We start from the raw sequence: 288,358 nt of genomic DNA, 5'->3' as shown, positions 1-288,358 counted from the left end.
TCTATCAAGTGCATATTTTATATATGTAAACCATTTTCAAATGAGCACAAGGCCCTTTCTTGTTAATTTCACAAGGTTCCTTTGTTAAATGTGTGTCTGGACATGATAAATAGTGTGTTAGGTTTAGCACAGTCAGAGGTTCAGGACTCTTCACAAACATTTGTAGATCAATTTGTGTTTCCAGGAAGTCCGTGACACTTTCTAGCTCAGCTGCATCCTCAGCTGCATGCCCTGTTAGCTCAGTATGCCTGCTCCCCAGGAGGGCAGGGAAGAAATTTAGGCGAGGCAAGGAAAAGAAAGAAAAACACACCCTTGGAATAGGGAAGACACTGGATGGATCAGGAGAAGGAAGGGAGCATCCCAAACTTCCCCAGTGTGGAAGACAAGAGCAGGGTGAAGAGCAGGAGTTCACTGGAGCTACAGAACAAGGGCGCTTATGATGGAGGGTTAATGGTGCGGAAATCCAGGATTCAGTGGGCTAAGCAATCTCTTCCCCAAGCTGGCCCAGTCCCAGAGCTGGGTGGAGCAGGGGGCTGGATGGAACCCCAGGCTGGGGGAGCTCCAGGGGCTGCAGCATGGAGCAGGATGCTGCCAAGCACAGCGCTGGGCTCAGGACCCGCCACCTCGCATCCGCGTAAGTGTGCGGGTGTGCAACAACGCTGCCAGCAGCTGCATCCCTCTGCCTTCAGGAAGGGATTTTCAAAGGAAGATGGGCAGCAAATTAATTCTAAAGCTACCATACATGAAGAGTCATTCTCAGCATTTTCTCTAATATTGAGCAAATTCCAAATGGTAAAAAAGACCAGACTTTGGCCTATGATGAAAACCTAGTTTCACAGGCATAGTCTATGCACAATTTATGGCTGACAAATCTGTCAAGCACAGTGAGCAATTTCAGTCCTAGGTCTAAGGTTCCCACTGAAGCTCATTGCATTTTAACGCTAAACTGAAGCTAGAATATGAAGCTAATTACTTACATCCACTTAGATATGAATTCCCACACAGGATTGAAAATTCTTATTAGTGGAGGACTTGTAAGAATCTAATTTTTTAGTATAATAATTTAATATTATACTTACTAATATAGCTACAAGTAAAAAGAGGCAGCACTCTAATTGCAGATTTCTATTCTATATGTTGGTACATGTTTGTACTAAATGCTTTTGGAAATCAGTATATTAGTTTAGTATCTCATGTACAGTGAGGAGCAAGAAGCTTTCTCACTCTATAAATAACAGACATAAAAATAATATTGGAGTATCAGGTCTTCCATTAATGACCATAGGATTTTGCCTTAATAATTCCCAAATTAAGATATAAAAAGAAGTTGCTAACTAAATAATATAGAATTTAAGGAAAAAAGAATCAAAGATTATTAGTAGAGAGAGAAATATTGAAGGAAATGCAACTAAATTATTTTGAAGTTCGATTAAGAGAATAGCTTTAGTAATTGCTGTAAGACATTAATTAGATATTTGTATTATGTTTTCACCTTAAAAATAAGGGTTAAAATTTAAAGGCATGAAAATAGACATACTGATATTGTTGATACTGTGGGTTGCTAAGCAAAAAAAAAAGAAAAACAATAAAGAAAATAAATTATTTCAACTTAAAATTTGCGACAATTTCTACAAAATATATAAAGGAATATTTAAAATCCTCTTATTAAATGATTTTTTAGCATGTAGTTTGTATTAGAATAGTCCCCATTTTATCTGTACTGAGTTCTCTATTCTTCTCCAAAACCTGCACAAAGAATTGAGGAATAACATTTCTTTAAATGTTCATGATTATCACTGTTAGTGGCTTCTTTTACACAACAGTAAGCCAAAGAAATCCAAACTGAGACTTTCACCAATGTGCTGGTTTTGCATGAAATATAGAAGTCTAGGCTTGTTTGCCTTTGAAGAAAACTCACTGCCCAAATAGTCACACCTCTCATCACTGTTCTGCCCACTTTATGTCTCTTATGTGGACCTTCACATTAGTTTATAAGGGCTCTTTCTCTGTTTTTCAGAAACAGATACTTTAAGAGACATTTTTTAAATGCCTGAGAAATGCTGAGGTTTTCTTGTACTCACTTTTGTTTGGTTTGGTTTAGTTTTTGAACTGAAATACTGAAGGTAAAAAGTCTGCATTTGGCATTACTCTGCAGCAAAGTTAAAATCAGTTAATACCCCCAGCCATGCCTCTCCATAGTACCCTCCAGCATAAAAGATCTAGGTTTCATATCATAACAAACCTTTTTTTTCCTGAAAATTACACCTAAGCATGCAAAAAAGGCATAACATTAAAATAAACCTAAGCATTCGTAAGAAGGAAAAGAAACAATTGAGAAAAAACAGACATGTTAAAGAAACCTCCATTTTTTTGTAGTGTGTGAAAAAGGTGTGAGTAGCCAAATGAGCTTAAGGTGATATGTCCTGATTTTTATGTCCATTTTAAATATATTCTTCTTGAACATCAGCAGTAAGAAATGTGCTGTATCTATTTCATGATTTTTGGATGCTGCTGTGATTGATACTGCTGACACAGCCTAAAAAAGGCTCATTTTTCATTTTTGGCTATTTACCACCAGCAATTGACAGCACTTTGAGCCCGCTCCAAAATCAGTCAGAGCCATGAATAATCCATCTCCTTTCTCAGTTAATAGCTTATTCCCTTTCTCCTCTCTTGCACCAATTCATATGCAAGCCAGAGTAGTGGGGTAACTTCAGAACCAGCCACAACAGCACCATGAGGTGGCCCCTCTGAGGTCTAGTCACCTCTGGATAACACTTGGAAAGGTCATCCTCTAAGCCCACTCTACAGTTTGTAAGGTCCCAAAGTGTCTCTAAACATCAGAGAAGGAAGCAGACACAGTGTAAGAAAGTATTCAACTTCTTTTTATCCAAACTGTTAATGGAAGCTGAAGAAAAGTCAAAGGGCAAGGAGAAGTAAAAATATACGGTTCTCTCAGGAGACCAACCTGACCAGGAAAAACAGAGAGAAGAAATGCTCCCTGAGAGTCCCAGGAAGAGCTGTGAGCAGAACTTCAGCTATCTCATCTGGCAAGGGCTTTTTTTTGTATGAAGACTTGAAGATGCTTTTCAACAATTTGTTCGAAATCCTAGCCTACAGCATTTGTAGCAACTGAAATCCTGTTCCTGCATCGGGAGCTTTTCTTTAAGATCCTTTGGAATGCACTGTTACCATCTGTTTTCTGTTGTTAACAGATCTACCCAGTTCTGTGTGGCTCCACATGGGACAGTTTTTCAAACTCATTGAGGCATGTTACAGATAGGTATGTGCCAAGAGTTAGCCTTTAATTAACTCAACCTGCAAGTGCAGTGTTAGGGTAGGATTCAGAGCATGCCCATATGTGTGGAACAGGAAAGCTGGAAGCTACCTTTCTTGCAGAAATGGGCAGACATATGGGATTAGACCAGTAGGTGGTTGGTAGCATGAGTTGCTTGCAGGTGTGGGATGTATCTGGCTGTGGGAGGCAATCTCAGCTTGGCTTGCTTGGTAGCTGTAGGATGAAGACAACTTGGAGTAACTGGATGCTCTGGGAATGGGAAAAATCTCCTGAAGGGACTGGGTGCAGCATTTGTTTGGCTTCTGGAGAACTTGGAGGTGGTGATAGAAATGTTAGTTTTGCAGCTCAGGTAACATTGCAACCACTACCACAAAGGCTGCTCCTACTTCAAGCCGCCCCTTCGCGGCTGGGAACCACAGGAAAAACATCACTTTTGAAAAAAGCAGGAGTTAGAAAGCAATTCTGCAGACCAGCACGTGAGTTAAGATGCATGGCAGGCCATGTCTGTCACTTGAATGTCACAGCAGGAACAGAGCATTGCTGCCAGTTCCTGAGCTGCAAAAAGCAAAGAGATTGAGAGTCTTGCTGGCACCGGTTCCTCTCCACAGTCATAAGAGGTTGCTTCTCTTGCTGAACAGAGACAAATGCATGCAGTGCCAGATCAAAATTTTTGGCCCTTTTCCTGAATATTTATAAAACATATCTGAATGTTAGGTTTTATTTTGCTTCAGAAAAAGTGTAGTCATTTCTCATTCTGAAACCAGTACACAATTTCCCTATTTTGTGCCAGCGTTTTGTTCCTGGATAAATCAGGAACATAATTTGATATATTACACAATTATTTTTTAATTTATTTTTTCCCCCATCTTTGAGGGCTCCAAACCAGAGTCAAAACTGGATAGACAATTCTTTGCACCCACTTAACTCCATCAAAAGTCTTCCTAACTTGTGCAGTTTGCAAGTTTAAGTCCAGCCTTTGAATTTTTGACTGGAATAAGGTGGCAGGTAGAATTGAATGGCATGGACACTGTGTGTCTTTAACCCTAAATTAGAGTAATTTCATGATTACAAGCCGCACCATTTTGGCTTAAATTTAGCTCCCAACCCGGGAATGTGGCATACACTTCGGAGCGGCTAATATAGGAACAAATTTAGGAAATTTTCAAACTCAGAAGTGAGAGCCTGCAAGCGCGGCGGCGCTGCCTGCCCCCTACAAGCGTGGCAGCGGTGCTACCCAGTCCCAGCAAGCGTGACAGCGCTGCTCGCCCCTGACAAGCGCAGCGGCGCCACTCGCCCCCCGCAAGCGCGGCAGCACTGCCCAGCCCCGACAAGGGTGGTGGCAGTGGTGGCCAGGCACGCCACTCTCCTGCTTCCTGGTAGCTGCAGCGAGCGGGGCCAGGGCCACTCCCTGGTGGCCGCCCAGAGCTGGGCCAAGCCAGTAAACTCCGCCAGCCCGCAATTCTGTTACTATTTGGCAACTTTGTTGCACGCGGGTCCTTGCTGCGAATGGCAGAGCAGTTTATAATTGGGTGCGGCATGTGTATGGACAAAGAATGAAATGTTTGCCAACACCCGGAGATGCAGCTTATAATCAGTGAGGCTTGTAATCGTGAAATTTCTGTAGATCTCTGGCATAGAAAGAGTGCAAATCTCTCCAGGGTCCCTCCAGTGCTACAGGGGCTTTCTAGCCAGAAGCTTTCCTCCGCCAAGATCCCTACGCAGTGCTGGAGGGACTTTAAGAACATTTTTTCAGAGTCCTGAAATATGACTCGTAATGGCACTGGTGGATCTACAGATTCACTATATTTAAAGAAACAGTGATATTTTGTTTATACATATTTGTCTTTTTGATAGACTAATATGGAAGCTTCTGTGCATTTTGGAAAGATAAAGAAGTTAACTTCAATAAATCTCTTCTTTTATCCTCCCCTCCCGCAGCAGCAATGGCTTTATTAAACAGGGGGGAAAAAAAGATTCTTTTTAATTTGTATACTTTAGACACTTTTAGTGATCAGGCAAATTTTCAGACTTGCAATTTAAACCAGTCACTGATATTTGAGCAAAATGAGACTGTAGTCATTACTGCTGCAAGTGAGCACTGACTATAGTAATACAGTCTTGATTGCCCTCTCATATTTCATATCTCTCATACTGGGTAGAAATGTTCTTACAGAAAAGTATTTCCTAGATCTTCCAACACTTAATGCAGACATTGTTGCTCATCATGAATGACTGTTCTGCAATTGGTTGTTCTTTTCTTGGTGCTTCACACAGTGTGAAAGTTAGCATGTGAGTTAAGGTCTCAATTAGATTGGTGTATTCTGATTTTAGATCAACATATTACTCTACTCACTTTAGGAAATGCCTGTTTAAATCTGCTTTTTTGCCAGAATAAGTGGCTATATTGCATAATTTTCCATTACATTTTCTGTTAGGCCAATTTAGCAATTATTTATCTGTAGGCTTTATGTCCAGATGGGATGGCTCAGCCATCAGATCAGGTGTAAAATGTAAAAACATAAGTAAACAAAACATAACCTCACCCAGTTGTCCAGAAATGGTAAGGCTTGCCTGAAACTAGGAAAAAAATCCAACAAAAATCAAATACCTTATGGATTTGTAATCCTTTTTATGGTGAGGAAATGCTTTTCATTTGGAAGGTCTAACTAAGTTCCTCAAGCAAGAAAAAAAATTAATTCTATTGGAAGAGTTCTGATAACACAGGCAGTAATTGCATTTTCTGTTTCCCAAATTCCAATTCCCTGTTGCCTCACCTTCTGCAGTCAAGAATTAAAAGGGTTAAAAACCTTCCCAGCTGTTCATATATGCCTTCCCAGATCTGCCAAGAGTTTTATCCCTCTTTCTCTTTGCAGATCTGATGTTACAGAGGTGGATTGGATGAGTGTTATTCACAGAAGATGGTAGGCTCTGCCTTCACCTCCACTGCTCAGATATTTCTGTATTCTTGAAAGGATGACATGGACTTCTCCCCACAGTAAATTGGTCTAAGAAGAAAAAATAGTTTGGAAGACAGTCTTTCAGATTGGATTCTCCTTCTGTAAATACAACAAAGTTCTGTGGGGGAATCTAAAGAACTCTGTGGAAATTTCTGGAAAGATTAAGGCAAGAAATGTCAGCAATTTCACTTCAAAGTATTTTAAAAATCCTTGAAATTAAAATACTCCTCCTGACTTGGTAAAGTGACCTGAAGTGCTTAACTTCAAGTATTTTAATTTTAATGTTTTTTAAATTTAATATTCATCTGTATCTCCCCCGGTGGAATTTTACCCTTGGGAAGGAAGAGGATTACTGGATGAAAATAGAGATTCCCAAAGTGTCAGACCTTGTGGCCAGACAACAGTGCTCACTATGCACCAAGAGTCCCACCAGTCCTGTGATGGTATAAAAATGGTGTAGCACAAGCCCAAGAAAAGACCAGAAGGTAGAAATGCAGGACTCATACGGCAACACAGAAGTCATTCTGGTTAGAATCAAATCAAGATGAGATGAAGCATTTTGCTGTGAGCTTTCTGATGGAAAACCAGGACTTCAAAAATTTACTAGGATGAACCATATTGGGTACAAACAGCTTGCTGCATCAGTAAAACATTTCATCAGAACATCTGAGCTGGCTCTGATTGCATCTGCTACATATACTTTTTTTGCCTTCCTCAAACACAAATTAAACTGTTTATAAGGAGATGGACTGCTAAGCATTCATAGAAATTTTGGAGGACAACTGAAAGACATTTATGCATTAGTAATGGATAAAAGTGTTTTAAAAATGGAGATCAAGCATTGAGCCCTTTAGTCTATGTTTAAGTTTTTGTTTGGCCTGTATTTAGGCATGGTAGTACAGAATCCAATTTTCTGTACATGCTGGATGAACACTAAGTTGCTTTTACTAAGGCCTCAGGCGTGGGTTTCATTAAAATGTTGTTTATAAATTTTTTCTTTTTGGTAGCTCAGAAAGAATTCCCACTTAAAAAACACTTTACATTTCTCATCACTGTGAACAATTGTTTATTATTTATAGTAAACGTATTTCAATATGATTAACATATTTATTAATCCTTTCCCAATGACTTTACATTTCTGTAATTGATAAAATAATTCATTGTAACACAATATAAAATTTCTTAAACACAATACAAGTGCCTTTCCCAATGACTTTACATTTCTGTAATTGATAAAATAATTCATTGTAACACAATATAAAATTTCTTAAACACAATATAAGTGCTACTTCTTTAATTGTTACACCTACAGTAATTTCACAACCATAAGGTGCACTGGACTATAAGGTGCATCCCCCCGGGAGTCGGCAACTTTTGCAACCTTGTTCATATAAGGCGCACCGGACTATAAGGCGCACTACTTTTTGCAGCGAGGAGCTGCGCGGTGCGCAACAAAGTAATGAATTACTGGCAGGTGCTCAATTTGCAACCATTTTTCAAAGATCGGTGTAGCCTTTAAACGCAGCCCCAGGCACCCTCCCCGTGCAGCGGGCCCTGGCACTCCCGCCCGCCTCCAGCACCGGCTGGCACAGCTCATGGCTCCTGGCTCCCACCATGCGGCCGCGCTGCGTCCCGGCTTCCCCTTGGCTGGCGGCGGCGCCATTTCTCGGCGCTTTCCCGTGGTGCTTTTTTGCTGCTTTTCGGAGCTTTCCTGCAGCGCTTTTTTTCCACTTTTTGGTGCTTTCCCACCGCGCTTTTTCGCCGCTTCTCAGCGCTTTCCCGTGGCACTTCTTGGTGCTTCCCCTCAGCCGCGCCACTTCCCCCTGCTTCTCCCCACCCAGTGGCCGTGGCTCCCACGGTTCCCGACTCCCCCCGCACGGCCGCAGCTCCCGCGGGTCCCGGCTCAGCTCGCAGATCGCACTTCCAGGTTCGCAAATTTCCGAACTATGTACATCAGATAAGGCACACCAGACTATAAGGCGCACTTCCGGGTTCAGGGGAAAATTTTAGTCAAAAGGGTGCGCCTTATAGTCATGAAATTACTGTATTTCTGAAACTGGAATAGAAATTAAATAAATTTTTAATAAATAGCTGGTTTTTAAAATCTGTATACAGTAGTTTCACGAATACAAGCCGCACGGATTATAAGCCGCACCCCCGGTGCCTCGACAATGTTGCTGTCTTTGTCAATAGATAAGCCGCACCCCGAATATTAGCCGCACTTTCGTTCATAGCGAGAATCCGTGCGCAGCTTTCACAAATTGGCCAATTAGTAACAGGATCGCGGCATAGCGGGCTTTACTGGCTCGGGGCGGGGCCAGGAAGGTTCGGCTCGCTCATGGTTGACGACGGGGCCGGGTGGCCCAGCTCAGCGCCACGGCTCGGCGGGGCTGGCCGGGTGGTGCTGCCGCCGCCGCCGGGCTCGCTGGCCCCCCTCTCCCGTCAGCACCGCTCCGCTGCAGCGTTCGCTCGCCCGGCTGGCAGGGCTGCCGCCGCCGCCGCCGGGCTCGCCGCCCACCCCGCCGCCCGCCCCGCGCCGCGTTCGCTCGCCCCGCGCCGCGTTCGCCCCGCGCCGCTTTCGCTCGCCCTGTGCCGCGCCTCGCTCGCCCCGCGCCACGCCTCGCTCGCCCCGCGCCGCGTTCGCCGCTTTCGCGAGCGCCGCTTTCGCGAGCGCCGCTTTCGCTCGCCCTGCACCGCGCCTCGCTCGCCCCGCGCCGCGTTCGCAAGCGCCGCTTTCGCGAGCACCGCGTTCGCTCGCCCAGCCGGCGGGCTGCCGCCGCCGCCACCAGGCTCGCCGGCCGCCCCCTCCCGTCTGCACCGCCGCCGTGTTTCCTCGCCCTGGCCGGCACTGCAGGCCCCCGCACTGCCGGGCTCCCCCACGCTTCTGGCCCCGATTCTGCTGGGCTTCCCCCGCTGCCAGGCAGCGCCACCCGTCGGCCTTCCTGCTTCTGCCATGCTCCCCTGCACTGCTAGCCCCAGTTCTCCCGGGCTCCCCCGCCCTGCTGGCCCGGGCTCTGCCGCCCCCCTGCCCCGCCCTGCTGGCTCAGGCTCTGCCACCCGCCCCCCACACTGCTGACCCCGCCTCTGCCAGGCTTTCCCACCTCAGCTGGGGCCGGCCGGGCTCCAGCTTGGCTTGGGGCTGCCGCGGGCTCTCACTTCCGTGTTGGCAGCTTTTAGAATTTTGTTAATGTATTAGCCGCCCCGGAATATTGGCCGCACGTGCGGGTTTCCACCAAAATTTTGGTCAAATTGGTGCGGCTTGTATTCGTGAAATTACTGTAATTTTGATTAAGAAAATAGATTTTTTTAGTACAGTTAACATTTTATAACATTGGTGATCTAACATACCTACTTGTTAGCAAGAGATGTCCTAAATAGTGGAATTACCATAATTTCAGAAGCACAAATATTCGTATTTTCCAGAAGTTCAAGTGTCATAGTAGACTGGATTCACAGCTAGCACAACCATATCTATTTCTATGAAAACTAGAGACAAAGAAACACTTTGTAAATTTGCCACATTTTGTAGGGATTTTTCAAGAGAAGTGTTCACAATATAGTAAAAGAAATTGTGTACAGTCTACTTCGATGTAAGTGGACTGAGATATAACAGCTTCAGAAATAATAACTAAATGTAGAATTTAAGACTCTCACAGGCCTTCTTTCATGTCTAACTGAGCCTATATTTATCATGTCTGCTCTTTTCAAGTAAAAAATACATCAGATTTGAACTGTATTTTTTCTTATTCAGCTCTAAGAAAAGCAAAGCACAGATGTGGTTCTGAGCAGAGCCTCTCTCCAGGGCCGGGTCATTAATATTCACAAGAAGAGAATTAGTCTTTAGAAAGAGTTTGTTTCTTCTGACAAGGCAAGCTGATAAGAAACATTCCAGTAAAGGAAAGACAAAAATAAATGAAGGAGAAAAGATTAGATGGTGACATTTCATCCTTGAAAGCAGCATATTTTTACAGGGTAGCTATTATCATTAAATTACACCCAAATAGGAACGGCTATTAACAAAAGCAGTGAAAGTTTAATTAAAGGCTATGGAGAGTTTAATTTAGCTAAAGTAGTATGCAGTTCTTCTCAAGCCAAAGGAGCAGTGATCTGGGAGGGATATGATGGGAGAGAGGTGGGGAGAGCTATGCAGAATACCTCTCATCTCCTGCACTGTAAAAATCACAATGCATTAGCTTCTAAAACAGGACCTTGCAATGACAGAAATAGAAATAAAAAAGCAGAAGAGAGCATAAGCTGAGCTTTTCTTGAGCAGGAATGAAGGCTTCAGTTGCAGCTGGTTTGAATGTTAGAATACTGGCTAGAAAAGAGGACACACTGGCATTTCAGCAGACCAGAGCTTTCCAAGACATGTTTGTTTACAGCATTACTTGTGCTGCCAGTAAAATACTCAGATGCTGACAGGAACTAATGTTTCCTGAGCAAATACGCACTGTTGATACAGTGAATGCATCATGGACTAGCCACACTGGTAAACACACTGGCAGTCATAAGTGTCTTTATTACAGCATATGTGTATTTATGCCTCCAAAACAAATATATATTATTTCATTCTGTTGTACATTTCTTTTTTTTTTTCCCCACTATCAACAATGTTTATTTTCCAATAAAACAAAAAAATAATTTATATTAATGTCTAGGTAACACCTGGTCTGTAAATATTGGTTTACACTTCAGATGAAATTTTACTAACATAAAAATCACACCTTATAATCAGAACAGCCGTGATAGTTTTCAGACATAATTTTCCTCTGAATGGAAAAAAAAAGGCATTTCAAAGAAAATAATACACAAGGATTGTTGGCCCTTGGGTATTCTGCTCCATATGGTGTTAGCTTGAAAAATGCAAATATTATAATTAATTTTTCATTAAAATTTCGTGTATTGACACCCCCTTGCTTCATCACTGAGATGAAGGATTTAAAATTTTTCATGTGTTAATTGCCAACTTTAAAACCTCTGGTATTTTTCTTAATGCCTGGGTTATATGATTGCCTGAGAATATCAGCTTTTGCAGGTGGGGGTGAATCTTTAAATTGGAATTCTATGGGTTTTGGAGGATGAGCTTATATATGAAATCTCTGGAAAAAAAATCAGGTAAACAAAAAAGATCTTACTGTTGTTGTTACAAAAATATAGCTTCAATTGTATTTTTTAAAAATAAATTAATTAAAATTCTTACATTTCTGGAAATACTATGGGCATGGGCACTCCAGACTGAGATAAAAGAGCAAGTTAAAAATTATTTTGAGCCAAGTTTTCTCCAGGTCACTCCCAGAGAAAGATTTGATCAAAGATGACTAAGAGAAAATGGAAAACTTGACTGTTTAAATTTTTTTATCTTCTGTCTGCAATATAAATAGAAGTGGTGACTTTGCAACACCAGCTAAGAAACATTTTATCATTCTGTGAAAGATGTTCCACGAAAATTGATAGTAACAGTCATATTCAATCAACTTAAAGGTTTATTTGTGTACCACGGGGATGGCGCAATCTCTCAGTTGAATTTATTTCTGATGCATTCAATTCTTATGAAGGAAGAAGTTATGTAAAGAGAACAAAACATATCTAGCTGTACACCCTGACCCTGGCCATTCCTTGGAATTTTTGTTGTTCCCAGTGGTGAGTCATTTCCTGAAGACCTGTGTGTGGCTGATAGGTCACATTGTACGTTCCTTCAGTCCAGGATCCTGTGGCAACCTTTTGCATTTATTCCAGCTACTGTAACCTCACAAGTGTTGCAAATGGAAAAATTGCTCTCTGTAGCTATTTCTATGACAAAATCTCCTTCATGACCTGAGAATAACTTTTCAAACAGTTCTTGTTTTGCTAACAAATGTGCTATGTGACATTAGCTGTGACTCACAGGCTCGGCTGAAGAGCCTTGAAGCAGTGCAGGTAATTGAGGGATCTGACCTGCAGCAGCACTATTGTATAATACATGATTTGAAGGCAAGCCTAGTTCCCTTTTTAAGATGATCTGATAGATCAAAACAAAAGACCTAAACTGAGTTCACAAAGTCTGTGAGTATTTGTAGATCCACATAGAAGTAGAGACATCCAATGTCTTGGTCACCTCAAACAATGTGCAGAAGCTAACAAGGGGCTTCAGAATTGCTGGCCTTCTTGGCTTGGTTAACTGTAGAATTCTGAGTTAAATTCCAACTCTTAATGAAGATAACAGGATTTTACCACTCACTTTAAGGGAAAAAAATAAACTAAATATCTGAAAAGATTATTCACATTTCTTTACTTGTTTGTTTTTAAGAAATCTTACATGCTTTCCCCATCATCTAATTCTAATAGGTTTTTAACAGTTTTGAAGTTGTTAGATGGTCAGTTACATTCTGTTGTTCCAGGTATTATAATATGTTTTCCTGTACATGTTTAAACCAGAGTAGTGTGAATCACAGCGTGGAGTGGATGTATATTTTGATTTGGAAAACTACAAAGAAAAAAGAAAATTCAATACATATCAATATGGAAAACCATCAAATAAATGTAGTCATTTTTTTTCACTTCATTTGGAAAACATACAGAAAATTTCAAACATTTTAAAAAAGGAAACAAAACTTACAAACATCAATTACTACATTAGTTGAAATAAATTGATAAAACTGCATCTAGAATTTAAAAGAAGTGTACCATGCTGTCAAAAGCAACATGAGGCTTTCTCTACTTCTCCACCTGAAACAAGTTATTTTTCACTTCCAGCTTACCATTTCTATGTAGTGACTGACCATATCCTTCACCAGACACAGAAATTCTGCCACCTCTTCTGCCCTGGTTGGGTTTCAGCTGCAGGAGTGGGTGTTTGGCTCTGGCAAAATGCTTGTGTGGCACCCCAGACCTCAGTGTTATACAAGGGGCACACAAGAAGGATATGTAAGATTTTCTGGGGATCTCTGTCTATTAGTTTGGAAGCTGCAGTTAGGCTCAGACCCCCAGCTATGTCACATCTGCATCTGTGTACCTTTCTATCCCTGCCTTGGTGGCATGACTTCCTGGCTTGACTTGGTCTTTCTGATTGCTAGAGCCTTGTACCGCAGTCACAGGTCTGTCAGCTGAACCTTGTCACTGCTTTTGCATGTGCTTTTCAGTTTTGGATGGTGTGGGACACACTCCTGTAAGAGAGGGGACTACATCTCTCTGCCTTGCTGCCTGTCACCGTTGGCTCACAGCTTGCCTTCCCCTGTGGAACAGCCCACTCGTGCTGCTTCTCAAAATGAGGTTTGTCTGTTTGCATTGGGATTAACACATTTATGCATTAGCCTATGTTTTTTGGTGTTGGAGGATGAAAGTCAGTGAAAGTGGAAGTCAGTCTACCACTTCCTCATGAGGAGAAGAGGAGGGGTGGGCACTGATCTCTGCTCTGTGGTGACAGTAACAGGACCTGAGGGAATGGGCTGAAGTTGTGTCAGGCAAGATTTAGGCGGGATATTAGAGAAAGGCTCTTCACCCAGAGGGTTTTTGGGCACTGGAACAGGCTCCCCAAGGAAGTGGTCACAGCACAGCCTGACAGAGTTCAAGAATTGTTTGGAAAGTACTCTTGGGCACGCATGGTGTGACTCTTGGAGACACAGGGCCAGGAGTTAGACTTGATGACCCTTTTGTATCTCTTCCAAATTGACTTATGCCATGATTCTGTGATTCTGTGAAATCAATGCTGCTCCACATCTCAAAATAGTAAAGTACGAATGGTAAAAGGTTATACAGGTGATCAAAGGTGTGGAGTAGTTTCTGTACAAAGAACAACTGAAAATCCTGGAAAGGATCCTTTATCCTGGAAAGGAAATGACTGCTATGAAACTTCAAGTAGTGAATGACCTAGAGACCTTCAAATAAATGTAGTGTTGATGGATTTAAAAGATATAGAAGGACATGGTTCATGACACATCGTGTCACTGTGTTGTCGAAATACTTGACAATAGGTTGTGGAGTCTGAAAGCTTATTCAAAAGAAAACAAAGTATGAGAAAAAAAAAAGCTGGAAAAACTCTACCAACACTCACTTATTTACTTCCAAGACATCTTTTTCACTGATAAAAATCTCTGCGCTACAAATCACCAGATGTTTGAAGCATCATTATAAGCTCCTGTGTTCATAGACGTTCCTAGGCATCCGCCGAGGCCCCGCCAGACAGGATGCTGGGCTAGACGGATGTCTGCTCTGACCCGATACGATTGTTCTGATGTTCTCAGCATCCCCGGTTGACACTGAGGAGTCATCTGTGCCATTCAGGCTTTGCCTGTGAAAAAAGGACTTACTGTTTCAGATCTCTGGGGAGAAAATAGGAAGTGTCATTTCCCATAAAGAATTCTGCCCAGCTTCTTTCACTTCTGCAGTACCTTGGGGGTTGAATGCAGATGGCTCTTTTTTAAACTCTTACCTATCAGCTTGGAGGGGTTAATATATGTTTTAAGATGGATATGTTCAACACTTCAATTTTAGAAAATTATTCATATTTTAGATTCATTTATATATATGTGAAGACATTTATGAATTTTCCCATCAATGGCCTCAAATCTATCCAGGGTTCACACTATTTGGAGTATCTGAGGTCTGGAAAAGGAGCATAAGTTATGTACTGAGAGGTAGCACTTGCTCTTGGCCCTTTCCCTGGAGTTCCAGTACTTCACTGGGAAGTACTTCACTGAGGGCTGAGGTGGTCCAGCATATCTGTCACTCGATTCTTTCAATGTACCCCTGCCCACACAGGAAATAAAAGAGAGAGTGCCTGTAGAGGGGTGAGAATAAGAACCACCAGCTGTGTCATCACCGCTCTGTTTTCTTTTTTCTGAGTGGAGTGGAATGCAAACTCCCAGCTTCCTTGTTTTTCAACTGAGCCATCCATTCCTGTGGGAGATGACACGAGCTTTTATAAGGTTGGGAGAAGCTCATTTGAAGACATTATTAGAGACCAGATGCCAGAAAAGTATTTTGAGGGGGAAGGGAGAGGGTAGTTATAAAAAGAGAGCAAGCTGTCCAGGCCACTGTGACAAATATAATGTACAGAAAGATGCAGAGGAAGAAGGCAAAAGAGCAGTGTGCATTAATTTAAATGAACTTTTTAGAGCATTTAGACCAGGTCTTGCAACATGACATCAACAAGATGGCACCTACAACGGTACCCAAATCCAGAATAACATTTCCATATTTAACATACAACTTTCCTGTAAATTTTCTCTATTGGTGTTCTGTAGCCCTACAAGGTCAGGTTTTCTCTTTGTAAAGTGTTATAATCACCCTGAGGCTTCCATATTCTGCCCTTTGCCTTTACACCATTGCTGATAAACAGCACAAACTACCTCTAGAAGGACAATTTTAAGTTGCATTGATAAGTTCTATGAAAATATATCACTCCTTCAGAAAACTGAGGAGAACCCAAAAGAAAGGTCCATATCATGACATTAGGACATGCTTAGGAGGTGATTATTGATAAAAACCCAGCTTTACTGCTTTAGACTAGCAGAGTGTCCAGCTCAGAATGGTTTAAATACATTGGTTTAGGTGTATTCAAAGTGTAAGAGTTCGATTAGCTGTTCTTCCCATTCACAAGTGGAGATTGCCTACCTGAACAAGTAAGCAACAGGTTACCTGAACTTGTGGTTGTACTCAGAGACTTGTACTCCTTTCTATAAAGATAAAAAGAAAGATAATATCTTAGTATACACACACACACACCCTACACACTGTTTAAATAAAAAACCTCAAGTTGATATAAGTCTTGTAGTCCAGTTCCATTGGGTACATTTGCCACTGGAAATTTCATCAGCCAGAGTATCTGCCATCTCCATGCTGTGTAGTGATGTCACATTAGTCTTTCTGATTAAAAAGAAATGGAAAATAAAAGCACCTTACAAGCAGAGAAGTATAAAAAAACTTACTAGATACTGTGGGAAGGAGATGTTTTTAAAAGAGCTGCACGAATCTTCACTGAGTAAACAACAGTAGGAAAAATTCTAAGTAAGAAAAAGATGCAAGTAAAAGAACTTGTGATGATGAAAAATATGAGGAAGAGAGAAAAGAAGCCCTAAACAGCCAAATGCTGAGAAAACATGTATGAAAGCATCAATCTTGAAATCCCATGGGGCACAGCATGGCAATTCTACCATGTTTGAGAGCATCATTTTAATACCTGAAAATTAAGTATAAACTGAGCATGAGTCAGTTCAGTACAGCTGTCTCATCCAAATGCTGCATCTCAGTCCTCAGAGGAAGACTAGGCAGGAAATTGTTCATTTTAGAAGACATTAAACATAGACGTGGGGAGGAAAGCAGGATTCAGAAAGCCCAGGCTTATGTGTTGGTTTAGAGGCTGAATCCCAGTGCAGGTGCCCAGCTCAGCCCAGCTCAGCCCTGACTCCAGGCCAGGCGACTGTGTCAGTGGCACTGCAGTGTGGGTAGATACCAGCAGCCACGCTGTCAGCATGCTGGACCTGTGCTGGGACAAGGAGTCACTCTCTGGAAGGATCTGAGCCTCATTAGGCATACTTGATTTACCCTCCTAACTGCATTACTCAGTTTATCAGGTGTTTGCCTTGGGAATGTCACCTGACACAATACTGCAAGTCCAAACTTGAATGTAGAAGGCAATTCTGTGAAAGACTGTGGATTTTACTGCACCCAGTGGAGAGCTCATGCTGGAGTGGGGAAATGTGTGAGGAGAAAGAAGCAGCAGAGGGGAGCTATTATGGGCTGACCACAGTGCCCCATTCCCCATGTCCTTGGAGAGGAGAAAGTAGAGGAGTTGTGAGTGAAGGGCTGACCCTGGGAAGAAGCAAAGTGTAGGGGGGAGGTGTTTTTGTTATTGCTTCTTACTATCCTGGCCTATTTTTAATTGGCAACAAAGTACATTTAGTTTTGTCCCAAGTCTAGTCGCTTTTGCCAGGGAAAAATACTGGTCTTTATCTCATCCCTTGAGCTTTTCCATCTCATTTTCTCCCCTATGCTGTTCCAGAGGTGGAGTGAGAGAGTGACTGGGTGGGGTCTGCCAGCCAGCCAAGGTCAACTCACCCCAGTAACAATAAATTAAACCCTTGTTTAGCATGTCTGGGTTTATCACATGTATCTCAGATTAGGGCATAACTCAGAATTTGTTGAAGGGTAGCACAAGAAAGGTCGTTTTTCATTGGACTCTTTCTCTTAGCACTGTCACCTAAGAGGTAGTAGAACAATGTTCAGAAGACTGTTAAGAGTTTAATGGAGTTAGTGGAAGCTGCTTTTTCACAGAATACAGGGTTTAACCTTAGTAGGGTACACAACATGGTATCACATGGCACACAGATGTGGCATTCTCTGGCAGAACTCTAAGTGTGTATTACCAGGCAGAAGTGTTGTGATACTCAAAATGCTTCAGCCACGTCTTCACTTTCTTTGCCTCTAAGCTTGTTCATGGCAAGGCAAAGTTAGCACAGCCCTACCTGCAATCACAACAGGAAGTAGTTTACTGAGGAAACATGTTAATTTAAATAAGCTGTTTGTAGTTTCCTTTTCTGGTACAAGCTTGTCGCTCACTCACCAATGAATGAGTCATGAAAGCCAGCTAGAATCAAGAGTTAATGTCAAAATGCTTTGGCATTTCCTCTTCTACATCTCATACATTTGCAAAGGGAACGATACAATGCTTGTCCCTTTTTCTCAATTTCCTTCAAAATCTGTTTTAATTCTACTGTATGAGATCAGATTGCTCATGGGCACTGGTCTGACATACAAGAGAACAGGCTGGTGACTGATACAGAGGAAATAAATCTTAGGGAGTAGCTTAGTTGATTTTTTTTTAAAGTTTAATTTGCCAGAGATGACAGAGAAATTATTTCTGCTCTGGAAACAATCAGATAATGAGGAAAGGCCTGAGGCTTTTAAACACAGCACCTCTACTTCCCTCAATGAAATTGATGGCAATGGTAAATTTCTGGCAAGTGGTCTCTTGCAAATGCCATTTGCTTGCTTTTCAACAGAACATTTCTGAGTCTGGAGGTGGTTTATTTTATTTTTAAGGCAGTTTTAAATAATTAAAAAATACCCTTTAAAGAATTAATCTATAATTAAATAATTACATAATTAAATAATTAAATAAGGAATAAAATCAGTACTTCTGTGGGCATCAGGTTCTGTTTTCAGCACTGATTCCTGCTCCTGAACAGGAACCCACATCTTTAGGGCAAAAGCATTAGCAACCTCCTAATGAGGTCCCACTATCAAGCTCGGAAATATCTTTGCAAGAATCACTGCAAGGAGTCCTGAGCTTGCCCTGTGGGCTGTCAAAAAGTGCCCTGTATTGGTAGAGCTCTGGGCTAGGGTACTAAATCAGGCACAGGCAATCCTGTGTGGGACTATGTGCCATCCAGACATGAGCTGTTCCACACCTGAACTGCTTCAAGGTAAGATATGTTTTATTGCCTGCTCATAAAGACTATCCTCAAGTATCTGTCTGAGGGACTTGGAAAAATGTCCCTCTTTTGAAATTCAGCAGGGAATAAAAAGGAAATGGAAAGGGAAAGGAAAAGGGAAAGGGGGGAAAGAAGGGAAGGAAGGGATCTTATATTTTTACAAGGTAATACTGTAGGATTTGCCATCAAATACACAAAAATTGTAAAAGTTGTAGAAAATCTCTACAAATAATAGAAAAAGACCTAATTTGTTTCCTTTAGGAACAGGATTGTTGTAAAGTTTAAACACATGTCAGATGTAGAAACGCATTTCCCCAAGCTTCTTTAAGTCATAAAAGCACTCCCTTTTATAATATATTTTCTGTGTTGTCTTGGATAGATTGAAAAGTTGACATTTCAGTCAATTTTGGCTTTCAATACTTGCTGTCAGAAAAAGAAGAGCTGTTTCAAATAAAAGACACAAGATGAAAGAGGTGAATCAGGAGTGAGGTTCTTTAGCTAAATGACCTTTCAACTTCTGATAGACATAATTATTATTTAACTGGTAAAAAGGGTACATTATAAATATTTAATCAATAAAACACCAGCGGGAACCAGAGTCTGAAACAGAGACAGGTAGATCTTTGTGATGATACTGATTTTTCTCCTATTAATTAGAACTCTACTCCATGCTCTTTTGTTGTGCTTGTACTGACTCTTATGGTAATTGTAATTTGTCTTTTTCTATGGAAATTTAATTTAAATTTTGTAATGTTTTATGCTTTTGCCATTCACCTCTTGTAGATCCCAGGCCATATATTTTGAATTCAATTCACCTATAACTGGGTGTTATAAGTCTGTGGGAGTGGCTATAACTGAAGATACATTCTGTATGTTTGATTACACTATCATAGTTTTCTTGATAAAACTAATAATTCAGCACAAGTTTCTTTAAAAGAAGAAAGGGATTGATTTAGAAGATGAAGAACCCTTATGCAGGTAGCATTTCTTTTGTAGTAGACTAACCTCTAACTCCACATAAAGCTTCATGCTAGTCCACCATCAACGACAATCAAAACATTTCTGGAGTTGATTCACCAACCAACAGCAAAACAACTGCTATTGTTGTGCAGAGTCCTTTTTCATGTAAATTAGCCAGACATTTCAACAATTAAATATGAAACACAACAGAACAAGGAACATAAGTTTGCACTACAAGTGGCTTCAAAATTTGCTTTCAGTTCAGAATGGATGTTAGGCTTCACAAAACTGACATTTTGCTCCTTGCTGATTTACTTACCCAACAACCATCTTTAAGGGTATTGGGCTGCTTCTGTTCTCTTCTGTGATGAGTATCCGTCAGCTGCTTGCAATGTTTGATCAAATAAATGGTGATGCCTTCCGACTGTTTTCCTAGGATTTTTGTATAGCAGTGTGCTGCTCTAGAAATCTCACACATGGGATGGAATCTACAGCAACACAGGCTGGGCACCAGCTGCTTGTTTGCAGAAAGGGGGTGGGGAATCCTGGTGTACAACAAAGACTTTAAGTAAACACGGGCAAACTGGGAATGCATTCTCTGCTGGGAATGCCCAACAGCTGTGGTAGCCAGTGAGCCAAAGGAGGTTTAGAACTCCCCTCTGTTGAGCACTGGAGTTTCACAGCTGGACTGGTGTGCCTGCCTGTGGGCTTCCCAGTGCAAGAAATAGACTGCTGTCCTGGTGCAAGTCCAGCGGAGAGTTATCAGGAAACTCAGAGGACTGCAGCACATGGTGTATGAGGAGAAACAGTGCAACAATTCAGGGTAATGAAGTGGGCAGGGTGTATTGAAATCAAAATAACAGCCCATGATGGAAAGCAGAGTTTTCGGAGGAGATCCTTTCATCTTTAGCATGGCTAGAGAAGCTTTATTTTATGGCACCAAAGAATATTTATCCAAATCCTGGAATTTTTTGCTGGTATTTCCCTCAAATCTCAAATATCAGTATAAGAACAGATTTTAAACTACAGTAATTTCATGATTATAAGCTGCACTGAGTATAAGCTGCACTTCCGGGTGCCAGCAACTTTTCATTCTTTGTCCATACATAAGCCGCACCTGATTATAAGCTGCACGTTACAATACAGAGTGTGATAAAAGGTATCTGTTCTATCACCATCTGTTGAGGGTGGGGGCAGTGATCCTTATCTTTGCAGGAGATATTCTGCTAATGGGCCATCCACTGAAACCAGGTGAGGCATTGTTCTTTATCTTTTCACAACCCATCCTTCCTCCAGCCAGTCATTTTCTGCTAATGGCCCATTGAGTCCCACTGTGGGACTGATAAAATTACTGCATCCCATTGGAAGTTGCTCCTGCCAGGGGGAAGAGCCCAACATTTCTTACCAAAATAAAAACAGAGGTTTTGGGACACTAAGGGAGCCCCTTTCTCCACTGGACTCCAGAGGAAAACCAGATTTCTCCACATCACCACTGGACCTCCGGAGGGAAACTGCACCTTCTACAGGAGCAATGCTCCAACTGAATCACATCTGTCACTGCAAGAGGACTGCAACCACCATTTAATGGGACTGCTACCAACACCCTGCCTGACGGGGTGTCGGGTTGTACTCTGACTTTGTCAGGGTTTGGAGTTTGTTTCTTTGTAGTACTGTATTTCTATTTTAATTTCCATATATTTTTGCCTAAAAACTGCTTGATTTCAAAATTATAATAATTTGGAGGGAGGGGGTTTACATTCTCCATTTCAAAGAGAAGCTCCTGCCTTTCTCAGCAGACACTTGTCCTCCAAACTAAAACAGCAACTTTTCGTTCTTTGTCCATATATAAGCCGCACCTGATTATAAGCCACACTTTGGGTTCTGACCAAAATTTTAGTCAAAATGGTGCGGCTTATAATGGCGAAATTACTGTAACTTGGCTGCGGAGCTATTTAAGAACTGTCTGGATACAATCCTGTGCCATGTGCTGTAGAATGACCCTGCTTGAGCAGGGAGGTTGGACCAGTCCACTGGTGGTCCCTTTCAATCTTACCCATTCTGTGATTCTGTGTTTCTGTAAGAGGTTTTGAATAAGACCTGCTGATGAAAATGTCTAGAACCCAAAACTTCTGTGCCTTTAAGTATGTGGAGACAGAGGTAAACAGAAAACTCCATGAAAAACCAAAATCGGCAAACACTAAGATGAGGATTTGAATAGCACACTATTTTATGGGTAACCTGTATTTAGGCTGTTGAGGGGATCACAGAATTCCAGATTAGTTCACTGAAGTATTTAAATACCATAATAATTACATAGGAGTGACATAAAACCACACATTTTTTAGAGAAACACCAAACTTGTCTTGATACTTGTAATTCACAGGAGGAAAGTGCAAAAAACCCCAAAGATACAATGCTTGGCATTCTTAATATTCTGGAATTATATATCACACCACCTTGGGTGGAAGAGATTATTTGAATAAATCTGTTTCACAGGCTATGGGCAATTACTGTCTGCCATAGCCTTGGACAAAAAGATTGCTGTGACATTGAGTGGAACATATCAGAAAAGGATGACATATACAGAAGGGAGGAGTCAAAATACATACGCTTCATGGTTGCAGGAGCTTTAGCAGTATGTTTACTAAGATATAAAACTTGGAATCAAACAATAAGCAATATTGGAGTATGGATGCAGAAAACCCAGGAAGCATAAGCAATATTATTGTCATAAGCAGTAGTTCAATACATCACAGTTTAATTGCTTGCACAGTGAATGAATGTGATCTCTGCTATTTTTTTAAACTGTAATATAATTGCTATGACTTTTATTATTATTGTTACGTTGCAGCTCCAATGTTCATGTATTTAAAAGTGATAATATTACTAGCACTGGTTTACTTGTATCTATGCTAATAATATTTCATACACAGTTATGCTTTCAGATGTTTTTATTAATGGTCTGAAATGACAGACTGGGAGACAGAGATGACTAGGATGAAGACTGAACCACCGCTGGCAGAACATGACACAAAGCAGTCTAAGCCACAGTGGCATGAGAAACATTCAGAGCATTTTTAAAAGGATCCAGAGTCATATTATAAAGCACAAAGTGTAGCTACCTACAGTTATTCTAAACAGCCCCAGCAAAGTGGCCACTGAGGCAGAATTAGTGAATGATTAGATAGCAAAGTGGTTAAAAAGTCCTCTGGAAAAATAAAATTTGGAGGAAGACATTGACAACTTACTGCAAACCTTTTTGGTAAATTTTCCACAGAGATCTGAACATTTCAGAGTGAAAGCCAGACTGTGAAAAGACCAATATAAAATCATGTCTGCTTTTGCATGAATGAAGAGACACCAGCATTGGAAAGACAGCAAAACATAAGAAAAGGCAATTAAAAGTATGGAAATATTTTACTATGTCTCAGAATAAGAGGAACAAAAGCAAGATATATTTATCTCAGAGCAGTTGTTTTAGCATTTGAAACATATAATAGAAAAATGCAGTCAGTAAAGATCTTGTGCACACTGTATCAGCTGCTGTTGCACATTTTACAAAGAAAATTCATCTCCTATGGGACATGTAAGTTTCAGGTTATGACAACAGCATAATTTCATTTGCTGGCACTTGATCTGTGCATCTTTAACAAGAGGCGCCTGGCTGAGGAGACTGCTGGAGGCTGTCCGGAGCTGGGAGTGCCTTGCTCTGCTTCCCAGGGATCCCAGAGCTGCCAGGGCTGGGAGAGATACATCAAGCAGCTGGGAGTTTGTAACCCACACAAGCAGCACACAGGTAGAGCCTTACAGGTTGTGTGGCAGGTTTATTCAGAGCTGCAGGTTGAACACTTTTCATCAGCCTGCACTGCTTTCCATTTTTATTCATGCTCACTTCACAGCTCTCCTTCGGGGTAGGTAGTCAGCCTGAACACTCGTGGCTTTTGCAGCTGGCCATATAGCACATGAACTGTGTCTGTGGGAGTCAGAGTTTCCCATGGTTCTACCATTTTTCTGCAAAATGTTAGCAACAGTTGGAACATGGACAGCACGTGTTTCCAGAGGGAGTCTGAATAGTTCTATTGCGTGAGAACATCTGAACCCATTTGATTATTGATTCTTCCTTAGTCTCCAACGCGCCTTGGATGTAACTGTGGAAAGCTTAGGGAAGGGTGTGATTCTGAACAAAATAGCAGAAGGAAATGAATGAAAATAACTGTGGAAGCGAAATCCCAAGGAAGTCCCAAACCAGACATATCCTTCCTCACGATTTGCAGACAACATGCTTTGCTGTTCTGATTCACCAATAATTATAACACTTCTCCCTGCCAGAGTGTTGTAGGAAGGGAAACATGTTCGCTGCTCCTTATGTTACTTGAGTGCTGCTAATTACAAATTGGTTCTAGATGAGACAGAAAATAATACAAGAACTGAAGCTTTGGGAAAGAAGAAACGGCTCTTCTCATATTATTTCCTCCACTGCCTCATGTTGTTTGCTAACTGCATAAAGGGGTTAAGAATCTGACAATATAATCTATAAACAGAAATCTTTATACTCTATGATTTATGTGATGCTAAATGTTTTTAGCTAGAAATGGGAAAAATTTTTAAAAATATGAGTGTTGAACATTCTTTGATAACTCAGTCATAAATCTATAACCCCAAAAGCTGAGTAACAGAAGCAGAACTCTTAGCCAGTATGCCCTGTACACAGGCTGCAAGCACTACCAGCTTTAACATATGACTGAATTCTTAACTTGCATTAAGACCTTTCTTCAAATTGCATTCATTTGCAAGCAAAAAGGAAAAAGTATAAAAATACCTTTCTGGAAGATTTAATATTCTGATCTAAATATTATGTTATGTTCTGTAAATTGCCAGAAGTAGTGAATTTGACAGCTATTTTAGTGTATGCCATAAGAAAAATGTTTCCCCCTATGTCCCCAAGAGTATGCCCCAAGGAAACAGCAAAAGAAAAATTAGCCTAATTTGTCAGCCATCTTTGAAAGGTTTTTGGAGAACTTTCTTAATCTTTCCAGAAAATAAATACGTGCTCTTCCTTTAAAACACTCCCACCAATGAAATATGAAACTCAAAGAGTATACATAAAAATCATTATTCTACCCTCAAATAGTTGGCAAAAGTCCTTATTTTCCCTTTGAAAGTATTCCTGTGTTCATTCAACCTCTATGTAATAGATAATGAATCAAAGAAATAAACTTCTGAAATTTACAGAAAGATAAATATGACTTTCCTCCCCATACTTTATCACGCTTCAGAGATTGAATAGACAAATGCAGTGCATAATGAGTGTTATGTATGTGAGTTGCAGAGAGGAAAAAGACTGGGAAGGAAGGAAGCGACCAAAGTGCAGAATTTCTTTTACCTGAATTTAAAATTCTGCTAGAATAAGAGAAAAAGACTAAAACTGTGGGTTTCCTCCTCTCTCCTCCAGGCCTTTCTGAAATCATGACTTCTAACTTTGCCCTTTTTTTGTTTCTTTAAGCATACAACTCTACGAAAAAAAATTGTTTATCATGTTTGAAAATATGGAACTACACCTGATGAAGTTGTGGCAAACAATATGCCCTTTTAGAAATTTTTAGGAGAAAAGAAAATTGATTTTGATCTGAGTCTTGTACAAATCACCTATCCAAACCGTTATTAGTATTCAAAAATTAGAATTCAGGTGGCTGAAACAAAAACTGATGGTGTCTAATATGTGTAATTTTTTTCTATTTTCAGACAATGTCTAAAGAAAAATAAGTGCAAAAGTGATGCTGTATCACAAAGCTAGTACACTAGGAAAAATCTAGATGCAGAACAAGGATCTTTGATTAAGAGTCTGTGATGCACCACTCCCCAGTATGTACTGCAGTCACAGGTCTGTGCCCAGAAAGAAGACAACCTTACTTTGCCAGTAAAAAGATCTTTACTTTGCCAGTAAATAATCTTCTTAATTAACGATTTTTCTCTGTATTTTCCTTATGCCTCTCTTTTCCTTATATTTGAGAAAACCTGTGGTATTGCTCTCTGCAGTATTTTGGTATTTAATATTTCTAGCTTTTTCTGCAATTTTTACTTTATTTTTGTTTATATGCATGTTACAGCTCAGTACATTCCTTAAAAACCAAGTATTTTCTTACTTCTTTCAAATAGAATAAAGCAATATTTGTCTAAAAATGAGGAAAATATATGTGCTACATTGTCTTTTTCCTTCCCTGTTGTCAGATCTTTGTCATTCACAGTCCCTAAACAAATCTGCCCTTTCCAAATCCATGAAAATCACCCCTTCACATTGCTGCATACATTTCAGTAATTTATTAGGCTGTCCTTATTAGTTTCAACATTATCTCATTTGTTTGTCCTTTAGGTTGTCAATTATTTTTGACTATATCCAGTCCAGTATATTGATTTAACTTCTTGAGTGTAAAGGCCTAAGATAATTTAACAGTGAAGCAAGGCTCTGCTGCTTCCAATGTTTGATGCCTCTTTCATCTGAGGCAGATACTTGGAGCCTGTGAGTAATGCTTCCTTTTACTTGAATACATTTAATTTAGCAGTCTTTCACAGTAGTTTAATTCATTCCAGCTAGTTAATGAACATTCATACCACCAGTATAGATATAGTTTTCCACTAAAAATCAGTAAAATGAATATAATAAAAATGATTTCACCAACACAAGATGCTAAGAGTCTTCAATGGAATTTGAAAATTGGTTTGGGAGTGAGCCCATGTTCAGAACCAATTTAAAAAAGAAAGTACTTTACAGCAAAACATATCAGTCAGCAAAATCTGAAACAAAACAAGAAGTCTACAGACTAGAGGAAACTCTAAATACTAAACTAATATTTGTTTTTTATATATGCTGCTCATTCTGCATGTGACAGTCTCACTGAGCTTCTCTTTCAACACAATTTTGAAATTCCATATCCATTATTCAGTGTTCAGTGTTTCCTAATGAGCATTGATTACTGCCATATTTTTTCCAGCAATACAGCACAGCTCAATTTAAAACTGAATTCACTGAATTATGGGTTATGCAAACAGCCTTTTGGGAAATAGGTTTTTTGAGCAGGGATGGAGATCTTGGTGATCCTAAGGATGGGTGTTCTACCTGAAGGACATCTGCAACACAAGCTCCCCACTGGGCAAGCACAGCTTCTGCTAGGAAACACTTGCTGAATTTCAGAAAGGACTTGACAGTGCTCATATCTATATAATCACTAGGCCACTCTGAGGAATACCCAACTATCAAACACCTAAATTATTCTTCAGACAAATTACAGTAAGAAAAAGAAAGAAAAGCAATTTGTGATCTCCAGAGTGCTCTGATTTCTGCATCCATCAAAGTAAATATTGTAACTGGAAACAGTACACTTTACTGGTGAAATAAAGAGAGACAAAAAGAAAATGAAGTTACTTAAAGTGAGATTATATATGAGACTTTTTCTTCTTCTGTCATGTCTACCTTTCACACCTCAGGGATTTCCAGTCTGCCCTGTGATATGCTAGGAGGAAATTCTCCCTGATAAGGTAAATCATACTAGCTTTTTATAGCCAATGTCAGCTCTGCTATAGCACACAGACATGTAATCTTTCTTTATGAAACTAGTTGTTCTTCTTTGTCCATGACATGGCTTAGCCCTGTTAAGTCAGGATTTTTCTGATAGGACTTCTATGTTTCATGCAAGTGCTGTGGGGCAGGAACTGACAATCAAAAGAGGAAGGAAGAATCTGGAGCAAGATAAATGCCTATGCTGCCATACTGCAGCTCATTAAACATCTTTCTGGGTTAAAATATGGTCTTAGTGGAAACATCTAACCAAGGGAACTTTGTGGTTCAGTGTCTGCAGTCAGTTGCAGTTAAAATCATCATCAATGATCTGTTTTAAAATTGTGGTGTGATCAAAATAGAATAGAACAGGTTATTTCAGTTGGAGGCACCTACAACAATCATCCAGTCCAACTTCCTGACCACATCAGGGCTGGACAAAGTTTTAAAGCAGGTTATTAAGGGCACAGTCCAAACGCCTCTTAAACACTGACAGGCTTTGGGTTTCAACCACCTCAGAAGGAAACCTGTTCCAGTGTTTGATTGCAGAGGACTTTGACAAGGGAAGAATGCGATCAACCAACATGATTGGTACAGCATAGTTCACTTTATTGCTCTTGTCATTCATTATTATACCCTTGCTAAAAGCATACAGCACACTTGCCATCATTTCATTGGCTCATCGTGCATTCAGCAGGCACACGATTGGCTAAGGCAAGGCAAGCAAGAGGGGGTTCCTCTTTTGACATGATTGGGACACGTTCCCTCAACCACAATGATTAGGACACATTCTCTCAACCACAAGTTCCTCATCTACATCCCGTGTCTAGCTTGCAGCTGTATTCTCTCACCCACAAGTTTCTCATCTACATCCTGTTTCTTACTTGCAGCTGCCCCAAGGACAAATTGACCTTATAACATACTCAGCACCTAGTCTCGGCCATAAGGCATTCCAATGAACCATGACCTTGTTCCATCAACCATTCCCCAACATTTGACCACCCTCCCAGTAAAGAAATGCTTTCTAATGCCATCTGAACCTCTCCTTGTGCAGCTCTGAACCATTGCCAGGAGTCCTATCACTGAATCCCAGGCAGAAGAGTTCAGCGCCTCCCTTTCCCCTTCCCTCTGCAGGGAGCTGTAGAGAGCAATGAAATCACCACTCAGACTCCTTTTCTCCAAACTACACAAGCCCAAAGAACTCAACCACTCCTCACAGGACATTCCTTCCTGTCCTATAACCAGCTTTATTACCCTCCTCTGGGAACATTCAAGGACCTTTACAACCTTCTTTAATGGTGAGGCACTTGGGCTGAGGCTGCACCAGCACTGAATACATCAAGATAATCACTTCTTTTGGCCAGCTGGTGATGCTGTGTGTGATGCACTCCAGAAGGGGTTTGGGCTGTCACAGAATGCTCTGCTGACCCACACTGAGCTGCTGCTGCTGACCAGCATCCTCAGATATCCCTTCCTACAGGGCTTTTCTTCAGCCTCTCCTCTCCCTTTGTAGTCATGTCTGGTGTTACTTCATCCTAGGTGCAGGACCCGGCATTTTGACTCATCAAATTTCATCCCATTTATCATAGACAGCCCAGTGTGTCCATCTACCTGGATCCATCTGCAAGGCATCTTGTTCCTTGAGACAGCCAAGGGCACCTCCCAGTGTGGTCTCATGAGCAAACTTGCTAATGGTGAGTTCGACTCCCACTCCCAGATTGCCCATAAGCACGGTGGGCAGGACTGGCCCAAGAGTGGAGCCCTGAGGATCAGTGCTGGTGACTGAGTGCCACAGATGCAGCCCCATGCACGACAACTCTGGCAAACCCGCCCTTCAACCAGTTCTTCATCCATGCACTGTGATCCTGCTCATCCCACAGCTGGATAACTCGCCCAGAAGGATGCTGTGAGGGACAAAAAACTTATTAAAATCAGAAGAAACTGCATCCACTGCCTTGTCTTCACCCACCAAGGTTTATCATAGAAGGATATAAAATTAGTTAAATATTATTTTCCTGTTGTGAACATCTGTTGATTTTTATTGCTGGTTGCTGGCTCAACACCACTTTTCTAAGCACTCTGTAACACATTATTTGCAGTTGATGATCTGGTTAACCTAGATTTGCACTCAGAATTACAATGGTGATGTTTTTTCAAACTGGAAGCAAGAGCAAGTTGGTGAATTATTTGGGTTTTTTCCACCTCTCTTCATAACACTAAATTGTGGTTTTTAACACATGCTTATCTCTGATTATTTAAAAAAAAAAGAGAGGGAGAAAGAGCATATGGCCCCTATTTTTTCAGCTAATCAAAATAAGAAACATGTAAAAAGAAGCCTGTGGATATAATGGAATGAAAAGGAGACTCATAAGGACAAACAAAACGTTATACATGCACCACACTTCTGAAGGTTCAGTACGAGATCTCTACATGACTGAGCCAGATGCAAAGTAGTATTAATTAAAAGGGAAACATAAGCTATCTTGATAGACCCAACATAGGGAATATGCATTAAAGAAGCATAAATGGTAAATCTCCTCTGAAACACAGATCCTAGTTCTCATTTTCTTTAATGGTGTTGTTGAGTTATAAGTATGTACTCATAAGTTTGGTAATTTAGTCAAATAAAATAAATCAAATTACATACCATTTTCTAATCATTACTCATCTTTTACCTTATGAAATTTCTACAGTGGGCATTAATTACAAGAAGAATTTAATGGTGGTATGATGCTATTGTTTTTCAAGCCAAACCTATTCATTTGCTGGAGTCTTAATTCTTTCTATTTTTGGATTAACACTGTCTTATAAAAACAGAAACCTGATTATTTCAAGATAACTGAGCTTTATTTTTTGATTCATGCTCTTTTATGGTACTTTGACCAACAGCTGCTACAAGCCAGCTGTTAACTTCTTGATGTTGTGTAGTGGCACAATTACTTGGAGGATTTAGAAGTTAAAGCTGTAGACAAATTTTTAATGTTTTCTACTTATTCAAGTCACAGTTTCAAGATATTTCTTATGTCTACTTTATTGTATTTCTTGTGCATATTTTGTTCAGTAGACACCCCTATGCTGCAAAGTCATTTTGTTGATTTACATTTCCTTGATGGTGTTTAAAATGTCGTTTATTTTACACCATTGCTCTCCTGTTAGAGCTCCTTGTGATAGTTCTGTCTTCTTAGGTTTAGATTAACCTCTCACATGCAAGGTAAAAGCTGAGCTGTGACTACTTCCGTGAGGCTGTTCTGGTCCTGCAGCTGTTTCATAAGCAGAATGTCAGTAGGGTGGAGAAGGGAAAGAGGAGTATAACTCTTTGTTGTTGTTGCCAGTATATAAAACCATTTGTTCAGTTCAACACTTTATTACCAACAGTCCCTGGCACTTGCCACATCGGATCACGTGCACGGCAGCACCCTGTTTGACTGGGAAGAGTGGCTTTCAGGGCACCATTTACAAACAGTATCAGCAATTGGAAAAAGCAGCATTCAAACCCGTTCAGAGTTTGCATTCTGAATTAAAATAAATGTTCTTGGTTTTTACACTAAATTGCTCATATAAATGTACATGTATCTGAAATGTGTGTTGTGCAACAACATTATACCACTGCTAGGAAAATGGCCTAAGGATTTCAATACAGCCAGGGTATTTGCATGGAGATCTCCCATAATCTGCAGAGAAAGTAATTACAATACTGTTAGGTTCATTTTAAAAGCATGTATCCCCCTGTGTGTTAGTCTGTTCCCAGTACAGTTTTACAGTTTTTTGCAGCTTGTCTCTTCTACAGCAAAACTGCATTAAATTCTTCTGGCTGATCTCAATTATATGTTTGGAAATAAATTATTTTAAAGGAAAGCAAAGCTATCTTTAGAGAGAAATTTTAAGATGTAAAGGTCCCACCTACTGTTTCAGGTTTCAATATTGTATTTGACAACTTGCAGTAGCTGCTAGAGAGATCTACAGTTTAAAAAAAAAAAACCAAACATTCTTCCCCAAACTTTATGAATTTGCCCCCAGTATTACTTTGGTCAATGATATACTTTCTCTGCTGCAGAGCTTGGAGGGAAGAATCTCTGCATGAAAAGAAGCAGAGTGCAGTTAATTTCTGCATAGGTATTGTCCTGGGGTGACTTTATGATGCTTGTATCCCCAGTCGGGGGGATGGTTGTATGCCCTAAATCAGGACAGGTATTTACAGTAATTTCACGAATACAAGCCGCACTATTTAGACCAAAATGTTGGTGGAAACCTGGAAGTGCGGCTAATACTCTGGGGCGGCTAATTTATCAACAAAAATGTGATATCTGCCCTTACCTGGTACCATGCTGGTCCTGTCCCGAGCCAAAACGGTTTGAAATCCATGGTTTCCCGTTGTTCCGACGATGAACCAATCAGAGAACAGCTTATTGCCTGCCTGTGGATGACGGCTTTACTGAGGGGCGGGGGGTGTTACCGGGATGAGTTCCCTCAGCGAGTTCCCTCGGCAGTTCGATAAAAGTGTGTGATATTTCTCTGTACTTTTTAAAGTGTTTTCAGTCTTATGCGGCTGCGCGGCTGGCTGGGCTCGCAGGGAGAGGGGTGGGGGGGACGCTCGGCTTGCAGGGAGAGGGGTGGCTGTGCCGGCACAGAGATGTGGCTTCGCTCGGAGCTTGGTCACTCGCCCACACAGATGAGCTGCTGTTTAAAGGCAACGCGGATCCATTGGGAATGCTCGCAAAATGACCACACTATTGTTCGTGTCTTTTTCGGCTTGTAAATAAAGGGTGCTGCTGCAGCTATTGTCTGTGTCTTTTTTCACTTGGAAATAATGTTTCCAAGGTCGGCAGTAAGCCAGTAAGCCCCGGCGATCCGTGATTGTGTTACTAAATGATGACTTTGTGAAAGTTCACCACGAACGAAAGTGTGGCTAATATTTGGGGAGCGGCTTATTTATTGACAAAGACATCAATGTTGACAACACACCGGAAATGCGGCTTATACTCCGTGCGGTTTGTATTCGTGAAATTACTGTACAATAATTTCAGTACCTTTTTAGTAGCTATTATATCATGACCAAACTTGTAAAAACAGTATTTTTTTACTTACAGTTAGACTTTTCACTCTATTTATTTCTTGCCATTGTACAATTCATATTATTGCAAGAACCAACTCTGTAAAAGGATCCTTTTTGCTGGAATAATAATAAAAAGACAGGCTGCTCTCCCCTTCCACCCAACCTGCTGGTAGTTGCTGCATGGTACTTACCATGTGAAGCATGAAGTTTATTTTGTTCTAGTTCCCCAGAGAATATCACTATGAAAACTTATTATTGTATCACCAGATCTTGAGACTTTCTGCCACTTCTTCTCAACTGCAAACTGAGATTCTAAATTTGAAAGAGAAAAAAACCCACAAAGAGTTGTGCAATGTCTTTCTGCAGAAGTGGAAGCAAACTTTTGAGCATCATGTAAAAGATTTTAAATAATAAATTTAAAATATTCAACAGCATTACTTGTGGGAAAAAAAATCACCATTAATGAAAGATAATTTGTGATGCCTTCCCTTTGTATAAATATGCTTAAAGTAATTTCAAACAATATATTTTGTCTACATACATGCTGTATTTCCAAGAACCTGATGCCTCATATTCTTTGGAAATCCTTATGAATTACTTTTGATGACCACATGTTGACAAATGTGATTAAAATATAACTTTTGTTCTTTTATTGAGACTTCTTTCACTGGCCTATGGTTAATTTACTCTGCAGCCTCATGCAACTTCAAACAATTATTGGTTTCCTCTTTTCAGAGAATCATTGGAAGTTGCTTCATCTATTCCATTACTGGCATAAAGTACTTTTGTACTTGTACTTATGTCACTCCTGACAGATGCCTGTCGATCCTGATCTGAAAGGACTTTAGCAATGAAGATTTTACACCCACTCTATCCCACACTTCTGCTGTTCTTGGCAGTTTAATTCTTTCCTGAATATCTAATCAGAATATCCTCTGCAAAGGTCCACTACTTCTTGCTCTATTTGGAAAAAGGACAAGCTAAAAATTTTGCATACTCTGACTCCTGTGAAGCTTTTGAAAAGAAAAAAAAATTACGAAATGACTGAAAGAAAATTATGAAATAAATTAAATTCAGCAGAAGCTGGTGATGAATAATCCTCTGCAGGAATGATAAACATCATGAAGATTGGATGGGATGAGTTGAAGTGTGTCCCTAGCAATTATGCAGAAAAACATACAAGAGTCTACGGAGGATGATGAGAAGACTGTGACATAACAGTGTCAGGATAGTGTGAAAAGAGATAAACATCACTCTGGAAAGTATAAACAGACAGGCTATAAACAGGAAAGTATGAACATGAAGCCTAGACTAGTAAGAAAGCTTTATTTTCCAGAAAGATGTAAAGCAATTAATGGAACTTTGATGATAAAAATGGAAAGCAGCTAAAGTGTTGTATATATCATCTGAAAAGGTTAAACAAGCTGGGACTTCCTAGCTTAAAGAAGAGAAAGCTTAAGAGAAAGATGACAGCCTTCATCTAATAGATGAAACAGAAGCAGAGGAATATATGATCATTTGAAGAGGTTGCAGTTGTTTTCTTATCTTTTTCTAATATATTTTGCATCAGGCTGTGATCAGAAAAGTGTTTTCTGGGAGTTGGTCACATGTCAGGAGTGTCAGAACAGAGTTTGAGGTTGACTTGCCCATCCTGGACATGTACACTGACCTGCTTTGAGGGTGTCCTCAGAGTTGTCAAGACTTGGGTGAGTCCATCTTCCCTGCATCCATCTCCTACAGGACACATCCAAGTTTAGCCCTCTTGTGCCCTCAGGCATTTCCTGCTATGAAAATCACTGTCCAGCATACGTGCTGATCATTGCAACACTAGAAGCTACTAAAAAATTATACAAAAATAAGTTAAAATCAATTTGTTTGAAATTAAATTGATGAATTATTTGAGACTTTCTGCAATGTCAGATTGTCATGAGATTTACATCACCTGCATTATGTTCTCTCACTAAAATGGTTTCTATGTAGGACCTGGGATAGAATATTCTTTCACTCTTAGTTTGTGGATGGTTTGTTTTAGGAAAGGCATGAGGTAATACAGAATAACCTCAGGGTCCTGGCCATGCCCCTCCCAGCTACTGCAAAAATTAACCTTGCCCTGGCTGGAACCAGGACTCATGTTATAGGGTACAAATACCCTTTATAGTATAAGAAATGCAATTTTATACTTAGCTTGTTCTTGACATTATTTCATTTTATTTCATTTTATTTGATATTATTTGATATTATTTCACAGTGGCAGCTGCCACTGAAATAAAAAGAAACATCATAAGAAGGCATTAGGGATTAATTTCAGCAATTAATTTTCATACTATTACCATAATTAATGATAGCTAACTATTACCATAACTAATGATGGTTTGCTAATTGAAGATAAATATTGTAATAACAAAATGTCCATGTTGATCTTCCCTCATTTTAAAGCAATGATATAATTCTCAACAAGTAAGATTTGATTCCTTTATATACTTCCCAGATGAGCAAGTTGCTGAATGAGAATACTAAGAGGGCCAGAGGCTCGAAAGAAACCTTAAAACTGGAAGGGGTTCAGAGAGCTCATACTATTCATCCCCATATGCATGTTTAATATCATTGCTGTGAGTAATTCTGAGAAACTAAGTGGAGGAGCTCATCTGAGTAAATAAAAGGATATATATCTATATGTCTGAGAACACATTTAATTACTAAGCTTCAATTTTTAATTTTTCTTAAGTAGATTACATTGCTGATTTAAGGAATTCTGAACTGGGCAACCATTTAAAGGAGAGAAGTTAACATATTAATAAAAAAAAAAAAAGACAATGGGAAAAAAAACCCAGTTTCAAATAGTGGGTTTGTTTGTTTAAATAGCAAGCATTAAGACCACCATGAGTGCAAACAAATTAATAGAAGAGCATTTTTTAGGGCAAAATTTGTCTGCCTGGAAATTTTCAAATATTTTCCAATTGCTTAGCTGGATAATTATTCGCATGTTTATTGCTGGATCTAGTTCTTATGGCAAAGTCAGCTCTAAACCAAGAGAGAAGTGCCATTATGGATTGCTTTGATGTTATTCTTTCATCTAATAGCTTTAAATTTGAGCTATAATTAACTCAAGTATATGTAAAAAGTCATATACGTATTTTAGAATGCTTTCAGTTGTCAGTAAGACATTTGCCTTACTAAAATGCTTGAAATAGAATAGATATTAATATATACTATTTCTATTCTATAGTATGTTTAATATCAGGGCAGGATTGTTAATTCCTCTCTTATTCTGGTCAACAATAATCTATGCAAGAAAGTCTACTAAGTGCAGCAAATTTTCTGTGACACTTTCTTAGGGGTCTGGTAAATCATGTGTCAATCTGTACAAAGACAGTGTGGCACTGGATTTGCAGCACTGTAAGTTGCCTTAACGTTTGAGAAAAACATCAGTCAAAGTAAACCAATTAACACTCCTATACATTCAAAATTCAAAGTTCTTATGGTGACACTGACCATCACAGAAAGAAATTAATTCCTATTTAGAATAACAGGAGACTGCTCAGAAACAGCATTTTGGGTACATTCAGGTTAGGATTTTTAGGATTTTCTTGATGTACAAATTTCTTACCTCTTTCAAACTACGTAAAACCATTAACCAGCCATTTCATTTCATCCTTGAAATTTAAGACCTTTTTCTTCTATGAGGACATACTCTCTCTCTCTCTTTCTTCTGCTCATCAGTTGATCCTTAACTGACTCAATGCGTAATTCTTGAAATCTTTCTGACAGTTTGCAGTACCTGATCCAGTTGTTTATCTAGCCTGCTTTGTATGTGAGAACAATCTTGGCTTGTTGCATATATCCAAACACTTATTTTTCTACATATATATACACACATATATATATAACTTCAAGAAATAAACATACAAAAGTTCCAACAAAAGGGAGATTGTAATACATGAATCATGTTCAATCAAAAGAGTCAAATAATTCACAGAAGTTACCAATTAGGGAAAAAACCCCATACCTTAACTCTTGCAGGTAAAGAGTTCCACCCAGTTCCGCCCATTTAGAAGTCCTTAGTCATACAGCACATATAAACTAAAAATCCGTGAAACGCATCTCTCAGCAAAAGGATTACTCAAAAATCTGTATTATTTATATCTAACTTAAGCAATAGTAGGAGAAATTAGCTTTCAGCCATTGGATATTCTTCAATCACTACAGTCATGAACCAGTTGTGACCATCTAAATATGATATATTTAATTTTAGCTTCTCTGTATCCAAAGGAATAATATTACATTTGCTTATTGTGATAAAATATACCACCAGAAAGATATAATGCCATCAAATATAACACTCTGAATAGTTAGACATAAGAAGGGGAAAAACTTACCATGTGTGAGGAGGAGTTACAGTAGTTTCACGAATACAAGCCGCACGGATTATAAGTCGCACCCCCGGTGCCTCGACAATGTTGCTGTCTTTGTCAATAGATAAGCCGCACCCCGAATATTAGCCGCACTTTCGTTCGTCGCGAGAATCCGTGCGCAGCTTTCACAAATTGGCCAATTAGTAACAGGATCGCGGCATAGCGGGCTTTACTGGCTCGGGGCGGGGCCAGGAAGGCTCGGCCCGCTCATGGTTGCCGACGGGGCCGGGTGGCCCAGCTCAGCGCCACGGCTCGGCGGGGCTGGCCGGGTGGTGCTGCCGCCGCCGCCGGGCTCGCTGGCCCCCCTCTCCCGTCAGCACCGCCCCGCTGCCGCGTTTGCTCGCCCTGCCGGCAGGGCTGCCGCCGCCGGGCTCGCCGCCCGCCCCGCTGCCGCTTTCGCTCGCCCCGCTGCCACTTTCGCTCGCCCTGCGCCGCGCCTCGCGAGCGCCGCTTTCGCGAGCGCCGCTTTCGCTCGCCGAGCGCCGCTTTCGCGAGCGCCGCTTTCGCTCGCCCCGCCGGCAGGGCTGCCGCCGCCGCCACCAGGCTCGCCGGCCGCCCCCTCCCGTCTGCACCGCCGCCGCGTTTCCTCGCCCTGGCCGGCACTGCAGGCCCCCGCACCGCCGGGCTCCCCCACGCTGCTGGCCCCGATTCTGCTGGGCTTCCCCCGCTGCCAGGCAGCCCCACCCGCCGGCCTTCCTGCTTCTGCCATGCTCCCCTGCACTGCTAGCCCCAGTTCTCCCGGGCTCCCCCGCCATGCTGGCTCAGGCTCTGCCGCCCTCCCTGCCCCGCCCTGCTGGCTCAGGCTCTGCCGCCCGCCCCCCACACTGCTGGCCCCGCCTCTGCCAGGCTTTCCCACCTCTGCCGGGGCCGGCCGGGCTCCAGCTTGGTTTGGGGCTGCCGCGGGCTCTCACTTCCGTGTTGGCAGCTTTTAGAATTTTGTTAATAGATTAGCCGCCCCGGAATATTGGCCGCACTTCCGGGTTTCCACCAAAATTTTGGTCAAATTGGTGCGGCTTGTATTCGTGAAATTACTGTAATCAAAAAGCACATATTAATTTATAGGAAGAAAATATTAAATTTATCCTATGGCCATATTGTAAACAGCTGGACTTACTAGAGCAATTCAGAAATTAAAAATTATATTAGGTGGTGGAAGGACACAGTTACCTCTCAGCTGGAGTTTCCTTTGCAGTGAAATAATATCTCTGATATTATTAATACATTTGATGGCCTACCTTTCACCTTAAGAAATTAACTTGACAAAAGACACAAAGCCTTTAAAATTTTTACTGTATTTACTATTTCATAATGAAGCCTTCCCTAATATTTTTAGCTTTTAATCTCCGAAAAATTTTGGTAGAGTACTGTGCTTCTTTCTCTTCTTTTTTCTTTTTGTTTCGTATTTATTTATTTATTTATTTAATTATTTATTTATTTATTATGTCTTTACTTTTTTCCCATTTCAGAGATTAAATACATCTGTTTGGGTTCCCACAGGGGTCTTAGACATTGCCTTACTCATCAGTGCAATGCCAGAGTCCCAGGGTGTCTGTTACCAAAGTGGAATTTCCAGCCTCCACGTAGGTTCTAAAAGTTTTCTGAATGCCATTTGAGAGCTTGGTGCTGATATCACAGAATGCTGCAAACTGATTTGGAAATGGTAAATTTGGTAGCATAAGATGAGGACGGTTGAGGGAATGGGGCTCATTCAGCCTGGAGAAGAGACAGGTTTGGGGGAACCTAACAGCATTCTGATGGTTTCCATGAGGAAGTTATTAGGAAGATGGAGCCAAGCTGCTCATAGAGATGAGATGAAGATAAAACAGCAGGCATAAGTTGAATCAAGACATGCTCAGACCATGCATCCACTATGAGGACAATTGAGCAGTGGATCTGATTACATTAAAAAGTTGCGTGTTCCAGCCTTGGAAACTTTCAGGACCAGACTGGGCAAAACCTCAGCAACATGGTCTGACCTCACAGCTCACCCTATTCTGTGTCAGTAGCTTTGACCCTGCAGGAGGGATCTCCTGAGGTCTTCTCCAACCTGAATTATCCTATTATCCTATGACCATTTTTATTTCAAGTTTGTACAGAGAAACAGATTGAATATTTATTGATCTGTATATTTGCTGTCTGTAATTTAAAGGTTAGTATGTTTTTAACAAGCAATTAAGGAAAGGAAAAAGAAACCAATTCCCACCCTAGATAGAGGTTATAATGTTGGGAAGGCTGAGTTTAAGCTTTGTCTACATTAATCACAAGAACTTGGCTTTTAAAATCCTCACAAAACTGAGCAAAACAAAAGGAAGATCAGAACCATGGACTTCCAGGTGTTAGAATGCAGTTTGCTCAGAGATCTGTTTAGCAAAAATTCCATAGAAAATTGATTGAAGGACAAAGGAATGCAGGACAGCTGGTAGTTCTATAAGACTGTTCTCAAAAACAACAGGCCATTGTCTGCACATGCAGAAGGTGAACAGGAACAAGGACCCCTGATCCAGCATAGTCATCAGAAGGAGCTCCAAGACAGGCAGAGATGTGCACACACTACTCAGCAGGAATAGAAAGATGTTACCTAAAAAAGCAGTGTTGGAGTTAGGGAAGCCAAAGCTCAGCTGTAGCTGAAATCAAAAACAGATAGAAAGAATAGGAATGATAACTTCTGTATGTCCATCAACACACAAGGGAACACAGAGGGCCAATGTACCCAAGGCCTTTTATCTGTCTCAGCTTTCACCAACAATGTCTACTATCAGGCTTCCTGAGTCGCCGAGCCTGCTGGCAGAGCCTCTGGGAATATAGCATTATCCATTGTTCAGGAACTAATTAGGAAACAATCAAGTCAGTTTTGCACATGCACACCCACAGCATTAGATGGACTTTACTTGAGAATGCTAAGGCAGCTGGACACAGCCATTGTAAGGCCATGCTTTATCATCCTTGGAAGGTCATTGCAAATAAAGGAGGTTCCTTATGAACAGAAAAAATAAATATTATACCCATCTTCAGGAATATGGGAAAGGCAAACCCAAACAGTAACAGACCTACAGTCTAATGTCAGTCCACAGAACTGCAAACAACCCTCCTGGAAACCCTAGACAGGCAAATGTATGAGAGGAGGGTGATAGGGAAAAGCCAGCATAGATTTAGCAAGAGGAAATCCTGCCCACCTATTATAATTGCTATGCCAGACTCTGTGAGAGGGGACAAGTACAAGCAAGTACAGGACATTTACCTTAACTTTTGATACAGTACCAAACAGTATTCTTGCAGTCCATTTGGTAAGATAAGGACTAGATAAAATGGGGATCAATACACTGGACAGGACTGCTCAATGAGCTGGACAGGTAAGCTGAGAGGAAGTTCATGAAGTTCAACAAATACAGATTTATGGTCCTACAATTTTATGTGGAGTAACTGTACAGCAATTCAGGCTGGGCACCAACTGTCTAGAAAGCAGCTTTGCACGAATGGGGTGACAAATCCTGGTGTACAAGGATGTAAAATATGAGACAACAATGTTTATTTCAGGTGTCCCTAAGGCAAGGATGGGCAACAACATAGCAGGAGTGTAGCCAGAAGTTCAAGGGTGGTGATACTTCCTCTGTGGGCTATTCACAGCTGGACTGCTTGTGGGCTTCCAGTACAAGAAGGACATTTGCCACCCTGGTGTAAGTTCAGTGGAAAGTCATCAAAATGCTTATGGGACAGCAGCACATGGCGTGTGAGAGGGCAACGAGGAGAGCTGATTTCTTTGACTCTCAAGGGAAGAGAAGGCTAAGGAGGCATTTTATTGTTTTGAACTATCCAATAACCACATGTAGAAAAAGCTGTGACAGATTATTTTCAGAGCTAGATGAAGATGGGACAAGCAGAAACCACAGCAGCACAAATTGCATCTTAAAATGTTGGCATACCAGAGTAAGTCCAGTGGAGCTGATTAGGGCTGTAAGGAATGCAGGAGTGAATGACACAAAAGGATTTTTTTAGCCTTAGGATGATGATTCAAGAGAGTTTCTTAGTTCTTTTTTAAAGTTCTTAATAGAACGGCATAGAGAAAATGGAGCCAGGCTCCTCTTAAAAATGCAGAATGCATAGTATAGGGGTAATGGGTCTAAGCTGCAACACAAAAGAGTCTGATTAGATTCAATGAAAGCAATTTCATATGAAATCTGTTAAGGCCTTGAAGAAATTGCCCAGAGAGATTGTGGCATCTCCATCCATTCACCTGGGCAAGGCCCTGGGCAACCTGACCTAGTTGGGTGTGGTTCCTCTGATGAGGAACCGTTTGGAATAGATGACCACTGAAGTTGCTTCTAGATTAGATTTACAGAGTCTATGATTTTTTTTTTCATCGTTTTAGTGAAAGTTTATATGCATCCTACGTTTTTATTACTATATCACAATGTTCTCATTTTATAAAAGACAATATTAAGAGTACAATATAAACATTTTCTGTATATAGAAAGCAGAATTATACAATCTCCCAAAGGTTGTTTGGTTTAATTTAAATAAATAAAAGGCTTATCTTTGTTATCCATTTTACACAGAACACTTGTGTTGTTTTGCTGTATAATAAAAATAGTCCCTAGCTGAATTAATTTTAATTGTGCTTTTCATGTGCATTCGCAGAGCATGGGTTTAGGTGTTACAGTGTACATGCACCACTCATGGATGGCAGTGCTCTGCTCAGAGGCTGTATGATCCTTCTGTTGTCATATCCAGGACTTTGAGAGATCAGTAAATGAAATATATCTATACAATATACATACACAAAACACATTTATATACACATACAGAATTCACCATATTTTTACAAAGTCCAAAATTATGCCTGCCAAGCAGTCTTTTAGACAACCCCACAACTCCTTCAGCTATATCAAAGAGTAAATGTAATTCTGCCTCTAGGGACACCTTTGCTCAACCCAGAGATACTTTCCCAAGACTGCCATGTGCCCAGGGGGGAGGGTAAGGCATAGAAGGTTATGTGTAACAGCACCACCTGGTGAAATACTTTTAAAGTCTACATAGCAGAGGATATATTAGTAGACAGGTCAATGCTCTGTGCAAATCAAGACTACACTGAACCAAGCTGTTTCCAAAACAGTGTTTATATTTATCACATATCTCATAGTCGCTTTAAAGATTCCAGCTACAAGAACCAACCATGTAGTACATAACCTGCAATTACCTGAATTTCATGGTGTCCTAGGGTGACTTTGTGATGCTTGTATCTCCAGTCATGTGTTCTGTTTATGCTGGCTATTAAGTTCTTCACCTCTAAGATTGGTTCTGAGAGTTGTGAAGGGGGAGAGAAGAAGTGTGCACTTTTTTTTCAGAAGCTGCACTTGCTCCCCCATATTCCTTCTCATGGTCTGTGTTGTCAGCAGCACGGACACTGGGAGAGAGCTCTCCTTTGCTTTTAGCTAGTTTTCTTTAGCTAGCTGAGGCAGGGAAGTTCCCTGGACTGTGGTTTTTCTTTTTCTTGGCACTGATCAGTCCTGCTCTGAACTGAAAACCCAGAAGAACACCAACAGCTCACAGCTGTGTCCCAGAGGCGCCAGGACTTGGCATTTCCCAGTGCAGGAGCAACTGATAAGGGACTGAGTGAGCTGAGCTGCACCCCATGACAAGGACTCTCTGAATTTGTCATTGCTTCAGAATAGCGAGAGGTTTTATTGTTTAATATTATTCATTTTTTAATGTTTGTGAATACTTTGCTTGTTAAATACACAGTTTTTTCCACTTTTCTCCAAGAAAATATTTTCCTGAACCAGTTGAGAGTGGGGCCACTTGAATCTGCTTTCTAGAGAGACTCCTTTGAAAGTTTCCTCCCAAATTTGCCCTAAACCAGAACACATGGTCACACCATTGCAGCAGACATCAAAAGACTGGAAGAGAAGACTCAAGAGGTCATTTAGCCCATCCCATGGTCCAGAACAGGATCATTTGCCATTATTCACTTCCTGTCAGCTGCTCTCCAGCTTGTTCCAGTGATGTAAGAATCTTTTTAGACCAAAAAATAATCCTACAGAGTTGCTAAAATCTACCCCAGTAAACCTACAATCCATTACTTCTCTCCTTATTCATCACATGAAACAACTATTTCCTCAGTTTTGAGAGGTTTTTTTGTCCTTTTTTCCAGCTGCCTTCAGTGTTTTCCAGTCTTTTTTCTGCTATAGATTATCTTTTCTCTGGTCTGGCTCCTCCTATAACAGCAGTGCCAGGCTCTGAACAGTGCTCTAGCTCTTGCCTTCCCAGTGCTGATTGGGGCATCAACAACCTTTAGATTCCTTTTTGCATGTCTGTACCACACCAGAAGTTTTTGTTTTCTGTGTGAAGTGGATTTCTCCCACCTATTTCACTCTGCACAGTAGAATTCTACCTTTTTGTATCATATCCCCAGCAGCTTAAGTTTCATTTTCACTTCAGATATAACATGAGTCCTCTTCCTGCTTGATCTCTGTTGCAGATTTAATAAACCATTCTCTTCTCTTATCCCCAGGCTATATATGAAAATATGTACCAGACTTAGGACAGACTTGCACAGGATCTTTCTAGATTGCTCCAATCATTCAGATACTGAGTCAGAAATAGCTGCTCCCTCAGTGGAAACTTTCTGAACATTAGCAATCCTGTTACCACTGTATAATAATTTAATCTGTGGATTTTGTCCATGGTTTGCATATGAGAATACCATCTGAGATGGACTTTAAAACCTTACTCGACTATTTTTTTTCTCTGAAGTCTGTTACGCAGTCATGGACAGAAATCAGATATCATCGACCGGTGCCTAGGATGAAATTACATCAGGTCTAGGTGAATTGAAAGCATCTTTTCTACTGAGATATTCCGTCTCTATTACAAAATGGACTCCTAATTTTTTTGCAATTATCTTTACTTTGATGGCTATCAGATTGCAACAGACTGAAAAATATTATGCCTAATCATTGGGTCTCTGCACAGGGCCTCTCAGAGCACCCCTTCATATTCAGTAAGTCTTTGGTTTTGATTTTACAACTCAAATAATTAAAAGAATAATCTTGCACTACAGGTTTTACTGTTACATTTCCTATGCAAAATTTCATGCTACATTTTTTTAGTCTTCAGTCTTCTACTCATCTTTTTAAACGGGTCCAGATTTTTCTTCTGTGTTTTTTTTTTTCCCAGAGGGGAAGTACATTTTCTATGAATTCATCACAGTTGATCCTTGCAAAAAATATGGTTTGTCTTTTGTTGCTGGGGTTTTTTTCCCCAGTGACATGAACTGTACTGATCCCAGGAATAATTAAATTTCTGCCTTTTCCTATAAATGCCTTCCAAGACACTGGGAAGATGAGTATTTACATTACCTACATGTAATATGCAATTCTCAACACTTCTGGGTCTACCTTTGTTACAGAATGAATTCATGCTTTCTGCCAAAATTTCACAACAAAGCATTGAAGTTGCAAGGTTTACTCTTCCACAGCCCAGTAGACTGCATAACGCTTGATCTATAATTCACACTGCTGTGGATTTTGATATCAACTGTATTATTTTCTTCATACTTTGTACAATTTTATTGCACGTTTCCTTCTCACGCAGCTATTCAGCACCAGCCTACAACTTCATTTTTGCTTTACAAGTTAGAAACCCATTCACATGATAAATCTTGCTCACTTTTTTTCCCCCCAGAATAAAAGTGTCAAGTGTAAGATGTTTCTTTCCCAAAATTTAAACTATTCTTCCCATATTATGCTAAATCTACAATTTTTCTTACCCATGACATGTTTTCTAGATCACACAAATGTATAAAGCATACACACTATGGAAGAATTTATGTTTCATATATACATATGTTGTACTAGATAAGATATTCCACATTGTTACAGGTCCTGGGGATACAAATAAATGCCTGGAGGGTGGTTAAAGCTTTCAGCCTTTGCTCTGGCATTTTCTGTACTTGATTTTTCATCTTTGTGATTGCATTAATGCTATTGTCTTGCTTATAATAACAATAACAATATTATGATAATCATATCCCTCTGTTTAAGCAAAGTGAAACAATATTTTAAGTAATGAAAAAAAAGTGAAGCAGTTATTTATAGACAATGGATGAAGAAAAGACTACCCCTGGCAAATATGGCATGGAATATATTATGTTAGGAAGTCTTATCTTATCAGAATATATTTATCCAAATGGGATTTCAGTCAGGATAAATATTTGTTCTGAGTTAAACTTTCTGGTTTCAATCGTCACATCACCTGAAAATCAAAGTAAGTTTTATTCTCATGCTGAAGATTTAATATACTTCATTTTTGTGTCCATACAAGGCCAGGATTTGGTGTCAAAATTGAAAGGGTCTGCAGACCTTCAGACTTGACCACACAAGACTTGGATCCTCCCCTCCCATGCCTGATTTCCTCTGACAGTGAGGAGCCCGCTGCATTACAGGAAGACACTTAGTCCTCTTCCATTGGCACTGTACCAATGAATCTATGTACATTCGTTTAGTCTTTCTCACAGCTCCTCTGCTACTGATGCTTCATCTGAGTTTGCAACATCAGAAAGCACGCAGTGTTAATGAAAACAGCTTCCAGGCTCACTTTGCCGCTCCTTAAGCTAATAGGTATTTAGCACATTTTCTGTTACAATGACAGCTAAAGGATGAAGTGTAATTAATATCATCAGAATGTTCTGGGGAGGGGGTGGTGAGCTGGTGCAAATCCTCTACTCTCTCTGTCATAGCTGAATTTTTAAAGACAAAGATGCTCTTCTTAAAACATGTCTTTATCTCAAAATATGTCCTTATCAGAGAGGGAGAGTGTGGAGTGTTAGAGTGTTATCAAGGTCTGTTTATACCACTTGTTGTGTTTCTGATGTATAAAATGGTGATGTCTTTTCTCCCAGAAATTTCATGCATTTTAATTTAATCTGTTTAATGACTTTTGATATAAACAGAAGAAAATATTTAATTACCTCTTCCACTTTAATTTCTGAGATTCTCTACTTTATACGGCAATTGCATCTCATAAATGTACTCTTTCTGAAATTCTTTTTCTTCCAGTTATCCCACCTGTTAAAAATTCTCAAACTATGTCCTTGACATTCAAAATTCAGCTTTTCATTCTGTAATGAATGGCTGTGATCACCAAGAGCGTATTCTCAGATATTCAATATTTTGCAGTAATTCAAATGAACAAAGCTGTTTGCCAAGGAACACTCTAGGAGTTTATAAATTGAGTGTTACTTAATATAGATGTGGCATAATCCCATTTGTAGTGTTCCTGCAGAAGGCTTTCTACTTTTTTTTGGAAATCAGTGTGGCTGAAAGAAAACATAAAGCCACAGGGACATGACTTCTCTTTTGATCAGAGGAGTTCTATAAATCACACTCCTAGGAATGCTGAACATCCCTGAAAAAATTTGTATCCTAGAAATTATTTGTATCAAGGTGTTTGGTGCCTTTGAGGACTGATAGTTATTGTAAAGGGATTTATCAGTATTTACACAGACTCAGGAACTGGCCCAAGAATAATAGCAGAATGAACTTATCTTTAAATTATGGTTTCTTGCAGTAATTGTGTAATTTAAATGGTTTCACTTCTAACTAGTTCTTCATATTTAAAAACTGCTGGCACAATGCTAAGACTAATATTTTTTGTGCTTTTTTATCATTGTTATGGATGTCCGTATTTTTCAGAGAAGAAAGACTGTTCCTGTTGTGATGTAACTACGCTTGTGCTATTTCTATACAGGAATCTGGGGGAAGAAGGAGGAAAGGAATATCTGACCTAAAATGTTCTTGGGTGACATAGTCCTATCTTCACTGGCCAGAAATCATCTGCAAAGGCAGGTATTTTTTTAACTTCTGGATGCATTTTGCTTCCCTAAATAAGGTCTGTGTTGTTTTGGTTCATCAGTTAATCAACAGCTACTTCTCTAAGAAAAGTAAAAGAGGGAAACTATATGGCTTTGCTGCTCACTTTAGTGTGATGTTTATGTAGTACTGAATTTAACTCTTCTTTTTGTATAGCTGGAGCCTTGGATGAGAATAGAGTGTGGGTAAGAACTTAAATTGCATCCCTTGATCTGTTTGTTGAAAAGATATCTGTTTTCTATTACCAGTCCTAATGACTATTCTCTACGATTTCTGAAACACTCCAGAAACTCCAATTATAATAGCAGGAGCATTACAATGCATGCAGAGTGCTGCTCTCCAAGATGAGAAAACTTCAGAATGGTTCTAGGAGAATAGTTTGGGTACTTCATTGAGATAATTATTTGCAAAGCCTCTTTTCAATAAAGGCCCTGCTCCTTGGAGAGAGATCCAAGGTCCATCCATCCCAGGAACCTGTCTCCAACACTGGCCAGTGGAACATGCTTAGTACTATGCACTGAAGTTCATTAATAAGAGACCACAACTTATATGAAGATCCATGACTGGACTTTACTGCTGGTCTAATGCTGTAACAATCTAATAAAATATAGAAACCATTTATTCTTAGTCCAGTCAGTTACAAGCACTTCCATATTTCTTAATTCTACTAAAGATCATTAGTTATATAACAAAATCAAAGTACCCTTTAGGCTCTCTCACCCTTCCCATGGATTGTGTCAGTGACCTGAGTTTTTGCTAAGAGGAAAACAGCGTTGGAGGTTCATTCCTTGGGTTTGCTCAGAGTTATTTTTTCATGTTTTCCTATTTCACTGGGGTTACTTATACCAAAGTCACTTAGGTTTGGTACATTGTGTTGTCATGATACCTTTAGAAGCATAAGAACTACATAACTGAACAAAGCCATGCAATAATTAAACTAAAACAAGCTGGACAACACCATATAAAAACAGGGTTAAAACTACAGGACATGCAGCAGACACCTGGGAGCTGGTTAGTTTGGCTGCTGCAGCTACAACAAGCTGGATGACAGTCATCTGATCGGGGAGCAAGAGAAACTTTTTGAGGTTTTTTTTTTTAGCTATGCTTAAAACCTACTTAAAGCACCAAACCAGGTGGACTATAAGACTGCAGTAGGAAAATGCATAAAAAATTGGACAAAATGTGTCGTAGTGTCTCCTTTGACTCCCCGTTCAGACTTTGGTAGCTTGTTGCTGTGAAAAACTAATTGCTCAGGAACTTCATGAAGTGGAAGTTGTTTCTGAGCCTAATGGCCAGCATCAGATTTCCTCCATCAGCACACATCTTTCTCAAGTTTCTACTTGAACTCTTGCAAATATTTAGCATTCACAGAATCCCACAACAAAGGGTTCTACACTTTGCTTATGCATAGTATAAGGAAATATCTCATCATATCATATCACGAAAATTACTCCAATCTATATTTCATACCAATTTTATAGCTGTTGATTCAGACATGAAAACTGATGTAGATAAAACACATGGCCCTGAATGGTCTTCCTCTTCTCCCTACTAAACCCCGTTAGTATAAAATAAATAGAGTTTAAGACCACATAGACCCTGTGGAAGAATAATATGTTTAGATCTTGATTTCTATTATAATGTATCTCCTGTCTTTTTCTATAAATGAGATCATTAACCTTATTGGAAAAAATCAGGTGCAAGTAATTTTTTCAACCAGAGCTGTGAATTTTGTAATAAAAGGGACACATGCATAACTACTTTGGCCAGAATGGTAGGAAAGCAGCTCCCAAGATTAATTAGGCATCCATAGCAGACAAAAGTAGTGTTGACCTTCCTAAACCTCCCAAACTGTGACTTTTCATAACCAAAATATTTGTTCAGCTTTTAGGATTTTAATTTTTTTCCAAACAGTCAATGAGTAGAATATATTTTATAAGATGAGCTTTTCCCACATCCAGAAAACTCCTATACTTCTCTTTTGCTTAATACATAAAACTACACTGTAATAGCAAACCCAGGATTTCTTACCCCATGCGATAGTAGTCATAGCAAAAGGGGGGTTTTTTATTTCTATTTTTTTTTAATTGAGTAAATTATCGTTCTATGTTCCTTTGGATATTTTCAAATTTTCAGACCAATGCAATCAGTTTATGAATTAGAGAAGGCTGCATGAATTTTTTTGTCTTTTTGCTCCAATTATATCGGCATGGTAGTTATGACATTTCATGTTTTGCTCCTGGGAAATCTGATTGTATTTTATGATTTCCACTTAAACTTACTCTTACAAATTCCACTCTTTTCTAAATGTCTCAGCTGCATAGGTAATGGCCAACATTTGTTTTGGAGTTGGGTTTTTTTGGGGTTTTTTTGTTTTTTTTTTAAATAAACTTGCTTTACTATGAAGGACCTGTTTTATAACTGGATAGTTTCTGTATGATTTTATCCTAATTTTATTAATTATTAGATTGTCTTCTAATTCATATATTTTTCTTTATATGTTGATAACTTTCCAAAATACTCCTACACCACTGTCACTGTTGCCTTTGATTTTTTTCTACTGAGTGGTTTAAGCATTCTCTTGTATTTTTTCATCAGTTTATTTCCCTCTTTTGATTTTCCCACACAATTTAGGAAACTGATGCTGGACTTTGGAAAAATGTTCCAAGCCATGTGTCCAACCTAAGGTCACAAAATCAATTAAACAATTGAAGGATTTGTCTTCAGAGGAAAGCTCAGGAGTGTTTAGTTTGGAGAAGGCTCAGGGGTTTATTAAAGGGTATAATGACCTGACAGGGGGCAGAGAACAGAAAAGATGGAGACAGACTCTTAGTGCTGCTCAGTGAAAGGATAAGAGGCAATGGGCACAACATGCAAAAAACCTGCAAAAAAATACTGCTTAGAAAAAGCTTTTTTTAGCGTAAGGATGATCAAACAGTGGAACAGGTAACTCAACCTGTCTGCATTCTTGAAGGTACCCAAAATTAAACTGGACACACTCCTGCTCTAGCTGACCCACTTTAGAGCAGGGGGAGTCTAGAGTAGACAATCTTTGGAGGTCCCTTTCTGCTTCAGTTGTGAATTTTATTTCAGCACTAAGGAATGAGAAAGCTCCTGTGAAATGGATAAGTCTCTGGTACTTTGCTTTTTGAGATCTTGATCTCAAAAACTGGAAAAATTTACCTAAAGGCTCTCAGTGATAAAATAGTGCTCAAATATCCGAGACAGTGCTTTAGCACCTATTTATAAGCTTCCCCTCCAAATACACAGTCCGGATATGCAGTTGTGTATCCATCAGCTGGTTCGAAGAAAAATTCTAAAGCTGAAATATTTTGTTGATTAATATAAATACCTTTTCTCCAAAGCTACAGGAGAAGTGTTCCCAACATGAGGTAGGTTTCACCAGCAAGGCAAAGGGCTGGACTGGGTTTGCCAATGACATTTACTGTATAGCTCTCCACTCCTTAGTGCTAAGCAGGGTTAGGCTGTGCTGCCAACTCACTATCTCTATTTAAGGTGTGATGCTGTGCCAGGACCTGACTCAGCCCACACACCCAAAGCCTCCCTTCAGAAAATCTCTCCAACCTCCCGGACTCAAGCACCCTGGTCTGTCACACATTCAGCACCAGAGGATTTCATGGCCAGAGTGACCTCTTATCCTCAGCACCAGCTCAGTCTCTCCTTCCTCACTCCAGAAATAACACTTTTTCCAAATTCCTGGGATCTATTACTCTTGGCAGAACTGTGCAGACTTGGGTCCTGGAACGTTACCAATTCTTACAACTTTCTGCTGTCAGCTGGGTGCTCTTATCAAATATGCAGCTGAAGCCATTACCTCACACAGCTTCACACGATTCTGGAAGCCATCTGTGGTTAAGATGTTTTTACTAAGGTCACTAAGTGGCAGAATAGAGGTCTGAAAGCAAGCAGTGCCAACTCCATCTCCAAAGGCAGCGTGCAGCATTTATCTATCAGAACATGCTGAAGTTGTGAAGAAGGAGAGGAAGAAATGCAGGACCTCTGCAGGAGTGAGAGACAGTATAGCCTGGGCAAGTGGAAAGCTTATGGATAAAATTTACCTGTGGTCCAAATATGGAGTGATGTTCAACTCTCCTGTAGTTTCATGACTAAGTCCAGTCCAATCTAAATATTAACTTGATAAAATTTCTTTTCTCAGTCTAAGCAAAACTTTGGCCATTAAATAAATAACACCACAATAATTACAAAAACATGAGCTGAGACTGTCTTTCTTGGAGCCAAGTAGACTATAAAATTAAAAGCAGGAAATTTTTCATCTAGTGAAAATGCTGGTCATTCCATCTTGCAAAACCTATTTCACTAATTAATTCCAAGCTTTCAAAAAGTCTCACAGAAATCCCAGAATTAACATGTATAGACTTTTGTTTGCTTTTCCGTATTTTCAGAATTCAGTTCATATCTTGAATTTTGCAAGATTGTGCCATCTATTTGCACTGCCATTTGCAGCTTCTGTTGGGAAGAAGCTTCCTTTAATATGACAGCTACATTGGGAAAAACTGAAGCAACACAGAGGATTTGCAAAAATGCTTAGATACACATGAATATGGTTTTCTTGGATATTAACTTACCTATGTGCATTTCTCTATTTCAGCTGCTCATTTTATATTTAGGTTTATGTGTTTCTGTTCTGTAGTATGTGTTAACCTGATTAACCTGTATTGGTCTGTAAGTGCCTTGTGTCTGATTTAATCATTCCATAATTTTGAAGCATTGCACACTTATAAGTTTCCTTTAGGTGCATTTTTTCAAAATTTCAGGGGATTGTGCAGATGAAGTAAAGATCATAATAAAATGTCTAGAACCAAAATAATTTTACTGTATATATGCCTTCCTTATTGAAGGAAGAATATGTAGACTGTATTGTGTGATTCATTTGGCCTTGAATCAATGGTCTCGCCGTTTATTCAGGAAATAAACATTTCTTTTAATCAATTAAAATCATTGGAACACCACTGACCTCACGTGAATGACAACAACGAATAACCCATGCTAATAACCAGTCTTTGAGAATGGAAAAAAACCAAAAAACCCACATCATTATTCAGTAGAAGGTGCAAGAAACCCATTTTGACATAAATCTGCCTTTTGTATTTTTTATCTTTGCACCTATTGCCTTGCACTCATGGTAATAGTGAAACAGTAGCATCAATATTCCTTGTAATTTATGTTATTATTGAAAATTATCAAACTTATTTTGACAAACATATAAAACCAAATCAGTTTTGTTACCCTGAAATGCTTGTTTTAAAAGCCTCTTGTGACAGTTCTGTTCTGACAGAGTAACTACCGCAGTGAAATAACATACGCCACTTGCTAATTTTGTATTCCTTTAATTTTCAGTCTAAGCTTTTTCTTAAAAACAAAATAAATAAAACAAAATTTCCAAGCAATCTTGTCTAAGGTAATGTTATATGCATTAGTGTGGTTCCTCCCATGTTTTGTTTGTGTAGGTAACAGTACTATATATTTGCTAAACAGAAGAAACTCTTCCTTGTTTTTGATTAACTATTCCCTGAAGAATCTGTTTCTAATTCTGAAGTGCTTTTTTGAAATAGGGTAACTAGGGTAATACAACTTAAGATGAAGGTGTATAGCTGATCAGTACAAAGGTATTATTGTATGTTAAAAATTGTTTATTATCTTATTCTTCATGCATTCTAAAGGTGTAAGAGTGTTCTAACTGTAGTTTTATATTTCCTGAGCTGCCTATGGTACTTGTCTCTAATTTGTCCAGTCAATTTACAATTTTATAAAACCACCTGAGTAGTTCCAAATTTCCAAAGTTCTATTGCTTTCCTCCCACCTTCCCTAGATCTCCCACATGAAAGCAGGTTATCTGGAAGAGTAGGTGGTTTCCTAAGTAATACTACTAAGTGCAAGCTGTCCCAGTATGAAAGGTGAGGAAGTGTATAATTGAAGGCTAATGCCTTGAAACAGAAAAAGTATAATATTATATAGAATTTGGAAACTAAGTCATATTATAACAGTGAGTCTAAAGAGTAGCATGATCAAAATAAGAAATGACAAAGTATAAGCAGAGAGAAAACTAATTCACTTCTGGATAATTTTTTGTTTGTCACGCACTTTTTGAAAGAAGGAGACTTTGGAAATAGTTGGCCTACCATTCAGCTAATAACAGATGGTCCAAAGTCTTTAAAAATCTGATACATATTTTGCTTCCATCTTTAATAGAAAGGTTTTCTATGATTAGATGACCAAAGTAGTCACCATCTGTGAGGAAATAGTGCAAGAAGAGAGGTTACTGAGGTACTTCCAGATCATCTGAATCTCAAGTGGTTCCTTCAATAACCTCAGAACTTTTTAGTAAACACTCTTAAAAGTTTATGGAGGCTGAGAGATGCCCAGAGTCAGATACTGTCTTCAAAAAGGGGGAAGGAGAAAAATTACACAAGGAATTATAGAACAGTCAGACTATTATTTAGCATCTTAAATAACAATGTTAAACACCTCAGGCAAGTCTATATCTAAAACAAAAGTGAATTTCATGTAGTTCAGGTGTGTGAAATCCAATATATTTCTGTAGGAAATTGTGTCCTCATTTTTTGAAGAGCAACAGTAACACAGAGCTGCCATTATAAGACTTGAAAGAGCAAGTCCTGGTAACTGAGCTCAGTAAAATGAATCCAGAAAAAACCAGTAAAAAATAGTAGTCTTCAGTCTTTAACAACAACAACAAAAACAATTTTAGTTATGCATGCCTAGCAGACAAGATAATGTTGTTAAGGCCCCGGTCACATCAGATGTATTCACACACTGATCTTACGGCAGGGATGGCTCTCCAGAGCAACCCTAAGCAGGTCTGGCTGACCAGGGTTTGGCCATGCTGCCACATCCAAGCTCTGGAGGTGCCACTGAGGCACTGGCTATGTGAAATCTTATAGCTAGGACACCTTGAGCTGCAGTCTCAGCTCAGTGTGAGGTCCCCTGGAGGAGCTGGGCCGTGGCAGTGCAGCCTCAAGGCTGCAGCGATGGGCAGCTTCGGTGGCCAGCTGCCAAGGAGGCAACCTGACCACCAGTGGGCTTGGGGACAGTGTTTTGCTCAGGCCAATTGCTATGGCTCTTTTGTGTGCTTGCCGTCTTGCAGGATGTGGGATTCAACATCTTTCCCTTCAATTTATTTCCTGTGGCTTGGGTTGTCCTACAGCTGCATAGAGTAGCTGAGAGCAAAGGATGTGCCTCTGCTGAGAGCTAGTCTGTATCCCTGACCAGAACACTGATGAAGAAGACAGCAGAGAAGGGAAAGTGAAGGAAAGAGGTGACGGAGACTGAGCCTGAGATGCAGAGAGCAATGTAGGGAACAAGAGGTACTCCGGCATGTCCTGTTCCTATCTATCTCTTTCCCTAAGACTTATCACAGATCCTTTGACACTGTAAATAAGCTGTGATAACACAGAATCACAGAACAGCTGAGACTTGGAAGGACCAATTCTCTAAGTTAATCTGCTACTGCACTGTGCAATGCTTCTGGCTCACAGTTGCTTTGACAAGCAGCTGTGGACCTCAACCTTTTGTTCTGTGTTGTTTTGCTTCTCCAGAGGGGTACAATAGATGCTTAGACACCAGCTGGCTGAGGAACAAATTCTTTCATATTGTTGGAGTCCCAAGGGTACACAGGAGATAGTTTCTGACAATCTTAAGTGCTAGCTTTGCTTTTGTTTCTCATTTAGAGAAATAAGGTAGAATACATGAAGAGGTTTTTTTTTTCTGAAAGTCCTTTGCTTTTCAACCACAAATTACCGAATTCACTGTACCTTCCTTTTCCCTGAGGCATAGCAAGCTTTCAAGTTGAGCCAAGTAAGGATGCTTATTTTCAGCTACCTAGGGTAATTGGTCTCTAAAAACATATGGCATTTCAACTTTGGCAATGACATAATTGTCATTCAACTGCAATAATGTTCGCTTAATTAAACACATCCTGTGGGGAGAAGAAATGTGTTAATATGTTTAATAAAAAGCAGAGAATTCAAATTAGAAGTTCAACTTCAGATTTGGGTACTGCACAGTTTCAATTACCTTGCCCATATATAGAATGTTGCAGCCATTATTTACATGACAGTTTTTTTTCTGCTAGACCACTGTCTCTATCTAGAGATCTGCTCAAAGAACTGATGAGGGTTTTAGACATTAAGGTGTGGGATGCTTCTAGCTGAAGTTCACAGGATGAATTGAAAGATGCAGGTTTCTAGTTTGGAGAGAGGAGAGTAGAGCAGGGGAGTTCATCAGCTGGACAAGAAGACACAAGAGTCCAATGGAAAAATCACAGAATTGTAGACTCAGAATGGTAGAATATGCTGAGTTGGACACCCGCCTGATGTCATTGACTAACTTTTTATGTCTGATCTGAGAGCCAGTTGCCCACCCATCACATAACATGGTGATCCAGCTGTATGCTGGATATTTTAACCAGAAGAACATTGTGAGACAAGACACATCACAGTGATATTTGCTCATCTCCTTCATGAGATACCAAAAACTTTGCTGAAGTCCAAAGAGATTACATGTAATGGTGTTTCTAGATCAACAAGGTGGGTTACCCTGTCATAAAAGGAAATCAGGTCTCACAAGCAAGAATTAAGCTGCGTTGGCTGTGACCGATTACTGCATTGTTCTGTACTTTCCAGAATTCTGTACTTTCCAGAATAGTATGTGTCATGATTTTACTGGGCATTGAAGTGAGTCTGACAGACCTGTAGTTTCTGGGGTCCTCCTTCTTGCCTTTCTTGAAAATCAGGACAACGTCCATCAGCTTCCAGTCAGATGGGACCTCTCTGGATTCCCAAGACTGCTCAAAAATCCTCAAGATAAATTTTGGGGTTACATCAGCTGGCTCCTTGGGGATTCCTGGATGAATCCCATCACACCCTGTAGATTTTTATGGATCCATCTGGACTAGTAGATCCCACACAATTTTAAGGCTGACTGGGAATTGATCATTCTCTCAGACATGGTCCTCCAGGGCACTGGGATCCCCTTGTTCCATCATCCGAGCTGAAGACCTAGGCAAAGACTAGGCATTAAACACTTCTGCCTTCTCCATGTCCTTGTTTGGGAGGTGAACATCCTCATCCTCTAACGGGTTTATGTTATTTCTACTCTACCTATTGCCTCTAATATATTTGACAAAAACTCTTTTTTATTTCCCCCTACAGGTTTGGCCAACTTCTACTCTGGGTGAGCTTTAGCCACACCAATTTTGTCCCTACAATGGCAAGCAGCATCTTGGTATTCTTCCCATGTCACCTGACCTTGCTTCCATTGGCCATATACATTCCTTTTTCATTTTACTTCTGAAAAAAAGACCCCTGTTGAGGCAAGTTGGCCTTCTGCCTTTCCTGTTCAGCTTGCAACATCTAGGAATTGCCCACTTCTGCGCCTTTAGGAGGTAATGTTTATAAACGATCATTTTGCTTCTTCTTGTTCCACGTTACTTTCTCTTGCTCTGCTGTTGAAACACCTTATGTCTGGTCTTTCAGAAGAGAGTTATGCTTATCCCATTGTTTTGGAAAGGCATGAGATACCACTGGGCAACCTTTGGGTTAATTAAGTTTTTGCTGTGCAATTATAATTTTATTTCCTGAGAAATTGCATGAGAGTAATATAATGAGGAATTAGCTGTTGCAGGCATAAGATCTTACTGAAATAACAAACAAATGACATGATCATCATGGTAAACTCCTTGAAATGGCCTTTCCTGTTCAGGTTCAGGGAGTTAGAAGGCAGTGGAAGCTATTAAAGAACAATCAGCTGGGAGAAGAAGACAGCCACTTCTACCATCTGTATTAGTGTACTGTCTAAGTTTCGAATGCTTTTGCGAGGATGGTAGTTGTACACAAGGAACAGGGAACATTCTTCATTTTGCCTGTTCAGATCTTTTGCATTTTATTGAGTACTTACAGGATCACGGAATTATTCTTGAATTATAAAGAAGTGTATATGTGATACTGGTCTTTCCACCTTTGAGACACCAAAACACGGTTGCCTTCAAATACCAAATTCTGAGATCTGCTTTTCTAAGAGGTTTTATGCTGTCTTTCTGGTTTGGCTCTTCATTTTTTTTAAACTCCCTATGCTTATCTCACTATATATGTGTGTGACAGTGAGGGTGGCCAACTCCATAATTTTTGAAGTGACTGCAAGTAAAGCCTTTTCATGTTGCAAAAATTCTCACACCCACCTCTACTAACTCCTTCCCAGCAATTAATTCTGCCAGAATGTTCTCCCCACATAGATTTGTGTTCATCCTTCAATCTTATCACTGCTGCTTTTGAGAGTTTTTCACCCTCTCTCTCCCAAAACAGGGGGTGTGGTTGTAACTTTCCACTTTTCCCTTATGTGTTCCTCCTGCCCCAGAAAGCGCTTCAGGGGAATCAAGAGTGAAAAACAAGCAGTTTTTCTTCCATCCACCCAGCTGAGACGAACAACGGACAGGAAAGCTCAAGTCTCATCTCTTTTAAAAACCTGAGGAATCTAAGAGGTGCAAGTATATGGAGAGGGCTTTGGAGCTGTACATGCTATTGGTTTCTCTGCATTCGTGGAAGACCCATCTTTTTCTGGATAGAAAAATCAGCAATACAGAATTTAGATGTTAAATATAAATTAGTTCACAGTCCATATAGTTCAGTCTATATCATCCTAGTTACCTGCCTTCTCTTCCACCTGATTAATGGTCAGCCCCTCTATTCTATGTCTCTCATTCATGACAATTTACGACCACTTACATTAGTTCCAGTTTTTCACCTTTTGTAGTAGCACAGTAGTCCCAAGTCCCTCTTGCTTCTAACATTACTCCAATAACCAGGAGACACCCTTGGGACATTCAGGCCCATTAGCATCTGTGTTGCTCTGGTCTCTTCCTCCCCTGGGAGCGTTTTGGCAGCCTCTGCGAGTTTAAGGATGTGACAAAGCAACTTACAGACGCTGGAGGGTTAGATCATAGAGGGCAGAGACAAACTTAACCTGTGGGAAGGGCCATTCGGGGAAGCTGGGGATGCAGAACTGCCTGTAAATGCTGTGCATGACAGATATGTAACTTTATTGTGTTAGATGCCCAGCATCTTTCCAGTTCCTGCTTTGATAGGAATTAACCAAATCCTTCGGAGCATGGTAAACTGGGGAAAATATTCGTTATGATTCTTTCTAACTTGAATGCTCGTTTTGACAAAAATCGAGGTATGATTTCTAAAAAGGGGATTCCGCCTCCGGAAAAGGCACCCAGTGACACAGTCCTGCAAGAGCCCTCCGCCCGTGGGAGTAATCTCAAAGCGATCTCCGAAGGTCTGTGCCTCCGGCGCCGGGAGGTGCTGCGCACGGCCCGGGGCAGGCAGCGGGGGCCGGGCAGGGCCGGGCAGGGCCGGCGGCGGGCCGGGAGCGGCACACGCCGCGCCCTGCGCCCCACGGCCCCGTCGGGAGCGGCACCTGCGGCGGCACCGCGCCCCCAAGGGCGCCCAGGGCTGCCGGCCCCGCGCAGGGGCAGGCGGTCCGACCCCGGGGGCATCTCCTGACGCTGGTGCGGAGGGGCGAGAGGCAGGGGCTGCTTTCACGGTGGCCCGCCGAGGCACCTCCCGCTGTCGCCGCTGCCGCCGCCCTGGGGCGCTTACTCTGGGCGGGCGCCCGCTGCCCTCCCCGGCGAGGAGGAGCGCGGCGGCCGCCCCCGCCTCCGGGGGAGCCGGGCAAGGCATGTGCGTGCGGGGTGGCGCCTTCCGGAGGCGCAGCCAGCCCCGGGCGGGCTGCGCGGCGGCCGCGGCATCCCGGCGCTCCGTGCCCATGCCGCCGCCGCGGCTCCTCCTCTCCGCCTCCCGCGCGGGAGCGCGCCCCGCTCCACTCCCCGGCTGCCTCCTGCGGCAGCGGCGGCGGCGGCTCTGAGGGAGTTGCGCGGGCTCTGCCCGATGTGGCAAGAAGCGATGATGATGAGGAGGAGACGCCGCTACCTGCTGGAGCGGGCAGAGCAGGCGGGCGGCGGCTGCGGGGCGAGCGGAGAACAGTCCCGCTCCCGGGACTGGCTCTACGAGTCCTACTACTGCATGAGCCAGCAGCACCCGCTCATCGTCTTCCTGCTCCTCATCGTGATGGGCGCCTGCCTTGCTCTGATCGCGGTCTTCTTCGCCTCCGGGCTGGTAAGAAACACCCTCCCTGTCCGGGACCCGCGTTATCCCCGGGCTCCCGGGCATCCCCGCCGCCGCCCGGCATCCCCTCTCCCGCCGCCCCGCTGGCATCGCCCGGCCGAGCCGAGCCGGACGGGACGGGACGGGACGGGACGGGCGGCGAGAGCCGGGGCTGCAGCTCCTGCGGCGGAAAGTTGGTGGCGAGAGGCGCCGAGGTGGCGGCGGGGGCCGGGGAACCCCCGCCCGAACTTTGGTGCCCGGGATTTGGAGGCGACGCTGGAGCAGCGGCCGCACGGCTGATGGAGCGAAAACTGAGTCAACAAGCGCATCGAGTTTAATTCACTTAATTCCTTGGCTCCGCTCGCTTCCAACTGGCGGCTTGGCCGTGCTGGCCTTTGTAGTGGCAGGGTTTGAATCGCCGCACAAAAATGCAGTCGGTACCTGTATCTGAAGTAATATTTTTAGTGCAAGTAAGCAGGGGCCGTGCCCTTCCTTGTGCTAGCCCCCTCTCTCCCCCATTACATCATTTTCTAGCATTTGACCCATTTTCTCAAGAAAGCTTTTGGGACAGCACAGCCTTCGTTTTTAAGGAAGGTGAAGTTTGGTTGATCGAGTGTCTTTTCTGCGTGCTCAGTGTCGGGTTTCCAGGCTTTGGGAAGCAAAATGTGTCACAGCAGCAGGTGACTGTCGGTATCAGTTTATCTCCCCTGAAGTGGGTGGCGTTTTTGCCCTTGCGAAGGAAAAGCTGCAGAGGGCAGTAAAATTCTTGGTCCTTTACAGAGTTTTCCTGCTACCGCTGGTTAGAGATAGGCTGTTGGCATTACTGTATACTTCTGAAGTGAATGGGTATTTGAGTGGTCTCAGATTCTCCCTCCCCCATTTTTTAATTTTTTTTTTAAATAAAGAATCTTTTTATGGGCTTCTGGAAAGCTGAATGTTTATTGAATAGAGCTAGTTATCTCTAAAGGCAAGGATGAGCAGGTCGGTATAATCTAATGGATTCTCCTAGAGACACTGCAGCAAGTGTTTGCTTGTACAGAGAATTCTGCTTTCTTACTTGACCAAACTTTTGTCTTAAAACCTGCAGGAACTGCCTGCAGGATTAGCTAAGCTTTGAGTGAATTGGTGATTTATTTCCTTTTGGTGTTGGTATTAGTTGTATTTTAAGCTTTTTGTTCAGCCACTCCTACTAAATAGGAAACAGTTGTAAAAGTGAGGCCAGTAATGGTGATGCTTCAAAACTCCGCTGTTTAATGTCCAAGGGTTTAAATTCTGGAGCTCTGTGTGCAAAATACAGGTTTGACCGCTTATATCATTCTAGCGTGTTGATGTGGACGCTTGTCCATCAGGGCTGAAGGGACTGTTGGAAGGTGGAATTGGAAGTCTGTCGGGCAGAGTTAACTGTGGAGATGTGCACTGTACTTGCCCACAGTTAAGGCGGCAGAATTTGGGATTGACAGTGTTTAGCACTGCATTTTGTACATCTCAGTCGTGGTATGGTCCCCAGCTTGTTTACGAGTGGCATGTGCTTGTTTTGTACATTTCATCTCTTGAGGTAAATGATTGTGGTAATGAAGGTGGCAAAAAACTGGACCTAGATGGAAGGACTGCTGAAAGTTACAGGAACAAAACTGTGAGCTGGCTGAATCTTGCCAGGCGTTAGTTCTTCAGAAAGAGTGAAGTTAATACTTCAGTCTGCATTTGGAATTCCAGACATACCGGAAGAGAAAAAAAAAAGGGGCTTTTAAAACCTTTTTCCTGAGCCTTTATCTTCCTGTAGCTAGCAACTGGATGGGTGAGTGGAGAAAGAGGTGGGGCTCATCCAAGTTTCCAGTCGACAGATAAAAGTAACTTCAGGCAGAGAGAAAGCTTGCCTATACGGACTTCCAGCCACAGGATGCTGGACAAAATCCTTTGGAGCCCTGCCCAGAATTTCACCTAAAAGCACTTTATTATAGTCTAGTTTCTGATTGCATTTATGATTAAAATATTGCTGAAGGTTTAGATCTGTTTCTCCTGCATCAAAATAAAGGGAGATAATAATAATAATAATAATAATAATAATAATAATAATAATAAATTTTATAGAGCTGTGGCAATTTTAGTCATTTTTTTTGTCCCTGATGTTATAAAAGAGTCATGTAGTTAGGAGTGTCTGAGCCACAAAAGCTAGTACCAATATCTTTATCTTTCATTTTGCACAACTTGTACATGTGTGATTGTTTTGACAGAAGACCTAATTTTGTAGAAAAGGCCCAGTGGAAATGAAGTGGGACAGTTCTATGCAGATCTGTGCTATGTATCTCAAGTTAAAGCAAATATTTCTTAATAGTTGTTTCCTTTAGATTTTGTATAAAGCAGTTAGGATTTCACTGAAAATTACTTCAGCCTGTGTGGAGACAAAACTCCAAAATGACTCGCTATAACGCTCTATTTGGATTTCTTGCTTGTGCTTCATAGAACAGCTTAGAACGTGCAATGTGGGATTGGACATCTTAAGGATGGATATTCATGAAGCGTGAGCCATTTTTATGTTCTAGGCTGTCTTAAATTTGGGAACCAGTGGAAGGGAGAGGAGTTTTTCCTTCTATGTTCATGTTTTAATTGGCTCTTAAAATATATCACTGTGATGTCTGAGTTGCCCTTTTTTGTGTTTTTTCATGTGGCAAAGTATTCTTAAGTGTTCCCAAACACAGCCAGCCACACAGGGATGTATTTTACTTACTCAGCTCTTTCAACCTGTCAGAATACAAGCTATAGCCTTCCTGATTTCAGATGAAAAATTTATGAAAGCTGTTGCAAAATTACAGTAAACAAGATTACTTACAAAGTGTGCCTGGAAATCTGATTACTTTTCTTTCAGACAACGTACTGCTATTATTACTGAGAGAGGTTTCTTGGGAGATTTTGCTTTTGTTTCAGAGAACTATTGTGATTTTGACCTTTGGAATTAAGCACTCTATCTCCTCAAACACTAGATATAAAAATTCTAGAGTTGGCTTGAATGATGACCATTCACAGCTTGTAGTTTTAAATAATGTAGTGATAGTATCAACCTTTGAATTTCCTGTGTCAGAGTAGCCTCTGTATTTCTTTACCTGGTGTGAACTGCAGACTGGCAAAATGAGATCAGTCATCCATGTTTAGCTTGCTTCTTTAATCGATAGAGAGTAAATTATCTTCCCAAACCTGCGAAAGCCTTTCAGGACTTAAAAATGCCAGAGGTCAGCTTCATTTTCTCTGTGTTATTTTGTTCTTTCAATGTAATGTGTATGAAAAACTCATTATTCATCCATCCCTCCCTTTTTAGCACTAAAAGCTTATGGCCATTTTTAGTGGAATCTAGAACAGTTTTGTCTCTGACAGGGGCATATCTCTTATAGCTACAATTTTCAGGAGATTAAAAAAAAAACCATTTAAAAATTCCTAGTGTAAAATATGACTGTACTTGAAAAATCTGAAATTGTAATTAATTTCTTACATGATTTAACAAAAACTCTGAAGACAGGGGTGATGCCCAAATTGTACAATTTATTGGAAACCCGTAACTTTCCTTTATCCATGCATTTTTCTAGACTTAAAGAGTGCCTAGTCCACAGACACAGGCATTAACAAGAACCTACACTTCAGGGATATGAAAATCTTTTAGCGCTTGTGTTGTAAGTGGGAGAAGATCTAAAGCTGTTGGAATCTTCTTTTTCTGTTCCTTTTCCAAAAACTTATGGTTCACTAGTCTGCTACCAGATACATGTTTTCTTTTAGTGTGGCCTGTTCCCCTTGCTCCCCTGTAAGCCTGGTATTTGGTGTTAATATTAGTTGCAGCTCTTATCTCACAAATTCTTGCTGCCATGTGTGATCTTGTAAAGCTCTTAAGATGTGGTTGCTGGTGTGTAGGCTCTGGTGTGTTGGTGTGTGTTTCTTGAGGGTGTCCTCAGCCAGCTGGAGCATGTGTTGAGCAAAAAGTGCTTCTGCAACGTGGCATAGTGTTGCCTTCCCTCTTCCAAAGTACTCTGAGATTGTGCTGGCTCAGCCACCTAAGGACTGTCTGTGGAGCAGAGGTATTAGCTGCACCCTCAACCACTCGTTTGAAATTCTTGAAAAGCTCAGGATCGTGCTGGTAGGCTCAGTTTAGAATTCTGAACCTTTTTGTGGAGTTATAAATTCAAGAAATTAAAGGTTGGCTCCACATCTGTTTTACTGACATACCCAAATACCTTCTGTAGCAAAAAGGGGAGTAGTCAATGGTTCTTAAAGAAGGAATAAAATTAACTTGGTGGGTGTACCTGCAGCATGGCAGATGTACATTCTGCAGGAGTTGGTTTTCTGGCATCAGACTGTCTGAACTTACCGTCAGCTGATCCTACATGGAAGAAGTAGCTGCCTCATTCTGAAGGAGTACATGGAAACTTTCTGGCTGCCAGCCTGATTCCTGCACAAGGAGAAGATCAGGAGAACCCTGTAAGCCTCTTGGGGCTTGAACTGAGTTGTGCCATTTCTTCCCTCTAATTGGTGTTATTCCTGAAATAAATTCTTGCTGTTTCTGGTAAAAGTGGCCATCAGCCAAGCCCATCCAGATTTCCATGATCAGAATCTCATCCTGAAATGAAGGGGGAAAAGTCTTCCTAGTCCATGTGGAAAAAATAGTTTTAGCAGGCATGTTTCATCATTCCTTAAAAGTATCTGATGCGTACCACATGTTCTCATCTCATCAGTCTGCCTCTGAAAAATTCATCCATCCACACTGAAAGGTCGCCATACTGACGACGTGATTTTGTATGTGTGTTCTTGAGATGCTCTGTTATAACCTAATTGCATGGAATAATACAGCCATACGAAAAGACCATTTATGCTCTCAATTTCAGGATATCTTTTGAGATCAACCCTGTGTGTAATTTACAGCTTTTTTTAGTTTAAGAGCACCAACTGTTTTCCCAAAGTTCAAGAATACCCAAGGTCTGAAAACGTTCCTTGGAATCCTTGCAGACTGAAAGTAAGCCAAAGCATCTGTTATAGTGTTTTCAAACTCTGATATATCCATTCCTCCAAGAAGACAGCTAAATCACAGCAAAGATAATGAAGTAAGAAAATCCTCACTAATTGAAGGACAAGCAGCGTTTTTTTTTTTTGCACTCTTGTATCTATGGTTGTTGTGCTCTGGAGGTACCTTACCTCTCCTTAAACTCTTTCTGCCATACTATTGGTACTGCCAACATGAGAAGGAGTACAATAAACATCTGTGTATTTACAATGCCATTTCTTTCCACAATTCCAGTTATAATTGACTGTACAGTTCTGCTTTCAAGTCCCCTATTAAAATGTTCCATGAGGAAATCCCATGTTTCTAATTCATTTTTTCTTGTCTCTAGACACCATATAGCAATATATTCTTCTAGCTATAGTTGCTGGTTGCTTGATATGGTCTTAAGATATTGCTGTCTCTGCCAGATGTTCCTTCTGATGTTCTCTGAGAGTGACTTTTTAAAGGTGATATTACCTCTTTAGTCAGGCTCCCGCCTGGAGCAGGAATTGCCTGCATTTCTGTCTGGTTTCAGTCCTCAGTTCTACATCAGTCTGGGCTGCTACTTCTTTCATTCGCTAATGACACATCTGTGGTTACTTTTATTGCTGCTAAGAGCTTGTCTCATTTGCCAGTCCCTAACAAGCCTGGAAGCAGAGCCATCAAGTTAATGAGGTGCTGGTGGCAACCTCATTTTGCATGCCTCTGTTTCATCTTTCATATTGAACAACCTAAATCCTGAATAGGAATTGGATAAGATTATGGGTATGGCAGTATTAGAAAAATGCTTAGCCTTTAATTGTAATCTTAATAAATTAAAGTTTTATGAATACCTTGGCAATAGAAAACTTATTTAATGCCACAAACTGTGACTCAAAATGGCAGATCCACAACTTCTAATCATTACTGCAACTGACAGAAATGATAAATAAGAGTGATTGGAGCTGTTGTTTATTGATGTGCAGTGGGAATAAGACAGATGATGGATTGACCTCCCATTGTCTACTGTCTTTATCACCCTCAAGCCAGGTATATGGATTCACAAATCCTGTACTGGCAACTTCATAGTGGATCTGCTATGGACCTGTGAATACCTGCCTGCTTATCTTCCTTAAATTTTTATAAATTAGTTTCAAGTTTCTTGTTCTGTACAGATATATCCAAACTATTTGTGGGGATCTTAAAACTCCTACAAAATGGTGAATATGTTTCTTTGATCCTTCAAGAGGTCTTCTAGATTAAGGACCTTAGCCAGAGGTCACAGTTGCTGTATTTACACTGTGATTAAGAAAACTTCTTGTTATAACAGTAGTGGTCACTGGAGTCTTCCAGGCTGCTCCATGCATGACTCCAAACTGATGGACACTTCACACAGATAGATGTGATCTGTAAATCTCCTGAGCAGCTGGATATGCTGGCATCATGGGAACAAAGTGCAGCTGAACACCTTAGTGTTTCTGTGCCTACCTCCCCAGTCACAGCTGAACTGTGATCCCAAATAATTATGTGCTGCCATAGTAACTTCTGCATATTTTAAAAATAATCAAATCAGATCAAACTATATTGATCTGTGAGGATGAGAAAATGCCAACAGATTAAACTTCTGTTTTGGGGGATCTGGATCCAAAAATAAGTGACTTGGCACAGTTCTGCCCTTTTTTCCATGACTTTTTTTTTTTTGTCTTTGAGCATCAAACCTGATTAAAAAACCTAAAACTCAAAACACCTCCATGCATTTTTTTCTCCATGTCTTTTCTTTTTATATCTTGAATAAGCAACCTTCAGACACTGAAGCTTATTCAGGTGATGCTGAAAATTGAAGGGACTAGTGCACCATCTGTAGGGAGGAGTGTGTGGCTGTGTCTACATTTACTCTCCCAGTTGTCTGTTTTACCAACCTGTATAGAAACTTTATCTCTTCTCTAAACAGAACTCTTGTTCTTAGTGGTGCATATGCAATATAAGAGCCCCTTGCTCTTTCTGGTGTGACTCTGTACCAGGCTTGTGTCTAGGTGAGGCAGAGGAAATGACCACAAATGATGATGATGTATTAGTCTGATCATTCTCTTCTTTCACTGTGCATGATTCTAGTTTTGAAGGGTTTCATACTTGGAAGGTGTGCTCCAGGAGCAATGGCTTCTGGTCGCATACACCAGAGAAGAGCTGGGATGAGAAGTGCTCTGGCCCACCTATCTGTTTCCCAAATAGCTTCTCAGAGCTGCTCATTAAGGTTTGCAAAAGTACTTAGAACTTACAGTAATTTCACCATTACAAGCCGCACCGATTATAAGCCGCACTTTCCGAGGTGTCAGCAACGTTTCGTTTTTCCTCCGTAAATAAGCCGCACCGGATTGTAAGCTGCACTTTCGTTCACAGCGAGGATCCGTGTGCAACTTTCACAAAGTTACCAAATAGTAACAGAATCGTGGGATCACGGGGTTTACTGACTTGGCGCTGCTCGGGGCGGCTGCCAGGAAGCGGTCCCAGCCCCGCTCGCCACTGCCGCCGAGAGGAGTGGTGTGCCCGCCAGTGTCGCTGGGAAGTGGGAGAGGGGCGTCCCTGGCTGCTGCCGCCGGGAGGAGGGAGAGGGGCGTCCCTGGCTGCTACCTCCAAGAAGAGGGAGAGGGACTTGCCCAGCCAGTGCCGCCAGGAAGAGGGAGAGGGGCGTCCCTGACTGCTACCGCTGGGAGGAGGGAGAGGGGCGTGCCCAGCCGGTGCCACCAGGAGGAGGGAGAGGGACGTTCCTGGCCGGTGCTGCCAGGAAGAGGGAGAGGGGCGTCCCTGGCTGCTGCCACCAGAAGGAGGGAGAGGGGCTTACCTGGCCGGTGCCGCCGCCGCCGCACCCCCCGGGGCCGAACAGTGCTGCCGTTGCACCACCACTGCCCCACCGCCGCCCGAGGCCAGGCAGGCTCCGCCTTGGCTTGGGGCTGTTGCTGGCTCAGACTTCCTGGTTGGGAAATTTCCAAAATTTTTTCACATATAAGCCGCTCCTGAGTGTAAGCCGCACTTCTGATTTGGGAGCAAAATTTTAGACAAAATGGTGCGGCTTATAATCGTGAAATTACTGTTTTTCAACTTGCATCCTCACAGCTGATCTGTGTGCTTGGGACCTTTCAAAGAGCCTAAATGCTATGGCTGGCATAGTGGATCTGCTCACTGACTGGATAAATGGGATTGTTGTCCTTCAATTCCAGGTAAAATTTCAATATCCCATTCTTCAGTTTGCTAGTACTTTGGTCAGTCTGGCAGGGAAATCCTAGGAAGACTTGATTCTCCCCAACTCCTTTTCCAGCAAGACTATTTTCAGGCTGAGGACTTGGAATTGTTACTTCCTCTGAGAGAAGGAAAACAGATGCTCTTTGAACTTGGCTCAGCACCTGCTTGCTAGTGCTCCTGTTCCTATAGAATTGTTTCAGTTGGAAAGGACTCTTAAGATCATCAAATCCATTCATTTATCCAGCACTGCCAGGTCCACCATTAAGCTATATCCCTAAGTGACACATCCACATGTGTTTTAAATATCTCCAGCAATTGTGACTTCAGCACTTCCCTGGGTAGCCTGTTCACCCTTTTGATGAAGAGATTTTTCCTAATACGCAATCTGAACCTCCCCTGGTGCAATTTGAGGCCATTTTCTCTTTTCCTATTGTTTGTTATTGGTTGAAAGACACCCACCTTGCTATGTCTTTCAGGTATTTGTAGAAAGTGTTAATGGCCCCACTGAACAACTTTTTCTCCAGGCTAGACAACCCTAGTTCCTTCAGCTGCTCCTCATAAGTCACTTCAGTTGCTTCATGTACCTTGGCAGGCGGGTGGATTCTCTTTCTTTGATGCAGGTATTGATGGTCCTTTGCAGCAGCACAGTGGACTTGGAACTGTCTAGTCTGGTCAAAACCTAGGACGTGGTAGGGGAGGTTGTCCAGACCAGTGGCTTATTCTGTAAACCCCACTGGGGATCCCCACCCAGATAACTCATACCAGAAAATGGCCATAGACTCTTGCTGGGGCTTGTTCTCTGTACCAGTGAGTTTTTAAACCTGGCTTGATAGGTATTGGGATTTTATAAAGTTGCTTCAAGTGATGTGACATCTGTTTAACAACAAAACAATTTACCAGATTAGTTTTGCTTTCTTTGATTTTTATTATTTTCTTACCTGTGCTTTAATGAAATAGGGTAACAGTACTTAGGAAAAAGCCTTCAACTAACACAAAAAAGCCTGCCTGTATTTGCAGAATCAGTTTTGCTCTATTTCCTAGGATTAAGTTTGAAGTTTTACTCCTGAGATGTTATTTGGCAGTTATATTTTGAATGTAAGTTAACATATTTGTAACCTTCAATTGAAATTTTACCATAATAGAAATAATAACCATTGCAGAATATGGTCCTACTCATGGAGTAAAATATGAAATAAGAAATCTCTTAGTTTTGAAGTCAGTTAAACTGAGCCACATATGAGAGTGGAAAGTATCCTTAGGGGAGTAAACCTGAAGAACGTTGTTGCGATAGTAATAAAGATGTTTAGTATGTAATTGCACAACCTTAGGAAACATTTGAAAAGTAATTACAAAATGACAGTAGTGCCTTTCAATATTAAATCTATTTTTCATGCTACCCTATTATGCCAGTTCGTTAAATCTCTGGAATATTCTTGCAAAATGTGTTTTTAAAAGACCCATTAGAGAGAGAAGCCTAAGTGTACCTTTTTCTTCATTAAACAGACCCTTAAAATGAGCAGTTTCCTTATGTGCTGATGCTCATGTGCTCCCTGGTTCAAATTTTGTCATTCTTAGTTTTAAGTGAGTTGCATCTTGACACTTTTTGTTGATTACAGCCAGATTTTCAAGTTATTATGTCAGGAGGAAAATGGTGAGGGAAAGTCACCTTTTAGCTTCGATTTAAAAGTGACAGCCAAAATATGTAACTGTCAGTATTAAATAGCTCAGAGAGTCAAATGAGTACTTCTGACTTCTGCAAATCTAAATGAGTATTTCAGACTTCCACAAATCTATATGGGTACAAGAAAGCCCATAATTTCACCTTTAATACATGTTACAGGGCAGTTAGTCTGAAAAACTTCTTTCTGCCTTGTGAAGTACTGTATTATCCATAATGTTTAGCTAATGGAGCTTTTTCAGTGACATGTTTTGAATGTATTTAACTACAAAATATACATTCTTCCTAAATGTTTTACTCAGTTTATCTTCCGTGTGTTGTGATTGGTATAAATAGTAGTTGCATTTATTAGAGAGTTTCTTTGAAAGTGTTTCTATAATATGAGGAAGGATTTTGAGAATATCTAAAAAAGAAACGAAACTGAATTATTAACCCAACTTTTTTGAGAGGAAGTCAGAACCAATGCATGTAGACTAAAGTACACAAGAAAGATATTTCAATCACTATATTTATATTAAAAATTAATTAATTATGTGAGTAGGTTCTAATTACCTCTGGAGCCTGAAATAATTAGTTTAATCAAAGTACAGATTTTTGCTCACTTTTCTGCTTGTTGTATCCCCCTTCTTCTGAAGGGGACACTTCAGAGAGCAGAATGTAATTAATGGTCCTTGCTCTCTGGGACATGGTTTATCTTCTGTGGCTGCCAACTACTGCCATTGAGTAGGACAATTTTAGAAGTGCACCCAGCTGACTGCTGTAGCTGCTAGTAATTGTGCTTGGCCATCCTGTTTTTCTGATGCTGTTACATGTTTCAAAGTAAAGCTTTTGATAATTGCCAGCCTAAGAGAAGGCTGAGATGCTGCCGGATGACCAAAAGGCATGGCAGTCCTGTTCCTATTCCCAGACCCTGTTTCTGTTCCCTCTGAACCCTTTGTTATTAAATACATAGTTGTATGCACTGACAGATTTTATCTGACATGTTAACAAGAGGAGAGGACACAAATCGATGGAAAATAAACCGAGAGAGAGAAAACTGCTGGTATGGCAAATGAGGATGTATAAAAAACCCCACTCCCTGTTTAGATTGAGTATGTGGTGCTTGCACAGGGTATATTTTTGAATATAAAATATACAGGTCCAAACATCCCAGTTCTACTAATTATGTTGTTGGCAGGGATTGTTCTCTATTCCATGTTTCAGGTTTGTTCTCTATTCCATGGTGTATGATACAGTAGGAATGGTCAGGAGCTGATGGGGTTCTGGCTACACCTTTGCATGCAGATAGCTCCAGTGGAGGTTGCTCCTTTTGGCCTGAGATGGACACTGCCTGTAAGCGTCAAAAGAGCTGGATTAAAGGACAGTTGTGCTCACTCCATGCAGAGAAGGGAAACCTTAAAACCAAGTGTTACTGGTTCAGAATCTAACCACTGTATTGCAGCTTTGCCTACTCTTGAAAACTCTCTTTTCTTCCTTTGCATTCATTTGGAAATTGTGATTGAACCAGAATTATGGTGTTCATTATGCATTGAAGTGGAATTGTGATGTTCTTCTTCATTCTGTTTTCCTCTGTTCTGCATTTTGGGTTGATTTTGACTGCTGGTGTACCTAAGTGATGTTTTCATGGGTCTATGATAAACACCAAATATCTCTAAGTATTAGTAGCCAGCTAAGAGATTGTCTTGTGTATAAAGTTAGGATTTCTGCGTCTGAGGTGCATCTCTGCACACATGATCGGATATTCATCTGCCATTTTCTTGTTCCCTAGTGACTCTTATGAGATCCTTTTGTGTTTCTTCGTAGCTGACCCTCATCTTTGCTGGATTGCTGTTCAACCGTTTTCCAAACTGTTTATGGATATTTTGAATGTATACCCTAGGATTCCTGAGGACTTTGATACCTTTGTTTTTAACAATTTTTCCTAGGGGAGATGCCAGATGTGCTGGTACTTCCCTTAGTCTTTGAGAGGGATCCCAGGAGAGACTGGCATTACATCACATGTCTTTGGATACTGTAGAACTTTTGGGTGCAGGTTACATGCTACTACTGTTTTAGCTCTTTCTTCTTTAAGTCTTATTTTCCCTTTCTGGTGAACCCTGACTGCTTGTGGTGATTTTTTTCTCCCCCCATATTTCATGTTTCTGCTTTTGTCTGTAATGCCTTACACTAATGCTCCAATTTGAGACAGCCTTTCTGATTTATTTCCCATGTATAGATTATTTTGGAGTGAGCATTATCCCACACTGAATATAGATTAAAAAAAACCAAACAAAATAACCAAAACCCTTTCTGCTACAGTCTGTTCTTCTCTAGTTGTTCTTTTTAATACCTGCATCATCTGTTTGTTTGGAAGTCCTTTAGCAGGCTGCCAATTCCTGATTATGTTTCAAAAAGAATTTACTATTTATTTGTATACTCTTAAAAATAATTTCTCAAGCAAGTTCTTTTCTTGTCCTGCATTATTGAGTCTTTGTATTAATTGAGTCTTTATATTAAATCCTTTTTTATTATCCTTCTTTTTTTTTTTTTTTTCCCTCTACAGAAGATAATTTGTAAAAACTTCCTTACTTGGATGTTGAGACATTCTGGTTGTGCATTTTGGTCTTTCTCAAGTTGTTTAGGGGAATTGCTTAGCTTTTGCCTCTGAGTTTTATAGTGTCTTCAGGCTACCTACAAAGATTTTAATCTGTAAGCTTATAGCTCCCCCTTTCAATTTTACAGTTTAGGCTTTGTTTTTCATTTGCTTGCTTAACAAGATTTGTCATTGTTATAAAGAAGCTCCTCAATAGCAATATTCTGTGGACCAGGTTCTTTTCAATTCTTGAGATTAGACTGATCTCAAGATTGTTTTCTCTTTCTTTGTATGGGTGGGTGTTTTCATCTGTGTACTTGTTTGTTTTGTTTTTCAGCAGTGCATGAGACACAGACTTGTAGTCTCAGCTTCCATCTGCTGTTGTGATGCTTAGCAAGTCCATCTGGGAGTCACTAAAGTATCCCTTGACCTGCTGTGTTTTCTTCTTTGACAACCTTCCTTATATCTGCATGATAACCAGTCCTCTAAGTAATTTATTTTTATGAGGCTTTACTGTTCAGTCTCTTTTTTTTTTTTTGGCTCACAGCTACTTTATACTATTTACTAATTCCCTTAGTTAATACAGGCCTTTCTTCAGTCCCTGGTGAGCCGTATGGCTTTCAGTCTTTTTCTACTTTTTCATTATTCTGCTGATGGTCTTTTTTACACCAAGTTTTCTGTAAGACTGTTGTGTAAATAATACTGCAACAACAGCCATTTTGGTTCTTCCATCTAGCTTCCTAGGCTTGTAGAGAGGAGTGTATCCTTTATATGGTCTCTTGTTTCTCTGCCACATTTTTAAAAGGGGATGTGTTCTGCCTTTCCTTTGCTGAAACCTTCTTAGCTGAGTTTAATCAATTTCATTTAGTTGACACTCACTGGTCTCCTTGACATTGCTGCTCCTCTTAAACCATGCACTCTCTTTCTCTAACAATCAATCTATAGCATTCAATTTGAATGTTTTCATATTATGTTGGAAGTGCTAGAAAGCTCACCTTTGTTAAGCTCAGTTGCCTTCTAGAGATAAAATCCCTATTCCCTAAATATCCTGGTTTATCTGATTTCCCTTTTGAACATACTTTCCTAGCTGCTTATTGAACTCTTGCTTGCCTACCAAGTTTTTTTGTGTGGTTTTTTTTTGTGTGTTTTGTTTTGTTTTTTTTTTTTTTTTTTGAGCATTTCTGGGAATGCTACAATTGTTCTCTGCTTTCTTCCCTAGCAACAAATATTTTACCTCCAGAAGTTTTCTTCCAACTTCTTATGTTCCTGTTATTTGCACAGCAACCATGGCACTTCCAAAGAGCCTTTCCAAACCTTCTTTGAGGTCTGATGTTTTTTGCACTAAACAGAGAAGTCTTTGTCCTCTGATATGTCAAGACTTTGTGTTCCTGATAATCATTGCTACAACACTGAAGCAGGTGAGGTTTGCTTATAGGTATCGGGAAAATTTCGGAAAATCTGGATACAGTAGTTTTCTACTGACTAATTGAGAAGATAAATAATATTTATATGTAACTGACTTTTTAAAAAAAACCAACCCACTGGCCAAAAGTGCTTGACTTGGTAGTCAGGCATGTGATGTGGTCAGATGGGTGTTCACAAGACCTGCAGGGTTGGTCACTATTGTCACTGTTAGTCCTGTGTGCTCACAAGGACATTGCCTGTAATGCCAAAGAACAGGTCTTGTTGGATCACAGCAGAAGTGCTGCACTGTTGCAGAATTGCACACTTCTTATAACAGGGAACAATGTACAGCACACATGGTTCATGGCTTTCAAGCCTGGGGAAAGGCTTCAGGTAGCCAGAATGTCATCTGGAGGGTTTGGATGAAATCTTGCTGCTCCAATTATGTTCCCATGTACTAACGAATACAAAATGGTGTGGAGTGTGGCTATGGATGCAGACCTGCTTCTTGTGGTTGCATACAACATCACACAGCAGCTGGGCAGCTGTAATGCCACATGACCCATGTGATGTGCAAATGGCTGGACCGACATGTATCTAGTGTGGAGTCAAAGATCTCTGTGCACTATCAGCTAGTGTAGACTGCACATCAGACTCAGTAATAGACAGAACTGAATTTCTCGAGACAACAGACATCATGAAACAATTGGATTTGGGCCTGATGCTGTTAACATCGATCTGCTGAGCCAGACAGGGAATGCTGAATCAAAGAGAAAAAAAATTCAGGTATGCAGTTACATAGGGCCTTAGTGAAAATGAAAAGCTTAATTGACACAAACTTCAGGACAGTTTGATTAAAGATACAGGTCGGTTAATTTTCTGCTAATGTCCTTGAATACGCTGCACAAAATTGAATGGAAGGGTGAAAAAAAAAGAAAAAAGCACATAAGAAAGCTTCTCATCAGGCAGCTAAGAATAACAAGCAAAGTTTTATGTTATGAAAGATAAATGGTGGGCACAAAAGACAAAGGAGTCTTTCTGAGTTGTGGATCCAGAAAACATCATGTGGTATTGGAAATAGCATCTGGCCTTAAAGGCACTGTACAGTTTCTGAAATGGAGATGGACTAATACTAATGGAATTGATGGAAAAGAAACCTGTGACTGCTGGCAAAAACTTTACAGTTCTTGTCCTAAATGGTGAAATCCTAGATGAAAATGTACAGCTGCTTGGCCAGGAGCAGGGCATGGCACCTCTTAATAAAATGGAGATTTTTCCAGCTGTCTAGCAGATGGCACCCAGTGCAGTCAACCATAAGCAAATTCACTAAAATATAAAACCATAGGAGAGGTGTCACAAGTAGCCAGAAGACTTCTGCAGATTTTATAGAGAAATATTTTTTGAGGTATTAGAGAATTTAAATGCTGTCCAGTTTTACAAAGAGAAGGACAATTATGTCCTCTGAAAATCATTGTCTCAAGTCCTGGAAGAAGTTTTACAGGAAAAATGTGCAGTTTTTGCTGCACAGACAACTCAACAGATTTTTTCAGCCAGTCTTGTTGAAGGAAGATGTTTGACTGAGAGGTCAGCAAACTAGTAATCTTTGAGCCCTGTAACATTTCTTCTAACACTCAACATTTTTGAAAATAGCTGCATGAAATTGAAGATACCGAAAATTGAATAGATGTACGAAATAAAAAAGTGTAAATCAGTGTCTGAAGAATATTAATCACTTGGTTTTATATTTACATTTAGAGTGTGTTTCATTGATCACAGCAAAAAGGGATTCTAGTAGGATTTTAATGTAGTAAATTGTTAGACTTAATACAAAGCAAGTGATATTTCAGATCCCAGCTGGAGTCTTCTGTATATAGACTACTGCTGAATTCCATTAAATAAAAAGAATAAAGTGCCAAAAGAATGAGGGACCATGTTGAAAGATTTTATGCTAAAACTGCCATTTTAACTGCTTATTTGTTCATTTTTATAGATTATTTCATCTGACTATGTTTTTCTAGATAACAGTGAAGTACTCTACAGCGGCTTTTGTGTTTAAAATTAAACTGGGGGCACGACATTATCTGGGAAAGAACAGAATGTAGATTGAGAGAAGGTTGTGGGTTTTAGAAAGTTGATTGAAAGGGACTCTTTAGATTTTACTGGTGATAAGATTTTCACACTTTGGAAGAATTTGTGGGGGTTGGAAAAATTTCTAACTGTAGACTTTTTAATTTCTTCAGTAATTAAAAGACAGCAAGATAGAAAACACTCAGGGAGACAGAGCTGTCAGGTAAGATCCATCTATTGCAGGCATAGCCATTATGTTCAAAAGTGTCATGCTGATATTTTAATTCCATTACCTCTGGTGTATTTTAATTTCCAAGACTAGCGGGAAAAAAAAACAAACCAGTGTTTGTGTTTGGTTTTTTCTTCTTCCCCTACCTCTTTGGGAAGTGGTTAAGGTAACAGAAAAGCTAAGCTAACCTTCAGGATTTTGCAACACCCAACTTGCTAAACACTCTGATAATTGCAAATATTGATCATGAAGCTTCAAGTTCTAAATGTCCTGCTCTTAAATTTACAATTCGATAAAGATTTCGTTCCTCTGAAGTACAGTAATTTCACGATTATAAGGCGCACCCTTTTGACTAAAATTTTCCCCCGAACCCGGAAGTTCGCCTTATAGTCCGGTGCGCCTTACATGATGGACAAAATTGCGACATTTGCCACTCCAGAAGTGTGAGCCGTGAGCCGTGGGGGGAGCCGGCAGTGCCGCGGCAACCGGGGGGAGGCGGGCCCGGGAGCCCACGGCACCACCCCTTCTGGGTCCAGGTGGTCCTGGGGGCCCACAGCTGCCGGGTTGAGGCGGGGCCTCGGCCAGCAACCGTGCAGGGGGAGCTGGGGGCAGAGCCTCGCTGCAAAAAGAAATAGTGCGCCTTATAGTCCAGTGCGCCTTCTGGTCGTGAAATTACTGTAATAGGAGAATATTGTTCAAAGTAGTTTCCCAAATAAACTTCTTCCTTACAGGGCCTGCTTTTCTTGAGCTGACATTAGCATGTATTTTAAAGTTAGAATTGTGAAAATCCCCCCTGTACACATTAAGGCTTTCTGTAAAGGATACAAATTATAGTAAAATTTTATTTTCCCCTATATTTTATAAATGGCTTAATGTGTACACTATTCTGTCTTTAAATTTCAATTTTACTTCAGAATTTGTACAGAGTGTGGTGGGATGCGAGCAGCTTGTGAAGGCAGAAGGATGTTGTCCTGTGTCAGCTATAAGAAGGACACCTGTGCTTGGGACCAGATACTGTGTGGTCTATTTTTAAAATTTTTTTTTTCTTTGCATACATTTAAATCAAAATGTAAAATTGTGTGGCAAGCAACTGTAGAAGGAGAGAAAGTAGAAGTAAAATTTTAGATTTAGTGATCAAAATAGTTCAGCTAAGTGTTGGGATCAGTGTACACATAAAAAAGGAAATTGAGTAACTGTTAATTTGGAACAAACATTTTGATGGATTGATCTAATTATAGAATACATATGAATATATGTAGCTGCATAAGCATACATGTGAATCTAAACAGACATGCGAATATTGTTGATCTGCTGTGAAGCCAAATCCTCACAGAAAGTGCAGTAGTTTTATTACTTTTTTATTGATGTGCAGAAGCATGCAGTTGAAGTTGCATCTGGAATTTCTTGCTAGTATGTTTGTAGCATGATCCTTATCACTGAAATGCCAATTTTCCATCATTTAAATATGTGGTTTTCCACAGTCTGGGATTGCAAGGAGTCTGTGGTTTCCTTTGGTGCTGTGACTTGGGCTGTGTGGCAGATGTGCAAGGAAGTTGATGTTGTCCTGTGGCACCTGTCTCTTGCAACAAGAGTTTGGTAATCCCACCTGGTTGAAGGTAAATGCTTTTGGTGTTAACTGAGCTGGCCTTGGTTGAACCACTTACTAATCAGTTAACTGAAACAAGTTTCAGAGATGGGATTGATCATAAGTCACAACATTCAGAGGTATAAATCAGTAGTTCTTCCTACTAGTAGGTAGGTTTTATACTTTTACTTTGCAAGATGGCATGTATCTTGCTCTATGCAGCTCTGTACTCTTGCAGGCACTCACCCCTATTCCTAAATTTTAGGGCATAATTTTGTTTTCAGTGTGACTACCCAAGTACTTGAAAGCCTTCAAGCGTGTATTTGGTATTTGGAAGCTTAGTTTTTGCCTTTCAGGGTTAGCATCACCACTTAAAATTTCCTGACACTTCCTTTGCTTATACCGTGATTGTCAGTGTTGCAGTAACAATTGCTTAAATGTGTGACTTCATAAATGTAAAAGGGAATTAAAAATAAGAAGAGTTGAAAGATGAGCTGACTTCTGCCAGGCAGGGTAGGGTGTATTGTGGTGTTTCCCTTGATTTGAGCCTGCCAGGGTGGTGGCTGCTGAGCTGGAGCTGGGAGCAGCTGGGTGTCACAGTCTGTGGTGCACATGCAGGCAAGGCTGCAAGGAAAATGAAGAAATGGGAGCAGAGAAAGGGGCCAGATTTTTACAGCAAGTGTCTCTAGATATCAAGCTGTAAAACTTGATAGATCAGGGAAAAAAAAAACCAACAAAATTTAAAAAAACCCTCTGCTTATGGCATTTCTAAATACTTGTAAATCTACAAATTTATTTGTAAATTTTTAGTTTTGATTTAATTGAAGGAAATCTTTTCTACATAAGAAAGGAAAAAAGTCATATTAAGATACTTTAAAGTAAAATCTTACATGTTTAAGTTGAAAACCCATTAATAAACAAGATTTAACAGGGCACTAAGGAAACAACTACAAGTAAGGGGAAAAGAAATGTTTCTTTGTGCTTAGATGTCTTGCAAATCATCAAATAAGTACTTTCAGAGTCTCTTGAAGATTTCACTATGAAATATGAATCTGAGGCTTTTCTGCATGAAGTCTGTGGTTACTGTTGCAGTATTTGAGGCCTGCTTTTGGGAATCCTGGTTGCTGCAAATGAGGCTGTTAGAATTCATAACAGCTGGGGAATGACTAAAGATCCTGTGACTGTACTTTGATATAGGGCTGTTGTATTTCAACCAGGCGTACTTTTGAGCATATGCAGCAATAGAAAATCAAACATTTATCTTTTTTTAATGCCCTCATCATTAGCTCATTTAAAGATGTTAGTGTAGTAGCTTCCAAGTAAGTTCTGTATATAATTTTAAATATTGAATATTCTGAATCTTACTTCACATTATATTCTAGTCCTTGCTCTGGGCATTGTTCGTACAATTCAAAGTAAGTTGCTAAGAGGAAATGTATGGATGTAATCTAGAGTGTGTACTTCCAGATAAATACTTTAAGCAGAATCAAAACATATAGTATCTTTGAACTATCACTTTCAAAAAGGCTTTTATAGATCTACGGATGTAGTTGATTTGTGAGGCATTTTGACGGCTTCATTGTTCAGGATGATTTACAGTTTTCTCAATCTGCATAAATAATATTAAATCATAGAGGGCTTTGGGTTAGAAGGGACCTTAAAGACCAGCCTTAAAGTGCCAACCCTGCTGTCACGAGCAGGTGCACCTTCCACTAAAAAAGGCTGCTCAAAGCCTGACCCAACCTGTCCTGTATCACTTGGAGAAGGGAATTATCATCAGCGCATTCCAGGAACCACCTGGATTGGTTGTGCCCTGCTGTGTTGCCCCTTCAGCAGGTATTGGGGTGGCTGAAGTTCCTCATGATGACCAGGACTTGTGAGCATGAGGCCGTTCCTGTCTCTCTATAGAGGGCCTCATCTTCTCAATCTTCCTGGCTGGGTGACCTGCAGGACCTGACTGTAATGTTGCCTATCTCTGTTCTCCCTTTAACCCAACCTATAAGCCCTCAGCTCCTCATCCATCACCTAGCAGGGGATGCTCCATGCATTCTTACTGGTCATTGACATAGAGGGAAACACCCTCTCCTTGTGTCTCCTCTCCTTCCTGCAGTGCCAGCATCCTTCCATTCCAACACTCCCATCACAGGAGCCATCCCACCACATCTGTGTGACAAGATCCTAGGTGCACATCTCTTATTTACTGCCCATGACCCCAAAGCCAACATACTGGCTGGAGTGGCTGGAGCTCCTTTTCCTGCTGACTTGCTATCTCCTTTCAGACTCAGAGCGTCTTTCTGGTATTGGTGTCAAACTTGTAGGAGTGGAATGCATTGAGGTTCTGTTCTCCTGGGAACTTTAATTTTGTGAGGATTGGTGAGAGAACTCCTTGCATTCCAGAGTGCCTTGCCGTCACCCTCTGCCATCCATCTAGGTATTGCTCAGACTATTCCTGGCTGTGTCAGTGGTGCCTTTGTGAAACTACAGCAGTGGGCAATAGTGGGGTCTGCAAGCCTTGGGGATATCTTGATGACATCCCTGCTATGATCCCCCAGTAAGCACCACGGCTCTCAGAAGTGTGTCAGAGGCATACCTCTGTGCCTCTCACAAGAGAGTCCCTGCTGCTGTCATCCATCACGCTCTCGTGGTTGCGTTGGCTGTCACAGAGCAGATGGGGCTGCCTGGCTCAGCTCCAGCACCTCTCCTGATGCAATGGGTCTTTGCAGTCTGCAGAGCAGAGAAGAGGTTCTGCAGGGGCATACCAGGCTTCAGGCTTCTTTCTCCTGCAAATTCATGTTCTTGCAAGCTTCTGTTCTTCTGCTTTTTGCCCCTCTCTGTTCTGTGTGTGCCAGCAGTGGAGTTGTTGGATGGTTGGCCATGGGCTGTGGGTTCACTGCAGACTAAGCTTGGAACCAACTTTCCAGCTCAGCCCTCCTCATATTGAACAAACTTCTCACAGCCTGCTGTAACTCAGTGTAGTAAAAGAAGTGTTGTGCTACTGTGGTTAATAGTTACAGTAGTAGTTACAAGGTTGATGCTCCACTTATCAGCTTCTTACCATGAAAGGAACCCTATTGTGATTTAGTCACTTTAGATATCCAGTCATGTCTTTCTGCCATCTCCACGTACAATAAGTTTAGAGTATGTTATTGATGTCTGACCTCTAAGTACATTTGTTTTTAACTTCCTTTCCATTTTCCTCTGTTTTCAGGAAGTTGAAGACCACGTGGCATTTTTAATAACTGTTCCAACAGCCCTAGCAATTTTTTTTGCTATATTTATCCTCGTCTGCGTAGAACCTGTATTTAAGAAGCTGCTTCGTATATTTTCTCTGGTGGTCTGGGTATGTCTTGTTGCCATGGGATATCTCTTTATGTGTTTTGGAGGAATCATCTGTCCCTGGGACCAGGTAAGACTGTCCTTATTGCTAATTTTACTTCCATTGGGTACCTTTCCAAGAACCATTCTATACAAAAGCATTCACATTCTTTTTTGTGGGACATCTCACAAAATATTGTTGTGACTAAGTGGTTGCATGCTGAGACTCCCTCCATCTGTTTTAGAAATACCAGAGATGTGCATACTTAAAATACATTAGGAAATATTAGAAGGATTTTGCTTTTATATTTTAAGGCTCCTTTAATCATGAATACTTGATTCCAATAACCAGCTTCTTTGTAGAGTTAATATTTGATTCTAGTGACAAACTAACATGGGAGAAATGCTAGTTTTGTTCAACACTACTTATGCTATCTTTTCCAGTTTAAAATGTTTGAGCTCTCAGTGTAGGCTTTCTGTGATCTACAAGGTGTTCTCTAACAACACATGACAAAAAGGACTGGGAGTCTCCTTACTTGTCTAGAAAAATGGATGAGTAGAGAAGAAGTGAAGTACCCTTCACGTTTTTAAAATTTTGTAATGAAGGAAAAGCAAAATATAATTGCAGCCTAATAGCAGCACTTTTGAAACATCAATAAATTATGTGCAATATCCAACACTGTGGCTGATGGAGTTCTCTCACATTATTTTATTTTTTCCAAACCACACTACATGGGAATATGGCTCTTATAACATTTTTATAACTCTTCAAAGGATGGAAAAAGACTTTTAAACATATAAATATGTCTTCTGAAGATTCCAGGCTGATTCTATGAGTTTAACCTTTAAATTGTATTACTCTCTCCAGAATGCCCTCTAGGTCCTTGAAACAGACTTTAAATAAATTCTCTGACTTTTTATTCAGATCTTGCAAAGACTTGGGCAAATACTGTACTTTAAATAGTTCCTTCAAGCTCCTCAATGTAAATTATTTAAATTACTGGTGCATGTTAGTAATACTTTTGGAGCCCTTATCTTTGTCAGTGACTTTATATTTTCATTTTCTTGGAAGGTTCTGGGATTAACTATCTAAGAAAACTACTTTTGGTTTGGGCTTTTTTTAGGTTTTATATCTTTTCAATAGTTTAAACTACCAAACTAGGTCACACTTGCATGTAATAAAAACAATCAGAACATTAAATACTTTTCTTTAGATATGGATTTCATTCTGGGAGTGCTTGTGTCTTTGTGATATCACATCTAGGTAATTCACAAGGTCTTACTTTTTTATTTGTTTTCATTGGCATTTGTATCATGTCATGCTAGAATATTTGAGACTTCAAGCTTAGATGCAAATATTTAGTTAACCATATTACTTATTCATTGTAAGTGATACTAAATTTAGTTTTGGTATTTGAAAGCTAGAGTAATGATTTTCAAAAGCACATGGACTGAAAGAAATCTAAGAGGGATACTGATGTCCTAGTCCCAGAGTTGTGTTTAGCCTGTGATGATTTGCCGTTGCCTTGATTTCCTCTTAGGAAAAATGTAGGAATTCCCACAGCATGCAAGGGATGAATCTGGCCCTGTGATGGAGGAAGGACTGTAGAGCTGTGGGAAATGACCTTGTCTTCCTGTAGGTTGCCAGGACACAACTCCTCTGATATTCAGTTCTCTCTTTGCTTTGCGTGCAAGAGCTGCTTGGAGAAAAGGATATTTGGGATTGAGCTGCGTCTCCTGCTCTGCCAGTAGCAGCCTCCATGCCGAGTACTTTGTGGGCTCCAACTGAGAGCAAGGCAGGACTTTTCCAGGATGCTTAGACCTGGTGGCAGATGTCTTTGGCATGTGGCCAGAGAGGGGCTGTGCCACAGTAGCCCCTGGCCACTGCTGAGACCCCAAGGTCGTGTCGTTCCTTGTAGTAGGACCCTTCACTTCCCCAAACCTACTTTTATTTTTCTCCTTTGAATAGCAGTGCAGTTTTGTGGACTGCTTTTGTAGGAGTACTTTTGCCTAGTGTCAGTTAAGAGTAAAGTGTGGAAATACGGGAATCTTTTGGGAATTTGACACCTTACACAAGGGACTAATTGAAGGTTTGATCTTTTCAAACATTTGAAAAAAAGCTGTGAGCAGTAAAATGCTACCTTGTATTCCTGTGATGCTGGTGTTTTGTTTGTTTGGCATTGAGAATATGTAGGTCAATAGTTGGTGTTATCTCTTATATGAGAAATCAGATTGGAAAAATCCTTCCTCAGTGATCATTGACAGGTTCTTTGTTGAAATTTTGCATTTTGTGAATCTTTAACCATTTTCCTTGGGATATTAAAGTGGTTTTGTGATTCCTTTATGTTTTTTATGAAAGAAAGAAGACATTAAATTAGTTAAGTTTCAAATATAGCTCTGTCAACATTAACAAATGTTGACATTAAAAAAATGATGAAATGGTGAAATGATGAAAATGAAAGAGTGAGTTCATGCACAGTTTCTTACTAAACGAGTGCTTTATTTCAATTTACTTCATGTTTATATAAATTTACTTTAATTTACTTTTAATTTATTTCAAATTACAGCCTAACTTCTGTTCTGGTCCAGGACAGTTTAAAAATGTCATAACTTTCATGTCCCCTGAATCTTAAGCTTGTTAAGAATGTAGAATTTCTTAGTTGGACTGGTAACTATTGAAAGATAGATTTTCTGCATACCACAGTTATACCACAGAAAGAACATGTTATTGTGCCATTTGTGGACAGCCCTTTAAATGACACCCCTGCATCTTTTAAATTTTGGCTGAATGATTTTCTTGTGCCTTTTGGTTGTTGGCAACTGCTCAGTGTAGTTTTTCTCTACTGTCTTAAGGAACCTGAGGTGTGAACTTTTGTAGCTTTTGTTTACAATAAAAATATCATTTGAGATAGATTATTTTGGTTAGGAACTCAATATATATTTAATGCAGAGCAGTTCTGCCTTTGCCTGCAGGCACATAACTCAAATAACCCACAATTAGTAGAGGGCTGGAAATGAAGTGGTTGGTCAGGGCCATCATTTTGGTTTTTTTATTAGAAACCTGTAGGCAGATGTGAAATAAGTGCAAATAATTGGTTTCAACTACCTTTTTGCTGTCCCTGCAGACTGCTTTTATCAATTTCCATTTCCTTGACTCTTCTTTGGTTGCAGCTTTGGAGAAAAGCTCGTATCAGGTGTGTATCTGGCCTCTGTTTGAAGGGGGAGGACAGTGGCTGTGCACAGTTAATTTGTCCCTTGTGCCAACCTGCCAGCTCCATGCTGGCTCCATAATTGCCTGCTGAGCCTGGTCCAAAGGCTGTTATTGTCTCTGTACTGCCTGGGCATCATCCCTAACCCATCTAGGAGAGCAGCCAGCATGTTTACACCATCAGCCTTAGTAGCTAACTTACCCTTTTAGTTCGTTCAAACTGCCTTACTCATCTGTGTCAACAATGAAGAGCAATGAATACACTGAGAGGGAGATGGGGCGTGCCTTGGGGAGACAGTGGGAGGCTTAATGTGAAAAAAATTGAAACAGTGATGGCAAAAGTCTTCAGTACCTGACAATTATTTTTTTTTTTTTTAAGAAGTGTGTCAACCATACTTTTTTGGTGTTAGCCCAAGTTTTTGTGGCATTGGAGCCCCTGGTTTACCTTGGTGGCTTAGGGAACTTGGATCCTTTGTTAGAACCTTCATGTGCTACACTTGGCATGAACCAGGAGGGAGACTGGGCTGCCTGCTAGGAGTCATGAGATGCCTGGGTTGGTAGGAAAGAAGTAGAGCAAAGGTAGTCATGCCAAGGTCCAGAGAGAGTCACTGCCTGCTGGCAACTTTTATCGAAGTCTAAGGTGTGAGCAGTAATGTGTGAAGGTGTTTGCAGTGAGGAGGGACCCAAAGGTGATGCTTACTTTGCAGGGTCTGTGGGGAAATCTGTGGATGTTGGTGGCGGGTCAGTAATGCGAGGCAGGAAAGCTGAGTAAGGAGTGCTGGTAGAAAGGAGTGCTGGATTGATTTTGTTATGTTAGAGCTCTTCCTTACTACAGTATGAAGCACCTTCCCTTTCAAAATGTAAATCCAGTACCCATCTGTAGCGTTTCATGCTGGGGAATGAATTTAAATGAGCTTTCTCTTGTTTCGCTGACAGTGCAGTTATTGTACAACAGTTGCCTTTCTGTGTCACCCTCTGACATGTCTGATACTTCCTCAGCCTTTTATACACGTGTATGTAAATATGACATAGCACATTCATACCAGTGGGTAAAAAGAGCTCTTAAAGCATGCAGTGGATGATATAAAAAAAGAGTAATTATGCAGCATTATACTAGTCTAATGAATTCTATCATTGCAGGATTTTGGTATTCAATTCTATTTAATCATAAATATGTTTGCACAGTGCAGGCACCAGATGTGTTCCTCCTTCTCTATATTCAGTTACTGCACAGAAATTTCTTCAAGCGGAATTTGACACTTATGGTTTAAAAAGAAATCCAGAGTGATGTGCTTAGAATATATATTTGATTATTTTAACCTAAATTCTACTTTTTTAGATGAATTTAAAATACTTCTTTGTTTTGTTTTAATCTGTTGATATAGAATGGTTCAATTTGGGCCTTGGAGCAGTCCTAGCTTAAGAAGTGTGGGCAAAATTTTATGGTCTAATATTTATAATTCTCTTTTTTTTTTGGATACTGTCTTAGCACCTGGGGGTATCTGTTGTGTGTTGTGGGGTGAGGGCCTGCACAAAGTGGTTGTGTTAATCAGCTCCTGTATTGGGCAGTTTGGTGAAACAGAAAGAGAAGACTTGTCTTTGCGTGAATTACATTGGGTCTGATTTCCACACCTTGCCTTATCTAAAGTCAGCCCTGCCCTAAACTATCGATAACATGTTTTGTGGTTAAGCAGTGTGAAAAAAAAAATATTGTTAGATAGTTAAGGAAAGTAAGACAAGTGTCAGAGAAGTCCCTGCAGCACAGGAAAGTGAGGATGAATTGATGTTATACCACTTGTTCAGAATCTGGAGTGTGCAGGAGTTGACTTTTTTAAAAGTTCGAGATTAAGCACACTCTCAGGAATGAGTCTCTTGAACAAGGAACCAAGTCTTGTAGGAGCATGGTTCAGGAGTTTGTAGGTGAATATTCACCTGAAAAAGGACCTGAAGAAAACCAGGAGTGTTGTATAAAAGGGAAAGATACTGCCAAGCACATGATACTCTGCTTTAGGAATAGGTGTGATAGGAAAAAAAGAACCCCCTAATCCACCAGTATATGCCATATTTTCAGTGATAATCTTGGAAAGAGAACAGATGATTTTTATCTTAATACTTTTATAGATATATAAAATCCCAGGCTTAATAGTAAGACATTTAAGTGGTTTTATCAAGTCTGGTATGGTTATATCTGTATAGAAGACAGGAAAATGATGAACTATTAGATACATCTGCCAGTTATTAAAATCAGGTAACACAGTACATTAATATAATACAATAATGTGCAAACCCCTGAAAGACTGGTTGGCATAACCAATGTACCATTGTTAACCTTTGCTATGTCATGGTAGTGCCTTATGAAAGCAGTTTGTGTAAGATGAACTGATTACTGTTTTAAATAGGGAATGTATTTTTGAAAGAAAAAAACCCTGTTTTCGTGCCAAATGGGAGGCTAAAAGCCCTGCTAAAGGAGATGACCATTATTAAGGTAACTGCACATGTAGGTGAGGGGAGATGGCAGGTAGTGTGACTTCAGAGGGCATCAGGCAGTAGGAAGACTTCTGGCTGGATTTCTCAGAGAGCTCTCTGGGGAATATTTCCCTTTATTAGTGCTTTTTACTAGTGAAGGGGTGACTGAATGTCACTACTATAATGAAGTTTGTTGATGACCCAGTTCAAGGATTCCTAATACAGCAAAAGATCACAATGTTATGGGCAAGAAAAGCTTGACCTTGAGAGGACTGCAGTAATAGAAGCTAGATGAAATTCAATAATAGGAAATATGAGGTGCCTGCATTTGGGGACTAACAGCAGAAGTTGCAGCTATAGGCTGAGATCATTAGTAGAAAAAGAAGCAAGGACAAGCAGAATGAAGAGAGGAAACATTAGCTGATCCCTGGGTCATTTGGACATGTGTCCAGAAAAAGACACATTTATGATGGCAGAGTATCCAGCTAAAGACAAATCCTTGCCTGGATGACTATGTAAACTTCTAGTCACCTTTATTCAAAAGATCACCAGGAGAAAGGAGAGGTTTCTGAGAGGAGGTGAGAAGAGCTTGACTTGGGTATAGATCTGCAGAGGAGAAGAATGCTGAGAGTGGTATGACTGCCATCTACAGATAGCCTGTGGTTGCAGACATCAGATTTGAGGAGAAGCTGCAGAAGACAAAGAATTAGTGACACATACACCTACCCACACAAAAATTATTTTTTTCTGTCCAGTAAGGAAAATTAAACTGAAAATTAGAATTTATCCCATTACCATTGGGGCACTTGATTTGTGGAGGTTAATATCCTCAGCATAATAAAGATTAAAATAATGAATTGGTTTTACAGTGGGATGCTGTCCTTAACTGAGAATCAGTCAGTGTCTTCATTCAAAGAGAATGAACTTCAGTGGTTCAGGAGCATCCTTTTAGGTCTTTATTTCTATGGACTATTGAACATCTGGAAACTGAGATGTTTTAAATGACAATTTGCTTTGACCTGTGCCTGAAGTTCATCTAAAAGCTGAAGAGATGCATTTTGTGAATTTTAAAAGTTCATGGCTTTTTGCTATCTAAATGTCTTTTATCCTTCTGCTATAAAACATCTGAGGATAATAGTTTTGGTCTATTTCTGATTTCTTTAGGCATTCATTATAACATTTATGAGAGTGGTTTGAGGTAATATAAAGTAGAAGAGACTGGTTGTGTCCTGGAACCTACCAAAAGAACCGTATGAAATTCTTTTATTTCCCTGCTAGTATATTTTCCTTGACTCCATTTCTTGCAGTGTGCTTTTAATCTTGGAGGGGACAATTAAGTAAAAAGGCTGAGCTGATTGTAGTTTTTATCAAGATTATTGCATAGTTTGCAGTGTGACAATTGCAGTGCAAGTCATATGAATGAACTTTGCTAAGGCAAACGTATATATTGACGTACGATAGAAATGTAACACTCAGATAAATATGCACAAATTGAATGTGGCAATATTTGTCTCTCTGATGGGAAATGACATTTATCAGTAAGAATATTAATGTTTCAAAGAGTACTGAAAATAAGCAATGTTCATTTTAAATATCATCATACTCTTCTGATGTTGCTGATGTTGAGACCGAGTGATAAATGGAAGTGAATAATTCAAGCCCTTCATATGGCTTCTTATGTGCTTAATAATTGATTTGACGTTAGGAAATAAACACTGAACAATTTCATAGTACACACATAGTTAACAATTACAGTTATTTCACGACTATAAGCCTGATTATAAGCTGCACTTTCATTCGCAGCGAGGATCTGGGTGCAACTTTCACAAAGTTGCCAATTCGTAACAGAATCCTGGGATCGCGGGGTTTACTGGCTCGACTCGGGACCATGCGCGGGCTCGGCTCACCGCTACCCCGCCACCGGGGCCAGGCAGACACCAGCTCGGCTCGGGGCTGCTGTGGGCTTGCACTTCTGGGTTGGCAAATTTATGAACTTCATCCATATATTGGCCGCACCTGATTATAAGCTGCACTTCCGGGTTCGGACCAAACTTTTAGTCAAAATGGTGCGGCTTATTATTGTGAAATTACTGTACTTGTTTGATGGAGCTACAGCTACCAGAGAACCGTTAAAGCAGCTATCCAGTACTTCTTGATAATTTAAGTACTTCTTGTTTAATTTAAGGAAGACATGCAAATATCATTCATTGGAATTGTCTTTTATTTAGAAATGTAACAGTTTGACTTCCAGGAGGAAAGGTTTTGGCAGGATACTGCATTAGTCTGTTGGTTTAAGCTGCTAGTCTTCTTGTCTATTGGGAGATAGCTTTGATGTTTATGTTTGTTTAATTCAGCAGTAGGTGGTCTAAAAATACTGGAAGGAGAAAAAAACATGGACTGAGATAATGGTCAAGTCTCAGACAATATTTCAGTGTTAATGAAAGATGATCCCAGAGGTATTTATCTTTTATGATTCTGCCTCCTCTTTAGGTAACATATGAGACTGATTTGGAGAAGGGCTGAGAACAGGAAGGGCAAGAAGACTTTCAAAAAGGCAGGTTTCAAAAGAAGCAGCTTTTCTGAAGGGAACCAGTAACTACTTGGGAGATCCATATCAGGGAGAAGGACACAACATCTCCCAGCTTCAGTACTGCAGAAAAACTAACCCCTGGACCAGTGTCACAGGAAATGCCTTTTCAGTCTATGGGGGAAAAAAACCCTACCCTCTGTCTCTCCACATAAATGCATCACAAGGCTTCAAAAATAAATTTCAGTTTCATGCAGTGCAGCATCTGTTGTTGTGCCACTTTGGGATAAAGTACTTTTCTGTTACTACTCCAAAGCTTCATATTGATTTTATAGCTTAAAATAATCTTGCTGTAAAATAACACATTCATCAGTAGTGTCAATTTTGTTTAATATCTGAAGTTTTTAGATTTTTTTGTTCTGGCAGTTTTACTTTGAACAGTTTAGAGGCTGTGTATTAATTATATTGAATTTTAGACTTCATTTTTCATATTTGCTTCTTGTACATAGCATTTTAGCTAAGTTATATATGTATATAAATTCTGTATGTTATTTTTCAGGGTGTTATCTTTACTTAAATTGGCAAACCTGTATGTCTTCTTAAATATTCTGATTTCTGTAATACTTTACTTATATTTATGAATATCTTCATTTCCCAAGAACCAAAATGGAAGGTGAAGTGATGACTTAGTAACTGCAGTTACATGTTCATGTGGCATTGCACAGTCATTTGCATTTTTTACTCGCAGTCTCTTCACACATTAGTGCTTTCTAGATTTCTTCTTTGTTGTAGTATCCCAACTTGAGATGGCCTCTGTAATTTATCTTTTTGCACATTCGTAGTTAAAATGTCCTTAACTATTTTCTGCTTGTTTTGCTTACTTCACAATTCCTTTGTCTTCTCTTTTCAACTCTTCCTTTCATACATTTCCTCCCAAGTTTGCAGCACCTTTTCATATTTACCAAAATAGTAGCTTCCTCTCCCACTTGCTAATGAAGACAGCCTTTTGTAAATCTATTATTTGTTACCACTCTGTATTTCTCTCTTTTACAACCAGCTGTAGTCTTCATAAAAATAGTTCTGCCTCACTCAGCACAGATGAGTTTTCATAGATAACAATTTTTAGGTGTCGTTTTGACAGTGATAGTGTTGCAAGTTCAGATATCTGAGGGCTCAGTTTGAGTTCAGTTATATTCCCCTTGTAGTTCTGCCTCCCTGCCACCCCTCAAAAAAAGGAAAGAAAAAAACCTTTGTGGCAAGGTTTTTTTTGTTGTTGTTTTTTTTGGTAATGAAAACAACCAAAGTATTATAGCTTTATCTTCCAAATTCTGTAATTTTTATGTTTTTGTAATTTTGAATTGACTTGATCCTAAGTAAATGTGATAGTAACTATTGTATGCATTTTCCTTTTTTGTGCCTTAATCATCCATTTTTTTTTTTTAAATAATGTACAGTTATGAAGGAAATGTACTCAAAAACCTGTCATGTAAAGAAGGTGAACATCTAAATAAAACATATTAAGCATACATATGTCTGAAAACTACTTTCCAGAAAGAACTAAAACAAAAAGGTATTTTATTGCTATTAAATGAGGTAGAGATTTGAGTATTTTTTCCTATGTGACACTCTGATTATGACTGCATATGTTATCTAATGGCAGTTCCTAACAATGTCCACATATCACACACCTGTACAAACAAATATACAGTAATTTCACGAATACAAACTGCACTGTTTTGACTAAAATTTTGCTCCCACCCCGGAAATGCAGCTTACACTCAGGGGCGGCTAATATGTGAATAGTTTTCTGACATTTCCAACCCCGGAAGTGCAACCGAGGTGCCGAGCCGAGCACCTGCCAGTAAAACCAGGCTTTACGCGATTGTTACAAATTGGTTACTCTGTTTCGCGGCGGGTGGAACCAGGCTCCGTGCTGGCAGTGTGGGGGCGGGGGGGAAGGCGGGGGAACTCCCTCCTGCTGGCCCCACAGCCTGGGGGGAGGCATGGGGCTCCCGTCCTCGCCTGCTGCCACCGCCGCAGGAGCAGGCAGGCTCCCGTCCCCGCCTGCCGCGGGAGCGGGGGGCTCTGTGCCCGCCTGACACCGCGGGGCAGCGCCGGGCCGGGGAGAGTGAGCCCAGCAGCAGCGGCAACTGGCCCCGAGCCAAGCCGATAAACCCCCCGATCCTGTGATTCTGTTACTATTTGGCAACTTTGTTGCACGTGGGTCCTCTCTGCGAACGACAGAGTGGCTTATAATTGGGTGCGGCTTGTGTATGAACAAAGAACAAAATGTTGCCGACACCTGGAGATGCGGCTTATAGTCAGTGCGGCTTGTAATCGTGAATCGTAAATCAGTGCCTTAAATGGCTTTCACATAGAGGAGACTGTGGTCTCTGTTAGTTAGGTATGGATGCCTTTTATTTTCTTTGCATTAACCTGCAATTTATCAGCAGTTAGAAACTTATTTAAGAATATTAGGTAGAATTTTGGATCTTTCTTAGGTCTGATGTAGATAAACTTCCAGGTCTACTGGATGACCCAGGGTATTGACAAGAGAATGAAAGTATGTGGTCTTAATGACATTAATTTGTATACTAAATTCCATTAAAATATTGGCTTAAGGTGCAAAAAAAAAAATGATAAAGGTCGTGTTTCCTTGGTCAGATGAAGACTGGAAAGAAATCCTGATTGATGACAAAACCTCAAATGCAGAAAAGTGCCGTATAAATGCACATTAAAATGTATCAGTCATACTTCTTTCTATATCATTATTTCCTCTAGATTAGCCTAAGCGTTCCATGCTCATTGAAGATGTGGGAAGACAGGACATATTTCTCCAGAGAGGCTAGCAAGATACTCTGTGCTTTAGACCCCCTAAATTTCTTTTCTTCTCATCTCTCCTTGTTTAATTTTAATGGCATTTCAGTAAGTACAACTTTTCTCAAGCCATGTGAAATGTGATGAAAGCTGGGCACCTCTGCTTGTGCAGTGTGGAGAGCTGGGCATGCAGACAAAGGAATGGCTCATGTGAAAGTGGTACCTGTTGGTTTTTTATGTTTTTTCACAATACTCTGGCATTTTCCTTCTCTCTGGGAACTGTGAAAATTGGGCACACAACCCTGGGAAACAGATGGTTCCTGGCCAGCAGCATGGATGGAGAATGGATGAAGGGAAAGGTGAAGGAAGGTTATGTTAAAACTGAAGGAAATAGAGTCCTTAGGTAGGGGTGGGTTAGTAAGCAGATGGTAAATAAAATCCCTATCTGAGTAGGCATGGAGCAGCGTGCATTCTGTTTGTATAGAAAATAGACATTCAACTCTTGTCATTTGTATAATCAGTGGCAGTGGATAGAAATGGGATGGCAAACAACAGGAGCTATAAAAACTGGAATGATTTTGAAGTACTGAAGGTCAGGATTATGTATTTCAGGCTACTGTATCTTACTAAATCATACAACTCTAGTAAGCCTTCTTGCTGTTATGGAAATTACTTCTTGAATACACCACACCATGAAGAACTTTACATAGGCAAATTTATCTTATACACATTTCAACACAATTCAACACTTGACATACTAATATTAATATAGCTCCCCAGGTGTTTGAAAAATAACACTAGCAAGAGGGGTGTGTTTTGAATAGATTCATTTTAATGCAGAATATGCATAGGATGTCATTCTTTTTAGGCATGGTCTGTTTGGTAGAAGTCATGCAATATGAAGTAATACATTAAACTGTCACAATTTTGGAATATATTTTAAAGCAAAGAGATTTCTGGGCAAAAGAATTTGTCTAAAAAATGTTCTCCTTATGAAATGTGTAGCTGAAAATGTTACGGCTTCAGAGTCTTAGTGGTAACAAAAGTGGAGTTTTTTGCTTTTTTTCCACTTTTCTGCATTTTGTTATACTCAGATTCAAAAAAGCAAAAGAAAGGGAGAAAAAGTTTACAAATCTAACATAATTGGATTTAGTGACTTTTTCAGTATCCCCTCAGGTGGCAAAGTATAATAATCATTGTTGAACTACAGAGTAGCAAAATGAACTCCCAGTATTTATTGTTTAAAACTGCAGTGCTTTAACTCTTCCTTCGTACTGGGCAATTTTATCCTTGAAATCCTCCAAAAGAAGTCACCAAATAAACTGTTACTGTATAGTAAAATACTCATAGCTGTGTCTATGCAATTAAAATATTACTCAAGTTAGGTTTCTTCTTACAATTAAATAAATTGCTACTTTCAAATCTCATTTCTCAGTTCTCTGACTAGTGATATTTTGCTTATATCATTGTTTTTTTTGTCTGGAGGTATTGGAGATTTTTTAAGATTTAATTTATTTTACAAAACCTTAATATTTAGGCCTACATGTTTTTCACAACTGAAGCCCTGAGTTAGGGAAGAGGCTGCACATGGCAGCTGGCGGGGTGAGAAATCATGATAGCACTGGTGCCTGAGCAATCCCTAGAAACTCAGGTCCTTGTTATCCAAAAATGTCTGTGCTCCTGAACTCCCACCTTCATTCGTTAAAAGCACAAATCTCTCACTCCTCCAACACACCCCAACTCCTGTATTCCAATTATACAATATTAAGACATAATCACCACTGATTTTCAAGAGCTTCTTCCTGACCTGTTGCCTAGTGATCTTGTGGTGGGAAGTTCTATCTGGCTCCAGAGGTTTGGGAATTGCTGACAGTGGGCTGTGTTGTCACAGTACATGAAGCTGGTTAGAATATTGTGGTCAGTACAGGTCTCTGATACTTGAGGTAATTTAGATGTGGCTGAAGCATCTGACTGTTTCAATGTGCCTCGCAGTGTGCAGGACCCCCCAAAATGGGCCAAGTGTGATGTGGAGCTGTGATTTGTCTCACCAGTGTATCCAGAGAGAAATCTCTTCTAGAACAGCATCTCTGATCCAATCTGTCTATCCAGTCTCCTAGCAAAAGTCTTTGTTCTGTCCCAGTCCAAAGAATGGGCTTAAAGCTACAAAGGAGCATCCTGTAAGATTGTTGTTGAGGTCTTCCAGATTGCAGATTACACCTCTTGGAGTGAGGAAATAGTGTTGTAAGGTTTGTAATTGGACTGCAATAGCTAGAAATTCTCAGACAATATATTGCCATTGTCCACTTTGACATTAAGTAGTTTTAATATTGACAAACTACCACAGAAGAGCTCAGCTGAGAGTATTTTTGCAGTCATTGATCCATTGTACTTGGCAAGCATTCTGTCATGATTATCAGAAGGTATTTGTATGAATATAGGCAGAGGTACACAGCCTCCTTCACACTTGGGGTAATGGATTTCCAGCTTGCTCTAAGGGAAGAGAGAGCAGTCAAGGTACCAGCTGGAAGTATTCCAATGTTTTTCAGGGCCTGAAGTCAAATAAGGAATTTCCCTGGAGCATCAGATCCCTCTTTCTGAGCATTCAAGACTGGCAAGAATTCAAAGCCCTTCTGTGCACTTCTGTTTTGTCCTTTTTTTGTTTTTTGAATCTTAGTATGTAATTTTTTATGTAATGTAGTATCTGATTTTGTTGCTCCATGTGATTATTATTTTTTTCACTTATTTGACTTTGGTTGAATTTTGGAGGCTGCATTACGTACCCATTTATTTAATAGTCATCATGAAAAGTAATGCTAAGCAGGGATCATTAAAGGGGATATTGTGTGGGACGAGTGGAAAGCTATTTTAATCACAAGACTGAAGAGGAGTCTCTTCTATCCTAGTTCCCCAAAAGACAGGAATGACTCATTTACATTTCAAATGAGATACAGATACCGTCTGTTACCAACTTCATTCAGATTTCTGATGAAGCCTTCAACAGATTGCTTTTCCATGAATAAAAAAATGACTGTTATTAAATATATAAACAGTAATATTTGTTCACCTTTGATTACACTGGATATCTAAGAGATAATATATGTTGCTGTATTGAAACTTTTTGAAAAAATGTTATATTTATTCATATTTTTGGTTTTGCCCTTTAAAAACAGTAAGAGGACACAAAACCTCCTTGGTCTCGGAAGCCACGAACTCTCAAATTCTGTGTTTAGTATTTCAGCTTCCCACTTGAGATGTTTTGATGTGAGAATCAATTTACCACTTGCAGACTATGAAGCTGAAGAAAGTATTTTCTTTCTTCTCTGTAATAGTGTCCTTTTCCAGGTAACATGGAATAGGGAATTACATTATCTGGCATCTTTTGTGTATTTGTGAAGAAGAAGGAGTTTATGGCTAAAAAGTATTGTTTTGTCTATATTGATAGTCAAAACTAAAGGTTTAGCAAATTCAGGTACTTACAACAACAGCTATTATTTTAGTGGAAATACTGAAAATTCCTTGATGGATCATACTTGTGGATTAGTGACCATCAGAAGCATTTACATCTCAGATTTTTCAGAGAGACCTTGTGAAGGAGAATTGATTCGTTGTCACAGTGGCGTTTTGGCAACATCCTGCTTTATTGCAGTTCAATGGCAGTATCAAACCTCCAAGGACTGCTTCAAAATGGGTCAAGGTAATGCTGTGCATGGAATGTTACTGCTAGATGTTGATTTCCTAGAAGAGTGTGCAAAGTGGCAAGCCTAGAGAAAGGATGAAGTGTCAAAGATGGTGCAGAGGTGGAGTGAAACAGGCTGAGGAAGGACCCTGTGGTGCTGGAGGTGTTTGGGCAGTGCTGACAAAGTGACAGTGGTGTTGTACAACTGATATTGCCACTGTTTGCCTGCCAGTCCACTGGTAGCTCCTCCAGCTGGACAGACCTTTGCAGCTGCATCAGAGATGTGCTCCTGGTACTGTCTGAAGTAATAAAATAGTCTAGGAGAAAAGACAAGAAAGAAATTGGAGCGTTCGTGTTTGGATCAGGTTATCACAGGTGTGATTGCTCACCTTCAGCATAGTTCTGCCAGTTGCAGGACATGGCAGTTGACATGCTGGGTAACACAGTGGCTTGTGTGGTGCACACCTGTGCAGATGTTTGGCTGGAGGACAGCTGTGATCCGTAGGTATGTGAGACGAAGTGGATGGGAGGAATGCAGTGGGTTTTAGGTCAAAGGAAGTTGAAACAATGTGGGGGTCAGTCTCTTCTTCCCAGTAACAAGTGATGGGACCAGAGAGGAAATGGTCTCAAGTTGCACCAGGGGGAGTTAGATTGGATATTAGGAAAAGTCTTTCCAGCAATGGGATTGTCAAGCACTGGAACAGGCTTTTGAGGAATGTGATGGAATCACCATCCCTGGAGGCATTTGAAAGACATATAGATTTGTCACTCCGGGAGCACTCAGGGACATGGCTTAGTGAGTGGTGGACTTTAGTATGCTGGGCTAATGGTTTGACTTGATGATCTCTGAGGTCTTTTCCAGCCAAACCAACTCTGTGATAATGAGCTTCTGTGACATCACTGCAATGAGAAGAGGAAGACCAGCAATATTCTAATTATCTGGTTTAAGAAATTGGATACCTTTGTTGAATGTGGCTATGTGGAGGCGGAGTTTGGTTGCAATCACTGCAGACAGACCTGTTCTTCTCTGCTTTGCCCCTTTGTCCAGGCTGCACCAGCCCTGAGTGTCTGTGGAATGTTTGGTTTACTCAGTGCTGGCTCATGGGGGGTGCTGAGGGCTACCAGCTGCTCTGCATGGTGACCTGGGGGCTTTTTGGGCAAGAGCCTGCAGGGCATGACAGAAAGCAGAGATGGGGATCCTGATGTTTGTACTTCCTAGCAGAGGAAATCCTAAAATAGCAGCAGCTGTTCAAGCTAAAGATACTACAGCGGGAGAAAAACACACATTTCTGGGACTGTTTTTTCTGCGTCTCTCACCAGCATTGATCAGTTCTCACTGCTAGTGGAGAGTTGGTGAAATGCTCAGACTGTGGGCACTGACGTAGGCAGCAACCCAGAGAAGGTAATTCTACCTAGTTGAGGTCGAGTTGAAGGTTTCCCTCAAAGAATCCAGACTATGACATTGGCACCTAAATAAAGGAGCAGAAGGCAAACCCACTGCTCCTGTCAAATGCCTCCGAGCATCTCTGAGCTTCAGAGGATAAATGCTAGTTAGAGGTTTCTCTCTTCTCAAGGGCAGGGAAGGCATTCAGATGGAAGCAAAATAATGAATTGCCAGTTAATGTACAGTTTTCCTGACAGTGCCATATAAAGGTAATACTTGCTCTGCTAGAGGTGATCTCTTTTTGAAGTAGGAAGGATGGAGGAAATTAGCATATATTTTGCGTTTATCATTAGAGGTGTATGATTGCAAGGAACAAGTTAAGGTAACAACAGAGCGAAATGTCTTCTTTAGATAGGAAGAAAATGATTATGTAAATGGTATTTGGGTAATGCAGTTTCTTCCCCCATACTGACACTTCAAAGAGCTACACCAGCACTGCAGGATAAATGGAATGAAGCCGGCACATATTCAGATCTTCCTCCACCCACTGTCCCCCGTTTTACTGTTTCTAAATGTTCATTTGAGTACTTCTGAATTCTCATTTTCATCACTGAACCAATCTAAATCCAGTTGAGAAGCTACTATCAAGATAGCACATCAGAAATCAATCTGGAAACATCCTAATAGTTATTCTACTGTGAAATGAATGTAATGTAGTCTAAAATAATTAAACTCACATGTTTTTCAGTTATGTCTTATTTACCCATGTGAAAGAATGAATGTTTAGGAGAGAGTCTTTCTGTTGTACTGCCTTATGTAACATTGGCTGAATTGTTACAGAAGTGACAGGGTCGGAAGGTGCAGGAGGAAATCAGTTGATGTTTCAGATACCAATCTGAGTGGCTGTTTGTAGCTTATAGAAAAGAGTTTAAAAAGCTCTGGATCGGTGTTTGTAAAGAATTCCTGCTTGAATGCTTTGTCTGACAACAGCAGCAGCAGCTCTAAGATCTGGAATGCTTATGTGCCATTTGCTGTTTGGAAACCCCTGTTCTGGATTTATCAGGAATTCACCTGGTGAAAAATTTGGAGTGAACACCCATGCTTTGGTTTCATAGCTATATTTTGTTGAGGTGCATACACCTCACCTTGTTCTGTGCAACTTTAAAGTATATAGTGTCCATTAAAAAAAAATTAAAATAGTATAAGGAAAAGAAATGTATCAGAACTTTCAGTAATTCTAAAATAGCTATCAACATGAAACACAGGGAGTACTCTGTGTGACACAGAATTTTCTTCTGTCCATAAGCTGTGTCTTGTATAGTGAAGGATATTGCTTTTCCTGTATTTCCCAGTTGTGTTTGCTGCTCCCTCTGTCACTACAAGCATGATGGATTAGCATCACATCTTCCCATCCTTTTGTCCCAATTCCTTACAACCTCTTTCAGGTGCAATTGCATGTTGTCAAATTCAAAATATCTAACTATCTATATATATATATATCATGTCTAGATAGTTTCTAGATATCTGGAAAGTTGTCAAAAGAGTCAAAGATGTTCTTTATCTAATGCCTGGTCACTTTAATATTTCTAGGCTATTTTCTTTGCCTAGGGATATTCCATTCTGCATTTTTATCTTAGGAGGTTGGAAGAATTCCTGGTTCCTGTTATCATAATAACTGGTGCTTGGGGTGGTATCAAAAGTTGAGGATTTGCAGTTACCCTTTAGCTTCTCAATGCTATTGGAAGCCTCGTACCAGGAGAGCTTTCTTTTTTACAGTTTTTAAGCAAAAGCTACATCACAGAATTATCAGAATTAAATCATGCATAGGTTTTAAAGTTCATCACAAATGAGTTCAATAGCATTTATTTTATGAAAAAATTAACACCAATCCTCAAACAATCCAGAAATTATGACACTGAATGAGACCCAGGTTGCTTTATTCTTTTGCTGTTTCTGGGTTTGTCCTCTATAGCTGCTCTCTTGCATAGCCCAGTTATGTCTGTGTGAGCAGCACATACACTTTAGTGAAATGTAACATCTTTTATAGGTATAACTTTTATCTGTGCATCCACTTGCTTATTTTAACTAATGATAAGAAGTACTAAATCAAACCATTCAAAAATATCATTTGTATTATGTGATGTATTGAGTTTCCTATTTTCACAGGAGAAGTAGCATTTTCTTGCTGATAATTTTCTTGTATTGAAAATCAGGACTGCCAAGGAATGATTTATTCAATATCTGAATTTCATCTTAAAAAATGCGAGAGAAAGCAACCAAAACCTGCCAGTAAATCTGAAGGTTAAACAATTATTCTGTCTGACATTTCTGACTGATTTTAAATATCAACTTTTAGAGGCAAACAGGACTGCACAGATACCATTTGAAACTGATTTTAGAATGCCAGACTTAAAATAGAGTTGTTCCTAGGCACTTCTGTGAGGTTTTTGTGCATTCAGAGACTTGAATTGTTTAGAGAAATCATATGGGTCATTGATTTACCTGAATTTATGTATGTTCTTTCATAAACTGAGAGACTAAATCTTTCCTAAGATGGTAGTCTACCCTGTCTTACAAACCCCAACCCACTGAGGACTGAATTCCTCTGTAACAAAAGACCAGTGTAAAATAGGACTGACTTGGAAGTAAATATTTTAGCTTGTATTTGAATTAATGTTGCATGAGCTCTGAAGGCCAGATGTATTTAGACTGATCTATTGCCATAGCTTTGTTAAGTGAATACCATACTGGAAAGTACTGAACTAGAAATGAAAGTCATTAGTCTTGAAAACAGGGTCAGTGAAAGAAGTTGGCCAACAGCAAACATTTATGGGAGACAGGCATCTTTTCATACACCATTGGCAGCAGCAGTCCAGACAGCAAAGTAAACAGAGAGAACTGTGTTAGTGCTTGGTATTTGCCTGGATAAAACTGACTCTGTTGCTAGTATATATTGATTCAAATCTAGAGGACACTGAGGGAAGAAAAAAACAACCCAGAGTGATGAGGAAACTATTTTAGAGCTCTTTATGAATAATTCAGTAACATAATTTATTTCCATCTGAGTGATTGATAATTGCTAATTTTTCCCCAAAACTCATATTGTCAGTATGCAGAAGTGTTATGCATATGGTTTTCTTCTGGACAAATACTGCCATGCCTCATCATGTTCAAGTTTATGTATAATCAACATTGCTTTTAATTCTGTATAAAGTGTAGAAAAGGGCTGTACATATGCCTTTCCAAAACCCAAAAAATAGACTGAGCAGAGTTTAAAATTTTAAAATATGATCTTAATGTTGTTTTCCCATATGTAATCCGGTCCCGAAGTTGCTAGGGGATGCTGCACAGTTGGGAATGAATTTGGTCTCTGCAATTGCCAATAGGTGAGTAATGGCTTTGTGAGATAAACCATCCCTATAAATATATTGCCTGTAGACTTGAGATGTCTGGGAGCATTCAGCAAAGCACTAGATCTTCCTGTTCTACTAAAGCCTGTAAAAGAGCCTTCTCATTTCAAAACAATTATCTTTCAAAATATGGCTTCTAAAGAGAATATTGCCATGAAATTTTATGTATAAATTTATAGTTTTTTCATTCATTTGCAGGCTAGCATCAGGAATAAGAGAAAACCTGGTGTTCCCTGCTGTTCATAGAATCATTTCGAGATGGACTACTTAACAGAAAACAGTCCTTTTTACCTGATTGCATAAATGTGAATCAGGCAAAGCATTGAGCTTTGCTTGTCTTTTACTTAGAAGAAGACTGATTTATGTATCACAGATTTTTGTTACTTACCTTTTGTCAATGTTGAAAAGTAAGTGCTTCATGGCATCAGTCTTCCTAAGAAATGTGATGACAACTGAATCAGTAATGGAAGGGAAACAGAAGAGTACCAGGTATCAGTACCTTATAAATCTTAAGGCTGTAATTTTAATTGTCTTGAAAATAGAATTTTAATATTTTCTGTGGATGTGCAGTTGGTTTTTTTCCCAATTTTTAGTGGAATATTGGTAGTCTTGATGAACTGCTGTCTTTCATAGGTAAGGGAAGAACTGGTTTGTAACTGGTTTTTACTGCTGACAAGCACATAGGGAGGAGGCTTCATATGATTAAGCCTGGGTGAGTTGAACTAATATCTTCAGTTTGCTCTGCAGGGTACTTAAAAGTAATGCTACTCCACATGGATGTTCCTGGCTAGCTGCTATGGCTGACTGCAGGTGTGTTAGCTGCTGGATCATCTGCCTCAGAGATGAACTATCAACTTTCTCCCTCTATGTTTCCTCAAACCTTTCCCCTCCTGAACCCTCCCATGTTTGAAACGTTTCATAAACTCTTTAGTTTTGTCTTTGGGTCAGAGTTTCATTCTGACAACAGGTTGAGTCTATCAGCAGGTTAGCAGCGTTACATAGTTCAGGTTGTTAAAGGCTCTTTTGAGGCTGTTTTCGCTGTTTCTGACAAATTGTGGCATTGCCTAACAATTTCTTAAATGTTCTTTGCTGTTTCTCTTCTTGAGCTAGAAGAAAGCCTCAGAGAAAGAGAGTGGGAGACAGAGCCAGTGAAAGCAAATCAGTCTTTATATTGATAAGATCTGAAAGACTGCATCTTATTTACTCTGTGTTGTGTCACGTAGGTCAGTTACCCACGACTGAGCCCTGGCCAAATGGCACGTTTTGGGGAGTCCTGAGTGCATATTGTTCTTTCCACATTGCCATTTCCTGTGGAATGAAACATGAGGAAGGGGGCAATTGATGTGTGTTCTACTCAGAGGAATGGGTTTATCTTGCTAGGTAGGGTGTGACAGCTCCAGGGGCCCATCTTTTCAACCCAGCACAGCAATTTTCACACAGATGTATGTCGTGCATGCCCACTAGCTGTTGTTCCAGATGGGCTGCTCAAGCTCTGTCTTCACAGTTCAGGCTGCAAACTGAGAGCCACTTTCAGAAGTAGAGAGATAGTGCCTTCCTTCAGTAGAAGATAGCACCAGAAAGGGAAAAAAACACTCAAGATTTGGAACATTCACTATGTTGGGAAGCAAGATGAAAGACAAGTGTAAAGGAAGTGCATGTTTCTTTACTGGTAAATCAGTGAAGTAAAAGGCAAATTTAGAAGGAGGAGAGAGAATGTAAGTATTTTAAATTTTAGTATCTTAGAATCGATTCTCAGTAAAAGATTTGTGGGCTCCAGCATCAGACAATCCTAACTATCACCTAAGAGAAATAAATTTCTGGCCTTAATGAGTGCAGACAGAAGAGCTACAGCAATACAGGGTATAATCTTCATGTGAGTAGTAAAGGAGAAATTGGGGGGATAGCCTCTTTCTTTCTGAAGCAAAGTCATTCTGAAAATTTTGGTTGGTCTTCATTTTCTGATTTTCTTTTTTTGTTAGTCATTTTTTGTTTGGTTTGGTTTTGTTGTGACTGCTTGGCAAACAGTACAACAGTAAGAGCAAAACAAAGATGAGCCTCAAGATGCAAGGACTTCAGTAATGTGCTTGGGAACAGAAAGTTCGAAAAGTAATCAGGATGTGCAAAAAGAGACTCATCTTTTCTTGAGAAAAAACACCTTCCAAAACCCAGCTGGGACCATTTTCCTTTCTAAATCAAGTTTCACCCTCTTCAAGAAGTCTTTTTTTCAGAGGACAGCCTTACTAAGCGTACTAGTGCAGCTGTACTGCCACGCACAAGGAAAACTGTTAATTTTAGTTGGATGGATGAAAGGTTCTGTTGAATTCCATACCCTGCAAAAGAGCAGCCCTACTGTGCCATAGCATTGTTTATCATTGTTTATCTATTTTCCACCTTTCAAAAAGCAGTACCGAACATAGAGAATTGCATCAAAAAGAGAAGGTGGTGCCATGCAGCATGTCAAACCAAACTCCACAGTAGTTAGGTTTTTTGTGGGTTTTTTTTTTTTTATTAAGTTGGATAAGGAGGAGGAATATATTTGCACCGGAATGATTTTGTTCTTGGCAGAGATGAATGAGTAGGAAACTTGATGGCTGCATGAGCATTTCTGAATGCTGCATCTTACCTCCTTATACATAGAAGATATGTATAGAAGGCAGCAATCTGAAAATGGAGGAGCGTACAGTAATCTTCTTTTGAGGTAAATTACAGTGACATTTCATTAACATGTAGGACTACTGCAATACCTTGATACTTCTCTTAACAAGCATTTTACCAGACTTGTGCAACTGGATTCTTCTTGCGTATCAGTAGTAATAGGCAGCTGTGCTAGTGCCAGTGAGGCCAGCATTCACAAAGTCAGCATAAATAAGGAGAACAATTGGATTGTCCTGGGGATCATTTTCACTCCAGTGAGTAGTGTCTCTTTCAGCTATATCAATGCACTAAAATATTCTTGCTGCCCTCACAAGATGACTTCCCTGAAAGGGCAGTTTTGGGAGGCTGTCCACTAGTTTTCCTTGTATATGTTATGCATGGAAGAGGAGGACTGAGGGCTCAGGAAAGTGAGTTTTTTTGCTGCTGAAATGTAAATACATCGTGGAACTGGCAGCATTGGGATGCTACTGCTCTTCCTCACCTGAGGAAAGGAAATGAATGCGTTCATGAAGGTGGAGGGATGACTCCCAGGCCCATTTAGCTCCCCTCCTTCTAAATTCTCTGGTAACTGCTTAAAGCTGTTTATCTCTCCAGTCTTGCATTTAGTAGGAGATGGTCTTTTTTCTGCACAGCTTCAACCCCAGGTTTTAAGAGGGCTTCTATATTATTTAGGCTTGCTGGCTTTTTTGAACAGGGAAGTATGTCAGAGAGCAGACTAAATAGACTAGAAATGCTATAGCAGGGTCTTCTTGTCGCTGTTCTCATTCTTGTCTGTTTATCTGGCAAATGGGGTCCTGGAGAGAGACACGAAGGAGAAAAAAATCTTAGGGTTTGTTTGAGCAGTACAGCCACTCAGTTCAGAGCCACGTTCAACCAATTGGACTCTGTAACACCGGTCTTAAACAAGCCTTTGAAGAATAGGTTACTATGAAACAGTTTATATGAGAACAGGAAAGAAACCACCTTATGTGCTGCTGGTAACTAATTATGCCACAATATAGCTTTTTCTGGAAGTATTTTTAATTGTTTCCAATGACCTGGTGTTTTGAGAACAGTGCCTTTGTTTATCCTTGCTTCACAGATCCATAAATAAATAAATAAATAAATAAATGAGACGTGTCTTGAGAAAGGGGTAACAGAGAAAACGCTGCAGATCTGAATTCACTGTTCCTAGGGAATTTCAGCTACATTCCTAGCATTGTTGCCTTACATTAATTTTTCACAGACAAAACCAACTTTATTTAAGATTTCAAGGGTTGTAAAGTGAAAATTCATGACTCAAAGGGCAGATCTTAAGTAATTTGAAAGTTCTTGTAAACAAAGTTAGGTTTTATGGTGGAAAATTAAAAGAAGAATCCTTTCAATAAAAGCAGAATCTGTTTCAGGCCTTTGCTTGACATATGTGCTAGTATTTAGAGTATATTTTTATTGAGTGGAGATGTGGGTCCAGGTTTAAAGTGGACGCTTTAAATCAAAAAGCTATTTACTATCCCCATTAAAAAATAGAGAACATTGATTTACACATTTAATAAAAGGAAAGTAACTAAGACATCAGTTGGTAGCTAAGGAAATGGGCTGAAACCTGAGACAGTTTTCTGGCAGTACATTAATTATTATTTTTCCATAACCTCCTCAGAGGATGGAATTAATGACACATCAGGAGGTGTGAAGTGTTTTATTTCTAAGGTCAGTGGACCTACTTGTTTTTCTAAGGGAAGTGCTTGAAGCAGCACATATTAGGTTTTTCAAGGAAAGCATTAAAAAGAACAATACCATTAAAAAAAAAAAGATTGAAATTAATTTCTTAGTTTATTACTGATATAATCAAATGGAGTTAGTTTTGTAAACAGTGGAATTTTTGTTTGGAATTTCATTTCCTTATTTACTAAGTTCAAAAGGAAAATTTAAAAATCAGTTTGACTTTTACTTGTTTTAATGGCTCATTTCACCTTGTAAAGTTAAAACATTTTTTAAGTTTCTTTCTACAGCATTAGTGGGTACTTGTCATAATTACTGAGCTACATGGATGAGACCCGTGACTTTGCACTTGAATTTGCACCCTTGGATTTGATCTGTGCTTAGCTTTGCTTAGTCTTTTCTTAACATTGATCCTCTTGTTATACTTACTTCTCCTCTATAAAACTGTAATATGGGCTTTCTGATAGGGAATTGCTCATTTGGCAGTGAGACTAGCTCACATGATCCAGCAGGAGGAGCTTTTTGTTATGACTGAGAAACAAATACAACCAGAGGCCAGGAGCCTCAGTGAAACGACCAGAGTGCAGACTTTAGCCTGCCTAGACATTCAGTTTTAAACTTTTCTGCAACTCAAATCATAAAAATGTGGGGAAGAGAAATAATCCAAAATACTGGGGTTTAATAATTTTTGTTCAATTAAGTAGCATTATGAATATGTAGCAATATTTGTTAGCCTGGTTTAGGCTTCTAATTAAATTCTTATCACTCTTTGTTTTCCATTTCTGGCCTTAGAGGAAGGCTTTGTGTCCTGTTTGGATTTTATTTCACTGTACTCTGATAGCACATGCAGACGTATCTGTGTTGCAGCATATTTAGAAGAGTAGGCATTTTTTGTGATAAGCCTCGTACTGACAGCTGTGTAATTCCAATAGGCTGGTGTGGGGAAACGCTCAAGAACTTTTAATTAACTTTGTTAGAAATAAGTTCAAACATTAGTAGAGGTATAAACTCCTGTAAATATGTATTTGCACATTTAATGATTTACAAATCAGAAGAGTTACATACAAATTATGTCAGAAGATTTTTTTTCCCTACAAGCAGCAGGATAATGGTAACCACAGCTTCCAAGAGAACATTTCGGGGAAGCGTATGAGGATACATGGCATGGAATTGTAGCAGAGGCTGTGGGATCCTTTATCCTGGACATAGTGGGGTTCATATAGCTCTGAAACCAGGGCGAGCACCCTGCTGTATACCAGACACTGGAGTCTGCAGGTGCTGGGGGAGAGGCAGGCAGAGAGATGATCTTGGGGAGACAGGGGGAGGGAGAGGCTGCTGGCAGTACATATGGCTGGAGGTGTCCACCTGGAAGGAGACACTCCATCAAACATGGGCACCCTTCTGAATCACAGAATCGTGACAGAGTGGTTTGGATTGGAAGGGACCTCAAAGAACATCTAATTCCAGGCCCTCTGCCATTGGCAGAGACACCTTCCACTAGACCAGGTTACTCAGAGCTCCATCTAACCTGTCCTTGGACACTTACAGGGATGGGGCACCTACAGCTTCTCAGGGCATCCTGTTCCAGTGTCTCACCATCTTCACAGTAAACGATTTCTTCCTAATATCTTTCTAAATCTACACTCTGTCAGTCTAAGAAGAGATTGGCTGTAAGGGGCACGGAGCCCTCTGAGGAACAGTGGCCATGGGTGGCCTGTACCAGGGCAGCGCTGGCTTGGCATTTGGCTATCTTGTTTTTTGTTTCTCTGATAACCAAAAGCAGTGACCACAAGCTGGCACTGAATTAAGTAAAAGGATCACAAGTGGAGATCATTTTGCCTGCAACAGAATGGAAAAGAGAAGAGCTTAGGAACTAGGTAGCTCAGGTCCAATATGCAGCCATTAAAAGCGTGTTCATTCTTTTTGCATTGGCTGTGTCATAGTCCATTAACATTACAGCTATTTCCCAGTTATCTACTTTCTTTCATTTTCTGCAAATTATTTCACATTCTTTGCCTGGGTCTGTGGGTTTTGCCTTTGTTTTTAAAGTAGAACTAACTGTTTCTAATACCCATCTGTGCTGCTGCCAGGCAATCGAAATCCCCAATTTCTCCCCCAAGCCCCAAACCAACCAGTGAGTGGAAAAGGCAAAGACGTGATGTAGTCATGAAGGACAGACACCATTTGGGAAGAGGGATGTCTCTTTGCTTTGGAGGCTTAGGATCTTGTCTGTCTCTGTAATTATTTTTATGACATTAGCAGGCATTTGGGAAGAGAGGATAGACCATTTGGGATCAGAGAGCAGGATTTTTTCATAATGAGCATCATTGTCCTTCATACTCTTACCCTGAAAATGTAGAGACATTTTCTTTATATGTAGAATAAGATAGCCAAATTAAAATAATTATTTAGTTCCCTTTGAAAAGTGAGAGTCTTGTTTTCTTACCGCCGATCAGAACCTGTGTCTGTCCATAGCAGGACTGAATATATTGAACCTTTGAACTGTGACTGTAGATACTGATAAACCATCTTAGGCAGCTCAATAAGAGCTATAAAACCTATCAGCTCTTTGCCATGTACAACTTCCACTCCTGGTAGCATATGCAGAATAAACTGAGTATTTTAAAGATATTTTTCTGCACAGCATGTGAAATACTACAGTGCAGATGAAACCATTTAACATTATAAGTTACTGCAGTAATGTAGATATTGCCTTGGTTTGGGGTGGATCACTGTAAGATTTACATCTCTGTGGACTGCCTGTCAGATTTCATGTTAGAAATGGTACAGATGCTCTTCAATCTTTAGGCAGATCATCAGTTATCTTTTGGTTAGGCGAAACTTGTATGTTTGGCTCAGTAATGGTTTCCAAACTGAAATGGGAAGTGTGAGGAGATAGAAAATAAAGCATGCTGAAAATGTTCAGTTCTGAAGAAACCGAAGTACAGTTAATTTATTCTAGTGCCTAAGTGAATAGATCAGTGGGCCTAAAGTAAAAGGAGAAATATAAGCACATTTAAGGAAAAAAGCACTTCACTATATTGCAAAAGAAAAGCTTTGTTGATAAAATTACACTCAGGCTAATACATGCTGTGATATCTCATTCGTTTTAGACATATAACTTCATTTTCTCCCAACTCATAATATTTTCATATTAAGTTTTGGTGTCTGTTCCTCTATGTATTTGAATTCAGAAGATCTGGTGGTTTTGGCTCTTCCAGCTACAATTCCCTGTATTTAAGATTTCTCTGAGTTGTGAGATTTTTTAGCTGTTGGCCAGCTACTGAAATTAGTTAAATGACAATACTGAAGTATTCGAAGTCAATAAATTAAAAAATTGTAGAAGTTTAGGTATTTGTTTTGCTTCCTAAATTCACATCAGTTCCTAACTTTTCAAACTTGATTCTGCTCTCATACTCTTGTATATCAAAATTAACTCTCCTACTATCAATTAGTATAAGTGAGAAGTAAGCTTGTACTTCTTCCTTCCCCAAAAAGATTTACTATTCTGTATTTTGTATAAAAGTAAAATATGGAATTAAAAAGCCTTATTATTTAATGAAGTGTGGCAAGTATAGTGTGCAAAATGCCTGACTATCTTTTGAAGATAAGTCAAGCTTGTAAAAGAGCTTGATTATAAAGTTTCAAAGGGCATGACAGATTTGGCTTTTCATGCATGAGAATGGAAGGGGTCTTTGAAGTCTTGCATTCTCATCACTTCCTAGTCCTAGTCAAAACCCATCTGGATTGAATTCTGTCCTTTTTTTTCTTGTCTTATCTGGTATGGGAACATCTGTCAGAGTGTGGAAGCAACAGAGGAATGGTGCCTTTTTTTTCCCCTATGTGTGGGATGTGTGTTGTGAGAAGAGTCAAGCTGCTGTACTTTTTTATAAAGTTTGATAGAGATAAATTGACTCTGGAGGGCATAGTTTTTGACAAACAAACCCAAACTCTCATTTGATAACACTTGATAGCAGTTGATAACACTGAAGAGGAAGGAAATTAGTGAGAAAGAAGTACATTGTTATGATTTTATATGATAACAATGGAAAATTGGTGTATTCCAGTAACATTGTCAGGAGTGAAGAGAACCAGCAAATTTAATTCTTTAGGCCATGAATCTCCAGGATGTAATCTGAGGAAAAATCCATGCGCACATCTGTATCACTGGACATTGTACTGCTGGGCTTTGATGACAGGGATTGGGAGGGGTTTCCAACTTAAAAATTTGTGTGTTGGGGCATAGAAGAGAATATAGTGTCTCATATGAAGATGTAAATGAAAATGCCCTGATCTGGAAAAGAAATTTTTGCATGACTTTTATATACGCAAAAACGTATTGGGAAAAAAAAAATACAATATCTGTGGAAAAAAAGAAAATTGTATTTGCGATAACAATAATTTCATCTTAAAATAGATGAGGAGGGTACATAAATTATCTTTTTATTGAAATTCTGCATGGTGATGACAAATACTGCCTTTTTTTTGTAAATGTAGTTAGCTGTCTCTTTTTAGATAAGCAATGATTGTGAAAGGGGCCACTGAAAGCCCCACTTTTTATAGTGGTCTGTTTTCACATTTTATTGCTGTCATCTTTAATTCATGCTTCTTTCCATTTTTATCTCAAGTAAACTATTCCCTTAAAAAAAAAGCTTGCAGAGATGTACTGGGTGCAGAATGAGATTTGTCCATTTGTACTTCAAAGTGTAGAAAATTGCATCTCTGAGCTATGGAGTTCTGCCTTCAGATTCTCCTGTTACATTGGCAAAGTAATTACAGTGTCTGTAAGATGTGTATAATTAGATGTTGTAATGGGAATTCAGAAGTGCTTTTATGACAGTTTAGAAGTATGAGTATGGGGATGCTGGAGTCTTGTGATACCTAATGTTCTCTGTTTCCCTTTCTTGCTAAGGACTGTCATAACTCTTTCTGTTGCTGTTGGGGTGTACTGGCATAGGCTGTTTTATTTAAAGGATAATGATATTTATCTAACCTGTCTGTGACTCCTTGGAGCTTATGACTGCAAAGTCACGTTCCTGACACAGTTATGCTGCACCTTAAAATAGTAGCATCTATGAAACTGGGAGATACTTAGCTATCAATGGATTTGAACATCAGTGTATTGCAAATAATTGTTCTCTGTTTCCTGCATGGCATTTTGGTGCACCTGTGTTGCTTTCATTGACTTCCTTAGCATGAAAAAAACAGATGTGAATTATGATTCTTGATGCAAGGGAATAGATTAAATAAATGGAATTATATTCATAGGTACTCCAAACTTGCTGGAAGACTCTTAGAGGCAAGGTCATTGCTCACATGTTTCTGTGCTTATCATCAGAAGATATCTCTGCCACACAAACCCCAGCTGGCCTAGTTTCCAAACATTTTATTGAGCGTGACACTTCTTTTTACAGTCTCTGGAGTTGTACTGAGCACTGTGTGATTCAGTATCTCGTTTTTAAGAACTACCACTTTGACAGGGATAGTATTTGCCAGTAACCTGCCAATTGCCTATAAAATAATTATAAAATAAGCAATTTATTTTACAAAATAGGAATACAGAAAGCTATACACAGTTGCAAATGTTTTTGAGATGGGGTGCAACAAGTGAAGAAAGATCGTACCTAGATTGAGTTATCCTTAGATTAGCCCTGAAGCTTTTCTCCTTCTGTTTGGTTGTTTGCAACATCTGATTGTGTGGCTGGGCATCATGTTCTTATGCAGAGGAAATCTGTTCTTACGCAAGCTCTGCATTTTTATTCATGGAACAGAAATTTGATCTGGACGTCTGTGTTTTCTTTGCATCCAATCAGGCCTATGGTTCTGTTAAGATTCACATCATCATCCTTTTGTCCTTTCTTGCCTGGATAAAGCTGATCCTAGCCGAGGCCAGAGAATTATTAAGTCCCCTCTCACTGGACCGTGCAAAGACGCAGTGCTGTGTTATTAACCTACAAATTGCCAGTCTAATGTGAGGTGCAGCACTCTCCTTCAGTGGTCATGGCAGTGTTCATGCTCCATGTACAACCTTTTCAGTCTTTGAATCTTACATTGCATGTTACACTTGTGCCTTGTCAATCTTTCTGCATCCTCTCATTTAAGTGAGGTCACTGGTGTGGATTAGCCAGAGAGATTGTCAGTCTCTTTGCTGACTTTTAACCTGCCCCAACAGCTGGCATGATAATGGGTAGAAGTAAAAAATATATCCAGTTGCTTTCAAATAGCTCCTCCCTTTTATTTTTTTTTCTGTCTGAAAAAAAGCACAAAGCATAGCAGAGGAAACATTTCCCTCTGACCTTTAAGAAGTTTGGTTTGTGCTGGTCAGATTCCTCTCTACCACTGAGCAGACAGTTGTGTATTAATTCAGAGAGAAGAGAGCTAAGTGTCTGTTGGTATAGGTTTGTTGGTGATGGTAATGTATGAATCCTATGGATAGGCTGCCTGGGGAAGAAATGCAGGATGGAGAATTGACATTTAGTTTAAATTTTAATTTATTTCTCTGGCATATTTAAATGCTTGGGGCTTTGAACTGACTGCAAGAATAACTTTGTTCACTTCAAGTATCAAGAATGTGATGTCAAGTCCAGCAGCTTCTCAAGCTTCTCAGGTGACATGGGATGACTTTTTTTTTTTTTTTGTGGTGTGTGTTTCTTTTCGTTGTTTTGGTTTATTTTATTGTATTTTATTTTATTTTATAATTTACTTTGTTAGCACTAAATCAGGTTTCATATAGCAGCCTTATTAGGAGTTGGCCAGTCTTCTCAGAAATAGATGAGAATATAATTTTATGAATATATTCTTATACATACCATGCATGGTTTACATTGGTTTCTATATTGTGATCAACAAGCATTGACTGGAAGGTAGCATTTAGCCATTTCTGTGCTTGCATCTATTTTTGTGGATGTGAACAATCAGACAGCAAAATAGGAGACAAGATTTCTACTGTATTGTTAAAATAACTCCAAGAGGCACTTTTTCTGTTTCAGTGTCTCTGTCATTGCATTCCCAGAAGTATCTGCAAATTCTTGCCTTTATTTTCCTGCTGTTTTTTCTCATGAGCAAAGTTGTGTGGTTCCATTAAGTGAGACTGTATGATAACTTAGGCAGAATGTGACCATGTATTTTTGGCCATTTGACCTCTAGTCTTGGCAGGTTCTTCTTGTACACTGAGATTGGGAACTTGACTGGATTTGAGGATTTTACTTCAGCAGTTTTTGGAGACTGGGTATTTCAATAAAGAGATTAAATTATTCTGCTCATTTTAGGGGAATTGCCTTGTCCTGTTCACCTGCAGATTTGAATATCATTATTGATAACACAAATGCTATTTCCTACTGTAAAGGAATTAAAAGAAAAGCTTAGGTTTTTATGTCATATTTCTCTGTTTAGTGTCTCTTTTAATTAATTTCGCACTCCATAAAAACACATACAGTTTTGGGTAGACAAAAATAAATTAATTTAAATTTGAGCCCATTATATGAAGTAATTTGACCACTATCTGTCTTTGAAACCAGTCAGGAGGTTATACAGGATGGCTCCCAGAGACTTCTTCCAACCTAAAATTGCTCTAATTATATTAAGTGAAGAAATATACAAAATATTTCTTTGTTTAATTCAGATAATTTTTCTGGATGTGTGTAGTGTAAGCTACCTAGGGAGATTTTACTGTAAAAAGGTGCTATTCTGATTCTTTTGGAAGCTGTGAAATGCTTTCTGGGTTTTTGAGTATGCTGGTTTTTGACTTTGGGGATCCAGACTTTCATACAAATTGTTCCACTGAAAAACTTTTGAGGAGAAAAAGCTTTCTACCGTGAATGGTGTAAAATGGAAGGCATGAAACAAGGAATTCTTTTCAGAAAGTAATAGCAAAGTTTTCTGCAAAATAACGTATAAAATAATTGTTGACTAATTTTAGTACTTGCAATGCAGTGAGACATGAAATTCCGTGCTTGTTAAAAAAGATTGGAATAACTTTTTATCTGCATTCATCCTACTGGGATTAATTTAACTAATCCTGCAGCTTCATAATGAATTTTTTGTAATTAAGAGACAGCAACACTTAAGAGTTACAGATGGAATCACATCACTAGCTCATGAGTAGCTGGGAGTAACTTACTCATTAAATCAATTAACACTTTATAAACATAATTGCAGTATTTCCAACATGGAGGACTCTGAATTTTAAATCAGGATTATAAAGATTAAGATCAACCAGTTTAAGGAAATATTCCACTGTTGCTCTTTATTGCAAAATTACTTTAAACATTTTGTAACATTGTTTTGAATGCAAATGTTACATTAAAGTAATATCAGTCTATCTTTAGATACTTATATACTGAAATGACTACTATTATGTTTTTCATTTCCATAATAAAGTGTGTGTGTGTTTGAAATTCATCTGAGAATTTCTCACTTATAAGGACATTATCTATATTATCATTTCGATTTATTTCCACATTCCTATATTTACAATTTAAAAAAAAATCCGTAAAACTAATTGGAGAATAAGACCCAATATGACAACAAGGTTTGGATTCAGAAGGAAAAGAAGCTCATTGTGGAAAACCTGGGCTGAGGAAAGCATTTCACCTTGGACAGGATAGAGGCAGACAATAAGAAAAGTTTGAGATGACTTATGTTAATGGTGAATCTGCCTGTCTGTCAGGTTAAATTCAAGCCTTCATATAATTTCTGTGTATCCCTTTTCCAGTTTAATCCTCTTTCTCCTTTAGTCTTTATGCAAAACAGGGTAAACCTCTGACAACTCTCAAGTGAAGGTTTATCTCTGTTATTAAAACAGGTCAAATTTCTACAAATTACCATGAAATTATTTTATCCACTAATTTTTTCTTTAATTTCGATTGAAATTAAATCCCTGTAAGAGAATTAGCAGCTTTGATCTATCCATCTAGTAGGGATTAGTGTTCCCAAAAAACAGCAGTTTGAAAAATGTGGCAGTGAAAATAAATGTATGAATACCTTCTCCTTCATTCTGTTTTGCTTGGGACAGTGTTACGAGTAAAATATATGAAATGTGTACATGTCAAAACTGGAGAAGTGATGATGATGATTTTTATTGCCATTATCATTACCAGAGTTGGTAAATGGGTCCTTTCCAACATTGATCAACTTTTGCATCCTGCTCCTCCTGTGCCTTTTGCCCTATGGAAAGTTTTGTCTGGAGTGAAAGAGAACCTGGACTGCCTCTTTCCTTGCTTCCTTCCTAAAGAAGCAGCATCCAGGCTGCTGGCAATGTTGGTCCCCAGTGTTTGTGTAGAGGCTGGCACCTTAGTGGCCATCAAAGTCTGACTACTTTCTGATGTAGAAAAAAGTGCTTTCTGAGGTTAGAAATCACTTTGTAGACTTCAAAGTTGAGGAGGAAGACAATGTTGAGTAAAAGATGTTGGGACAAGTTCTCATGCACAAAAATTTATTGGCAGAGTTTGTAACTAATGGCATGTGTTGACTGTAATGGTGAAGAAAGAGGAGCAAAATAGTGAGAAAAGGGAAGAGACAAACTCTTCCCAGTGGCCATCTGAGAGGAGAAGCATCAGGGGCACCCCAGATCGACATCCTTTCCTGCATGTCCCCTCTAGTTCAGCAGGTGGCTGTCCCTGTGACACTTAACCCTTTTGTGGCTATGTGGTTCTCTTCAGGAGCTGTTTACACTCCCAGATGATGGTTCCTGCATGGGATGTGCTGACTGGAACACCTTGATGTCAGCAGCTGCTGAGATCCCTGCATGCTCATGTTTGGGTCCTCTAATACAAATCGAACCCCCAGCTGAAGAGGGGGAGAAGGGCAAGGGGGAAAAGAGGTGAAACCCATGCCAGTGGCAATCCTTTTCCATGCAATCCAGCACAGCAACACTGGTTGGGTTGGCGTGGCCCATGTTATGGCCCATGGGTGTAACAACCAAGGTGGCGAGTAGGAAACTCTGGGCAATAGGCTGAAGGGACTGTGCATGAACCAGAGTGGCAATTTCATCCTGTATTAAAGTCTTCTGGAAAGTTTTAGCAGGTGATTTGAAAGTCTTTGGGAAAGGCAAGTGTCACAGGAAAATAACAGAAGGTTTTGAGTAAGTGCTGCAAAACCTGTTTTAGCCTTGTGACAATGAAATGCTGTGGGGTTTTTATTTATTTTTTTCCCCTCACAATTTAGTTTCTTTGAACATGGTTTTGTCCACTTTTTTATGTCGTACACTTTTAGGCATGTTGTTTCTATGATCAATGAATTTTTCCAAGGAGGTGTTATGTCCTACTTTGGCATCACTCCTAAAGAAGAGTTTCCTTCCTTTCACTTTAACATTATGCTACTACCGCTCTGTACACAGTCACAGTATTTCATGGAAGTCACCAAGAAGCTCCTTTTCTTGGCAATGTCTTGTTTTCTTTTCTGTTTTACCTAAAAATACATGATTAGAAAAAACTATAATTTGCAGAAAAAGCCCATCTATCCAGGCTATCAGGTTTCTGTAAGCAGAGTCATATAAATTCACCATTTTTTTCTTTTGCAGCAGTTTCTGACTTGAGCTGCTGTACGAGACTAGTGATTTGTGCAAAGGAACTCCAAGTCTCTTTTCTTCAGGCATTTCACTCATCCACATTTTTCTACCAGATATACCCCAGCCATGACCCTTTATCACTGTCTGGTTATTTTCCCCTCATTCTGACACCTGCCACAGTAAATGTCAGCTCACCAGGGAGTGTTGTCCTTTGCTGACACTTGAATATCTCAAGGAAAGGAGGGCTTCTGATCTGTAAAGTAAATGGCTCCTCAGTGTTACCATCTGTATGCTCCTGCTTCACTTCCTTCTTTATTTTCAAGCATGGCTCTTGGTGGGTTCTCTGACAATAGTGAATTCAGATTTCCAGGGTCTCAATGTGATGGCTGCAGTGTTCCTGTGGGTCACTGTGTCAGCGGCACAGGTCTGTCAGGGCTTATACTTCCTCAGGGTTTTGGGTGGAACTGGACACAGTTGTGTGATCATACCCCAGGCTCCATTAGGAACAGCTATGCACTTCCTAATGGTTAGAGAGCTCATCCTTTTTCACTACTTCGCACTGGTGACATCAAATCTGAAGTGCTGGGTCCAGCCCTGGACTCCTCAGTGCACAAGCAATACAGTTTGAAAGGAGTGAGTCCAGTGAAGGGCCACAAGGATGACTGAGAGACTGGAACATCTTTCATTTGAAGACAAGATGGGAGAGCTGGGGCTGTTCAGCCTAGAGAAGAGAATGCTGAGGGGGGGTTGTTACCAGCATGGTTTTCTTCCCCTTTGAATTTTTTTAAGATAGGGAGAGAAGTGCATGAGCTATTCAAGAAATGTGTGCATCATGGGCGCACACAATGTCATCATGATGCTTGATTCTCTATTCTTTTCCTAATAATGGCTGTCCTTTCATTTTGCCCTTTCAACCCCTGCTATCATTCATTTTTTTCAAAGAGCTATTCACAGTGAGTCTTATATCTTTTCCAGAGGATGTAATAACTAAGGTAAAGCCCATTTTTGGAAGCGTTCGGTTAAAATTCTTTTCTTCATTCCTATTTTACATTTATCATGTTGAATTTCATCTGCTATGGCGCAGTCAAAGCAGTGTTAATCACTTCTGCAACTTTTCCTATGTTTTGCTGATTTTGAGTAACCTGAACAATATTAAAACTCCATCAATCATTGCCACATCACTGTTCCACTCCTTTTTATTAAACTTTTAGGAAGACATTGAATAAATTCTTTGAATCCTCTGAATCAGACCTCTCAGTGTAAAAGTTGACCATTTATTTTCTGCTCTCACTTCCTAATTTTTCCTTTTACCAATATAATTTTACCTGAATTCTCTGGAGCTGACCTCGGGTATAGGAAGCATGGAAAATAAACATGCGTAATGATGAACTCTTATAAGATACTGGAGCATGTTTTATTGGACCTGCTATTCCAAAATGTCTCAGCATTAGTATCTGTGGCTTTATAAACTTGTGAGCTACTATTTTGGAGCATAAAACTGTACTGCAATTATTGTTTAGCATGACGTAAACATATCCTTCAGTTTTTCCCTTGACAGAAACAGGTATCTTAACTGGATTGTTCTGCTTTTCTTTTGTTGGAATTAAAGTTTTACTTACTCTTATAATAGTTGATAAAATTCACTGTCAGGCTTCTTTTATGTCTAACATGTAGAAAAAACTCCTTGGATCTCCTGAAATGTGGTATATTCTTCTTCTGTTGTACTAGCTCATTTGATTTTTTTAAATTTAAATCAATTGCTACCATTGCACATATTTTCTGCATATGTGCAAGCATGCATATCTTAACATGGACTTTCACACCCTTTCTAACCAGATTAGGCTTTTAGGTATTTTATGTTTCTCTCACAGTTGTGTATGTCTCTTCATAGAAACTTTGAAAATGTTTCCAATGTATGTTCTTTTTTGAGTCCTTTCAAATTTGAGGTTTGGTGCTTGGGTTTTGAAACTTTTTCCCTCTTTAATAGTCCATGTGAAATTGGAATTCATTGCTTAGAACTTGACTCTGTTTAAATATACTGTATAATTGTTTGTATCTTTCCACTTCTAAAGTGTGTTAATTTAATTGCAGTTTAGACATCTGAATAAGATACAGCATGCTCTTAGCCAGAAGTAAATACATTTGCTTTGACTTTTATGATGACATATGATGACAAGGCTTTAGTTTTAATAACATGCTATAATATCTTTCTCACTGTCCTTAGATTAAACAAAAAATAAATTATTAAGATAGCATGAAAGAGGGTATCAATTGTCCCTTTTAGAGAAAATGTTTGCTGTGATGATCTGGAATTATTGTTGCAATTCTAAGTTTCTGATCTTAATATTTAACACAGTAAAACACAGAAGGGAAAGATAACAAGGATGAATAATCAATTCACTCTCTGGTGGTTTTCACTTGTCTCATCACTGAAAAAAACCAAAGACACGGCTTATTGTCATCTGCTCCGGTTAAGAGTGAAATCACTGCAAACAGATGCCATTGTCAGGCTATGTGGTGCTTTATGAAGTTGTTTTTCTGCGCACAGGGATTTAGCAGTGGTGCAGCAGAAGAAATCTGTATTCTTGAGTGTTTAGACTATGAAGTGGCTGAAGCAAGGATGGAAGGATACAGCAGAAACTTGAGAATTAAGTGAGGAAGGGAATGGTGGTAAAAACAGGTGTGAGGAGGTAAACGAAATTATTTCTTTTCTGAGTGTGTTCAGGAATAATCTCAAATCTACTAGAGATGATGGTAGCTCATTCTCCTCTTTCTCTAGCAGAAAGGACCAAAAATTGCTGTGAATTGGTGGGTCACTGCTGATGTTCCCTGGGTCACTCCTCCAAAATCTTGTCTCCTACTGATCCCATGCAGTGAAAGAAGAGGTTCTGTGACACAGAAAGTGATCACCCAGTAGACAGCATGAAATTAGTTTATGTCTTGATTATTTCAAATATGAATTTTCCTTCCTTTCCAAAGTCTTTCATCTTACTGTCACATTAATATGTGACTTTAGGAGAACATTTGAAGGTCTCTTATTGTAAAATTATTTAAAATATCCATTTTAGTGCAATCAGTTTGCTTTTATTCTCTCCCATTTTGCTAATAGTTGTTAATTTTTTGGCAGAGGCTGTAATAACTGTTTCCTGATGACAATTAAACCCAGACCTGTGCACAAAACAAAGGGATTATTACTTTGAGAGTTCTCTATGATCAAGAACAAGGCATGATTTACAGACTTGTTTACTACTTCTATGACAATTATTAAAAAATAAAACTTTATATTTGGTAAAAACAGTGAAGTAATAATTTATTTTGGACATGGTTTTGTGGTGTATATCACAAAATCTTATATTAAACAAATCTTCCTTGTTTACTTTTTTCTTGAGGTTTATGGCATACCAGACACTTGGGAAACATTGGTTTTATAAAAATTAATATTTAGCTTCTTGTATATTTTATCCTGTTGTTGCTCAAAGTTCAGATTTCCTCTCCCAATTCCCTTCTAACTAGGGAATGGTTCTACAATGCTTTCTATTCATGGTCTCACTGGGCTTTCAGTACTTTCAATTTTCTGAGTTGCCTTGCTTTATTTTAAGGTCAGGGAGGGTACTGTGTCATAACTGCTTTATCTTTTTCTTTTCCTCTGAAGCGCTTTAGGCTCTCAGAACACATGAACACCCTGCAGGGTAAGGCCATGGTCCATCTAGCACAGTGATGTGTCTCCAAGAATTGCAAGAGAAGCTGCTACTGAAAGGCAGAATGCCAAATTGATCATTTTGTGTGGTCACTTTCCTTCATGCCTTGCCCAGCCTCCATAGGTGTGTTAGTGACATCAGAGGGTGCATTTTTAGTGACATCAGAGGGTGTTTTTTTATGGTTGATTTATGGATAAGGTGTCCATGAATTAGTTTAATATCTTTTGATCCTGATAGTGTAAGTTCAAGAAGGTTGCTATCCACCAGGTAAAGGACAGTGGCTTCCTTTTCACCCTTTTTCAACTAACCTTCTAGTTCCACTGAGCGCCCTTTCTTCTGATGTCTCAGGGTTTGGTGAACAACATTTCCACCTTCACCTATCCAATGCTTTCATAATTTTAGCCTTTTTAAAGATTACTCAGAACAGAAGCTGATTTTTGTACTCTGAATTTTTTTGTTTTATGTGGGTAGCTTGTTTTATTCTTTGAACATGTCCCAGGTAGAAGTTTAGGGGCTGGACTTCAGAGTTACAATGGCAAAGAACTTTGCATGTTTGCAACCTTTATACTGCCAGCATAAAGTTTTTAATACACAGTTTATAGCTTGTATAAATACCCTTCTGATGCCTTAAAACATACATTGTACCAAACGATGAACATAGTATTTGTAACTATTTTTTTAAGATTAGTAGGTTGTACCAAATGGTATTAAGCCTAGCTATTTCTTTAGAAAACTAGAGCATCTTCTGTGCACTTAGGTATATAGACAACTTTTGAAATCAGTGCCTGGAATGCAAGTGTCTTTCCAAGGGAAAATTCTTCAATTAGCTGATGATTTTTACTCCTTTTACGCAGCGATGGAGAAGCTGATCTTGAAAAACCTCTGAAAGTGATCCTGTAGTGAGCTGGCCACTTAGTTTGAGTTTTTGTAGACATAACAGTTTAATTATGGTTATACAGTGAAAAGCCAACACTTGCCCAAAGAACTACAGATATTTTATTAACTGTAGCCTTACTACTGCTGGCTGTGTCCAAAGAAGTGCTTTTCCCTAATTCATGCTGAAATGGTACATTTAAATTTGCAGGCCAGCTTCAGTGCCAAGGTATCATGCTCCTCAGGGGGAAATTCTGGTCAGAGTAACATTAGCTTGAGTGAATTTTACACATGCCAAGCCTGTTTTGATTAACCATATTAACACAGTGTTAAAAAAGGCTGTCTAGGTGGAAATTGTGAGTCATTGTTGGAATATAATTTGTATAAAATGAATGATTAGTATCTTTTTTACAGTTGTTCTCAGTGCCAAAGCAACATCCCCTGTGATACCGTGTGCCAGGAAAGATGATTTTAATGTGCAAAATATGTTAAAATTTTTACTCCACATACTCTTTATAGTTAAGGCAACCCCACTGAGAAGTAGAAACTGGTGGCACAAGGGAGACAAGATGTCTCTGAACAGGTTGTGTCCACAAAAACCAGCATGGATTCATGGCTTGGCTTGTGCCATCACAGTCCAAATGCATGACATTTCCAGTAGCAACGTCTGTGAAGCACCAAATATTATCAACTTCATGCCAGTTCTCCTAGCTCACAGTCAACAGAACAGTTTAAAGGCTATAGTAGCCAATGTACATCTAGAGGTGTTGGGACAAAACTGCCAACATGAAAAATGCTCTTTAATGGGTTTGATTTAAAGAAGGATCTACTTCTCTATCTTGTGCAACCTGAATCTTTCAATTTTACACGATGAAGATGTTTACTAATAGTTTTATGTTGTGTTCTGTGACAAGAATGAGTTTTTGTAAGGGTTTGTGATCACCACATCCCACACCATTTGGTGTCCAACTCTCTTCAGTGGCATCACTGCAGTAATCTGTATATGAGGTTCTTCTGCCTTCTGAAAGCAGCTGCACAAAATCTGCAGAGAAATCATCTGTCACATCCCATCCAGGCAGCTACACTACGGCACTGCACCGTCCCTTAAACCACTGTGGAAAGGAGCTGCTTACATGGTAGATGGCAATGTGGCCCTGCTGAGGTATGGGAAAAGAAATACAGAGAGCAGCAAATCCACTGCTGCCAAGCTTTAACAGTCAAGAGTGATGGGCCAGAGTCCTGGATACCCCTCAATCAAAGCAGCGTTAACCAGAAGTTAATACTACACGCTGTGATGCACACCATCAATGCCCAGGTGCTCCCATGTCCCAAGGTATGGATAGCATAAACTCATGAATAAAATACAGTAATTTCACGACTATAAGGCGCACCCTTTTGACTAAAATTTTCCCCCAAAACCAGAAGTGCGCCTTATAGTCCGGTGCGCCTTATCTGATGGACAAAGTGGCAAAATTTGCTGAACTGGAAGTGTGAGCCGCGAGGGGAGTGGCTCCGCAGCAGGGCTGGGCTGTGAGGGGGAGTGGCCCCGTGGGGCTCTGCCTGGCTGTGAGGAGGGAAGGGCCCCGCGGGGCCGGGCCGGGCTGTGAGGAGAGAAGGGCCCCACAGGGCCGTGCCGGACTGTGAGGAGGGAAGGGCCCCGTGGGGCTGTGCCTGGCTGTGAGGGGGAGTGGCCCCGCCGGGCCGTGCCGGGCTGTGAGGAGGGAAGGGCCCTGCGGGGCCGTGCAGAGCTGTGAGGAGGGAACGGCCCCGCGGGGCCATGGCAGGCTGTGAGGGGGAGAGGTGTCCCGTAGCAGCGTCAGAATGTGAGGGGAGAGGGGCTCTGCGTGGGGGGGCCTGCTAGCATCAGGGCGGCCGCCGTGCGGGGTGGGAAAGCCGCTGGAATCAGGGCAGTGGCGGCGCGGGGCAAGCCCGCCGGCATGGGGGCACCCGGAGCACCAGGGAACTCCCGGAGCAGCGGGGCCCTGGGGATGCTGCACGGAGCAGCGGAGGGCTTTCTCCGGTTCCGGGGACACCGCACGGAGCGTCGGCAGGCGTTCCCCAGCCCCGGGGACACCGCACGGAGCGGCGGCGGGCCTTTTCCGGCACCGGGGACGCCGCATGGAATGGCAGATACAGGCAGGCCTGGGGGCCAATGGCTGCCGGGTTGGGGCAGGGCCTTGACCAGCAACCGCGCGGGGGGAGCTGGGGGCGGAGCCTCGCTTTAAAAAAAAAAAAAAAAAAAAAAAAAAGGTGCACCTTATAATCTGGTGCACCTTATCTGATCTGCAAAGTTGCAAAATTTGCTGACTCCTGGGGGGTGCGCCTTATAGTCCGGTGCGCCTTATGGTCATGAAATTACTGTATCTGAGAATCAAATTGCTAAAGCAATGTTAGTTCAGATCAGGACAAAAAGCATGTTTCAACGAGGCAGTTGTAGTGACAACCCACATGAAAGACTGCTTCCAACATAACAGTGATAGGCCTTGTCATTGTGGCACAATTTGGTGGAACAGGCTATTTTTAACAGTCTCAAAAAATAGTGCACTCTAAATTGGTTTTGTGTTTACTGACCCCAACACACACCAAGTGCAGGCATGCTGTGATCATTAGCATTAGCAAGTCTTGCAGTGAGGTAGTGGCGTCTTTCAGAGCTTGGCATTGCTGCTTTTACTGTTGGTGTCAGCAGTATTCTGCTGGTTCTTACAAAATGATAATGGAAAGGGCCACTCATAAAGATAAGTGTGAAGTCCATTCTGCAGACTGGGACTCAGACCAAGAAGCCTGTTCCTCTTTCGACTTGCTCAAAAACCTTTGTGTGTTAACTTCTACAATATTAAACTTAAATAGATGGCATTTTGCAATACGTTGAAAGGTCCCAAGTCTTATGTCTACAATCAAGATGAAAGGTAGAAGTGTTCTATTTCAGGCTACATAGGAAAAAGCAGTCTTGAGCCACTGTGAAATAAAAAACAACCTCTATGATAAAAGGAGCTCTCTTGGGTCGTTGGACTACTACTAGAAATAGGAGAAAAGCAGTGTGCCAAAGAATTAAAGAGCTATTGATAGGTGCCATTTTCTACGTGTATTTTGAGGAGAGTTTCTGCCTTAGCATGACTGGTAGGTGTCCTGCTTTGGAACAGCATTCTCATACCAAATTTCAAGACTGCAAATATATGCAAATCTAAGAACTGACAGGTCAATTTTTTTAAATTAAGTGTTCTTTAACACAATTCCTCTGCAACCCAGCCTATTTGAGGATGTAATGTCAATAGGGGCTGAAACTCCTAGAAGTGTTCTCTGTAGCAGTTGAATGTTGAAATTATACATTTATTTTGACCAAGGAAAGCAGTGAGGTAACTTATAGAGCAGATAGCTGTTTACAGATATACAAGGAATTTGCAGCTGATACAGTTGATATCACTAGAAGCATTGTAAAATGTCAAAATCTTGTCCGCATGCTTAGTAACCTGTTTCATGTCAAAGTTGAAAAGCAAAGCATTCTGTCTCGCATCCACTAATAAGTTTTGAAATGTATTTAGCATGTACCACACAAATAGAGTGGACCCTTTAGTCTAGCTATAAAGTCAGATACCAAAAAATATGCAAGTTACATTTTTTTGAGACAAACTAGTTAAAGAAGAATATTTTTTTATTTTTAATAATAAAATTTTCACAAATAGTTGATTGCCACATAGGCAGCTAGAAAGCTACACTTGGAAACAACAAAACCTTGTTTACATGAAAAATCACTGAGAATGGGGGTGTTTGAAATCCTTCTTCCAGGACTTGGATCTGGGATTCTTCTTCAAAGTATTTTTTAATAATAAAATCAGAGCATAGTTTGGGTTGAAGGAAACAAAGATCATCTACTTCCAACCCCTCTGACCTGGGTGGGCCACCTTCCGCCAGACCAGGTTGCTCAGGGCCCAATTCAGCCTGGCCTTTAGATGGAAACATGTTTTAGACAGCTGGTCTTACATGCTAGTAGGGTACAGTAATTTCACGAATACAAGCCGCACCAATTTGACCAAAATTTTGGTGGAAACCCGGAAGTGCGGCTAATATTCCGGGGCGGCTAATCTATTAACAAAATTCTAAAAGCTGCCAACACGGAAGTGAGAGCCCGCGGCAGCCCCAAGCCAAGCTGGAGCCCGGCCGGCCCCGGCAGAGGTGGGAAAGCCTGGCAGAGGCGGGGCCAGCAGTGTGGGGGTGGGCGGCTGAGCCTGAGCCAGCAGGGCGGGGCAGGGAGGGCGGCAGAGCCTGAGCCAGCATGGCGGGGGAGCCCGGGAGAACTGGGGCTAGCAGTGCAGGGAGCATGGCAGAAGCAGGAAGGCCGACGGGTGGGCTGCCTGGCAGCGGGGGAAGCCCAGCATAATCGGGGCCAGCAGCGTGGGGGAGCCGGCGGTGCGGGGGCCTGCAGTGCCGGCCAGGGCGAGGAAACGCGGCGGCGGTGCAGACGGGAGGGGGGCGGCCGGCGAGCCTGGTGGCGGCGGCGGCAGCCCTGCCGGCGGGGGCGAGCGAAAGCGGCGCTCGCGAAGCGCCGCCGCTCGCGAGCGCAGCGCCGCCGCCGCTCGCGAGCGCAGCGCCGCCGCCGCTCGCGAGCGCAGCGCCGCCGCCGCTCGCGAGCGCAGCGCCGCCGCCGCTCGCGAGCGCAGCGCCGCCGCCGCTCGCGAGCGAAGCGCCGCCGCCGCTCGCGAGCGAAGCGCCGCCGCCGCTCGCGAGCGAAAGCGCCGCCGCCGCTCGCGAGCGAAGCGCCGCCGCCGCTCGCGAGCGAAGCGCCGCCGCCGCTCGCGAGCGAAGCGCCGCCGCCGCTCGCGAGCGAAGCGCCGCCGCCGCTCGCGAGCGAAGCGCCGCCGCCGCTCGCGAGCGAAGCGCCGCCGCCGCTCGCGAGCGAAGCGCCGCCGCCGCTCGCGAGCGAAGCGCCGCCGCCGCTCGCGGAAGCAGCGCCGCCGCTCGCGGAAGCGCCGCCGCGAGCGAAGCGCCGCCGCCGCTCGCGAGCGAAGCGCCGCCGCGGCGACCGAGCGCAGCGCCGCCGCCGCTCGCGAGCGAAGCGCCGCCGCCGCTCGCGGAAGCGCCGCGGCGAGCGAGCGAAGCGCCGCCGCGGCGAGCGAGCGAAGCGCCGCCGCGGCGAGCGAGCGAAGCGCCGCCGCGGCGAGCGAGCGAAGCGCCGCCGCGGCGAGCGAGCGAAGCGCCGCCGCGGCGAGCGAGCGAAGCGCCGCCGCGGCGAGCGAGCGAAGCGCCGCCGCGGCGAGCGAGCGAAGCGCCGCCGCGGCGAGCGAGCGAAGCGCCGCCGCGGCGAGCGAGCGAAGCGCCGCCGCGGCGAGCGAGCGAAGCGCCGCCGCGGCGAGCGAGCGAAGCGCCGCCGCGGCGAGCGAGCGAAGCGCCGCCGCGGCGACCGAGCGCAGCGCCGCCGCGGCGACCGAGCGCAGCGCCGCCGCCGCTCGCGAGCGAAGCGCCGCCGCCGCTCGCGAGCGAAGCGCCGCCGCCGCTCGCGGAAGCGCCGCGGCGAGCGAAGCGCCGCCGCGGCGACCGAGCGCAGCGCCGCCGCGGCGACCGAGCGCAGCGCCGCCGCGGCGACCGAGCGCAGCGCCGCCGCCGCTCGCGAGCGAAGCGCCGCCGCCGCTCGCGAGCGAAGCGCCGCCGCCGCTCGCGAGCGAAGCGCCGCCGCGGCGACCGAGCGCAGCGCCGCCGCCGCGAGCGAAAGCGCCGCGGGGCGGGCGCGGCGCTCGCGAGGCGCGGCGCAGGGCGAGCGAAAGCGGCAGCGGGGCGAGCGAAAGCGGCAGCGGGGCGGTGCTGACGGGAGAGGGGGGCCAGCGAGCCCGGCGGCGGCGGCAGCAGCACCAGCCGGCCAGCCCCGCCGAGCCGTGGCGCTGAGCTGGGCCACCCGGCCCCGTCGGCAACCATGAGCGGGCCGAGCCTTCCTGGCCCCGCCCCGAGCCAGTAAAGCCCGCTATGCCGCGATCCTGTTACTAATTGGCCAATTTGTGAAAGCTGCGCACGGATTCTCGCGACGAACGAAAGTGCGGCTAATATTCGGGGTGCGGCTTATCTATTGACAAAGACAGCAACATTGTCGAGGCACCGGGGGTGCGGCTTATAATCCGTGCGGCTTGTATTCGTGAAACTACTGTACTTTACCTTTGGCATCTGTTCATCTTACACCTGTACTGGAGGACTTTTCACATCTCTTGTTGCTGCCTAACTCATTATTTGGGTTTTTCCCTATACTGATGCCTGTTTTCGTGACAGAAGATGTGATTTCTCAGCAAAATCACATTGTCTGTTGCCTAAATTTTTCTTAACTTTCTGGACTCTTGGTTATGATTTGCTGTAAATGTATTATTATTGTCTGTTACTGGTATAGGAATTACAGTGAAGCTGATGAGTTTGCCCCTTTTCCCAGCCTTTCAAAGGCACATGCTGTGTTTCTCTTTTCTAGCCTGCCAGAGCTTTCTACATCTTTCCCAAGTTTTAAGACTATCAGCTGGCTCTGTCACTATCACAGTTGATTTTTCCTCAGCCAGGACAGTTTTAAAACATCACACTGGCATAACCCTTCTCTTACCTAGACCAAGTTTGTGCATCCTTTTCTTTGCTGTTGGTTTTACTGACATCTGATCACCGTGAAAACTTTTAGGGAGGGCTGAAAACAACCAGGTATCAAACACTTTTGTCTTCTTGTGCTGTCGCTGGTAGCTAGGAAGAGTACAGAGGCAAAGCAAAAGCTTTTCCTTTCTCTTGCTGTGTTTTCCTATTATCCCTCATTTCCTTTGTAGTTTTCTTTCATTTCATGCCTTTGAACTATTTGGCTTTTGAGTATATGGGAGAGCTGGCAGCATTAAAAAGAGTATGAGAGACTGGGAAGGAGCTGGATTGATCTTAATGGAGGGATTGGAGAAAACTGAATGGATAACAGAAGTGGGCATCCTTCTCCATCTGGTTCTGTCCCCATGATGGAATAGTATCCCTCCACTGTCTTGCAGGTGCACCTACCTTAGGCTTCAGTTTTGGCTGTGTAGTTGTCACATGCAGATGTGAAGAGGACAGACTGACACTAAGGGAAGTGAGCAGCAAATTACTCTTGCTTGTACCTGCCTGGGAGCTTTCTGTGTTCTGTACTTTGTGTATGTAACTGCTAGGTGCTGAACAGGACTGCAAGTCAACTCAAACTGATGAAAGCCTTGTATGGAGAATATAATTATATACAAACTGGCACATGTTCAGAATCGCCTACTTACTTATGTGTGCAAAACCTGTGTCCCAAATCTAGTTACATTTTCTCAAATGTGTGGTGGGGTTTGGAACATAAGCATACTATCAAATATATATATTTTCTATGTATAGCGAAGGAATCCCTTTTGCTGTTATGGGTTGGGCTGTGCATTTTTCCCATAAGGTTAATTTGGACACTAGTACCCTTTAAAAGAAGCTGACAGGAGATTCTGCATATGGACTGTGATTTTCTGAAGCTGTTTTTCATGACTAAATAAATGTATTACCTTAAAATGTTGTGATTTTATGTAATTTGACATAGGTCATGTAGATACTCATGAAATACAATCTTGTTAAATAAAAATTCCTGGCTGAACTTGAGCTTATTTTTTTTTTGCATTTTATCATGTAGATTATATTCTGAAGTTTTAGTTCCTCAGGATGTACAAAATCTCTCTGCATTGAAATTTAAGCTCTGTGAGAAGTTGGCAGATTGTTTTTTAATGCAGGTCACAATCAGAATTGACCAGTCCTGGGATCACTCTTTACTTGTACCTAGAGTATTAATAAAAATAAAAATTTGAAAGTATGAATTTGAAGTAAAATTTGAAAAGTTTGGAGTATTCTTTAGGTCTTAAACTATGATTTAGTATATTGAAGCCACACTTCTTAAGTCTAATATAATGTAAATTTTCCAACACTCTTAAAAATGAATTCTTCCTAAATCAGTTTTCTTTGGTGGTTAGCAATGACTTTCCTGTGAAAAACTGGTGTGTAACTTTATGCTGAAGACAGTTAAAAATTAAATGCCATTTTCAAAATCTTGTTCCAAAGTGAATTTGACATGCTTCTTTTTCGTCTTGGTGTCTTGCACAGGTATCATTTTTCTTGTTCATCATTTTTGTGGTGTACACCATGCTGCCCTTCAACATGAGGGATGCTATAGTTGCCAGCGTCTTGACCTCTGCGTCTCACACGATCGTGCTGAGCGTCTGTCTGTCAGGTACAGCTGTTGTGAAGGAGCACTTGGTTTGGCAGGTAGGTACTCTGTGGAGTTAATCATTAGCTGTGCATTGAATAGCCTGGTAAATGAGCCAGGAGTGCCTCACTGGATGCTTGGGAGTATAAACTTATTTCTGTCTTGCTTTCTGAGTTGCTAATTCACAGGTAATTCACTTCCTAATAATGAGGCTGTCAGTGATGTTATGTCTTCCTAAATTACACACTAAGGTGGTGGGTCTACAGCCATGTAGCACTTACCAATGTGAAAACTGGAATTGCTTGAAAAAGTATGTGATGCAGATGTACTGCAGTAGGTGCCCTACCCCTCTGGTTTGTAAAGCACATTGTTCATCTTCTCACCTCATTAAGGCCTTGCTTCCAAGACCAAAGATTTTTCCCAAGCAGCAAAATGTTATCCATGACATTGTTCCTTTGAATACGCTCAAGTCAGCTGGGTTAAAGTTCTGCTGTGAAGACATTGCCCTCTACAAGTCTGCTGTAGTCTTGTCTCCATCTGTAATTCTCAGCCATTTATAGGAATTTTACAGCCTCACCCTGACTGGTCCCAATGATTGAACGAGACTGGCTGGCTCCAGACTCCATGACAGTTTGGGAACCCGTCTGTGTTTGCAGTTGTGTCTTGGACTGTAACTCAACTCTGATAATCTACCACATGCCATCCTGCAGATAAATAATTTGTAAAAATCCAAATATTAGGAGTTATTTTTCCTTACTGTTTTACAGAAGATCTTTTAAATAGTGAATTACTACAGTTTTAATTGTAGTATGGTGATGATCCCAGCTGACATTGATAGAAATCTGTACTTTTCAAGAAAAAACTTAAGATTTCGTTCTGAAAAACAAAGACGTGGGTTTGTTTTTTTTAGTATAGTTATGCCATGTAAAGGAAACAGAATTATTTTAACTTTTTAATCAAAATGGTACTGAAGCTTTAAGGTGAAGATATTTTTATAAACATACTAAAAGAACAAGAAAGACAGACATCATACTATTTATTGTGAATAGCAATAAGAACAAAGCAAATAATAGTTTCTACTTACCTTTTAAGATACTCATGACTTACTTTGAAAAACACTGTGCTCAAAATGGTTTTACAAATGTCCTGCCTTGTAACTTGTTGTTCAGGAAAATACATTTTGTTTCCAGTTATCATCACAGAAATATGTTCTATGGAATATTGAAATTGAAGTCTGGGTCACAAAATATGTTCTAAAATTAAAATTATGAATAAGGTAGTTTTGTATTTCTCTTACTGATTTGGATTAATTGAGTGATTTTTTGTGGATGCTGTGAAGTTGTGCTATATGTTAAAAAAGAGCTGTGGTAATCTGCAGTTAATATGGTATTTAAACAATTCAGTAATACAGTTACTGATATTTGTAGTGGAAAAAATCAGGGAGAATATTACTCTTCAGGTTTTTTTGTTAACCTATGGCTTTTATTCTGGGCATCAATACAGTGCTAAAGCAGTATTAGTGTTTGCCACTCCTCTAAAATTGTTTTGGGTTAAAGTTCCTGTTTGCAAAAATTATTTATTTTTCTTGCCTATCTTTCTAGACCATTAACATTTTGTATATCTAAAACAATACTTTCAGAAGATGTTGTGTTTTAAGACACATCATGTCTACAGAATCAAAAGAAATAAATCACAGTCTGTGAGGCAAAATTATCTTTCATCTCTTCTGTAACTTCCTGTTTCATTCAGAAAGAGTTGTTAACATTCTTGTTAAGAATGTTTAGTTTCTGCATTGTTACTAGTTTTCTATTATGTCTTTGTAAAATGTGTTAAGTGTTACAAATAGCTTGACAGTTACTGAAGGTACTGAGTGCACTGCATTCTTGTGAATTTTTGGGAAGGACTAAATGATGCTCCCTGATTCCATTTCATTTGCCTTCTGTATATTTTTAGATTACTATTGTTTATACTTCGGAGCGTCAGCAATAAATGTTTGTTTTGTGCGCTTTGCTTTTGAAAATCATGGCCACAAATAAGGGCTTAGATTAGAGATGCTGATTGCACTAAAAAGAGAAATAACATTTAACAATGATATACTTTAAGTTCATATAGGGTATTACAGTGTATATATCTTGTATATGCAGCAAGCATCCTACTGTAGAGAATACCTGCATCTCCTTTATAATTACTTCCTGTGTTTGAGACTTCCATCTTCTCTGAGCTTTCTCTTGGCTGAACAACCAATCTTTCAATCTTTCTTCTTATGTCAGGTTCTCCTGCCTTATGATGGGTTTGATAGGCCTTTGCTGGACCTTCTTCATTTTTTCAGCATCTTTCAGCAACTGATTGGCATCCCATAGCATTTTAAAAGTTAACCATCCCTTCAGTCTGTGAGAAGAGAAAAATCAATGTTCTAAAGCATCCACTCATTTTGAAATTTGGCAGAGTCTGACTGGTTTTGTCATTTCTTTGTTATCCTCCTTTTTTGATGTAAGATTTTACATCAAAAAAGTGGCTTCTTTAAAGCTACCAAGCTTAGGATGCTCTTGATCGAGGGTCTGTTGCAATTAGAGATACTGAGATAAAGCCTCCTGCTGGGGTGAAGAATCCTTCAGCAGACTCTCTGCTGGTTACATGAAGTAGTCTCTGTTTGACCTATATGTCTTTTGGGGAGAGGGAATACACCTTGGTTTAAAAATCGGAATTGATGGAGATTCCACAAGCCTTCATATTTTTTCCATGGTTGTTGAGTATCAGTGTTAGAATTCTGTTCATCTTTCTTACTAGGAATTTGTCTAACCTTGTCATCCAGCTTCTGGATCGCATTTTTTTGGCCGGTAGGCTGACAGACCCAACAGGATCCAATTTCTGTTCCTCCCGTGAGAGTGCTTCTAGACTATCATGAATTTGCCTCATAACCTTTTTGTCAGTAAAATAAACGAGTTGCCTGCTTTTGCACTAGCTAAGCCTTTCATCACTTTCACAGTTGTTCTTTGAGTCCTCACTTGTGCTTCATCAACATAATTCCTGCAGTGTGGGCACTTGCCTTAGAGGAGCTTGCCAGGAGCAGCTGCAGCCATGCCAAATGCTAATAGGGACCAGGTCCACAAAGGGGTCAGTGTGCTGCCGTGCCCAGCATGGAGACACAGCCCCTACAGTGAAACACCTGGCTCAGCCCAGCACAGAGACATTGCCTCTACAGTGAAAAGCCCAGCTCAGCCTCCCTGTGTACTCCTGTGGGCAACTTAATGCACAGCTGTGGCATCTCTAATGGGAAGGGGGAAGAAAGGGTCCTGTGTTCCAGCCCCAATTTATGAAGAAAATAACTGTGTATGGATGTTTTGGGGCTTTTTTCTGTTGAAAATTTTAATCCTAACCTTTGAGAGGTGCACAGTCTGGAATCTGGAGCTCTGCCCGCTCTTTCCAGGTGAGAGCCCTACTGCCAAGCAGAGGATGTTCTATCTGCTCCAGGACTGCTCAAAGACTCTGATTCTGATGTAAAGGCATTTGGCTCAGAAGACTTTCACAACTGTAACATCCCTTTCAGTTATTCCTGGAATGGAAAGTATTTAACAGCCATCTCTGGCTATAAACACATAACCTGTTTTTCTCCAAACCAAAACAGATTCTAACCAGATACCTGTGCTTTTTTACTCTATTATGAGCCAGTCAACCACTCTGATCTCATAATGGCTTGATACTGTCATTAGAGGTAATTTTGTTCTAAATCTGTTAAAAAAAAAGAGGTAAGCAAAATAATTAAGCATCCTATAAGCTTCCATTTTTCTTTTTCCCTATGATTTGTATGAGGAGTTTGATTTTTTTATTTTAGTCTTTTAGTTTTACTCTCTCAGCAAGCAATATTGTTGCTCTTGCAGTCATTTGTCATGAGCTGTGTGTTTTTCAAAGCTTGGCTAAATCATTACAAACTTCCCCCTTAAAAATTTTTTTAAAGTAGTGTTCTTTACCTTAGAGAATTTTTTTTTGGTGGCTTCTTGCAGCTTTGTAAAAGGGGTCAGTTCTAAAGGCACAAAATTGTAGCTAGGCAGAATACATGTGTGCATGCATACATACAACTTTATATTGGCTTTGGACTCTGTTCAGGAATGCATACACCAAAAGGAAATAATTAATAACAACTTTTATGAAAGTCTTTGTTTGATCTCATAACCTGGATAATTCTTAAGATAATAGATAATTCTATTGTGGTGGGAGACAAACAAATGATAAATGAAAAATTTATTTTCAGGAATGTTTGAATTGGGAAATTCCAAGGCTTCATCCACAAGATCTTGTGCATTTGCCATCAGCTAAGCTGAGGTCTCCTCTTACAAAGTTAAAAATCAGTGACTATGGCCTATTCAGGAAAAAAAAAATTAAACCAAGCAACAGTGAATTGAAAAAGGGAATTGACTTTATTAAAAAAATAAATTACCAATTTCTTCATCAGTACACATCTTGAAAAAAATCATACCAAAAATCTCATAATCAGAAGTGTAGCAGGATTTTCAAAGATGGACAACTTTGGTGTTCATCTATAATATATATTTAGACTTTCTAATCCACATGTAACATATCATGCAAAAGGTTTTTGCTTAGAACCTGATTTAAACTCATCTGTTACCTTTGTAACTTTAAGAGGTGATATTTACAAAAACTGCTTTATGTAATAGAATGGCACAGCAGAAAAATAAAAATAAAAAGCACCAGTTTTCATTGGCTTATAAAAGAAGAAAATGTACTGCTCTAGGGTTCAGAAATAGAGTAGAAATTGGTTTATGCTGTTATCACACAGTGCAAGAAAAAATCATGTTTATTAAAAAAGTCTGGGAAAAAAGCCTATGTCTTTAAGTACATCCAGTGCTGTAAAACCCCTGAGGCTGTAAAGCTGCACAGTGAAAGTTTAAAGCACAGAGGAACTTCATTCAGTCTGAATGTCAAAAAGCTGTTACTGGGGACTGGATTTATCCTTTTTCCTTGAATACCTTTTTTTTTGAAGGAGCTAGGGAAGGGTTATTTGTGAAGGTAAAGCAACTTAAACAACTCCTGCTTTCTGCTGCTGAGTCTCACGAGGTGAATTGCTGTTGTTCCTGCTGCAGGTGTGGAGGGCAGTGACTGCTGTGGGAGGAGGGAGGCTCTGTTCCTTGTACTCCTTGTAGCAGCAGCTGCCACTGTCCTGTACCTTGTGCCTTTTCCCTTTGCTCTCCCACCCCTGCAGCAGTCTGGCTCAGCACATTGTGCAGCAGCTGGAAGCCACTTTGAGGGAGGAAGGTTCTGTCCTGCATTGCACAATGCAGCAGGCATTTTTTTATTATTATTGCACCTTTTTTTTACTCTTGATATTATGCTTTATCTAGGCAGATATTGAAATGCCATCTGCTGTGGGTTTTTAACTAATTTTCACAATCAGCAGATGTACTTTGTGTTTCACTCATTCTTTAAGGCAATCTGTACAGTTTGGATGTGCTTACAAAGAGGCCACTTGCCTACAAGAGTATAGATATGTAGGAAAATGTATAATTGCATTTTGGAATATTTAAACATAAATATGGAGAATATGAACATCTTCCAAAAAGTCCCTGAGGCTGTAGAGGGAAGATGTGTAATACTTAGTGGGATGGAAAATTCAGCAAAGTCCTAGAACTGTATTGCAAAATGAAATCATGTGCAGGTGGCCATGTAGGTTTTCAAAAGTACCATTTACCATCAGTCCAAAATCAACATCTAAGAAATGCATAGAAATAGTCCTGATGAGATGTGTAGGAAATCATCAAAGCACAGTAGATAAGTAATAAGTGACTCCTTTTTTAAAAAATCATGGAAATACCTCCATGAGTTATCAAATAACGCCAGTTAGCATTGATTCTTAAGCTTTACTGAAAGGATTTGATTGATATTTGTGTTAACTTCATTAAAGTTAATATTTTCGTCATCAGAAAATATTTGTTTTTCACTTTCATACTACTTTAAGTCACATTTCTTATTCTGCAAATGGCAATTTCTTTAAGCAATTTTAATTTTCCAAAATATAAAATAATTTGTTGTACAAGCCTCCAGTCCTTCGTATGTCCGTGAAATTATAAAATGTCTATGTCAGGAGCTCAATCTTGAGGCTAACATGCTTCCAAAACTGTCACGTACACAGCATACCTTTTGCAAAGGAGTTGTATTCCATATCCTTTTAAGGATTACTGTAACATAAATAACTTACCAGGAAAAGGTTAAACCCATGAATTCAGAATTTTGTAGTACTGTCCATCCAGATAATTTTTCTTGGGTAAATAATCTTAGTTACTTCATCTGAGTTACTTTTGTGATTTCCTTCTATTTTCACAGATGTTGGCCAGCCTTTTCAGTTACATACAGTAATTTCACGAATACAAACCGCACTGTTTTGACCAAAATTTTGCTCTCATACCGTGAAAGCGGCTAATATTCAGGTGCGGCCAATATGTGAATAATTTTCTGACATTTTCAACCCTGGGAGTGCAAACCAAGTCAGTGCAAACTGCAAAGTCGAGCTCCTGCCAGTAAAAACCTGCATTTATGCGGTTGTTACAAATTGATACTCTGTTGCGCGGCGGGTGGAGCTGCTCTGTGCAGGCAGCACAGGGGGTGGGGAAGGCGGGGCAACTCTCTCCTGCTTGGCCCTGCAGCTCGGGGTAAGCAGGGACAGGTCTCTCCACTTGGCCCCATGGCTCGGGGGAGGCAGGGACAGCTCTCTCCGCTTGGCCCCACGGCTCGGGGGAAGGCGGGCAGCTCTCTCCTCTTGGCCCTGCCGCTCAGGGGGCTCCCGTCCCCACATGCTGCCGCTGCAGGAGCAGGCAGGCTCCATCCCCGGCTCCCATGGCCACCGCAGGTGCCGGCGGGCTCTGTGCCCCCCCTGCCGCCATGGGGCAGCACCGGGCCAGGGTGACCGAGCCCAGCAGTGGCGGCGGCCGGCCCCGAGTGGCTCCGCCGAGCGGCAGCGCCGAGCTGGGCCACCCAGCCCTGTCAGCAGCCCCGAGCCCTCATGGCCCGGCCCGAGCCAGTAAACCCCGCCCTGCCGCGGTTCTGTTACTAATTGGCAACTTTGTTGCACGCGGGTCCTCGCTGCGAATGACAGAACAGCTTATACTCGGGTGCAGCTTATTTATGGACAAAAAACAAAATATTTACCAACACCCAGAGATGCGGCTTATACTCAGTGCGGCTTGTATTCGTGAATTTACTGTAGTATTTTTACAGATTGGTATTTTTTTTCAAATTTATTGTGAATTACAGTAATTTCACGAATACACGCCGCACCAATTTGACTAAGATTTTGCTCCTAAACTGGAAATGCGGCTTATACTCAGGAACGGCTAATATGTGAATAATTTTCTGACATTTACAACCTCAGAAGTGCCAGCCAGAGTGCCGAGCCGAGCAGCTGCAAAGTCGACATTTTGCGATTGTTACAAATTGTAACTCTGTTGCACTGCAGGTGGAGCCTGACTGCCTAAAGGCAGCACAGGGGGCGGGGAGAGAGGCGGGGGAGCTCTTTCCTTCCCTCCTCTGCTGCGGCTTGGGGAGGAGGGGGGGGGACCCGCGCCGCCATTGCCGCGGCTCCGGGAGGCGGCGGGGGACCCGGGCCGCCACTGCCGCAGCTCGGGGAGGCGGGGGGGCTCCGTCCCCGCCCGCCGCCGCGGGAGCGGGAGGGGCTCCGTCCCTGCCTGCCACCACAGGGCAGCGCCGGGCTGTGGTGACCGAGCCCAGTGGCAGCGGCAGCTGGCCCCCAGTGGTCCCGCTGAGTGGCAGCGCTGGGCTGGGCTACCTAGCCCCGTCGGCAGCCCCTAGCGGGCCGAGCCTGCACAGCCCGAGCCGAACCAGTAAACCCCGCCCTGCCGCAGTTCTGTTACTATTTGGCAACTTTGTTGCACGCGGGTCCTCGCTGCGAATGACAGAGCGGCTTATACTCGGGTGCGGCTTATTTATGGACAAAAACCGAAATATTTGCCAACACCCAGAGATGTGGCTTATACTCAGTGCGGCTTGTATTCGTGAATTTACTGTAGTTTTTTTCCTATTGCAGCTGGAACATTAAACTCTGTGAATGATACTCACTCTAGGCATGAGGCTTTGTCATTTCATATACTCAAAGACTTACCGTCTATCTCTACATGTTATTTGTAAGAATTCTGTAGAAGAAAAACGTCTTTCATTATCCATATCTGAATATGTTTCCACATCCTGTCAGCCACTTTCAGTGCAGCATAAAATAAGGATCAGGAGCACAAATACAGTAATTTCGCCATTATAAGCCGCACCATTTTGACTAAAATTTTGGTCCGAACCCAAAGTGCGGCTTATAATCAGGGGCGGCTTATATATGGACAAAGAACAAAAAGTTGCTGTTTTAGTTTGGAGGACAGGTGTCTGCTGAGAAAGGCAGGAGCTTCTCTTTGAAATGGAGAATGTAAACCCCCTCCCTCCAAATTATTATAATTTTGAAATCAAGGGGCTTTCAGGCAAAGATATGGGAATTAGGAATAACAGTTCTTGTCTAGGGAAATTAAAATAGAAATACAGTACTACAAAGAAACAAACTCCAAACCCTGACAAAGTCAGAGTACAACCTGACACCCTGTCAGGCAGGGTGTTGGTAGCAGTCCCATTAAATGGTGGCTGCATCCTCCTGCAGTGACAGAGGTGATTCAGTTGAAGCAGTGCTCCTGTAGAAGGTGCAGTTTCCCTCTAAAGGTCCAGTGGTGATGTGGAGAAATCCGGTTTTCCTCTGGAGTCCAGTGGAGAAAGGGGCTACCTTAGTGTCCCAAAACCTCTGTTTTTATCTTGGTAAGAAATGTTGGGCTCTTCCCCCTGGCTGGAGCAACTTCCAATGGCGTGAAGTAATTTTATCAGTCCCACAGTGGGACTCAATGGGCCATTAGCAGAAAATGACTCGCTGGAGGAAGGATGGGTTGTGAAAGCATAAAGAACAATGCCCTGCCTAGTTTCAGTGGATGACCCATTAGCAGAATATCTCCCGTTGAGATAATGATCACTGCCCCCACCCTCAACAGATGGTGATAGAATAGATACCTTTTATCACACTCTGTATTATAATGTGCGGCTTATAATCAGGTGCAGCTTATGTATGGACAAAGAATGAAAAGTTGCTGGCACCTGAAGTGTGGCTTATACTCAGTGTGGCTTATAATTGTGAAATTACTGTACCTGTTGTGAAGAGAAGACTTTGGTGAGTCAGTTGTTCAAGACCCCATCTCTTTGTAGATGCCTGCAATAGGATGTGATCTTTCTATTTGTTGTCTAAGCCCCTGCCACTCACCAGTACTACACCACCAGTACTGGTCAAGTAGAAGTCATTTCTCTTACACTCATCTTCCAAAATTTGCACTCTGTGCACTCATGCAAGTCCCTGGATAGCCCTTGTTTCCCTCAGCATGTCTGCCATGTGTTTCAGTAAAATTCTGGCTGCACAACTGCCTGAACTGCAGCCTCCAAGGGCCCATCTTGCAGGTCCTGGGATGGAATCAGTTAATGCTTCCAAATAAGCATGTGGAGGCCAGGAGCAAAGGACATAAACTTCTGCCACATTTTTTTGGGCTTTTTTACAAGCTATGCTGCTTGTAAAAGAGAACTGTTCTCTGACCCTGGAGCTGGTAGCACAGCACAGCTTTTGTTTATCTGCCTAAATCCTGCTCCTTTTCCCTTCCCCAAACATGGTGGTCAGGTGTCAACTTCTTCCAAAACATTCCTGACATATTCTGTCCTCTAAGACTTGTCAGGGCTCTGGGAAAATACTGCTTTGTGGTACAGATCAAAATGGTGCTAGTGAGCAAGGTAACAGCTATACAGAAGTGATGATCATGGAATTGAAAACTACCTTCCACTCTGGTTTACCAGCAGAGACAAAGGTGGAGGACATCATGTGCAAACCTTGAAGTAAACTTGGATCTGGTGCTGGGTGATAAGGTTCCGTGGATTAGGGGTTACAATGGTAGTGCTGGGTTAATGGTTGGACTGGATGATCATGATCTCTTCCAGCCCTGATAACTCTATGATTCTGTGCATCCATGAATTCCAAATTCTTCACAGGGATTGCACCTTTGGAAATTGCACTGCATATTCTCTTCTCTCTCAAGGTATATGTGTTCCTACATACCCAATGAGTGGTATCATCATTTGTTATCTGTGGGCCTGAGAAGAAATTGTATCTCTCCTGTGCTTCTTTCTACTTATGTGTAATAAATTATGTTTATCTGTCATCAGTTTAGAACTGGTTCTGGGTATACTAAAGACTGTATGCTGCATATTTGCTGCAAAGGTCACCTGCCTGGACTCTGCTAGCTCTTACCTGTTTCTGAGTGGGGCATTATTAGTTACAACTTTGATTGCAGCAGTCTGCAAACAGCAAAGGCTGTGGTTTATCAGACATAAAGTTATATTCATGAATCTATTTGCAGTTTTATTTTCTTTGTTCTTTTGAGGGTGTGTTTTCTCTCAGGTGTGTGGCAATCTATCAGCTCAGAAACCATGAGAATACAGGTCTGAAGTAATCAAGCTATCTCTGCCTCAAGCTAGCTCAGGTCCACAGGCTTTGGGAGTTCAGCTGTGTGTAAGAACTTAAGCTGCTCTGGAAATACAAAGCTGTGCAGAGACCTATCTGCATCTGAACCTTAGGCCAGCTTCTGTGTCTTTGGAGATACAATAGCATGGTTAATCCTAAGTCCTTTAGTCTTTTAACAGAAATTGAAGACTTACCAATGTTGAAATAGCATAGATCTGCAGAAAATTCAAATGCTTATGGGTGCCCAGAACTAAGGCTGATAGGCCGTCATTGACTGAAGCCTCAGCAGGACAGGAAACAAACACCTGAGCAAAATCACCCTAAAGGATTCCAGCAGATGTTTAGTTCTCAATGCTGAAGAAGGGAGCTGGTGCCCTCCACACCCTTATCAATTCTTATCAATTGGACCCAGAGAAATTTTTCTCTCTCCTAAGCAAGAATGGTTGGTTTCATTGATCCTATGAGTAGGAAGACTTCCATGCATGCAAAATACTAGCTATTCAAGATCCCAGTGCCTATCATTCACACGGTTGTTGTCACTATGTGCTGCTGTAGAAGAGGATGAAAAGAAGGACCTGAAAGTTTATTGGGTCAGTTTAAAACTGGGGAAAATTACTGCATCATTAATGAATACAAAGATTCTGAAGCATGTGATTCTGTATTCTTCAACATGGACACACTTTTGTGTTTTAGAAGCCAAAACTGAGTTTTGCTCCAAAGGGATAAATCAAGTTTTGCTGTGAAGAAATTTGTTCATTTAAAAGATTTCTAATGGCCGCTTGAACAATCTTCTTTGTCTTGAATACTCTCTCACTCTTTATGGTCCTAGATTTGTAGCCTGTCTGTCACAGTAATATTTGTTCAAGTTGACCACTGCAGGTTTGTCTCTCCTATTTACTAGTTTATTTGCTTAACTTTTAACCTAGATGTGTAGAGATGACATCCTGCTCAAGTTATTTTCAGGCAGGAAAAGACTGTGTGCTGATTTACTCACATACTTCTAGTAAAACTGTTGGGATTATTCAAGGATGTTTGCAACAACTTGTGTGAGAGACCTTCACACTCTGAATGCAAATATGAGGTGTGCAATTATCCTGTTTCCTCTAGTATGTAGGTGATGAGATGGAGTTTTAGCTTCTAATGGAAGTCAACTGGGGCTTTGCTGGTGGTCTCTGAACGCTGACTGATGCTGACCTCCGTGTACACATAGAGATGCATGCTACTTGGCCTGTGGAGTGAGTCATTAAAATTTGGCCTGTGGAAAGAACAGCCCAGACTGACAAGAAGCAAGGCTCCCAGGTGGTCTCCCTGCTCCAGCCAGCTCACACAGGCCAGCAAGCAGGAGGAGAGAGCTCTCCCTGTGTGACACCTGGAGAGGCTGTTGCTGTAGTGACAGTGTCCGCAGGGTCTAACAGGGCAGTGAAGTACTGCCATTCCAACCCCAGTTCTTTTGCCCTAACAGACTACTTAGATCCACTCATTTATCATGTTTCATTTATTTCATAACATCAAATACAGTCAGATTGGTTAAGATCCTTAGGGCTTATCTTGCTGCCCCCACCTCTTTTCTCTCCCCCCCTTCTTTTTTAATAAATAAAGATAGGATAACAAGTCAAAAGTCTTGAAAGTGGAGAAATGGAGGCAATAAAAAAGAAAGTACAGCAAAAAGGAGAGGACAGAGAAGAAACATTACATTATCTGTGTGAAAATGTAGACAAAAGCACTAATGCTAATAAATAGAAGTAGAATACTGAAAATTTGAAAGGTGGGTAATGAGGCACCTTTAATAATGTTCTCTATTATTTGTTCTAAGATTTTGCTTTATTTGCTGTTCAGTCATCAATGATGAGAGGTTTTTTTTCATCTATCCAGTTATTTAGACAGAAAATGTTTTCCTTAGGTATTTGGAACTTTCTCACCTCAGTTCAGTTTATTGATGCTGCACCAATGATCTCTGAATGCAGAGATGATTCCCATTTTACTGTTATTGGTATTGACTGTCACGTCAGAATCTCTTTCACATGGTGCACACATAATCCCTGAAATCATTATCTAGTTATTTTCTGTGGACTACATTATTTCAGCTTCTGTTGAGCTGCATTTGCTAAAAATATTCCTGAGTCAAATCCAGAGGTTGCACACAAGCAGAGCTGGCCTGCCTGGGACAGTGGGGGATTGAGCAGGAACCTTTTAAAACACATATATTCCTTTGTATCCTCCCTGGACCTACCTGTGCTGTCAGTCCTGGACTTTGTCAGTAACCTTTAAGCTCCTGCAAGGTTAGAACAGAGTACAAATAAAGATCTCACTTTGCAATCCCGTTTTCCTCAGCAGAGTCGGTGTTAAACACAGCTCTGCATTTGAATTGCATGGTGCAGGTCTTGAATGAGAGACTGATACTGGTGGGTCTTGAGTGGCAAATTTCTGCCCTTTCCTTCCTCTGAGAGGAGGAGAACACAGGCAACAGAAGGAGTACTGGAGAGCCATTTCAGTCCTGCTGGAGCCTCCCCAGTCCTTCTCATATTACTACTGGGATAATCATTGCAGCTGCAGCCAACCAGTCCTTTCTGGAAAAAATGTGTTTCTATACACTGGATTTGGATATTTTGGATATTTTCCTTGTCTCAACCTTCGGCTGATATTGATTGTCTGTGCTTTCTAAACTCCACTGACTCTTAGATTGGATCAGCTGTTAGGTCAATGTTAATTAAAAGCTAATCTGCAAAAATATGACAGAAGAGGGAAACAGTGACAGAGGAACCAAATAACCTAATCAGAGCAAACTGGACACTCAACTGACTTAGGATGGGATATTTAGAGGAGGAACCAGAGTGGGGAAAAGGAGGGATCATAGTGGTTTGGAAAATGAACAAATGTGGAAGAATAGATGAACAAGGCAATAAAAGCAGATGACCATGTGTTAACAGGCTGTGGTCAGTACTGCTATCTGTACAGGCTGTTTGTCCCGTCTTCTTCTCAACATGCATTCCTAACACCTCTTTTGTGTGCATGTGCCTGTGTGTGGGGAGACCATAGGATGGAAACCTTATGTTGCAGGATCCCAGGTGTTGTAGTGGAGAGCTGGAGAGAATGGAGAGGTCTGAGTACAGTAATTTCACAACTGTAAGGCGCACCGGACTGTAAGGTGCACTATTTTTTTGCAGCGAGGAGCTGTGCGGCGTGCAACAAAGGAACGAATTGCTGGCAGGTGCTCAATTTGCAAATATTTTTCACAGATAGCCTTTAAACACAGCCCCAGGCGCCCTCCCCGTGCAGCGGGTCCCGGCACTCCCGCCTGCCCACCCCTGGCGCCAGCTGGCACGGCTCCCGGCTCCCACCGCGCAGCTGCGCTGCATCCTGGCTTCCCCCTGGCCGGCGGCGGCGGCGCTTCTTGCCACTTCTCAACGCTTTCCCGCCACCGGCAGCTGCGCCGCTTCCCCCCGGCCAGCAGCTGCGCCACATCCTGCCGTCCCCCTGCCCGGCAGCCACAGCTCCCGTAGTTCCCAACTCGGCTCGCAGCTCACACTTCCGGGTTTGCAAATTTTGCAACTTTGTACGTTATATAAGGCTTACCGGACTATAAGGCGCACTGCCGGGTTCAGACCAAAATTTTAGTCAAAAGGGTGTGCCTTATAGTCGTGAAATTACTGTACTCTCTGTTACTTAGGGGGCTGTGGGTCAGAGGGGCTTGAGAGCTGGGGCAGCTGCACATGTATTTTTTGGGTGTGTATCAGCAGGTGTGATCACTGGTCAGGCCACACTAGTGGTGAGTGGGAGATGAGGCCATGAGCCTGGGCTGGATACTGGAGAGGCTAGAGGCTGTATGGCTTGGCTGCTGGAGGAAGCAGGGAGTCCAAGTCAGAGGCTGGATATTAATCAGATTGGGTATCCTTGGCCAGCTCCTGGAGGGATATATAATGTGTCTGTATATGTATTCTGTACTAAATTGCTTTCATCCTGTGTGGTTGGCTGTTGGTATGTGTATAAATGCACTGTATAATGTGTGCCTCACATGGGTGGATGGGAGGATGTGGTGCTGCAGCTGCTTTGCCTCTGTCAGGCTACTAAAGTCAGCAACCTCCATCATAAACCAGAACCACATATTTTCAAATAGAATTCCATATGCTCATAATTAGCATTATGAATTTTGTCTAGAAAGTGGTTTCTTGGTGAACTTGATGTAGATTTGACTTTGATATCTTTACAGTGTATAACACAGGGACAGTTTCTCCTCTGGGCATCCCATCCCTCCATATTCACACGTGGGATGTGGTAATCCATAGGCTGTGGTCATCATGAGAAAACATTAAATTTTCATATCTCCTGGAAGTTGCAGGCATGTGTATTACTGCATGACAAGGTAGTTGATTTTTCACTATACATTTGCTGGTCAGCATCATGGTTCCTCACAACCACAATAGTATCAGAGTTAAAAAAGAATAAGTGTGGAAATGCTGCTCCATAATTACTGAACTGATATGATACCTGGCAGTGAAGGATTGCTGCAGGCAGTTGCTCTGGGCATGTGGAGGGAAGGAAAAGATTTTCTGATGCAAACTGCCTAAGCAGACAATGATGTCCCTAGAGACACATTGAGCATTCAGGTAGAGGAGCATATTTTTTTTCCTCTTCAATGTCACTGAAAGAAATATAAGGATACAGAGCAGAGGTGAGCTCAGAGTGTTAGAGTCATGCCAGTAAGGTTGTTATAATTTTGTGAGAAAGATTGAATATAGCTTGTGAAAAGGGATTTACAGTAATGAATGCTCTTTCCATCCCTGAAATATCTGACACAGTTCCTTATGTTCTTATTAGAAATTTAGCTGTTACTTGCTGTGTGAAAACAGCTCAAGGAAGGTAGTGGTGCTGAGATTCTCAATCATGCTGATCTCAGTTTGGATTATTTGATATGAAACATAATGGGGTATCTCAGAGAACTGAGAAGCTAAGAGGTAGGGCAAGAGTTGGACTTAAGTGCTTAAAGGTGATGCTCCTCTGTGTCTACAATGCTCTTTTGAAATTGAGGTATGTGCAGTTAAATTGGCTTCTTTTGCACTATGGAAAGAAAGATAAATCTTCCCTTTCTGAAAATTAGGACTGTCTTGATAGTTCTGAAAGTGGCCCCCTCTGGTTAGCATTGACTATAAACTAGCAAAAGTCAGAAGTCTGAAGATATTCAAGAACCATCTGTGGTCCCTTTCAACTATAACTTCAGTGATTCTGTGAAGTCTGCCATTTTACTCTAGCTTTCCAAATTGAAATTTCTCCTTGTAAAGTGCTGGAAGTTTTCTTCCAAGATTTATATCTCTTTTTGCTTCCCTCATTCCTTGGTTTAAAATAGATTTTTGCTTATTTTTTACTTAGCCTTTCTTACAAACCTGTTGTTTGTTTCTTTTTCAGACCTAGCTGGGACTTTTAAAAACTTTAATTTATGGTATTTTTCAATGTTTCAGTATATTCATCCTGCTTAATAGCTTCCTGTGACCGAGAGTTCATCAGCCTACCTGTGTTGTAAGAAAAAAACATCTCTTGCTTGTTTCAAACCTGTCATCTGTTTCCATCTCCCGAATTCTTACGCTGGAAAAGACTGAACAGTTGAACTCAATTCACCCTTTCCAGATCATTTATGATCTTATAAACCTCTGTCACACCTCCTCTCTCATTTCTTTCCCAGGCTGCAGAATTGAAAATTATTTATCTTTCCTTGTTTAGAAGCCATTCCATGCCTTTGATCTTCCTTATGGCTTTTCTCTGATCTGAAAGTTTTCTCTAATACAGTATGAAAGCACAGTCTATGAGACAGAAAATCCATTAATACTTCATAACATGCTTGTTTAGTAAGAAAGTAGGTCGTTGTAAATTCTGATGACCCTGAATAAAGAGAAAAAAAAAAGACTAGCCTGATGCTTAAGGCAAGCACAAATTAGCAGAAATGTAAGTAGTCAAGGAAATGAAAAATCTGTGACCTGACCCATGCAATCTTGAGGGGAAGACTCAGAACATTTTGCTTAACAAAATGCACATGATTCTGTAATTTGTGAAGGAGGTTCAGAAGAACTGTTATGCATTAATTAGGGTGAAGTAAGAGAAATATGTTCACTTTTCATGTCAGAAGCTAAAATGTTGAGGTCTGCTTGTACTAAAAATAATTCTAAAGGAGAAAATAGTGGTTCTGCTTATACTGTATTATGCTAAAATCTAGGCAGCTAGGTTTGTTTCTGCAGGGCTGATGCTTATTGGATTATTATCATTATTTTTTTTTAATTCCAATTTAAGAGTTGTGAAACTGAATATGAAAAAAAAAAATTATACTTCTCTACCCATATTGCTAGGGATGTGGGAAATGAAAATCTGTACTTAGAAGTAAAGAATCTTTCCTAGACCAGGAGGAAAATTTTGAAATTTCTTTTTTTTCCTAAGTAGCTCTAGTCCTCTTTAAAAAAATTCACCAAAAGAACATATACATAAAAATGAATTTAAAAAAAATAAAATACAGTGTATCTGAATGATAATGCAGTTACTGTCTCATTAACTGGATGCCAAAAGAAGTCAGTGGTAATTGTGTAACTGCAGCTAAGAAAATTTTCAGAGTGTGTTATGGATGTTGTGCCTCATCCTGACAGTCAGTTCACAAAAGAGCAGTAAGTGCTGTCTCAAAGGAGTGTTATGTTTCAGGTATTAGAATCTTCCCTTAACAAGCGTCCAAGGCATAGATTAAAGTAGAACTACAGTCTGTATGGGCTTGAAACTCATAAGTACTTAAATTTCATGACTATAAGGCGCACCTCTGGGTGTCAGCAAATTTCCGAACTTTGTCCATATATAAGGCACACTGGATTATAAGGTGCACTTCCGGGTTTCAATCAAAATTTAGTCAAAAGGATGCGCCTTATAGTCGTGAAATTACTATAATTTCTTTAATTGAGGATTGCAGATCTGTTCCTATTTTGGAAATGAGTTATTTCCAGTATTTTTCAGGAAAAGTTCACAGTATGTTCTGTGGTATTCAGCATTTTAGCAGTGATAAAATGCTTTGCATTATATGATGTCTTGACGATATTAGTGCCTGTATGTCTGTATATATAATATGTAAAATTATATCTATATCTAATGTACATAATACAGATAAATATATAATTTTTCTCCTTTTCTACACAGTTTTTAAATAGCAAATTAAAGTCTCTAGACTGTACTGTTGTGTTTCAGCTGTGGTTAGTGAGTTTTTTTATTACATTTGTGTCCAAGTACCTTCCATTTTAGTTCAGTGAGTCCAGCTAGAATTAAACACATCTGACTACCACAGGACATTTTTATAAGTCTAAACCCAAGTATAGAAGCCTTCCTACCACAAATTCTGTTTCTTCATCAACTTCTTGTACTTTGCCGTGATGTCAGCAATGGATCATCAAGTTGAACTACTCATAGCTTAAATCAGACCATGTGAACACAGTGCTGCCTCTGAGAGAGCAAAATAGGCTTGGAGAAGAAAATTGTGTATATACCTCCTGGACAGATTGGGAGTGTCAAGGTTCGGTTTTCTTTTGCTGCCATTTACAGTGTTTTGTGTGGTGGAGAAAGCTATGGTAAGGGACCGTGCTAAACCACAGTGTACATGGAAAATTAATAATTTATTTTTTAAAACTTGGTAAGTCTCCTACACTGTTGCACTTATATAAGCAAGCTCTTGGAAATAGAACAGCAAATATGATTAATACTTGGGTGGTTTTGTTTTCCCCTTTCCCTAAGTGTTCTAAAGAATCAAATTCAAAGACATTTAACAGAAGTTAATTCTCCTTTACTGCTATGAAGTTTGTTGAGCTGGATAAAAAAAGAAAATAAATCCAAAGCTATATTCAGTTACATAACTGCTTTTAAATTCTATGTTTTCCAAAGGTAGAGCAGTGATAACATTTCATCAGTGCCAAAGTGCCACGGTACATTGCTTTGGGATTCAGAGGAGCTGACCTGTGTCTCTGGCTTCATCTCTTGAAATCCTGTTGATTTATTTGAAGTCTTCTGAAGTGTCATCTTTATGCTGTATTCCTCCATTGCTTCCATTTCCTGATTGGTTAAATGCTGATTTTAATATGTGGGGTCGTACAGTTTGACCCTAAACATCCTATGTTGTATTTGTAGCAGGAGGACAATTAATGCAAAGGAAAAGCACAGATCTGGAGTGGAAAATAACATCTTGTATTTGACCATATTCTTGTCTGTTCTGAACAGATCTGATGAATATCATTATGTATTTTAGGATCTTTCATATGGTACGTAAAAATCACCTCGCTTACTTAAAGTTTTAAAAAATTCAATATAACTTAATGGGTTTCCTTACTGTAATTTTGTTTGTTGTCTTCCCCTGTGCTGTGGGGAATTTAATTACTTTGCACCTGAAACTTGAAATGTGTTGTGTCTTCAGCATGAGCCTGGAAATCATTATAATTTTTGCCTGTCCAGGACCAGAAAGTACCTTAGGGTCTAAAGTGTGCCGTTCAAGCAGAAGTAAAGACTAATGTGTAGATGACAAAGCCAGAAGGAGCTGCAAGGATCATCTGGTGCCACGGTGTTTCTGAGATCAATATTTTGTTCCTCACCTGACAATTCTTATCAAGGTTTTTGGCTCCCTCCCCATGCAGTTAGTGTTGATGGTGATTGCCTTTGACAACCTTTGAAAGCAGCACAGAAGGAAGAAAAGCAAAATTGGTTTCTGCCCGTCTATCACAGCGCTTCTGAAGAGCCTTTCTGTATCCACTCTGATGCTGCTATACCTGCTCTTTAAACTCCAGAGTGATTTGTGTCTTAACATAGAGAAATTCAATTCTAACTTGTGAATGGACTTTCCCATCATCATTAAGGCTCAGAGATGTTTGCCATGACCTAGGTCATGCTGACCTTAATTAAAGACCCAATCTCCGTGTCTCAGCTAACGTCACACACTATTTTCGTAGTCCCTAGCTGCAGTAGCTCCTCAGAAAGCTAGCAACTGAGCGCAGCACAGGCAAGTAAAAGACATGCAGTTAACTTGTTTCCAAAACATCTTTATTCAAATGTGATTTAAATTTCCTCAGTTATGGAAACATTTCCCATGATATGATAGAAGTTCTTGTAACTACCATAAACATGCTAGATGGGAGGCAAATCTGGAGTATTTAATTTGTTTGTTTATTTTTAACAGCACTAACATGCATGTCTCATCCAAAATGCAGCACATTAAACTTAGTCATTTTCCACCTACTCTCCCTTTTGTGTTGTTCTTTTTTTTTGTCCCTGCAGCTCCTGGATTGCTCTTTTGTGCAGCCTTTAAATTTCTTCCTTGCCTGGGGACGCACTCTGGCATGGGACCAGGGGCAGGCTGCCTGAGGCTCGCAGAAGAGAGGGGAATGCAGAGGAGGCAAGGGCAGTGTCCTTGTGGGGCACCACCTTCTCCTACTCCCTTCCCCAGGGAATGGAGTGCCAGCCAGCAGGCACCACTGCATCCCATCACATGCTTCAGAGCAAGATGGTTGGCAGCTCTGTAATCTGCTAATTTTGTTCTGCTTTTCCTGTCGTGGATGTATCATTAATTTTCTTTGAAAAACGAGGATTGTGAAGAGAGAGGTTGTTTAATGGAGGGTGGGATATAATATTTTTGATATTTCAAATATCGGGCTATTAAAACAAGCAGAAATTACCAAATGTGGGCAGCACAAAAGTTATGTATGTGCCATAAAGTATTAATTTTGGGAGATGTTTAGAATCCAGGATTCATCTTGCAGGCTAGTCTATAATTGTGAGGGATTTTCTTAGACATGCCCATGACAATCTTGGTGTTTTTACAACTGCCTTGGTCAGCACCATGTTTTAATCTGAGTCTTTAAGGCAGTTGCTTTGCTTTGAATATTTCTCCCAAGTATGAGTAATATAGAAGTTAATAGAGTGAATGTAAAAAATTCTGTATTTTAATATTTTATACATTTTCTTCTACTGCGAGATAATTTATCAGTAATTCTAACAATTTTTTTGCTATCTTATGTTACTTGGCAGTAATCTTTGTATTCCCTTTGTACTTCAGTCCTTAATTATCCATCTAACTCTAGTCTCTAGTTGGGGTAGGAGATTAATTTTGTCCTTCATCCATGATAAAAATTTTGAGTGTATTTCCAACTATCGTGCTATAGTTTGGTTATTTTTATTCTTTTTTGGGCTATGAAATTATAAATTCTTAGGTAGTGAGGTGGTTTATTATTGTTAATTTTGTTGAAATTGAATACTGGTGCTTGTTTAGATTTATCCCTTTGAGCATTTTCAAACTGACTCTAAGCATGTTGCTTGTGATGAGTTCTGTATTAAATACTAAATTAATGTTGAAAGACTGGTAAAGAATAATTTAAATATCAGATTATTATTGCCTACAATATATAATAGCAGGCAAACCTCTGAAGATTTTATGGAAGGATAGACTGCTGAATAAAAATTTGTTAAATCCAGCTAGATCTTTCTTGAGAAGCTTTTAGAGTAACTTTTAATTTGCTTTTAGTGCATAGTCATTAAATATATTAATGAACTGTTCTAATTCTGGTTTTTGTATCTTACTAGTTTAATTCCTGCTAACTCTTTGGTTATTCTTTGATCCTCATGGTATTTGTTTAAAAAAATTTTAAGTGCCATTAATTTAATCATTTTATTAAACACATATATTGTTCAACAAGCAAGAAATGTTGAAAAGTCCTAGTAAAACCTGCAGTATTTAAACGCATGGAAGCACTTGCTGTCTTTTCAGCTAAGTTTGAGGATTGATTTTTAAAATCTGGATAGATTTTGGACCTCATTTGATATTTAGTAGGTGTGAACCAGTCACAAACACCAAATAGTGCCATTTCCATACCCATAATCTGCTAAAACTACTCTTGGAACCCAGCTAGTCTAATAGCTCCCTGTAAAACCTGATTACATCCCTTATTTTTACCTATTGGTTCCCTGGATTATCTGTAAATAAAAGCAAAACATAAAGATATTTCATTTAACAGCAGTACAATTTTGATACTGTTTGAAACAAACAGAATTTTTGCTCCAGACTTACTTTTCTAAGTCTAATAATTATTTCTTTAGGGTGGGAAAATGACACAAACTTGAAGCAATCTGCATGGGAGAAGTGACTTCATGATGTCTAGGTGTACTTCAAGGGTGGTTTTACTGCCACACTTCTACATCCTTTAAGCAGACCATTACTCTTTTTGCCTGGAAACAAAAAGTTCTACCTATAAACACTGAAAAGATTATGAGCTTTCAGGTATTAAAAACAAGGCAAAAGTAAGTTTGTAGTATTTTGTAGCACTTTCCAAAGACGTTTTTGAGTCTTAAATACAGGAAATCCCAGAGGAAAAGTATTTTCCTGTGTAGCATTTGAGTTAGTTACATTCCTAGCTTACAAGATGCAGAAGCACTGCAACGGGTTGCTACTTTTGCTGGGTTAGAGAAATAAAAGTAAAGAGGCTGGTTTTGAATTTCTCTCACTCATTGGCACAGTTTTGGCAGCATGTGGCACAAATCTGATAGAAAGCCAGATGTGCAGCTGGTCTTCAGTGGGAATTGTTTGATCCATCAGATGTGTAGATTTTCATTAGACTGGCATGGTACATTATAATGTCCTGACTGCTTCTGCAGCTACATGTGCCTGTGAGGCTGCATCTGCAGTTCTTTGCTCAAAGCTCCTGCAGGTTGCCAGCAGCCTGTAGGCAGCTGGGTGGGACACCATCCCTGCTCCCTGCTGGGACAACTTACTCCAACTGGAGGGCAGCCTGCTCACCAGCTACACTGGCTGGAAGAACATTAAGGACAATACTATTCTTTTTCCGGGCTCTTCTCTCCACACATTTTTTATCTTGTTCCACCCCTTCAGAAAGGAGTAGGACACATCTGCGTGTAATACTTGAGTTATGGTCATGCTGCACTTTGTAAAAAGCAATGTTTTTGGTTCACTGCTATGAGCTACATCAAACAGTTCCAAGCCTGGATAATTTCCAGTATGGCAGAAGTGGGATTCAGGGTAAACTACACTCATGATCCTGAACTAATTCTTCTCCAAGAATGTTATGTACACCTCAGTAGTTTACCTCAAAACAGAATTATCTGACCATGGTGTACAGCTACAGCTCTGTCCCAGAGAGGATAACAGCATCACTGCATGGTTTTTGTGACATCACAAAGAACATCTGACAGAATTAAGAGTAGGCAAGTGGTAATAGGATTGAGAGTTATCTGTACTGGAGCATGTGATTTAATTTGGGAAGGGTTGCTGGGACACTTAATGCTGTAGTGTGCTGGCAGTGATAAACGACCACTGCTTTACTGTTGAGTTTGGTGTCCTTGGTCAAAGAAATTTATTTCCTGAGGCTTTAAACTTTGTGGCTTTGGGTTTTGGTCTTGCAGTTTTGTGGTTAGCTGTCTGCCACACCTTGAAAGGATGTGTAGTACAATTTGTAATACACCAGTGTCTCCCAGTCGTGCCCATTAAGTTGCAGGCTGTGTGACTGATTTGTAGTGTTTACCTTTTAGTATACGGCAGTGCAGCTCGTTATTTGCTAAAATGATGTTTTGTTTAAGATTTTACCAAACTAATAAAACAATGCCTTTTAAGCAGGATGTGTTTTGATTAAGATGAAGCAACCATTATTCATCAATTACTATTTTATATGTGAGTTGCTTCTTAGCATTGTAAGGTTTTTTCACAGCAGTGTTAACTGTCTGATCATTAAAAAATGTTAAGAACTAGATAGGTATGGATCTATTAAATAGGTATTTTTGGTAGTTTTAGAATTTCAGCTTTTCTGATATTAAATGGGTCATTTGTTTTCCCAAACAAAATGTACCATTTTAAAGTCCAAATATATCTTTATATATAGTAGCATTTTCTCCATTGTTTGCAAAAAATACTATAAGTTATATGGAAATTAGTGGAAGATTTGATGATTGTATCAGTCATTTTATGTCACTTTTTTAAAAAAAGTTTCAACATATTTTTAAATTTTACCTTCTTAGGGAAATAAGTCCAAAAGTGAAAAAAAAAAACCCATCAACTTTCTTAAAGTTAGCACTGATATAAGTCAAAACTGCACTTGGCTTAAGTTCCCAATACTATATCATTTCTGCAGTTTAAAAGTTATTAAAACTTACTAGGACTTCATGTGACAGTTCATGGACTTTTGGATTTTCACCAATATATGGGTATAAAATGAAAACTGTTCTGCAAATATAGGCTAAAGCTGATAGTTATGATTATATTTGAGTATAGTAAAATAATTTATTCTGCAAGCTGATGCACAGATATAACTCGTTATTTATAAAAGCATATATGAAAGCAATGATTGAAGCCCAAGTTTGGAGACATTGGTGAATTCTAGAAATGATTATATAGATGCAACTCTTCAGCATTAATCTATGTGAAACATTCCTGGTGTATAATTACATTACCTGGAAATTATGTTTTTAAAAATTATAAGTGCTTCAATGCACTTTTATTCTGTAAATAAAACATACTTTGATGAAACATGGATGAAACTTGATGTGTTAATTGACCAGAATGTTCCTATTGATGCATCTCTGCTATAGAAAGAGACTAGATAGCATTGACATTATGTCCTCTTCCTGCCTTAGTGTGCTATTTTAACGTGTAGCACATAGAAATATATCTCATTAATTCAATCTTCCCTGTCATTGCTTGTTTATAAAGCTCTTTTCTAATGTTTTCACTACCTGAATCCATTAAAATTACTTGAAAATACTAAAGGCAGGGAACTAAAGTTCATGAGTGAATCATTATTTTAGTGGGAGCTCTTTGCAAGGAAGCAAATAAGGGACAGAGCAACAGGGTCAGGGAGTCACTGCTCTGATCCTGGCCCCACAGCACTTGAGCAGGTCAAGCCCAGAGGCTGTAACCAGGTTCAACCAAGAGACAAGACCTATAAAAGGCAAAATCATGGCAGGGAGACCGGTGCAAGGTCAAGCCAGAAAGCTCATGCACAGGTTCAGGATCACATCCAGCAATTCATGGGCACATTCACAGTGACAACGCAGGACTGAGGTCAAGTCAGTGTGCAGCTCAGGGGTGTCTGTGGTCAGGCACAGCTTAATTGCAAACCAGCCTTCCTCCAGCACAGCACAGGCTGGAGCTCCCAGACCTGGGGATGTCAGTAGAAGCCCCAGGTGAGGCTGGTGAGGGCTGCTAGGGTTTATGAGTGTGCTCAAAGCCCTGTCACATCAACTACTCCCTCCTCAGCCACAAGGCCAGTCATTTCATCACATAGAGGTTGTGCAGGTGTGATTTCTCCTTCATAACCCTGTGGTGGCTGATCCCAGTCACCTTCTTATCCTTTACAGGGGTGGAAATGGTTTCTAGGAGGGTTTGCACCTTCCCAGGGATCAAGGTGACATTACCTTCCATGAAGACAGGAGTGATGTCTGCTTTCTTGCAGAACTCAATAGCCTACCTTGGTCCCCATGAGCTTTTAAAGACACTCAAGAGTGGCCTTGTAGTGATATCAACAGGCATCATTACAAAGATAGTGGATATCAACACTCTCAGCTCTTGTGATTGCATCCCATCGTGTCCTTGAATTGGACTGTCAACTGGATCTCTGCTGAGGTCTCTTAACAAACTAATGAGAAAAATAGTGTACTCAATCTTTTGCATCTGAGGCATGCTGATTTACAAAGGATGATCTGGATTCTGTGATATGCAAACGTGGAGACAATACAAATCAAAAGAGAGGTGTTTGGTTTTTTTTATGTAGAAATGGCACATAGCTTTTGGAAAAAAAACCCATCAGTTTTTCTTAACAAGAGAGGGCCGGTTAATTCCTTACAGATAATTTCTGATTTTTGGTGGTGGTGTTATAAGTAAGACAGTGGCCCAACATGCTTCTCCAGTTTCAGAGCTAATAAAACTTCCTTTCTGTGATAAACTTTTGCTAACATAGAGTTCACCTCAATTTAATAATTACCTTCTGTCTTTAGGATGAATTCAGACACTAAATGCCAGTTTCTGTTATCTGTGACTCTGAAACGTCCCGTGCAGGATGGGATGAAATGAGGAGTGCTAAGATCGTGCTAGAGGGAAAAAATAAATTTCCAGGAAGTAATCTCTGGGGCTCTGTAGCACTGCACTGTCTTGGTGTGTTGTCTACAAGCCTTTTTTGTCACTTGGCAGGCAATAAGCATGTTCATCACAGTGCTAATTAAGAAAGGTCTGTACATGCTGGTAACTGCAGTGGAGGTACACCTGCTCTCAGCCATACTGGCAAATGCTGGCAGCTCCACAAAACAGCAATAAAAAGTCATACAACTGTTTTCTTTGTCAACGTATGGAGTACTTTTGATGAACATTGTTTCAGAGTAGGAACAGACCAAGAGTAAAAAATATTTATTTTCTGAAAAGCATGGATTTCTTTTCTATTTGTTGCTGGTTTATTCTGCAGCTGGGTTTGCGTTTGCCTTGATAAAATGGTGGCCTCATGCACAGCTCGTACCTCTGTACTTTTCCTTGCAGTGCTCCCCAGCTTGCTGTCTCTACTAGCCATAATATTGCTGCTCATTTCTTCTACTGAAGAGTGCTTTGCAAGGACCACTTTGAAGCAATTCACTGTCCATTTCTGTTACTTCATGGACACTATCTACACCACCGGTTCAGTGCAAAGAAGTGGAGGGGGAGGAAGAAGAAGGAATCTGTAGGAAAACTAAAGAAAGTCACAATTTTGAATGTATATGTGACACCAAATCAAAGAATCTTCAGAGCAAGCTACTGTAAAATATAAGCAAAGTAACCAAATAAAGAACTGCTAATATAACATAGGAATTTTAAGCCTTGGCTAGAGGAAGCAAAGTTCCTTACTCATTGCAATCCTGTTCTTTAAGCAATTACTCATTTTGTCCCTTATTTGGCATTTTAAGCAATGAAGCACTGGGGTGTTTTTTATCTGTCCTGTGACCAGTGCATATGGCTCCCATCATTTTAGTTTGGGGCCAGCATTTAAAGAGTTCTGCTGTGAGCTGCTGATCATATTCTTTCTCGTGCTTCTGCTTCAAGAAGCCCTGATGGCAGGGGCCAAATCCATCTTTGTGCTCTTGCAAGAGCCAGACCTGCTGGTGTTGCCCATCTAATTGGCCATTCAGTGACTGACCTGCTGTCAGTTTTGAAGTCTTCTGCAACAGTCAGCTATTTTCCATGAAGCCTCTTGTTTGCAGACTATCTCAGAAAACTGCCTGGAGAGGAGCTCTGTGCAGAGTGATAAACTTGCGCTGAAATGAATTGGGAGAGTTGGAACAGCTTAGGATTGCCAGCATTGTTCTTCAGCATCCAGTGGTTCATAGAAATGTCTAATGAGCAGTGGGAGTGGGGAAGGAAAGGAATCAGTTTGTGGGCTCTCTTATAGCCAGTGGATAACTGTGAGTTCCTAGCTGTGATATTGTCTTTTCCTCAAAGAGAAAGGTTTTATTGGAACCCTTTCTCTGCAGAAGGTGGTGAATAACAAGGTAGCAGCAGTTGTTGATTGGATTGGGATATGCAAAGCAGAGATAATGAATGCCTAGTGCAGAGAACTGAGAAGCACTTACATGAATATGTTTGACTGGTTAGTAAAACAGGGCTAGGGGTGTTGCAGAGTCCCAGAGGTGAACATGGATAATGTCCATACACTCAAATTCACTAACCTGAACTTGAGATGTTAAGTGAAGAAAAAGTAACTTAATGTGTATGTGGATTTACAGATTTGGGAAATCGTGTTTTAAACATAACATAACTGAAGAGCAAAGAAAATCTGCTATTCTATGTGGTGCTGAGACCTGCTTCCCTTAGATAGCACATTACTTTGCAATATGTTGATGCTCCAGCATCCTTCTCTGATTAAGAAGGGTTGGTATGTGAGAAATACTGCTCCCAGGTCTTCTTTCATGTAGTATTACTTCATATCTTCATGATGTATTGTCAAATCTTTCCAATGGCAGGCTGAAGTATTAAAAAGGAGGATGATTGCAGGGTGAAACTTTGCTGTAAAAGATAACTTGGGTTAGCAACCAAAACTAAAGAGATTTAAATAGGAATTTTCTTTTTGTACAGGATTATTTTTCTTATGCAGAATAAAAAAAATAGCCATTCCATGCAAAGAAAAAATTCTACAAGTCATTATTTCTGCATTGTTGATATTGCTGCTTAGGAGCACTTAGGATGTAATTTTTTATTATCTTAGAACATACCAGGTTCAAACCAGGCATTTTTAATAAAGACAGGCAGGAGACAAAAGCATTAGAGAAGGGAAATGGTTTGGGGTTTTTTTGGGGGTTTTTTTTGTTTTTTTGCTTTGTGTGCATCAGAATTTACAAAAAGAGATTGTATTTTCATGTGACCATTTCTAATTTATCCATAGCATTCCAGTAATGTTCCAGTCACATTTGGAAATGAAGTCAGAAATTAATAAATACAATATAACTGCAATCATCTTGAAATTGTATTCTTCCTTCATATTACTAGTAACTTCTCTTTGTACATAGAAAAGCCTTTCAGTTTTTGCAAAGCATTATGATATATTTCAATAATAGATTTACAGCTTTTTGTTTCTAAAATATATAGAAATGTAGTATACAAACTTTAAAAGAATTTGTAAGAAGTGTGTTAAGTGCAAAATCTGTAGTAAGGCAGAAGTGGAGGTATTAGGCAAGGCTATCATTAAATGGCATTATTATCAGTTTAGTGATTTCTATTTGTCTTAATGTTCACAGTAACAAATACATTTGATTTTTGAAATACAATCTTTGGAAAAAAAAACCTGTCCTTTAGCATTTAATCTTCCCTCCATGCAATCATACCTAAAAGCTGCTTCTTGAATGGTGAACAAAATTTGTAGGTTCATTTGCAAAGCAAAAATCTCTGCAGAATATTTTGAACACAGGAAAGAGTCAATTAAAATATGAGCAAGAAAATTATATTAAGGAATTTTTTTTTTACTTTGAGTATTACATAATCATAAGCAGTTTTAATTGTAATTCAGTCAGAATAACATTTGTCTTAGATGCACACTAGTCTAGCTATAAAATACCTTATGGAGCTATCTCAATCCACCTTGTAATTGTGCCTGTTGTAGTTGCAATTTTTTCCTGCTATTTATTCTACTAATTAGCATGCTTTATCAGCAATTTTGGAATCTATTTGCACCACTAAAGTTAATTAGCCAAAGTGAAAACATTTCATCTGTGCAAGTGTTTTTAAAGTGCTGCAAAGTGCCTTTGTATGCAGTTTCACTGGTCAGAGAGGAGTTTGAAGAATATACACCTAAAGTATGTAATTTGTTTAAGATAACAGCTAGAGCTATGGCACTTAACCAAACCAATCTCCCCTTCCCTGCATGCTGGGTCCTTGTTTCAGCACTTGAGTAACAAAAGGACTTTCAGAGAGTCTGTAAGGACATTTGGCATCCAGTTACAAAAATACTTAGGGAGGACAAGGCTATCACAGAGAAGCAATTTATGTATGCCTGTTCAGTGAAGAAGAAACTAAAGAAAATCTCAAATTCCTCTTGGAGAGCTGGATGAAGGAGAGCATGTGTAGGTTGGTCTGAAATAGGCCCTGGATCCTGTCAAGGGTAAGAGAAAATGTGAAAATAAACTTTAAAAAGGTTCTAGAAAGGGTCAGGCAGACTTTAGGTCTCTAAACTCAGTGTCCTCATGAGGCAAAAAAGGAAGCTGTAAGAATAGAGAATGACATAAACACGTTCTATTTTGAAAGGAGCAAAAGGTAGTCTTTCCTTAAAAGCACCTGGAATCTGACTGAAGGCATCAACAAACACGTAGATGAGGCTGATTTCATTGACAGCTCTATGCCTTTGAAGGAGTCCTTTGCCCAGACCTTTTCAGTGAACTGAGAGGGATGATCTGTGTGTGGATAAGTACAGTAATTTCACGATTATAAGCTGCGTGTCCGGGTGTCGGCAACTGTCTTAGGTTACAATACAGAGTGTGATAAAAGGTATCTATTCTATCACCATCTGTTGAGGGTGGGGGCAGCGATCCTTATCTTTGCAGGAGATATTCTGCTAATGGGCCATCCATTGAAACCAGGCAGGGCATTGTTCTTTATCTTTTCACAACCCATCCTTCCTCCAGAGAGTCATTTTCTGCTAAGGGCCCATTGAGTCCCACTGTGTGACTGATAAAATTACTGCATCCCATTGGAAGTTGCTCCAGCCAGGGGGAAGAGCCCAACATTTCTTACCAAGATAAAAACAGAGGTTTTGGGACACTAAGGGAACCCCTTTCTCCACTGGACTCCAAAGGAATACCAGATTTCTCCACATCACCACTGGACCTTTAGAGGGAAACTGCACCTTCTACAGGAGGACTGCTTCACCTGAATCACATCTGTCACTGCAGGAGGATGCAGCCACCATGGAATGGGACTGCTACCAACACCCTGCCTGACGGGGTGTCAGGTTGTACTCTGACTTTGTCAGGGTTTGGACTTTGTTTCTTTGTAGTACTGTATTTCTGTTTTAATTTCCCTAGACAAGAACTGTTATTCCTAATTCCCATATCTTTGCCTGAGAGCTGCTTGATTTCAAAATTCTAATAATTTGGAGGGAGGGGGTTTACATTCTCCATTTCAAAGAGAAGCTCCTGCCTTTCTCAGCAGACACCTGTCCTCCAAACTAAAACAGCAACTTTTCGTTCTTTATCCATGTATAAGCTGCACCTGATTACAAACCACACTTCTGGGTTCGGGCCAAAATTTTAGTCAAAATGGTGCAGCTTATAATCATGAAATTACTTCTTTATTTTAAAGACAAGGAACAGAAGGTAGGAGTAAATTAACAAGTCTGGAGGGGTAGAAAATTTCCCTGGACAAGTACCTCCATTTGTTTAATCATTGCTCTCAGCTGGTTTAGCCTATTCCTAACAATGCTGTGTAGTATTTTAGGTACCTATAGAGTATATGCTGCTCTGTAGGGGTTGTCACTAATGCTGGTATAAATAGAAAATGGTGGAGAAAAGGAGGCTCAGGGGAGACCTCCCCACTTTATACAGTTACCTGAAAGGAGGTTTTAAACAGATGGATGTGGGTCTCTGCTCCCAAATAACAACCAAAAAGGACAAGAGGGAATGGCACTAAGTTGTGCCAGGAGGTGATTTAAAATTGGGAAATCCAGCTTTGCAGTAAGGCTGGTCAAGCACTGAAACAGGCTGCCCAGGGAAGCGGTGGAATCATCTTCCATGGAAGTGTTCAAAAAAATGTGTGGCACTTAGGGACAGAATTTAGTGGTGAACCTGGTGGTGCTGGGTGTGTTTGGACTTGATGATCATAGAGGTCTTCCCCAACCATAAGGATTCTGTGACTCTGATTCTGTTCTATGAATTTGAGGTACTGTGAGTTGTTACTCAGAATATATTCCCACAGACCATGTGATTTAGAAAAAAAACTCTTTCAGGGTGTCCAAGATGCTTCACACTAGGGCTTTAGAATAGAAAGCCTGACCTGACAAATGACACCTTGACAGCTTTGAGGCATGAAGGGGAGAAAAATTATATGTTTTATGTACTGATGGAATAACAGTAATTTCACGACTATAAGGCGCACCCTTTTGACTAAAATTTTCCCTCGAACCTGGAAGTGCACCTTATCTGATGTACAAAGTTGCGACATTTGCCACCCTGGAAGTGCAAGCCTGCAACAGTCCCCAGCCGAGCAGAGCCCACCCGGCGGCGGCATCAGGCCAGCGCTGGGCCGGGGCGAGCCCGCCGGCATCAGAGCGGCCCCCGCGCGGGGCGGGCCTGCCAGCATCGGGGCGGCCCCCGTGCGTGGGGGAAGAAAGCCACCAGAATCGGAGCAGCGGCGGCGTGGGGTGAGCCCACCGGAATCAGCTCACCCGGAGCGCCAGGGGACTCCCAGAGCGCACGGGCAGCACGGGGTTCCCAGTGCGCCAGGGGGGCGCGTGACACCCAGAGTGCTAGGAAACTCCCGGAGCAGTGGGGCCCTGGGGACTCCACGGAGCAGCAGTGGGCATGCCCCGGCCCCGGGTACGCTGCATGGAGCAGCGGCGGGCATAGCCCGGCCCCGCCGGGTACAGGCGGGTCCGGGGGCCAATGGCTGCCGGGTTGAGGCGCGGCCTCGGCCAGAAACCGTGCGGGGGGAGCTGGGGCGGAGCCTTGCTGCAAAAAAAAAGTGCGTCTTATAGTCCGGTGCGCCTTATATCATCTACAAATTTGCGAATTTTTTTGACTCCCAGGGGGGTGCACCTTATAGTCCGGTGTGCCTTATGGTAGTGAAATTACTGTAATTGGCACCAGCAATATGAAGAGGTTTTAATATTTTCTTCATTCCTTCCTAACCCAGATTTAGTACTTTCTTTGTCCCAGCTTGCTTACTCTTGGCAGCGTTTTCCTGACACCAGAAAATAAAACTTTCAGGTTTCCTGAGAGCAAATTTTTCTGTTAGATGACTTTCGATTAATAATTAACCCAAATACTGATTATAGATATCATCATATTTCAAAATGGTAACCAAGTTCTTTAAAAAAACATTACAAATACTTATAAAATTGTCATAATTAATAACTCCAGCTTTGAGGACATTCTGGAATCCATTTAATCCAATTCTGTAGATCATCACTTTCCTTACTTAACACACCATTATCATTATCCTCCCTTCTGCTCCACACCATTCTCTGTGAACTATATAGCAAAGACCACTGATTCCTAGCACAGGCTGCCAAATTATGAGAAATGAGCTTGATTAAAGTTTGTCATAGTCATCAGAAAAGTAGAAAAAATTCTTAAGTATATGCAATTAAAAAGCTTATCAGATCATTGTGAACGCTGATAGACAAAAAATATTACCTGTGGAAAACATGTTTATATAAATCAGAATTTCATATAGAGATCATAAAAAATACAATTTCAAAATATTTCTCGAATAGATTAAAGCACATATTTATTGCCAACTGTTTGAAATGCAGTAGAAGAATTGCACTGAGTATATGTTCCTGCTTTAATTTATCTGTGTAATTCTAAACTGTCTCCATTGATTTTAATTTTCATATATATTGATAACTGGGAGTATATAGCTTATTAATATTCAGTGCAGTTACATACAGTATAAACTATAGCAGTTAGGGAAGAAATATGAAATCAACTGTAAGTTTTTGATGGTTGGGTGTATCAGTACATGAATAATGAGCACATATGTGATTATCAGTTCATTAATCTGTTTGTCTTTTCCTGGTAGCTTGTGTAGCTATTGATTAATTTCCCTAAAACTTGCTGGAAGGAGAGATGTTTAGAGATATATGAAGAAATTTCAGTAAGGCTGGTAGATAATAATAAGAAAAAAACTTCATGAAGGCTGCTAGATAGTGCAGGAGGGATAGCCTAGTACTTCTGATCAGGGCAAGTAGGGAGAAATATATTTGTGCACATTCAACTTGGCAGCATATTGCTAGCCCTGTAAATGTACTTATATTAGAGTTTTTAGTTTTGGGTTTTTTTTTTTGTTTGTTTTTTTGTTTTTTTTAAGAGTAAAGTAGATTTATTGGAAAATCTGAAAGTATTTTAAGATCAGACATAGGATTATTTCTGTAACATGCCAAAGATTGATGTACTTCATAGATTTTATTTTTGGGTTGCTTTAAATTGTTTTAATTTTATGTTGGTTTTTTTTTCCCTTATAGCGCACTAATACTCAGCGCTACATGGGATCCAGAACCTAAAATTTCATCTCAGTCTTTTTGAGAGAACATTTGAAGATCAGTTTTAGTTGTAAAGAAATGAAATTATCCCAGAGGTACATGTAAACACAAAAGACCTCTCTGCAGGCAGGCATGAGAGAGCAGTGGCTGCCTAATTCCTTCTCACTGAAAAAAGCATGAGTTTCCCTCCAGGAAAAAAAAAAAAAAAGATTCAAAATATGAAGAGTCATTAATTTGAGTCAATGATATTGATTATATGTATTACACAGAAGTGATCTAAAGGGACCGTAACTCTGATTCTTGTTTCCAATTTATTTTTCCTGGGTTTGATTAAAGAGCTTAGAGTTTATGGTCTGGTTTTATCTACAGTGGCATATAGATAGGGTCTGTGTATGCCCAGTGCTAAGGAAATAAATCTAGCCATTCCGCAGAACAGCTTAGAACTATGAGAAAGTTCAGTCTATAATAATGATAAAAAGAAAATCACATCAAATAACATAGATATTACAAAAATGGAATATCCTGCTGCTGTCCTCAATGCTTTGACTGCAAAAGCTGCAAAGAGAATTACACATTCCAATTAGAAGACATCACAACTTCCTGGCTTGTAAAATGACATCAATTCCCCTTCCACAAAGGGACTCTTCACCAATTTTATTTTAGCACTAAAAATATGGAACCGTCTGGGATACTGAGTAATTCAAATCCTTACTTTTTTGTTGCTTCTCAGTTATTTTGAGAAGTCTTAGATTGAAGGGGTTTTTTGGTTGCTTTGTGGTTTTTCTTTTAACTGAGTTGGTTTTGCAAAATTGCGGCTTTTTTTCTACTTACCTTGCTGTAAAACATTTGACATTCTCCTTGATATAGACAAAGAGTCTGAGGGTACTGGATCTTTCTGATTCTTCTCTTCATCTGTAGTGTGTTCTTATTGTGGCCTTCATAATTATTTAAGGATTTAAATATCTTTGACCTTTCTGTCTGTTAAAATGATTTTGCAGTGATTAAAGAAATTGAATTTTTGCTTCGAATTCGTGAGGAAGTAAGTATGCATTTGCCCATAATCTCTCTGTCCTTCAGCCAGTCTTGTTCTGTACCTGAATTACTTGAATTCATAAACTTTTACCATCATCTCTAAAACAGAAATAGAAATCTAAGAGTTTGCTAAATTTCTTCATGAAACACAGGAGCTTTCAAAATAAAGACGTCGACTTAGTGGTCTCACTAAGGTCAGGTAGAGGCCAGGTGTTACCTTCTGTCACAGCAGCTGGTCAACCAGGCACCACATTTTAGGGCAGCTACAAAAACTTTTGCTCTGAAATGTTGCCCCTCCCCAAAGCTTCTTGTTTCTGAAACAGAGGTTGCCATATGGCAAAACATTTCCCATTTTCAAATTTGCCATCCTATTTGTGGGCTGTGGCATAGCTATAAATGTTGTTGGCACTGAAATGAATTCAAATGTTGGACTTCTATAGGTCTGGAAATCTGAAAGAAGAAAAAGGCAACATTGTATGACTGGCCAGAACTCCATGTGGAAGAGATTTGGAAGCATGGAATAGCTGGAGAGCCTTCTGAATACATTTATTTTAAAAAATTATGTTGGGCGTAGTGCATGGTGACCAAGTGAATAGCTAATTTACATGGTGGCCAAGCATTTCCTTCTAAAATGCTGCATTTCAGTTCTACTCAGCATTTACCCCATTGTTTTTAGCTGAATTATGTCTGAGTCTAAGGCTCTACAGGTTCCAAAGCAGCACAGGCTTGTTCCGTAACTTGGCTAGTCACACCACGAACCAGCACATAAAAGATCAAACAAAGAGAGAGACAATTCATCTTTGCAGATTCAAAGAATTTGAACTTCGGCAATAACATAAGAATTCTTTTTTCTCACATTAATTTCCATGCAGACATCATAAATTATAGCAAATTTTGCCCACCCCTCAGCTTTCATGACCTCAGTTTTCTTTTACAGAAGGAAAATGAAATTTAACTTTTGAAAAAATTGTTAATAGTTTGTGGTGGTGTTGTTGTTGTTGTTAAAAATTCTGTTCATAGAAAGTATTTGAGCAGGATATGTAAAATATCTAAGAGGAAAGAAATGTGGCAATGTAACTCTCAAATTGGCAGCTTTCAACACAGGGAAAAATCTATGGAGAATTCTAATTTTTATATTCAGTATTTGAGCAGTAGTTTCTAAGATATTTAACAAATAATTTATGCTTCAATCAGAATCAGCAGTCTGTATTATAATTCTTCTATTTTTATATAGCATAGCATTTCTTTGTATGCATTTACCTTTGTGGGCACCTTTCATCAATTGAGCTTCTATATGATACACTACATTTTTTTGAGGAACTTAGTGAACTGTAGTACTCTCTTGAGAAATTAGTCATAGCTACTTAACTTTGTCTTCATTTGCTTTTAAATGCAGTCTCTTTTGATAGTGAAGCACTAGACATCTGATTACTTGATATTCACTGCTACTGAAAAATACCTGTGCTTGAATGTAAAATTGCCCCATTGCCTGGAAGCACACAGTTTTCTGTAGGTCAGAAGAGGCTGAGGAGACATCAGTCATGATTATGTTCCTTGAGTAGTTAGAAATACTTCCTGGTGGTATCTTGGTGTTCCTTGTGTTAATTTTTGATTCATATTTAGATCACTTTCTGTAGATATGGAATTTATTCATTGATAAAACAGAAACTTCAGCACAGGGTACAGTTAATGGATATATCTGAAGGGGTACAGATGGCCCACAAGATAGATTTGCCTCTCTCTCCACTCTAACTGTACAGAGATATGGGAACGAGATGGGAACTTCTGCTGTGTTATTCAGTGTTTCCATATGGTAAATTGAGTGGGAGCTTAGCAGAGTTTATGTATATTGTGGGTTTTTGGGGTTTTTGTCATACAGTGCCTGTTTGTAAAGGGCATGAAACAGGTTCATGCAGTACTGTCTTTTTCTGCTGTTGGGATACCATCATTATTTGCACTCTTTTCCACAGCTCAGTCTTGTCCTCATGGGAGAAATCCCAAACCATGTTGTGTCATTGATTCCTGAATTCTCTACAGAGGTTCTCAGCTACAGTTTTATCTGCATAGTTATCAGTGCTATCATAGAAAGATGGAGAATTTTTGTACCAGAGGTCCAACCCTGGCTTTTCTTATTGTCTAAAACACATATAGGGTTGGAGGGCAGGCAGGGATGAGGAGGGAAAGAAAAATAATGGGGGAAAAGACACCGCAGAGTTCTACCCTAGAGAAATGGCAAGGTAGAAGATTGGTCTGACTCAGGATTTCGTTCCAAGTGCAATGGTACAGGTGGTGTTCGTGGCATGGCATCTTCTAAGAGCAGGTGCCTGAACAGAAGAAACCTTTTGAATGATTGTATTGTTGATTAGAGTACTTGCTTAAGAAGTGGGAAGTTCAGGTAGTTCTTTTGGACTAAGGAAGACTTTGAACCTGTCTCTTCTGGGAGAATGCGTATTAGACTTTGGAACAAACATGGGATGGAGCTCATGTCCAGCTCATATGTTGAAACTGGGCCACAATTCAGAGGAAAATGCAGACTTGGGAGGCTAGAAATATTCAGCAAGAAGTATATAATGTTGCTTATTTTGTTTAGTAATGTTAATTGCACTTGCTACTGAATACTCTATTGGCAGGATGCATTTCTCTCAATAGCAGAAATATTCACTCAAGCCAGAATAAATACAGGCAAAAAAAAAAAATTCTGTTTAGAAACCATTTCATCCGTTTATTGATTTTTAAAAAATTTTATCCCTTAGTGACACAGTTTGAATGAACTCCATGTTAACCTAAAGAATTAAGGGTGTTTTAAACACAGTTTCTACCTGCATATTCACTTACACCTTCACTTGTTAGATCTACACTAAGTGTGGCAATGGCTGAGATATCTTGTACTGTCTTTGAACAGCATAATTCGGGTACTGGAAGCCATTGCAGAGCTTCATGTGGGCTGAATTACCCCATGAATATCTGAAAAGCCTGGTTAATTAGCTTCCTTGCCTGTCAGTCACTTGTTTCCATCTATTTTCTCACTTCAGCTAGTTCAGTCATAAAACTGTAATTTGTTTTTCTATGATGTGAAGATGATACTCATAATTTACTCCTCCTTCTACCCATTACAGTATATTTTTTTAAAATGTTGATTGATTATATTCCTGAAGTTTTGCTTTAAATGGTCTAGAACTTTATGAAACTGGACAATTCATTTAGTAGGTGTGTGTGCAGCCTTTCAACAGTGACACGTACCTAGAGATTATGACAGCACACTGTTGATTTCAGCTCAACTTAGTGATCGTTTCACTACTAAACTTTCCTACTAAGTATCTCAGCATTTTCTATGCCCAGCAGTTTTTGTTTTCAGGCATTTCTTCCTACTTCATAATTTCATTTTAAAACCTAGCAAAGATTGCCAGTTGGAAGACCTTTACCCCTGTACTGTGATCTGTCACACATGATCTTTTTTCCCTGATCCATGTCTGCTGACATCAGAGCAGAATCGAGCAATTGTGATTTACAAAGAAATAGAAAATATTTTAAGGTTAAATGTTTTATCTCATATGTTTGTGGCAATTTTTTTAGATTATTGGCTGTTGTGAAATACTTAATTTAAACTATTTCTTATTCCTCTACTTCATAAAACAGAAGTTCTTCAGAGAAAGTGAAATATGCAGATTTTTAAAATTGTTTTTAGGTTTAGCTATTTTTAGAAAAATTTAAGAACTCAGATGCTGCTTTTAGAAACATTATAATGCCATGATCATAAAGTTTTAGGGAAAGAAAAGTTCTACCAAATGGAAAACATCAATCATTTTTGCAGTAAAGGTGAATAGCTCCTGCTTTTAGCTTCATGGAGCCATGAAAGGTGAGATGTCAGAAATGTCACAGATGGAGGAACAGGTATTGCATGTTAAAATTTGTGAGGAAAATAAAAGCATATATTTAAATCTTGCATTTTAAAGTTTCCATTTATGAAAGAAACATTAAAACTCCATGGGAGTTTTTTTGTGAATAAGATGTATTCCGCAAGGAGATGGATTTCTGTTAATAAGGCAATATATCTTTTTTCTCTGAACCACTGTAGCACACTGTTGGACCTTTTTTCTAATCTGTCTCTTTCACTACTAGCAATTCACAAAAGATTGCCTGGTACATAGGTACACCAAAACCAACCCATGAGTGACCACCAGGGAAATCTATCATAGACTTCATTATTAGATTAGCTGTGGAGAGTTACAAAATTTTTGCCTCCTTTCTTCCTCCTTTTCTTGCAGACCACATCATGTAGTGCTTGTAGTCCAGGGTATATGATACACTAGGGCCTTACAAGTAGAGACAGTAGAAACCTGCTCTGAGCAGACTGCAGCTGTATCTCAACTTCAATTTAATATTATCTTTATTATTACTTTTATTATTGAATTAGGAATTGGCTTCATTACTTTACTGTGTTTCTTTTGCTCTGAGTGAGCTAGAATGGATAAATGTGTTTCTTTTATTTGCAGCAATAAGCTGGGTACAGTTAAAAGTATTAGCATCACCACACAATATTGTGTCCTTTTCAAAGGTCAAGTGCAAAAAAGGCCTTGATTTTTAAAGCAAACTTACTTTTCATGTGTTGTGCTGCTTGAAGAAGGCATTTGATGCTGCAAGTGTGACCTCCTAAATCATAAATTTTAAGTTCTGTGTTTTAGGCAATTGTAATTTTCTGGTAGTAAGGAAAAGTATATTCTACTACACAGCTGTCAAAACTTGCTCCTTAAACACTGTTTATCATCACTATGGTTGCTATTTATAGCTGGCTGATGGATAGCTGTGGATCAGGCCAAGGTAAAATGCAGGTCAGGCTTTTCATGTGTGTAGGTGAAACTTTTCACTCCTTAATCATATGGCACCGAAAAAGAAAACGTTGCTAAGAGAGCATAGCAATAACATGGCTTCCAATACTGCTATTAAGAGCCATAGCTGTTGTTTTACATGAGTAGGTGATGATCCCACCTAATTAATACTCAGCAGGGAGCTCTAATATGAGCTGACTTTTTTTTTTTCCAGAAAATGCATACCTCATTGAATAGGCAAACATGTTGTTCATTTTCATTCGTGTTTAATCCTAAATTAAAACAATATCCAGCCTAACTGATTGTGTGATTCTATTATTACTTGGGTTGTTGCCACTAATTTTAAAGGCTTTTTGAAAGGTTAACCTTGGCTAGAAACAAACAAAAGCCAAATACATAACTGCAGCAATCTTTCATTGCAAGCTAGGATAAATTTCTGTTAATGCATTTATGTAAATTCCCTGACACCTCTTATTTTTTTTTAAATCCCTCTAGATACTGGCAAATGTAATAATTTTTATCTGCGGGAACTTGGCAGGAGCTTACCACAAGCACCTCATGGAACTCGCGCTGCAGCAGACGTATCAGGACACGTGCAACTGCATCAAATCCCGCATCAAGCTAGAATTTGAGAAGAGGCAACAGGTAAAGTAACACCCATGTCTGGCTCTGCTTTTCTGTTTTCACACTGTCCCCGTATTTGTCGCTATGTAATCCAGCTTGTTAATGGGAAAACACTTACTGAATCACTTAAACTTCATGAAATACGCAAAGTCTTTTGAACATGGTTGTGCACTATTTCCATCTGGCTATAGGAAAGTGTTGCAGTTATTTCTGTTTTCAAGTTTTTTTTTTTTCTCACTTGTTCTATGAAAATATTTTATGATAGAGAAAGTTCAAAGTGCTGTATAGATCCTGCTTGCACACTGTCTCTTTTGTTGTCCTCACAGAATGAGCTGTGAGATGTACACATGTGCTTTTGGCAGTCTTCAGTTCTTCATGCCCAAGACCAGTGCTGCAAATCACTGCAGGCAGATATTACCGCACTGTTTTTGAAAAATATTTGAATCCACAACAGTGATGAATCATGTGATGTAGTTCTAGAGGTCAGGTTTGTTAAGAGGGCTAGGGAAATTGCATAATAACACTGTCATTTTATTGCAGCAGTTGAATAAAAGAATTCTCTGATTGCTTTATATAGTTTTTTTCACTTTGCTAGTTCTGTACAGTGCCTATCATCCTGACAGATAGGTGCTTCATTTAAGAGAATTTGAAATACAAATCAGTTCATCAAGAAGTAAAGAAGATAGGTGCATTTTGCTTTGAAGGTCACCGAGACTCGCACTTCTGTGAACTGTAAAGGATCAGAGAATAGAGTTTGCACTGACAGTTGTCTGTGGTCACAAAAAGTGCTGGTGTGGACCTCGTGTATCCCATCTGACCTTAATTGTCATGTCTGTCTCACAAATGTCTGTAGCCTTTTAAATTAAGGTTTTCAAGTTCCATCACCAACGTTTTTTTTTCTTAAGAAAAGCAAATGGAAAGTCCACACCAGGACTTCAACAGGTCATGTGTTCAGAGGGTTGTTCTCATCCTGCTAGGCACTTGGGTTGCATACTGGCTGAAGTTGCTACAAAACATTTCAAGTAATCTTAAGGAGAACAGTTTACAGTCAAAGAAATTTTGATGATTAGATGCAAATTTTCCGTAAGGTGCTATTGCAGAAGAGGTTTGTAAAAGTAGTCATTTATGTTTACACCTCTGCCTCCACAGCTGTGTGCAGGGATGGATGGACTTTGAGCTCAGTTTTAAGGGCCTGGGTTTCTACCATTGGTTTCTTTTCCCTCCAAGCATAGGAAGCACGCTGGTTTATCTGCAAGAAGAAGGCGGGTTGTGTTACTGGACACGGAATTCAGAGGAGTAAGGATGCTTTTGTAACAAGACAGTACTTACAGCAGGCATAGTTCTAGCTGATGTTTTCTGCAAATGTGTATTATTTTGCTAAATGTTACTAGTTACTAGTTACTATTACATTTGCTAAATGTTACTGTGGAAAAATGTCAATAAGTAGCTTTGGTATACTGTCACTTCTGAAGTTCTTGCAGAAATGATTGAGAACTTGACAGTGAAGAGAAGCAAAACTACTAGGGATTCTGTGACAGATACTTCCTCTTTGGGGTTTGTAATATTTGTGTTTTAAAAATGCTGTAGCCTAGCAAGATGGAAAGAAGAAAAAGCCATCTTTTAGTGATAAATGATGTTGCTCTTTTAGAATAATCAAGGAAACTGTATAAAATTTGTTGTTTTTATATATATATATATATGTGTGTGTTGTTGTGTTTGTGTTTTGATAGGAATAAATCTATCAAATTAGTTAAGACATCTGCACAGCCCTAAGTATTGCATCGCAGGGCTGAATTAGTAACAGATGGGTCAATGTCTTATTGAACAAAAGTCAAGTATTCTATGGAAGTTAGTGATCTTTTTGACCACCAGTGAGCTCAAAAAGAGCTCATTAGATCTTCAGATCTTCTTCTATAGATTTCTTTGTCCTTTATCCCCTCAACCCCTTATTATATGTCCCTTATCTCCTGTCAAGGTTTTTCCAACCAAAAAACCGAAGATGTATACCTCCATATTATCACACTTAGGAACATTAGATATTTAAATGTGAAAAGGTAAAATGAAGATACATTTTATGAGGTAGATTTTTTTTTTTCCCCAGGAATAGCTCACATCTTTGTTTGCAGACATTAGTTCAGAAGTGGATACACTTTCATGTATCTTTTAACACTGGTTGTTTTGCCAAGAAGATACAAAAGATCATCCATATTGTTAGTATTCAGGAAGCAAGTCAATCATATTGGTGACTGTTTTTAGAGAACTGGGATATGACTAACAGTAGGAGCACTGTGCATTTCAAAAAGCATTGGTTTTGATCAAGGGCTTCATTCACCTCTAAAAGGTTGTAGCACGACCCTTGATTCTACATCTCTGTAACAGGAAAAAAATTTAATTTAGTGTAATATACTTTACATAAGCTGCTTTTGTACAAGTGCAGAGCGTAGGATGTGCTTCTAAATGATAAGGGCTCCAGGTCAAATTTGCACATTTTCCTAGATCATGGACAGCATGTATTTTGTAATTGTTTTTGAAAGATGTACGATTCCTGTTTCAAATTATTCTGTGAATTTCCTTTTATATTATTTGAGAGTAGGCTCATACAAATGTAGACAATTATTGTTTTTCCTTTATTGGGGTTTCTTTTGTGTGTCTTTGAATAGCCTTTTGGAGAACACCATTTTGATAGATCAGTGGTTAAGTATATTAAAATACCACTGAACAATTATGCCAGAGAACTCAAGGTGAAACCCCAGATCCATTGTTTCCAAGTGAGACCAATGCACATTAGAATCTGGTGAAGTAGGGGGATGTGTGTATACTGGGGTACAGGTTGGACACACTGTACCCACACCACTGTGTATTTCTGCTGCTGGGGCACAGCAAAGGCTGCTCCTAAAGGGATGGGAAGCTGCTGGTGGTGATGCCTCCCAGCAGGACAGGGACCACATTTGAACTCCTGTGGTAAAAAGCAGTATTTTCAAAGCCCACTTTGGTGTTTCTCACATAGCTTTTATGTCTTTTCAGTGTTGATGAAAGAGAAATGTGGAACTATTCTGACCTCCTTTTAATTTTCAGCCTTATTCCAAGATACATATTTAAAATAGCCTCTCATAATGTCATTTGTCTCCCTGATAAAAGTCTGGCTGGCAGTTTGTAGGGGTAATGACTCACTGGCACTGAGTGCAAGATCTTAACACTGACAGCAGAATAATTGCTCTTCTCTCTCTCTTCTGGGGCTTTGCATCGTGAGACACAGGAATATACAGAGAGGTTCTTACAACATTGCAGGGAGGTGTTCATAAGGTGTTGGTGTTCAGTGAGCTCTCTGAAATGCTGTCTTTGAGAAGGAGGCAATTTAATGATGGTTTTAGAAACACTCAGGTAGCAGATGAAAATGAATGAGGTTTCAAATCATTGAGTGGGATTATAATTTTTTCACTGAAACATGGTAAAGCAATGCCATTCATTAAAGGAACTGAAATATTTCAAAATTGTTTTCAAATTAATCTAAACAGAGAAGCCTCATATATTTGTGAGGCTTAAAGCTGCAAGTAAAGAACAGAAACATTGAAATACATTACTTGGAACTAATATATGAAATGTGGATTCCTGCAAGTTTAATTAATGCATTTTAAAAGACAAGCTGCTAATATTTTCATGAATATATAATAGTTTTTCTAAGAGCATCCACATTTTCCTTTTCCTCATAGTTTCAAGGCTAGTAAACAGGAAAAACAAAAGCTAGTGTTGAATAATTTTCTAAGAGCTTCGACATTTTCCTTTTCCTCATAGTTTCAAGGCTAGTAAACAGGGAAAACAAAAGCTAATGCTGGTCTTTTAAATTTTAGACTCCATTTTTTACTTCAACAGTGTTTATGCGCAAACACATGTGGTGCCTGTCCTTCCTGTTAATTGACGTGTCAGTTTTAGAAATAAAGCCTGTTCTGAGGAAATTTTGAATGTTGCATGGTGGACCATGGGAAAGATGGATAGAATATACAAATTAAAACTGGACCAGGGTTCACTGAAGGGCTACTGAGTGGGCTGCTTGCCATGACTGATGATGAGACTTGGGGAACTCAAGGTATTTAGCCTGGAGAAGAAACGGCTTGGAGGGGACAACTAACACCTGCCTAGTATCAAAGGAGCTGACAAATGGTGTGGTCAGATTTTTCTGAAAGGCATACAGTGAAAAGATGAAAGGCAATAGGCTTGAGCTGGGACAAAATAAATCCTGGCTGGAAGGAGATAAGGGTTAAACACTGCAAAAGGCTACTTGAAGAGATGCTAAAATCTGTGAGCAGGGAGATTTTGAAGTTCTAGCTGTATCAGATCTTATTCTTCAATTCTTGTTGTGGGCAAAAGAGAACACATGATAAACACAGACTTCAGAATCTCATTAGGCTAATGTCTTAACAATCTAATGAAAATACAAAAAAAAATTAGTTACAATAATGACAGCCACAGTCCACAATAATTAACACAAGAAAGCATAAATATAGCTAAAACTGTTATGCAAAAAATATTCAAGTATATCCCCCTTTTTCCCTGATATTACCCTCAGTCTTCAGGAACCATGTAGCCCCACAATACAGTACTGCCATTGCCATGGGCTTTGTACTGAGTTTACAAGGCCTTAGGGTTAAGACTCTCTGAATTTTTCGACCTTCCTGGAGCTTTATTTTTACTTAACTGTAATAGCAGTATTTCTAATGGCAAGGTGGTTATAGGTAATTAATTTTACTTTTCTTATGGCACAGCACAAACATAGATATTATATAAATAATAGTAGTGAACAACTACTCTGTGAAAAATGAGGTATTTACAACTGTAACATAAGGTGGAAAGTTTCAGACCTGACATGATAGCAGAGGCCTTAAGAAGTGAATGCACAGAATGCGCTGGGAAACAATACATGCACGTGATGATTGGAGATGGTACACAGGCTTGGCACTGGAGATTCCAAATCTATAACTATAGAGATCTATGATATCTGTAAGTGACCAGTCACCACTGGCCATTTGAAGAAATACCGACCTGGACTTGGACACAAGTGTGTTTAAGGGGAACAAAGAACAAGAGCATAGACTTGCAGACCAGCAAAGAAAGAGCAAGATATAAATGTGTGTTATCAAGTATCTAAAAAATACTGCAAAGAGATCCTAGGTTGAGGAAGAAGTAACCATCAGCATCAACATCAGCATCATATTCCTCTTCATAAAGGGCTTCAAATGCTGATGACTCACTGAAAATCTTTCACCACCACTGCCAGGCTGAAACCCAACCACATTAGAACCAACAGGAACAGTTAAAGCATGAGACTTTTTTACCAGAAAAAGGGTTGTAAATTAAGAAGTGTATGCATAAAAATTTAAACAGCATTATTACTACTAGGAATTTTCTTTATTGTTTTTTTTCCTTTATTTTTTTCTAATAATTAGAGCAGGAGCAATACTGATTCTTGAATTAGACTTAAGATTTCAGTTATGCTAAAAAGAAATGTAAACTAACAATAAATTCTTAGCTGTAGATGCATGTATGTGTGTGTGTACATTATCAGGTTTGTTTACTTTTAGTTTATAAGCAAGATTTTGGGTATTATGCTTCATGTGTCCTTCTGGATCCTGAAATTAGTGATATCAGTGTTACTAAATCATAAAGCAGGGGTTTCACAGCAATATGTCTCAAGTTCATCAGGAAGATATAAATACTGGTGGTTTGAATCCCCTTTCTCTTCAATTTCATTCCAGTTAAAGCTGTGACTGCTGTCCCCCAGTCCTGTTACCCCAGAGGGATGGGTTGTTCCGCAGTGTCAGGCCTTAGATCCTCCCAGAGCTATGCCAATGTAGAGAGGCTACAGGCACGTGGCCACCAGACAACTGCTGCCACAACTGAAAATCAGGCAAGGCAAGCTCAGAGAATTTTTCAGTGAGTCTCTGGTTTTCTTTAATGTCTTTCCTTTAACAGAGTGCTATGACATACAGGAATACTATGATTTCATATAGAAAGACATGAAAAGGCAAATGTCACTTTGAATCATGTCCTATAATTGCAAATGCATGTTTTTAAATCATCAAAAAATCCTATCAGGTGCTTCTGAATTTTTTTCCGAGTTTCTCATACTGACTCTGCTCACAGAAATGTAACGCCAGGAATAATATGGCTATTTTTGCCCCTAATTGTTGATGAGAATAGTAGTAATTTTGCAAGAGGACTAAGTGTTTGTAAAGAAAAGTTGAGTGATTTGAAAATCAAATAGATACCCATTGTTACTTCATTCTGTTCAGGTTGTCCAGTCACTGAAGAATTTGAAATAGACTAAATAGCCATGATGATGCTACAATAACAAGAGTCAATTAATTTTCCCCCAGGGCTCAATATTTAGTATGAATCTGAAACTTTGATTTCAAGTTTTATGTTTTTCAGTGCTTTTTCAGGGATCTGGGAAATGACCTTGAAATTTATAGTAAAACACTATTGACGGATGACCACTTTTCCTAGTCATTATTTTCCCAGTTTTCCTCTGATAAATTGTTGGTAGGATCTATGAGAGACTCCTTATGTAGAAATAAAGCTTTGTCATGTTTTGAAATGCTACAAAATGTGCCTTTCACCCAGAGAATGTATATTTCACTGTAAGGGCAAGAGATGCCAATATTGGAAGTCTAGTTACCTACATGAAGACACTCATATTTTCCACAATTCTGAAATTAATGGCTTAGAAAATGCCTTGTGCCAGTATCTACTTCACAGATCAATAGAGACACTCCAGTTCTTGCATGTAATCTTTTTTCCTGCCTCGGGACTTCATTGTGAGAAAAGGTCATTTACCATTTTGCAGTGAACTAGATGAGATTTCAGCTGCTTCTCTGTGTGTTGATCTGCAGTAATTTATTACATCTAACATACTCGGATAAACTGATGAGTCATACTGCTTTGTTTTATGAGGAAAATGTGCAGTTTAAGCAGATACTAAGTACCACATTTTCATAGATATCCTGATAGTTTGGAAGAAAGACATAGCTGGCAGGAAAGTGTTAACTTCTGTCATGGCACCTGAAATTTTGTCAGCCACATTACAAAAGCTAAAATTAATAGCTGAAAAGTCATTCTTTTTAGAAAGAGAATGTCTTTTGACAGCAAGTCCAAAGTTTTCAATTGTTCATTATTCTCATAATTAATTGCCTCATTTTTAAATTGCCATTTTATTTCCAGATAAAAATTATTTAAGTCTGACTGGATCCCTTTGTCCTTATTGACCTTGCTATGTCTTTTTCAGATCTTCACGTTAAATATTATTCTCTACAGATAGGGACTACAGGATATTGTGCCTACAGAAACCACACACAGATCACATAGATTTTGATAATCTAGAGGCCTGGTTTTTTGTGGTTTTAACATACAGAATTGCTCAGGAATGCTATAATTATATTTATTATATCATAAATTACTTAAACATCTTAAAGGATTCTCTTTAATGAGGATTTTCCAAGTATTTGTTCATTTGTGTGACCTTTTAATCATTCATGATTTTTTGTATCATTTTTATAGAAAGTATATCTGAACACACTGTTTTCAGTCATGTTCACCTAAGGAAATAAAGATCTGTAAAGTTCTTCTTATAGGTCTCTGGGGCACATTGGTCTTGTTAGCAGCAGCATCATGCTGGGAGATCCTGCTCATTGGGTTAAGTACCATGAACTCTATTCTTTCCAGAACTGCTGCTTTCCAACATAAATGCTTCCATATTGTAAACAGAAGTTTTAATTCTGAATTCATTTTCTTTGGATATTTTAAATACATTGTGTGGCAGTGCTCACAATAAGTTTTGTATTTTTCTAACATTGTTAACAATAATATCACTTCTAAATATCTTCTTTATGTCACTCCTAATACATTTTGTTCTTTAAATGATTGTTCACATGGACATTCACACTGGCAGTGCGCATACACTAAACAACTTAAGTTGGAGACATTTGAATCCTGTGTGCTACTGTGCTATTCCCCCTTGCTTTACTGTGTTCAGGTTATAATGGAAAGGTGTGATCAATGTCTTTATGATCTTGGGAATCTGGCTAAATTGGGACTTTTCTAGAAGTTCATATCTTTTTCCATGGCCTAGTTAGATATTTTTTCCAGCTCTTTTCACATTGTAAATCCGTTACCTTTCTCCTTTTGTAATTTTCTCTTTGCTCTTCACTCCAAACCCTTACCTCCCTTTAGCGATTTCCTGGATCTGAAAGGCTTCATACTGTAGGAGAAAATACATCTCTGCAAAATAAACTATTCCCAGTTGCTTTCAAACTAAAGCATGTACCAAGTGGTAGATGTCCTGTATAGAAGCCCCCTCAGCTACCTTCCAGTAGAGCTCAGCTGGTTGTGTTCAAGACCAACTTCTTTCTAAGACCTCACTCCTTCCCTGAGGACCTGCTTTTTGTTGGGACTGTTATCCTTGTTCCCCCCCTGAGATGCATTGCAGCTGCACTGCAGTCCTGCCAGTGCCTTTTAACTTGTCAGTCTGGACCCCAATCCACAGGCTTGACTTTTTGAAGAAAAAACCCATTCCTTCCATTTGGAGTGGTTGTTGGAATAACCAGTTTGTGCTCCAAGATGGTGTTAGGAAAATTAATCTTTTCCCATAGGCCACCAGGTTTCGCTTCAGACAATCCCATTTCTCTTTGAGGCTTTGGTAAGAATTGTACCTGTGGATGCTTAAGGAAATGAGAAAAAAAAACACTTAGTAATAATCAGTGGTTCTTGAACTGTGTTGCCCTCAAAGGTGCTCACAGCCTGTGTACCTTGCCGACTCTCAGAGCCATGTTTCATGTTTTATTATATTCTAACTTTCTTTTAAATAAAAGGTCTCTCAGATTGAGAGGAATGTGAATTTATATGGGGTGGAAGGGGAGGTGCTATGGGCATGGTGCTGCTGTTAATCTTTGAGCTAATAGGTGCATGTTCAACCCCAGATGTGTGGGCATACACACACCTACAGCTTGGCTGTGAACAACAGCTCTCAGCATGTAGGGATGTTGAGGCAAATAGGTTTCTTGTTAAAAGCTTTGCATTTACTTGTTCTTCCAGATTATCAAGTAGCTTTCTGGAAACTTGTGGTGTCTCAGGCTTGCTACACAAAATACTCAACATAAAAATAGGTTTCTCAGTAAATTGCATTTAGAAATCTGCCAGGAAGTTCGATTGCAAGCCATTCAATCTGTACTACTGTGCTAATTTTTAAACCAGAATGTTGTATAACACTAAATCATATGTTTGTATAAATCTAAATTATCACATGAACATTCATTATCGTTGACAAATGTCCTCTTGTTTAAAAAAAAAAAAATCTGATTGCCACATTTGCCACATTAAGGGAAACAAACCCACGAATTACAGCTGTATTGGTTCTTGAGGTAGCTCTGGTTTAAATGAAGCTTTGTGCATTATTATAGGTGAAAGTAAATGTGACATTTTGAAGTAAATTTAATTTTTTTTGAAAATGCAGTAGTAGTGACAGTAAACACCACCTCTGAACTTCCTCTCCCTGTATTTCCTTATTTCACTGAAACCTGACACTTGCTTTCTAAATCCTTACCAGAGCCACTAATGAATTCTTTCCGGCCTCCTCCTCCGGTTTTAATGTGTTTTCAAATGGCAGAGATTCAAAAAGAAATAAAAAGAAAAAAGGGAAGTGAGAGAGAATGCAAAATTCCACAGGCTTAACTATTTACAACTTTTATATTCACCCCTTTTGCATTTACTGAAACCTATTTTGTGAACTTAATTGGTTCCTTTTAAAATTTGTCTAGCTGAAATGTGCAAAGAATTTTCATGAGCAGAATTGGAAGTGTAGAGTAGACCCTACTAGATCTGTTTTCAAATCCAATTTATGGAAGGCTTTATTCCTACTTCCAAATGTTTTTTGTACAATATAGAAAAATAAATCTGAAATATGAAGAAGTGACTTTCTCCGTGCTTGGAGACCGAACATTCTGGGTGGGACCCGGAGTACTCGAAACATCCTCAGCAAGTGTCTTTGTCTCTGCAAAATCTGGAGCTTCTGTACCTTTCCTAGATGATGTGTTCCATTCTGCTTTTATGTTCGAGGAATATTTTTCTTTTGCCCAGCTTAATAAGCCACAATTCAATCTAGGCCTGTGAATTGCATTGGATATGAATAAAGTTAATTTGTTTCCTCTTTATTAGAACCTTGTGTGCATCTGAAGGCTATTGCCCCCTCTCAGATATTATTGAAGTGATAAAGTAAGTGCTAAACTAAGGCAAACAAGCCCAGTTTCCTCCACTGTGGCTTCTAGGACATGTTTTCTTGGCCTCTGGTATTTTGTATTGTCTAGCTTTCTCCAACTGGTCCAGGTGATTTTCTGTAATGCTAAATACTTTGGCAGCATTGTGGGGTTTTTTTCATACAATTTGACATTTCAGAGGACCTTGGAATATAATGTGCTATTGTCCTTTCACCTTTGCATTTCCAAAAGTTTGTTTAAAAATCAAATTACTGGATGGAATCCCTAATTAAATCAGTTCCATTGTCTACCAGTGTTGGACTGGAACTGTCTCCACATTTTCATATCTCTTCGACCACTCCATTCTATCAGTTCTCCTGTTTTTAGAGTGTAGTTGCATAAGCCACCATGCATTTAATTGAAATAGAGAAATTGAAATTTGCTTATTTGCTGTAACCAAAATCTAATATAAATCTGTAGTATTCATCTTTTTCCCTCTAAAGTGAGAAAAAGAAAATTGCCCCTGGTGCTTTGAACAACTACAATTTAAAATGGTTTCATATTTTAAATATTATTAATATAATTCAGCTGTCTGTGCATGATATTAAACTGATCTAAGAAAAAATCAAAATAGCTGCAACACTGATGCCCTTTAGTCAATTACTGGAAAGTCTGCAAGATCCCTCAAATCTTGTACCCTGGAATTGCAAGAAAATACGTTCTCCCAGCCTTTTTGTAACTTTAGATTCCTCCTTAACACCATGTGGTGTTTTCTTTTTGCAACTGGTTGTGTTTGAAGGCTCTTTCATAATCTTATTGTGTTGACTATGGTGCATCATGCACTATCATGCATTTGTGGCTGCTCTGTATTTTAATAAAGTTACTGTTGCCTTTCTCCTGTACTTTTATTTATATCCAGTGCATTGGATTTTCTCTTTTACACTAAGTAATTAAATCTGTTGGAGCAGAGAATTGCAGCTGACCTTAACCAAATTCATCACTTTGAGTACCCCAAACCATCCTGTAAATAACTTCATCAAGGAGCATTCCTTTTCCTGTCATTTGCATTTGTGCATCCTTAGTGTTTCTCAGATGTTCTTGTTAAAATTATCTGAAAAGAAATTTTATACTCTTAAATGTCATTCATTTTCCTTCTTTCTTGTCTCTCTCTGCCAGTAAAGAGGTGTCTTCTTTCATGCTTCCTTTCATCTCTTGGGACAGATCTTACATTCCTCATGTATATATCTTCTTTCAAATTACATTTTATTTCCTGTACAATCTGTCACAGAGACCTTTTGCCCTATGAAAATTCTGACTTACTCTTTGAAGAAATAGAAGTTTGACTCCTACTACTGTATATATTTTGTTTGTTAATCAGACTAGTGCTTTTAAATACTTGTGAATATCTGATATACAGAACCTACTCAGCATGTATTCAGCATCCTTATCCCCATGTGCCATTTTTTTAGATGGCCATTCAATAAAGGCCTCAAAAATGTACAATGACCTACCTGCTACTCCTCACTAGATATTCTGGGTAGAGGATAATCTATTTTGAAAACACTAAAATGCAAAAGACAAGGTCCCAGCCAACTACTGAATATTCACAGGCTCTCCTTGAGTATGAGGAACTGCTCATACTCATGAAAGAGAGGAGACATGAGAGTATCTTTATCAATGGCAATTTTAACAACAGTAGGAGGTTCTATTCACATAGGTATGGGCTGGGTAAATGTTGTGGGCCATGGTGTTTTGTGGGTCATGCTACAGCAGGCATAAGCTTACTGGGAGAAAATTTTTAAGCTAAGTTCCTTCTCAGTTCTTTAAGCTAATCGTAGAAGTCCTGTGAGTAAGCCTTGATTTAATGCTGAATGTTGTCTGTGAGCATCCCTGCATGGTTAAAGCAGGGGAAGAAAACCAAAATGAAAGTAAATGCCTATGAAACAGTGGAATGGATAATCTTAGCCATATGCTTCCCCAGTGATGTATCTGAGTGCAAGAAAATGTGTGACCCAGTTACTTAATGAAACAGAACTGATGTTGCATTTAACCAATTTTGGTATCCTCAAATCCTGTGGCACACTTTTTTAACTCAACTGCATAAGGTGTGAAAAATAATTTCCTTTTGGTTGTTTCAGTTATTGACTGCATAGTTTTATTTCATGACTGCTTAAGTCAGACTCAGATAGTCTAAAGCTCAGATTATTGTGTGCTTGTTTTAAAGTTCTTCTTCCTTGCTACTTTCATTGGATTTTTCAAGTTCAGTAGTTACCAGGTTTCTCATTATAGGTCATCAAATGTGACTGCTCAAGCAGTACCACAGTACTAAATTTTTGTAGCCTTTTTTAATTTTCTGCTTTTAGCAGATAATGGAAAATTACTGTACTGATGACTTTACACTGGATAATAAATTTTCAGGCACTAACAGTGCCTAACAATCCAAACCTTTCTTTCAACATTGAATAGAAAGTTTCCCGTAGTATTTAGGGAAAAGTGTAATACTGAGGTGGTTTAGCCATGGCCCACAGCCAAACATCTACTGAGGTACTCAATCACTGTCCCCCAGCCCCAGCAGGACAAAAGGGGAGAAAATGGGGGGGAAAAAACAGGAATGGGAAAGCCTATAGATCCAGGCAGGGAAATCATTTACCAATTACCGCTGTGGGAAAACCAGATTTAATCTCCTGTCAATAACGTAGTTTTGGCTAGTTGAAGCAAAAGAGACAGATAATAAACCCACATCTTTCCTCCCACCTTTCCCAGACTCAACTTCACTCCTTCACTCCCAGCTCCCCTACCCTGTTCAAGCTCCATGGAGGGAAATAAAAGTTGGTCAGTACAGAGGAGTTCCTCTCTGCTGCTGCTGTTCCCTCCTCATGGTTTTCCTCTGCTCCAGGGACGGCTCTCCACTGGCTGCAGTTTCATCAGGCATATCCATCTGATCTGGCATTGTTCCCTGTGGGCTGCAGCCTGGATGTGCTCCAGAATGGAGCTTCTCCTCCTCTGCTGATCTTGGTGTTCCCTCTGCTGCATTTCACTCCTTTTGTTTCCTCCTCTCCCTGTCTGGCTTTTCCTGCCCTTCTTCACACACATTGCCCTGGAGATACCACCAGCTTTGCTGATGGACTCAGCTGAGTTCTGCAGTGGATCTGTGGCAGAGCTACTCACCTCTTTCCCCAGGGGCCACCTGTGCAGGTCCTCAGCTTGTCACCCATCCCCGTGGGGACCGCAACAGCTGCGGGTGGGGCTGGCTGGAAGGGAGCTATTGGGGACAGCTGTTTGTGCATGGTATTACGTGTCTTGTGAAACCATGGCTCTGAGACCTTTCTTCAGCTATTCACAGTCCCATCTTTGTCCTGGTTATTGCAAATAACATTGTGTCATCAGAAAAGAAGATGGCCCTGATAATTTTTCCTGTTCGTTTTGTCACTTTGCTCTAAAACCTGTTCTACTCCAGTAGTAATTTGTATCAACTTCTTTGATTTGTACCCCAGAATGAATCGTTTTGGATCTTACCAATTGCCTCTTTTTGCTAGGAACATGAAGTTACATCGTTTTTTATGAGTCTTTCTGCAGTATAGTTCAAATTTCCTTTGGCCCTGCCAAATCTGTGTTAAAATCCTTGAGGACAAAAATCCTTTCTGTTGCTCAGAGAAAGTTATTTCTCCAGAACTTTGTTTTAAATGGTTTTTTAATAATTTCATGTTTTTAAATAATTTCATGCTCTTCTCTATTCCTAATATTTGAAAGGAATGTCAGGTTTGGAAGGATGCTTTTCTTCAGTTACATGTATTTGATCCTTTAGAAATGCTGTTGCCAGAGTAGATCCTGACACCTGCCTTCCTTCCCAATTCTGAACTATATTGGCTACTGTGATCTTTCAAATGTGAGAGGACTGAGGGAAAATATTGTTATAAATAGGTCTTGTTAAATTCCCTTTGCTTTATAGGTCACATCTGGTTTTGTTTGTGAGTCAGTCCATCACAGATACCTTTAATAATGCCCTTTACAGCATTGAAGGGAACCCTCAGGCAGCCCAGGGCTGATAATGCTGCAGCAACTGTGGCTGCACGTCTTTTTTTACGTAATTAAGAAAAAGGCCTTGTGCTCACAGGGATTATGTGCAGCTGTAACACTCTCTACACCAGAGAAAAACTCTTTAAAAGCACAGTTACAGTAAAGAGGTTTACTCCAGGGGAGTAACTCCTCATCACTGATTGTGTAGTGTAGGGATTGCTGGCAAAATTTGTCTGGGAAGACTGGAATTTTAAATTGATATTTTCTCTCCGTATTTAAAAAAAAAAAAAAAAAATTTGCACCAGTAGTTTTCCGGCATTTTAAGTTATTCTTCCAGGTTATTTTAAAACGCATTCTTGCACAGACTCCACACAGTAAGAAGGAACATTTGTTTCCTGGTACCATAGGGGAAAAAATATGTTCAGCTTGTTAGAGGAATTATAAAAATAGAAGGCAAGAGTTCATGTGCCTGATGCTGTTATTGTGACATGTAAATACTTTGCAAATCTGTCCAAGGATTTCTGAGGTTTTCATTGTTCTAACAAGATAATATAATCAAAATCACAAGCTTTTGGTTTTCTTTTCATACCAGCTTTTTAGGTTAAACCTTTCTTTCATGTGTAATCATTTGGTACTTTGTTAATATATGCCTTCCTAATGAGAGTTGATTGCTTATCTTGTGTGTGTTCTGTGATAAAGTTTCTCTCCGTTTTCCTCATTTTGTGTTAACTGTAGGCCTCATTTTTCCTTCCCATATGCACTTTCTGGAGTTCTTGTAAATTAATGTGTGCATCTTCAATGAGTTTGAGGAACAAACAGTATGTCACAACCCAATTTAGAATCAGTAGCATATGAATAACATATTGCTCTTAGCTGAAGCCCCATTGATTTTTGCATATAAAATGCAATTAAATATTATTGTTGTTGTTATGTTTTTGTTCAAACTCTGTGCAGGGATTCTTAATTATGCCAACAGACTACCATTAAAAAGCTGTGTAATGCTATAAATAGATGTACTATAACTTACTCACATAAATCACTGCACCAGAGTTTCTTCCTAATTTTTTCCATTCAGTTGAAATTTTCATCTAGCCAGTAAAAGACAGAAGCACGTTGTTGCACAGCATGGAATACATTAGCATTTTAAAGATATGACTGTCTGAAGGTGAACTGGTTGACAAGTAGGATGATGATGCACTGAAAAGGAAGTGGCAGAACTGTAGTATAATATGCCTGTAATGCAAACACAGATGCAGTAGGTGATTCTCAGGGAACTCTGATGACTGTTAAGTAGAACCACGCGTGTTTGGGATGCTGTAAAATGCAGGCAGTTGAAAAATCTGCAAAAATTCTGCTATAGTATGTCTGGGACATACTGTAAAAAAAAAGAATCAAGTCAGCCTGGTGCTTGTGGAGACTGGTAAAAAATTCTATGCTGTACGAATATGTGTAGGAAAACAACTCCATTTTGAAAGAGAGAGACTTTTCTACATTATTATGAAAATATAGAAGCCATGTGACAAATTTCTGTTAGTCATAGTGAGAATTTAGGGTGATTTCCAGAAAAAGCATCCTATTATTTTCATAGGAGTAAACTAAGTTGCCAGAATTGCAGTGACAAGGTAAATAAATTCCATGCTATGGAAATAGATAAGGACTTCAGCCCTTTTGGGATGTTACATAATCCATGAAGCAGGACAACTAGACAGTTAAATTGTGGGCTGTGGAGAGCCATGAAAAATATGGTAAACCTGTCTTGAACTTGGGATGGAGGGAGCTGAAGGACTGGCCACAATGTACATCACTACTGAAAGTACATTGCAAGTTTTCAGAGGAGATTCAATATCCTTTTAACCCCCAAAATGACATTAAAATGTGGTCCTGCTCACTGACATCACTGTGAAAATCAAAAAAGCTCTAACAGCATTCAGCATACACCAGAAGATTTTTATCCTCCAAAGGTGTGCCCAAAGCTCCTGAAGATGACTGATCCTGACAGAGCATTGTAGTGGATCCCTCAAACCTTTTTCCAGAAAGTTTCTGGTTGATCATTAATTGATCGAGTTCATTGATACTTCTCAGATTAAAAAACATGAAGATATGCAATCCATATTGATAATGACTGAGACTTTCAGAAAACCCTATTTAAATCCTAACTAAAAGCTGTGGTTCAGGGGCAAAGATAAAAAGAACATAGTGTTTGTGCACAGCAGACTTCAAAACCTCTTCAGTCTGTGGTTTCAGATCTGGGAAGGCTGTGGCTGAGCACCTTTGCTCTGTGTAGGATGCGCAAAACATTTAGTCCTTGAAAGGGCATGATCAGATTTCCCCCAATTACCCACTGGTACTCATTTTTGCAACATCTTTGTCCTCATGTGCCTGCTTCAAAGGGCATTCTAGCACCACCTTTTCTGGGAAAGAGATTTACTGTGGAGTTCTCAAGCAATTCTGGCTTTTTTAATACTCATGAAAAATTCAGTACAAGATCAGCATATGGTTCAGTCACTGACTTTGTCTAGTATATTACATTTTTTAGAGAAGAGCTGCACTGCTGCTGGATTCTAAGAGAGAACCATTGCAAAACCCCTCTGTCTTTTCTTGATCATAAGCATAGACTCTACACACCATTGTTGCCAGTTAAATGACTCACTTTCTCCCTTTCCAGGCATATTATCTGAAACTTTCTTTCATAAATTAAACTCTAAAACTCTTCACCCTAAAAATATCACAACAACTAGGAAATTATCTGTAATGAAACACATTCACTGAGATGAAAAACCAGAGAGTAGTGTAACTGAAAAGTTTAGTTTTAGTTGAGAAGAAATGCACAAACTCGCAGTACTGCAGTAGGGTGGCTTTTCTTAAATGATGCTGGAATTTCAACCTGTTGACATGGGTAGGTAGTAAGAAACATTTTTAAAAAGCAGGGAAGGAAATATAACTGATATGATAAGATTGAGATATTACACGATGATATGATATGATATGATATGATATGATTGATATGATATGATTAAACTTTTTCATTCCATGGAAATGTGTGCTTGAGTTGGTTTGTGTTTGATTAGCCCAACTGTACTGAATGAATTGGTTTCTTAGTCTGGAAAGCTACATATTAAAAAAAAATTCAATAAACTCTAGAGAGGTTTTTATTTTGTGAGATAGGTTTGGTATTGGGAACATTTTGGCATCAGCTGCAGGGTAGGTGCAGTGAGAGCTACTTCTGAGGCACTAACTGTGTTAACAGCGATGCAGGGTTGTTTACCCTTCAGTGAAAGATGTGCTCTTGAGCAGATTAACAAACAGCCCTGCAGGGATGGCTGTAACCCCTCTGTACACAGCACTTTGTGGTAATTATAACTGGCGCAGTGCTGCCATCGTATCCCCATTGCCACATGTTCCTATCTTGTCTTGTGTCTGATATCCCTATACAGGGCAATATCTGTGCAGGAGAATTTGCTCACAAATTTTCTTTATTTACAAAAGGAAAATTTGAGCCTTTCAGCTGTTGAGCTGTGGTGTTAAATCCTTTTTTCAAAGGGAGTAGTCTTAAAACCAAAGAATGGTTTGAGTTGAAGGGACTTTAAAGATCTTATATTTCCAAGCCCCCTGTCACAGGCAGGGATGCCTTCCATTAGATAAGGTTGCTGAGAGCCCTATCCAATCTGGCCTTAAATGATGGAGGATAACTTATATTTTGAATATGTAACATCCATTGTTGAAATACACTGCATTTTTTTTTTTCATATATGGATACATGGATATAAAAAGAGAGTATTTTTATAATTAATTACATCAGAATGGGATGACATGGTAGGATTTTGTTATTTTGTGTTTTTATTTAATTTTAGTTTTATTATGCGAGTCAGCTTTAAGAATCTGGAAGAATACAAATTTGAGACATTCTGTCATGCCTGTGCCCTTTGAACTTTTAAGTTGGTATACATTACTTAATTGTATATAGTACAAATGGAAGAAATAGGCACCCACTCAGAAAGCTATCTGTAGTCATGCCTAAACACACTAAAGTTACCGACTCTTGTAGGTAACTTTTGTGAGTCATCTTGGGTGCATTCAAGTACCCATTGATAAGGAGTACATATAAAAAGAAATAGTAAATGTTTTAAAGGATGACAGTGTTATGTAGCTTTCCTGCTTTGTTTCCTTGGAAATTTGTTAAAAATCAATCATAAGAAAACTACTTTTCCTCCACCACTAGAAATAAAGTAATAATTTAGTATGTTTTAGGCCAGCTTAAAGACAAGCAAACAAACAAACAGCAATAGAAAGACATTAATTCAATTTAATCCACTCATAATGTTTAATACTTCATTAACATGTGTGAAAATTGGTAATAGAGTAATTTTAAATAAGTACAAAAACATCTGAAATTTTGCTTCGTTGAAAGGGGATACTAAATTTTTTTTAATTAACTTTTTGGAAAATTACATTGGCATAGAGAAGACAAATTTAACTGTAAGTTTAACAATTACTAGAAAAAAACACTAAGTAGTTTTTAAACTGTACAGATATTACCTGATTTATCTTTTTCAGAGTAAGTTAATATTCAGAATTATGCCATGTGATTCCCCACAGTAAATCTACTGAATACTTTTTTAATGCTTCTGTGCTCATTGTGAAGGAAAGGGATTTTCTACACTTATGGAAGACTAATTTCAACAATTATCTCAAGGTGAAGCATGAGGGGGAGAGGTCAAGGAATAGATAGATTAAACAAAATAAGTGGTAATGAATCCTCATGTCTGTGTATTCAGCAGAGAGACCTAAAGAAGCTCAGGGATGAAACAACTGAAATGCTGCTGCCACCTCTCATATGGAGTCTGTCACCCAGGGCTGTGCTGATAGCTCAAGGCAAGAGGGAGGTGACTGTGATACCAATTTTTGCAGAGCTCCAAGGGAGACCAGAGGTCTACTTAGAAACCCACTGTCTGTTTAGGCATATTAGTGTGGAAGTAGAATGTAAGATTTGGGTGAGGGTGATAGATGAAATAAAAGTCAAGACAGCTTTTGTAGAGGAAAAGAAAAAATTCTCTGAATGTTTCAAATCTTGTGGATGAGAGTGATCCTCTTTAACAGTCTGCCTTGATTTCTGGAAGACAAGATCCTTCACAAAAGAGTCTTGGAGAAACTAAGCAGGCATGATGAAAGATTTAAAATTTTATTACGTATCACCACTGAGAATTAATTTTTTTTAAATGTTGGGTTTTTTTAAAAATCACTCATGTCTTTTCAGTTTTATTTTGTGATCTGATTATTTTTAAGTAGCTTTCTGCATTGCTGTGAATCCTAAATGTTTCAGTGAAATTTGCTTATCAACCACAAAATATCTACAAGTCCCAGAAACAATAATTTGTTGTTGGAGCATGTGCCAGCAGTCTGCAGACTGTTATTCACAGAAGTGCTGTAGTATCACATAGTTCAGCCGTGTGAAGATCTGTCAGCTTTTACAGCGAGCTTTATGCTACCCAAAGGAAATCTGTAAATAAATTTGCTTTCTTTTATAAGGTATTTTTAGATCTCTGTTCTTGTATAAAATAAAGCCTGAGTATGCAGGTATACAGACGGTAGTTTATGTACAATTCTGGGAGATGAAAAGAATATTCAAGGAGTAATCTTACTGGAATTCATGAGGGACAGCTTTACAGGGCTTTCTTTTCTCACTTTAATATAACCAGATAGATTTATTTATGAAATAACATGGATATTGAGGGTAGATCCAATTGTTAGTATGAAATAAATAGCAGGCATCTACTTTGCTTCTTTATAAAAGTATTTCTGTCTAGTATTTGCAAGTAGCCACTCTTTTTACTATTCCATCTTGCAGTGTAGCCTGGGCTCCAGCTTTTGGTGTAACCCAACATATTCTTGTTGAGGATTTTTTTTAAAAAAGCAAAACCATCAGATTTAGGTAATTTAAGTTATTTTAAATCTGGGCATCTGGCACAGCTATTTTTCTGTCACCTTTCTCACACTGAAGAAATACGATTTATTGCTGGTCTTTCAGTCCTTCCTGGGCCATATTTTGTTCCTTTCTGTTTACTCCCTTCTGCACTGGGAGCAGAAACATGAAAATGCTGTATTGCATATACTGTTACTGGATTTCTGTAGCACATACCACTGTACATCTGGGGAATTGTCCTTTCAATATGTTTCTGTTAGATACGAGAAACAAGCACCTGAATAATGGAAATGTGAACCTACAGATGAGGAAAGTTAGCTGAAACCAGCAGAACTTGTTATCAAAATGTCACCTTCCCCTTAGTGTTGAGAGAAAAACAAACCTTGAAGAAGTTGTGCTGAAAGGTATGAGGTAACTGGTCTTGGTAGCTATTACTGCCCTGAATCCAGTGAATTTTGCCCTGCTGGGAGAGCTGTAGGTTTGTGCAAGAAAGTTTGAGCTTTTGCTCTGAAACAGCTGTCAATATTTCAGCATACAGTCTCAGACCAAAGCAGTGGGCTTCCTTGGAGACTGCAAAAGGAAAACAATATGGGAGAATAGCAGAGGAACTCTTATCTCACCAGACACATAAGATCAGACCTTTATTTGTCAAACATTAAATAATGATTGCCTTCTGTATGTGTGGTGTCCTTCTTTGAATAGCAGTTACGAGTTAAGGGATGAGCTTCTGCAGTGGAAGTTTCTCTCCAGCTGCCCAAATACACAACATTTTGCTCCCAAATCGTTTATAGAATTTGCTCACTGCATGGGCTGCAGTCCATACAGGAGTAGGCACAGCTGCAAAGGCTTCACCTGCTGGATCACTGAGAGAGATTGTTCAAACTTTAAGCCACACTTGGTATGACAGAACATAACTCATAGGCCCTTGGAATGAACAGCTGCCTGTCTAAAAAAAAGAAAAGTTTTATTTACAGCAAAGTTACTTAGAATAAGTTAGAATAACTTTACTCTTCAGCCAAGGAAAGCTCAGAATTGCTGATGGAACAGAGAAAATAGCAAACTTGAAAATAAATCTTATATTGAGTCCTTCCAGGGCAGAGTTTCCTATGGCCTTCTAGAAAGCCCTTCAGCTTGCAGTGGCTTCCATCATTGAAACAACCTCAGCAAGTTCCATCAGAGTCTCTAGGAAATATTCCTGTCAAGAAAATGGGAAATGCTGAAGTTGGGTGCACTGCAGCAGAGTAATATCTCACTTCTTCATGCTTTTTCCCTGATTGCTCCATCCAGTCTTCTGCAAGGTTCTGCTGCAGCTCTAAGTGACTCTCTTTTAGATGGATCCACCTGACTTAGAGTGAAGCATTCCCTTTGGTCACATTCCTTGGGAAGACACACAAGCAAACAAACAAACAACAACAAAACAGGGTTTTTTTAAAAGACTGATATTGCAAACTGCAAAAGAGCAAGTTCTGCAATGACCCAGATTGAATATGTAGGATGGCCCTGATTCATGAGAGCACATCTGTGTATTGAGCACATGCTTTGTGGTTTCTTGTCAGGACCCAGTATTTCAATGTTGATAAGTTGTGCTGGATGTGGAATCCCAGTGCTGCTAAAGACAGCTATGAGGCTCTGTGGGGAGGAATCTATTTTGAGGTGCACCTTGTACTCAAGATTGAAAAGAAATTAGCTCCCTCTGGTTTGTTAATAACAATAATTTGCTAAAAAAATCAAAAAGAATGTTTTATAGCATTGCTTAAAATAAGTGGCTGAAAACATATAGCCGTCTCATATTTTACTATTTTCTTCAAAATTACATAATGGTGGGAACAGCAATGCCAGTCTAAAAATGAAGTATGTAACCTTAACTCTTGCTAATATCATACAGAAAGTTTTTAAGCAGTAAAAAAAATCACCAAGAGGATTAGAGCAGGAACTAAATATAAAAATAAATGTCTTGTTACACTAAAGATGCACATTTTGTGTTCTGTCTTCCTTTCTAGGAATTATGGTTCCTGTAGCTTAAACAGTTGGTATTTTGTGCCTGAGGTTTCAGTGATGGATAATAAATTATGATACTGTGAATTACATGGTAACATTTTATCAGTTAGTATATATTACCTTCTAGTTTCTTTTAAATTTGTCTCTTTGAACAGCGACACAATATTAATTGTCAACATATTTTTTCTGATGCATATAAATCTGTTAATCGATGTTTAAAATGCAGGATTTCAAAATAAATCAAATTACATAAAGGCATGAAACATGTTGATGATGTATGCTGGAAATAACCAAAATCATTTTTCTGTAAAGAAGTCACAAACTACTCCCAAGTTTCTAAAATGTTTGGAAGCTGTTTAAGTGCAGTAATCACAGAATAGATTTCATTAATCCATAGCATATCTGCCACTACAAATAACGCTGCCAAAATCAATAAGCTGCAGCTATGGTATTGTTTTCTACAGTATTCATCTTCACATGTACAAATGTGCAGGTGTCTGTGTAAACAACAATTCCAAAACAACAGTCATAGAATATGGAATTGGTAAGAATTAGACCTATGTTAAACCCTTCAACGTGTGAGACCAAGAATTCAGACCTAATTCCTCAAGGAGACAAACAGGACCCCCATCTTTTGCTGTGCTGGAGGACATTTGCCAAATGTCTCCAGGGGATTGCACATCCCATGAGAGAGAAAGAGGAAGCAGAGCAGCCTGTGTGCAGGAGCCTGGGGACTAGGGGATTCATCTGGAGCACTGCAGAAACAAGACATCTATAGTCACTTCAGTGATTTTTAAATGGTTTCATTTTGGAGCAAATTAGTTTCACCTGAAAAGGATGCTAGGGCTCTACCTCCAAAATACTCATGCTCACTGATAAGCATTTGTCTGTGGGGATGGGAAGAGAGTTGAGGTCTCGTTTTGGCAAAGCACTGTTTTGATGTAGGGCTGCACATGGAGAACACTGTTTCACCTGTGGATGACCTGTTAAAGCTTGCAAACCTCTGGAGCTGCCCCCTGTTTCTGCACTGCTGACCACTGTGGCTTTGTATGGAGCTGTGTTGGTGACCACAGGTTGCAGGGGGCTGAGGTGGTGAGCTGGAGGAGAGGTCATTGTGAATCACTTTGTGTCTGCCAAAGCTGCCTCCAGCCTATGGTGGGGCACACAAAACAGTCGTGGAAAAAGCCTGCTTTGTGTAGAAAATCTTAGCCCTTGGGCATTAGAAAGTTATCTAACCAGGGACCAGAAGTACCCCTGCTCAAACACAGTTCGGAGGGAAACGGGCGGCTCCTGGAGGCTGGAGACAAGCTGAGCTGTGTAGAGGACTCTGTCCACCCAGATAAGGTATCCTCACCCCTGAGGGGCTGTGGCACATGGACAATACATGCTGGAGCCGGGACACACCAGAGGGCACTGCAGGAAATCCATGTTTGAGGCCGGATGAGAGATATGGAGGAAAAGGGCAGCAGAGACCTTTATTCACAGAGCAGCAGAAGTGGTTCAGCAAACAGTGACAGAAAGAAACTATCACACATCTCAACTTCCTACCCTGCTTGCCACCTCAGCACAGGCATTTTGATGGACAGAGCATCTGTCTGTCTCTGCAAAAATAGTGAAAAAAGAGACCAGGAAATATGGAGGATGGATGGTTGTGTGTCTGTCTCAGTGTTTATCTTCGTTTTTTGTTGTTTTTTTTTTTCAAAACTGCAATCAGCAGTGAGAGGTTTTTGTTTACAGTAAATTGATTCTATTAAAATTACCTGATTGCAGACTGTTTTGCCCACAACAGAGTTCCAAGCACATTAAGGTGCCTCCTTCCAGCCAGGAGCTAAGGACCTGGTGGCTCTTTGTACAGAATCATAGACAGCACCCTCTCCTGGGCATTTCCTACTTCTGTGACTTCTTCCTGCAGATCTAATTTTTCTCAGTTGCATTTATAGGATTCCAATTTTCTCAATGTGTTGCACACACGCACTTAGTGTCCCAGGAGGACAGGCTTTTCCTAGGAGACAAGGCACTGGAAGGTCTGGTGGTTACTGTTCCTGTTTTTGTGTGATGAAGTCTGAGTTCCATGTGCAGAGTTACATGTGTAGGTACCTCTGGAACATAGCATAGAAAACATTTCCAATATTGTACGCACAGTAATGTGGAAAATGTTCAGAAAATAAATGTGTAGAATAAAATTCAGAAAATGTTTAGAAAATAAAATCAGGCTAATTCTGAAAGCTTTGACACTTGCTATGATTTATGCTAAATTTTGTTTTGTGGTTAGGCCTAGTGTCAATTACTAGTTTAGCATATATCTGCCCTACAGTAAGTTGTTGCTTTTTTCCCCGATCAGATTCCTCAAAATAAAGAGAACTGGTTATCAAAACTGTGTTTATATTAGGTTGTGTTTTTTTTTTTCAGGAGGAGCAAAGCTTTTCATTGGAAACTTTCTGTCTTTAGTAGCTGGTGAATATAATCATTAAAGAGCAATTGGGAGATTTCTACAAGAAACTGTCATTCTTGAGATGGAAATATAATGCAAACCATTCTTGTTCTCTTTTATTTATACCATTGTAAGGAAATAAAAGGTCTGCTTTATGAATGCAGTAACAGCATATACCCTCCAGACATCTGCCTGTTCTTTGATTTCCACCTAGTGTGAGTCAGCCTCCTCTGTCTTCAAGGCTAGGAAGTGAGCTGTTGAATAAATAGTGGTGCTCAGAAAAGAGGTGTTAAAATATACAGCTTGCAACATTAAAATTTATCATCACTGTTTCACAAGAAGTGGGACGCCTCCTTACTGTAGGTTCACTTTTCATTAATTTATGGATGAAATGAACTCGTACTTCTACTTGAATAAACTTTTATCTCCATTTAAATTGGCTGTTCTATGGGCCAAAACTATGTTTAGCTACTTCTACTCTTGACTAATCTAAAAGATTGACTCTTTAATTTCTGTTTCTGTGTGATGCTGATTCTCACTGCTCTGTCTGACCCACTTTTAAGTGTTTATGAACTCCTGAAAAGTGCACCTAGGTGCCTGATTCTTTATTTTGATCTTTATTCTGTGTGGTGAATAATATCTGATCACTCAAATGTATGCTATCTGCAGTCTATCCAATAGAATATTAGCAAATTACCAGTGAATATACAGAAAGAAATCCATTCTTGCGTGGTTTACTTGGCAATCTATAAGCAGATGCTAAAACAGTGGAGGCAATGTCCAAAAACTGTCAGTTACATGCTATCTAGAAGGCCACTGAAGAGTGATGCTGTCAGTGTGCTTCAGATGTGATCTTCTGACTTAAATGCAGTGCTGTGCCTTAGAAATACTTTTGGTTTTGCTTTGGATTTGCTGCTTCGGGTTTGGCTATAAACTGGGCAGATGAACAACAAGCTTTGGTCTTTGAAAAAGGGCTGCATAGATACCTTTCTAGTAATACTCTTTAATTTCTTCTCTGATATGTCTCACAGGTGGTTTGGAAGAAGGAAAATATATTAAAAAGAGAGATGAGTTTTGTTTTCTTCATTTCTATTGAAAAAAATAACAAAATTCTTCTCTTCAAAATGTACAGTGAGTTGTACTGGAGTTAAAGACTTTATTGTTTAAAAGAATGGTATTGAGCGATTGCCAGCACTATAATACCTCACTATTATTAAAGACTGATATAGTAATAAACATGTTACGCTCCTCAAACTGATTCTTCGCAAAATGCTCCTTCTGTATGTTCATCGCTTCTTGAAATACATAATACTTAAAGCAAGAATTAACAGGATCAGACAGAAACAAACCTTGTAATTCTGTCAGTTGATTAAGCAGCTCTGACTGTGTATGTTGGTGTGTTCTCTTACTCTGTTATTGCACTGTTTGGTGACTCGTCGCTTAAACAGTCGCAGGATAGGCACGCTTTCTGAAGGTGTAGTTTGCAAAATTAGTCAGAAACAGGCTACATATGCACACTGTAATCTATGCATAAACATTAAACATCCCCTGGGTTCCATGAAGGAATTTGTCTTTGCCAAATACGTGGTGAGCCTGTGAATTTAAATGAGCTTTCAGTCCCCTGCAGTGAAACAGTGGTGGTGCTTTTGCGTATGTGTGCGTTGATTTTCTGGTATTGATATTGTAGCTCCTGGAATTGCCAAACTCTAAATTTTACCAAAAAGGTCATGAAAACAAAAAGCTTTATGGTGCTATGCTTGGGGAAAACCTCATTTTCCAAGGGGGAAAAAAAGATCAGGAATGAATGTTGTTAGCCAGGGGGGCGGCATTTAGGAGAACAGATGAGAACAGATGACAGTTCATAGTTCTGACATCAGGAAACATGTTACCTGTGTCATAAAGCCTGTACTAGCCACAAGTAAAAGCAAAAGCAACAATTAGATATATTAAAAAAAAGTTCAAAATTAAAAAATATGTGATTTGTAGGTGATTTCTAGATGTCACAAAAAATCCTTGATCCTTGTCTGATTTTGTCAAGGCCAATAAAAGTGTTTTGGAAGTATTCCAGGACAAAAGGCATCATAACAAAGTAAGGGGCTGCCACTAGATAGAAAAAAATATAAACAATCAGTATGAAATAGAAGGTGCTGCTGTGATGGGATTGTATTTGAAAAGAAATAGAGTGATGTATTCAACAATTTGGTAGAAAGTCAAGTAATATGAAAATGTTTTTTAGTATTTAATGGGTACACGTTTGTGTTAAATAACCTTCCATAATCAAAATATTTCAGTATGATATATGATGCAGTGATGCTCAGCATGAAAGTACTGACACTTCCCATCAAAAGAGCACAGTCTAATGGATTTTGAGTGGAGTAATTGGAAGTTATCAGTGGAGTTGTTCAATGAACTGGCGCGCGTGTCGTGTTCTGCAAGAATCACATCTCATTGTTTATGCTATTATGCATTTTTTATTAATGATCTAGGAGGTATGTGAAGACATTCATAGACAATACTTTTGCAGAAAATATAAATACTGGTCTGATAATAAAAATAGTCATATTGATTACTTTATAAACAATATTAAACAAGAGAGTTTTTAGTAACTTTCTGAAGACACATAATTCTAAAAGAGTATGAGCCATAGCTAGGATATTGTAAGGCTGCAACTTTGTACAGTATTGTGGAGAAAATAGGAGACATGGGACAGCAGACAGGGAACTCTGGGGATGTTACAACAGAAGGTTTCACAGAGTCAGTAATGGACATACATAGGGAAATATGTCTTTGTTTACTGAAACAAAATGTTGGGATTTGTGTCAAAAGACCCTTAAAAATGCTTGAAGGTTGTTGAGGGTTTTTAGAAGACACTGTAGAAAATACTTAGGAGGAGATTTTTACACCTAACTGTTTACCTGATCAAAAAGACAGTTATCTGTGTTTACAGGAATAAGAGTAGGAACATTAATCTTGAGCTGAGAAAGATATAATGGGGCCAAGGCTTCAAAGTAAGAAATATGGAACACATTTTTAACAGTTTTTAACAGTTCAGCTGATTAACCACTGGAAGTTGGTGAATTCTCCATCTCTTGATGGCTCTGTAGTCAAGATTGAATACCTTTCTTGTTGTGTGTAAATTAAGTCAATTTATTGGCTTCAGCACAAATAATGAGGATGATGGAGGTTATTAACATAGGCTAAATTTAAGGAGATAATAGCACGTAATTTTTAGGAATCATCTCACCTCTCAGGAGTCCAAGTTAGCTTTAAGAAAAACAATTTATAACTCTTTATTCTTGTAGGTGTGTTTTAGAGAATGATCATGAGGTCTGGGTTAACAGAATGGTAATTTGAAAAATACCATCTGGATCGTCATCTCTATCAGCTTCTTGACTGTTCCATCATTTTGGGATCAGGGATCAGAAAATTCATTTCTTGTAGACTATTCCTTTATATATTTCAAGGGCAGCTGAACATTTGATGTTAGTTGTGTTTATTTCTAAATTTTGTAGTGAAGCAGGATGCATGCATAGGCTAATTGCTTCTTGAGCTCTTACTGCTATCTTACTGACCTGGTTTGTCAAACTCACTAAATAGATGATTAAATATATGCCACTGGAATCTGAAAACAAAATCCAACCCACAGAAAAGCAGAATTCAATATTCAGTGCCCTAAATGACATTAGAAGGGATAAAAGTATCCCTATATGGGATTATAGGGACAAAAATATTCCTATAGTCCTTTACTGATCTACAAATATATAGCTTTTCTGTATACTTCTTAAATATCAGAAAAAGCTTAACAACAAAGATGGACATTTCTTCCAGTAAGACCAAAATTTGGACCTGCAGTTCCCTCCCTTGACAACAGAGAGAGAGTGAGAGCATTGCTACCTCAGAATTTCAGTATTAGATTCTGTGAATTGCCTTGAAGGAAAGTTTCTCTCCATTGACAGCTAGACACAAAGTTGATTTTAATATGGTGAGTCCCATCAGACCACCACTGTTTCTCCTTAATGACATTCTGTTACCTATATTATTCAAGAGATCAGACTAGATGGAAGAATATTTGGCCTTTAAATCTCTAAATTCTTGTGTTTATGCTCAGTAAAGAATTGATAGCAGTGCAATCTTTTACAAATGAGTGAATCAGTGTTGGTAGTTTGCATAACAAAACATGAACGAGCAAGTAAATAAAGCATTATTGCCTTAGGCCAAGAATAGCTTGATTTGTGAAGCATGCAGTCCTAAAAATAACCTGTACCTAGTATATGAGGATATTTTGCTTCTTAGCTGCAGAACAACAGCATGATATTTTGCAAGATACTCAAGCACAACTTTAACTGAGTTCTGCCAGCTTATTCTAGCTAAGAAAGGAACCAGAGTTTGTCAAGCCTTAGAGGAGTGATATGTAACTAAGAATCACTGCTAAAGTCATCTGTATGATTCAGGGAAAATTCTGACAGAGATCAGCTTGGATGTGAGAGATTGAGAGAACAGGAACTCAAATAGCAGTTTGACATATACCACAGAAAATCTTCAGCTGCAGGACCCAGGGAGGATGCCTACTTGCTATCCTTCTAGTAGGGTCAAGGTGGAGAAGAGAGAAGTACCCTATAGTATTGAAAGGCACTCTAATGTTGTATTCAGCATAGAAAGTGGGCTCCATCTTTTAGCGCTAGGACTTAAAAGGTATCAGCTGGAAGTGAGATGAATGGTTGAGAGGAAAGCATACTCCCAAGGAACATGAACAGTCAGGAAAAAGTCCTGTGTTCATAAATCCCCTGTATAAGCTCTTAAGGTCATGTTGTTATTATTCTAGGGAAGGACATTTGTGAGGATATTTTCATTATTTTCATAGCACAGCACTTACTCTTTTACCAGAAGCAGATATTCTTCTTTTCAGTCTGAAGACTTTTAAATGGTGCCTCTTGACCTGCATTCAGAATTCTTTCAGCTTTTTTCTTACAGACTAGAGCCCTGAGAGTGGCTTCTCTGTCTGCTACAAATAAGGAAGATTATTGTCTAAAAGTCAGAGTCTTGTATCTCAGTTCAGCTGGTTTTTGATGGGTAGATTTTTTGTCTTTTTGAGAGAATAGTACAGAATGGAATATATTACCAAATATAAAGCCAGCATAAGCAGCAGTCTTGATTTGTGGTGTGTCTTGCATTGTTCCTGCAGGAATTTCAATGCAGAACATAATACACTATGAGCACCTGGTAAGTGGTGATCAGTGAGTGGTTTTGATCCTTCCACTATTCTCTTTTGAGCCAAGAGCAATGACAAAACAGGAAGAGGTGTATTTATGTGCTTTGCATTTTTGAGGATCTTTAGCTGACCAGCCCAGCCACAGTGTTCATAAGTGGTTGAGATTCACCTTCTTTCACAGCTGTCTTTAAGTGGAAGAAATGAAAATTTAACAATCCACCTTATCACACACTTGGTACCATCAGGACTGAAGTGTGAATGCTTGCAGCCTGCAGGATGGAGAGGGTGGCTGAAGGTTGTGTGTGCAGCTGGATAAGTGTTCTACAGTGTGCTTCACCAATTGCAGCTCTCTGAAGCAAACTCTGGTTGCAACCCTCTCTTTTGTACAGTGAAAATGGAGGAAGGAAAACATTCTTAGGAGGGAATTCTGGTGTGGTGAACAGCTTCATCAGGCTGTTTAAGCAGAATGGAATAGTGGGCCGGCCTGAAGAGAAAAAGAAGAGGAAATATTCCATCTCTCCTGATGTTCCCTACAAATGAGGGCATTCTGTTTACCTTTTTCTCATATGATTCTTTAGCTTGTAGTTGACTTTATGTGCTTCCTATGAAAACTTTTTCTCTTGTTTTTTTTGCTTGCTTCCTTGAAAACCTTTGTTGCTTTATGACCTTTTGCCAGCCTTTCTGAGTTTCAAAGATGTAAGCAGTAACCTGGACATTGAGTGTCTGCATCACTGTATGTGTCTGGAATCATAACAGACATAGGAAGATAGTGAACCAGCTTGCATTTACTATCTATGATAAAAAAGGAATATAGTGATGTAAAATTGTCCCCAAGAGCACTTACCTCTTCATTAATTGTGTAATTATAGTTGTTAACAAGTCTGAACAGCCCTGTACTGTTAGATAGAGAGCAACCTGGAAGAGCAAGTTTTCATTACAGAAAAAAAATTGATTGGTTTTACAAGTTAGCAAAATACCTCTACCAAGGAGCAGTGGAAGTGAAATATTGCCAATAAATATAAGCAATGAAAATACACTGCTCTCTTGGATGAATTTGCTAAAGTGCCCGAACATTCTAAATTGATCTTGCATTTAAGAAATAAATTATTAGTTCAATATTAATTAGCAGCAAAGCAAGGTTCTGTCTTGATTCACTAAAATAGAAGTTTTTTTGCTAAATATGTGCAGGATCAGTTTCACAGGGCCTCAAGTAATTGAATGCTATGCTTACAAGTGCACAAATGCTATGAGGAATGTGAATTTTTCATTATACTTGACAGAGATAGATAGCCAAGGTTGCTGCAAATATTAGAAGAGTCTATAGCCCCGTTATTGCCATGCTCTACTCAAGGTCATAGACCTGAGCAGGAGTAATTATCCCAGGCAGAGGATTGGATTAATGGCTACACTTCTCTGGTACCTTCATGAACAGAACTGCAAAGTCTGCAAAAATACTCTTGTGAACTAAAGAGAATCCATCATTCTGAGTAACACCTGAGGATCATGCAAATTTTGAGGTCATCATCTTTACTGGTGTAGCTGTTTCTCTCTCTGACTGTGTCAGGGCCTTCTCATGTGTGTCTTCACCCTCATTACTAGTTCAGGCTTCTGGTTTTTAATTTAGGCAGAAGGAGTCTCTCCTGTCTGCCTATGGGAAAATGGGGAATTCTTGTTCAGTTTCAAGATGGAATACGATAAAGCAAGAAGGAATTTTTTTTTTCCAGAGTTCTTGTTTGTCTGTTTTCCAAAACAGGAAATTAGTCTAAAGCTGGCACAGGTAAAACAGGCAAAATGAAAATGTCAGAGAACTTTAAAAGAAGAAGTAATATCAAAGGAAAAAGAGGATCCTAATACCAAATGATGAGGAAAAATATGTAGTTTGAGTTTTTTGAATATTCAGTATGCTTTTATGTTAATTAATTTTAAAAAATGTCAAATGCCTTATTAAAGGAGAGAGTACCTATCAAAATGCTCTTCAAAAGTTCAACATTTTCAATATGTTATGTGTCTGTATTTTATTTTCATCTAACTGCTAAAATTACAGCAGATTATTTAAAATACATGAAAAAGAAAAAGAAATGTAACATATTCTTGAATAAGACTACATTTCCCTGAAAGTCCTCTGGACTGGCCTTGTGACTTTTGTTTCATTTGCTGCATCCTTCTCAGATATTGGCTAGATTCCTGCAGATAAATTCATCAAATGTTAAGCTTAGCTTAAGCTTTTTCTAACATACACAAAACCTTGACGATGGCAGGTATTACTTGGGGATGTGTGTATATCTCTGTCACACTCTTCAAGGAATTGATTAACTTTGGTGCTCGTATCAGGCCTGAGTGCAAGCCTCATCAAAATGTTCTGCAGTATTGCCCTGCACAGTATTGATGCCATACTGACTTTATTCTCCTTAAAGAAACTCTGGACATTTCATTTTAAATTTTAGGAGCGCCTTCTACTTTCTTTACTGCCTGCTCACATTGCCATGGAAATGAAAGCAGAGATCATTCAGAGGTTACAAGGTCCAAAGGCAGGCCAGCTGGAAAACACCAACAACTTCCATAATTTGTATGTCAAAAGGCACACCAACGTAAGGTATGGTACTAAAATGGTAAGGTATGATAATAAAATTTATCAACCACATTCAGAAAAAAATATTATAGAAACGGTTAAGCAGGGAATTAAGAAAATATTTTTCAGAATATGCTTTTCAGCAATTTAATATGCAGCATCCCTTAGTTTGATAAATGCTGACAATGCTACATTCCAGAAGAGCCACAAAGGTGTTAATGCAAAGGATTTGTTGAGAAAAAGCCACTCAATAAAAGGCTTTTTTTTCATAATGTCTTCATTTTTCAGGTGTAAGTACCAAATCCTGCTTCCATATATACTAGTCAAAATTGTAATTCATGTCAGTGGTATGTTTCTGATTTTTCAATTTTCTTAATTGGAACAATTTCTCAGGATTTGTATCATGTAACAGAGGCAGGTGTATCACGTATGTATTCTACACAGTACCTGAGATAAAAGATTCTGCTGACTGATCTAATTATTCATTAATTAAAAATTTCTAGTAGCTTTGAAACTTTCATTTCAAACATTCTTTCTTCTTTACTTTTTTTCTGGGTTTGTTTGTTTGTTTTGGATTTTTATTTTTGTTTTATTTTGTTTGTTTTTTATTGGACAAGTAAATTTGAATTATATTCTTAGAAACTGATTTATTAAAAATATGTCAGACTTTTGAAGAAGCTCATGTTCTCTTGTGAGCACAAATACTCTTTGAAACTATTATATTGCTATTATTGTACTGCTGACTTGTGACTTGGAAAAAATATCTCTACTTTTTCAATACTGTAACAGATACGGGTATAGAATGTTTATAAATAGCTATAAATACAGGTATGCCTATAAAGGTTATACCTGAGAAGGTAATACCTATAAAGATAAATATAGGTATATGTTACCTCTAAACACAATACCCATAAAGGTACATACAGGTATATATTACCTATAAACACAGCACCCGTAAAGGTAAATATACATTTACCTATAAATGTAGTTATATTTATAGCTCTACATTTAGTAGTGGCTGTTTGGGATATGGGCATATCCCTGTGAAGTCCAGGGCATTTGCTTTCAGGTTTTGCTGTAGGTTGATGGATCTGAGTCCTGCAGAGGGAAGCTGTGACCAAGACTGTTCATTTCTGTTGCAGCATCCTGTACGCTGATATCGTGGGATTCACTCGCCTGGCCAGTGACTGCTCGCCAGGGGAACTGGTGCATATGTTAAATGAACTGTTTGGCAAGTTTGATCAGATTGCAAAGGTGGGCTGCTATAGTCTGATGCTCTTAGTTTGAATGAAAAAGTCATCTTTAAAATGTTGGGTTTTTTTCCTCTTGGGATCTTCGTGCAGCATTTCTGAGACTTAGGCAGGAAGACTGGATTTGAAACGTGTGAAGAAAATGATCTGGCTGTGGTCTGAGTGCAGCAGTGCATCTCTGCCAGAGTGGCAGAGTCTGTGAAACCCAAAATAGCTCTCTAATAGGACCAATAGAGACACATCATGAAGCCCAATAAAGCTTAATTGCAGATGGACAGTTCTTTAAATAGATTTTTTGCAGTAACAAGGATTAAGAAACTCAAGATAGAAAAGTGTTAGTCGCAAAAGGCATTTATGAGACTGAAGGAGAAAAGAGACAATATCGATTGAATCAATTTTAATTACTGACAACAGCCTCTCACTACTCATGGAAAAAATCAAATAAAATCAGAAATTTTTCTTCTGCTTATTTAGGTGTAATTTTTTATTAAAATTAAACTTCATATGTGAAGGTAAAATCAGAAACCTCAGAACAGATAAATTTTTCCTGTATTTTTATTTGTTGAGAAACTATTGCCCAGTATTTTAAACATTAAATTAAATTAAAATGAAATTTCAGTTTTTAAAAAATGAAAATCTTTATATGGCCTTAGAGTATAAAATATATAAATATTATTGTGATTGCTAGCTTCTGGAAGTATTCCACAGTACATCTTAATAGATGTAAATGTGGAAGACTATGTCTTTTGATTTCACATTTCAAACAAAAAGGCTTTATTTAGATTGAGGACATGATAGGCCTTTATTCTCAGGTGTGAACATGTTTTGCTGTGAAATTACTTCCTGCTGTTTCCCATTTAGGACCATAACTGGTGGAGGGATCAACCATACAAAAGTCTCTCAACATTTCTGTTGCAGCAAGTCCTTCTCTACTGAAACAAGCTTTAGCAAAGAATTAGCAAAGAATGACTTTGATAATGTCATATAAGTCAATCTTTGCAACAGTTATCCTTCCTTATGTATTTAAAATTCAAAGTGACTGTCTCGCCTTGCTTTTATTCCTCCAGGAAAATGAATGTATGAGAATTAAGATCTTAGGTGACTGCTATTACTGTGTTTCTGGACTACCTATATCTCTTCAAAATCATGCCAAGAATTGTGTGAAAATGGGACTGGACATGTGTGAAGCCATTAAGTAAGTACTTAAGTTTTTTAAAATATAATACCAGTATCATTATTTTATTGTTACCATTACTTTAATACCAGTTTTGTTCCACTAAAATTGTAGTATATCCAGGTGAGCTACACTTGGCAAAAATGTGTATCGTGGAGGTCTGGATATTTGGGAGTCCTGTGACTGATTTATTTTTTCTAATAAACTGGGCTTTGATTTTAAATCTTGGTGTGCTCTTCTGTAAGTTTAAATTCCAATGTTTATGTTTTCATCTAGATCACGTTAACCACTGTCCGTATAACAAAGAAATAGGCCCATCCTTGTGAAGTATGTGTGTGGTGTGCACCTCATCATGAAATGGATAATTGTGTTGATCTTAATGATTAAGGAGGTAGCCATACAAAATTATTCCTCTAATCCTTAAATGCTACCCTCATGCGTGTGTAATTGTAGTCACAAGAGGGTCTTGGCTTTTAGTTGTCTGGTCTTCTACTTCAGTCCAGGGTAATTACTGTATGGGTAGGTTGAAAATTTGGTTCTTTTCCCTTTTACGTGTTCATGGAAAAGGTGTAGTATTTTTGGAAACTAGTATTTTGATCTCCTTGCTTTAGCAATCTTTTGTAAAACTAACCTCAGTACGAGAATCAGGTTGCTGCATTCTCTAAAATGTTTCTTCATCTAAAAGTCATTGTACCTTACATAATGTCCAAAGAAATCTACTTTTAAAATGGTATTTGGGAGTATTTCTCCTTGCCAAGCAAGATTAAAATCTACAGATTTGGTTGCATTTCAGTTGGTTTCACTAGATGCTTTCTCTTTTTCACTTAGATGTACTAGAACAGTATTGCAATTAAGCCATTTGCTTTTTTAGCATACTAGGAGGTAAAGCTACCATCCTTTCTGTAGGGCAGTTGGTAAAAAGGTGTCAGTCCCAAAGTTCTGCCCCTCCCTTGTTGGTTGGCTTAAAAATGTTGGGATTTTTTCCCTAGCCTTTGAGTGAAAATGAGAGCTTTCTGGTTTGCATTTCAAGACATCTGTGTGCTGTCTGAGACGTGAGTTAAAAGTATTTGCATAGAGTTTCTGATCAACCTGTTGCTTTGTTACTTAAGAGTAAAAAGTATGGGAGGTTACAGAGCGGTGGAAAAACAACACGAAACTTGAGCCATAAAGTGCCCTTCACAAACAACCAAAGTATATCACACATCATAATGCAATGTTTTACTTGAGCTCAGAGAGCAATCTGTCAGTTCCTCACACTTCAGAACTTCCAATTTCCTCTGAAATAACTTTCTCCTCAGGCTGCTATCAAGTATGTTCATTGTTAATGCGGTATGATCAGGTTCTTGGTAAGAACAGCCTTACAGACTAGAAAATTATATGTTAGTTGTAAAGCATATTCTGATCTGACTTTATTATTGTAGTCAGAAACCACAGTACTCCCATAGACAGATGCGTGATTACCACAGCCTGTTTACAGAAGGAGTGAGGAATCTGTACCCTGTGTTTTCAAGTCCTTTCACAGTATTATGTCAAGTGTCCCAGCCTGCAGGTGAATGAAAATTGCTGATTATTAATCAACTCCATATTTTGTCGGTTAGTTGCTGCATTTTTGTATGGAAGCATCTCCTGACACACTTCTGTGCCCTGTAAAATGAGAAGTAGTAATCTCTTGTTGTGGGCAGCGTGTCACTCAATATGTTTGACTTGTTCTATCTTTTTGTCAGATAGAAATTATTGTTATATTCTGTCACTGAGGTGCAAACTGCCCCCTCAGTGTGTAAGCTACTGAAATAAAGTAGTTTGCTGTTTATATTATTAGTTCTATATAGATTTTACCACCTGAATATGGTTTCAGTTCCAGTTCTCTTTGAAGCAAAAAGGAGGAATTCTGCCAGGTTGCCAGGAGATCTGTACTGAAAAGTCTTATTCAGTCTTCTTACCTAATGTTGTGTAGCTCCATTTTGAGCAATTCAGTTTCCCTATGCTATGGATTGTTGCCATTTAAACATGCATTGCAGTCCCATTGATTACTTGCTTTGTTTCTCTGCTCTATGTTGGAATAAATCCAATGTTTCTTGTAGTCTGCAGCCTGCTTGCCCAGGAGTGGGATGCTCACGTTATCAAGCCATAAATGTCATTGCTGCCTGTGATGCTGAGAGCTGACCTTCTTAACTGGATGCTTTAGGGACAGAGCTTATCTGTTCAGGCAAAATATGTTTGTATCAATACATATGTTGTCTCCTTTCAGCTCAGCCTCTACCCCTTTGTCTGTCTGGTGACTTCCTTATTTTCCTGATTCTCAGTCACACATTCTCAAAGACTCCCTTTGATTTGGTAGCATAAAACCAATTCCATTTCAGAGGAAAGTGAAAGAAACTGTTGGATAGAAGATGGTTATACCATTTTGAATGCTAGACACAAAATAAAAGAATTCTTTTAGGTATGTTTTAATTCCTTCAGGTCTGTTTCAAAAGGAAACTATGCTATTAAAGCTGGCAGTTTGCAGGGAATTAAATGCCTAAGGCAAACTCAATGCGTTGAAGTGTATAAGAAAGGCCTAGGTGAGTCTTAGATACGTACCTTCATCCAGAATTATAGATTACAGTAATTTCAAGAATATAAGGTGCACTGGATTATAAGGCGCACTTCCGGGTTCGGCAAATTTCTGAATTTTTGCCGATATATAAGGTGCACCGGAGTATAAGGCGCACTTTCTTTTTTCAGCAGGGATCCGCACGCAAAAAGTAACCAATTAGTAACAATCATGCCAGCCATGCTGTCTTGTGTTGCAAAACAGGATGTGATCAAAATATCTATTCTATCACCATCTGTTGTGACCAGGTGGGGCAGTAATCCTTATCTCCGTGGGAGATACTCTGCTAATGGGCCATCCACTGAAACCAGTAGGGCATTGTTCTTTATCTTTGCACCCCCATCCTTCCTCTAGGGAGTTATCTTCTGCTAATGACCCATTGAATCCCACTGTGTGACTGATAAAATTACTTTATCCCATTGAGAGTTGCTCCAGCCAGGGGGGAGAGCCAAGACTTTCCTACCTAGATAAAAACTGAAATTCTGTGACACCAAGTCGCCCTCTTTTCCCTGGCCTCCAGAGGAAAACCGGACTTTTTTTCCATATCATCGCTGGACCTTCAGAGGGAGGCTGCACCCTTCTACAAGATCACTGCTTCAAATGAATCACATCTGTCACTGCAGGAAGACTGTAGCCACCATTTAATGGGACTGCTACCAACACCCTGACTGATGGGTGTCACCCTGACAGGGTGTCAGGTTGTGCTCTGACTTTGTGTCTTCGTTTGGAGGACAGGTGTCTGCTAAGAAAGGCAGGAGCCTCTCTTTGAAATGGAGAATGTAAACCCCCTCCCTCCAAATTATTATAATTTTGAAATAAAGGGGCTCTCAGGTAAAGATACGGGAATTAGGAATAACAGTTCTTTACTAGGGAAATTAAAATAGAAATACAGTACTACAAAGAAACAAACTCCAAACCCTGACAAAGACAGAGTACAACCTGACACCCTGTCAGGCAGGGTGTTGGTAGCAGTCCCATTAAATGGTGGCTACAGTCTTCTTGCAGTGACAGATGTGGTTTCGTTGAAGCAGTGGTCTTGTAGAAGGTGCAGTTTTCTTCCAGAGGTCTAGTGATGATGTGGAGAAATCACGTTTTTTTCTACAGTCCAGTAGAGAAAGGGCTACTCGGGGTCCTAGAATTTCAGTTTTTATCTAGGTAAGAAAGGCTTGGCTCTTCCCCCTGGCTGGAGCAACTCCTTATGGGATGAAGTAATTTTATCAGTCACACAGTGGGACTCAATGGCCATTAGCAGAAAATGACTCTCTGGAGGAAGGATGGGTTGTGAAAAGATAAAGAACAATGCCCTACTGGTTTCAATGGATGGCCCATTAGCAGAATATCTCCCACGGAGATAAGGATCACTGCCCCACCTGGTCACAACAGATAGAATAGATACTTTGATCACATCCTGTATTGTAACCCAAGACACTTTGTCAGTGTTTGAGGTTTGTTTTGGCTGCGGTTCGGCTCGCAGCTCGCACTTCCGGGTTGACAAATTTCCGAACTTTGTCCATATATAAGGCACTCTGGACTATAAGGCACACTTCTGGGTTTGGACCAAAATTTTAGTCAAAAGGGTGCGCCTTATAGTCGTGAAATTACTGTAGATGCTTGAATGGAGTAAAGTGGCTACAATTACCTGCAAGATAACCATGCCTCTGAAAAATGCAGAATGCTTGCAAACCCAAATTTCACATTGCAATAAGAGAAATATAGTCTTGATGAGTATTTTGACTGCGCAGCCAGGCTGGGCACACAGACTGTGCTGTGCTGAAGGAAACTAAAGTGACAGGGAGAGCAAAAAATGAAATAAGAGTGGGGAGTTTCCGATATATTTTCTGTAGGTAATGCAAATATCCACTGGGAATGTGATAGTCTGCACTCTTGAATGCATGCAGTGCCTCGATCGTCATAGCAATTATTCAAGGAGTTCAGGAGAGAAGTGGTCAATTCTAATTTTGTCTAGAGTTACACTGCTAATTTAATGTCTTTTGTGGTTTCTTTAATTTGTGAGACAGAAGAAGAGATCCAGTTCTGGTACAATTCTGCTTGCTCCCCTGCTTAACTCCTGAGAGCTTATTATAAAGCAGACTTTATTCCGCTTTCTCTGCAGAATATGGAAGGGCAGTTTTTTGACAAGCACTCCTAGAGGATAAATGTTCCACTTCCATTTTGCCCAGTTTTTTTAAACACTTTTTTCCAAAGTCCTACGCTTGTGTCATATACCTTTGTGCAGAACAAAGTGGTATTTGTGTTTTGCAAACTGCTTACAAAGATCATTTACAGGCAGTTCATTTTCAAGTGTGTCAGCTACACAAGTGCAGTGTAAAATGGCAATGTGAAAGGAAATGCCAATAAACACTTGAGAGAGACAGACGGAATTAAAATACTTTCAGTCATGCTCCTGTTACTTTAATTTCCCGGAAAAAAAACACTTGAGAATGACTCCTTAAATGCAGGATTTACCATATAATTTTATGCCTGTTCTGTTCTATGTTCCCTTTCAAAAAAAAAAAAAACCCAAACCAAATAAACAAAGAGAAAAACTGGCACATTAATTCAATTATTCAGAAAGTACAGAGTTGATGATTCTCATCACTGTAATTGAAGATGTTGCTAGAACTATACGCCCAACAGGAGCCATTTGGGTTCCTTATTCTGTAGTTGTTTCTTCCATTAACACCCTGAATTTCTCCTTCAAGTGTATGTGCACATTCCTTATTACTGGCTAGGTTTGGGTCCACATCAATTGGGGTTTAAATATGTAAATCCAGCTAATTTATGATCTTCCTATTTCTTAGAGCTGTCTAAGCCTGTAGATACCTGAATTAGTTTTATTACTCTTTACATATGTGGTTAGGTACCCATATGACATATGCCTGGAAATGTTCAGGTTGTTTGACCTCAGTTTGTTTGACCCACTCAGAAGAGCTGCTTCTGCAAAGATAAACGCCTGTCTTATGTGTAGGACTCTTCTGAGATTGGGATGGGGTGAACAGATACTTACCTCTGTCACTGCAAAGGTCAAAAGTTTAGATGTGGTCTGGACAGTGAGGGTAGCCTTTCATTTGCTCTATAATGTTCTAGTGGGAACAGCATGCACTAAGCATGTGGAAGGCTGTTGAGCCTATGTTCTTCACTGCCTGGATGGCACTGAACCCATGTCCCCAAAGAGTATACAAGTCCCAGCCCCTGTGGAATATCCTGAGGTGCTGTGTTTGTCATCCTTCCTCTCAGGTATGGCAGATATGAGAAGGTCTCCGATGTAAACATTAGGGTCTTTAGATAGAAGGGTGCATAACAGTAGGTCCAGACCTCCAAAAGCAGCCTGTAAAACAAAACCAGTCCTTAAATTCTACTATGAAAATAACCATTTCCACTATTCATCACAGCCTTCCCAAATAATTTTGATGAATATAAAAGAAAAAACGTCAGACACAGACTTGAGAATTAATATTTCTACAAATTGCTGCAAATACAGATAATAGGAAATGTAATATATAGTCATAACACAAAAAGAATGGAAGCAATGCTAAGAAGAGAAAAATGTTATTACTGTTGTTCCTGCTACTTTCATAGAAACATAGAATGATAGAATGTTTTGGATTGGAATGGGCCTTAAAGACCAATTAGTTCCAACTCCCCTGCCATGGTCAAGGACACCTCCGACTAGAGCAAGTTGCACTAAGCCTCATCCAACCTGGCCTTGAGCACTTCCAACAGGGTGCCAGCTACATAATTTAACTGTCAAATTAAAAGAAAAGAAAGGGCCTATTATGTGTATTAACAGAGGCTTTATTCTCAACCACAGGAAAGTGAGAGATGCGACTGGAGTGGATATTAACATGCGCGTAGGAGTGCACTCTGGGAACGTGCTCTGCGGCGTTATTGGGCTGCAGAAGTGGCAGTACGATGTGTGGTCCCATGATGTCACCCTGGCCAATCACATGGAAGCTGGAGGAGTCCCGGGGTAAGAGCCTTCTCTGTTAACCTTTGGACACATGGATTTTTCAGTCATGGAGAGATACATAGGCACCATGTCTTAAGCCGTTAGCCTTCATGGAGATGCAGAGATGCCTGAACTAAATCTTGGGTGCTGTCTTGAGAAAAAAACAAAAAAAAAACCCAAAACAAAAGTGGGGCACTCAGTATTTTCTGTGATTTAAGGAACTTTTTTTCCTGGATAGAAGCCTTTAGATTTATGCCCATTAGTACTTCTAAAACTTAGATTAGAGGGGTTCTAAAAGAAGTGGGCAGTAAATAAAAGGTGTGTCCAAGAGCAAGTAAAAAAGGCTGATCAGGTTTAAATTATGCTTTTGATTGGTATTTGTGACTTTGTTTCTCTTTTAAATATAATTTCAGCCGTGTTCACATCACCTCAGTCACCTTGGCACATTTGAATGGAGCTTACAAAGTGGAAGATGGGGACGGAGATGTGAGGGACCCATATCTGAAAGAGCATAATGTTAAGACTTACTTTGTAATCAATCCTAAGGTTAGTAGTACTTTTGTGGCCAGTCATACTTGTTTTTGAGCAGGACCACTAATCTCTTTATTGAATAATTCACTACAGTGAGGTATTGATCAGAGCTGTAACTGATGCCTACAAATATATAATGTTTGCAGTGCAAATGTTTCCCGCTCTCCAGAAATAAGTCTCTGATACTTCCCAGCAATACCATTAAGAACTGCAGGTTCTTAGCATCTCTCCTTATAAGTCCCTAATCATGGAGATCTGTGGTGCCAGATGACGCACTGCTGCTTCAGAAAGTCATGAGCATGAAGACCGATATCACCTTTTGTCCTCTGTCAACCAGGGAGAGAAGCGAAGCCCTCAGCACCACATTCGGCCTCGGCATACTCTGGATGGAGCCAAAATGAGAGCTTCTGTCCGCATGACCCGGTACCTGGAATCCTGGGGAGCAGCCAAGCCATTTGCACACTTGCACCACAGGGACAGCATGACCACTGAAAACGGCAAGATAAGCACAACAGTAGGGGCCTACTTATGTCATTTCGTACCATATAGCAATATTTGAAAGGAAAAAGGTGCTCACTGCTAAATACCTGGTTATTCCTGGTAGAAGAAGATACGTGTAGTTGTACAGGGCATAAATCCAGTTAAGTTGCTGGAGGCTTTTCTTATCTTCCTGTGAGTGCATTGCTGTATTATAAGGAGTCTGGTACAAAATTCGACCCTCAGAGCTCAGGGAGCTGACTCTCCAAGTCACAGCATGTACAGTGGCTGCTCTTGGTCTTGTGAAAAGATATTTTGAACATAAAGCTAGACTGCAACACCTTTAGGAAGGAAATCCTTTAATACGGAGAAATTCCTAGAGATTTATTGGCTGTTTAGCTACCTTCTCCATTTGGAACATGGCCAAACCTGGAGCAAAGGCTGTGAAGTTAGAGTAATCCCTGTGGTACTTTGAGTGGACTTTATCCAGAGTACCCCAGAGACCAAATGCATAGTCCCTGTAACATCTGGCTTTTGAAGGTGCACCTACGAGTTATTAGCTGTGGTTGAAGGCCTGAGTTTTAGAGTACAGTAGTTTCACGAATACAAGCCGCACGGATTATAAGCCGCACTTCCGGTGCCTCGACAATGTTGCTGTCTTTGTCAATAGATAAGCCGCACCCCGAATATTAGCCGCACTTTCGTTCGTCGCGAGAATCCGTGCGCAGCTTTCACAAATTGGCCAATTAGTAACAGGATCGCGGCATAGCGGGCTTTACTGGCTCGGGGCAGGGCCAGGAAGGCTCGGCCCGCTCATGGTTGCTGACGGGGCCGGCCGGGTGGTGCTGCAGCCGCCGCCGGGCTCACTGGCCCCCCTCTCCCGTCAGCACCGCCTCGCCGCTACGTTTACGTACTCGCCCTGCCGGCGGGCCAGCCACTGCCGCCGCTGGCAGGCATGCCGGCCGCCTCGCCGCTGCGCTGTTTACGTAGTCGCCCTGCCGGCGGACCAGCCACTGCCGCCGCTGGCAGGCATGCCGGCCGCCTCGCCGCTGCGCTGTTTACGTAGTCGCCCTGCCGGCGGACCAGCCACTGCCGCCGCTGGCAGGCATACCGGCCGCCTCGCCGCTGCGCTGTTTACGTAGTCGCCCTGCTGGCGGACCAGCCACTGCCACCGCTGGCAGGCATGCCGGCCGCCTCGCCGCTGCATTGTTTACGTAGTCGCCCTGCCGGCGGACCAGCCACTGCCGCCGCTGGCAGGCATACCGGCCGCCTCGCCGCTGCGCTGTTTACGTAGTCGCCCTGCTGGCGGACCAGCCACTGCCACCGCTGGCAGGCATGCCGGCCGCCTCGCTGCTGCGTTGTTTACGTAGTCGCCCTGCCGGCGGACCAGCCACTGCCGCCGCTGGCAGGCATGCCGGCTGCCTCGCCACTGCGTTGTTTACGTAGTCGCCCTGCCGGCGGACCAGCCACTGCCGCCGCTGGCAGGCATGCCGGCCGCCTCGCCGCTGCGTTGTTTACATAGTCGCCCTGCCGGCGGACCAGCCACTGCCGCCGCTGGCAGGCATACCGGCCGCCTCGCCGCTGCGTTGTTTACGTAGTCGCCCTGCCGGCGGACCAGCCACTGCCGCCGCTGGCAGGCATGCCGGCCGCCTCGCCGCTGCGTTGTTTACGTAGTCGCCCTGCCGGCGGACCAGCCACTGCCGCCGCTGGCAGGCATACCGGCCGCCTCGCCGCTGCGCTGTTTACGTACTCGCCCTGCCGGCGGACCAGCCACTGCCGCCGCTGGCAGGCATGCCGGCCGCCTCGCCGCTGCGTTGTTTACGTAGTCGCCCTGCCGGCGGACAAGCCACTGCCGCCGCTGGCAGGCATACCGGCCGCCTCGCCGCTGCGCTGTTTACGTAGTCGCCCTGCCGGCGGACCAGCCACTGCCGCCGCTGGCAGGCATGCCGGCCGCCTCGCCGCTGCGTTGTTTACGTAGTCGCCCTGCCGGCGGACCAGCCACTGCCGCCGCTGGCAGGCATACCGGCCGCCTCGCCGCTGCGTTGTTTACGTAGTCGCCCTGCCGGCGGACCAGCCACTGCCGCCGCTGGCAGGCATACCGGCCGCCTCGCCGCTGCGCTGTTTACGTAGTCGCCCTGCCGGCGGGCCAGCCACTGCCGCCGCCGCCGGGCTCGCTGGCCCCCCTCTCCCGTCAGCACCGCCCCGCTGCCGCGTTCCCTAGCCCTGCCGGCGGGCTGCCGCCGCCCGGCTCGCCGGCCGCGCCGCGTTCCCTAGCCCTGCCGGCGGGCTGCCGCCGCCCGGCTCGCCGGCCGCGCCGCGTTCCCTAGCCCTGCCGCCGGGCTGCCGCCGCCGGGCTCGCCGGCCGCCCCCTCCCGTCTGCACCGCCGCCGCGTTTCCTCGCCCTGGCCGGCACTGCAGGCCCCCGCACCGCCGGGCTCCCCCATGCTGCTGGCCCCGATTCTGCTGGGCTTCCCCCGCTGCCAGGCAGCCCCACCCGCCGGCCTTCCTGCTTCTGCCATGCTCCCCTGCACTGCTAGCCCCAGTTCTCCCAGGCTCCCCCGCCCTACTGACCCGGCTCTGCCGCCCCCCTGCCCCGCCCTGCTGGCTCAGGCTCAGCCGTCCGCCCCCCACACTGCTGGCCCCGCCTCTGCCAGGCTTTCCCACCTCTGCCGGGGCCGGCCGGGCTCCAGCTTGGCTTGGGGCTGCCGCGGGCTCTCACTTCCGTGTTGGCAGCTTTTAGAATTTTGTTAATAGATTAGCCGCCCCGGAATATTAGCCGCACTTCCGGGTTTCCACCAAAATTTTGGTCAAATTGGTGCAGCTTGTATTCGTGAAATTACTGTACTATACTTCAATGTTGCTTCTTTTACACTGAACAGATTTCTTTTTAATTTTATTAACACTGTTACACTGCTGTCGGTACAATACTGTCCATCTACAGCTTGTACATTGCATTATCTTCTATTTCTTGAATGAGAATATGTAAAGGTAAATTCTGGTAGTTTTCAACGATGGCATTCAGTTTCATTCCTATACCGATGAGACATTCTTATTTAATAAATATAGTGCTTCAGAATGTTTATTGTGACAGGTTCATTACAGGAAGTACTCAACCATCACTATTAATCACAAAATAAATGTGGCTGTGATGGCTGCTGTTGCTATTAATTAAAAAATAATGACCATTGTCTGTATTTGGCCACTCAGGTCTGTTTTTTTCAAAACCACTTAAGATTGGTTTTTGCTGAAACTGGCAAGAGTTTGGGCTACATCCAAACAGTGGTGGCACTGAAGTCTTTGTGGTAAAGCAAAACACTCTCTGATTCAGACCGTTGTATTAGTTTATCCGTTTTTATACTGATAGATGAGTTTTATTCCAGATCACTCCATCTTCACTTCTAGCTGGATTTTTCTTTTAGACAGTTTTAATCAAATGTTAAAAGTATTTACACTGGAAACTTTTCTCCTTCTCACCCTGTTTTCAACACTATTTTAAAAACAACTTAATATTATTAAAGTTTATTTTAATTAATAGGAGTCTTTTTCGTTTGTTTGTTTGTTTGTTTGTTTGTTTGTGTTTTAGGATGTTCCCATGGGGCAATATCATTTTCAGCGTTGCAGAGAGAGGTAAATCAATCTTAAAAAATTACTTATTCATAGAAAGTCCATATAAATGAATGTACATTGACATTGGTATGCTTTCAAATATTGGGGACCATTGCTCACGCAGACTGTTTTTTCATGTAAGTGCTGATACCTCTTACATAAAGAAGGGCTATGAAAACAGATTTGGCAGACATGTTACTTATGAATTGCAAATTCATTCCCTGATAACAAATAGCTTTATTCTGAATTGGCATGTTGGTGACCTAGTACAAACCAGGCACTCTTCCAGTGGGAACAAAATTATATACAGGAAAATTGGGAGGAAGCCCACAGAGGGGTAAGAAAAGAGAAGATGGAAAGGACTGTTAGTAATTTTTCCTACAACAGCTAATAATATGTACTAAAAGAGACATTTTGTGTATTTGTTTAATTGCTTTGTATTTGTATTGTGGTTTATTATTTTAAAGTCTTTAGCATGTTTGCAGTAGTAGATATCCAAAAGGTATTTTGTGGTCCTTTATGGTGCTCCTGCTGCATAAAATGTTTGCAAGATCACAATAGCTTTAAGTTTTCATGCTGCTGCTTGGTACCTTGATGACTAGGGCAAGATGGGGATATCATAAATACCATAAAGTCATTTAAACGAACCTTCTATAGATTTGAATTGTTATTGTCTGTGGTTACGGTGCAATTACCTAAAATATTGCTAAGTTCCAGAAGGTGAAAAAGTTTTGACTGAACATGCAGGATATTAATAAAAAGAGTGTAATTCTAAAACTGCACATTTGTATTTGGACAGTATGTCCAAAGAATTTCTGTCAGTCAGTGAAAGACCATTGGACAGTGGGATTTGGAAATAATATAGTTCTTGAAGATTCAGAAGTGTTCTTGCTTTTGTGTTTCTAAACACTACTCCAGAATAGATTCAGAGGGCACAAAAAATGTGTCTTGATACCATATTATGGAAGGAATTTCTTACATTTCTGTTGTTTAATGTCCATAGTGAGAGAGGCATGTGACTCGGATTCTAGATAAGCTAGTTAATCATTCTCTCAGGATAGAGCTGCAGTGATCATAAGCACTTTGAAAATCATTATTTTATTAGAATATTAAAATCTAGGGTTTGAAGCCTATCTGTAGGCTTCTGTTTGTGAAAGTCTTAGATCTTATGCATTACACAATAGTCTTATGTTGCTAAGGATTTGCCAAGACTATTAACTGTGGCTGGACAATGTCCCCTCATCTGTCTATGTATTTATGCTAGATTGTTTCTGTGATTGATTTCTGTGAAAAGCAAGTTTTAATCACTTTCTTACCTAAATTCACTAGCATTGAATAGGCATGAAATCACTTGTGTTTTTAACGTTCCTGTAGGTACACTAATACAATTGCTGTATTAATTTGAAACCTGCAAGAGGTTATCAGTTTTAGAGAAATAACCCAAAAACTTGATCTTGAGGAAAATCCGTGTTACCTTCAACTGGGTTCAATTTGTAGGTTAAGAATATTTTGGTAAGGAAAGAATCAAATTTCAGATCTGATTAATGACTTCTTAGAAAACACTGCTGTTAAAGTTAGCAGTGGATTTAAGTTTTCAAATACAGAAATAATGACATCATCTGTCAATATTTTAGATATGTCATTTTCAAGGAAAGCACAACTACTGAAAGGATTGATGGTATTTGCAGCAATTTATGTTAGCAAAGGTAACCCCATTGTGATGATCTTCTGTTGGGTTCATGCTGAATCCAGTCAAAAGTAAAGAAGCTTTTTTTATTGCAGTTGAGTTACAAGGCTCATAGAAAAATATGACATTTGCTTGAAACTAATTTCAAGCAATTTTCTTAATAAAAATAATGAAGTATTTCTAAGAAAAGAAGAGTTAGCAGAATTTTGGTAGGGCCTACCTATTATACTTTAGTGCACTAATACATTGTGCTCATCATACAATATTGACAATGTTTTTTAAAAAAATGCAAGATACAGGAATACTCTATGAATTTGAGCATATTCCCATTCTTTTTCATGAATTCATAACAGTGTGGAAGACCTTCCTTAGACCAGAATTTCTTGAGCTCTCTTGTTTCTTTATGAAATATTTTCTTGTGTTGGTATTTAAGTGCTCCCTAATAGCTAAAATCTAGATTTGTGAGTGTGTGTGTGTTTGTGCATGAGACTGTAGCATATGATGGTTTTTTAAAAGCTTATTTTGAGGGTCATTGTGCCTGATGCTATTGCAGTATAAATGTTAATAATTTATGAGAAATTCACAAGTTTATGATAGCTGTTGTTTTTGACTTACCTTCCCACATTTTTCCTTTCAGAACAAAATCACAGAAAAGAAGATTTGAGGAAGAACTGAATGAGAGGATGATCCAAGCCATTGATGGAATCAATGCCCAAAAGTATGGCTTTATCCTCTATCCTTTGTTGTCTTTGTCCATTCCAACTTTGACATAAATCTGTAATAGAGGGAAGTGTGTAATATTTTTTGCCCCCAAATGCACGTTGAGTCTGAAAACAGTAAAGATGTCACTCATACTGCCGTAGGAAGCCCTGCACATTTTGGAGATAGGCTGTAAAGTAACATTTTCCTACTATATGAAATAAGACAGCGCCTGTGAATCATGGTGTGACGGAGGTATTGACTTGTCTTGATCTTCCTGGCAAAGGGAGTTTGCTCTGTAACTGTAGACTCATGGCTGTAATACTACAGATTTATCTCACCTGGGGGCAGAGAAGTAAGACACAAGAAATGACTGGCTCTGGAATCAGAATGACGTGAAAACTGATGCTTCCTAATTGTCACAGAAACAATTCCTCAGGATTAGAAACTTTTCCTAAAACCATAGTTTAACGTCTCTCAATTAGTTGGTTGGTTTCTTAGAAAAGGCTAATCTTGATGTCACGCTGGAATTTCTGGGTGAGACAGCCTGCTATGTATTTTTTTCTGTGGCCTAGGAAGAGCTGGAGGCAGTATGATGTTTTCTCTTTCCCGCTGAATAGATAAGGCTAGAAAGAAATCAATTCCGGTCCAAAATAGGTATTCAAGCTTCTTACATTTGTCTGGTGAAATAAAGGAATTGCCTTTCAAAAATGTGGACAATAATTGTGATGAATTACATGTTTTTTCCCCTACTTCTGTCACTCAGAATCTTAATCAGCTGAGTATTACACCTAATTACTAAATGTTCATATGTCACATTTTGGTTTTTTGTCATCTTTTAGTCCTATTAAATGGTACTTGGATTTAGGAAATTTTTTTCAGTAATTTTAGAAGAGTGTTGATACTTACAAGTCATAGAGAGAACACAGTGAAATAGGGTAGGTCATGTGATGGGTAAAGCCTTTTGATTATGCTAGACCTGCCTAAAACAGCTATATAAATTTTGGCAGGTTTTTTGTGTCTTTAGGTACACTTGCTCTGATTTCAAAAATGGTATTTTGATGTCAAAAGTAAAGCATCTGTATAAAAGCATTAAAATATTGGTGTGGCCCTACTGTATGTTGTTTTATTTTAGACAATCCTTGTCTTATCTAGTAGATAAAATTCAGAGAAACTTGGGGATAAAAAAGGCTTCTGAAAAAGTTTCATTGCATTTTGTGAATTACGTGGGAATTTGCAGAAGATAAGAAATTAACTTATATATCAGAAAGTCTGAATGTCACCTTCCAGAACTACATTCTCTACCTAGCTCTGTATTGATTTGCTGAATTAATCTCTTAAAAGCTATTTTTCAATTGATTAATACTCAGGAATAAGTTATAAAATGTGCTGATTCCTCAGACAGCAAGGTAATTCAATAATATTTTCATTCTGTGACGGCTAACCATTTACAAAAAATGTAAATAAAGTATTTCCTACATTTAGGACACAAAACCAATCACATTTTTGTTTTCTTTATTATTGTGCATATTTTTGTGCCTCAACTTTTCATCTGTAAAATGAAAATAACATTATCAACTACAGTGAATGAATGGTTGTGAAACTAAACAAAAGGTTTTGTGAATCAAGGAGAAAACTTTTAAGAAGTCTATGAGAAAACTGATATTTCTGGATGTTTTCAGTGTAACATTTGGATTGCATGGCAATATGACTTAATGAAGAAAATTTAAAAAACATTATTGCAAGAGTGAGTTGAGAACAAAGAGCTTCTGTGCCTTAGCCATTAGGGTGTAACATCACACTTTCTCCATGGATTTCTTTTGCCTGTATCTTGACCAAAGCACTTGTGGCTCAAAGTGCCTGTCCTGCACAGGCTGGGGAGGAGCAGCCCTAGCTAAGCCATGCCAAGCCTTGGTGATTAGGAAACTGCTGTAGGACTTGAGGTGGAGGCATGGCCGTCTGCTAGCTAAATATGTACCTACACTGGGGGCCAAAGTAAAGCCAGCTGGACTTTGGTGAGTGAGTTGCTGTGTTAAAGGGTGCACGGTGCTCCTATGTTCTGTGCATAGTTCCGTGCTGTACGCTGTCAAGCAGTACAAGCCCTATGAAACCACACACCTCTGTGGATACAGGCAGAATTCAGATGTTTGTCTGTGTTCCTGGAATTGCAAAAGAATTTAAACCAAACTTTGGTACCCAGTTTCCTAAGAGACATGTCCTCAGGTTCCTGCAAATACTTTGGCAATTTTCAAGCTCATCAGGGATCCAGGCTGAAGGCAGAATTTTTTAGCCCGCATGTCTGAGCCAAAGTTATGTGACTTTGTGCTCCCTCTTCTGTACTCAGTCTCCACTTGCATTTGTATTGTACTGTTTCCCTCATCTCAGACCTCTCTGCATCTGCTACATAAAACCAGTATAGTTTATTTCTGAACTTTTAAGAAGACCTGAAAGCTTCTGAAAACGTGAGCTTGTAATGTGGAGTATGAGGCAGCACGTGCTCTAAATGGCACTCCTGACTTCACATGCGATCAAGTGTGTAACCAAATTGGGCCCTTGGGAGCAGATCTGCAGAGAGAACTTTTTAGCTGTATGCTGATGTAATTAAATCAATCCACCTGTCAGATATCGTAAGAAAAACCAGGAAATTAGTTAACTATTTGGGGAAGAGGGTTACTTCTTGTTCAATTTTTGTAGCTAAATGAAAAAAACTTTCCTTTTCATTTTCACAGTTTACTTAAAGATGTTCCTCAAACTGAATGTTTTCTCCAGTAGATTACAGCTGAACCAAAACAAAATCATTGCATATGTACACAGTCCTTCCAGTTCCCTTTCTTCTCAGAATCCTGACTGTGATCAGGCATAGATGGGCACCATTGCAGAGCAAAAAGGGAAATAAATACATTTTTGAATTAAGCATTCTGAGAACTGAATATGTTTACAGACCCCTTTTTTTAATGCAACTGATTGCACAGGAACAGGGACAGTCTCCTAGGCAAGGAAACAAATATTTTCCATTTCACAAATTAAAGCTAATAGCTTACACTCCACTCTGTCCACTCCTGTTCCCCAGGCCTTTAATTTAGTATATGTTCCACTGTGGTTCATTGCTGCTGCTTATTTGCATTACAGACTGTCAGTTGAGACATTACCTTTTATTTAGAAGGCATTAGCTACTCTACTAGTTTAGAGCCTAATTTAAAGTTATTGCTGGAAATGTTGGAAAAAAATCTCAGTCCCTGCTACTATTGTTCAAGCTCAAGTACTGCATGTCCACAGAAATAATCTGTTTAATTAATTTTTTGTTTTCAAATTTGTATTGTGCCCTTGAGGTACAACCAGCCAAACCCTCTTGACATTTAAACATTCTATATATTTTTGAGTGTCTATTAAAATAAATGTAGGTTTTCATATTGGAACATCTCATTCTGTAAAAGTTATGTCAAGCTTTTGTCAAGATTCACGTAGTTTAAAATAGATTTTTCGTTTCAATGCAAGGGAAGGTTTTATAATCAGCAAAAAAAATTGAAATCTACCTCTGTAGTACAGGGCTGTGGTCAGGAGACCAAAAGAGTTCAAAGACAAAATCCTTCCACCTCTTTTAATAATGTTTGTTACATTTTTGCCTGCTGTAGGAGTTTGTGAAATGTAGCTTACCTTCCCACCACTCCTGCATATTGTAATAATGCCCTTCCTAAAGGTACCTTGTCAAGGCCTGTTTTGTCTCAGGTCCTCTTCTGTCCACTGGATACACTCCAGTATTTTGGACATGAGTGGAATATCACTGTTAGAACTCCATTGATTGTCCTTAAGCATGATCAACAGAAAAACAATTTTTCATCTGAGCTTTTTTTTCATGTTTACTTTAGCAATGGAAACCAAAAAGGAGAGGGGATTTTCAGTCTCCGCTTTGTTTTTCATTCAATGAAATTCACCATATACACTGCAATACGTGTGAACTTGCTTAATTCCAACTTACTTTCTTACTTGGCTGCATTTCAGTAATAGAAAAGGACAGAACTATTTTCTTCCTATGTCAATGATAATGTTCCTTCTCTCTTCTAGGCAGTGGCTTAAATCTGAAGACATTCAAAGGATATCACTTCTTTTCTATAATAAGACTCTGGAAAAAGAAGTAAGTTATTTTCAATAAGTTCAGTAAGTCAGACCTTTTCACTGTTTTATGACCCTGTGGACCCTGAGTGTATTTCTGTTCACTGACACAGCTTCAGCAGGAGGACTGGGGAGTTTTCTCTTTGTGCTTACTCATGAGTCTAGGGCAACTGATGGCTGAACAGCTACTCTGTCTTTTGGGGAAGTAAGAGGTAGGTTGGACCACAACTGGCTGTATAAATTGGTGAATTTGATGAGAAGGGGCTAGAGGAAGTATTACCAAGCTGTGCTCACCCTGTCCAGCAAGTATCCTCTGTGTCCCATGTGGTGGCTGAATATATATGTAGTTCTTTTTGTAGATATCTTTCAGTTCAAAGCATCTAAAATTATTTTCAGATTCTTTACAGTGCATTAGGGTGGAAAAGGTTTCAAGGCTCCTTCAGCCTGTTTTGAAGACTTCCTAAGAGAGAAGCAGCAAGATTTGGTGGAGTCTTATGCTTAGTGTTTGGGGGTTCACTGACTGGATCACACGAGATTTTACTGTGGATGTTACTAACCGGTGAATTCTGGAAGAGAACTTGAAAGAAAAGCGTCACATGTGTACTTTGGATATTGACTTGGGAGAAAATTTGGGAGCTAAGTTATTTGACTGAGTCAATGCTCCCAGTAGAAGTCTAATATCCTGACGTAGAGTGCTGTGGAACAGCAAAGAGCTAATTGTTATTTTTGGACCCAGGTTTTTAATACCTTTTTTTTGCCACCTTTTCATGACTCACCAGTCCATTCCTGACTTTAAAGAACTTAGTAAGAAGTCTGTTTTTGATTTGAACAGAAACTTTTCTGGCCCTATGGGACCTGAAGGTACAGAAGGATAATAAAGTAAAATAATTGTTTAACCTAAGGAGTGAGGTGCTGGCCTTCATTAGGAAATGCCTGGAGAAATGTGAAACACTGAAAAAAATTTAAAAGTAGATTGGAATTCTGAGAAATTTTAATAGCAGCTCAAGGTTCAAAATTGTTGAACAGGACCATCACAAACATATTCGAGAGGTGGAAGAGCAGAACTTGCCGCAAAGGTACCTATCAAGCAAGGACATATTTATGCCTTGTAATTCAGTTAGATACATGATAAGAATTGCTTTTAATTTGTTATACAATTCAAAAATGAAAAAAACTGTTGTGTTGCTGAATTTTTCTACATATTCATGTAAAGTCTGGTGCACTGGTTTCATAGGCAGAAGTTGACATTAAGCAGAGAGACACAGCTGTGTGCTTGTAGTTGGAAGGCACAGCTCATGCACTTCCCATTTTCTGAAGTTTGCATCTCCAACACTGCATGAAAATAATCTTTGAGACTTTTTTTTTTAGTAATTAAATATTGAACTTTTATCCTTTGGAAAAAAACCGGCTAGGATAGGGTAAGTAACTGTAATAGCTACTTAGATCATTTCCCTTTGAGTGCTTAATTGGTTTCAACCTAGATATATCTATCTCAAATAGCAGAGCAACTCTGATAAGTATTTTATTGTTTAATTCTCGTGTCTCTAGACAGACTAATTAGAGATAAATAGATTTTTCTCATGACAAAACAGATCAAATTGACTCTCTCCTAAGAATATCAAGTGTTTAGTAGTAACAGTGGACATTTGAGGCCTTTTAACAAAGACATAAAATATTTTAATTGAAGTAATAATATAAGTTCAGTAAATATCAGTGTGGTTGGTAGCTATGCTCTGTAGCACAGCTTACATTTTGCTACTTTTTGTGCTCAGAAGTTTCCTGTCTAAATTAATATTACTTTTTTTATAACTGTGGGATTTATTTTTTTAGGAGGGGAATTTTTTGTTAATTGAACTTTTTATGATGAGTTTGGGATAGTCTGTTCAGTGGAGGAACAAGGCAAAACCATTTGACATGACTGTTCTTCAATAAGCAGAAGTATTAGTACTATGATAATCTCTAGCCATATGTGAGTGGAAATATACTATATGTATAGGCTAAAAACTGCCTATACATATGTGCATTTTTAAGCTGAAAATTCAGTTGAGTGCTATTTCATCTGCTTTGGCAATGGTTTTTTTAACATTTGTTTTTATTTTCTTCTAGTATCGAGCAACTACTCTGCCTGCATTCAAGTATTATGTGACTTGTGCCTGTCTCATATTCTTCTGCATTTTTGTTGTACAGATTCTGGTATTGCCAAAGTAAGTGATATTTAATGTGTACTCATTCCTATGTATATTTGCTCATTAGTGTTAAAAAAAAAAGTTAAAAAAATATATGTAAAAAAATTGAGACTTTTAGTTTACAGATATTAATTCATGGGAATTAAATTGAACAGAAAAGACTGGGGATTTCAGCTGATTTTCAAAGTTAGGCTTGTTTCCAATTTTAAACACTGTCAATAGTGTTATGCCAAGCATTATTAAAAATTCTTCATTCCTTTTAGTTTTTCTTTTTTCATTTAAAAACAAGCGTGACAGTTGAACATTGGAGTGAGAGAAAATGGATTACAAATAAATAAATGTATTCAATGTATTACTATGTTAATACTGTTATGCTAAACATGAAAACAGTATTAATAATCATAAAGTTTATATTTATAAAATTAATTTTAGAATATTGAAATCCATTTCTGGAATAAATCTTTTTATCATAATTTATATGTTATGATATTATTTATATTTGTACTTATTCTAGAAAGGCTGAAAACTGGAAGACAATTCCAATATAGGATGTTTTATTAGACTTCATAAAATTAAATTTTGCAGTTGATCGTTTGCACCGTGGAAAGTTGGTATTTTTTTTTATAGCAATTGTTTCTAAAGCAAACCCTTCATATTCCCTGTCATACAGTGATTCTTAACTTGTAGTCCTTTCTCTTGTAATCCTCAGGATTAGTATTTATAATCACAGTTGAGTGATTGGTCCTGTTCTGTAGTATTTACTCACATTTTAATTCAAAGCCAGAAGGAACTGTTAGGACTTTATAAACTGACTTTCCATACTACAGACTTATAACATGTATAAAGTTTTATGGACTTCTATTCAGATGTTACAGCAGCAGTTTCCCAGCGATTTCTAAATGGAGGCACAAACCAAGGGACTCTTCCAAGAATTCAGCAGTATCCTGCACATGGTTGAGTGTGACTTTGGGCATTATTAAAAATATGAAATTAAGACACATGGCAAATTCTTTTTTACAAGCTTATACTGTATTTTGATAAGTAAAGGAATTAATTCAGGGAAATTCATGGTTTGCCACATATCACAAGCCAAAGATGGATCAAACTACTCCCAGCCAGCAGTATGATTTTTAAATCTGTTTTTTGGTTTTGATTTCAGTCATGAAAATTAATCTAGATTTATCATCTATCTTACATGTAGTCAGATATTTATTTTGCTCTATCCTTACTATGTTGCTTAAACCAATTGTTTAGCTCATTAAAATATATCAGAATACCAGTAAACTCTAGGGACCTGTATTCAGCTATGGAAAATATCCTCCAACTTGGTATTTCTGGTATTTCTAATATCAGAGCTAAAGACTTTGTCATTTGTCATAATTGCTTTGTCATTTTCATTACCCAAATGTTAAGTGTCTTATGATCCTTTTATAGGGCTGCATATTAAATTGTAAAAGCAAAAGTGTAAAATCATATATTACCAACATGAATGATATTCAGCTTCAGGTGGTCTGTGGATTATTTTAATAGATGCAAAAATGGAAGACAGAAAGCCAAAGTATTATACAGGCATCTGCATCTTTTCTGGAAAATTGGAAGCACTGCAAGTTAAAACAACAACAACAACAACAAAAGCTTAAAAAACACCAGTGTATGTAGTCATCACAAATGCAACTTAAATCAAACATACTCCAATGCTGCAAATGTTATTTCCTACTAGAATTCTAGCTGCACTTTTGTTTTCCTTCAAAAACTCTATGGTGCTCTAATGAAGACATGGAGATGAACTAAATCTGTCACTGGGTTTTATTGATTCACTATTCCATTAATTTGGTTTTGCAGTACTGTAACATCATTGATTTCTGTGCAGGCACACAACCTGCTACTTAAAAGTAGATTTGGAGATACTTGATGATGGAGAACATCCAGCAAGTTGCAAGTACTAAGTAATATCTTCAAGATCACAAGACATTTTTTTCAAGGCTGAAATAATTTATTAATGTTTTAATTTTTTTGGGGTCAATAAAGTGGTATTGGTGTTTTAATAATAAGCTTTACACAAAGTGGTAATTACAAATTTAATCAAGAAAACAGTATCTTGGAGTGAAATGTATGATGAGGAATAGGTCTTCATTGGCATTAAAATGAAAGCAAATCTTTACCATTACATTTCCTTGGAACGGGCCTGCAGTGGCTTTCTAGAATTCTTGGTTTACCAAGTGAGAGAAGTATCTCTATTAATTCACAGCAACCCCGCATTCCTTATTTAAGCAAACAGAATTGGTACTGATATGGAATTGGTAGTGTGGGTTCTTTGAAATGTAGACTGGTGAATTGATGAAAGTATATTTCCATTGAACAGGAGATACTTCTTGTAGTATTCAAGTGAGGGATTGTATTTAGGCCACGGTTAAGATTCTTCCCGAGGCTTCACTCTCTGAGGCTGCTGTATCTTTTTGTCTTGAGTCATGCCAAACTAGCAGTCATGGTTAGGAGGCTTTCACATGATATTTTTGATCAGGTACAACTGAATTTCTTCATAGGAAAGGTAATACTTAAAAGGTTTGTCCGAAAGCAGGCACGTAAGATATAAGATGGTATAAGTGAAAAGAAACCGTAATTACTACCTATTTTTCTGCTGTATTAAATCACCAGAAATTCAAGTGGAATTACAAAACTGAACTGATATTGGTTTAATATTGAAACTGCCATACAGTCTCCATAGCTATTGAATCTTTTGATGGCTTAGTGAAAGTATCAATTCCTTAAAGAAATAAATAGCTATTATTAGATACCAAAAAAGTCTGAATTCAGTACAGCCTGCATGATTGTCAGTTGCATTGGCTTCATTGTGATTTTAACATATCAAAAGAATTTGCAGTCCTGTCATTCAGAACATGAATAACAATTATCTATAAGCTAAGAAAATTCTTTGCATTGAGGGACATGTAACAAAAGTCACATATTTTCCTAAAAGTTAAAAAATTTGAGAAAAAAACCCACATTATTTTCTTCATTTTTAAGTATCTTTTTCTTCATCGATGAATTTCTGATTTTTATGAGATATACATAGATATAATTTTTTTCCAGTCTCACACCACTGATAAAAATGAATTGTTCAAAGCAGATAATTTCTAATGAAACCAGAAAAATGCAAGTTTAGTTAAGATCATAAATTATTTAGACATGGAACTACCTGAAGCTTGAGAAATTCTCATGTTGTTTCCTCACTTTTAAACTGTCCCTGTGTAGGATATGGTCAAGGGTTGTCTGGTTTGGGTTTCTGGAGGGGACTGTACAGCAGAGAGCAGAATGAGCTCATTCCTTGAAGCATAGAAGAGGCAGGCAAAAACTTACCTGCCTTATGCAATTTCAGGTGCTCCTCTGGCTAAATATTTTGCCCAAATCTATCAATGCAATGCATTTGATATCTCTACACAACACAAGCAAGGTTCGTTTATTGTAAAGACCTGTACTGGTTCTGTAATGTTTCAGCGACCAAAAATAAATTGTGGTCATTTCCTATGGTCATTACCTCAAATGAGACTTGATGGTGGAACATAATTTTTAGCATTTTGCTTCCCTTTGTAACATTTTTAGCCCACTTTTTCCTTTCTAGGATCAGCATGAAACTATTTTGTCGTAGCTTAAGTGAAACAGAAGTCTTGCTGTTCCCAGAAAAGAATGGGGTGTGGGGAGCAAAAATACTATGGGTTTTTTTTCCTGTTTTCACCACTCAAATCTGGATTTAAAGATACCACTTTTTATTACCCTCAGTCCTTTTCTCTTTGTCCTGTTCACTTTGCTGTGTAATTCTTGGGCTCTCTCAATAACATCATTGATTATGTGAAACAGCTACAAAGACCTTTTGTTCTTGCCTGTTGCCCAGGAGATTAAGTACTCTTTGCATAAGTTCTCTTTCTGTCATGTTAATTTTATTACCCTCACTCTCCAGTTTCTCTCCTAACATCTTCATTTCTTCTTCTAAAAGGATGCACTCTAAAAGGATGCACTGATAAGGCTGTTCTTGTGTGCAGGCCCCTTTTTGGTATTCTTCATATCAGAGAAATAATAGTTATATATTGAAATGTAGGAAAGGTTCCTTGAATAGTAATGAATGACATATATGATGGGAATTGTTTATGCATATGTAAAAAATAAACTTGTTTCTTTTCTAACTGGTTTTGGTTTTAGTTTCCTAGTTTGTTTTCTTTTTTTTTCTTTTCTTTCATCTCTTCTGTTGCTTATGAGATTTTCAATTCCTAAGAATAGAGACTAGTTTTAATACTCTGATGTACAGCTTACTGTTTCAATCTCAATGAGAAAATCTTGTGGAACATGTATTCATACACAATAATGATCTTCAAATGACTTTTTAAAGAAATATTATTTCATGATTAATATATGCTATGAATTGCCAGTTGTTTGTTTTTCATCAGCTATGTGCATCAGCCCAAAATCTGATGATTCATACTTAATATATAACAAGTTCTCTGAATGATTGGCAGGGAAGCTCATCAATTACTCTCCAAAATGCTTTTAATGGCATCAGAGTGGTTGGTGGTGTTAATGCTTTTTCGTTCTTTCCTGAAAATATTTTATATAACACTACAGTTAAAACAGATCAAAATGTTTCTTAATATGTCTGGCATATAATGTCTGATAAAGTAAGATATTTGCTGAGGCTCAAAGGAGTTGAGAAGTATTTTTAATTCTGTGAAAATGTCAAATATGAGGTAAACCTGAAAGCAGGTACTCAGGTATAGACGTATAGTATTTATAGGTGTGGAAATTATTAGCTTCTCATGGTAATAACTTTGCAAGTCAGAGGTAATTTAGGTCAAGCATTCTTGGATTGACAAAATGGCAGGGGAAATGCCTGTCACTTGGCTGAAGGTTGGAATTGGTTTTCTATGGTATTGATATTTGGAAGTTGACACTTGTTCACAGTAATTTTTCCTATAATCAGTATTATACACAAAGAAATGTCATGTTACAAATGTTCAACAAAGAAATTAACACCTGTTTTCCTTTTCTTCTAGAACATCTATTCTTGGAATTTCATTTGGGGCTGCATTTCTCTTGCTTTCCTTCATTTTGTTTATCTGTTTTGCTGGACAGCTTTTGGTAGGTATTCAAGGAAATCTAATCCATTAGTTGATAATTTCTCTGAAGTAACACATTCTGATTTTGCCAAGTCACTCTGCCTTTGCAGAGTACCAGTTAAAGGAAGAAGGATTTGCATGCTTAGGCTTCTGTGGACATTGTTTTGTCCAGGTTGATTTTCTGTAAAATGTCCTGATTTATCTGAAAATCAGAAAATGCCAATGCAGTGGTTGTCTGTATTGACACTAATATTCTGTTTCTCATATGAAGCTGGATCATCTGGGAGGTTTTCATTATTGTTTGATAGATTGCCTTTTCAAAATTTATTGCTATTGTGCTTACATGAGCTGGCTCATCTTTTAAGTGCTTTAATTTGCAGGATTGTACATTTGTTTAAGTATTGTTTAAGACCATATTTTGAGTTTCACCATAACAATTTCGTTTGAAATATGAAAATGTTTGAGGAAATTTCCAGTGCTCTCACTGAATGGTCCAGGTGTTATTGTAATAAGTATTAGTGTATGCAATATAACGCTGAATTTAAGAATTTATTTCGATATTTGGGCAAATCTTTCAGCCTTTCAGCATGTCCCCCCTTTCAGTTCTCAAATAGATCCAACATAGAACTCCATCTATAATAAAGGTAACGTGTTTCAGGATTTGTAAGAAAGTGAATGCAATCTGAATGTGGCACCCCACTACTCCTTCTCTGTCTTTGCATAAGCTCACATAGAGAAAACTGAAAGACGATTTATAAACAAAGCACATGGGAAAGACAATTACTTCAGTATGCTGTAAAATAGTATGACAAGGTAGTTAAAGAAAGAAACAGAGGAAGTAGGTTTTTATAATTTCTCTGTATTCTCTTATGAGGCTTGTAATTAATCAGGACATGTTTTTAAGAAAATATACAGTAATTTCACGATTATAAGCTGCACCATTTTGACTAAAATTTTGGTCCGAACCTAAAGTGCGGCTTATAATCAGGTGCAGCTTATATATGGACAAAGAACGAAAAGTTGCTGTTTTAGTTTGGAGGACAGGTGTCTGCTGAGAAAGGCAGGAGCTTCTCTTTGAAATGGAGAATGTAAACCCCCTCCCTCCAAATTATTATAATTTTGAAATCAAGCAGCTCTCAGGCAAAAATATGAGAATTAGGAATAACAGTTATTTTCTAGGGAAATTAAAATAGAAATACAGTACTATAAAGAAACAACCTGACACCCTGTCAGGCAGGGTGTTGGTAGCAGTCCCATTAAATGGTGGTTGCAGTCCCCTTGCAGTGACAGATGTGATTCAGTTGGAGCAGTGCTCCTGTAGAAGGTGCAGTTTCCCTCCAGAGGTCCAGTGATGATGTGGAGAAATCCGATTTTCCTCTGGAGCCCAGGGAAGAAAGTGGCTACCTTAGTGTCCCAAAACCTCTGTTTTATCTTGGTAAGAAATGCTGGGCTCTTCCCCCTGGCCGGAGCAACTTCCAATGGGATGCAGTAATTTTATCAGTCCCACAGTGGGACTCAATGGGCCATTAGCAGAAAATGACTCGCTGGAGGAAGGACGGATTGTGAAAAGATAAAGAACAATGCCCCGCCTGGTTTCAATGGATGGCCCATTAGCAGAATATCTGCCGTTGAGATAAGGATCACTGCCCCCACCCTCAACAGATGGTGATAGAATAGATACCTTTTATCACACTCTGTATTGTAACCCAAGACAGTTGCCGACATCTGGAAGTGCAGCTTATAATCAGGTGTGGCTTATAATCGTGAAATTAGTTATACATTTCAGTTACCTTCCGAATAAGTAAGGGATGCTGCCACTGCTTAGGAATTAATCTGAAATATAATGCAATGATATTGTTAAATATTTTTAATCATTAGAGTTAGGTATTAGAGGTATTGCTATTACTTAACAGCAAAAATTAGTCCTCATATAAGGTTATACTTGATTGCTGTTTGTTATTGACAGTAAATTGAGAGTAAACTGATGGAATCAGAGTACTGCTCTTGAATAAGCAAATTTAACAAAAAAAAATCCTTCAAAGAAAAACCAGCCTTTTGCTGTAGGAAAAAGAGGTGCTAATGAAATAGTATCAAGAAGTGCTAGCACATACATTCTCCCAGAGGATTTTATTTATTGTGTTACTTAGAAGGAATGCAAATACATTTTTCTGCATTTAAAGAGATGGCTAAACAATATCCCAAGTCAGAGTTCTGCCACTTGAATAATATCTAACACCTATTTTCAATGCTTTTTGATCATGTTACAGAAGTACTCTAAATACTGCAAATAGAAATGGAGACCTATAATGGTATTTCTGATGACTTGCCAGTTATCATCTTCTAACCTAACTAACTTGAAAAGTAGTTATTTATGTCCATGTCTTTGTGAGTTCAACTGCTCTAATACAGAAACTATACTGCTAAAAAGATTCCAGAATGTTATGACCACAGTTGATGCAGTGTTGTCTTGATGTGCATGGATATAGTTCTTAAGGTGACAGGTGAGAAGCAGCTAACAAAAGAAGCTGTAGGTTTTCCTTTCCCTTGTTCTCTCCCTAAGATTTCTTCTTTTGTATCAAAATCCAAGTGTTGTTTTACAGCTTTAACCACAGTGACACCCTATGTTATATTTTGGTAGCATATTGCACTATCTGACCCATCACTGTAAATGTTTTCTTTTTAGAAGAAAATGTCTAAAATGTCAAAGAAACAAACACTGACATCTGAATTTTCACACAACAGTGACACTGTTAACAGAAACCTGTATTTATCATCCTAAGGCTGAATTGGTTGGGCGCATTTGGGGTTTTTTCACACCTCTTTTTCTAAAGGGGCATCATTTGGATTCCCTTATAAAAGGCATGTAGTAAATGTGGATTTGCTTGTGTGTTCATGCACTTGCACACAATTACAGAGTTTAAAATCACCAAGTATCTCTCTTCTTAAAATGCACCAAAAAACCCAAGAATTTTTTGTGCCTGTCTGACCCTGACAGATGAAATGTGGTGAGTTAGCTATAGGCCAGCCACTCACTCAGCTGCTCACTCACTCTGCCTCACACAGAAGGATTGGGTAGGAAAATAGGATGAGAAGCTCATGACTTGAGATAAGGCAGGGGTGATCACTGGCCAATTCTTTTCATAGAAAATGCAGACTGAACGTGGGGATAATTGATTTATTTTATTTATTTTATGTATTTAATTTAAAAACAAACATTAAAGTCACATCATTACTTCTCCCTATCCCAAATTTATCTTCACTCCTCTGCTCCGGAGACCTCTACCTCCTGTCAAGCAGTACAAGTAGGGGTGGCGAGTGGTTGGTGCATAGACATTTCTCTCTGCTGGTCCTTCACATATTACAAATGGCTGTTACCACCACAGAGGAAGTCCCACAAAAACCAACATTGACCAAATTACTCTGTATGATTTTCATTTCACTGGCAAAACAAAAAAAAACCCTGATCCAGACTGTAATGCTAAAATTACTAGCTCTTATGGAATTTAATTGCAGTATTGTAAGCAGAGATTTATACTCACTGTTTCACTCTGAGTTTATTAATTGATTCTGCTGTTCAGCAGCACTGCAGTGTGGCCCAGCTCAGTCTGGGGTGAAGTGATAATTCAGCCATGAGAGAAGAATAGGAATTTTTCCATCAAACGATTCAGCACCGTAGTAGCACAAATAAGGAGGTTTCAGACTTCCAGATCCTGTCTTTGTGGAACCCCCTGCTGGTCTGTGGCAAATAGGATAAGGGCAGGGAGAGTTGGCAGTTCTCACAGAAACAGTCATTTGCCCATAACATTAAAGCTTGCTCAGTCCTAGCTAAAATGGCATCTATCCTGAAACACTAAAGGAATTTATATCTTCTATGTTCTAATTACTTTTTTGTTCCTATTAATTTTTTTTATATGCTCTTTGTTTTTTGGATAATCACAGTGTTCAGAGATACTCATAGTCTTAACAATTATGGGTATTTTTGGTCATAAAGATCCTTTTTGTCTTATATTTTCATATTTTAAATGTTTAATTTTGAATATTTTCTTTGAATTTTCCTTGAGGAGTTTCTTTCCCAGATAGACGGATAGAGGACAGTAATTGTCCTTTAGCTCATATATTTTCTGTGTCTCTTCTTTGTATCTTCTTGAAGTACAGATGAGTTCATAGAATGCATGTGAAATGCCTCAGCTCTGGTAAGTATTAGATGTGTTTTACCTCCTGCTGTGAATGCAAGGAATCAGACACCTGGTACCTAAATGATAAATTGGAAAATGTAATGCATTCAGTAGGAAAAAAAACACAGTAAGCATGTAAAGGAAAGATCTTTGGAGTAGCTGAGGTAGCTGGCCAAAGAAGTATTACTCTCAACCAAATGTTCTTTGTGCATTGATGCAAGTACTCAAAAGTCTCAAAAATCTATTTGCATTACCTGGGACATACATGCACTTAATTGATGTGACATTCTCTTTGTGCCAGTAACTTTCCATTAATATGAAATAGTTTTTTTGTTTATATCTTGAAAACCTGTCTGACTACTTAAGCTAACAGAGAAGATAGAAATAATGTCATCTCCTCTGAATGTGTTTATAGTCTCTCTTAAATACCCAGCTGAATCATGGAATTAGCAGAACCCAATGCCAACAAAACAAACAGCAGAAATAAGTGTATTCACAGTTGAGAAAGATGTTCTGATTTGAGGTTACTGAAGTCTCTGACAAAAGGTAGCCAGTACATCATGACACTGTCCCTGCTAGAAGAGAGAACACTATTTGCACCGTATCACTGTATAAATAGTGATGCACAATCTTTACCTTTTTTTGCAGAGGTTTGTATTTTACTCTAAAGCAATTGGCATTGGTACTTAGGTACAGTCAGAATGACTGTGTACTCAGAAGATATTTAAAAGCTCTGTAAGAAAAGGAATATCAGCACCAGCACTATTTGGAAATTATTTTCGATATGGAATTTTACCTTTGAGATGAGTGTCATTTAATACAGATATAGAGGAAAGATCTAGGCCCTTTAGTTTCTTCAATAGCAAGGCCTTGCCTGTAAATGAAGATTAAGACAACGATGTTTAGGCAAGGAGAACCTAAAGAGGCACTTCGGCACCTACAGCAGGGTCCATGAAAGAGGCTCATCAATCCTAAAACTCATTCTGATGAATCCCTAGCAGAGGCACTACAACAGCAAATCCATCACTACTTAGTTAAGTACCATGTTCAGACTTCAGGAATTGTTATAAGTGTACTGATTTCAGTAACTAAAGTCCTTCTCATTACTCAGCTTCTTGTTACATGTTTATGACGTTACATAATTGAAACCAACTGAAGAATTTCCTAACTTGGTGAAAAGCACATTCTTTATGTCTGCTTTGCCAAAAATTCTCTTTTAATAACTTTTTAAATCCAACAATGCTGCCCATTAGTGTCTTTGCCCATGATAAGATTGTAAGTTAATTTCAAATAAAGAGATACCCAAGTGTGCTTCCTAGTGTGCAAACAATTTTTCCTACAGTTATTAAAAAACCAGGAAAGCAGAGAGTATCCAGATTGTTTTCAATGATCTGTACATGAATTACCTGAGAGCTGATACCCATGATGTGCTAGTACCAGAACATGGGCACAGATCAGAGCTTCTGTTGTGTGAGACATTTTTTTGGATGGTAGAATTTCATTGGGAGATCGAGACTTGGCCAATGTAGAACGTAGCATTCAGAGCAATCATTCCTCTAGTTCAGTGCCCTGAGCACTGTCCTTAAAATGTCATTCAGGTTTGATTCTTCTCAAAACTAGTGGCTCTTTAAATATTTTCTGAGAAAAAGAAAAATCTTGATGGGAGGGACTGAGAACATCTTAAGTTAAAATAGCATATAACAGAGTGATTGTACATTTTCATGAGTGAGAAAAGCAGCACAGGAATATTTTGTTAACAATAGGAGCATTAATAAGTATGTAAAGTAAGAGCTTGTGTCTGTATAGCAAAATCCCCCTTCTCCAAGCTTAGGTCAGTGTCATTGCTGTCAGCAAGATCTTTGGGTTTCAACTTTGGTGTCTTCTTCAACTCTGAGTGAAAATGAGCATGTAAAAAAATCTGAATTTTGTTTCTCTTGATTGCATTCTTTGAAGCATCAGTATTGGTAAAACATCGAGTTGTATTTGAATGCAAAATGAACAACAATAGAACTATAGAAAATGTGATACACTGGCTTTCTGTAAATAAGTTTTCAGTGAAGATGTTCCAACCTCAGCTGGCATGTGAAGGAGAAGTGTGACAGCTCTTGAAACACTGTCTTTCATCTACAACACAGAGCTGTCACAATTAGTTCTCACACCAGTTCTTTGATCTCACTCAGAAAGACAGCATTCATCTTATTAAAGGCTGAAGTAGGTTTTTGTGTGTGGAAAGACAACACAGGATACATTTTAATGTCCTGAATATTCAAAATAAGTTATTACTCATTATCATGCTGTGCTGTCATATCAGATTTAACATGTGCAGATGAAAAGGTAATACATTAGTCACCTCTCATACTACAAATACCTATTATTTCTAGTCAGTAAATGATAAACACTCAACCATGTTCTGCAAGCTCCACTTAGAATAAACACTGTGACACTCTCTAATGCTACAGAGATCTGATGTCTTATCCGACTTGCATACTTTCAAGAGCTGATTCTTTCTTTAATATCATTCTGCATTTTGTTCAGAAAATTGTAAAGGAGACATAACATTTACAACAAAAATGTATGATGGAATCAACAAAATAAACCTGCATAAGTCTGCTTTTAAGAGTGGTTTTCATGATTGCCCCAATCCCTCCAGGGATTCCCCAGATTTTCAGCTGTACTGAACTGCTGCAGTTATAGTACATATGGGCTGGATCTGGACTGCTCAAAAGTGAAATGAAGTTCAGCAAATCTGTTATTCACACAGAGAATTATTTTTCAACTGTGTATTCTTTCATGTTTTCCAAAGAATATCTACTCAATGGCTTAAAGATTTTTAGGATTTTGTTACAAGTTTTCCTTTGAAGACCCTCACTGACTTAACAAATAAGGTGGGCAAGGCAGAGGTACCAAATAAACACGAGTCTTTCCCCTCCAGAACTCAGAACAGTGCATTAAACAGCCTGGTAAGAAATACATCACTGCTGTGCTTCTATTTGACAAGTGGAAATAACTATCTAGAATTTAATTTTAAAAGTTGCACTCTTCACTCACGTACTCACGTGGTTCTTCCAGTTGGAGCCAGCAGTATCTTGTAATTTTAGCAAGAGCCATGAAATAATAGAACCTTTTTACTGATTAATCACATTGGCTGAATGGTATATTGTTTCCTGAAGTTTATGTTGTTCTCCAAACCTTTTCTAAGAGATAAAGTTGCCTTTTTTTTTTTCTCTATTATTAGTAGAAGGAAAACATTTTTTCAAAGTGTAGAAAATCAGTTCAATAAGGTCCTCCTTGCTAAAATATATTAGCAAGGTCAGGTGATATTGTTCAAAAATCCTGTAAGCAAAGAAAAACTGGAATTATTGCAAGGATTTTTAGTACAGAAGTTACATAAGTCTGTACCTGTTTCTCAGGTACTTTGAAAAACAAAGGGAGTTCTCAGCAATACATGCTCTTCTCAGCATGGACATTGCTAAGTAGTCTCTTCAATTCTATACTGTAATTTTTTTCAGTGATTACTTTCAAACATGAAGAAAGTTCAAATTTAGCAATTGGAAGCATTGATGCTAACATAGAAAAGTTTGAAAAGTCACCATCATTTGATGCCAACATTCTTGTATTTAGATACTGGGACTCAGTAGAGATTTTTCCATGTGAAAGTTAATTTTATCCTCAAAATTAGGATAATATGAAAGCTTAATTTACATCGTGTAGCACTACTAAAACACAAAAGCACCTTTTTTGCAACATTGTTTTGCATTTTTTACTGAGCCATGGTTTTTAAAGTTTTGAAATTGAAAGTACGGACTTCCAGTGGAATTCAGGATTTGGGAAGTGCTCCTTCCTGACCCACTGAAGCAAAATCTGGTGGAATTTAAAGCCCAGGGAGGTGATCCTCCTATCCCACTCCCATTGAAGTCCCAATGAAGTGCAACCTGTAGTGAGGTTGGGTATGTATTCCCAATAGGAAAATGGGCATGAGGACCAATCACACAGAATGGCCAGAACAGCTCTCATACAGCACCCACATAACAATAAGCAGCACTCACGTAAACATGGTCAACACTGATGGTCTAGTTCCTTCTTTCTGGAGGTTCAGGACTGATAAAATATACACTTCCTGACTGTTGTCATCCACATGCACACTTTCACTTGTGGGTCTCCTGTGTCCTGTCCTCAAAATGCCATGTAGGTTTTCTACATACCCAAATGCATCTTTAAGATACACCACAGTTTTACACAATTCCAAGTGTCTGTCGACTTCCAAAATCAACTGTCCTGTGCCAGCCTTTTAGGCAGGGATCAGCCTTTGTCTGCAGGGCATCCTAAGAAAGGAAGATTTTTTCATTGAGGCTTCTTGGTAGATTTTGCATCAGAAATCATGACTGCAGCAATCTCTTTCAGTGTTCTTAGAAGCAGCAAATTCAGTGGCTTCTGTTGATGATGTTACTCATCAACTTTCATTGCCCTTTTGAATATATGTAATTTCTTAGCTATTTTTTATTCCTAGTACTTTGTCAGTGAACTTGTCTAGTTTTTTGTGTCTAATGCAACTTAAACTTATCCAACTGCTTTTAAATTCCCAAGAAAACCACAGGACAGTGTAGCTTAAGTTGTAGTAAAGCTCCAGGTGAGCTATAATAAAGGTAAAGAGTAATTAGGGCACTATTTCCTGACTGTTTTAATTTACCATAAATCCATGCTCCCTGACTCATTGGGGTTTAGGCAGACTAGACAGATAACTGAATGATTCATTTTCACACAGATCCATTCCCTGCATCCATCGGAACATTTCTCTTCTGTAGCAACAGCAGCAATCAGTGTTTTGTGCTTCCTACTATATTGAAGTGGGAGGGATGACAAAACTTTTGTAAAATCTATGTGTGGATTCAAATTACCTTGAAATTTGCTGCGTACTTAGGGCTGAAGAACAAGGGTGGGGAGTTCAAAAAGGCTTTTGAGCAGGAATTTTTTGTTCAAATCTTCAGGTCCTTTGAGTTTAGGTTTTTGAGTGGGTCTTTAATAAGGGAGAGGAGTAAAGTGTATGTATAAAAGCTGCCTGGTTTTTCCCTTTTCTTTGTCCATCCTTAAGATTCTAGTGATTGTTTTGAGCTTTCTGGAGCTGAATTCAGAATCTATCCAATTCAGTATGCATAACTCCCTGTCATAAAAGGAAACAATCTGTAAAAAAAGCTCTGAGTATAGAGTGGATTTGTCCAAATGATACATAGATGGGAGCAAAATACTTGTGTGCAGTATGATAAAGACCTTCATGCAAAATGCATCCCATGTAGTGTGTAAGTTAGTAGTGGTGTAATTTAGCATGATGTGCCATAGCTATTGAACTTGAACAAATACATCAGTGCTGTAAATTAAGTTCTGTGTTTGGTAGTTTTTTGTGCTTGAGTTCTCATTTTTGAGACTTCCTGAGCTTGTATCTCTGCTGATGGCTGGGTGAAAACAATATGCAAAGCCATCTCAGATAATATTAAGTAAATAGAGAAAACACATTGAAAAAAACCCAATTATTTCGTGGGATTGTCATGTTCCTTAAATTTTCTTTGCCTTTTTTACAGGGGTTTCATAGAACTGAATTTGACATTTGGAAAGGGCACAAAATGCTTCTAGGCAAACTTATCTTCTCATTGCTAAAGTTTTGGGAAAATTAATGTTTATTGGATGTGTCAGAAATCATTGTTTATTCTTTGTGAGCCTCTTGTGCCTCTAGGCACTATGCATGTATGAATGGAGACTCTGCAATGTCTTCTCAGAAGCAGACTAAATGAGTCAGTTTTTTATTGTTAATTTTGACCACAATATAAGAAAATTTTTCTGTTCACTTTTCTGTCAAATTTTATGGGTTTTTTTCTGTGAAATGCTTATTTGCCTTCTAGATAGTTTTAGGGAAGGTTGATTTGCTTTGCTGTGTTATTTTCCCTTTAAAATTAATTATCAAACAAGACTCCAAAAAATGAAAGAAAAACCTGGAAACTCTCCTGTTTTGTGGGCTGCCAGGGATATATATAGCCTTTTTTCTGTTGCAAAGACTTTGCAGACTCATTATTTACATTTTGAAGTTTCCAGAAGCTACTAAATATGATTCTTTCAATTCAGTCAAGGCAGATCAGTTAATTTCCAAGTGTTTTCCTGATGTTAAAGGTAATGACACTGCTGTTAACTCTGTATTTTGCTATTGTTAGTAATATGTATTTAATGTTTGGCAAGGTACTTGCAAATTACAATTATTTAATGAAAGTGATATTATGGCAGATATTTGAAATAATTTTTTTTCTTTATTTTCATGTTTAATCTTTATCTTTAATTCTCATTAGACTATAACAATTAAATAATTTTGTAATATGTTGTAAAATAAATGCTGCCCTCAGTCTTGAGATATCTTAATTCTACCCTTGTGCATACTCATTCAATGTACTAAAGATCTTTTTTTTCTCTTTTCCAAACTGTTTGTGCTTAGCAATGTAGTAAGAAAGCATCAGCTTCATTGTTGTGGATCCTTAAATCATCTGGAATAATTGCAAACCGTCCTTGGCCAAGGATCACTCTTACACTGACAACCACTGCTATAATATTAACCATGGCTGTATTCAACATGGTAAGGGAAAATGGGATAATTTTTCCTGGCTTTTTGTCCACTTAAGATTATTTGTTGTTGCTGTTATTCAGTACTTGTTTAGATGTTAATTGATGGCCTGTGGCTATGCCAGGAACATAAGTGATAACAATTGCCAGAGACAGAAATGGAAAGCAGAGCAAAAGAAAACACACAGTGTAGTCAAGACCTCTGCAAACAGGATGCTCAGACCCTGGCTAAATTTTTTAAGAAAAATATTATTTATAATGAACAGCAAACAGTTAAATCCCAGGTTGGAATTGCACAAGTCCCTTGGTCATCTATGAATTGCTTAGAAAAACGGTAATGCTGAAAGAATGAAGTATCTCCTCACGGGATTTGTGGAAAATTTTGTGTGAAACAATCTAAGCTTTATTCATTTTGTGATGCTCCTCTGCTGACTCCAAAATGATCATAATGTACACATTATTGATTTCACACACTTGCCTTTTTTTAAAATAAGAAAAAAAAAATCAAAGTTATGTCAAAACTTCAAAAATACTGACCTACAAATTCATTAGGGCTTACACCTACTTAAGCGATTTCAACCTGTGCTTTTCCCTCCTATCAGTGAAAATCCATGTAATTTTATTATTCTTTTGCAACTATAGCAATTGTAGAATAAATCTGGCATTAGTCTGGCTAAAGTATGAATCTTAATGTGTCACTTAATCTGAAGGGTCTGTTGTGTAATGGGATGAGCACTACATGGGATCAAAAGTCTTCCTTATTTTTGTCCTGTTGGCTAAGGTGGATGCTCTTTATAAACCTGTGAAAGTGTTCCAGTTCAGTTCTGTATCTGCAAAGTGGGAACTCTAACATTTATGTAGGCAATGCTTTCATCACAATATCAATGCACAGATATTAGTCATGTTTCAAGTGAGTGAGAATCACGTTTCAGCATTTTTGAAATTGCAACTCTAATGCTTCCTTGAGTTGCTGGTACTGCTGTTACTTAGGATTCATAAAGGACTTAGAAATTGATAATACCTACACTGTTTTATTTTGTTTTCCCACATTTCAGGGGAACCTTAGTCAATCATTTGTTACACTAAGTACTAAATTTGTCCAAATGATGTAATGTGTGCTTTTAAACATGACCACTTGAAATTTCTGGTAGAGTGTTCTCTTCATGTTTAGTGTTAAATTTTCCTAGTCTTGTTAATGTTGGTTTTCTGTTCTTTCTTTTTCCTGCTTTTTTTGAAGGAGTGGAGAGAAACACAAAACCTATTCCATTTCCAAAATCTAAAATTCACTTAAGTGAATTTAGTGTGTAAGGCTGGGAGAGAAGAAACTCAAAGAAGCAGAGGCTGAAAATTAAAATATAAACTGACTTTTCATCAGTGAAAGCAGTTAGCAATGGAAATAATTATTCTGAAAAGCTATTGATTCTCAATTAGCTGAAGACTCTATGCCTTTTTGAATTATAACCTTTAACCAAGCAAAAGTTATACAACAGCATGAACCTCAGAGATTTAGTAACTTGTAAAATGAAGATCAGGCTAGATTTTCTCTTATTTAGAACTCTGTAAATATATTAGAAGAAAAGAAAGAACCTACTTGGATTTAAAGCATAATTTGGGTTAGACTTCATGCATATGATCATTTATTACGTTAAAAAATGTAAGAGGAGATATGGTCAGTAACTGTTTTTTGCTTAGACTAAAGTTCTACTAGTGTGTATAGCCTACTTCAAATTTGGCCTTCAGGTAGTAAAAGACATTCTAACAAACAAAAGGAGTTGTTCAGTACATAATTTTTCGAAAAAGGTTTTAATTTTATTGGCTCATGTCCAACTTTATGTGGACTGAATGTTACAGTAAAACCTAATAGGTGTATTTTAAAGTCTCAGTGCCTTATCAGCAATGTTACAGAGTTACAAATAATCGTTTTCCATGATATTTATGAGATGATAATTGTAAGTACAATTCCCACCTTGAAACTAAACCTTAATAGTTTGACTAGCAAAAATTACTTTAAATGTGATTGTGAAATTTGCATTAGCAAATTGTGGGAGAGACTCTGAAGTATCATTATAATATCTCCAAGCAACATGTACTTAATAGCAGAGTCTGTTAACTGCATTTACTTCCATGAACCATTTCAGTAGGAAAAGGCAAAATGTAGCCATTAAGATTTAATGGAGATAAAAAGTGTCTAACCATGCCACACCTAATAAATCATCATTAAGACCAAAATGTCAAATAAAACTCAGTCTTCATGGTCAAGGGAGACTGGAGAAGAGTGGGGGTGCAATTTTATTTGAAATTAGCTGTTTCAGCCGACATCTAAATCTCTTGTTCAGGTTTGAGACATATGTAGTCCTGATCAGCAAAGGGAGGGTAAACATCGTCTAATGTCACATAGTTCTGAGCTGAAGGAAGAGGGTAAGCATTAGATCTGGTGGTATAAAGACAGCAGGACATCTGTCCTGCCTTTGTCAAGCTGACGTGCTTTAAACTAATCAGGAGAAAGTATCCTGCATGGAGCATTCCAGGCAGCCCAGAGAGACAGTAGGACTGTGTGACCTGTGAAGGGTTAACACTTGAAAACTGAATGAATGACTGCATGCAGTACATCAAATTACTGTGCCTCACCATCCTCTGGGATTAATTTGATCTCAAGGAATAGGGCATGATAAAAGAGTCCTGCAATAGCTCGGTTTCAGTGACTTCTGCATCAAATGCATGAATGGTTCTTGGCACAAGCAACAAGATCTCAGGGTTCTGCTGTCCCACTAACTCTTAATTACTCTAACTACCTGCTTCAAGATTCAAGATCATAGAATCATAGAATAGTTTGGGTTGAAAACAATCTTAAACAGTCATGTAGTTCGCTTGCCCCCACCCCACCTGCCACAGGCAGGGACATCTTCAACTGAATCAGATTGCTCAGAGCCCAGTTTAACCTGACTTTGAGTGTTTCCAGGAACAGGACATCCACCACCTCCCTGGGAAACCTGTTCTAGTGCCTCACAACCTTCATCATATGTTTCCTTATATCTAGTCTGAATCTACCCTGTTTTAGTTTAAAACCATTGCCCCTTGTCCTATTGCAACACATCCTGGTACAGAGTTTGTCCCAATCTTTCTTAGGCCCTTCAAGTACTGAAAGGTGCTCTAAGGTTTCCCTGGAGACTTCTCCAGGCTGAACAGCCCCAGCTCTCTCAGCCTGTCTTCACATGAGAGGTGCTCCTGCCCTCTTTCATCTTTGTGGCCCTTCTCTAGACATTACTTGCTTTCCTGTCTTTTCATACAGTGAATTTTAGCAACTGGACTGTTTCCTCCTAAAGAACACATGTTTAAGAATGTGAAGACTGAGAGAGGTTTGAGTATTTTTGCTCCATTGGTTAATGTATGTCTGTGAGTCCAAGCTACCTTAAATGACACAAGTATTGGCTCCCTCTAAGACACGAATTATATCCTGTGTTCAAATAATGACAAATAGTTAATCAAACCTGCTTTTATTCTCACAGTGGAAAGTTGGTTGCTTTAATATCCCTTCCTTTTAGTGTAGCTGACTCTGTTGCTGAACTTTTGTTTTAAATTACTAAGCCAGTTTGCAGATACACTCTAATTAAACATCCCAGAGTGCCTGGCACATCAAAGACCCTGTTTTGGAGGGTGCCTAATGCATGTCTTTCAAGAAGAATAACAGACACTTTCTAGAGGTTGACCTGGCCAGGGGGTTGGAAGGAGAAAGCACAGCTGAAGTAATGTCATTTAAGTGGTACTTGCAGGGGCCAGTCACAGATCTATTCCAGGATTTAAGGAACTTTAAAAAATCAGTATCAATCTAGGTACACTAGATTAGCAGAGATGCACTGGCAGGCGAGACGCTGCTCTGAAATCATGTTTGTAGCACTTCTGGCTTCTTTCAAGGGTGTGGGAAGAGATAGAGTTCTGCTGTCACTGCCTTTATAAGTGAGCATCTCTCTATATCTGTCAAATACAAAAATCATGCTGTCTGACTCTGTAAAAGACAAGCAGGCTCCTCATCTTTCCTGTTGGTGGGAGCTTGGAACAAGGCAGTGACTGGCCACTACATATTCCCTCTCCAAGGGGCTAGGAATTGCATACATGGTGGCACAAAGATAGTTATGCAGTTTCACTTGGAATATAAACTTTCATAAAAAAAGAAAATACTGAGCAACTTTAATTTGGTCCATTTGCCCATTAACAAGAGACATGCCAAATAACACAGATGCATGAGCACTGTGATGTTAAGAAGCCTTGTACAAACCCAGAGGCAAAATGCTCTAAAATTTCTGCTAAATGCACTTCAGTACTTTCAGGATTCTCATTATCCTTTCACAACTTACCAATATCTCAGCACCACCTTTATTTGGTAAAAAAATGTGTGATAGTCTTAGTAGGAATTTAACATTCCAGGCTGTTCTTAAACCTCTCTTTTTGAGGTTGGGAAGAGAGGGAATGCTGCTGGAATTTGTGATTCTTCACACTATTCTTGGGGATTCTTGTGAGGATCTGGGAATAAAAGTCCTGACTCAACTGCCAGACCAGCTGCCATTTTTCAAAGGAAGCTGTGATGTGCATTCTACATCCAAGTACTTTCATACCTCAGTGAAAGAGATGGCTTCTTTTTTAATGAGATCTAAACTAGTGTATTATGTTGTTTTTTTCAGACAACAAGAGAGATGCACCAATTTGCTTATCCCATGTTTTGGGGGAAGGGTCTGTCACCACATGGCTCCCCTTGAAAGCAGTTATTTTCATTATGTGAGGCAGAAAACTCACAAGTGAGGATTGCAGATCATGTGAACACAAGAAAAGAAAAAACTGTTAGAGTATATCAAGTTAAAATAAGAATGTAATGGTAGCATGCTCAGACGTTCCCTGGCAAGCATTGGTATTCATAAAAAATACTACTTTCATTTGAGTCATTTGAGTAGGTGTGACTGCTTAGTAGGACTGAACCTACTGTTACAAAAAATACTATGTTGAAGAACAATATGTATCTTCAAGGCATGATAGCAGATGTAGATAACTGATGAGAGACAAGAAAGGCAAGTGCAACACATCATTCAGAAATAAGTGTTGTTTGGCTCATGGCAGGTGACAACACTTCCATATATTTCCCCCTCTTTTATTAATATATTAATACATGCATAGATATACCATATTTCATATAGTGTTCTGTGTATAGAGGTAACATTTGTAGGTCAGAAATGCTTTGTGCAAAGTTCAAAACCCAATTAAAATGCTTTTATAAAAAGTAACATATATAAATATGCATGCCATATGCGTTTCTATAATATAATTGTGTTTGAGTTCATGTTATATAATCTTTGCTCTAGGGACATGCATCAAGTGGGATTCTGAAACTAAATATTTCATGTTTACAGAAAAAGTATATGCACTGTTAGTGGGATGTGGGTTCCCTCGGCAAATGCTCTTGTTAACAAAGGCTATTAAATAGCTGGAGGCAGGGAGGGGGAGTAAATCCTCCAAACTGTCCAAAGGGCTTTTGCCCAAAATTGTTAAATGAGACAGATGAGCATCAGCTTGCTTAAAAGTAACCAAGTGACTTCAGAAAATCCTTAGGTAAAGAAGGAAATAATGTGAAAGGAAGTATAAAAGAAACAGAATCACAGAATGGATCAGTTTGGAAAGGACCACACTGGGTCATCTGGTTGAACCTTCCTGCTCAAGCAGGGCCATTCTAGAACTCATGGCAGAGGGCTATGTCCAGAAGGTTCTTGAACATCTCCAGTGAGGCAGACTCCACAACCTCTCTGGGCAATGTGGAAATGTGTAACAGGAGACAGAGAGCTACAAGCAGAAACAGATGACTGTGAAGCACTATTTTAACACTGTCGTAAGTCACCTCTCTGGCATCACAGCTCTGCCTCAGTCAGCAAGAGCAGCCTGCCTGTCAAATACTGTGAGCTACCTGCCGTGCAAATGGGCAGGGAACAGCATGGGCTGGGACCCCTGCTCAGGTTTGTCCCTGCACCCCAACTGCAGGGCTGTCTCTCCAGCATTGACAGCTTGCAGGGAGCTGCACAGGTGCACACAAAGCTGGAGTACCTGCATCTCCTTTCAGCAGCATGTGCCAGCACGGGAACCTGCACTCCCAGAAGAGGGAGTGTGTGCATTTCACCCACACATCCTCTGGGAAGAGGCAGATGTGCAGGTAGCTCTCTGCATGTGTATGTCATTAGAGCTCTTTGGGATCAGTTACAGAAGGTTGTTTCAAAATCTGTAGGCTTTCTTATTAACATTTTGTAGGGTCTGTTTTCATGGTTTATTTGTTATATTTCTGATCCTGATCCTGACTTTGTAGTTCACTGATGGCAGGTTAATTATATGTAGTTTCACATACACAGTTATGTTAGCAAAGCAAGAGAACCCAAAAGAGCAACTGCATAAACACAGGTGAGTGCCAGCTTGGTTTTGGTAGTAGGTGGCATATTGATAACCTTTGCAAATCCAAAACCTTGGGCTTCTGTTGGAGGGGAGTTAGAAAGAGAATGGTGTCAGACTCTTCTCAGCAGAGCTCTAAAACATATCAAAGGGCACTCAACACAAGTGGTGACATGGGAGGTTGGACAGTCTTCAGAAAGACAAAAGAAGTCACTGTGCATGTACGGTGCTGACTGCTGCTAAGGGGCATTATGGGTCTCTGTCCTTGGAAGTTTCCAAGACCTTTCAGTACAGATCTAACATTAGTAAATCAATAAACCATTTTGGCCCACATTTAGTTGCTCCAAATGAACCAGTTCAGGTTTCTCTGTAGCAGTAGTTAAAGATAGAAATGGAGAAAGAATTTAGAGGGGGGTTATACAGTGACTACCTGCAGAGAACAGCGTATGAGAGGGAGGTGACCTATGGAGCTCTATTCTGGTCAACCATGTGTGGATTTTCATATTTAGTGTATAAAAGGGGCTGTGAAATTCGCTAATAAATTAAGGTGACAGTATCTGTGAGGTAAGGCTTGGGATTTTAGAAAGGAAAAAGTCAGGTGTGGATTTGAGTAAAAAAATTAGGATGAAATTTAGTAGTAAAAAGCTCAAGATTATAGTTGGTCTGACAGATTAGTGACAAGAAATTCTGATACATGTTGGAAGCTCATCAGATGGATAGGTGATGAGTTCAGGATTTTAATTAATAATGTGGGTTTAAAGTCAACTCAGCTGAATCACAATATCCATCCACGTGATTGCTTTTAACTCATAGTAAGTATAAACTGCATTTATCTAGGGGTGAGTCCTAGTGAAGGAAAGCTACCTCACATCTGCTGAGCCTTATGTTAATAACTGGGGTGATGTCCATGTGCAGAATGTGTTAAGCTCCTGTAATATCAAGATCTGCCTGAGCCCCAGCTGCATGAGGAACAGTGAGCTATTAAGTTTTTGTAGCTGTGAGCAATGGAGAATTGTTGTAGATGCATAAATTCAGTTTTTATATTCAATTTATTCAATACATATAAATACTTCAAAGGCAGGTGTCAAGAGGATGGTGCCATGCTCTTTTCAGTGGTGCCCAGCAACAGGATGAGGAGCAATAGCCATAAAGTAAAACACAAGTTCCACCTCAATATGAGGAAGAGCCTTCTTTACATTGAGGTTGGAAAAGGCTTCCCGGGGAGGTTGTGGACTCTTCCTGTCCAGTGCCATTCAAAACCCATCTGGACACCTTCTTGTGTAACCTGATGTAGGTGACTGTGCCATGGCAGGTGGGTTGGACTGGATGGTCTCAAGAGGTCCCTTCCTACCCTAAAAATTTTGACTCTAGGATGTATGATAAAATATTTTCAGCAGAATTAGTATTAGTGCTATTGCATGATTTACTGATAAAATCTGGGAAGTGTGTTGGCAGTTTGATCATCCAGAAGGTTGAATTGAAAGATATATGTACAGAGGGTGACAACTAGACTAATTAGGGGAATTAAGAGCTTGTTTTCAGAGAAGGAATGAGAAAAAACGTAGATGGATGAGCACAATGAAGTCTGAGATTACACTAAATATTAGGACCTTAAATATTAAGGAGAGAAAGAAGCTAAGTGAAAGCTAAAGGATGAGATAATGACAAGAACAAAAACAAGAGAACTGGCCATGAATAGTGGTTAAATGTAGAAACAGTTTAAATGTTGAGATTCAAACTACTGGAGTAAATGTAGTCACCAAAATCTAATTTGTTAAGAAAGCACTGGATCACTGCATCAAGGGAGTCTGTATGATGATAGTTTCCTGTGTGATTATGGGCTGAGTTTGATGACCCAAGAGATAACTGGATCCACTTTTCAGTTTCAATTGCATTAGTTCCAATATTAATGTTAGCATTATTATGTTATTGCATCTGTGTAAACCAACTTCGGTAAAGACTTCTTATTTTTTCTTTAATTCTTTCTGTGTTTAAATAGGACATTCACTTGAGGTAAATCCAGGAATTAATATAAATAAGTTTATTTCTTCACTGTCCCTTGGGTGTGTGAGCTTCTGATATACAAAAGTAATATAAAAATGAGCCTTTTGTCTTTTATTCAAGTGGAAAGTGTCAGATGAAGGCTAACAAAGTTGTTTTTGTTTTAGAACACAGGAACAAGTAATCATGCTATGTCATCTTCCTTTTCCAATTTCAAATTAAATACAAAAATAGTGGAATACCAAAGTTAAATGGTTACATGCAAGGCTTTCTCTGCTTCTCCATCTCTATTTTCTATTTTGACCTTAAACAGCTGTCATGGTAATGGATTATATGTTGATTTTTTTTCTAGTTTTTCCTGGATAATGCTGTGATAGCTTTTCCCTCAGTTCATAATTCATCAAATGCAAGTTTTCCTAATTCAAGTAATCAGACACGGTGGTGTATACAAAATAACTGTTTTTTCCTTCCGGTAAGTTCATTTTACATTTCTTTGTTTGTTTATAATAATTACATCAAATTGACTGTTACCAAATCTGCTTGAAGTTAAACACCCACCCGTTTTTGAGACTACATTAAAAGCTTCAATTTTTTTTAGTCAGCTGCAACTGCATTTGAAGCAAGTGGGAAGTTAAATGAGACTAGTACTTCTGAAAATAGAGGTTTTAATGAACGTCAGATTAAAAAAGCAAGAAACAGCATAATAACAAGGAAGCTTAACTCACCCATGCTAACACATTACAGGATATCAAGGTAACACACAGCATCTGCAAAGCAGACTGTGCACTGGAAGCCGGGTTAGTCTTCAGGCAGGTTTCCCATGGTGGGAATATTTTCAAGTGCCTGACCTGAAAATATTCACCATTTTCATCAAGTGTGAAATTGTCACACTTCAGTCACTGCATACTTGGTAAGAGGTGGTGTGAGAGAGGTGGAAATAAAACTCTCATGTAGCACTATATGAACTGCTTAAGAGATCTGAACTGATCTGAAGAAGATGTCATAATGTGAACAAAAGCCCAATGGCACATGCAGGAGGAGGGAGAAGGACATTGCTGCAAAAAAGTGGGAACCGTGTCCTGCGGAGCAATGATTCTTAAAAGGATTACAAAAGACCTGCAGTTGAAAATAACAAGCCATATATTGCGTCAAAATAGGTCAGCTTGGGTTTGGGTGAATAAGCTGGTGGCAGTGAGAGGAGAAGGGAGTTATTTCATCTCTATGGTGAAATAATGAGACCATTACCAAAATGGTGTGTCCTGATTTCAGGATTTATAGCTTTTAAAGTATTAAAACAAATTCTTTCATCTACTGAATTTTGTTTTTGATAGATTGGCATTAAAAAATATGCTAAAATTTCCCTTCTGACATTAATAAATGAAAAAGTTAGCTAAAGATTTTTAAAACTTTAAATCCCCTCTCAAATATGCATTGTTTTCATCCCCAGACACTGCAAAATAAAAAGCTTGAAAAAGCTATAAATTCCTTTTGAGTTCCACTTCTAATTTTTTCTTTAATCTAGAATTAAAATTTCTCTCTTCACTCAATAAGATATTGAATACTTAGACTGAAAAATGTTTGTTTCCTAAATTAAAAAACTGTTTTTTTGAATCTGTGTGTTAGTTTTAATCTTTATTCATGTCGATAAACTTTATGTGATTTATGATAGCAAACCTGACATCTATTGACTATGTCATCTAAAAAGAGTACGTAAGAGCTTCGAGAATTGCTTTAGCCCCAATTGAATTAAGTTCATTTTGAAGCAAAGCAATTGATTTCCCTCCTTCTCAATCCCCCAAAATAACTTTTTTGATTAGTATAGCTTACTTTTTAAAAAGACTTAGCAAAGATTCCTCAGTAAATTATAGCGACATTTTTTGTGTTTAGTTTAGTTTGGTTTTGCTATGATGCTTCCGTAGTTTCCATGCAATAGAAGTTGATGATCTGCTCCAGGGAAAAAATGCAGTCTGGTATCAGTGCTGTCACCTCCACATGTTAAATAAATAAAAGTTATAATACTGACATCTGAAAGATGCAATTTTGGAATATATTTTATTTCACTAGGAATTTTTTTTACAAAATTACTTTGTCCTCAAGTTTTTCTCATAGACATATGGGAGTAGAATTCCTTCTTACTTCATGGAAGATCTTTATACCAATAGAACTGTAGAACTCTTAAATTTTAGAAGAGACCAGATGCATTGGGCTGCATCTTAAGTGTATACTACCCTGGTGCAAGGCACCAGACCTGGGATCCCCATAAGAAAGACACTCAGACTCTGTAAGGTAATGGTTAAAATACTTTTATTGGCTTGCACAAGAAAGAAAAAGAGAACAGATGGGGTTATGCCTCTTCAGATGCTGAGAATCTTGATTTGTACAGCATGAGGTGCAGATTCTGTCTGTGGAGAGGCTAACCAGCATTTTCCTCTTTTGAGCTGTTAGAAAATTTTCTTACAAGGAAGCATTGCTATTCACTGCTTCAGCTGTCAGACAAAAGGGACATCCATGAGGACTTGCTGTTGCACTGTTGGATAAAGCCAAGGCTGCAGAGGTGGCATCACATTGGTAACAAATGGGAGCTGCCTGCAGGCTCCTGGCTTGTCAGAGCTGGCTGAGATGGATCAGGTTTTCCTGGCTAGAGGATGCACTAAACAGACCAGGGGCCTGAACCTGCTCAACTTCAGTGCTCTGTGGGTCACCAGTCTGTCCAGATCTTTGCTGGTTGCTTACTGAAACACTGCAGTGCAATGCAAGGTCTGCATTCTTAAATGTGTGGCTATGCCACTCTTCCTTAATTCATCCACACTTGTCTGAAATTTTCAATCTATTCTATGTATTCCTATGGAACACTGCCAGAGACTGTTCCACTTGAAAATTTCTGGGTCTTTGTCAAACAGTATCCAATTGGGGATTCAAGACTGCCTCTGCTTGTTTCTTTTTGGAAAACTGATTCTAGCAGTAGAATGCCTTATTGACTCAAAAAAGGATACTGCTATTCTTATGTAACACTGAATTTGGAGTGTGACCTCGTCTGACATGCAGCTATCAGAGAAGTTTTGTTTTTTGGTGATTCTGAACAATAGTTCTATCTATCATCTAGTTTTTTATTTCAATCAGATCTTCAAGCAAATTACAGTAGCAGCAAAGATTGAGATGGCAGATAAATTCTGTCTGATGGGTGCTGTGAAAATTATCCTTCTTAGTGATCCTCCAAAATTAGTATACAGTGATTCAGGTTCTGTCTAAAGTGCTGCCATCAACAAGTCAACAGTAGTCTGAAAATAGCATGACTTGAAATAGAATGCTTTGTAGTTTCAGAAAAGAAACTTCCTTGCAAGGTGCAGGACTGTAATTTTCAGGAAGCATTTTTGGCAAAGAGGTTGCATATTAAAGACTAAGATAATGATTTTAGAGGTGACTTAATGTTTTAGCATTAATTTTGATGCTGTAATCAATTTCCAGAAAGTATCAGGAGAAAACATTTTTCCAGGAATTTAACTTCAACTACACATATTTATGTTGATATATATGACATAGGAAATACAAGACTTTTTTTTTTTTAGCAATTGAATGTGTTCTTATATGGTTATTACTCCACAGGATTTGAGAAAATGATTTTTTATATTTATATTATGCATAGGCCCTGTAAATAGCTTTGTATTTTACCTATCCTAACTGTATTTCTAGAGTTTATAAAATTGCATATGTATGAGATTCATAACTGTGTACTGCATCAGTTTATAACTCCAAATATAGACAATGAAATTATTGTGTTCAGGCCCTTAGACATTTTGCCTTGACTTAAATGCTAGCAAAACATACAGGTAATCCTGGGACTCAATCATGTATTAAAACTTTACAGTGGAACAGGAGTAAATCTTACGTCAGTCTGCTGGCAGCAGACTCCTACAATAGATTTCAACACCAGCAGTGGTATCCCACAAATGTAGATGAGTAAATCAAAAGTGTCAAAGGGTGAAAATTAGGGAGCATAAATTTATTTTCATTGACTGTCTATAAACCATAGTGTCCCAGACTGTGATAGATTGCACACTTCAGTGGTCAGTCAATAATTTTTTAAAGTAGCCTGAGCATTTTATTATGCATTATTTCCTACTCATGAGTCAAATTCTAAATATTTTCCATTTGATTTCTCTTTGCCAGTATTTTATATACAGCTGCATATTAGGGCTCATTTCCTGTTCTGTTTTCCTGAGGATAAATTATGAGTTGAAAATGGTAATAATGTTGATTGCATTGGTGGGCTACAATGTTATCCTTCTGCACACTCATGGGCCCATGCTGGATGACTACAGCAAATTTATGTATGCAATGGCACCTCTTAGAAGGTAGGTGGCTAACTCCAGTCTTTGTGAAGTTAAATACTACCCATGGTAGTTCTTACATCATGGAATATACGTGCTTGGCTGTGTAATCTGAGTCACAATGTAAAATCATTCTCATGCTGTAGTTAATATTTGATTTAATCACACCTCAGAGCATTAGAATAAAATAAGTCTGGGCAAGGCATTTAAATCACCTACCATAGGAAATAGTGTATGGTTTAATTTGCTTTTTTGGCATAAAGGGCGTCACAGAGAAGTCATCAAGTTTGTTAAGACTCAGGCTGCACATCATTGAGGCTTTTAGAGCATATTTGCTGCAAGCTGAAGGAAATCAGCTTCCCCAGAACTAATGCATAGTCTAAAATGTTTACAAATGAAGTCTTAATGATTCTAAAATTAGTAGAACAACAGTTTGGGTTTTTTTTATTTTATATTGTTGTGCTTGTGCATTTTTATCTTAAGTTTTCAGTGAGACTGCTGGTGATAATATGTAAGACCAAAATTATTAATCCAGTTCCTGTTACTGCTATGTAAAATAATTTGTGAATAGCTGTAATGTCTACCTCATTTTCAAAACAAAGAGGTGATTGTCTTCTGTGTAGGCCAAGTGTATGGCCTATGCCAGACCAGAAAATTTGGATATTCAGAGTGTAGTTTCATTTTTCCTGTGCTGTAACAATCATGGAAAAGGATCTCAGTTGAAAAATTGGAAAAAAATCAAAAACAAGTCGGTTTTCTTTGCACTTAAATCTAAAGATTAAATTAACAAATGTTTTGTTAATTTGTCTTTGTTTCCATTTTATTAATGGAAAGAGTATGTGTGGGATGGTATGGAGAACCAGGGGATAGTAGATTGAGCTTGTGTTTGGCAGCTTTGATTTCGTCAGCCAAGCTCTGTGTCTGTTGGTATTTTCCTTCCTAAATATCTCACCAAGTTTCTTGTTTAAGTGGCATGAGACTTCTAGTGTGAACTGTTTCCCATTACCTTTAGTGACTTTTGCCAAAGCAGAGTTTTTAATAAACTCTATACAAGATCTAGTTTGTGCCTCTTCAGGTGAAAAGGTATCTTAGGAGTTTGGTGCTTTAGTTTCTGTTTCTTCATATTCATTGGATATGGTCAAGCTCTCCGCCATGGAAATAGTGTTATTGCATTAAAAATCTGTTTTTTATTCTACTTGTATAGAATAAGCCACAAATGCTCTCCATTTGCAAGTAAAAAGAATATTATTTTTCCTATATCCTCATCTTATTATTAGAATTCAAAATGTAGGCACATTTGCACAGAATGTAATGCAAAGAGGTAATTAAAGCTACATAACATAAATAATGGTATTTCATCAAGTAATATATCATATAATATTTAAATGTTCTTAGTTTATGTATTAGAAAGTAGTATGTATAAATTGTGGTCTTATTTTTGTGCTTGAAGTAATATTGGTTTAACTTTTGAGCAGCCTGCTCTACTTAATGTGTTTATTTTATAGGCCAGGAATACTGAAGGACCTGAAGACAATGGGCTCAATTTCCTTGTTCATATTCTTCATCACATTACTGGTTTTGGGTAGACAGGTAAGACACACACTTCTCTGCAACTGCACCAGAGGACACAATGCCAGCTGCCACATGCAGCCTGTCACCTTCTCAAAGAAACACCTTCTCTTCTGTGCCATACCCTTGCAAAGGGCTGTCAGGAGCATCTATAAAACTATTTTCTTTCTTGCCTTCCAACAGGGCCTTAAAAGTCACCACTGACTATCAGTGGCATGATGCTGATAGTGTACTGTGACTGTTGTAATTCTGACCGATACTGGCTCGTAGCTTCCCGGTTTGCTCCCATCTGTCTGCATCCATCTGCTGTCTCCCTGGTTGCTTAATTGCAAGCTATTTTCTTCACAGTTATTACAATTTGGTGCAGACACAGAAACAATATAGCATGCACACAGAAGTGTACCACATGCTGAGGCCACGGTTGCACTAAAACTGTGACCCAACAGGAAACTACTCTTGTTGTGCTTTTCCAGAACAAATGGGATCTCGATGGTCTTACCCTGTAGTAAGCTGAGGGAAGATGCAAAGGCAGTTCTTTCTCTAAATCCTCAGACCTGTACAGGACTCATAGCTAAAAGCTGTAACTCCAGCCCATTGTGCCGGAACAATGCAGTGCACAAGACGGGGCTCTGAAACGGAAGAGGCAATCCATGTTAGATCTCATGAACAGCCCAAGCTGTTCATGAGCTTAGGGAGGACTTCATTCCAGACTGTCCTTAAATCATTCATTCACATTACAATTCCTGAAAAGGTAATGACTGTCATTTAAATTACCATGCAGTCCCCGCAGGTTACTACACACAAAAAATTTTGTCTGGCAGTTTCTGCAGTATTTATTGTAATGGAACATCCTTCTTGGTTTAGAAATAACACTCTTCATCTGCCTTCTCACCAGCAGCACATTGGAGTTTGTTCATTTGATGGTGGTGACAGAGTGGGTCTAGAGCATAGCTACTTTCCCTCAGAAAGAGGGATAAGTTCTTCATCACATCAGTGGAGAGTCTTTAGTCCCTGTCAACCCAAGTTTCAGATGAAGGCAGAGGGTGCAATACCAAGAATAAAGGAGAGAAGGAATATAATCTTCACTGGGAAAGGAAAGATTTCTTTGTGGGTTCAGTCACTTCAAAAACAAAGTTTGTTTTGCACACAATACAGGTGTTCTCTGTCACACCAACTAAGAAATGATTGTATAATGGAAAAAGTTATCATTTTCAGACCTGTAGGTTCAAGATCCTTGTCATGATAGCACTTATTTGTAAATTTTCAGTTGTTTGCCTTTGATTTTTCTAACTTACTCTCCTGTAAGAAGAAGGAAATACTTTGCATTTTCAAACACTCTCAAGCAAAGTCTAAATATTACTGGAAAATGTTATGAACTAATTTTAATACATACCTGGCATAAGACCTGCCATTTTAAGTTACTGCTGGTAATATTGATTGGTATAGCAAATTCTTGGAAAAAGAACAGGGGAGGAAATCAACCTGCATGGAGTGACCTTTCCAGGGACATATACTTCCCACCTCCTGCCAGTTGATATTTCTGTGGCTGTGTTTAATAGCTATTGGCTGTTCTCCTTTCTGTTTCACCGTCTGATGCCTTTTTAACCCATTTTATCTTCCTGGTGTTCCCAACACCGATAATGAATTTCACAGTTTGATAAAAAAACATGTGACAGTGTCAGTCTCTCTGTTTTTAACTTTCCTCTTTTCTACTTTCATTGAGTGATACATGCAGGATGCTGTTGAGCCATCTTGGTAACGTCAATAAAGTCAAATTCTTCCTTACCCTTCTTTCAGAGAGGATGAAATACAAGTAATTTCTCTGTTAATTATTGCAATTTTTGCAGATAATACATCTTTTTCTTCTTTTGATATCTGATTATTTTAAAAATGCTAAAGATATTGCACAGATGAAAAGGGTGGCCTTTACACTTCCCTTCAGCTGCCATTGTTGTTCCTCTGTCCCAAGGACTAATAAACAAAAAGTTCACCCAAACAAAAAGTGGATGCTTTCCTGCAAGCCTAGCTCTGTGAATGTGCTCATCACTGGTCATAGGATGCCTCTCCTGAATCAAAAGCAGATGCAGAGGATAAGTGCCTCTGGTTCAGTGGGGATGAAGAGAGGGAGAGTTAGTATATAATTTCATGGTTTATTAAGTGGCTTACTTAATTCTTTCAGCTGCACAGATAGCATCACTGCTGGAAAAAGTAGACCTTCCCTCAGCTGCTTATTCTTATCCTTTTGTCTCCTCATTTGTACTGGCACAACTCACTGGGAAGATGTGTAGTGGATCAAAATAGGGAAATGTTCAGGATTAAAAATTAACCCTGCAGAAATGCTTAGTTTTGAGTCAGATCCATTTTCAAGATTTATGGTGTGGTCACAGCAATGCTTGTGCCAGAAGGATGGGAGTGAACAGAGAAAAGCAAGGTGGAGAAAGAAAAACTGGGTTTTTTTTGATGGCCCTGCCAGCATTGGCAACAACCATTTCCTGACACTGAGATAAGTGACTCATGCACCCTGCATGCAGATCCCCGGAGTCACTTGATAACAGGCTGGCGACAGCAAGGTGTTGAGAATGGTGACTCTTCCACCCTTCCCAGGAGAATTGGTGTGGTCTTGGCTGTTTAAGGAGTGTGCTCACATTTAAACACTGTTGAGCACTAGATCTCTCTTATGATCTGCTTTGAATCCAGTATTGACATTGCGTGTGAATTCCTTTCTCAACAGTGCCTAAAATATGATGTGTCCCCTTACTCTGTAGGCTGGCTGTATATTTTTTCCATGATTGATTATATTGTAGTTATTCACACTGAATTTCATTGGTAGTTTTACCGCTGAGGTGCTTGTGGCACTTTCCCTGAGCTGTAAAACCTGTTTCTTTGTTGTCTCTGTTCTGGTTTATAGTGAGCTTTTATTTTGTGAGGGAATTCTTCTCTTTTTGAAAGAAATAGTCTCTTCAAGAGCTTCTTCTGAGAGAATACAATGAAAACTTATTTCAAATTTCACTGATAGTCACATGATCATTTACTTTTCTGTAATAGATGGAGGCATGTTTACAGAGAGGATGTCAACTCTTCCAATTGTATCAGCTTTAGCCAGTGTGTCTAGATAGCTATTTTCCTTAGCACTCACTGTTTTTTTACTAAGTACCTTGCTCTATTGTTCCTCCTTCTTTTCCAAACACTTGCCTTGTATCTGTACCATTTGTCAGTTCTCTAACACTGTCTGTTTTGACTGATCAGGATATCCACCAAAAGTTTCTTGAAGTAAGTTAATAAGCTGGTGCTTTTCTCTTTTTGAAATATGATATGCTGACTTTTCTAATTTCAAAGCAAATAGAATACATTCTGATTTTTTTTTCCTGATCTCTAAGTTACCTTTGTCCTTTTTTGGAGCAGCCTAAATTTAATTCAGTAAATAGCAAGGTAGTAAATAAATTATCTGATACTAACTTTTGAAGAAAAAACATATTTTTGAAAACTTCACTTAGCTACCACCTTTTCTTTTCAGTACAAAGTTGGTACAATGTGTAGATATCTAATTTCAGCAGGCATCCATGTTACTTTCATCAGTTTATGCCAATAATTTTGAAATTCCAAGGTTTTATTGGATTTTTTTCCTGCATGAATACAGTTGGTGGCATTTGAATTTACCATCTATGTGCATTTTTATTTATACTAATCTAAGTTCTTGGATGTATAAATAACTAACATATATATAAAAAAAGACATTCTAAAAAAGTGACTGCATCATGTGGACAGTTCTGAAAAAATCCCTATTTGTGACTTCAAGCCTTATAGGACTGATAATTGCCATTTAACACAGGCACAATGACAGGATAACAATAAAACCCTGAATTCCTGCAGAAATGTCTTCTCAGGTTCTCTGTACCTTTATGATTGTCTGTACAAATATTTAAATCTCTGCCTACTTTTCTTCTGCTTATAGTTTACAAATATCCTTTAGTAACATATATTTATTTAAAATATCCAGTTTGTTTGTTTATTTGACATTCAAAGTCCAGGTTTCTGGGATGCAGCATGATCCATTCTAAGATGTCAAGACCCCTTTAAATTTCGGAATAATGTCACCTTTGAGTTAGAATAGCCAGAATATTTCTTTTGCAGTGCGTTTGAGGTCTGCGCTCTGTCCCTAGTAGTACAGGTATCAGCACAAAGGGAGTATATTAACAATGATTTAATGGATATTCTCTTTCACTTTTGTAATTAAATATTTAAATAGTACCTGGCCCTTATCAACCAATTCAAAGGAAACCTGAGTATATTTCTCTGTATGTTTTCCTCTTACTGTTTTTTCATCCTGCAGGTATTCGGCAGATACAGTTTTTGCTTCATCAGTTTTTTTCTTCCATTGCCTTTCAAAAGCTTGCCAAATCATCTAATTTCAACTTTCTACTCTTATCTTTGGCTGTTATCTCAGTAGAATACCTATGAATCATTTAGAGCTGTGACAGCCACTGTCCAGTCAGAAGGACTACTCATTTTTTATGTCATTGCTTACTGACTGCTCATAACAGTAGCTAGCACTTTTAAGTTTTTCTATAATAAGATTGCCATCATAATCATATTCTCCTGGTTAATAACATAGTCTTCATTGAGATTGCCTGATAGGATTAAACCATTAAGACTATGTTGAAATAGCTCTTGATTTTTATCAGGTCAAACAAGATAGGCCGGAGGAGTCTTCACTGTGGAAATAATGCCATAGGATTTATGACAATACATTCACAATATTGAAAGGAAGTGCAGTGAGCTCCACAAAAGTGCAGTTTTATTAATTTTTCACCACCTTTCTAGTGAAATTGGATCTCAAAACATACTGATACTCCAAGGATGTTACATATTTTCATACAGTTCCAGGTACTGTTGTTTAATAATAGAAAGCTACTATAAAAACTCTGGGACAAAAAGAAAAACAGGATAAAGTATTACAGAAAGGAGTGTAAAAGCAACCAACCAACAAAAAAAAATGCAAGTAACAAAACCAAAAGTCAACTGAGTTGGCCCAACGGACTGGGCCATTTTTGATAGTCTGATCATGATTTTATATACTGAATGTATATTATACCAATAGGCTGTTTTCTTTTTGCCAAGCCGGTTACATGATGTAAATTCAAGTTAGTCAAAGTTAGGATCTTCCTGAAATACCCATTATTTCAGATGAAATTCTGCACTTACAAAATAATATTAAATTGCAAAACTGTAAATTGTTACATTACAGTGTTTAATTTCTGGAATTAATTTCTACTCAAGTTTAAGAGTAGATAAATAAATCTTCTATTGTTTAAGGCACCCTGCAACATTTCTTATTTTCTCCTGGGCCTTTTTGTTGGACTTGATAAAAAGTGTATGCTTGGGGTGTGACTTCTGTGAGACCTGGAATTATATCTGAGTAGCCAAATAATAGCATTGTAGAGGATGTGTACTGTGCTTATTTTGTCTCTTAAACCTGTACTCCAGCAGGACAAGATGCCTATTGTTTCTTTACTTCTGTGTCCTCTTGTAACAGAATGAATATTACTGTAGGTTAGACTTCCTGTGGAAGAACAAGTTCAAAAAAGAGCGGGAGGAGATTGAAACCATGGAGAATCTAAATCGGGTGCTTCTGGAGAATGTGCTTCCAGCCCACGTAGCTGAACACTTCTTGGCAAGAAACCTGAAGAATGAGGTCAGCTGTCTCTGTATATTCTCTTCTCTGTAAGAAAGCAGTGCACTCTTAAAGTATCATAAAATGCTGTTTTGAACAGTAAGTCCTTATAGTGAAAATATGAATTTACAGTCACTTTCATTTCCCCTTTCCTGCCTGTAAGATTTGCTTTACAGCACTGAATGCGCCATAATACCCTGAAATAAAAAAAGCTGAACTTTTCCTAAGTGGCAATGCACTTTGCCTATTGAAGGATGGTAAAAATAGGTGAGGAGAAGGAAGAACAGAATGGTTGAATCAACATGGGTTTAATTTTAAATCATATGCAGTTAGACACTTTTTCCTCCATGATCAGAGTGGAGTTGCAACCGGGTTCTGAATTTTCTTCTATTCGCTGGAGAGCTTTTTTATTGGAGTGAAAATTAGCCTTTTCCCTGAAACAGTGGCTATGTTAATTCTGAAGAATGTCTGAACACTGAATTACCTGTTTACTCACTGCTTAATGGACCTAATCCAAGAACCACAAAAGTCACCCAAAAGATCCATCTTTACTTTGCTGGAAATTAGATCTGCTTCTAATGTTCCTTTACAGTAATAATAAAGCAAAAAAATTAATACATATATATATATAAATTTAAAAATCCATTTAGAGAGAGTAACAGCTATAAAGATCTTAAATGCAAGAGTTTGAATTACTTGTGCATGAATAGGACAGAAGGCAGATTTAGGGATTCATTTTTGATCTCCTGCGCCAAAAAGGAGAATGTCTTCCCTTTCACTGTAGATTGCATTAAGCAGTCCAAATCAGGACTGCTTTTCAATACTTTAGTATTCCCTGCAAATATTCATTTGGTAGGTAACACCAAACAAAAATTGCTGTGGGGTTCCTTTGAATGCAGTGAAGATTTTGGCTGAAAACCAAGTTGACTCAGCTCCAGTTCTCAGTTAAGGTATTAAACACAGCAAACCATCAGGAGATTGCTTTCTTGATTATGTGCTACTACACCTCAGCTCCCCAGCAGAGCAGCACCGTCTGCTTACCTTTGTATTGGCTACTGGATTTCTCTTGTCACCCCTCAAGATTCTTAGGTTGGAATGAGTTAATTTCATTTAATGAAGTACAGAAATTGTAATGTGTTGAGCTCCTCAACTCATCATGTCAGGTGAAGTAAAAATTACTTGATATAATTTTAATGACATCCATTAAAAAATAAAACAAAAACAAAACAAAGAACAAACCAAACAAACTCAATTTGTTCCTTGTTTTGTTCCTTTCAACAGTTTTCAAAGGAAAGCCCTTTCAAATCTGAAAGTATTCAGGAATATAAGTATCTGTCATTTCTTTAGATTTGTTTCAATGTCAGCAAGGTTGTATATGTAGATACACCTAAAGATGTTAGGGCAGATTAGGCCTTTATGTTCTCTGTGTGGATACCTAAGTCAACAGATATGACATTGAAATTTGTCCACATTTTCCTTAGCTGCAAACATTCAAGTTAGCATAGTTTTACATGTGTTCTTTTCTGTTTGAAACAGATTCTGAGATTAAGAAAATGGATGAATATTCTGTTTCAAAATACTTTTTCCCTTAGTATTTCATGCATGCAGCTGTATGGAGAAAAGGAAAAACAGAGCATGCTGCTGAAAAGCAGGCAGAAGAAATGAAAAGGGAAAAAGTGAGTGGATGAATGCTAACTGGGAGCAGTGGAACTGTAGTTTCAAATGACCAACAAAGGTCTTTTTATAACACGATATACATTGACTAATGCTAATACATCAAAAGTGAAGTTTCTTCAGAGCAAATAATAGAGGTTTGCCTGCTTTACCAGAACCTCTGGAGCTGGATTTCTGCTTATAGTCTGAATGCTGGATACAAGACAGATTATTTTCCAAGAGAAAGACAGCGTCAAATCTAAAATGAAACAGAAAACAGGTCCAGGATTAAATATATCTGCACCTGGCTTTTCCAGTTTTCTCCTTAATGCTTTTATCCTTCAGATTGCCTATTAGTTAAAAGTGCTTGGGAGCTTTTGTGCTGCGAGCTAACTGGCAAGCCCATCACTGAGCAATAGGAATTTGCTTTATTAGCTACAGGATGGAACTAGCACCTTATTTAGAGCAAAAATTCTGCCCTAGAGAAGGTGACCACCATACACTTCCAAGGGATAGAATTGGACTGGTTTGCCTTCTCTATCCCAGGAAGATCTTCAGGCACTGGAGATAAGGGGACATCTGTAAAGGAACATACTTCCAGAATTTCAGATGTTATTAAAGAGGAAAAAGAACAAGATTGAATGCAAAGGACAGGATTATTTTATTTTTGTTAAAATAACAAAAACTGTTTCTTCCTAGAATAGTATTGAATTTAATTTTCTGACTACACATTTTGGACAGTGTAGTTCCAAGAGAAGAACTCTCAGGAAAATTAAGGCACTCGATTCTAACATCCACTACTATTATGATCAAAATAAACTAGCTGGGTATGATTCCTTAAAATTCTCTGAAATTTATTGTGATAATTACAATTACTACTCATCTGGTTATAAATAGTTCTGCTGCTTGTTTCCATGATGGTGCTATGCTATTGAGCATTAGTGGGGATGGATATTGCCCTGGTATTAGATGGGAAGGAGGGCAAATGGGTTGTTATAACTGAAATGAAGTTACAGGGAAGGTGACCTGAGGAAACAGAAGTAAAGCTGAGTTGACCACAGCATGTAGTCACTGTACCTTCTAAGGAAATACTCCCATCTGACCATCCAGGAGCCACTCTGGCAGTCACACCTGCACCACTTGAGCTGGGACCAAATGCCCTTCACAGTGGACAGCTCCAGTGAGCCAACAGGTGCCCCACACATCATACACTCACAGTCAGACCAGATTGTCTTGCTGGCTGACCCTTGGGTTTCCCACAGCAGAGTCTTCAGTCAGAAATCTGGATTTAATCATGGTGCAACATGAGAATAACAACTTGAGCTGTGAATTGCAACAGTATATTTCATCCCTACAGCACACAGCTCTGGTGGCGTTTCAGTGCTGGTATGGCTATAGATCCTTAGAAAATACAGGAGGCACAAAAATGTAGTAATAAATAATTTATCTCTTCTGGCTACTTGTGTTCCTTCCTGTCCATCATTTTTTTCATGTTTGCTCAGAAACTTCCCTCCCACCTGTGATGGGATGAAGCAGTCAGCAGTTTTCCCATAGTTGTCTTATTTTTAAGTCATATACCAGCAGTAAAGATCCACTAATGTGAGTGCACATCTGTGCACAGGCACACCACATTCTTCCAAATGGACACACTGACTGTCAAATTGCAAAACCCAAGCTTTGCTAAGTAAAAAGGCAAATAATATCTTATGCTTCTTGAACTCACTGAATAAATTCTTTCTATGTGATTATTGAAATCCCTTTTTACTCAAATAACTGCTTGGAGGCAGTTTTACATTAAAGTAGATAACAGCCTCTTTTATTGCTATGCCTACCTTTGTGTATAGGTACTATTTCTTTTTTAAGTATTAGTTTAATAAACTTTCTTTTTTTAAGTATTAGTTTAATAAACTTTCTTTCTGTATTTTTTTGGGGGATGTGAATTCTTCCTGAAAGAAGAGATAATCTAACGTTCAAGGGCAGTGGAGAGGAAACTGAAAAGGGTAGTGTGAGGTTGTCCATTTTAGCACCAGAATCTTTCTGTGGAGTAGAGATGATCTCATTTCACTGATCACAGAAGGCAGTGCAAACTCTCCATAAGTAAGTTTTAGCTCTGGTGACTTCTTTGTTTTTGTCCCAGCTTGTTGTCATGCAAAAGAAATTATAATTATTTTGTCCTCTTTGGCATACTGTCATTTTAGGTTAGGAACTATCAGTCAGGGTCATACTGCATTATGCATTTGTAATACATTGAGTTTGTGATTTTGGTTCAGTTCTTTAGTTAGTACAATAACAAACAGCTAATAATAAATTAAATATTGTTTTACAAAATACATTTTCAGCCATGCAAGCCAGACTAAATTCTCTTCATAAGAAGTCTCAGAGATGGGTCCTATCTAAAAAATTAGTGAGCTTTTTTTTTCACTGAGTTAATGTTCAGGAAGGAAAAAAAAATCATTGCAATATTTTCAGCTTTAAATGCTAAGTCTCTTTTATGAAGAAGTCTGTACATTATTAAATGCAAAAAACCATCCAACCTCCATCTGAAGGCATTCCAACTACTGCAGCACCTCTCTTTTTGGCTCCTTGGACACTGCATGTTAATAAGCAAACTTATTAACTTTTTTCCTTTATTCTGTTTTCTTTTGGACAGGATCTGTATCACCAGTCATATGACTGTGTCTGTGTCATGTTTGCCTCTGTTCCGGATTTCAAGGAATTTTACACAGAATCTGATGTAAATAAGGAAGGGTTGGAATGTCTCAGGCTGCTAAATGAGATCATTGCAGACTTCGATGATGTATGTACCTATAACAGTGATTGGCACGGTTTCAATCTTACTGACTTACATGCAACAGTCAGAAAACATACCTGAAGGGGGGGAGTGGAAGAGCTGTCAGAAAATACTTACAGGGATTATAAAGAAAAAGGAGATTTATGTGGGATAAATCAGATATTGATCTGACATCATATTCAATCGCTTTCAATTTGCTATAATGAGAATCCTGTGTGTATTTATTTTTTTGCCCTTTAGCTGCATCTCTTGAGGCAGTCACATTATATGCAATGTACTAGTATTAACCACAGGTTCTAAATATGAATGTCCAAAGTCAGGTAGAACCTTGTGTTATACCTGATCTGCACTGATTATTTGATACACAAGCAAATCAAAGGATTGTAAAAGTTTTAATGTTCCATTCTCTGAAGTCAGAAGCAAGTAGAGAGTATGGCTACAGATGGATTGGGAAAGAGCATCTAGAAAGGCCTCACTGAGAACAGTATTTCTCTATAAGGAAGTTATTAGTGACAGAGATAATAGGGAAAGGTATTAAAATTGTGTCATGACTCAGAGAGCACAGTCTGTATTTGTGGATCTGCAGCCATAGAGGGTATTTTGGCAACAAACCCATTTGGAGAGTACTGGGTATCCAGTGTTCAAAACAAACTGGGATATATGAACTAAAATCCTTGGATTTTAGTCCCATTGACATGGACTATTCCACTGGCATGGAATAGATGCTTACTTTCAGAAAGCTGCTTAAAGCTTAACTGTTGGCTGGCATAGTGATCCAGTTCCAATATCACATAAGTGCAAAATCTACTGACATTTAAAAGCTGTATGTAAAATAAGATGGAATTTATTCTCACTACTATAAATTTCATCCCTTTTATAGTAAAAAGGTATTTTAGAAGACAAAAATTCTCTTTCCTTGGAGTTCTGTTACCATTGTTTTATCCATCCTTAAGTCCTTCATCCTGTATATATTTGTGAAGCCATTTAAGGTCCATACAGAAACTGTTCTAAGACTTGATTTTCTGATTGGTGTTAGAGTAACAGGGCTGTTGATCTGCATAATGAATGACTGACCTTGTTTTACAGTTATTATCAAAGCCAAAATTCAGTGGAGTTGAAAAAATAAAGACCATTGGAAGCACTTACATGGCAGCTACAGGACTGAGTGCTACACCCAACCAAGAACAGTGTCAGGTACAGGAAAATGTTTCTGCTTAATAAAAAGCATATTCAAATTAAGGCTGATTTTTTTTTTCATTAAGCTACAGGTTATGTAGAAAAATGTGGCCTAGTTTTTTCTTATTAGCATAGATTGTCTTGTACTGGACAAGTATATACTTTAGTAGTCTCTGTGAATTTTTCTTCATGTTGCAGTTTGAAAAAGTCACCTTTGTATTTGCAAAAACAGGCCTTCTACTCTAAATAAAGTACAGCATTTTATTCCTATGTGCTGTATTGGCACTGGATTTACAGAGCATACCATAGGTTGCAAGAATTAATGTTTTCCACTGTGAGCTGGGGGAGATGATTTGCCTTACTAACTATACACTTACAGAACCCTCAGAGTCAGCATTGAGCATATGTTCCTTTGCTTCTAATTTACTTAATATGGTAGGATTTGGAACTGAAGTCAGTGGAAATCCAGTTCAGAGAAGCAATTCATAACTTATTCAAAAATCTTGCTTTTACCGCGATCTTTAGAGTACTACAGGTTAGCGACAGAGAGACAGCAATTAAGAATCAACACAGTCTGCTAAGGATTAATGTGCTCTCGCCAAACTCATGTTCCTTCTAAACACAAGCAATTACCACATGAACTATAGACCCTAAGGATCCTGAGGACAAAGAATTATTTTAAATTAGCTCTGGCATTTAATGCAGGGAGGTTACGGGGATGAAGAAAATGCAGAACTGCAGCCTGAAGATGTGAAGACATAGAGAGAGAGCTCTCAATCACAACTAAAACTAGTGTCTGCCGAGGAAGAAATTTATCATTTGAGTTATTTCCACAATCAGGAGATCCACAGTTTAGCATTCCTTTGGCGATTTATTTCACATTCTCAAAACAAATCCACCAGAACTCAGCAGTCTTCATTCCAGATTCCCAAGGATGCACAGATCCTGCAGTACCTAGTGTGGCATTGACTGACTGCTAGACATACTGCTGGGAACCACCCCCAGCTTAAAACAAGCATCCTTGGAAGACTAAGTGCCTAAGGAAGGGGTCTGAATATATCAGCTGAACAGGAAACCATCTGTTTTAGCTAGGAGTGAACTCCAAAGGAAACAGGCTTCATTTATCTAAACAGCTGCTCCGGCAAGCACCACTACTGTCCCACCCTAGGCTCATGCACGCACTCCATGAATCATCTCTGAAGTTGTCATCTGTCCATCTCTTCTGTCCCTTTATCTCATGAAATAGGGAAGATGCAGTAATTTCTTATAGAGATCAGTGAGTCTATATCTTACAAAATCATTTACTTGTCAGGATCCTACTTTGGGCTGTGGGGCACCAAAATCAATTTTCTCCTCAGCCTCAAAGGACTCAAAAACAGCACTTAAAATCAGGTTGCTTTGTTATGTATGAGGAGAGATAAAGTCTATAGCCTTGATAAGTGGTATAAGCTCTGTAAATAGAAGGGCAGAGTGGGGTTGCCCTCTTCCTCTTGTGTTTTAGTCATTTTCAGGTCTATTCCCAGAGGTACTTGCTTATATGCAAAATGAGATCAGTGGAAGAATTCTTAAAATTGTGAATTTTACAAGGGTGCTGAGCTATGCAACAGTGAGAGAGAAGAATCTCTGTGAGGCTGTCCACAAGCATTATTTATTATGAAAGGGAATAGAAGAAGCAGACACCTAAGAGAAAATGAATTAATAAATTCTAGGCGCACATCAATATTGAGTGCTTGCAGGATTAGATAGCAGCTAATTAGTCACTTGACAATCAAAATTTTAGATTAGGCATGGTTTAGATCCATCACCTCTAGACTACCTGATTGCACACAGATGAAATGCATCCTGTGTGCAGATAGGCCATTGTTTGATCTAACAGATGCTAGACAGGGTACCACCTTCTACATTACTTCTCTGCATCTGCCTGCTGACGCCAGGACATCCTTAAGGGCTTAAGTGTCTTCAAGCGTTCAGCTTATTTTGGTTGTATTCTCACAGCAACCAAGGCTCACAAGAACGATTTTACACTGTTTGTTTGTCTTTTGAATTCAGGAACCTGAACGACAGTATATGCACATAGGAACCATGGTGGAGTTTGCCTTTGCTTTGGTGGCAAAACTGGATGTCATAAACAAGCATTCATTCAATGACTTCAAGTTACGAGTGGGTGAGTATCACAGGATTCTTAGGAGAATAGCATGGACAAGGGGGAGAATTCAGTGTGTATTACCAGCTGATTAAAATAGTAGTAGAACTGACCAAAAGGGTCATAGTAGTAAACAGCACCATCTTTACCCTGCTTAAAAGCAGCCTACATGGTGTTGCCCATCAACCCCTAGAGTGTTTAAGGCTAGACTTAGAAAAGGACAGTATTCCTGTTTAAAGAATAGATGAAAAAAATGGGTTCACATGGCTTTGAATGGTTTTATGGTAACTGTAAAAATTACTGTAAAGGTTATAAGCCATACATTTTTTTAAGTTTGCAAATTCCAAAAGAAAACTCTATATTGGGCTTTGCAAAACTATATAAATTGTTTTTCAGAGGACAAGAGCTATAAGGGGCCAGTGAGACTGGAGTTTGAAATATTTTACATGTGCTAAATTCAAGCAAGCACACAAAAATACACTCTTTCCTTTGCAGTGTTAGACAAAGGAGAGTATTTGTCTTTGCTATTCAGGTAAGAGCAAAGATGAATAGTTATTTATCTTGGAAAGAAGTATCCCTTACTTTTCAGTTTCTGATTGCTTCTTCTTGTGCATCCTGGTATTTTTAAAAAGAAATAGACAGCTGCAGTAAGCACTAGAAAGAATGATGAAAGAAATTAATTCAGAGCTGGTCAAGAACCATATGTTCCAAAATGTTTATTTCCTGATAGCAGTACACAGCAGTTTCACAATGCAATATGTAACGTGGAAAGTGTGAAATGAAAACAGTAAACAAATATTGAAAACCCATAAATTTTGTAAATGTGTCAGAAGTATTTGATTTCCAACAGTTATTCTCCTGTCTTATCTTTTTCTTGTTGTACCGCTTGCTTTTCCTTTCAGCTGCTGCTCTCAAGTCTATTTCACAGTGCCACCCACTGGCAGAACTTTCTGTCTTCTGACTTGAAACGAGCTTCTTTGCCAGTATGTTTTGTACTCCTTGCTAGAGCTAAAAATGACAAAGCAAATCAGAAGTATGGTTCCTTCTCAGAGTGTTACAGAACTTGATGGTTCTTGCCATAGCTGACATGGCACATACCTTGAAACACATTTATATCAGCAGCTTCAGTACAGAGAGCTGCTGGGTGTTGGGGCTACATTTGCAAACTGCTTAAAGCAGTGCTGAGTCCTTTCAAGTGAGGACCAGGAAGCAAAACAAAATGCTCACTTTGGATTTTCGCTAATCTTGCTAAAGATTACAGAGAACTCAGACTCCTTTCCTTCATGAAATAAAAAATAACTCTAAAAAGACACACAGGTCTCAAGGTGGTATTTGTGTCACCATAATCCAACATAGGCATCACAGAGATATTAATTTTCACATCACTTCTTCGCTATGTCCCAACACCTGATGATGAAAGCCTCTGATATCCATACTAATTATAGCCACAGAAACATTTTAACAACTACTTCTGACCTAGTCCCTGCTGTAAGGACTTGTACCCAAAACTGCCTTTTGTAAAAGCCGCCCTTGGCCAGCATCTAAGTCTGAAATTTTTGCAACTTATTCGAGGTCTCAGCTTTCATAATCTCCTGTGAGTGCCTGAAATGCTAGTTTTACTTAGGAGGTACACACTGCTCTGATCTTGCCAGGCAAGGGAGGTGAGCATCTAGATGACATTTTAGACATTCCTCCCCTTCTGCAAGTTGAGGTGCTTGATTTATAAGACAAGCTCAGATATGCTTTTGCAGTTTTGCAGAGGTATTGCTTTCTTTCAGAAGAGAGGCTCTCTTTCAGAAGAGAGGTATGTTGTTTTCCATATAACTTCATAATTGGAACATTTGTCTGTGTTGTAGGTGACTTAATTTGGTTCCTGGTTTTGGGTGAGGCTAGGCCATGAGCCCAGGCTGTAGGATACTTGAGAATGAGATATTCTCTGTCATTCTTGCTGGACAGTGTTGCATTTCAGGAATGATTAAATGTTGCTTTGGATATGAGAGAGAGAGATGATATCACCCTCTGTTAGAGCATTCACTTGTAGTGAGAAAACTACTCTTCCAGCCTTGCCCCCACAAACATTCGTGTGTCTCATGCAAAAAAGACTCACACCAGCAGGAATGACAGAGAGCAGCATATCCCACAATGCTTGGGGGCAAAACACATTCCTAAGATACACTGTAGAAGTTACCTCAAAGGAGGAGGGATCTGAAGGGACTTCTGAGCCCCTGAGGTATTTCTCAAACCATCAACAGTGATGGTTCAGGAAGGAGGTAAAAAATAAAAGTCCTTTCCTGCCCATTGTATTTTGTAGAGAAGTCCTACTGCACTGCCCCAGTTTCTGGACCATGGCCACACACATCTCTTCAATATTTCCTGCTAGTCAGATAGGCTACCCAGCAGATGGCTTTTGTGGATTCCAGTCTTAGTTCCCTAGTGTTTTCTACAAGTTGTATGTCATGAAGCAGAAAAATCCATCCATGACTCAGCTGTTAATGCAAAGTATTGCAAGCCTTTGTGCATTGAACTCTGAGCACTTAGACAAATATGTATCAGGTTTCATTTGTTATCATGTAGTGTTTGCATATTTTCCCAATTTAACTTCTACAGTCACGTTTTCCAGGATTTCCAAGTGGGCTGATAGTGTGGTTGCTAGCTTGCACTGCCATGTTACCAGATGAGCCAGCTCCGAGATCCCTCTCCATCCTACAATCCCACTTTCATTTTACTGCATGGATATATATATCCCTTATGATGGTTTCTGTCAAGGATTTAACAGAAATCAGTTATGATCCATTGAGATGATTTTATAAATCCAAATAACTCGCTTGTTCAGAGCTTATTTCTCACTGGGCCTAACTTGCCTTTCCTGCTCATCGGTATGTGCAGTTAAAATTACAGTGCATTTGATGCTGGTTAACAATAGTACTTTGGATTTTATCTCCTGGTTTTTTTCCCTACTAGCAGAGTACAACTCACTCCCTTTTACAGACATAACATAGGTTACAAACTGACTGCAAGAGAAAAAATTCACCAAGTCTAATGAGGGACTATATTGTTCTACCATATTGTTCTACTCCATGCTTAATCAAATTATTTTAATACATACATTTATATTGCAGATCTTTATGACCATTCTATGGTCAATCCAGCCTTCAGAACAAGGCTTCAAATCCTTTCAGCTCATTCGCTTTAGTTTATTCTACATTTAAGAAGCAAAGAATGCTATAAAAGTAACTTGATTGAGCCATCAACTATTGCAGAGGAAAGGCCTTTTCACTGCAAGTAGAAATTAAAAGAAACTCTTGTATATCTGTTTTCTCAGAAGCTGCTGCTCACCCACAGTGTGGTTCTCATGCTACATAATAAAGGCACCAGCAGGTTATTAGGATGTCAGTGGTTGAAAATAGCAAGTTACTCGGGATGGGAGGGAGCTATAAAACTAAAAGTACCTGAACTGACTTCTGGCATTTTGATAACTAACATTCTTCTGCCATAAATGGTTGATGAAACAATGGTGAATGACTGCTCGCTGCCATACCCATTATTCAGCAAGGGCCAAATGCTGTGTTCGTTGACATGCTATATCCCAGATACACTGTGTGTCCTTGTTTGGTGGACCTTCACAGAATCATCAAGAGTGACCTATGACTGAACATCCCCATGTAAACTAGACCATGGCACCAAATGCCACATCCAGTCTTTTCTTAAACACCTCCAGAGACAATAACTCCACCACCTCCCTGGGAAATTGTCTATTCACCCTTGAATGTGAAGCAATTTTTCTTGATGATCACCTAAATCTCCCCTTTCTTATCTTGTTACTGCTTGCCTGGGAGAAGAGACCAACCCCCACGTGGCTACAGCCTCCTTTCACATGGAGGGAGCAATAAGGTTTCCCCTGAGCCTCATTTTCTCAAGGCTAAACAGCCCCAGCTACTTCAGCGGCTCCTCACAGGACTCGTGCTCCATGGCTTTCTCCAACTTTGTTGCCTTTCTCTTCATTGCTAACGTTAAGTTCTGATGCTTTCCAGGAATAAACCATGGGCCTGTAATAGCTGGAGTAATTGGAGCTCAAAAACCACAATATGATATATGGGGCAATACAGTAAATGTGGCCAGCAGGATGGACAGCACTGGTGTTTTAGATAAAATCCAGGTAAGCCTTGATTTTGTGCTAGTGTGCCTTCACCTAAAATGGCAGAACGCCCTAAAGTTTGGTTCACTGACAGTTATGTGAGAAACTGGCAACAGCAGCTCTGAAAGGTGATGCTAACCATCACCTTACCATCACTTCATTTACACAGCTGTAGTAGTTACAGAAAGATGGGGAAGCTTGGGTCTACTCCAGTGAAAATAAGCTCCTGAAGTTGAGGCACATGCTGTGCCAGGAAGAGTATTACCCTAGTTCCATTTATCTATCAAAAAACTCTCTGCTGACAACCCTGGGTACTGATGTGATTATACCAAATTTGATACTTGATATAAGTGATTAGAATGGGCATGCAGCAACAGAGTGCTTGAAAGCTTAGGTGTTCCAGCCTCTCCTGAGACCCTTAAAGGCCTTATGAGCCTTACAGCAAACCCCTGATAAATGAACACAACATTATGTTATCTTCACACCCTGGAAGAAGATTCTGCTCTGCTTTGTTATCAACACTGGCTGTATTACTGTATTGTTGCAGGTTACAGAGGAGACAAACAACGTCCTGCAAACACTGGGGTACATGAGCACCTGCAGAGGAATAATAAATGTAAAAGGAAAAGGAGAATTGAAGACATACTTTGTACATACAGAAATGACAAGATCCCTTTCACAAGGGAATGTGGCATCTTGAAGATACTTGTATGTGTCATCAATACCATATTTTCAGGAAAGTATCACGCACTTTTTAACTACATTTTGGCCCTTAACATGCGTGCTATTTTCTGGTATGTGGCACTTATTTTAATATGGCTGCAGAATAGTCCCATGAGCCATCATTTTGCACCTTGATATTTCTATGTTCAAGGACAGTTGTGATGTACGCTATAGGACTGGAAGATTGTACTGCTACTTGCACTGTTATTCAAAGACAAGAAAAGAAGGAATAGGAATTAAAAGGAGGTAACGCATCCTGAAAGGACTAAAGAGAAGTGTTAATGACAAATGGGGGAAAAAAGGCAATAAAGCTAGGGGTGCATACTATTTTCTGATGCATGGTGTTTTCTGGAAAATACAGTCGCTCCCCAATAGCATCCACTAATCTGGTATTAAATTATAGAGTATTGTAAATAAGTTTACTCTGTCCACACATGATTTGGATGTGATCACCAGTTACATCTCATAGCCAGGGACACGTTGGGTGGCTTGCTGGCATTCTTTCTGAAGAGAGAACTAACAATGCTGGAATAGTTTTGTACAAACGTGTCAAATGTTTTGAAGCTATTGTCTTTTGTAAGGTTAATTCATTAAAAGTTTATATGTACTTTGCCTTACTGTTGCTGTCTCTTAGTTTTGCTTCTTTCCTTGGCTTCTGTCACTCTAAAGCTGTGTGTTTTCTGCTGCTGCCACTGCTTTTTATGCAGTAGTTAGATGTTGAGGCAGGCTATGACCAGCTATCTCAACAGCTTGGTTAACAATATCTGCTAGACTCGCTATTGCCTTTCAGAAACTAAATCACCTTTACTGTCTTCAGTCATGGGTGGCATACTAGGCACTTTGCAGTCGCTTACTACCTAGTTGATACAGAAGACTGACCTCAAATCCATAAACATAATCGAAGTGGGGGATACTGAAAACAGTAGCAGTAGCAGCTGCTACTTAACAACTGGTCCACAGTGCTTTAACAGTAACAAGGAGAAGCTGTACAAGAGAAGAAAAAGTTCTGTTTCGCACTTTGACAGCCTCTTTTGCCCTTGCATGCTTCTAACTTAACCTTCACAACGCTGGATTTTGTGGAATGTTTAAAGTAATAATCTCATTTATCATTCAAAGTAATAATCTCATTTATATTCACTAGGACATGAGTATGAGTAAAATGCTATTTTGTGGATATTTGAGATTAATTTAAATCCCTTTGAATTAAAAAGTATCACACTGCAGAGTTTCACAAATGAGCCAGGTGAAAGACAGTAAAAGTAGGTAGTTTTACTATCTATGCTCCGTTGAAGCACAGATAGTAACAATTAAGTATTGTGTTGTTGTAATTAATTCTTTTAGTCATAGCATCCTAACAAGAAAATAATACTATTTACAAAATAGCATATAATTACAAGTTTTTTTCTGAGTGATACTATATGAATATGAAAGTCAACTTACGCAGTTACCTCTGACATGTTAGTGAAATGTAAAAAGTGTTCAGACTGCTCATTCATGAAAAACACATATACATTTGTATACCATTTGTATCCTTTCTGAAGTTCTCAAAATTGTGGGTCACAAATACATGGCATGAGTCCAGTCTCACTGAATGTGACAGTTTACTCACAGCAGCCATCTGCCCACTAGTGAATTGGAATGACAGTAGATTTCAAAGTGCCTAATTTGCTGTGAAACAGACAATCTGAATTTTGATCCCCTTAAGTAAGCCTAAAAGCAAAATATAAGTTATTTCACTTATGTTCGACATAACAGAATTTTTCACCCAGTCCTGGAGACTTTTAAACCATAATTTTCAACATAGGTGCTCAGTCTAATAAAATCTCATGAAAAATATTTTTGTTGTCTTTATTATTTCTTCCTTGCAATTAATAAGTTAAGGCAAATGTTTTCCAGTGGAATTAAAGACTTTCCAAATAGCTCCCATGGCCACAAAACCAATGTCCTAGTCATTGGCTAGCTGTCAGTTAGTTAAGTCACTTAAGACTTCTCCTAAATCCCTCTTCACCACTTACTACAAATTTGTCCCAGGAACACTGAAATGAGTTATTGATCTCCTTCTTAGACTTTGAATGTACTCTGGGCCTTTAAAATCACTGTGGTATTACCACAGGTCAATGCAATAATTTTTTACTGCAGATAAAAACCCTTATGTAAAGTTGATTCTATTATATTGTCATATGTATGTGCAGCTTTCAGATATAACCTGTGCTTTCATTTGTATTCTTGCACATCATTAACAAACCTTGTACCTAACTCCATAGCCTTGTTTCTGTGATTTTTATAAAAGTTAAACAATATTATTTCTGTAAGCTATGAAATGTTAAAACATCAGAAGGGTGGGGAGCTGACTAGTCCAATGAAATATAAAGGAATGTGTATATGTGCCCTCCAAGAGAATGTGGAAAATGCCCATGTTCAAAGCACTCATATTTCACTCGTGTTCTTCTCTCATTCTGTAATTGCATTTAGATTCTTGCAGCCAAATCCTGCTAAAGAACAAGAAAGTGGACAAAAAACCATATCTTTGCCCAGAAAAAGAAAGGTGCATACCATCCTCTCTAGCCTTCAGTTGCTGAGTATTACTATTTTTTTAGTGCTGAGAAGCTATTTGTATTTAATAAATACCTCTTGCCTTCCAATGCATTTTTCATCTACTGTTTATACTGGCTTATTTTTCCTCTGTCTGGATTCCCTTATGAAAAGAACTTTATTTCCTCCTCCTGCAGCAATTTCAGCCTCAGTAACTGGATATAACACTACTCATGTATCAGCCCTTAACCTGAAAAACTTTATGATAATGATGTAAATCAGTATTTGAGATTCCATATATTCCACATCACAGTAAGAGTCATCAAGTTCTACAATTTTCATGGTGGCGACACAGTTCACAGTTTGTTAGTGAACCGCAGAGTGGGACTTCCAAAAGTACAATGCAAATGCATTTCACACTGTGAGGCAGCAGCCAAAAGATCAATGTAAGAGTGATTCACTGTGGTCTGAGAAAAAGGGAATCAAACAGGAACACCTGGTAAGCCTGCTTTTTCAAAGTCAGTGCTTTGCTCCAATTTATGGAGGGCTACCAAAGGACAGGAAGAAAGACTTATAGATGTTTCTATAAACTATGGAAATAGTTTGGATTACCTGTAAATTAATGTTATTTAACTGCTGTTTCTAAAGAAAGACATTAGTGTCTTATTTATGCTATGCGAAAACCATTGTTCATTTTCTTATATTCATATATGCGTCTTCCATTTTGTAAAATACCTACAAATCCTCCTTTTTCCCACTGAGACACAGGTAGTTCAGTCTGCTTGTCTCTAAAGCGATGAAAGGGAAGAGCTGTTGCAAATCTTCCCTGTTTTTTTTTTTTAGAACCTCATATTGGGACAAATAATAAGCTATGTTGTCAAGACGGTTTATACAGTAGATTTACTGTTAAAAGGTAGTATTATCTTATACTTTAATACATCATTTTCCTTATTATGGTTGTGTATGAATATACACTAATTTTTAATTTTCAGATAGCAGATTCTAGATGTAGATAGTACTCAAGAATTTTTACAGGTGAACCCCAAACAATTTTAAGTCTAGGGATTTTTTGGTTAATTTTTTGTCTAAATTAGCAGAGTGATTCTGAGAAGAAAATGTAGAATGAGATGTATGAGCCTTAAATAAAATATGTAGCTAAGAGATAATTTTTTGTTCTTTGAAGTAATTCAGATTTGTGTGGATTTGTCAAAAGTGGTATATAAATCAACTATAACTAATTCACCCTAAAGTTTTCTATTAATTTTAAGCATTTTAAAATTCAGAGGCAGGAATTATTCAGGTAAATGTAATTTTTTATATGTCAAAATTCAAGATAAGGGCATTTTATTAATGTTTGTAACTCTGAAGATATCAACCCCTTTATGTTACAGGATGCCCTGTTTGAAACAAAGATTCTGCCAAGAATTGTTTGAAATTTTTTTGATGAAGTACTTTTCAAATCTATTTGTAGCCATTTAGATGCTCTTCATGAAAATCTCCGTTTTGACAAGAAAAAATGCATGTGATGTATTTTGAAAGTCTGACATTCCTGGACTAGAACTTTTCATGTTTGATTCCAAAAAAGCATTACAAATAGCAATTTTTATGACAGTTACATCACCTCATGTATAAAAATGTATATTACTTTACTTACCAAGAGAGTTATTGAACAGAATATTGATCTGAATTGCAGCAGATATCAGCCAGCTATATTGGGTTGCATGGCAAGGTTTTGGTAGCAAGGAGAGGAGACAGGGCTGCAGGGGTGGTATCTGTGAGAAGGTGCCAGAAACTTTCCCCACAACAGAGCCGATGCCAGGCACCAAGACCAACCCACTGCTGGCCAAACTGAGCCCATCAACAACAGCTCTGGAAAAACATATTTTAGAAGAGATGAAAATGCGGCAGAAACAGCAGCTGAAGAGAGGAAACATCTCTTGAAATACCAGGGCAGCGAGAAAAGACAAAGAGGAGATGTTCCAGGCAATGGAGCAGAGATTCCCCTGCAGCCTGTGGTGCACACCATCATCGGGCAGCTGTGTCCCTGCAGCCCTTGGAGGCCCATGGGGGAGCACAGATCCACCTGCTGCCCATGGACAACCCCACACTGGACCAGGTGGATGCCCCAGAGAGGCTGTGACCCCACAGAGAGAGGAGCTAGTGCTGTAGCATGTTTGCTGACAGGACTTGTGACCCCATGGGGAACCCGCACTGGCGCAGCCTGTTCCGAAAGGACTGCACCCCATGGAAGGGAGGTACACACACTGAAGCATTCATGAAGAACTGCAGACTGTGAGAAGGATTCACATGGGAGAAGTTCTTGGAGAACTGTCTCCTGTGGGAAGGATGCAATTCCCCTTTGAGGTGGGCATTCAGTCAAGGATCTGGAAGAAACATGCACTCCTGTGAAACAAGTGGCTTGACCCAAAGCTACGGTAGTAGAAAGAGGAGAGGTTTTGAACCATTTTTGTTTCAGCCTCTTTCAAGGGCCATCAAATGGAATGTATTTGGCAAAGACTGTCTCTCCTTCATGGCTCAGCTGAAGGTCAGGACCACACGGCAAACTGATACATGTTGAGGTCAAAAAGCTAGGACAGGAGAGGGCTTGCCAAGCCTTAATTTGACAGCAGGCTGTCATCTCAGCTCTAAGTGACATAAGGTTAAAACAAGTACCTCATCTTACAGTAAGAAATCAGCTACTGTTGCTTCTATGTATGAATGTCCTGTGTAGTTATACAGTCACCTGTCCTCCTGTGTCCATCCTGTCTCCCTTCCCATTATCATTGTCTCTTATTAGTGTCCCCTCTCCCTGCCTCCATTATTACTTGTTTCATATTCCTTTCAGGAAGACTTCTCAGAGTTACTCTGCAAACCAGTCTGACATTTCAGAACAGTGACTCTGCCTTTGAGACATGTTATGTCTATAAATTACATACCAACATGTTCAAAACTCAGACACCTTAGCAGTGGGACCTGAGGGGGTATTACTACTCTCCAAAAGGGAAGGCAATTGAACTTCTCATCCTTAAGACACCAAATTCAAAGCAACTTTTAACTCCTTGGTCTCTTAGCTCAGCTGTATTTGCATGCATAGTTTTCATCATACAGATGAAAACTGCTTCACTCTTTACATGTTCATATTGAAGTTACAAAGGAAACAGTCTGACCTTCCATGCTATTTTATAACATGAATATATACACTTAACAGTAGCATATTAATGAAATCTAGTTGCAACTGGAACAAACCCCCCTGGGCATTCATATCCTGCTTCTGGGGAATCTGCAAAAGGCAACCAAGAAGAAAAGCCTTTGTAAGTTTCAAATAATTCAAAAAGGATTTATACCTTCAATGGGAAGGAAAAATTAAGTGAAAAACATAGTTTTCAATTGTTTCAAATGGGGGGTGGTGGTTTAGCAAATCTATAACAAGTACTCAGCAATATTTGTGACAATCTGTATCACATCCAGATGTTGTAATTCAATTTAATTCCATCAATTTAATGTTAATAAAAATTAGCTACATGGGAACAGTAGAAAGAATACTGGAGAGGAATCTTTCAGATCTGACTTCAGAGCTCTTACCTAGCTTAGTTGGTATCTCTGGCAAACAGTTTCTTGTGGCTCTATTTATAGCTGCAGTTTCAGCTAAGTTGCTTTTTATAAATGGGCTTGCTATCTCTGTGCTCGGACTAAACTACTGAAACGCACTTGCACAGTGGCAAGCGGCTCTCTGCTTAGGAAGCTGATGTGAGGCAGCTGTTGGATTTTCAATGCCACTGTGTTAATTTGGCCCATGCTACAGAAAGAAGAGGATCTTAATTGGTAGAGGGACATTATTAGATAACCAGATGGAAATTGTCACAAATGATTAAAAAAAACCACCCACACCAGTCTGCAGATAATAAAGCCTCCATGCTATATTCACAAAGAAGCAGAAGTCCGTATTATTCAGTGGATTTGTGAAGGGAGAGTGGCAGCTACATAACAGGGATGAGACTTTTGTAGACCTGAATTATTGCCTGGCTCCAAGATGCCTGAAAGAATCAGTTGATTTCTAGTACTCTGAAAGTTGGGGGATTTAAAATAAATGTCGGATGTTTGGCAAAATTCAAGATGCCAGGGAGATTGCTATTGTGAAAGTGCTTACCAAAAGATACTGGTAGCCATAATAATAATGCTGTGCCTACAGGACAGTAGCTCTGCAATTGTGGTTACAGAAAACAAAGATAAACTAAACCAAGCCACTCGCAGATCCCCAAGGACCACAGTAAGAAGCAGCATGGGCATAGTTAGATATATGTATTAAACCAGGATAATCATGGGGTGAATATCTAAACTAGGAGCCAGGTGCTACTAGGGCAGAGCAGTTTTGCAGTCAGTCTGAGATTTACACCCAGGAGACACTTATTTTCAGTGTTCCCAACACAAGTAAGTATGTGAGAATTTTCCAACTGCATTGCCTGAAATGGCTGAGCATCCTATGCTGGATTCTGCACCTGGGGTGTGTCAACCCTGGATGTATGTACAACCCAGAGAATGAGATGCTGGAAAGCAGTGCCATGGAAAGGGCCCTGGGGTCCTGGTCCATGTCAAGTTGCCCTTGAGCCAGCAGTGCCGTGGCAGCCAGGAGGGCCAACCCTGTCCTGGGGGAAATCAGGCACAGCATCACAGCTGGGCAAGGGAGAGGATTGTCTCACTTCAATCTCCACTGGTGCAGTCTCATCTCAAGTCTTGTGCGCAGGTTTGGGTGCCACAATTTCAGCAGAACATTAAGCTGTTAGAGAGCATCCAGAGGATGGCAACAAAAATGGTGAAGGGTCTGGAAAGGAAGTCGTATGAGGAGCAGCTGAGGTCACTTGGTCTGTTCAGCCTGGAAGAGACTGAGAGAAGACCTCATTGCCATTACAACTCCCTGTGAGGGGAAGAGGAGAGGCAGGCACTGATCTCTGCTCTGTGCTGACCAGTGACAGGACCTGAGGGAATAGGCTGAAGTTGTGTCAGGCAAGGTTTAGGCTGGATATTAAAAAAGGTTCTTCACCCAGAGGGTGTTTGGGCACTGGAACAGGCTCCCCGGGAAAGTGGTCAGAGCATCAAGCCTGACAGAGTTCAACAAACACGTGAAAGCCTGTGCCTGGGGATGTGAGCTACTATCAAAAGAGGGAAGCTACTCTCCTTATCCTGGTGAAAATTCCATACTCTGGTGTGGTTTTATTCAACTTACGAACTTAGAGGGGGATTTGGGGCCTAGTGCAAGCTGCCACAGCAAGAAAGTCAGTCCCTTTCGGCTAGGTCTGGCTCCAGGGCAGAAAGGACCAGAGCTGGAGCCGCTGCACAAGACTGAGACCGAAACTCCGCTATCGGCTGTTCAGGAATTCACAGTTCAAGCTCGGCAGAGCTCTGCGGAACGCCCCGCGCCCGGGCCGGTTCCTGCCGGGCTGCCCAGGCCCGGGCGCGGTGCCCTGAGGGCGCGGCCGGGTAACGGCGGCGGGGCAGCATGGCCGCTCCCGGCCTGGACACGGCGGGCGGCACCGCCACACGCTGGGCACAGGACGCGCTCGACAAACCGCCGGGGAGGAGGAGGCCTGCCCTCGCTTCCTTCTCCGCCTTCAGCTTCGTCCCGCCCAAACGGGAAGGGCCTGCGGAGCTCAGCTATTTCAACCGGCTGCCCAAGGTGAGGGAGGAGGGGAGAGGGGACAAGGTTTGCCCGTGGGTCTCCGCGCTGCAGACCCTCCGCTCGGACCCGGTGCAAAGGCTCGGCCTTCATTATGAGGGAGCTGGACAGGCAGGTGCCAAAAGTCGCCATAGCATCATAGAATGGTTTGGGTTGGAAGGAACCTTAAAGATCTTCCAGTTCTACCCCCTTGCCATGGGCAGGGGCACCTTCCGCTAAAGCAGGTCGATCAAAGTCCCATCCAACTTGGCCTTGAACACTGCCAGGGATGGGGCATCCACAACTTCTCTGGGCAACCTGTTCCAATGCCTCACCTCACTCACAATGAAGAATTTTTTTCTGATACAGAAATGTGGCACTTAAATTTCTTATCATTAGGCTATGTAATGCCAAAATAACAGGTTTCACCATCAAAGGCCTTTGCAAAGTGTGTTTGCTAATTGTGGATGGCAGATGAGGGTAAGGTCATTCACTGAACAAGAGAAGGCAGAGACATTGTTTGACAAGGATTGAGGATCAACAGGCTACTTGGTATCAATGAAATGTGAGGCATTTTTAGGAGGAACACTGGGAAAGGCATCATCTGTCACTAGGGTTTGATGCAGCACCAGTGGATTTTCTCATAACACACACTCTTGAGAACCCTTTAATAAGAAATTTCTCCATTTTCATTTGAGAGAAAAGATTTTCCATGTGTATTGCATACATTTTCTGCATGGTCAGCTTTAATAAAATCAATAGAGCTACTCAGTAACATCAGTATATGCCTCGGTAACTGAATGCTTTTGAAGGTGTTACACTGCTACTCAACGTGTAGTAACTCAAGTGGGCTGGCAGGGAGCCTCACTCTGCTGCATTATGTCACCATTGTTTCTCATTCTGTCCTCATGTTTAAAATCAGAAATGAAAACAATCTTACACCTTCTGCCTCAGCTGAGCTACAGTTCCTGGGTGATGAACTTTTCTATGAAGTGTCATATGAGACATTGAAGTTAACAGGCTTTTTTCTCAAAAAAAAATAGTATAAAAAAGTTCTGAAATGCCTATTATGTCAGTGTAACATAGCAATGCTGTGGCAATTTATAACAATAAATACAACCCATGAATTCTCTCCTCACCCAAGTGACAAGCTGCTGAATGAGCCAAGCACCGGGTGGCACTGCCTGGTGGTTTGTGAGAGTCTGCAGGTCCTGTGTCCCAGGATGTGGGCTGGGTACAGACCAGAGCACTGTGCTGGGCATTAAAAGAACAGCAAATTTCCTGCATTGGCCAAGTGGCCCTGCTAAAAGACAAGTAGATTTTTAATATCAGACTCTTTTGTGTTGATTCCAGCATTACCTTGGCTAGGTGATCTGATCCAAAGGTGAGTGGGTACAGTTGGTGCCATGTTTCACAGAACAGTAGGGAGAGCACAACAAGAGTAAGGCAAGGGCATGTCAAAGGGGTGGCACGGTGCTCTTGGAGCTGGTGGATCTCACCAGTCTGCACAGAATTAGCAACCATATGGTAGAGCTTTTCCTTACAATGTAGTCTGCTTTCTCACTCACAGAGGCCTGGTTTGTGAAAAATGCTGCTACAGTGCATGGAAACAAAAAGTGATAGCAGCTGTTTAATAGGTTTCTTCACAGCCCAGGCTTTAGCCACAAGGGAGGAAGCAGATTCAAACCATTCTTCTGCACAATTTAGGAATTAGATAATTTGAATATTTTTATTTTTAGAGCAAAAGGAATCTCATTCCTTTTTGCACCTTAAATACCTAAAATCAACCATGTATCAGGACTGAAGCAGAGAGAAGTAGGAAGAAGATGGGTTCATCACATGGCCAGAAGCCAGAAATTCCTGCCTTTCAATCCCTTGGCTGACAGTTGCTCCCTGGATTGCTTTACATAAGTTACTGTAGCCAGTGTGCCTGGTGTTACCTCTTCTGAGATGTGGAGAAAGCTATTACCTATTTTATGTGTGTCGGGAATACTAATGAATGCTTGCAAAGCATTTAGCTTTAGCAGCAGTACACAGAGGATGCCTACCCTGAGTGCACATTTATCATCAGGTCTGTGTGCCTCACTTGCTCCGGTGGATTTAAGAAGCAGCTCACCACCACCACAACCACCCAGGCTAACCAAGATATTATTTGCAACAAAGACAAACAGCAGCAGAAAGTTATCAGTGTATTGAGCAATACAAATCTGGCAGAAAATCTTAAACAAGTACCTGGGACAGAGCTAGTTTTTGACGTAACAGGCTGGCTGACTATCTGTGAGTTCCAGAAAGGATGATTTATCTGCTCTGGCATGAGCAAGAAATGACACTCTTACTCTGAAATTAGTAACAAACAATGCCACATGAATACCAGCAAAGAGAAAGTAACATTTCTGATAGTGAGTAAAAACTAAATGCCCACTGAATAAAACTGGTAGTATGAGGAGGAAAGGAGAAGCAAGGAAGCACAGAAATAATCATGGAGATGACAAATCATGTGTAGGGTGCTCTTGAACGTGCCTGAAATCTTCTGAAGCTTGATGGTTTCTGAGAAGTGAAGAGATAGATAGATTAACTACAAAATAATCTGTCCTCTTGGCAGAACCAAGTATTGGAGATACCTTTACAAATAAAGCCTGAAATTACAGCAGTGTCTCGCTAGTGCTCTTAGCTATGGTTTCCCTTTAATGGAACCATAATAAGCTTCTTGACCTGCCATGACTGGACTATATTTGGAGAATACCACCGTAATTTGAAAGACTCAAAGTACATGAGATTTTCAAAGGTTAAATTGGACACACTGTAAAATTAGAGGAGAAAAAAAAGCCCAACAAAATGCACTAAAATTCTTTTAGTCAGCCATGCACAAAGCCAATGATGATTGACATGTTTATCAGAATATGGACCTTTTAATGAAGTTTAGTAGCACCTGACAGCATATTTCAGTAGGGGATTTTGGTTTTGGCTTTTTTCTTTGAAAAGTTTTTTTTTAGTTTTGAAATTGCTTTGATTCCATTTATGAGAACTTCTTGACTGGATTTCACAAATGCCTTTGTTAGAAGAGCAGATTTTTTATGTTGCTTATTGGGATGAAAACTATATCAACAGTTGAACAATAATATTATAGCTTAGGGTGTGCTTTATTTTCATGCTTGACATATATGTATCACACATACCACTGGATCACAGGATTACGACTGTGGCATGTTTCTCAATTTTGCTCTAGTAAAAAACTAAATTACAGTAAATTCACGAATACAAGCCGCACTGAGTATAAGCCGCATCTCTGGGTGTTGGCAAATATTTCGTTTTTTGTCCATAAATAAGCCGCACCCGAGTATAAGCCGCTCTGTCGTTCGCAGTGAGGACCCGCGTGCAACAAAGTTGCCAAATAGTAACAGAACCGCGGCAGGGCGGGGGTTTACTGGCTCAGCTAAGGCTGTGCAGGCTCGGCCCACTAGGGGCTGCTGACGGGCCCAGGTAGCCCAGCCCGGTACTGCCGCTCGGCGGGGCCACTGGGGGCCAGCCGCCGCTGCCACTGGGCTCAGTCACCACGGCCCGGCGCTGCCCTGTGGTGGCAGGCAGGGACGGAGCCCCCCTCGCTCCCGCGGCGGCGGGTGGGGACGGAGCCCCCCGCCGCCTCCCCGAGCCGCAGCAGTGGCAGCCCGGGTCCCCCGCCGCCTCCCAGAGCCGCGGCAGGGGCGGCCCGGGTCCTCCGCCGCCTCCCTGAGCCGCGGCAATGGCGGCGCGGGGCCCCCCCGTCTCTCTCCCGGGCTGTGGCAGAGGAGGGAAGGAGAGAGCTCTCCCGCCTCTCTCCCCGCCCCCCGTGCTGCCTGCAGGCAGCCAGGCTCCACCCGCGGTGCAACAGAGTAACAATTTGTAACAATCGCAAAATGCCGACTTTGCAGCTGCTCGGCTCGGCACTCTGGCAGGCACTTCTGAGGTTGTAAATGTCAGAAAATTATTCACATATTAGCCGCTCCTGTTTATTAGCCGCATTTCCGGTTTAGGAGCAAAATCTTAGTGAAATTGGTGCGGCTTGTATTTGTGAAATTACTGTATGTTTACAGTGCAGGGCACCTTTGACTTTTTGAAATTTCCTGGTTGCTTTTAAATAATTGTGTCAGATCATTTGACAAATACACAAGTTTAGAAAGGAAAATATTAAGTGCAGAAAATTAAAATAGATCAGTTAAATTTCCAAAAATTACAACAGATTGCAGCAGTGGGAAATGAAGTAAATTGCCACCAGGAAAATTTCAGAGCTGAACAAATAAATGATACCACATGTCATTAGGTAATTTTGCAAACTATTCAAAAGGATTGGCCCAAACTTCCTAATGAGGTCAGTAGTATTACAGTTGTCATCATCTAATGCAATATATGCACTATTTAGGTATTGATTTGACTACATTTATATTGTAATCTGTAAAGTAGAGCAATTCTCTGAATTAGCCATTTTTTCCCCTTTTCTCAAGACAGGAGATTTTTTCACCTATGATGCCGTTTTTAATATACCAGAAGGTTACGACCAATATCTTCCACAATGTGACAGAAAACACGCAAACGCTCGTGGCCTTAAAATTCATGAGGAGGTAACCCTTTGATAAATTCATAATTATCTTTGTTTAAGGTGTTTTGTACTTTTTGACATGACTGGAGGCTATAGGAATTGTTTTACCCTTTATAAAGTAGCCCATATGGTAAGGAAGGAATTGGAAGGAGGACATCATTATGCTCAGTCTGCAGGTTTAGGAGAAAGTACTATCCCATGAAGATACCCTAATAAGCTCTTGCTCTTTCATATCCTGAAGATTTCCAGGTGTGCAGGGTGTACTCTGAACCATCTGTGCCCCTCAAGAGTTGTACTTCAGGTGGTTCTGCAGTTATTTCTGTGATGCTTAAAAACTGTGCTCCCTGAGAGGACTGGATTCAGAGTCACTGACTTCACTACTGTTCTATGATACCCACCTTCTCTACGCCAGCATTTGCTTGAAAGCCCAAGTCTCTGAAGCTGGTTTGTTAGGAAAACCTACACCAGATTGCCATGCAGGATGGAAATTCATAGAGAGCTCATGCAAAGGTGTGGTCAGTCAGAGCACATGGTCATGCCTGGGAAAGGATAGGCAAGTATAGCAGAAAATGGGTTTGATGATAGGCAAGTACTCCTTTGGAAACAGAAATACTATAATATATATGCATAAATGTATGTGTATGTATTTTTGCGTGAAGCATCTGAATAATACACATACATACAAGTGTCTATGTATATAATTATAATTACATACACACACAAAACTGCACATAGAGGCAGAGGCTGTCAAAAACCAACTGAAATGTAACCTCTGTGTACTAATGACCTCAAAATCCCAGTGGATTCATGGGATGTAAAAGTGATGACTGGGCAAGGAATGGTTGCCCACTTTGATGGTTATATATTATAGAGAAGGAAGAAGGGTGACAGAAGAGTTTGAATCACTCTAATTTCTGTGCAATAAAATTGTTTTTTTCTGACAAAGCCCACTGCCTGGGATTCGTCTCACAATATGCCAGACATTTCAGTGCAAGTGTGCAGCCATAATGCCCTTCAACTCTATGAGGAAGTGCAGCAAGTATTAGATGCTCCCAAAGGAATCCCAGGAGTGCCCATTAGCATCACCTGCTCATGCCTAATAATTTAACTGCAAATCTGTGTATGTATGTAAATAGATTCTCCAATTAGACATTAAACTTTTTATTTAAACAAAGCAAAGACAATCTCCCTCCCGTAGTACCAAGTCCAACCTTGAAGTGGGAAATCAGTATAGACAGCTTATCAATATAAAGTTATGGCTTTTTACTGAGTTTTGTATCAACAAAATTCACTTTCCTATTGGTTTTCTTCCTAGAGGAAACTTGTATGGGCCAGAATTCATACCAGCTCTGCTGGGCAGTGCACACAAGGGACTGTGCAAACAGGTGTCCCTTAATCCAGCCCTTTAAATTAGCATGGAGACACATCAAACCCCCAGCTGTTTGATACTACAATGTGATCCTCCTGCACATGATGACACCCAACACTGGATGTAATCAATGCACGTCACATACTCAATCTCTCTTTAATTATCACAGTGGGCCTCTTAGGCTTTATAACTAATAATAACTACATTATAAAATATATTAAAAATACCACAATTGACATCTTTCTAGTACAACACTGAAAGCAGACAGACTAAACCCAGCACAGTACACTATTTTACTTGAAATGGAAAGAAGCAAACCACTGCAATAAACCCCTCATTTCCTGCAGGTAGTCTGGGTGCACTCAGGGAATTCTAGAGTACAGTGACAGGTATTCAGTTTAACTACATGCAGCTGAGTAACTGCAGTGGAGTGCGTGCACAGGGCTGCCATTGCTGATTCCAAGTGCTAACAGTGCTAGAATTACACTCTGCGAGGGCGGGTAGCAGGATGCTTCCCAGCCAACTGTTGGAAAATCTGAAACCCACTGAATGCCAAACCCACAAAGATGAAATGCCAGTGTGCACAGTCAGCACTGTACTACCAAGGATGCTGAAAACTGAATCTTATTTATTTAAAAGGAACACAAACTACTGGAATTACATACTGCTGCCTGTCATTAGCACTGTAAACCCTGAATTTCTAGAAAAAGTCATTCTTGATGGTACAAAGATGTTTTAGTTTCTCATTTTTCAACATTTATCCACAACTAGGGCAGGGGAGAAAATGGTATTAATTTTGCCTGCCAGTCTTCTTGACTTGATTTTCATTCTGCTGGGGTTAAAAGATGGTATACTAATGAATAGCTTTTAATAAGATGGAGTAAGGTAGGCTGGACAACTGGGGGATAAATGGTTGTTTTGAAATGAGCTTTTCTATTGAGTTAGTTAGTTAGCTAGTTTGTTTATTTGTTTTTAAAAAGAGTTTACAGCATCTTTCCAAGAACCTCAGGTTCTGTCCTTGAGCCTGGAAATCTCTTAGCTGACTGCTGTGCTGTGAGATCCCTCCAATCTTTGTTCCCACCTGCACCCTTGCAGGACATAAGTGCTGATTTCCTCAGACTTTTGTCTGTTGTAGCAAAGAAGTCATTTGCTTGCACTTGAACTATGATGTGGCATCTGCATTTTTATTCTCCTTTTAGATACTATTTATATTATAAGACTAGAAAAATACACTGCAGACCAAGGCTTATTGTGTTAGTTAGTGTGGAAACATGCAAGCAGCCTGATAAATCTGAGACCTTTGGCTAGGGAAAGAAAAACAAACAAATCCTGTCTTTACCTTCTGACTCGGTAGCTCCCTGTTGCTGTCACACAGGAAGGAACTGCAGATTGCAGATAGTGATTGCACAGCCACTTAAAGTGCAGCTTACTAAGAACAAGCTTAAAATCTTTTCTTGGTCAGGTTATTTTTCATCAAGTCCACTTTCCATCATTGCAAAGCAGTTATTTCTGTAATTTTACAGCTACAAGTATTTTTAGTAAAACCTTTCATTGTGCAGAAATAAAGTAGTATATGCTTTATTTCCTTCAGGGAAAGCTTGCATGGACTAGTGGTTGCTCAGGGCTTTTCTTTAGGCTTTTTTTTATGCTGTGCTTTCACTGAATTCTGCAAGTGGGGTAGGTGTTCCTGTAACAGGGGACACAAATCTCTCCTAATTTTCAAATGAATCATGCACAAGAAAAAATAAAAATAAAATCTGTGCTTTTCTGGTATTTAGTTTGCCAGTAATCACATGGTAATCACGTGTGCATGTATGTATTTGTGTAAAAAATCATCAGTCCACACTGCAGCGCCATATCTTACCGTCTTATCCTCTAGTGACACATTCATGGTTTATTAAGATAAAAATGACATAAAAACTAGGACGGGGATAGAACATTAGGGGCACTAAACAAATACACATCCATGTAACAGATGCTGTACAGTTCTGTCAGTTATTTTACCCCTGACTACAGCACATTTAGCAATAGAAAACTGCCATGTTTTCTGTTCATCTTGTGATTTTCTTCTAAGGTGACTTTTGTGTTTTCACAGGAAATGGCAAGAGCTGTTCCTGTGCGGACATCTTCAGAGTATGGGAAGTACGCACATAAGACCTTAGACCCAGCAACCAGAGAGCATGTAAGGGTTTGTAGTCTGCACGCAGCAATCTATGGGGAAGGCAGCCGCCCTGCTCATTGAAAAAACCTTCAACAGGCCTGGATTCATGGGAAATCTCTTGTATCTGTCATTGCCAACAACATTTATCTGGGAGGAAAAAAAAAAAAACCAAACACTTTGAAAAGCAATATGGTGCTTATGCCTTCTACATTTTAGTTAATGAGAATGATCTAGATTAAAAATAGGGTGAAATAGCAGCTGCACTTTTTCTCATGCTAATTAAAATGCATGTCTTATTCTTACATTCTCATAAAAATCTCATGAAGAGCAGCACCAACAAGAGCTTTTTAGAACATTTTAGGAAGCAACGCTGGGAATGGGACCTGTTGGGTCAAAAGCTGTGTCTGCAGTTTTGGGCACTGCTTCTACATAACCATTCACAGACCTAACATTCAGGCAAGCTTGCCCCTCAATGTATCAGTGGTCACAGATTTTTCAATCCTTACAGAGTTGCTAGAGAATTGTGAGACATTGTTTTATGTGCACAACAGCTGAAATGGATATTCAGCTCAGAATTTTCAAAAATTTATGGGCTTATGTGCTTAGCAGTTTCAGTAGACTTCAAGTGGAACTCGAGTTAAAAGGAACTTCAGAGCACTTAGCATTTGAAGAGACAAAATCTGGGTTTAGCTGAATTCAGACATTCATTTCACTGACTTCCACTATAGGAATGGTGTCTGACAGATTTAAGAAGAAAAATCACTACTGGTTCTGTATCCAATCTGAAAATAAGGGGAAAAAAAGACTAAGTAATACTAGCAGAACAAGCACTAAATAATTTGGTAGAAAGGGTAAAACAACCACAAGGATTTGAGCAGTAGTCATTTAAAAAGCATGTTTAGCACAGACGTCAAAATCTGATTAAACATCTAATGCCTTGTACTTTCACAGAATCCAGTACTAAAATTTTAAGATTATTTCATGAGCAGTTTCTCTTGCAGAGTGTGCATCAATTTGGTTTTCAAGAGCCGTTGATCCTATTGTTGTTTAAAGCTGAGGCAGTATTGTTCAGAAAGGAACAGCTAGAGTGATCATACCAGAAGAAGGACTGAAACTCCACAGCTGTGAGTGACACTGGTTTTGTCAGGTATTTAGACACAGGAAATCTGCCTCATTTATAAATACAGTGAGACACCTAGTGAAAAAAAAAGAGAAACAAAAAACTTCTTAATCTGGGACCTGAAAAAGTACTAAATTAGGCAATCAATAGCACTTGTTCGGCATGATGTGAGAAGCAGAGCACACAGAGCACCCCATTCTGAGAGATGTTTGTTACTCTTATTACTCATGACCTGAAGTTCTTCTACACTAAAATGGGCTATAGACAAAAGGACATTAATGGCTACATTGCTTGTCAAAAATAAACACTTCACTAAACAAATTCAGCAGCATTAAATGAAAGGAATGTAAGAACAAAGGGAGAAGGAAAGGATACCACAATGCTTTTCCAAAAATCAGTATCAAAGTTGTACCAGTAAAGAATGAGATAGAATACACCCATATTCTTAGCAGATTATTTTTACTTTGGGACAGTCAGTGCAAATTGCTTTTTTTAAGTAGCCTTACTATATTTACAAACCATCTGTGTTTGCAAAACTATTGGAAATCAAATTTGCTTGAGAATACTGCCACCATCTGGCCTGTATGAGAAATATGCATTGCTTCCACCACAAAGTCAAACCTCAAAACCAGTTGGAGTTTTCCTATGACATTGCTTATGTCACACCCTTCTCATCCCTACTCACTTTTGAAGGTCTTTCACAGGTTGTTCCTCCCACTTAATTGTTTCTCATTCAGTTCTGAATGACTCACTTCTTCCTTCAGTGCTCAGTATCAAAAGAACACCCTGAGAATTTCTTCTGTATTAGCAGTGAGTTCCTTATAAATGTTTGCAAAGCCATTTCAGCTGCTTTCATTGATAGAGTCACAAATTCTTAGGTTACTGGTGTTCTGAGCTTACTATTACACTGTTGCAAAGCATCTCATTACCTTCTGGTGCTCCCTCACCTGTCAGTGTTGACATAGTATTGTGAGGAAGGGTTTTATACATGCAACAAATTAACACAAACAAAACGGACAACATAACACAATGTAAAGCATATTCTGGATCTGGACTTTGCATTCCTTAATCTCCAGAGATTGTGGGCAAATCGACAGACACCTGTAAATCACAAATTATTGGAAGGAAAAACTGGCCACATTCTCCATCTACTGCTGAAATACACAGAATGTCAACAATGTGAAAGCTTTACCTCTTTTGTATCAAAGCAATCAAAATTAGGTGAT

At 39.6% G+C, this 288,358-nt stretch overlaps 2 protein-coding genes across 2 annotated transcripts; both read left to right on the top strand.

Moving 5' to 3' along the window:
- Positions 1-58,359: 58,359 nt before the first annotated feature.
- ADCY2 (adenylate cyclase 2) lies at positions 58,360-270,345 on the top strand. The gene is made up of 25 exons (XM_033054038.2): positions 58,360-58,681; positions 79,646-79,843; positions 126,760-126,921; positions 166,468-166,617; positions 198,857-199,005; positions 200,124-200,235; positions 201,299-201,426; positions 207,810-207,968; positions 208,361-208,493; positions 208,816-208,992; positions 212,539-212,582; positions 214,886-214,966; positions 219,010-219,079; positions 221,164-221,261; positions 226,286-226,370; positions 236,996-237,133; positions 245,891-246,010; positions 249,706-249,890; positions 251,372-251,456; positions 256,969-257,127; positions 261,410-261,556; positions 262,637-262,744; positions 264,776-264,890; positions 268,901-269,025; positions 269,552-270,345. The coding sequence occupies exons 1-25, from the start codon at positions 58,454-58,456 to the stop codon at positions 269,702-269,704; spliced, it is 3,309 nt and encodes a 1,102-aa protein (XP_032909929.1). The 5' UTR covers positions 58,360-58,453; the 3' UTR covers positions 269,705-270,345.
- Positions 270,346-277,747: 7,402 nt separating this feature from the next.
- C1H5orf49 (chromosome 1 C5orf49 homolog) lies at positions 277,748-286,269 on the top strand. Its single transcript, XM_033072572.1, has 3 exons — positions 277,748-277,930; positions 282,388-282,504; positions 285,947-286,269. The coding sequence occupies exons 1-3, from the start codon at positions 277,754-277,756 to the stop codon at positions 286,091-286,093; spliced, it is 441 nt and encodes a 146-aa protein (XP_032928463.1). The 5' UTR covers positions 277,748-277,753; the 3' UTR covers positions 286,094-286,269.
- Positions 286,270-288,358: the final 2,089 nt, after the last annotated feature.

This window comes from Catharus ustulatus, chromosome 1, assembly GCF_009819885.2.
Source record: "Catharus ustulatus isolate bCatUst1 chromosome 1, bCatUst1.pri.v2, whole genome shotgun sequence".
NCBI lineage: Eukaryota > Metazoa > Chordata > Aves > Passeriformes > Turdidae > Catharus > Catharus ustulatus.
The sequence above is the reverse complement of the archived record's forward strand: the minus strand, read 5'-3'. Positions and strand labels throughout refer to the sequence as shown.

What these genes read in the sequence shown, in the direction of transcription:
- ADCY2 (XM_033054038.2), top strand. Translation starts at nt 58,454, where the DNA reads ATGTGGCAAGAAGCGATGATGATGAGGAGGAGACGCCGCTACCTGCTG. An exon ending in AGGAGCACTTGGTTTGGCAG is followed by an intron (nt 126,922 to 166,467) that starts GTAGGTACTCTG and finishes AAATCCCTCTAG; the next exon opens with ATACTGGCAAATGTAATAAT. An exon ending in CCAACCAAGAACAGTGTCAG is followed by an intron (nt 262,745 to 264,775) that starts GTACAGGAAAAT and finishes TTTTGAATTCAG; the next exon opens with GAACCTGAACGACAGTATAT.
- C1H5orf49 (XM_033072572.1), top strand. Translation starts at nt 277,754, where the DNA reads ATGGCCGCTCCCGGCCTGGACACGGCGGGCGGCACCGCCACACGCTGG. An exon ending in ATTTCAACCGGCTGCCCAAG is followed by an intron (nt 277,931 to 282,387) that starts GTGAGGGAGGAG and finishes CCTTTTCTCAAG; the next exon opens with ACAGGAGATTTTTTCACCTA. An exon ending in GCCTTAAAATTCATGAGGAG is followed by an intron (nt 282,505 to 285,946) that starts GTAACCCTTTGA and finishes GTGTTTTCACAG; the next exon opens with GAAATGGCAAGAGCTGTTCC.